Source organism: Furipterus horrens, unplaced genomic scaffold (assembly GCF_987537825.1).
Source record: "Furipterus horrens unplaced genomic scaffold, mFurHor1.1.pri manual_scaffold_3, whole genome shotgun sequence".
Taxonomy (NCBI): Eukaryota; Metazoa; Chordata; class Mammalia; order Chiroptera; family Furipteridae; genus Furipterus; species Furipterus horrens.
The window spans coordinates 164,984,036-165,272,393 of record NW_028327173.1 but is presented as its reverse complement, the minus strand read 5'-3'; the positions used below and the strand labels follow the sequence as shown (position 1 = coordinate 165,272,393).

The 288,358-nt window shown below is 36.4% G+C and overlaps 3 protein-coding genes across 8 annotated transcripts; 2 read left to right on the top strand and 1 right to left on the bottom strand.

The window, feature by feature from the left end:
- Nucleotides 1–10,709: 10,709 nt before the first annotated feature.
- LOC150016591 (uncharacterized) lies at nucleotides 10,710–41,370 on the top strand. 3 transcript variants are annotated; one of them, XR_016510058.1, is made up of 7 exons: nucleotides 10,710–10,999; nucleotides 23,635–23,732; nucleotides 28,415–28,460; nucleotides 29,294–29,403; nucleotides 36,285–36,370; nucleotides 36,609–36,886; nucleotides 41,303–41,370. XR_016510058.1 is itself a non-coding variant. In XM_090272022.1 (6 exons), exons 1-6 carry the CDS (start codon nucleotides 10,985–10,987, stop codon nucleotides 36,728–36,730), a joined length of 477 nt encoding a protein of 158 aa, XP_090128148.1. In that variant the 5' UTR covers nucleotides 10,710–10,984; the 3' UTR covers nucleotides 36,731–38,315. The 3 variants fall into 3 exon arrangements, 1 of the variants encoding a protein (XP_090128148.1); XM_090272022.1 differs by lacking the exon at nucleotides 41,303–41,370 and having other exon boundaries at nucleotides 36,609–38,315; XR_016510059.1 differs by lacking the exons at nucleotides 10,710–10,999; nucleotides 23,635–23,732; nucleotides 41,303–41,370 and adding an exon at nucleotides 27,183–27,344 and having other exon boundaries at nucleotides 36,609–38,314.
- Nucleotides 41,371–70,098: 28,728 nt separating this feature from the next.
- Nucleotides 70,099–71,991, bottom strand: C2CD4A (C2 calcium dependent domain containing 4A). Its single transcript, XM_090272021.1, has 2 exons — nucleotides 71,883–71,991; nucleotides 70,099–71,395 (listed from the first exon to the last, which is right to left on the bottom strand). Exon 2 carries the CDS (start codon nucleotides 71,341–71,343, stop codon nucleotides 70,201–70,203), a length of 1,143 nt encoding a protein of 380 aa, XP_090128147.1. The 5' UTR covers nucleotides 71,344–71,395; nucleotides 71,883–71,991; the 3' UTR covers nucleotides 70,099–70,200.
- Nucleotides 71,992–79,651: 7,660 nt separating this feature from the next.
- VPS13C (vacuolar protein sorting 13 homolog C) lies at nucleotides 79,652–262,458 on the top strand. Of its 4 annotated transcripts, XM_090270691.1 has the most exons (85): nucleotides 79,652–79,823; nucleotides 90,840–90,883; nucleotides 95,218–95,260; nucleotides 99,173–99,268; nucleotides 100,844–100,945; nucleotides 105,688–105,750; nucleotides 115,555–115,620; nucleotides 115,893–116,002; nucleotides 118,881–118,940; nucleotides 122,977–123,036; nucleotides 124,131–124,211; nucleotides 126,111–126,168; nucleotides 127,842–127,969; nucleotides 128,866–128,972; nucleotides 129,524–129,695; nucleotides 130,816–130,878; nucleotides 137,915–138,044; nucleotides 138,608–138,702; nucleotides 143,401–143,543; nucleotides 144,292–144,484; nucleotides 145,426–145,540; nucleotides 146,136–146,272; nucleotides 147,192–147,315; nucleotides 148,652–148,769; nucleotides 151,636–151,765; nucleotides 152,581–152,659; nucleotides 154,152–154,291; nucleotides 157,463–157,616; nucleotides 159,666–159,745; nucleotides 160,932–160,991; nucleotides 162,409–162,571; nucleotides 163,619–163,735; nucleotides 164,631–164,734; nucleotides 164,934–165,101; nucleotides 165,575–165,879; nucleotides 167,384–167,531; nucleotides 168,944–169,052; nucleotides 171,778–171,914; nucleotides 174,573–174,729; nucleotides 176,139–176,218; nucleotides 176,899–176,958; nucleotides 177,614–177,770; nucleotides 179,267–179,383; nucleotides 180,601–180,704; nucleotides 181,104–181,271; nucleotides 182,683–182,987; nucleotides 183,860–184,007; nucleotides 188,978–189,128; nucleotides 192,477–192,586; nucleotides 195,065–195,234; nucleotides 196,572–196,822; nucleotides 198,089–198,318; nucleotides 199,711–199,803; nucleotides 201,994–202,359; nucleotides 202,740–202,826; nucleotides 204,541–204,696; nucleotides 204,861–205,125; nucleotides 205,765–205,925; nucleotides 206,935–207,056; nucleotides 207,555–207,849; nucleotides 209,433–209,822; nucleotides 211,762–211,866; nucleotides 212,608–212,772; nucleotides 214,740–214,868; nucleotides 215,141–215,274; nucleotides 217,500–217,626; nucleotides 222,928–223,163; nucleotides 232,539–232,680; nucleotides 233,731–233,871; nucleotides 235,571–235,652; nucleotides 235,757–235,826; nucleotides 236,871–236,982; nucleotides 237,103–237,216; nucleotides 239,455–239,594; nucleotides 241,568–241,649; nucleotides 242,585–242,698; nucleotides 243,778–243,853; nucleotides 244,233–244,396; nucleotides 245,603–245,648; nucleotides 248,097–248,220; nucleotides 249,286–249,400; nucleotides 254,363–254,451; nucleotides 260,014–260,137; nucleotides 261,426–261,509; nucleotides 261,812–262,458. In XM_090270691.1, the coding sequence occupies exons 1-85, from the start codon at nucleotides 79,724–79,726 to the stop codon at nucleotides 261,911–261,913; spliced, it is 11,262 nt and encodes a 3,753-aa protein (XP_090126817.1). In that variant the 5' UTR covers nucleotides 79,652–79,723; the 3' UTR covers nucleotides 261,914–262,458. The 4 variants fall into 4 exon arrangements, with proteins under 4 accessions (XP_090126817.1, XP_090126818.1, XP_090126819.1 ...); XM_090270692.1 differs by lacking the exons at nucleotides 105,688–105,750; nucleotides 115,555–115,620; XM_090270693.1 differs by lacking the exons at nucleotides 254,363–254,451; nucleotides 260,014–260,137; nucleotides 261,426–261,509; nucleotides 261,812–262,458 and adding an exon at nucleotides 250,080–250,474.
- Nucleotides 262,459–288,358: the final 25,900 nt, after the last annotated feature.

Below are 288,358 nucleotides of genomic sequence, written 5' to 3'. Positions count from 1 at the left end.
TTTCAAATATAAATTGAGCATCCCCTCTTTAGCTCATGCAGATAAGTATAATTTTGCTGAATAGCTTTTATGTACATCTGTGGTTCTAGTCATAAGTCTGTACAAAGGGCACTCTCCTGGGAACATGTTTGGGTGACTGCGCTAAATGACACAAACACAAGAATTACATCTTTCCATTCCACTGGTTGTACACTTCAGACTCCATCTGCCATGTTCTAGAGAGACAGGAACAACAGCTCAGCTGATCTGTGCTTCTAAAGTCCAACCATTCCCACAAGAAGTTTTTGATCATTTCTGAACATCAAGGCCTTGATAAGATATATATATCCTCATGTGACCAGAACTAATAGCAGCATCTTTTTTTTTTTTTTTAAGTATATTTTATTGATTATATTGTTACAATAGTTCCAATTTTTTTTCCCCTTTGCTCCCCTCCGCCCAGCACCCCCCTTCCCCAACAATCCCCTCTCCAAGTCCATGCCCATGGGTCGTACATACAAGCTCTCCCGCCTCACCCTTTCATATATTCTTCTTCTTCTTTTTTTAAAATTAATTAATTAATTAGTTAAATATTTTAACAATAAAAAATAACAATTCCTCCCTCTCAGACTTAAGACCCTTTACAATCTTATAAAGGACAATGGATGAAGGTCTCGAGCTCCTCTAGCTGCTTCAAGCTGGACATGGTCGTCGTCCTACCTACCCGTGGGTCAAGAAATCCCTAATAAGAGTGGGGATGTGGAGGGGAGGGTGGCCTTCCCACAAGGGGAAGGATCGTGCAGACTCCAGGTTGGTTGGCTGTCTCTGGACAACGGCATGCTTGGTTTGACAGGCTGGCATCCTTGTTGTATTCTGGGGGCAACAGGGTTAAAGGACATCATTTAATCCGTAACCACTAGATGACAAAAGACAGGTATTAATTTTTCAATGTCCCACATTAGGGAAAAGAAGGGCTTCTTTGGAGGAAGGTGTGCCAGGTACATCTCACCTGTCCAAAACCCTTTTGTCCATTATACTTATTTTGGACTGAGGGAAATATTTTAGGTTTCCCCCATCTCAGGCCTCTGGGCTTTTTCTGTCCAAGCCATTAGGATAGAAAAGAGAAACCAGTTTTAAAGTGAAGCCCACAGACCACCCCGTTCTTCACCAACCCAGCCACTTAGTTCAGCCAAACCATTGAGTCTCAGGAGGCAGCAATGCAGACAGGATTAAGTGAGGCCTATGCATACAGATAATCACTCAGGTAATGAGATTGTAGGCTTATGCCCTTTGAAAACAGAAAACACATGTTAATTTATGTAACATAACCCACATACAAGTCTCTAAATCTGTAGGACTGTCTTATCGGAAGGAAAATCCTTGTCCTTCTAATATTCACTGAACTTGCATTTCTATTCTTTATATTTTTATTCCCCCCCCACTAAAAAATTTTCTGTTTGTTTGTTTTTCCACTACAGTTGTCTCACTTTTTTTCCCCCTCTTGCTTCCCTGCACCCTGCCCCCCCCCACAGTCAGTCCCCACCCAGTTGTCCATGTCCATGGGTCATTCATACATGTTCTTTGACTAGACCCTTCCCCTTCTTACCCCTTCTCTCCCTCCCATCTCCCCCTTTGTTACTGTTAGTTTATTCCTTGTTTACATACCTCTGGTTCAATTTTGCTCATTTGTTTGTGTTGTTCATTAGTTTCCTGTAACAGGTGACAGCATAAGGTAATTTTCTTTTGTTGCCTGGCTTATTTCGCTAAGCATAATTCTCTCTAGTTCCAATCATGTTGCAAATGGTAGAAGTTCCTTCTTTCTTTCAGTACTTATTCATTGTCATTTTCCCCCTTTGTACTCGTGTTCCTCTCTGTCTCTCTGTTTCTTCATCTTCTTAAAGCAGACCCTTTAGCATCTCTTGCAATGCTGGTTTGGTGGAGATGTATTCTTTTAGCCTTCTTTTGTCTTGGAAACTCCTTATTTCACCTTCCATTTTGAATGAAAGCCTTGCTGGGTAGAGTATTCTTGGTTGTAGGCCTTTGTTTTTCATTGCTTGGAATATTTTTTGCCATTCCCTTCTGGCTTGTAGTGTTTCTGCTGAGAAATCTGATGATAGCCTTATTGGAGCTCCCTTGTATGTTATTAGTTGTTTCTCTCTTGCTGCTTTTAGGATTCTCTCTTTGTCTTTGAATGTTGGCATTTTAATTATGATGTGTCTTGAAGTGGGCCTGTTGGGGTTCATCTTCATTGGGACCCTCTGTGCTTCCTGGACTTGCGTGACTCTTTCTCTCGTCATGTTAGGAAAGTTTTCTGTCATTAGTTTTTCAAAGAGGTTTTCTATCCCTTGCTCTTCTTCTTCTCCTTCTGGAATTCCTATGATACGGATATTATTACGTTTCATGTTGTCCTGCAGCTGTCTTAGAACCTCTTCAGTCTTGTTCAGTCTTTTTTCATTTTGTTGCATTGTCTGGGAGTTTTTGTGTAGGTTGTCCTCCAGCTCGCTGATCCGATCTTCTGCTTCCTCTAGCCTGCTTTTAATTACTTCTACTGTGTTCTTCAATTCAGAGATCGTATTTTTCATTTCCTCTTGGCTCTTATTGATAGCTTCTATGTCCTTTTTCATGCTCACGTAATTTTCTGTGAGTTCCTTGTAGTTTTTCTGGAGTTCTTTGAAGTTTCCGCTGAGCTCATTCAGCTTCTCCATAATCCATGTTTTGAATTCCATATCTGATAGTTCGCTCCCCTCTATTTCATTTAGCACTCTTTCTGGGGATTCTACCTTTCCTTTTGATGGGAGGTTGTTTCTCTGTCTCCCCATTTTTTGACTCCTATTGTTTGTTGGTGCTTCTTGGAATGATCTGCACTTCCTGGATCTGCCTCTGGTGGCGTCAGATCATGTACCAGTCTGGCCCTAGGCAGCCTGTTGGAGACTTCCAGGGATCTACTGCTGTTGTCTGTCTTCTTTGATTGTTAATCTATTCAATCTGTGATTAGCTGTCAGGCTTAAGGACTGTGGGTGTGGCAGCTTAATTCCTGTAGGCAGGGCTTTTGCTTCCCCTCAGGCTGACGCCACTTGGAGGGGAATGGTCTACCCGCAGTACTGGGGATGAGTCAGCACTGGGACCCAGTCAGCCGCTCCTCCAGTTCTCCCCCCAAAGCCACCGTGCCAAATTCTCCCCAAGTGTCTCCAGTCCTCTCTGCCTTCCCTCTGCTTGAGCCCAGGGTAAGTGGTGGCCAAAATATTTTCGTATGTGATCCACTTAAGAGCTCTTTTTCTCCTGCTGTTTCTCTCCGGCTAGCAAGAAAGCCTGTGGCTTTTCGCTTTTCACAGCTGATACTATTTTACTTTCCACTCTGTCGCTGTAGGCTGGGAAGCCCAGCTGGGGGTTTAGACCCTGCCCTTCTCAGGGGGAATCCCCGGCTGCTGAGCTGTTTCTCAGCCCCTTCAGCTGCCACCCGTGGGAGCCCAGCCAGCCCTTCCACGTCTCCGCACTCCCTACCGGTCACGTTGTGATGTAGCGGCCTTTTCTGTCTCTCCGTGGTTATAAGACTTCTCTCCAGCTGGTGTTCGGTTCGTTATTCCAGATGATTTCTCCAAAATTACATTGTAAATCCAGACTAGTTCTAGGAGGAAGTTAGTGTAGCTTCCACTTACTCCTCCGCCATCTTGTTTCTCCTAATAGCAGCATCTTGATCTTTGTCTCTTCCTCCTCTTAGTCACCTGGGCCAGAGCCACCATATCTTTCTCCTTTATTCAATCTGCTCTGCACTGCCTTCTTCACCATGATCAAGTATTTTACTTCTAAATAATGTAAGGTTTATAGACCAGTTACCGAAACAGTACAAAGAATGCCTGAATACCCTTCACCTAGATTTTATAAATGTTAACATTTTAACATAATTGTTTACATTATTATAAAGTTCCTTTATTTAGAAATAAAAGGGACACTTCAGTGTTTATGTCCTAAAAATAAAGATATTCTCTTCCATAATTCCGTTATAAAAATTGGGAAATTAATATTGATTCAATACTATTAAAAAATCTATAGATTCTATTCAAAAATTTTAATTGGCCAATAATTTGGGTTATTTTTTTAGGGAAAGGAAATCCTGAATCACAAATGGTGTCTCTTTATAGTCTTCTTTAATCTCAGGCTTTTATAATCCTGACTTTTTTATAAGTTCAGATCAGTTTTTTTTTTAATGGTACATTTAGATTTGTCTGATACTCCCTTGTAGTTAGATTCAGGTTGTGCCTTTCTCGCAGAAATACCACAGAAATAATGTGTCTTCTCAATGCATCATATTAAAGGCAGACATATCAATTAGTCTCTTTTCTAGTGATGTTAATTTTGATTGCTTGATTAAAGTAGTAGTATTAATCAGGTTTCGCCACTGTAAACTTAATATTTCCTCTTTTTAATTAATAAATCTCTGATGAGCTTCAGGTAGTTGGAAAGAAGTGGGAAGATATGCAAAGCAAACTAGAGTTTTATCATAACTAACCTTCCTGTCCCCATTCCTCCCCTGATTTTCCATACTATACTTAAGAGGGTGTCTGGGTGTCAGTCTCTAGATTGATAGTGGACAGCCACAAATTTCTACCACTCTATGGAAAGTTTATCATAGGAGGCCCTTGTTTCCTAAACTCAGTTAACTTAAAAATTAAAGTCTGTAAAAGAAAAAAAACAAACGAAGAAAACCAGACTTGATGTGGTGAATGATATGGGAGAAAAAAAGAAACACAGATTAAACTTCACATTTTAACTTTGGTTTTGGTTAACTAAATAAATTAATAAGTATATGTATATGACTGGATTATAGGTCTCCATAATTTTAACAGTTTACAGTAGAGTATTTTCTGTAGTGTAGTTCAGATTAAAAACTAATGGCTCAGAGATATTGATTAAAGGGTATAAAACTTCAGTTATAAAGATGAATAAGTTCTGGAAACCTAATGTGCAGCATGGTGACTGTAGCTAATAATAATATATTATATACTTGAAATTTGCTAAGGGAATAGATCTCAAGTGTTCTCACCACACACAAAAAATAGCAACTATGGGAAGTGATGGATTCATTAATTAGATTGTGGTAATCATTTCACAATGTATACATATTTTAAAACACCACATTGCACACCTTAAATATACACATTTTTTTACTTGTCAAGATAAGTTAAAAAAATATTTAGGTGACCATTCAAAGAGGCTGATTTGTCTCTAATGGGATACCTGCTCAACTCATTATTCTCATTTGATTATGTTTTTCTTTCTCTGGAGTCAAAGTAGAGTCATTCTGGATTTAATACACAGTTGCTCTAGAATCCCTTGGTGGATATTTCAGAGCCAGCCTAGCACTGTGGTGAGCACTGCTATCAGCTGCTCTAAGAAGGCAGTGAGTCAGGAGAAAATCAGTTTCTGCAGAGACGGGCAGAGCCTGGTAATATAATAACATGACATGAGTATCATTGCTGTGTTGGGATGATGGGATTGGGTTATGTGTTTTTTTTTATTCATAATATTTTTCAAAGTTGAGTTTATAGTTTTTAAAAAGAAAATACTGTACTCAATTTTACAGAGATATCCCTTAGAACCTGAAAGAATTATCTTTGAACACAGTACTTAATCTGGATAAACCTCAACTCAACTGACATTACAAGATTATTTTAAAGATCAAAGGAGATGAAGGGCTGTCCATAATCGCCTGGAAACTGAAGTGGAGGCAGCTTGGGAGTGACTGAGCTGCCAGGGGCCTGCCCTAATACAGGAAACAGGCCTATAACCCAGGCTGTTCAAGGTCATGGTTAAGATCATTGATTTTGGAATCTGTCACTCTTCTACTTATGAGCCAGGTGACCCTCAGAGATATACTTTTTTTCTTTATACCTCAGTTTCCTCATTTTGAAATAAGGATGCCATATGTCATATTATCTACTTTGGAGAATAATTAATTCTTTTGGGGATTAAGCCAATTAATGTATAAAGTACTAGCCTATTCCAAGCCTTTTTACAGATATCAAGCACCTGGTCATATTGTTCCCATGACACCAAGACTTAGATGAGAGGACACCTGAGGAACCCAGAACCAGAATGGGACCTCATTCTTAGCTGGAAGTCTATATGCCCAGCTCTTCTGGCGGGCTTGGCCCAAGGTGGACTTCTGTTCTGGTCCCTGTCCCTGTCCCAGTGTTGACCCCCATCCACAGACTCAGGTAACTCTGAACCTGCTCTGCCTGATCCTGCCTGCTTTGGAGATGTTGAGGCTAATTCTGCACACCTGTCAGTACCTGGACCTGGAGTGATCATCTGAGCCAGGGCCTGCAGGTCTCAACAACATGAGTGAGTGTGAGGAAAAATCTCGATGTGCTCCCAAAACCCTTTGCATCAGTTCGTCAGGGGCAGGGGAACAACGCTGGGAGAAGAGAGGCTGTTGCTGGAGAAAACCTCTGAGCTAGGTGAGGGACAGGCTTTCACCTATGGAGGGGTGTGATTTAGAGATAAGAGAACATTTGCTCCTCTTCAAAGCAAGCGGAGAAGAATTAGTGATGGGAGAACTTATGCACTGCCATAAGCTAGTTTCTCCCCAACATCTCAGTAAGGAAGGATTGGACTCTGTCCTATGTGGTAAAAGGACCAAAGCACTTGCTTCTGGAAGTGAGGTCATCTGAGAAAGGGAACAAGAGCAATGTCAGGGTATGTTTCCAACTCCTAGGGCAGAACCAACCCTGGCTTCAGAGGGTCAGGCTTACAGTTCATCTCACTCCCCTGGGCCAAGTAGAAAGCCTGTATGGACATGTTGTGAAATCCCCCTGGGACTGAAGGTCTTAATTGGTAGACACCTTTTGGGATGAGTTATAGACTTCCTGGTGAGCCGGGAAACAAGGCGAAGCTGCAGCTAGTACATGTAGCTCATACCCAGGGCTGCTTGGGAGCAAAGAAAGGCAGAGGGGCAAGGGAACCAAGGGCACTGACAATGGAGTGGTTGGTGCAAGTGGACAGGGAAGCGGAAATGGGAGGGCTGATGAGCAGAATGAAGGAGCCCAGGAGCAGCTATGTCTGGGTACAACTGTCAAATGATGTTATCAGAGTAAGGGATGAGAACAGGAAGGAAAGGAAAGTGTGATCTGGGATAAGATCAGGACTCTGTTGAGATGGACAATATTGGAGATTTGATCTGGGTGGGGTGCTGCAATTTTAAAAAGTATCATTATTTATCAACTCATTCTGAGTACAAGGCATTGTTCTAAATGCTTTAAATGTATTAAGATATTTCTTTCTCATGGCAACCCATACCTACTTTGCAGGTGAGCACATTGAGGGACAGTGAGATCTAGTAACTTGCCCAAGGTCAGATGACTAGGAAGCGACAGAACTCATATTTGAAACCAAGCAGGATGGCTTGAGAGATCAAGCTCTTAACATTAGTTCTTCTCTATAGAAGACCAGATGTGAGGGCTGGGGTCCTGCAGCAGTCCGGGACAGAGGAGTTGAGGGACAGTGAGACGGTAAAAAGAGAGAATTTAAAAACAAAGTTCATCCATCTGACAACATTTTTCCAGGCACCAGCCTGGAAAACTAAATCCTGCACAAATCAAGGCTTAGAGACACTGTCCTAATGCAGTTTACCCTGCACCAGGAATCACACAAAAACTTTTTCTGAAGGTGGCTATCTTAAGGACACTTTAAAATAAAATAAGAAATAGCTACATACTTTGAAAGGGGACAAATAACACATTAGTTAGCAGAAGAAGAGGATAAAAAACATAAAGAGCCATGCATGGAACATCTGATGTGGTTTTGTTTCCATGTAGATCACGTGACAGGAAACTCCAAACAGCATAATCAGCTGTGTTCTTTGTGTTTCCATTCACCATAACGTGGTCAGGGTCACAATGTCATTTTTGTTCCAAGGAATAGAAATACAGAAAGGGAAAGGTGAGAAAAACAGGCGAGGGTGGAGGGTGGAGAGGAAGGGAGGTTTTCTGATACTCTCAGCTTGAAACAATTTGTGTTATAGTCTGTACTGTGTTTTCTTTTTACAACAGACCACTGTTGGGTTCCTCTTTTTCTAGAGAGAAGAAGATAGGGTTCTTCCTCTTTTACAGAGGAGAAAATGTTTATGGAACATTAGAGAAGGTTTATGGAGCACTCCCTCTGTGCTACCTTCAAGGAACTTAGCATCTTATAGGAGAGAAGGCATGTCTACAAGGCAAGACAAAATGGAAGCTGTCAGGCAGAGCCAGATGTGAAGATGAAAGCTGATTAGATCTGACTTTCAAGTGATCCTTCAAGGGCTGGGCTGTTCTGCTTTCTCCCTCTTGGCTCCCCAGGTGGGAACACAGCACCTGGAAATCGCTCTGTTGGGTTTTAACTCAGGTCACAGGCAACATGAGGGAAGGTGAGGAAAGCAGAGAATTGGATTTTCATAGAAGCTACTTAGAGGTCTGGGTTGGCTCAGGGCACGGGGAGGCCTGGACCATCAGAATGGCCTGGCACAACCTATGTGTGCCTGGGAAGCTAGGTCCAGGCCAAGGCTGAGGATGCAAAGAAAGAGGTTGCCATCTTGTCGGAAGGCTGGCTCACTGGGGGCTGGAGAGGGCACGTTCAGTTTAGGGTGTGAGGAGCAAGGGAAGAGAGTCTGGTGAGAAGGGCGTTTAGGGGTAGTGCCTAACGTAGGATCTGTGCCCACAGAACAGCTGCAGCAGGTCTGCTTCCCTATCACCTCCTCCACCTCTGTTCCCAGAAGCTTATATGGGACTGAATATTCGTAAAATAGAGTCTGCTTTTTCACCTTCCTATATTATGCTTCCTGAGAAGTTTTGTTTTATCATTTCTGCTTGTTCCTCAGTTGTGTTTCCACAAACATTAGCTTTAACAAAATTTCTCTATTTCAACCTCTCTACCCAAAGCCAACCTTCTCCCTAATTTCTTCCTCATTACTCTTGAGGGTAAAGGCAAGGTTTTGGTTTAAAGGAACACTCCAATAATCCCTACTTATAATTTAGCTTTTCTTTTTTTATTATTTTTTCAATTTTGCTTTTCTTTTTATAGACTTTTCTACTATTTATTTGTGGGGAGGTAGAACGATGTCAGACCATCTGAGTCTCATTAAGGCTCATCCACTTAAAAACTGTGTGACCTCAGGTAATTTACTCAAATTATATTAACCTTAATTTTCTCACTTGCAAAGTGGAGCTGATAATACTAACAATAATACTTACCCAGTTTAGGATTGCTCTAAGAGTTAGAGTTAATGCATGCAAAAACCCTGGCATAAAGCCTAGCACATATTAAGCACTCAGTAATGGGTAACCATTTATGTTGTCTTAAAAGAGGTCTTTTCTGTACATTTCAACACCCTGGTAAACAAGCCACATCATAGTACTGGGAATTTGTAACTCTTACATCGTGAGAATTGCTCAGAACTTACAGAGCTTTCAAAAATGTCCTGTTTTGCTGGGTGGGAGAGAGGAAGTTTAATATTTCATGTGTTGTTTGGATATAAGAATCAAAATAAGCTCATTTTTCATTGTGAAATGAGATCTTGTTTATTGTCTGTCTTAACACGGTAGAATCAAATTTCCACAAGATCAGGATTCATGCCATGTCTTGCTGATTACTGTATCCCCCACACCTAGAATGGTACTTGGAACATAATTTACACTAACAAATATTTCCTGATTAATAAATGCATAGTCATATTATTTCTAGTGAACTGTTTAAGGAAGCAAGGAAATGTGTCTATATATATGTCCATTCTTTTTAGCTCTCCGACAACATTAATCATCACAGTAAATGTAAATAATGGATGCCTGTTTGTGGAACCCCCATGGGAGGGAAGCAGTGACTGAGGGACGAGTGTCAGGCTGTGGACTAGGGGAAAGTTCATGCCCTGGGAGGCATGAGAAATAGTCATAGAATTCCCATGGCAGCCAAAGAAGGGCTCAGAAGTAGCTGAGAGCCGCCCGTTGGTCACCATGAAAGGCCTACTGTAAGAACCAGGAAGGAGCAGGGTGAGAGGACCTAGTGGCCAGAGGCCACGGTAAGGCATGACCATCCACAGGGAGGCCAGTTCATAGAGACGATGACCAGATGAGGATCAGTGAGTCACTGCTCAGTAGAGCCAGCAGCCCGTGACAGTGGCTCTTGGCACAGACACCTCCCCATTGGAAAGAGAGACAAAAGGTGGAAAGTCTTAAACTGCTGAGTTTAAATCTGAATTCACCATGTTTACATATGGAATTACTGAGTTACCTTAAACCCCACACACATATACACACACTTTATGCAGGAATCCCACCAGACAAAAAGACTTTTACGATATCTAAAGTCAAGTGTTTAAAATCATGTGATTTCAAATGGGTACAAAACAAAATCTTAAAACGTGCACTCTCTAAAAATCCTGTGAATTGTTTTGGCCTGGCAGGTGCTAAGGTCACAGTTAATTTGATAACTAATTATCAGAAGTGCAGCTGCTTGTTGCAGTTATAACCAGATTGAACTTTGGTCTGAGTTGGCAGTTTCTAGAGAAGCAGGTGGCTGAGGAGAAAACCTAGGGTTGGGTTACATAAGCCAGTGTCTGGCTTTGTTTTCATTGGGGTATTATGACATTGAGAGCAATGAGATGCAGCTGCTGCAGGTGTCCCTTAAGCAGGCTTTTGATGCTCACATGGGTAACATGAGACCCTTGGGTCTCAATAGCTGCAACACAAGAGCAACACAAAATGTGTTGTTCAGCGGTAGGCAGAGCATGTTGACGGGGAATCTAGGTTTGGGAACACTCAGGAGCTCAGGAGGACAACTGGGTGCCATGAATAGGAACCTGGGGATGGAGGAAACTTCTTGTTCTCAGAGTTGAATGGGAAATAGACAAAAATTGAGACGTGAGCAAGAATGGGGGTATTCCCTATGAGGACTGCTTAACACCAGCCGCAATTCAGTTATCAGATCAGACCTGGGGCTAAACTAGCTGCTAAGACGACTTGATGCTGAACTCCACAGTATGCGGCTGGTCTGGGTAAGTTTTTTTCACGTTGGGTCAAGATAGGGCCTTGGAGCTGGGGGCAAGAAGGACTCTGCTGGTGCAGATCCTGCAGCTTTGACCAGGAAACAGGCTGCGTCCAAGAGTCTGGACCAGCCTTGATTTCACTGTAACAATGTGATAAAGAGTCCGACAGGCCTGTGTGTCCTATCGCCCAAGATGGTGGTCAGGGACCATGCTGCATACTTCTTTCTACCAAGCATATCCTTTATACATGGTGCGAATTGATGGGTCTTGGTTCCTTCAAGTCACAAAAGAGATTAAAAAATCATCTTCTAGGTAGTTTACTAAAATCACATGATTTTAAACAGTTGACTTTATATAGCCTTCTTTTTTTAAAGGTTTCCTGCATGTAAAACAAGAGAATAATCATGGAGCCGGAAGCTGGGTCTAGGAGTTCTCACTGGGAAAGGAAGTATATGAGACAGGGTTGCTCGTAGTCAAGTCAGGGACCATGAGGGACACTTCGGAGATGCTCTTACTCTTCCTTGCCACAGGCCCCCAAGGACCTGGACTCCTGGGAGATGGCTCTAAAGGCAGTGCTGGACTCCAGGCTCTGCATCACTTCTCAGCTCTTTCACATTTACAGTCATGGCACATGTGCCTGTCATTTTAGGCTTTGCTCACCAAACATTCCATGTCCCCTATCTCCTGGAAATCCCATGCCCAAGGACCTCTCTCTCCAATGGAACTTCTAAATCCCACCACCAGCTTGAGTGCATAGGACAAGGCCCAGGAGTCCTTAATTCTCCATGATTGTCATTGCAAGGGAGGTCTAGGCGTCACCTTGTCATGATTCAGAGACAATGGGAGAGATGTAGAGATTCTCCATTTGGGCCCAGGAAGGCCAAAGTATTTGGTGTGGGCTCCCTTCTGAAGCCCCTGTAGGGACCAGAGCCAGAAATTCCAGATCAGGGTTGGGGAGACCCAGAGGAGCTATGAACACCAACGTGCTGGAGGCTGAGGGAATCAGAGAATGGGTGTGGGTCATAGTGAGAGCCTGAGGTGAGACTAAAATGGGGCAAGGGTGGGGTCCATCAGGTCATTTGGCTCAGTTTAAAGGCAAAATGTTCAGAGAGAAATCAGAGCTCTGTCTGACAAGAACATGGTTCACTTTTGAAACAGTTCTGTCTTTAGAAGGTGTAAAGAACCTATAAGGAAGTCCTAGTGCAGAATCCGAAAAAAGTAGTTTAGATTTACACCTGCATTGATTCTTTTACTGTTTGTAACTTCCATGTTATTGCCATGATAATAGCTCCCTATAGCCAGTGTGCAATGTGGAGAGCCCTAGCCAGCATTCAAGGGGCCTGGTGTCTTCACTGAAGAGCCACTTAATCTCCCCCATTCTCCATCTACATATCTAATATAAAATAGGACAGTAACAATGCTCTCAATGTACTGTGAGAATTGGGTGAACTAAGCCAATATATTTAGGTCCAGGGGACAAAACCATTGTAAAATAGAGTTCTATTTATTTATTTGCCCAGCTATGGAAAGATGTGGATCTGGAGGGGCTGTTATGCGCAGAGATCGTGTACAAAATTATTTCACATGTTATTTATTTTTTCTCTTTTGTGTCAGATAATAGTAGAGCCTCTGAGGTCAAGTTTTAAAAAGGTAAAGAAAGACATCAATGAGATGTCTGAAAGACTATGAGCAGAACCCAGTCTCCTGGTAAGATATTTACATTTCTACTGGATATTAATAGACACATGTTTTAACAGAAAAAAAAATAGGCTTTCAGGTCTTGATAACAAGTTACCTGAACCATGTTTCTTAACCAACTATTGTTCTGCTTGCCCAGAGAAACAAGGACTCTGTTGCTATGGTTGCTATTGATTTTTTTTTTTTGTTTTTTATCCTAATTATATTGATAATCCTATTAAAATTCCACCATATTTAATATTTTGTAAATAAAATCTTTATGGAATATTTTGAACTACAAAGGTTTCAAAGACTTCTGATGCTGTAGCTGCACAGCCAGTGTTACCAGCGTAGACTTGTATCAAAGTGGAGATTTGTGATGGAATAGGGGCTTTAGGGGTTTAAGCACAAATTGTCAAAATGCTAAAGAGAGTGACAGAGGATGTCTACTAGTCAAAATTAAAATAGCTCTTAGAGATATGGCTTAACCTGGATGAGAAAAGTTTTTAAGTGTCACACCAAGGGAAGATCTGATAAAACCACCAGGAATCCTAATAAACTTTTTAAGGGTAAAGATAGTAATAGTACCATAAGTTTGGGGGTCTCCAATTGTAAATAATATGCCTTTATCTATACTGTTTTTATCAAAAATAATTTACCGAAGTTATTTTAATTTGAAGGGTATGATAACATTTCAGAAAGTTTAAAATCAGAGGAGCTACTGCCACATTCCTACCTGCCACTTTACCATGGCAGTTAGAATCCTTTCATATTCCCTTCCATCTTTGTCTATGTGCTTACTTTTCAAAATTACAATTGTATACTTCATACAATGTTATACACTTTCACATTGTTATGGTCTTCATAATTATAGTTTTAAAGGAAGTTTTTTTTCTTCTTTCTTCACTGGTTTCTTTCCCTTGTCCTTCAAACATAATCAGATGTCTTCATTGTAAAAAGTAAGTTTCTCTTAGCTCTTTACTTTAAATAAAAAGATTCTGTATATATTGCCAAGTGGAAAAAAGCAAAGCTCAGAGGGGAAAAAACATGAAAGGCTGCTTGCTCTTAGAAATAAGACATCCTCTTTGGTTGTAGCAAGTATTGATTCTTGAGACTGCGTTACTTAGGAAGGGTTATAATATCAACAGCAAAGCTTTTGTGCTTTTTTTGCAATTTTTTGGCAGCTTTCTTTTCCTCCTTGGAATTCTTGTCTTCCTCAGATTACTTCTTAATCTAATAAAAAATTATTTCCATGTTCTGCCCTGGAAGCCAAATTTATGAAGTCATAGCCTCAACCTTTTAATTCAACATCTACTAGGTACCCATTGTTAGAAGATAAACTGAAGCATATTAAAATTTTTAAGAGTTACAGTGGAGAGAGAAAGACAAAAGACAAGAAGGTTCCTTTTTGATCAGCATTTATCTGAGTTTAGTTTCCTCTGACCTGGCAAGTGTTTGAGGATTCTTGGAGATGCTAAAATCCTTTCCCTGCCATCCCCTTGTTGGGGGTGGGTGTGTGCCTTCTGGCTGGTCATTGGGTGGCTCCTCCCTCTGCTCCTCAGTCCTCATCCTTCCAAGGCTACTTCCTGGGGTGGAACCTCCAGGTCACAGGCAGACCGGGGCCCCCACCTGGACCTGGGCAAACACAGGCTCATCCTTGGACCTCCAGTTCAGCCCACTCTGCTGCCCCAGACTGCCTCTGCCAGTCTCTCCTCTTCAGCTGTCTCTCCCACAAACAAAGTCCTCTGAACAAGCCTTTCATGCCCCTGATGAAGCTGGAGAGGGAAAGAAACCTGCCCCCTCCCACCCTACGCCCCTTCCTCTTTGGAATGAGGGCTGGGACTCAGCACACTGGCAGTTCTTGAAAGAGATGCTCGGGTTTCCAAGTTCCCTCCAGCTCTCTGACTGCAACTCTTAGGTTTGCAAGTGCTACCAGGATTTCAGCCTCCTCCTTTGAATACAAAATTGACACTTTGCTCTGCTTCTGGTTAAGTAACATGGACATATCTTTTTTCTCTGTGGGGGGTTGGAGGTATCAAACCAGGTTGTACTGGGAGATAAGACAAAAATAATAATAAGCTCACTCTATCTGGTTCTAGATCTTTTCCATAAACAAAGCCTTGAACTTCTCCAGTAAAGATAGGTTTCCAGGCTCTGTAATCCCTTCCCCTCCTATCGGGGTGGGGGCTGTCATTTGACTTTTGCCTGACTCTAAAAAGAACTCTACCTTGACTTTTGCGGTACTGACATCTGACCTTTTGTTATGACTTTGAAGATAGCATAATCATGTGAAAAAATCGGTGCTTTCTACCATGACAGGCTAATATAAGCTAGGTAACCTTGTGAAACTGAGAGTTTTCTTTTTTTTTTTTTTTTCCTGTAAATATATACTATGAATTTAGTTTTATTTTTTATTTTTGCCAGCCGGTCCTTCTGAAGTCTCACTCCCTTGAGCACTTTAAAAAGTACACTTCCTTTCATCCCTAAATGCTTTTGTCTCTGAAACTTTTTTCTCAAAACCACAGAGGCTGTCTAGTATTTCACTTCGGAGAGTGGGAGTGGCGGTACCTGATGTCTTGGAGTTTCATCCAAACGGAGACTGACACCCTTCCATTGTTAGTCCCTGCCCACAAGTCAGGTGCAAGGCTGGGACTCAAAAATGGGTCATTTGAGGCCAGTCCACTTTCTACCAAACTTCGGTCTGCTGGCTATCATGGAGTTGAAGCACCGAAGTTTCTCCTCTCAGTCCAATTGTGTTTAGATTTTCATCTCTGCTGGAGCAATGGACGGTGTTGTCATCACTGCCTCCATTTCCCTTAGTGACTTCAGGGAAGGAGGCTATGGGAGGCAGTTGTTCCAGTGTTTCTATAATTCTATCCTGGAAGAACCTTACTTCTGGGAAGAAAAGTAAGTCAACACTAACCTCATTTTACAGATGAGTTTTAGCTCTGTTTGAGGTCATCCTATAGTGTCAGGTCCTCCCTGGGTTCCAGCTTTCATAATTTGTTCTCCTTCCATAGCTGGGGGTCGCTTGTTATTACACACAGGATTCACCTTGCCCCCAATTACCCGGTCCAATCTAAAGGGAGGCAGGTGATGTTCAGCCATCTTCAGTCCTGTGTTCTGGGCATCGAGACCCCCTTGATGAGAAAGTGCACTCTGCCTTCTCATGTACTCTGTTCTTTTCACTGAGCCCTGACCTTGGTCTCTATACCTAGTAAACTGCCCTGAAGCCTGTTCTCTTCAAGGGACTTTGACTCAGAACTCGAGGAGAGACCTACCTCTTCTGCCTGTCTCAAGTTTGTCTCTGGGCTCCACTCACTGGCTGGGATGCCCTGACAGTGTCATGTGAACATCATCACTTCTCCATTGACAACATGGGCCTGGGATGTGCCAGATGAAAAGGATACCTGCTCACTAGGTGGAGCCTGCCTGGATGCTCAGTTCTCATAGGCTATGCTCTGCGGGGCTCTGGGATCTGATACGAAATCTTTGTCTCAAGTACTTATTGCAAGTGCCTCCATGGCATCTCATTATCCAAGCAACTAACAGAGGCATTTTTTTCTTAATATGAAGAAAATATTGTATATTAATGACTTTCCAGTCAAGGTGGGACTGATTTCTTTTCCACTTTGCTTCCAATTGACTGTTTTAAAATGATTTTCGTTTATTTATTTATTTAATTTTAGAGAGAAGGGAAGGGAGGAAGAAAGAGAGGGAGAGAAACATTTCATCGATTGCCTCTTGCACACCCCCAGCCAGGGACCCAGACTGCAACCCAGGCATGTGCCCTGACCATTAATTGAACTGGTGACCTTTCAGTTCATAGGATGGTGCTCAGTCTGCTGATCCCACCGGGTAGGGCCCAACTGGCTATTTTTTAAAAATTGTTTAGTTTCCCACTCACTTATTGCTGCCATAACTTCAAGAAGGAGAGAGGATAGGCCATAGTACAAAGGGCAATTTGAAGGGATTATGAAGGATCAGAGTTCCCTTTCTTTTCATTATAGTCTCTATGCCTACCTAACAGTCTCATTGCACATACATTTTGTTCTTAGAGCTGTGGGCTGGATGGAGCAGAACACCTTCAAGGTGATGTGCAGTAATAGGAGATCAGATATAACCGTCCCCCAGTGGAAGGGCCCCCATTAATCTTAGTGAATTGGGGCAGACCACCCAGCTCTTCCTTTTGTCCATCAGCTCTGCCATTTTTCAGCTTGGGCCTCTCCCCTGCTCACTCCAAGACACATCCTGTCTCAATATTGCCTTCACACGTACCCTTGGTACCGAGTGCCCAGATCTACCTGATGTCTCTGCACACATGCCCTTTGCACCCCATCCTACTGAGACTGACCTGAAGAGTTGTGGGCTTACTATTAGTTGCACAGAATTAATATTAGCACAATACCCCTAGCAAGGTGACTGAAGGGGCAGTTTATCTGTCTTCATGCTCCTCATACTCATTTTTTTTAAAAATGTGCCCTAAGGATCAAAGGTGTGCTGGGCACTATGGAGACTTGAATAACTCACATGCCCCCAACCAGTGAGGGGAGCAGACTTGGGACCAAATAATTGCCTTTCAGTGTGATAAACTTTGGCCAAGTTCATTTATAAAAATTGATGGTTGTCTTGAGGTGGTCTCATTTCCAGGTGTGGCACTGTATGGTGTCAGGCACTGTGCTAAGTGTTTTGGTTCATTCAAAAAATATGAGTCTAAAGTGCAACAGGCCTCATGATAGTAGTGCATGTATGTTATGTGTGTGTGTGCATGCACTCACACATATCTCCTAGGGCCAAATGGTCACAATCATTTTTCCTTTCTGTGATGCCAAATCGCAGGGACAAGAGTACAGGATTTGGTCAGAAGTGGTAAATCCCCTTCCAGACTCTGCTGGGTGATCTTGGAAAAGTCATTTAAATTCTCTGAGTTTTGGTTTCCTCATCTTTGAAACAAAAATGAGATCCTGCTTCATTAGGTTGTTGTGAGGATGAAGAGAGGTCATAGATATAAAAATAATTTTGTAAACCCTGAAGCATGGACCACTTGCCATGACTTCAACTAATGGTCGAAATGCTTATTAGAGCAGGCTCACCCCCAGGCCAGCCTCATAAATGCCTCTGGCTCTTGGAGGACTTGAGGAACCTCCCAGGCTCTGTGTCCTGTACACACGTGGGTAGAACTTGCCTGCCCTGCTGCTCAAGTTGCGGGGGATGTTGGCTGCTGCTGGGAAACCAAGAGGAGGCAGTGAAGAGGAAGGGGCAGCAGGCCAGGAAAAATAGGAAGTTGGTGCATTTGGACAATGATGGAGATTTTTTTTTTTTTTTTTTTTGGCTGGGAGATAAGAGTGTTTTTGTTAGTTTAAGGGGGGCAGAGGACTCACAGTAGTTATTTGAATGGACCTTGTTTGTAGATGGCTCTAGACTTTGAGACCTGGCAAATGCTGGCACTAAGCAAAACTGAAGTGTTTTTGACATGGAGGAAAATCCCCTAAGTCTCCTGATTATCACTATAGTGCCTGAGTCTGCAGAGGGAACAAGCACCCAGTGCAGGGTGTACCCACTTGAGGAAGTCACAGAGGTGCTGCATAGGCCTTGTCACTTCTGTTGGGCTTTTGCTGAGATAAAACTGGAGGGTTGGGGGACCCTGAGAGTGTCAGGGTGGAGGCCTGTTCCTCTCTCTGGTCTGCCGTGAACCACCCCTAACAACTAATCAGGGAACAAGGTAAGAGTCTGCCATGGCCCCAAGGCATCACGAGTGAATTTTTAGACATAGACTCTGCACCCCTCTTGTTGACTAGGTCCTTTGTGAGCAAGCCCAGTCCAACCCCCTCTCAACCTCATGTCTGCCATGTGCCCTTCACTCTCCACCATTCCCCGATTTTGCAGGACCCCTTTTAGGTCTCCATACCCTTCCCTTCTCCTAAACCTGTTGACTTTCTCATTTTTGACCCACATGTGCTATGAGGCCTTCTCCATGCTCCCAGGTAGGATTTATTGGCTTAATACTCATATATTGACTCTCCTTTTAGAGGGTCACCAGAATAAATTAGAAGGGTCTTAGACTTAAAAACATAAACAATTTTATGTTTACCTGTTACAGGAGAATGCAAGAGTGAACTCATGAGTATAACTGATTGAGATAAAGTGGAGAAGGGAGCTTGCTGAGCACTTCTGGTAATAATCACAGCTACACCCAGATAAGCTCTTGACAAAGGAAGTGCTTACCTTAGCAATGATCAGCTCTCCAGCTGTGCTAAATGTTCAGTGGAGTGCTGCCAATGCTGGGAACTCGGGATGCAAATGTTCTATGTCCCTGAGCGGGAGGAAGCTGCTCCTTCCCTTTAGGGGGCCTGCCGTCTGTCTTGCTGAGAACACACTTGGATGAGTATGATTGTGCAGGTGTCTTCTGGCTTCCTTGTCCTACTGCCAGCACTTTGGATCAAAGGTGGTGAAAGGCAGTGATAAAGTATGTTTGGTTTTTAATTGAAACTCTGGGCATAAGTACGAGGTCTTTGTCACTAGTTCTAATCCAATGTAAATGAAGTCAAAATACATCGTAGTCAAACAGCAGAAGTGGGAAGATACAGAGAAAACCTTCAAAGGGGTGACTGGGAAGAGTGGAGAGAAAGAGACAGGTGTTAACTAGATGAGGATTAGGAAAAAGGGAGTTGTTTTAGTTTTGTTTGTTGGTTTTGTTTCTAAAAGTGAGAGCGATTTGAGGCTATTTATGTGAAAGGTTTAAAAGGTTTCTAAATTTTTAAAAAGATAAGAGAAAACATTTTCCAAAATGTCATCAATGACCACAAGTTCAATAATCATTGAAGTTACTATTTCCAGTCCTCTCCTTCAAGATCCGTATTTTCAGCTCCATACCTGACTTTAGCCTAATCTCTACTATCTTAATTTCTTAAACAGAGAATTCGTTAGTGTAGTGAATGAGTATTTGGAACTGAATTTAAAACCATGATCCCCAGTATAGGAGGGAAGCAAGGTCTTTTAAAGAAAGAAGTCCAGAGTGTAGAATCTTGTGTACACAAAAGTGGGGTAATTGTGAGTAAGAACAGAAGAAAATTAAGATACAAAAGATAGCATCTTCCTCTGTGAAGTAGCTTGCACTTCCTTTCACCTGCTGGGCATCCGTGGGAGGGGGGAGTACATCTCTCAGGCTTCATTGAGAGGAAGTGTGACCAGGTGCTGTGCTCCACCTATTGGTCAGTTGAATCGGAAGAACTGGCCTGATGTAGCCATCTCTGCTAATTCCTCATGCTGAATTCTGAGAAAGCAAGCCTCTTCTGATCTGAGCCTAGAGAAGTTGCTAGCAGTGAGCTTGCCTCTGCGGCTGGCAGGATGAAATGCCCAAGTGAGTCTCCTTGGTTTAAAGGACTAGGAACAGAGTGGACACATGAGAGAGATCATCTGCTGAGTGTCAGGGCGTGTGGAACAGAAAGCGGCTAAGGATGGTGAGTCACAGGAGAAGTTGCTGACCAACTATCTAAAATAATTGCCTGTTTCATCGAGGCCCCAACTGAAGTTCTTAACCATTCTCTCCATGAGTGGTTAAGAAACAGTTTTGTTTCATTTCACCTAAAATATCACAACTTCTTTAATTCATAACACTACTGAAAAATGACTATATATACCTGCATTTTCCCAGGGATGCATGCATTTCAAACAGCTTACCTATAATATTAGTGACTCAGGAACAGTCAATACTTGTGCCGTGGTACTTAAAATTGCAAACCATTGTTAGTAAAATAGTGAAAAAACAAAGCAGTTTTCTAACCTCTGAATATGCTTTATTTTCTTCTATTCTTACTTTTCTTTATCTTAATCTTTTTGTTGAGAAAGAAGCCAAAGTGTAGTAGCTACTTCATCATAATAATTAAGAACACAGTTTCTGGAGAAAACTCTCAGGGTGAATCCTGATTCCACTATTACAGCCACATGACCTTGCAAGCCATTCAAATTCTTTGAGTCTCAGTTCCCTCATCCTGTATAATATGAATAATAGTAGCATAGGTCCTAGAGCAACGTTGTGAGGGTAAAATGAGACAATTTTGACAAAAAATTTTGCAAGGTGCCAAGATCTAGTAAATACTAAATGCATCTTGGCCATATATAACATGCATATATATTATAAATGTTAAAAGATACTGGGTAGCCTGTGAACTACTAAAAAATAAATCAGCTTAGAACTTAAAAAGGATGCTTGAAATTTATACCAGGAGGTCAAACACCTGGCTTATTTTCCATCATTCTTTTTCACCAGCACCCGTGACCGATATCACTAATCAATTCCAGAATTCTCTCCTAATGCAACACTGTTGATCAGTGTCAGGGCCTGAACAAAAATAATCTCTTGTTGCATTGTTGACTATACCCATTGCTGTATAATTTATAGCTTTATATAACATAAATTCTTAAAAGGAGCTTAAAAAATAAATGCTCTTTGAAAGAAAAGGTTATTTGGAAGAAAAATTTGTGGACTGAAGAAAATGGGAAGTTGTTGTTGTCTATATTTTAACTCTTTTCAATCTTGATTTTTGGTCATGGTTTGGCTAATGGAAGAAATTAAAATGATTGCAGAAACTAAACACTCAGCACCTTTCCAAGAGACTTTGTTTGCTTACTTATTCAACAACATATTTTATGCCAACTTTGTAACAGGATTTATATTAAGCACTAAGAAGATGATCAAAATATGACCTTCACCTTCAATAAGCTCAAAACCAGTAGGGGAGACAGACATGAACAAAACTGGATGCACTGGGGCATACACTTCAATAAAGGCATTACAGGTACTGGAGGAAACGTAATGGTCAATTCTACCCAGGGGCGTGGGAATCAGGGATGCTGCTTGACCTGAATCTTCAGGGAAGAAGTGACTTCAACACCAAGAGACTTTGGAAAATGTTAGGAACTATTACTGGTAAACCAGAAGTTGCATTTTTGGATGATGACATATTTGTGGACTTGAGTTTACTTTGTTAAAAATTGCTCTTAACAGCCCATATGTTAGTTTTGTTAAGAAAAGATCATAGTAAATGTTTTTCCCTGCTATAAGACTAATGGCACAAAACAATGTTTGCCACAATCACATTTCAGGAGAAGATTATTTTATATATTTACCTGAGGGGCAAAAACACTTCCTAGTCTAATAGACTCTCTCCTTGTGCATATGTAGGATGGATGTCAGGGAGTTCATAGTCTGACACTAGGTGAACCAGTATGGCTCAAACCTGCATGAAGCCACACACAAGACAAAACTTATGGTTTATCCTGTTTGATGTCATGGCCTTAAAATCAAAATTTTTTACTCTCACTCTTTTGTTGTTAAACACACTCTGGTTATTGTTCTGCTGTTTAGGCAAGGGGGGAAGATAAAGAGCCTTTATCCCCAAAACTCTGGGTTATAAACTAACTCATGTTAGCTGCAGACCAACCACCTAAATGCCCTTTGTTAACTGGTGACCAGTAAAATCTAGTGCCAAGCAGGTTGCCCAGCTTGTTAAGGCTAATGTTGGCAGACTGACTTCTAAACATGTTTTTCCACTCTCTGGCCGGAACGAAGGAAAATGTGTTTACTTTAAAAGGTCAAGAAGATCAAGCTTGACTGGATCTATCCCAATATGCACCTCGGCAAAATGTCATTGACCTAGATTCTGTGCTGAATCAAGATCATTAAGAGATGCTGACCCAGTTTTCACGTTGCCTTTACTTTCTCTTTTTACATTTGGATTGCCTGGGTTACCGCAGATACTGAGAAACAGAGGTCCCATTGGGTAAAAGGCTTGGTGTGAATTGCCCAATGGCTCCACAAAGAACCCATGAAAGGAAATTTGAGGCTGAGCCTTGGATATTCTTGGATAGTATCAGATGTCGAGTGGACTTTTTTTTTCTATTTTGAGGAAATTTGGCTAAAACAAATGTCAGTGTACCCAGTGCTAGTTCTGAGTGTCTGAAACAATTGTGGGCTTGGGGGAAAGACTGGAAGTTATCAAGGATTAGAAGGAATGGCCTCATTGTGAGCTATAGTATGAAGGAGGGGGCAGGAGTGGAGTGAGGTGCAGGGGCACCCTGGGCAGGACAACAGTTTAGGCTCCTTTAAAGAGTTGTTAAACATTCATTTAAAGAAGTGGGCTGTATAAATATATTTATATTATTTTGTATTATAAATATAAATGTAAACTGTAATTTAAAAAAATTAAATTAAACCCAAAACCAAAGAGAACAGCCTGCCTGGGAGAAGAAAATGAAGTAGGCCTGGCCTGGGCAAGTCAGCTCTGGATTGAAACTTGTAGACCTCACTAGCAAGCAAAAACCCAAAGGCAGCCAAGGTACTTATTACCTGTTGTTACCAGAGCACATACCTTGGGGTTTTATACCTGACATCAAGCATCTTATTACTACATATGGTACTGAGAGGAGTTGCAGTAACTATGATGTTCTCCATATCTTTGCATTTCTAATGGGACTTCAGTGCCCTTTACAGAAGCTGCCCTGGGGTAACAACTGGCTGGCCCCTCCCTGCTGTGCTGGTGAGGAGAGCCAATAACGCCAGGGAAGAAAAGCCTGGGTGCCTGCTCTGAGTCTGCATGCGGACTCAGCCGCCAGAGAGGAGGGGTCTTGGAGGGTGCATAGGGCCAGCTGAGTGTGGGTGGACGGGCTGAAGTCCTGAGAACAGAAGAGAGGTTAGAAGGTTGAAGCAGCCAACTCTAGCTGTGAGGCTGGGCTCACCAAACATTGGTCTCATTTTGCTAAGTGTTTGTAAAGTACAAAATCTTAAAACATTATACAAATATAAATTTTAAAGAAATGTAAGCCTTGACATTCAGAACTTCCCACATTAGTGACAAATTCTTCTGTGTTAAATTTTTGCCACGGATTTCATGCCACTTTCCTACTTTCCTGAACCTCTCTCCTTCACTTATTCAACACCTGTTTATAGAGCATCCACTCTGTTTCAGCACAATTCTAGGCCCTTGAGGTGGGACATTGAGGAGAAGCCCACTCTCTGCTTTCTTGGACACTATATTCTACTGAAGGGACAGACAAAAAAAAAGATGTAAGTATACATTATATAGTGCATGTTACAATATAATTACAATATAATGTAAAATACATAATATAATATATTGCATTATATTTACATATTTTAAGGTGGTGCTGAGTCTCTTCCCTGGGAGGAGGGAATGAGGGGCCAGAGAAAGATACCCCTTGCATACTGTGCCTCCTCAGGCTTAGACATGAATTCCTTCCTCTCCATGAATATGTGAGCTAGGGAATAAGTGTTCCCTTCAATAGGAGCAATGCAGGAAGTGTGGGTGAGATCAGAGGGTGACACTTGTGCCCTAGGTGAGGGGTGCTGCAGTGTTGCTAATCCCTGGGGCTGGTCTTATATGTCTTGGAGGCCCATTTCTTGAGCTTGGATGGGCCACAGAGAACCATGCCAGCAGTAAGGGGCAGCTCACTCAGGCCTCCTGTCCCTCTCTGACTGCTTACATACCTCGTAACTCTGGGTATCAGTTGTAGCAACAAGGTGGGGCTTCTCCATCAGAGATGACATTGTACTGGATGGCAGAGTCATCCTTACAGTTAGTGAAATGACTATAACCCTGCTCTTGTGCTCAGCCAGAGGGACTTCATCTCTGGTAACCTGGCTGGTGACAACTGGGGAATTCAGGGTGAGGGGAGATTCAGCAAGGAGGAGCAGACACAGCTCGATGGGGTTGCCACAGTAAAGTGGCATAGGGAAGGACTGCTAATGAGTATGTAGTTACTTTTGGGGGGGTGATAAAAATGTTCTGGAATTAGAAAGTGGTGATGATTGTTCAACTTTGTGAATATACAAAAACCATTGAATTGTACCCTTTTCAAGGGTGACTTTTAGGGCATGTGAATTACACTTGAATGAATGAAAACAACTCCAAATTCAGCAGAAAGTGGTCATCTGACTTCAGCGCTTACACTCTTCCCATCATACTCAGAGACCTCTTAATTATGTTATTATGTCACCTTATCTTAATCAGAGGAGAACACCGTAAATTCAAAACCATTTGACCAATTCTGCCCCAGGGTCTCCAGGGACTTGGGGTTCCACTTTTGCTATAAGCTCAGTCATTTAATCCCAGTTCAGGCAAAAATAAGAGCAGTACATAATAGGAAGTCATGGTCAGCACCTGTACATGGTAGCACACTGTGAATTACCATAAGAACTATGCATTTCTGAATCATTGTTGTGATGAGCAAGTGAAAAGAAGGCAAATTGGGTCTCAGTACTGCTGAAGGTGAGAGCTGAATTATGTTTTACAGACTGCTGAACTCTGGAGTGGCCTGAGATAGGCTGCAATTAAAGTCAGTAACCTCATATTCCAAACACAACATGGCAGAACCAGCTTGATAGGAGAGAGATGGGAAGGCAACACATTGTGCAGAAGGTAAAACTTTATTTGGGAAGATAAGAAGGTCTTCTCACTGCTTCCTACTACCACAGTAATACCTGTAATCCAATGGTGTGTGGAGCCTCACCACCATTACCCCTGGAATTACTGGGAAATTCAGGCAAGGAATCTTCTGGCTAAGCCACTTACACCTACTAGATCTAAAGGAAACCACATCCCCTCCCTGAACCTCAATTCCTTCACCTTTGTAGTGAGGATATTAACAATTCACTCCTGCTAAGATTGTTACGAGGATTAAAGGAGACACCGCATGTACATGCTGCCTGCACACAGTAAGATGTCAAAGCTATTACAGCTTTTCTTGGCTGTGAGGCTGGGGAGGTATTATGGCCTGACTTCACAGATAGAAAAACTATAGCCAGAAGAGTGATTCATTATTTCTTAGAGGCAGAACTGAATAAATTCCCATTTTATGGCCTAGCTTAGTAGGCTGTCAATATTGTCTTACAGATAATATATGAAGGATGAAGGAGGTACACAAAGGCAAAGCAGAGAACAGAGCCTCCAAGAACTGCTTTCCAGAGAGCCCAGGTTACAGACTGTCTTCTTAACTCGAGGATAGTTTTTCACTGATTTTTTTTTTAGAGACAGAAAAAGGGGGGTGAGAAGAGAGAGAGAGAGAGAGAGAGAGAGAGGGAGGGAGGGAGACACCCATGTGAGAAACATTGATCAGTTGCCTCCCGCACATGCCCACACTGGGGATCGAACCCGCAACCTAAGTAAGTGTCCTAATGGAAATAGAGCTCACAACCTTTTGGTGTGCAGGATGATGTTACAACCAACTGAGCAAACTGGCCAGGGCTACTGCCTTATCTTCTGAAATAGCAAGCCAAGCTGGCTCATGACATACTCCTCTGCTCACCAACCCTGCTAGTTCAGGAGAAATTCCAGGTTCCCCGCTGTGGCATTGGAGGCTCTGCAGAGACTGGCCCAGTTCACTGCCAGGCCTCCCTCCTGCAGCTCCTTCCCTTGGTGGGCTCTACACCTTTCCTTTCATGTGTTGTGTGTGTTACCCCATGTGCCTTAGCACAAGCCAGGGCCTCTGCTCAGATTGCCCTTACTCCTAAACCATCATCTCCCACTTATCCTTGAAGGTCTATTTCAAATGCTGCTGTCTGGAGAAGCTTCTTCAATCATCCAGGCCTCATTAGTTCTTCCAACCACCATGCCCACACGGCTCCCAGACACAGACACATCAGCGAGTCCTTAAGCCCACAGACTAGGTGCTTGAAACCCCCATAGGATTGTAGAATTCTGCAGTTAAATAATGTAGGGCCTTGTGAAAAAGAGTTTCAGACACTGAGGTCACATATCAACACAACCACCTTATTTTACTTTTTGCACTGAACTACAACAATAGGAACTGTACCGTTACTAAATCATTTGTAATATTTTTGCACACACTAAGTAATAATTCCTTAAACATGTTTTAGGATCTGCCACCATTGCAATTTCAATGATAGGCTTATGTGTTCATTTACTTTATATGCATAACTAGAGGCATTTTGTTTTCCTTGCCTGATTTTATGACTTGAAGCTGGTGACTCTTGTCATCAGTCCCACCTTATCTCAGAAGCCCACTTAAATGCGCACGTTAACTCTCTTCCTTTTCATGAGTGGGACGATGCAGTTAAATGTCAGGGTTTACTTTTTCTTGTCATTTTTAAGTCTTTCCCCAGGATGCTTTGTAAATACCTTTCCTCCTGCCCTTCCATATGGGCTACCATCCTTTTCTCTCCAGCAACCCTTTTGTTTCCCCTAATTATATCCAAAGAAGTGATATGTGATTCTCTGGTTGCTGAGAAGGTGTATAAAGGAAAATACGCAAATCCCAATATTTGGCAAAAGAAAAATATGTCACTAGGAGGTAATTACCTTAACTATCTTAATTGGGGATGAAATGGAGAAATGCTGATTGAATAATGAGCAAGTTAAATATAAAAATCTATCTCCCTGCTCTTTGAGAATAGGGCTATAATTTATCCAGCTCTGTATTTCCAATGCAGGGCCTGGTTCATATAGATTTTCTAATAAAATTTTGTCTCATAGATGAATGAACAAATAAATTCGTAAAATAGAGCCATGATGACTAAAACACAGGATGAACTTGGGCTTGAAGAACTATAATAACAACTCCTGTTTTTATTTGGTTCAGAGCAGGAAGAACTGCAAAAGCACCAGCCTATTGTTTGGGAAAGATGATGTAATGTTTACAGGTAACAAAGAGAAAACACAACTGTTTGCCAACTTTACCATTCTATCAAGATAATCTTGATAGAATCTACAGACTGAAAAACATGGGGCCAGGAAATGGAAGCCCAAAGTAAAGGAAAGAGCAGCAGAAAAACACCTAATTGTTTTGAATAAGCTCATATCCTGGTTCAGGCAAATTATATGCAAATAGACTAGACTGCCTTTCAGCCATATTTGAGGAATTATGGGAAAGAGTAAAGTCCTAAAAGATTGGAGACAGGAAAACATTGCCCTAGTTGTCATAAAAGAAAAGAAGGTGAAGTCTAGAAACTGCACAACTAATTGTTGAATGAATGCTTTAGGAACTCAGTTCAGTGAGTAGAAATTTACCAAGAGCAAGCAGTGGTTCACTGTAAGTCATGACCAGGGAACTTTATTTCCCTTTTAAATAGGACTATGGGCAGGTCAGATTCATGGTATCTAACAGGCATGGGGTGTCTGGATCATAAGAAGGCATTAAACAGACTCTTTCATAGTAATTTTGGGACAAGATGAAGACATGCTGATTGAATTAGAGAGAGTTAGTTTAATCTGTAACTTTTTGAAAGATGGAAGGATTGATTTAAGAATGGATGACAAACTGAAAGATTTTTTAGATACATTCTAAAAGTTTTCATCTCGAAAAGTAATATTCAATGTTCATATCAATAACTTGGATTCATACTGTATGTCTTATTAAATGTGAGGTGTATATAAAAATGGATGATGTGAGTTTGATGGTAGAATTAAGTCCCAAAATAATTTCAGCAAGCGTAACAGTATCCTGATTTCAACAGGGTTTTAAGTATTAACTGTCCTAGTAGAGGGTAGGAGACATGGGGCCTGAGAGTAGTCCATGGGTAAGTGAGTTAGGGGTTTAATTGATAACTAGCTCTGTGAGAGCCAACAATATGTTCTGGCTACCAGAAAACTGAATTTAAACCTTAGAATCTTATTGGAAGTATTAACATCCAATAACCAGAAAATAATGAATGACATTTAAAAAATAGGAGTATGATGTCTGGATAAAAACATTTCATCCTTTATTTTGCAGGACAGACAACATCTGGAACACTGGGTTCAGTTTTAGGTACTGCAAGGTAAAAGGGACTTTGACACACTGGAAGACATCCTACAGACAACCACTAGGGTGACCTGGGGCCTGAATGCACCCTACGAGGAACTATCGAAAGTTCTGGGAATATTTAGCTTCTAAAGGAGAGGGCCTATTGGAAAATGAGAGACATTTTCATGAATATGATTAAGGAGGCAATGACTAGAGGAGAGTGAGAGTGGGGGTCAGGGCAGGGAGGACTTGCATGGGAAGTCTCATAGGGCAGGAAGATGGCCAGGCAATTGTGGCAGGACCAGGTTCCATGGCAGCAGGTACTGGAGGACCAGAGGCATGGCTCGAACTGAAGTCTGGAGAAGAACTAGGCCTGAACTCAGGGAGGTCCAAGCCTGGGGTGGGGAGGAAGGGGATGGAAACAAGGGGTCATGGTACAGGCCACAGAGCTAAGAGTTTGGAGTCCAGTGGAGATGAGACCAGAGCAAAAGTGAGTGGGAACAGGTGTTGGGTATAGTCTGGGCCACCTTAAGGACTGAATGGGTGGGATGAATGGATGGTGTGTTGGACTAAAGGACCGAGAGTGGAACAGACATCCATAGGGAGAGTAATTGCTGACCGACCAAGAGCTAGCAGTGCCTGCTCTGTGTTCATGTTGGGGGATGATGGTAATTGAAAGGATGAGACACGTGGGAGTTGCAAGTTAATTACCACTTGAGAGTCAGACAAGAGGAGTGAGATCATCCCTGGGAGTGGAGACAGTGACTAGTGTTCCCAAGCTTTGAAGCCAGAGTGATTCAGGTTTATTTATTTATTTTTTATTAATTTCTTTTTCCTTACCCCAGTGCACTTTTTAATTGCTTTTAGAGAGAATGGAAGGGAAAGAGGAAGCAGAGAGAGGAACACTGCTCTGAGAGAGAAACATTGATTGGTTACCTTCTCTACATGCCCCAACCGGGGCAGAACCTGCAACCTAGGTATGTGCCCTGACCAGGAATTGAACCCGCAACCTTTAGTTTATGGGACAATGCACCAACCAACTGAGTCACACCACCAGGGCTGGAGTGACTCAGGTTTAAATCTCAGCCTTACCACTAGTCAACTCTGTGTCCTCAGGCAAGTTCACTTAACTTCCTGAGCCTCCCTTTCCTCTCTCATGTGAGGGGCACAATGACACTGACTCGCATGTTGTCAGGAGGAGTAGTGGATTCTCGTGCTTTGCTTCTATGTTCTCCTTTCTTCTTTTTCATTTCTTTTCTTAACTGTGATAGGCTGGTCGCAGCTGAATGCAGTGCCTCCTTTCTAAGCAGAGTCAGGGGCAAACACTCCTACAGAAAAATCTGACAAAGAGGGTGGCGCCAGGGTTGATAGCTCCTTGTCTCGCAGGTCATGGCCACCAGCTGTCATTATCTCAATAGACTATCCCCTTGTCCATGAAATGGAATAGCCTTTCTAACAACATGGTGATTGTACCTAAGAACCCATTCCCCCTCAAGGAAACTACCTAGAGCTTCAGGGAGTTAGTTTAAATGAGATTTGTCTGTCTTTTCTATTTACAGGGCAAGGTGTCTCTAGACAGTAATCACCTTCTTTTTAGCAACCATGTAGGCCAATTTCTTGCCTTGCTCACATCCCCTTTCTTCTCAGACTGTCCCCACGTCCCACCCATTCAGCCGATAAGGTGACCCAGACTGTACCCAATACCTGCTCCCACCTGCTTTTGCTCTGGTCCCATCGCCACTGGACTCCCAAGTCTTGGCTTTATGGCCTGTACCACAACTCCTTGTCCCCACCGCCCCCAGACTTGGTGTTTATGCAGACCTCCCAAGTTCCGACCTAGTTCTCCAGACCTTGGGCATCTATTCTGTGCTCCTCCATTCATGAATATTTTTGGTTCATATTTTTAGGAATGCCTTGGAAAAATATACACATCTTTTCAAAGTAAATAAGCATACTTTTGAAATGGTGAAGAAACAAAACTTTAAATTCAAACGCATATGTAAAGGCCACACCTCCCAGCAGCACTGGTATGCACCGTATTAATGATGCTAAGCTTTGTTCTCATCCTGTGCAAGCTTTTGCTCTTCTGCTTTGGGGGCACTATAGAGCAAGAGTCGTCGGCGGCGGCGGCAGCCGTCCGTCTCGAGAGACGATGGTGTAGCTTCTTAAGAGTCTATCTGCACCGCCGACAATGGCTGTGCAGTCCGACTCGGGAGTGACACGGTATCTGTCTCCTCCCGTGTTGAATCGACATCTTGCGATGACGCTGGAGTGTCCTCTCCAGTGAAGCTGAAGCTACAGAGCCTGGGCAGGGTGATATGGAGGGTCTGCTGTTGCCCATGCAGCAGACCCCCCCTCTCTTCGCAGCTGAAGGATCCAAGGGAAAGACGGAGTCAATACAGCTTGGCTTCAGGTGCGCCGCAGGAGTTGCCGGTGTTGACTACAACGTCAAACCGCCTTAGGGACTCCGGCTCCGGATTTTCTGTCGGGGTTTACTCCCTTAGCCTTTCCCCTGAAGAGGTATGCCACAAGGCAGCGGAGGTTTTTTGGAGTCAGAGTTTTCCTTCTCTGATGTACCCTGACTGGAAGATTGAACCAGCGACACTTAGCTCGCAGGCTGACGCTCAATCCACTGAGCCAAATCAGCCAGGGGGAGAGCAAGAGTACTTATACATAAAGTCATAAAATCAATTGCAACAATGATTAGGCAAGCTTTTAAGAAATCATTTAGAAAAGCAAAGGGAGAACCTAGTTGGATTCTAGGTAGTTTGGGTATTCCTGGAGCCCAGAGGGTGGCCACAGTCTAACGCTGGGGAGCATCAGCACATCAGTAAGCCTGACCCTGGGTGTCTGATGGTGAGCTTGGGGCCTGGCGGAGGGCAGGACCTGAACTACTGGTGAGTCAGTGTATGTCCCTGTTTGACCCCCTTCTCTATAGTCAAATATCTGACCATTGGCATGTCAGTTATGGGTCATTGCTAGACACAGCGACCCCTAATCTCCCAACAGAAGGTGTGTGGCGTTCCTACTAATGCTTCTCCTTAAATTGTTGAAAATGCACCTTGTTTCCCCAAATATGGGCTGTCTCTTCGTGAGTTCAGCTTCCTAACAGATATCCCAGTTCCCCTCCAATATAGTTCCTGTTTTTATTGTTGAGCAAGTTGGAGAGGGTTTCTGTGCTGTGTTCTCTGGCTAAGACCTCCACATTACACAGGGATAATATGACAGCATTTGCCTGAAGGAAGGGGAGTCTGAGCAGAAAGAAAGGCGCAGAGTTGCTTCCTCCGCCTGGGGCAGTGAGAAGGTGCCTGTGGGAAGAAAGGGAAAATTGGTTTCACTGAGGCAGCACTAGAGAGGCATTTTATTTATTCGTTTATTTACTTATTTAACCATCACTCGAGGATATGTTTAGAGAGAGAGGAAGGGAGAGAGAGAGAAAGAGAGAAACATCAGTCTGTTACCTCCTGTACGCGTCCGAATGGGGGACTGGACCCGCAACCTAGATATGCTCTCAACAGGGGATTGAACCCGCAACCTTTTGGGACGATGCTCCAAGCAACTGAGCCACCTGGCCAAGGCCAGAAAGGCATTTTATTTTACATAGTTGAAGTGAGAACAAAGGTAATTCAAAGTTTGATAACCATTCCTTTGTTCCATGATTAGAAAATGTAGGCCTACTCTTTGAAAACAGGGCTTCACAACCACCAATGGAAACACTTTGTAATTTATTCTCATGTTTACATCTCAGCTCAGCAGAGAGAAAACAGAGATAGCTCATCGGTGACTTTAATATTAACATGTACCAAGGGAAACATGAATAGTATTTGGCTTGAATAGAGAACATAAAATAATGAGAGAAATGTGAGTAAATTATTCTCACAGTGACTCAGTAATTCTGATGCCCCACATGAATCATATGTAGAGGCCAAGCAACTATCAATACAGAGGACACTGTCCCAAACAGAGGGACAGACCTGACATTCTGTAATAGCTCTCTTTGTTATTTATGGTCAAAAACACATGATCTTTGGAACATGTAATTTATTGCTGAAGTCTATAAAAGCTGGCCTTCGGCCAATGCTTAAAATAGCTCTTGCAACTATCTGGCAGATGGAGAGATTATTGCCACAAGCCTCCTGGGCTCACCCTTCTTCTCTTGGCCCAGACTCAAACCTGGCCTCCAACCCACCACCTCACACTGCAGTCCAGAGCAGAGTACCCCTCTCCCCATATTTACTGGGAGGCCTCCCCAGCACAGACCCAGCACCTCCACACCTTGGTGTGATGTATCTTGGCTTCTCTCTTTCTCAAACACCACCAAACCAAAACAAACCAACCAACAAACAAAAACCCATTATTTTTCCATGCTCCACAGCAAAGGCTGAGTCATAAAGACCTCCAGTCATTTCAGGACTTTTTCTTCCACGTGGGAAAGGATTTCATGCTTGACTGCATGCTGATGTCTCCCGCTGCCTCTACGATGGTGTGCAGGGAGCCTCCTGGCACTGGGGGGCAAAGGAGGCTGAAAGTTAAGGTTTCGTTTGTGGTTCTGCCACTAATGGGCTGTGTGAGCTGGGCAAGACCCTGTGCTTCTCTGGGCCTTGTTTCTCCATCTGTATGGGGCTGGGATTGGGTAGGGATCAGAGGCTTTCCAACCATTCTGCAAAGATGCTTCAGGGGTTCCACAACCTCATGGAAATATTCAAACATCTTTAAACAGTAATTAGACAGCAAGAATAATCGACGAGACTGTATTCTAATTTAACCATAGGAGAGATGAGCACATTAATCTGTGGTTCTATGTGAACTTATTCTGCAGCCTTGGAAAAAAAATCTTGTCTGGACACCTCCCATGCACATATTTAAATATGTGCACTGGCCTGGAAGGTTGGCAGGGCTCACCGACCTTGTCTTAAAATCAGGGCTGTGCATGTGATGCGCAGAGCTCCTGTGTGCCATGCTGGATTCAGGTCCTTGCCAAGCACAGGTGCGCCTGCCTGGCACACACTCTCATTACAGTCATTCTCACTTGTGCAATAATCAGTGAGTGCCAAACATGTTGCAATGTGAAAATATTATGTTAATGGGATTTCTGGGTGCTTATTGCCACATATATATAATCTTCAAGCTTTAAGGACAGATTTATCAAAGTGTCTCCTAAGATTGACAGAAGATTGTTAAAACACTGGAACTATTTAACAGTTACCTATGTGGCAGGGCCTTTTGAACTGAGTAACCAAAACAACAAGTTATTGTAGACAGAAAATATCACTTTCTCCTCATGTCCAAATTTCAGAGGAGTCTCCTGTTCATACTTTTTTTCAGGTTATAATGAATACACATTATAAGTTTGAATTAAAATTGATTTATAGTAATAATATATATGTTTATATTTTACAAATATCAGGATCCAAGGTAAGATTTAGTTTGAAAGAAGAGAGATGCTTCTTACTAAAACTGTGTGCAGTCCCCTGGGACAATGGGCCTTTATACTTCTGCTGCTCCAGCTGAGGCCATCCCCGTAAGAGAGACACCTAATTGGTGTGATTAGGGGCCACCAGAAGGGTCCCTGATGTTGATGTGGTTTTCTTTACCAAGAGGCAAAGCCTTTCTTGACTTTGATGAGGCTGAATAGTTATCATGCCATGCTTTGGGGAGAAATGTCCAGAGAAGTAGAAATTCACATGAGGTGGAGAAGATTGACATTAACCCCTCCCAGAGAGTCGGTTTTGGCTGCAAAAATAGAATAGAAAAGATAAGGTTCAAGGACAATGGAAACTGGAATTTTCTGACATGCCTCCAGGGTTTTGACAACAGAATATTTGTTCTAACTCTAGAGAAGATGATTTCCTGGTAATCGGGGTGGCGTGGGAGGCTCAGGATTTATAGAGTGCCTGCTATGAACTCACTGGGCTCAGGGACATTGTCACATTTGTGATCTCTTCATTCTTGTCACAACTTTGCAAGGTAGTTATGATTATGTCCAAATTACAAGTGAGGAAGCTGAAATGCTGAGAAATTAAATAATTGGCTCTAAGTGTTCTGCCTGGTTAATGGCAAATGGGTATTGAAACCTTGGTCTTTGCTTCACATTCCACGGTAGGGCAGAAGAGAAAGCCAATAGCCTCTGTTTCGTTGGCTCTAACTAGAATGAGATGTGCTTGCCATGACCCCAGAGGTTTGTGCTCATAGACGAGATGAAATTGAAGGTAGCAGGGTATGTACCATAGGACTGAACTCATTAGCACTTCGGCTTGGCCTTTGCAGGGCATCGCACTGCACACTGAGCTGAATCACATCTTCTGGTTCTCCTGTGGAGAAATGTAGATGGAACTCCTGGAAGGAAACATTGAGGGAGAAAGCAAGATGTGTCTGATTCCCTGAACCTATTCTTGTGGAACTTTATATTTGTTACTGATTGGTAATAGTCACAACAACTCCAGCTCATTCTAGTTACTGATTTAATTGGGGTCTGCGATAATGTCATGTGGCTGCTATTCCATACACAAGTCTCTGCAGATGTCGCGTCCTGGTGGGCAGAGGCTAGCCATTCAGCAGCTACCCACTCCTAGCACTGGACACACCAGAGCTCAAGCAGTTACCCCTGCAGAGATGGGGCCCAGAAAAACGCACTAAAAACTCCAAAATCTCCACTGGTGATTTTGTTGTAATATAATCAGGGTTGAACCTCATTACCTAGTACCTAATAGGTGATCAATTTCTTTTTCTTGAGCAATTTAGTAAATAAAAATCGAATGTGCAGTGACCACAGAAATGGGCCACTGAGATCTGCTGCAGGAGGATAATTAGCTGGTGGCCCCAGCTGCGGCCTCTTTGGATTCAGAACTGTGTTTGCACAAGACCACGCTTCCTGTGGGCTGCTTCTAGCCCATGACAGAGCGCGGTGGGGATACTCGTGGAGGCCCATTGCTGTGAGATGCAGGACTCCTCTAATGGGCAGCTTTGACTTGAAGATATCCTACCTACCTGTCATAGGCTGATTTGTGTCCCCCAAAGTTCTTATGTTGAACTCCTAACTCCCAGTACCTTAGTATGTGACTATATTCAGAGATAGGGTCTTTAAAGAGCTAATTTAGTTAAAACGAGGTAATTATGGTAGGCCGTCATCCAATATAACTGTGTCCTTATCAGAAGAGGCGATTAGGACTTGGCCCTAACAGAGGGAAAATGGCACGCAGATGCAAGGAGTAGACAAGTGTGTATGTGTAAGAAAGACCTCAGAATAAAACCGATCCTGCCAACATTTTGACATTAGAATTTGAGTCTCTAGAACTGTGAGAAAATGTCTGTTGCTTATGCCATGCAGTCCATGGTCCTTTGTTATGGCAGCTTTAGTAAACTAAATTCAGCAGCTTAACTGAAACGTTCTTAGAACTGTGCTGCAGTCTGAGACTTCCTCCCCAGCCTTCTGGTGCTCCCTCTCTCCTTTCATAGGTGACACACCTGCCCTGGGCCTGAGGACTCTCTCCACTTCCTCCGGCTCCCCTACTTCTTTTCCTCACAGATGTTTCCCTAAATCTATGTCTTGCATGTCAAAGTCCATGTTGACATCTGCTTCTTAGAGAATTCAAACTACCACAAATGGGAAGAAAAAAATTATTTGCAAATGGAACATCTTCCTGAGATTTTTTAAAAATAAATTCTACTACTAGGTGATAGACTTTTTTTTTTTTAAGTAAAAAGCTCAAATTGTTTTTGGACATAAGTCCCACTTGCCAGTATAGATAGGTTTCCTGCCCTTACTGCGTTTCCTGCCCTGATCTCCTGGGTGCCATGGCTGTTCTGGGATGCTTGGGAAGGGAGAAAGTGAAATGACCTCCATCTGGTCGGATTATAGCATGCCAGCCCTGGAAAGGACCTCAGAGATGATCATGCAAGTCCTGCCCCTCACCTCACACCTGGGGAGACTGAGCACCCAACGGGGTAAGTGTCCAATTGATTCATCTAGGGTCACAGAACTGACAAATGATTGTTATTGGTAATTCTAGGGATTCATTTCTTGTCATAAACTAGAGACTGTTATTTAAAATGATGTATTTGGATAACATATGAGTTACTAGTCACTTCTACTGGTTAATGAAATACTGACTTTCTGGTCACACATGTGACCAGAAGGAAAGATGTCTTTCTGCCTTTCACTGACACCTGGGGCTATTTCTAGGTACCCAGCTTCTGAAGCATGAGAATCGGTTGTCTTTTTATGAGCTGTCACAGAGGATAAAGCCTGGCTCAGTGACTGAGGCCACAGTATACCCATACAGAAGAACAAGCCCTGCCTTGTGAGGGCAGCCAACTGAGGAGAGTCTGCCTCTTCATCTACCCGTCTCCAGCACATCTGTGAGCCCTCGCCAGCTTGGGGTGGAGCTAGAAACACAGGCTTAGCTTGAGTCCAAGGCCCCCCACTGTTCCTGTTTCTTCAAAACCATTTGTTAGTGACCGGTATGTGCTGTCAATATGGAAGATGATCTTAACTGTTAGTGAGATGGGGTGCTCTGTTTTCACATACCTCTCTGAAGCAGAAGGCCAATTTAGACCAGAGTCACAGGACAAGAAAATCCACAATTCCTGGGTTAAAAGAGGCTTCAGGGCCCAGATGGTTTCTCCTAAAACATCAACAACTTCGTAGGCAATGATGAAGCAGACTCCATCTGTTAAAGAAGGGAGTCCAGCCACTGTAACAAAAGTTTACTTATAAAAACAGACAGCTCGCCTGCAGCCTATAGTTTGCCAGTTTAATTTTTTTAAATGTTGCATAAAATATTAATTAACTGGTAGTTGAGTTTTTGGTGCACCCTCAAATCTCCCACATGAGATGAGCCCCAGCTCTGGGGTACCTGTTGCTTTCTGTCCAGCATTTATTCCCCTCTTCCCTGGTACCTTATGCCAAGTTTCCTTTGAAAGAAACCCCTCTGTCTCTACTCTTAGCTACATGGTTTGGGTGGGATTTACCCTAGTTTCAGGAATAGGCAGAGATTGGCTTAAATTAGGCAACATATTCCTTCCCCACAGGATGGTTGGTTCAAGGGGTGAGCAATTAAGCTTATCCAAGAAGAGTGAATTTAGAATTTAAGCTGAGAATGCAGAATACAGACACTTTCTCCTCTTGGGTTTATGGTGTGAAATTGTATGACCAGGAACTGCTGGGACTATTAGAAGTGAACCTGAAGCTCCAGGCCACCCTCTGGACCCTGTCATAAAAGGAATGCAGGGTGGGTGCAGGTTCTGTGAGGTCTATGGGTTACACAATTTTGGCACTCTCTTTAAGAAAGTGAACACATAATTTCAAGTACATAAGTAAGTATTAAAGTGAATTAACTTGAATGAGAAAAGAAGTCATAACAAATTGCAAATTGGAAAGACCTGAGAAATGCTATAAACATCACAAAATCCAGGTAAATAGCACACCATTTTATTAATTAATATCTGACACTCCTCTAAAGTACCTTTTCCATGTTTTTAGCTGCATACTATTTGATATATTTATATTACAAGATTTAGTCATATTTTAGAGGACAAAAAGATAGTATTTTCTTTTTTAGATATGTTTAGTGATTTTAGAGAGAGAGGAAGGGGGGGCGGGGAGAGAGAGACAGAGAGAGAGAGAAGGAGACATCAACGTAAGAGAGAAAATCAATTGGTTGCCTCCCATACATGCCCTGACTGGGACTGACCCTGCAACCTAGGTATGTGCCCGGATGAGGGATCAGACCCTCAACCTTTTGGTGTTCAGGACAACACTCCAACCAACTGAGCCACCTGGCCAGGACAATACTCTTTTGTTTAGTATGGATGATTAAAATATTTTATTATCAATAGTGTAGAAAACTTTGTTTCAGTGTCATTACTTATCATTGGTAGGTCATGTAACACTTTTAGGATTACTGTAAAATATGAATAACTTAAGATTCATTTATTTAATGGTAAATTTATCTCTTATTTAATTCCTTTCCCCAACATAAACTACATATTAGATAATATCTCCCTGCCTCTTAAGACCTGTATAAGACTTAGACTCAAATTCCTGTCCCAGACTTTGTAAAACCTAAAATGCCCTCTCCAACATTTCTGGAATACCTAGGTAGGGCCTTATATACTCGTGGTAGGTATTTTGGGGTAGCCAAGCATCTATTCACTCTATTTTTACCGACAGTATTTTTGGTCTTCCCTTCCCTTCCCCACTATGTAGCTGAATGGAAACCAGTTCTGAAATTTCTGATTGGAGCACATATTCCATACTCAAAACCAGTAATACAATGCATTCCTCCTGGCCATTACCTTTGGTTCTGGGATGGGCATGAGATTCAGAGTTCTTCATACTCAATTAGTCTTTTGTTGAAACTTGGGGAAGAGATGCTTTCTCTCTCCTGAGAAGGTGTGAGGTCAGAAAAAGTATTCCAAGTATCCAAAGGATTGCAGGAGAATGTGAACTAGGTTGGAGAGAGGGAGAAACGGGGCTAAATTTAGCCTTCTCTGCTACTTTTGCGATATTTGGGAAAAGGGATTCATATTCTATTGTTAGACTGACAGATGTCAAGCTTCCTGCCAAAGGAAAGAAAACACTAAAAGGGAACTGAGGAGGATGAACTAAAGGCTGAATTTGATTCTCTTAGAAAGGGGAAGACATCCAGCTTCTTGACCTTTTTAAAAAATCCTCACCCGAGGACATTCTTTTTCCACTGGTTTAGAGGAGGAGAGAGAGAGAGAGAGAGACAGAGACAGAGACAGAGAGACAGAGACATCCATGTAGGAGAAACATCAACCGGTTGCTTTGCTGCATATGCCCCAACAGGGGATCAAACCCAAAACCTGGTCAGGTGCCCTGACTGGGAAAGGAACCTGAGACCCTTTGGTATATGGGACAAAATTCCATCAACTGAGCCACACCAGCCAGGGCCAACTTCTTGATCTTTAAAAGTAAATGATGAGCCTAGCCACGGGCTAACAATATGGTGTCTTTATAGCCAAATAGGGTTATAAATATTAGCCAATGGCCCCTCTACTTTAAATCACATAGAATGCTTAAGTTGGAAGGACTGGTCCTTCTTATAAACCAAGGTTTGAAAATGCTCAGATTTTTTTACTAAAAAATACATGTCATATTCAATGGAAGTCTGACTTGTAATTTTTTTTTTAATCCTCACCTGAGGATGTGTTTATTGATTTTAAAGAGAGAGGAAGGGAGAAAGAGAAAGAGAGAGAAAAACATGGGTGTGAGAGAGAAACACCAATCAGTTGACTCCGTAAGCACCCCATCTGGAGCTGGAACCCGCAATCTAGTATGTGCCCTGGCTGGGAATTGAGCCCAAAGTCTTTTTGATGTACAGGACAATGCTCCAACCAACTGAGACATCCAGCCAGGGCCTGGCTTGAAGTTTTTATTAATCTTGTTTATTAAACTTCCCATGTCACGGGGAATCCCCATCTATATATAGAGCTCACGGAAACTCAAAACACAATTAGTCATGTAGCCTCATGATCTCCTAAGGTACTTTCACATTCCAATCATGATAGTCCTTTCCTCAGTCTCTGTTAGTATGTTTATGAATCTATCTTTCCCACTAGACTCCTTCAAAAAATCTTGCTTATATTGTGTTTCCCCAACAATGCCTGGCACATAATGGGCACTCAAAGTAAGCTAGACAGACTTAGGGCTAGAATCATAGTTCTTTCACTGCCTGACTAGATAGCCTTGGACAATTATTTTTTTAAACTTGTTTTGCTGTTATTGTATTTTAGTGAACCATATTAAACTTTTCATTTTGGAAAAACATCTCTGGAAATCTTTAGTCTCTGAATCAGGTCCCCCAGCTGCTAGCCTTCTCTAACAAGGACTCTTCTTATGCTTTTACTAAAGTGGTGGGGGTTATTAGAGAGAGTCTTTCTCACTTTACAATCGTGTCACTTAAAAAAACATTTTTACATACATTCTCTCTTTAGTCTCAGAAATGTATCCCTCCTCCTTTCAAAGATTATCCCTTCTACCAGTGCTCTTAATCTCATTCCCCCGTGGACAAAACTATTTTAACCTTTATGTAAGCTTCCAGCACACACTTGGTGCAGAATATGTGTTCTTCCCTCTGAATGAATGAAACTAAGGGAAAAAACTGATGATTTTCCAACAAATTATTAAGGACGGGTGTGACAAGAATCCATGATTTTTGGACTGTAGGCCCAAGAATCTTATGTGCCCATCCTTCTTCAGTCAAGAGGAAATCATCAGTGGACCCTGTCTCCCAAATCCAGCTTTCTCATATTTGACAGGAGAGCTGTAACCCATAGCAACTCCTAACCACAGTGGATAGAACAGTATACAGAAGGAACCCATACACAGCTGATTAAATATTTGAACAACTCATTTTGTAATGCTACTTCACTAAGTGCTTACCTATTGCACCAAAGCTGTTGGCAATTAGAGGGCCTAAAATTGCCTTAGAATGCAAAGGCACATTCTTCACTGCTTAAAATAGAAAAATCACTAATGCTCTCCTGAAGGACGCAAATAGAGATGTTGGGACATATGCCACTTTTTAATGACTCAGCCAGAGACAAGTTTATGTCAATGGGACTGCTTTGAGGTTGCCCAAATGTTACATGACAAGCACTTGTAAAGCATGATTTAGCACTTGTGTTCTGGTCATAAAACCCAATGAGTGTAGAAGCTAAGGTTGGGGTTTTCATTCATGTTAAGCTCCTAAAGAGCTTTTGGGGTGTCCATAGCTACCTGACTTCCTCTGACGTCAATGAATTAGGCAGACTTCCTCTTAAACACATAAAAAAAAAAAATCTAATGAGTGAGAATTTTCCACTCATGTGGAGCATATTGGGTCATGACCAGAATTTTATTTTATTTTTTAGGAAATGGAATGGAATGGCATAGAATAGAAATATATCAGCATCCATCACATGTAGTAAGACTAAGGGATATTCCATGCAACATTTGTTTTAATTTCATACATGAAATGTATTATGATATAAATGTATTACTTATTGTGGGTCATGATTTAAAAAAAAAAAACCACTGAGTTTGAGAACTCTTTTGTTTTTAAGGTGATTTAACCAAATGTTTGTCTTCATCTACTGTCACAAACATTTCAGTGAGAATTAAATATATCGCAGTTCTTTTTGGTAACAATACCTACTGTTTGTTGGATACGTATTACATCCTGGAAGTGTGGAAGACGCTTGATATCCCTATTTTAGCATTGAGCAATCTAAGGTTTAAAACTGTTAATTGAAAAAAGAAACCTGTTCATTGGTATGTCCAACATCATACCACTAGCAAACGCCTCACTCTAAGCCCCACCTCCCTTTCCTTATGCATAGGATTTTAATGGAAAAAATAATTAAGTACAGCATTTTAATGAAAGAGTAATTAAGGCATTTTCAAAGCCTGTTGATTTGGGTTTGGTAAAGATATGGGCCCTTTGGATTTGATTGTTAGAAATTTGCCCTGCACACACAAAGATCTGGACCTCTTAGGAGAATACTGGGAAACACAGGGGTAAAGGAATAGACATACAAATGCCTAAAGATGGACTCAAATGAGCAAAGGAAGATAAAAATTGAAGACATTCTGCAACAACTCTGAAACCAGAGAAAGGTGCCCTCTACATTGTGTGCTTGGAAGAGTTTCTATCACATAAAATCACCCAGGCCCAACTCATTGCTGCATTTACTGAGAAAATAAGCACTTACATCATGGAAATTCCTAGCCTATCTCCCTTGCTGGGTCCTACATTTCTCAATTTAGAGCAGCATTTTTCAACTGGTGTGTCACAAGAATTTTTAAAACATGCAATACCTACTTATTTAGTCAGGGCCACTGACCATTTTTTCCTTAGTTGTCAAATTAAAAAATGGCAACAGCCAACACAATAGCCATCCAGTGTGAATGAACCAAAATCATACCTATTGTTTGTCAGACAGGCAAAATATATGTATTTTTGGTGTGCTGCAGAATTTTAGTGATTAGTTTATGTGTGACATGAGATGAAAAAGGTTGAAAATCACTGATTTCGAGGGTTGATAAACTACCATCTCTAGCCCTAAATCTCTGTCTCTCTACCTCCGTATCAACATATGCCAAGAGATACCAGTGTGGGTTTCTGTATCCTGGGCTTGCTTGCTCTTAGAATGTTTCCTTTTTCTTTTCCCCTTCTTAGCTCCGTATCCCTGGGGACGAGGGTCGTAGAGAGCAGCGTAGGGGGGTCAGCAAAGGTAGATGATCCCTGCAGACTGTGTTTCTCAAGTTCCCACATCAGCTGGCTGCTACCAATGGGAGGTACTGGTGGAAGAGATTGGCAGGTAGGAGGGGGAAGCTGGAGTATTTCTTTGCTTCCCTGTAACTCAGGGGGCGTCTCCAGCAGCAACTGTTTTTCCTCTGTGTCTCCAGCGCCTATAGGCTAGGCCCACCACAGTCCCAAGTTTCTCCCATTTGTCCTTCATCTAGAGGTCATAATGCTTACCTGCTGTAGCTAATCTCTGAGTTGACATGTCACATTTTATTGGCTCTTTGCTTTTACAACGCCTGTGTAATTTGTTCCCTGCATTAAAGTCCCATGGTTTTAAATACCAAGGGCTATTTCTATTCTTCTGGTTGGTCCCTGACTGATACAGTGGGGTGGGTGGGGCACAGGCTCAGAGCCATCTTCAGAATCCTAATTAGGTTCAGTCAGAACACCTTGTTGCATGTTTACGTGATATAAATAACTACAGCCAAGTGAGTGGGCAATCAAACAATAAAGTGTCTGAGAAACTACTGACATGCAGGCTCTGGATCTTGGATGACCTAATTCTTCAGGCAACGTCATAGCCGCTCTCCAGGCCCAATGCTGTGCCGTGGACTGACATCACTGCCTGGTGCACAGGGCCAGCTGGACTTGCTCCCACAGCGCCAGGAAGCGGGGAAGCACTCCACCGCCGCCGCCACTGTCGAAAATATAATTGCTGTTCAGTGACTGTAGGCCAAAAAAAGATCTGGCCTGGTTGTAAGAAGGTAAGTACCCGGATACCCCTGGGGTTTCCAGGCAAAGTGTATTCTTCACCTGGCCTTGGCAGTTTGTTTCTTTTGATTTTATAACAAACGAATTATGTGTGGAAATAAAATTCATAGGAAGTAAAACCTACCTATACTTATTACTTAAGAAAAAGTAATGTAACACCACAACTATAATACAATGGAGAAATAAAATAAACGCAATAATAATACAATTTATTTTAACATGTAAATGTAAGGTACGATTTCACTAGAAGACAATGAATTTGTCAGATAGTTGCACCTGTGCATAATAACTGAGTCAGCCTTTAAGAGAAGGAACTGGATAAGATACCTCTGGATATTCCAAAGTAAAGGAGAGTAAAAGCAGTAAAAGACACTGAAGTAGGAACTAGTATTAGGATACATAATAAGAGCAGACCAGAATTATTTATCTGTGATAAGAGGAAGTAGGAAATAACCGTAATTAAAGTAGGGATAACAAACATGCCAAGATAAACTACGCTGACACAGTGGAGAAAACGAGGAAGCCTCACTAATGATCCGGGACTATTTATAGGTGTAGCATCAATTATTGCCTTTGGTATGAGATGGACTGAGAAGTGACATGGTTTCATGGAAAACACACTTCCTATCTTGAAATCCTGCCACGTGTGGAGTATATTTTTTCCCCTCTCTAGTACATTATAAAAACTTTGGGGACCATATACTTCAACAAGTGATAAAGATAGACTGGGAAAAAGATCAGTGACTCAGAGAAGACATTGAAGGTCACTACTAGGGTAAGATGGAAAAAAAGCAGGCAACTCTAAAATAAAGGTATAATTTCCATTTGGTACTAGGTATCTTATCATTGTTCTAAATAATTATAAATAATGATGGTAAATTTTAAATAGTAAAAACTTTTATTAATGTCATGAGATTCTTATATTTAATATATAACCATATTTTAATAATAATTGGATCCAAATCAGCTAAAGAACTTGCTAAATCTGCTAAAGGAAGCCTCAGATCCCTTTTGTTACATTTTTACATGGGACAGGTATAAGTGCAGACTAATACAGGTGTGTACAGCACAGCAAGCATGTGGCATGACTCTCCACAGTGATGAGCATTTCTTGGTATATTTCCAAATAAAACAAAATACAAATGTCCTTTGATTTTATTCTTGGGAAAATCAGCGTATATATTAAAACACAGCATAAACAATTTCATGTTATATGTAAAACAGAGCTAGGTTGTTTTTCTACTATGTGAATACCAGATATAACATTAAAGAAATGAAGCCAGACTTGAGAAAATTCTTTGTTGTATGGGACTGCCCTGCTGATTGCAGGTCATTTAGGATCCTCAGTCTACCCACCAATGTGGACAGTGTTTCTCCAATCATTGTGCTGACCAAAATTTCCTCTTCAAATTAAAAAAAAAAAAAAAAAAAATCTCTGAGATATATCATCTCATTGAGAACCACTGCCTTTAACCCATAAAATGATCTAATCAGCCTGTTCCCCTTCCTCTCTCATGCTGCAGGCAATTCCAGGTGCTGGGATGACAGCTGTTCCCAGCGCCTGGTTGATGTGGCTTTCCTGGGATGTGATCCAGCTGCTGTAGTTCTGCACAATATGAAAGGCCCACTCTTTCCCCTACACCTCTGCTTAGGAACAGTGGCCCAATGACTGGGTTGTGAATAGAGAGAGTGAGGAGCAGAGGTTTCCATCATGTGCCACACTGAGATGATGCAATATGAGTATATTGGCTCCTAAACTTTTTACCACAAATGTAATAATTGCTTATTCAGCGGAATTCTTCTTGCTGCCCCTACCCCTTCCAGTGACTTAAGGGACTTTCAGGGAAATTAATAAGCGCCTATTAGTTATCTATTATGTGCAAGGCTCTGTGCTTAGCTCTGAAGGGGAAATATAAAAGAGATGAAAACATGGCCCCTTGAGAAACTCATAATTTAAGTTTGTGAAAAGAAAGTATGCTGTACATTGTCCTGGTTACTGTTTTTGGTCAACAACATGATGTTAGATAATTTACTTAATCTCCCTGCAGATGGTTTTCCAATAGAGACTCAACTGATCTTCTACCAATGTCATAGAAATTGTGTGAGATGCGAGGATTTGGAGAAAGATAAGGCAACGGAGACATTAAAAATAACAGGGGTTTGCAAGATTTCCTTCTACATAAACATAACTTCTTTAGAATTTGAGTCTTGCTGGGAAAGTACAGCCTCTTGCCTTTTAAGAGACTTAATTGTATCTGGGGGCCAGCTGAAAGACATATCACTTTTCAGAGTGTCTACCGAGCATTTTCTTCCAGTAATTTCCTGGTGAGCTGCTTTTATTTTTCAGCTGAGAATGTACACAGGATGTGCCCTTCACAGGGAAAACTACAGGCTATAATAAGGGAAAAGTGGGTGGCTTTAATTACTCCTTTGACATAACTGCAAGAATCTTCACCTCTGCCCTCATGATTCAAGTGAACTACTAAAATTGTCCCATAGTGGGAAGATGAGCAAACCAGGCAAAAGTCCCCAGGAAGGCTAGCATGAGATCCTTCACTGTACTTGTCAAGGTTCTCAGTTGCAAACAATTGAAACAGACTCTAGTCATGTAAGCAGAAAAGGCATTTACTGGCAAAATATTCGTTTCTTATGGGATTTCTAGGGAGACTGGGGGATCAGGCTTGCAACATGAGGGAAACAAAGAGGATCTGTGTAATCAGAACAAGAGTTCAGGGTACATCCACCACTCAGTGAGTCCCAGTCAATGAAGATGCTGACACAGCCACCATAAGCCCTAATCCTGGCACTGCCACCACTGTCCCCACTGCCATGGAGAGCCTGTGCTGCCATCACGTCACCTGGTTTTGCTTCTTTGAGTCCATATCTGGAGACGTCTGATTGGCCATGTCAATCAAGGCTCCTGCTCTAGTTACAAAAAGGACTGGAAAAATGAGTCTGGCCTTTTCAGCTTCTGTGGTGACAGCTAGGCTCTGCATTCTACCACACCTCAAACTCAAGGGAATTCTTCATATGCAAGGTCGTTAATAACATGCAAACATGCATTTCTCTCATGGAATAACTAAGGAGAGTAATTGGATCATGGATGTAGTTTATATTATTTAAATCTTCATCACTTTTTAAATCTTCTTCCCTTTTTTTCTAAAAAAAATTTTTGTAAATCTATGCAGTATTTGGCTGTTTCCTCAAACTCATAGATTTGGAAATATATGCCTTTTTAGCTATTTAATTTTTTAAATTAAAGTTATAAAGATACAATTGGTTAATCATGTTTTATAAATAGTATTCTTGGAAAATCAGAGTATATACTGTATACTCTATTGTGTGCTCACCACCTGAAGTCTAGTCTCCTTCTGTCATCTTGTATTTGCCCCGCTTTACCTCTTTGTTCCCCCTCCACCCCCTTTCCTCTCTGGTAACTACCATTCCGTTGTATGTATCTATGAATTTGTTTTCTCATTAGTTTTATTTATTTGTTTCTTTTGGTTTTATATCTCACATATAAGTGAAATCGTGAAATCCATTGCACTCCTATACTCTAACAACAAGATATAAGAAAGAAAAGTGAAAGAGAAAAAACAACAACCCCATGTGTAATTGCAACAAAAAGAATAAAATACCTAGGAATAAACTTAACATAGTGAAGGACTTGCATACTGAAAATTACAAGACTGTTGAAAGAAATTGAAGAAGGTACAAAGAGATGAAAAGATATTCTGTGTTCACAGATTAGAAGAATTAACGTTGTTAAAATGGCCATATTAACTGAATATAATTTTCCTTGCTTAAGAAGCCAAGACCTGGGAATATAAATTGATTCAGCCACTATGGAAACAGTACAGATGTTTCCCAAAAAATTAAAAATAGAACTACTGTATGATTCAGCAATTCCACACCTGAAGGAAACAAAACACTATGTTGAAGAGATAGCTGTACTCCATGTTCATTGCAGCATTATTTACAATAGCTAAGACATGGAAACAATCTAAGTGTCCATTAATGGCTAAATGATAAGGAAAATATTACACACACACACACACACACACACACAAACACAGAGAGGACTATTATCTGACCATAAAAATAAGGAGATCCTGACATTTGTGAACAACATAACATGAATGGACCGTGAAGGCCTTATGCTAAGTGAAATGAGTCAGGCAGAAAAAGGCAAATAACATGTGATCTCATTTATATGTAAAACCTGAAAAAAAAAATGACCTCATAGAAACAGAGAAAAGATAAGTGGTTGCTATAGGTGAGGGCTTAAGATGGGCAAAAGGTACAAACTTCCAGTTTTAAAATACTTAAGCCCTGGGATCTAATGTACAAGAGCATGGTGACTCTAGTTAACAGTACTGCATTACATATTTGAAAATTGCTAGGAGAGTAGCTCTTAAAAGTTCTCATCTCAAGAAAAAATATAGTCATATCTGTGGTGATGGATGTTAACTAAACTTACCGTGGTGATCATTTAGCAATATATCAAATCATTATATTGTGCACCTAAAACTGACAGAATGTTTTATGTCATTTAGGGGGAAGAGAAGAAGAAGAAGCCAAGATAGTACTGAAGCCCTGGGTGTGTCTTATTGGCATGCTATGTCTTTCATTGCATTATTCTGCTAATCAAAACACTTTTCTACTGCCCACCAACAGTGAGTCCCAGCCCCTTTCATTTCTTTGCAAGGAGCACTCAGTCTTTGTAGGCTACCCTGCCCTCAAATGAATGGACACTTGTCAGTCTATCAGTGACTTTTGCCCCAAGACTCTAGTGTTCAGATGCTGAAGAACTGACTCCTTTCTTTCTTCCTGGTGTGGAACTCTCTGGTAGCTTTCCTCAGCATATCTCTATGGGAAAATCAGCCACAGAAGTGACCCTAAGCTAATGTGGCCAATGTGTGGACCTCAGCCTGTGTGACAAGAAAAATCATTATGATCTGAATGTTTCAATTGTATAAATCGTGGTCCCCAACCTTTTTGGGCACCAGGGACTGGTTTTGTGGAAGACAGTTTTTCCATGGGCCAGGGTGTGTAGGGGATGGTGTTTCAGGATGATTCAAGCACATTATATTTTTATGCACTTTATTTCTATTATTATTACATTGTAATATATTTTTAAAAATAGTCATGCAACTCACCATAATGCAGAATCAGTGGGATCCCTGAGCTTGTTTTCCTGAAACTAGACAGTCCCACCCTGGGTGATGGGAAATAAATAACACCTGAAGTATGTTGCTTATGTCCAGTCTACTCTGTAATCTCATTTGGTTTCTGTCACTGCCGAAAACCCTGCTTCCCGAAGGTAGGATATTGGAAACAGAAGCACGTTTTTCAGTGCTTTTGTGGCAATCTCAGGATATTCTGCCTTGACTTTAATCTAGAACATATGGAGATTTGAAATTGTTTCAAACATACTTTTAAGGCCATTGTCATATGCAGTTGATCCTCTTGTAGCATGGACAAGGTCAATTCACCTGACTTATTCACAAATGGGTCACAGATCCATTCCTTCCAAGTTTGGGAGTCTTTTGTGGTTGGGAAGCTGAGATAGGTGATCACGTACCAGCTCAGAGAAAGAAGGCCCTGGTTCAGTCTCTTTCAAAATCTCTGCTAATGTTTGAAACATGTCAAAAATCCCAGTGTTCACTCATCACCCCCATAATTTCAGTTTGGCCTTGAATGCAGCCACTTTATCTGCTGACTTAAGCACATTGTCCTTCTCCCCTGAAGTGACAGATTGTTTGCATTGAGCAGGCTGAATATGTCACACAAGTAAGCAAGTTTTGCAACCCATTCTGTGTCACTGCAATGTGCTGCCAGTGGAGACTGTTTTTCTAAAAGAGGTCTCTGGAGCAGTTCCCATAACTCAAAAACTCTGTTAAGGGCATGTACTTTAATGCGGTTGATCATTTTAATCACATCCTGCAAAACATTGTTAAATTCAGGTAACATTTTTGACTAGCCAGCATTTCACTATGAATGACACAGTGTATAGACTCACATTCGGAAATGACCTCTTTGACCCTAGTAGTGAAACCAGAAAACCATCCAGTCATGGCAGTTGCTCTGTCCATGCATATACTGACACAGATGACCAATTCAGTTGTCCTGATATGTAATCATTGAAAGACTTGACTATTTCTGCAGCTGTGGTGTTGGTTGGCAACAGAAGTGCACAAAACGTATCCTCATGCGCATCCTCCTCAAAAATATATCGCACAAAAACAAACATCGGTGCCTTGCAGTCAACATCAATAGACCCATCAGCCTGGATTGCATACCACAGTAACTCATTAATCCTCTCTGACAATTGTGCCTCAATATCATCTGCTATTTCAACAATTTGTCTAGTTATGGTGCTAGATGAAAGAGGAGCACGTGACACCTTTTGAACTGCAGCCTCTCCTAAAAGTTCATGACAAATATCCTTAGCAGCAGGCAGGATCAACTCTTCATCAATAGCAAAGGGCTTCTTAGCTTTAGCAATGTGGTTAGACACTAAGAATGGTGCTTTCAGTGCAGACACATTTGATGAAGTGGTGGCCTTCCATAATTGTTTCTGTTTTTCATGTTCACTTTTTTTTTTTAAACTCCAAAAGCTTGTCTTTGAATGCAGGGTCCTTGGTCTCCATGTGGTGAGGCAGTTTTGGAGGCTTCATGGCTTCATTGGATAGCTGGTCACCACATACTATACAAAGCAGGCTTGGAGAATGTGAATCACCTCTTGCAACGGACCCGTATTTTAAGTAGGACTTGGCATTTTCTTTCAAATGCAGCTTGCTTTTGTTTGGCAGACTTAGAATCTTCTGCTGTCTCATCATTGAGTCTTTCCCCCTTTTCAAAGAAACTCTTCAGCAATGTTTGTTTTCTGCTCATTTTGGCTAGGGTTAGCTTGTGGGCTTACCAACACTGTGACTGAGACAAGTGTGGCAAGTGTGCAGTGTGGGAAAGAAGCGCAGATGGAAGCGGTAAATAAACTAATGGGTGGGCCACATGTGGACTAAAATAGGTGTCAGATTCTGACTTGAAGCCTGCCACCAGATGCAGCTGTCCAATTGAAGTACCTCAACTCCCTTGCCACTATAAAGCCTGCCACCAGATGCAGCTTAACTGTCACTTGCCACTTACTGATAGGGTTTTGATATGAGTCTGCAAGTAATTGATTTATTATGGTCTCTGTGCAGTCAAACCCCTCTGCTAATGATAATCTGTATTTGCAGCCACTCCCCAGCACTAGCATCACAGCCTCAGCTTCACCTCAGATCATCAGGCGTTAGGTTCTCATAAGGAGCATGCAACCTAGATCCCTTGCATGCGCAGTTCACAGTAGTGTCCACACTCCTGTGAAACTCTAATGCTGCCACTGATCTGACCAGCGGAGGCAGAGTTCAGGTGATAATGCAAGCAATGGGGAACAACTGTAAATACAGATGAAGCTTTGCTTGCTCACCCGCTGCTCACCTCCTACTGTGCGACCTGGTTCCTAACTGGCCAGGGACCAGTAGTGGTCCATGGCCTGGGGTTGGGGACCCCCAGCAATTGAGTGGGTTATTGTATATTGAAATGAATATGGAATTAATTATATTAGTTCTAAAACAAAATTGTACTTGAATAGATATCAACTTCCGCTACATTTTCTTTCATCTCTGGCCATAGCATTATGGTCCTATTGCAGACATTTTAATTTGGCTTTGCTCTTTCATGATGATGGAAGAGGAACTGTCAAAGGACATCTATGCTCTATTCTAATAACCTGAAGGTAATAAATCATCCAGTCACATGCAGGGGAACTTAAGTCCTCCCTTCCTAATTTCTAAATGGCCAAGCAGTTGTAAGACCAAATTATTTAGTACTAATTAAAAAGTTAATATGGATATCAATCACTGTATTACTCAATATAACTCAGAATTCCCCTACTTCTACCAAAAGCTGCAATTTTTTTATTAGTTACTCCTCAGGATATTATTGGAAGGGAGTATAGCCCAGCTGGGTTACTTATAATAAAGAGATCAAGAACACACATCAGTTTCACCAGCAAATCCAGTGCTTCTCTTAAAGAGCTTTGTTTGATCTTTGTCAGCCTTTTAGACATAGCTTCTGTCACATCAGCAAAGATAAAAAAAGAACTGTCACAATGATGGGTAGTCTTTTGATACTGGGCCTCTTTTTTAGTCAAGACGATATTAGAGGTCTTTATTAGAATCATATAATATAATAAGTGTATGGGCCAATGGAAATTTATTTTTAATGTTCTAAGGCCAAATGAAAATATATTTTTCGGTCACTTCCTTCAACAGAAAGTTTCCCTTCTTTGACACTTACCAGACTCAATAATATTTTAAATTCCCCTTTATTATAGTATATAACATCCTAGAGCAGCAATTTTCAACCAGTGTGCCACAAGAATTTTTAAAACATGCAATACCTCACTATTTAGTCAGGGGCACTGATCTCTTTTTCCCTAGATTGTCAAATAAAAAATGACAACAGCCAACATAACAATAGCCATCCAATGTGAATGAATCAAAATTATATTTATTGTTTTGTCAGATTAGCAAAAATAAATTTTTCATGTGCCACATAACTTTAGTAATTAGTTTATGTGTGCCATGAGATTTAAAAAGTTTGAAAATCACTGTCCTAGAGAAATGAGCACAAGGAGAAAAAAAAGGTACAGATCATGAATTAATCATAAGGCAAATACTTGTGTATCCACCACTCAGGTCAGGAAATGAAACATGTTTACACTAAAACCTGTACACAAGTATTTATAGCAGCTCTTTTCATAATCACCCAAAATTGAAAACAACATAAATGGACATTCATTCATTCAGTGAGTTAGTGAATAAACAAACTGTGGTATGTCCATACAATAAAATACTACTCAGTAATAAAACAGGTCTAACTATTGATACATGCAACAACTTGGATGAATCTCCAAGACATTATGGGAAGTATATAAAAGAGGTGTCAAGAGGCTATATACTGTATGAGTCCATTTATGTGATGTTCTTGAAAAAACAAAGCTATAGTGATGAAGAACAGGGGTACAGGTGTGGGGGAAGATGTGACTTTACAAGGCTAGCACGGAGGAGTTTCTTGGAGTCACAGAACCAAAAATCTTGGTTATGTTACAATCTATACATGTGCTAAAATTCATAAAACAGTACACCAAAAGGAAAAAGTCAATTTTACTGTACAATAACTTTACAAATTAAGTTAAAAGAAAAGAAATAGAACACGGCAAACACCAGAGACCTCCCAATTCCTCCCCACCCCCCGCCCCGCTTCCAGTGACAATCTCACCTTTCCCTGAAGAGATAAGCATTTATTCATTGATACTTTAAATATGTTATATTACCTGCTTTGGCTAATCAATATGCTTAGGTCTAATCTGATTGCTTTTAGGTGCCCAGCAGTATTTTAATTCAAGGGACTACTCAGAAAATCCTAGGAGTTCAAGGGCTGGAAGTGCTAACCTGTTTGCATTTCCTTCTCCAACAGATTTCATTCAAATTGGTAAAATTAACATAGTACAACTTTAAGAAATATATGTATTGAATTAGTAAATTAAAACTTGACAAAAGGTAAAAGAGAGATTTTCAAATCACCTGCAAATCATATTAATCCTGTTACCACCTTATCCAATATCATCAAAAAGAGAAATGAAAATAACCTGTGAATTTGCTATGATAGCATTACATACCATGAAATGAGAGTAAGGGTTTTTTAAAGCATATTCTTTACAAATTTTATTTTTGACAACTTGCATCACTGTATCAACAACAAAATTTTTTCTCTCTTCCCAATATAAAAACTATTTAAGGAACTCTGTAGAACAAAATAATTACCACAACTTAGTATTAAACCTTAGGCAACTGAATAAAGGAAGTTATAAATTTAACAATGATCTGATTAACAGTTTAGAATTTGTTTTATAGTGACAAAATACCTCTTCACTTTTTTGTTGCTTTGGTTTTAAGCTTCCAAATTGATATACATGTAATTTTTCTTGCATCACAAAAAATGTTTTATAGTTGTTAAATCTATGTACCAAGGTGTGGCAAAAAAAGTCAGATGCCAGAGTCTCAGGTTTCTAAGCTTCCAATGAGAGAAAGATGCAAACATAGGAATTAAAGCCTCCTCCTTGAAGCCCTCCAGCATTACACAATTTCTGTGTTGCAGCTTTATTTGTGTTTATGGCCATTTTGCAAAATAATTAACATGAGAAGCAATACAAAGTTGTGGTCAAGGTCTGGTTCAAAGACATCTGCAAAAAGGACATGACACAATGCTCCATCAATCTCAACACATGGGAAGTTCAAGCAGACGACCGCCTAGCCTGGAGGCTCGCGGTCAGGCAAGGTACGTCACGCGCGGAGGCTGCGCGCAACGAGGAGGCGGTCCAGAAAAGATCGAGGCGGAAGCAGCGTCAGCAGCAGCAACAACAGCCATCTGCCTTCACCTGTACCAAGTGCGGCAGGGATTGTCACTCCCGAGTCGGACTGCACAGCCATTCTCGGCGGTGCAGATAGACTCTCAAGAAGCTACGCCATCGTCTCTCGAGACGGACGGCTGCCGACGACGAGTGATTAACTAAGGGTAATCTGATTATCAGAGAAGGAAAACTCTGACTCCAAAAAACCTCCGCTGCCTTGCGGCATACCTCTTCAGGGGAAGGGCTAAGGGAGTAAACCCCGACAGAAAATCCGGAGCCGGAGTCCCTAAGGCGGTTTGACGTTGTAGTCAACACCGGCAACTCCTGCGGCGCACCTGAAGCCAAGCTGTATTGACTCCGTCTTTCCCTTGGACCCTTCAGCTGCGAAGAGAGGGGGGGTCTGTTGCATGGGCAACAGCAGACCCTCCATATCACCCTGCCCAGGCTCTGTAGCTTCAGCTTCACTGGAGAGGACACTCCAGCGTCATCGCAAGATGTCGATTCAACACGGGAGGAGACAGATACCGTGTCACTCCCGAGTCGGACTGCACAACCATTCTCGGCGGTGCAGATAGACTCTTAAGAAGCTACACCATCGTCTCTTGAGACGGACGGCTGCCGACGACGACGACGGGTCAAGGTCTGGGTTCAAATTCTAGCTTGGCCTCCTACTAGCAGTGTGACCTCAGCCTCAGTTTACTCAGTTGTAAAATGGGAATAAATATAGTACCTAATTCCTGATTACACACGTGAATTAAGTAGTAAATATGTCAATATATGTAAGGCATTTAGAGGAGGATCTGTCATATGAAAACTAGCTACATAAATGTAGGCTCTTTTATCCAGATGTTCTCCAAACATATTTTGTGTCCATGTTGCCTCCTCAAGTAGGGTTTCAGTTCTGAGAATCCTGGGTTTCTTGCTCCCCTGGCATCCTCTAAAGATGCCGGTGTCATAGGGATCACACGGCAGGCACTTGTGAGTTAAACGCTTGTGGGTGAAGACTGCCACGTTTTAACTAAGTGTCTCCATTGATAAGCATTATTAAAGATGCATAAGGCAAAAATACCCATTTGGAATTTTGCTTTTATTCCCTAAATTGATATTATCTATGTCAAGGGAAACGTATTATTGTTTCTGTTCTATAAAGATAAAAAATGCAGACCTGAAAATGGGGCATTCTTTCTAGGGAACTTCCCACTCTTGGCTCAGCATTTGGAAATCTGCCCGTCTTCCCAGCAACCACTCCAACAGGAGGTGACCTGGGGAGGAGTGGGAAAGGGAGGGGGCCGGAGAGGAAATGTGACTTCCCAGAAAACAGTACTGTCTTTTAAAACATCAGGGCCGAATGAGGCACGTCACTCCAGCTGACATTTACACTTTATTGAAGAGATGCAAACAAATGATTGGGTACGTGCTTCAGCCTTTATTGGATCAGTGTTAATTACTTTCAGGGCTTGGTGAAATCACAAAGATCACCAGGCTTAAGCTTCTAGAGTAATCTTTGAGATGAACAGCATCATCATCTGTCAGCTGGTGACAACCATTAGTAGCTAATTTCCCTCTGCAAGAGGCTGTGCATGAGCTCATAGAGCCAATTCCAAATGTTTTAAAAAAGGCAAGAGTGAAGAGGTTGGCAGAGCTGGCTTCAGAGCCTTTGTCTGCCTCCCATAGCCATGTGACATTCCAGGGTCTTATATGGAAAATGGACATAAGTCATACCCACTTTTCTGGATTGCCATTAGAATTTGAGATGATATATGGAAAACGCCTAAACTGTGTGCCTTGCAAATACTGAGTGCTAAAAGTAGCTTTCAAAGAAGGTATGTGCCAAAAGGCAATAGATAAAACAGTGGAATTAAATGTTACCAGTTTTGCATTCAACGATTATTTCCTAACTAAGCAGATTTAGGCTAGGTTATAACCAATTTAAGGATTCATATACATATTCAAGTAATGGAGTTTGCTCCTCCAAACATTCATAATATTTAAATGAATGTTCAATTGACTCCACTACCAGTAATGTTTTCTGTTCGTGTTTGTATTTTCACTGGTGCATTCTGAATATAATGTAAAAGGTTTAAAATAGGGATAAAATGTGTAATAATACCTTCTAACCCTGTGCCTATGGTAACCTTAATTAATCAATTACAGTTTGTTTTTTATTATAGTTGTTAAACCTGGATGTGGCTTCTCTATCCTTCTCAATGCATTGCTCCAGGTAGCCTTAGAACTGATCACATTTGATATTTGAAATAAATCCTATTTGACTTCCTGGCTTAAATTTGGAGTATTCCAAAAATAATAGAAGCCTATGGGGTAGATAATTTTAGCACCTGGGCCCTCTCGGCCCCTCAGATCATATCACAAGCAGCTGCCTATAAGGTCTGTCTAAAGGGAACAAAAACAAACATCCGTCTACCTTGAAATTCTTCGCAATTTTGCTGCTTATAATATTGTTTTATTGTAGAACTGTTGGCATAGATTTGAATCACAACAACCTATTTCCTCTGAGAATCCACTACATGTAATAGATGAAGTATCACAAATACGACAGTGCAGAAAGCACAGAGGCAGCCTCCGGAGGGTTCCAGGTTTGAGATGAGAGGTGAATGCTGAACCCTTTATATCGTCCAGAGGAGAAGAAGGGATGGAACATGCGCACCAGAGACCACCTGCCTCAGTGAGGCACAGGAGCCTCCGCTCAAAACCAGAACTGCTGGCGTGGGGATGGGTTTGGGGTAGACTTTGGTGATGACTCATAAGCCAAAATATTTCTCATTATCCAAAATGTAAATGGTTAGGCCGTAAAAAAGTTAAGTGCATCATATCAGAGGCAGCTCCTTGAACATTAGTGTTTGAGCTCCCCTGGAGGTGGGCACCAGAGCCAGCAGGGAGACTTGCAGGTCACATCACCCAAAGATCTGCAAACTGTATTCCTACAAGTCAGGGGCATTCCAGGAGGTATCCGTGGAAGCAGCTGTAGGACTGAGCCTCCGGAGGCTAAGGGGTGAGACCTGGACATATTTCTTACCATTTCCTTTGTTATTGCCCTGGAATGAGTCACGTCGTTTCTGGCCTGAATTAGGCCGTTGCCTCCTAACTGTTCTCTTCGCTTTCATCCCCACTGCCATCTGGCCTGTTCTCAATGCAGCAGCAAGGGCAAATCTGATGAAACAGAAGTCGCGTTAGGCTACCACTTCTTGACTCAAAAGCCTTCAGTGAATCCCCATTTTACTCTGCATAAAAGCCAAATTCCTGGCTAGACTCTTTAAGGCCTTGAACAATCTAGTCCCCCATTACCTCTCCAGCCTCCTCTGCCACTGCCCTCCTCCTTGCTCTCTGCATTCACACCATCCTGGTGTCTTCGCTGTCCCTCCACTGTGCAGGTATGATTCCATGCGGGACCTTTGCTCAGGCGGCTCTCTGCCTGGGATGCTCTTCTCCCAGGCATGTGCTTTGTGGTTTCCTCACTGCCTTTTAAAATCTTTGTTCAAACCTCTTTTTCTCATGAGGACTTTCCTAACTTTCTACTCTGTCCCCCCGGGCCCCGCTGCAACAACTGGGCACTTTGGATTCCCTTTCCTCTGGCTTACTTTTCTTTTTTCTGGTATATGTGTCACCTTCTAACATACCACATAACTTTTTTTTTAACTTTTAAAAAATTATTTATTTATTTGTTTATTTATTTTATTTTTAGAGAGAGGGGAAAGGAGAAAGAGAGGGAAAGAGACATCACTGTGTGGTTGCCTTTCACTCGCGCCCCCACCTGGGGACCTGACGTGCAACCTAGTTATGTGCCCTGACTGGGAATCAAACCAGTGACACCTGGCTCGCAGACTGATGCTCAATCCACTGAGCCACAGCAGCCAGGGCTCCATAACTTGTTGATTTATTAGGTTTCTTGTTTGTCTGCCCCCACCTCCACCCCTTGCTAACAAGTAAGTTCCATAAGGGCAGGAAAATTTGTCCGTTTTTTTCAGTGATGTTTCCCAGGCACTGAAACACTGTCTGGCACATACTAGGATTTCAAAAAATACTTGCTGAATTAGTGTGTGAATGAATGGGTTTCTGGGTCCATCACCTCTTCATCAACCAGAACAACTTCACCTCTAAAATTAGCTTTGATGTTAGGCTTCTGCAAAAAAATTCCATTTGAAGAAACGATTCAGCAGTTGAAGTCCATTCAGAAACGACCTCTGGTCCAATTCTCCCTTTATGTAGACGGGGGAACCTGGGCCCACAGGAGTCACACCCTGTTAGAGCAGGACTGGGAGACAAGTCACATCTCCTGATACACAATCTCAGCCTTCCTCAGTCTGTTCCACACTCATCATCCCCCACCTTCCCCAAAGCCTTCCCTGCTCCTGCCTTAAATTTTGCACCTGTTTCAAGAGAACCGGCATCTCTCAATTAGTCTAACCAAGAGTTTCACTGCTAGGAAACAGTAAAATGAGCTATGATGCCCCCCCGCCCCCCGCCTTTTTTAAATCTCTGATTACGGCAAGTGACAGGTTTATTAAGTAGGTGATAAGCTGGGTTTTCTATTTCCAGCTTAACTACCCCAGGTGTGATTAAGTTTATTGAAGCTGTTATTACTAACAATTAGCCTTTTTTTTTCTTTGTGGCAATGCCGAGTTCCTAGAAATTTTGCAAGCATTGCTCACATATGCAAAGGTGAATTAAGTGGTAAACATCACCATCTGTTCTGTATTATCCCCCCTCTCAAGTTTCCCCCACCCTTCTTTTCTCCTTTATGGCAACTTACGGGGAAGAAGTTGGGCAATCATCCAACTACAAAGTGGGCATTGTCCTGTTTCCAACTTTAAATAAAAAAGAAAAGCAATTCTACAAAGGAATAGTAGTGCTTATTTCAGTGAGATTTTGTTGTTTAGGGAACAGTGTGACAAAAAGGAACTACATTATAATGCTGTGAGCATTATAATAATGATCCTCCTTCTAGGTATCCTTATCTATATATAGGCTGATATCTTATAGAAGAGAGGTCCTTTGATTGTTTTATTTAGAGATCCATAAATGATATTGGTTTCTAGCTTGTTTGCTCAGTAAGGCTACTGGAATGTCTACCTACATATGCAGTATTGTTAAATTGACAAGTTAACTTTCTTTTTTCTCATTAAATCCCTCAGTTCACACTTAAGCCTATTTACAAAAAGAGAGGACAAATTTTCCTTTTATTTCAGTATTAGGTTCATCCAAGAATACTGTTTAAAATGATCTGGACTCTATTTTTCATCTTTAGTTAGTTTACCAATTTAAAAAATATATATATTATTTTTAATTCAGATTATGGACACATAAGATTACATTGTTACTTTACAATTTTGAATCTAATCTAACCTTAAAAAAAAGATTTTTGAAATATCTTATGTAGTGTATTTTCTGTTTACTTAAAATTTTATCTGGCTGGTGTGACTCAGTGGATTTAGTGCAGGCCTGCAAACAAAGGGTCACCAGTCCAATTCCCAGTCGGGGCACATGTCTGGTTTGTAGGCCAGGTCCCTAGTTGGGGGTGTGTGAGAGGCAAGCACACATTCATATTTCTTTCCCTCTCTTTCTCCTGCCCTTCTCCTCTCTCTAAAAGTTAATAAATAAAGTATTTTATATAGTTGTGTTATTTATATCTTTCTTTTTTACCTTGATAATTTTAAATATACTTTTTCACATCAGGGACTTAAGATTAATTGAATTAGTTAGTATAGATCTATAGTCCCAGATAAGTGTTTACCACTGTTTGAATTCTGTAGCAATATTTTGCCTAAGTTTTGAACTTCAGGAAACTTCTTAATTATAGCCTTTGATTTAGCTCTAGACCAGGGTTTTAATTTGCCTTTTATAAATCTGATTCTGGCCTAGTCAGCTTACAATGGGATTGTTTTTTCCTGAGAAAACCTTGAAGAAAGGGTAGCTTATTAAGGAGGTTAGGTAAAGTTGAGTAGAAAGAGATAGTTTCAGAAGGTTACAGAGGCTTTGAAAGAGATTATTTGCATTTATGCTTTTGTTTTGAGGCCTGGGCATACCAATTAAAGAAGGAAATATTGACTATTTGTTTTTTTGTCAAAAGTTTCCCACAACCGTCATTGTTGCTCAAAGTCAAAATGTTTTATATTTATCAAGAAAAATATGAGAATCTTAAGAATATGACTTTATATAGGAAGCAAAAGCTCTTTTAAGAGGAAGGTGAAACCTCAGTACAGAAAAACTCTGAAAAGAGAGAGGCCACTATGATCAAAGCATGCACTGTCAACAGTATCTCTGTACCCCAACCTCGGCAAGGCAAGGAAGGGGTCATATGATCCATAACTTAGCAAGAAGCAAGGACCTCAGATAAGGACCAAGCAAAGTGACATTCTTTCCTAAATTTATAAGACAAGGAATGTCTGCATAGAAGTTTTGCCGGGGGTCTGAAGCAAAGTTGGACCAATAGCTTTTCTCACCCTGGGTGATGACCTAGAAGCCTTGCGATTATTGATCCTCAGAGCTACCTTGGACTGGAGACTTATCAGGCCTCTGCCTGCATCTCTCTTTTATGGACCACGTTCTCATACATTTAATAGAAAAAAGAAAATATAGAACAAAACAAAAACACATGGAGCAAGACTTTGTACATGTAGACAATAACAGCAAAAACAATAAGAATAACATGGTTTATGGTAAAAAATATTTATCAAATGATATACTTTCAAAACAAAAAGGTGCAATGACTTTATACAAAGACCTCAGTCTAAGTATTAACCAGATAGTGCCCCTCCAAACCAAGAGATCTAATTACTTAGTACAAAGACCCAAGCCTCGTGACCTAAGGAAGCAGCCTAAGCAAGTGACAGACCTACTTATAATTAGCAATGACAGCTCAGTGAGAGTAGTTAACATTTAGATTGTTGTTGAGACTGACTCACCTGGCAACAGATTCTGAAAGACAAATGGGGTTTGGACACAGGGGGCCCAGTGAGTGCCCATGTTGGTCTGATGGTTCCCTAGAATACTGCAAAGCCAGTTTTCAAAATGACCTTAGCAAAACCTTCAGAGGCATTAAAAGATCATAAAGGAACCATTCAATATTGAATTTTTTTTTAAAGTTGAATTTGCTGCTAACTATAGTAAGAGAGAGCTATGTGAACAGGGACATTCTCTCTGAGTATGGCCATCTGTTAATTTCGTATAGGAGTTTGAAGAAGCATCGAGTTGAGGGATTGGAGGCCTTTTAGAAGCATAAATGTGTTGAAGTTATTTGCAGAAGTATGGTTACTGATCTGAGAATGTTGTTGCTTGGCTATCACTTGAGGAATGTTTGTTGAAATGAGTTCAGCCCTGGCTGCTGTGGCTCAGTGGATTGAGCGTCGGCCTGCGGACCAAGTGTCTCTGGTTTGATTCCCAGTCAGGGCACATGACTAGGTTGCATGTCAGGTCCCCAGCTGGGTGCGTGAGTGAGAGGAAACCACACAGTGATGTTTCTCTCCCTCTCTTTCTCTTTTCCCCTCTCTCTAAAAACAAACAAACAAACAAATAAATTACTAAAAAAGAAAAAGAAATGAGTTCATCACTGACTGGCCAACTTTCAGACGCGGGGGTTGATTGGATTTGCCTGCAAAAGCATGTCTACCTGGAGCAAGTTAGTTAAACAGGTTAAATACCAGTTTTGGTGCCTTCTCATTACCATGGTTCTATAACAATCAGTCTTTTCCTAAATTAATGGGAAGTCTTTATTTTTTTAATCCTCAATCCTGATACACTTACCTTAGTCTAAATATAGATTATAGGTCTATTTCCCACTGTAAACCTTATTAACTTTGTGACATTTCTTGAAAAAGTCACTTATCATTAGTAAACAGCAGGCTCCTAATTGTATGCTATGGCTGATGATACCTACCTCCAGAATTATTGTGAAGATTAAACGTTATAATGATTATGAAAACTCTATAAATTATAAACATCCTGAATATATAAAACACACTTGCAATGCTCCCAAAATTTGATAATATATGCCAAAATGGTGTATGTCCCGTTCCTCAAGACGCAACTCCAATGTTCTTTCCTCCAAGAAAATATCCTTGATTATCCAAGTCTTCATTGATTTTCCTGTTCTCTGGATTTTGACATTTATCATCTGTACCATTCAAATTAGCGCTTATAGTTATTACATCTTGGTTTACTCACTGTAATTTCTGGTTGTTGATCTTATCTTCCCAAACTAAGTAAAAGTTAATTAGGGCAAGAATCTCATATCTTCCTTAACATCAAGAAATATCAAAGCCACACAGCTCAGGAACCCAGGGTCAATACGTAGCAGCAGCATCCACACTCCAGTTGAACCTATATAGACACAGCTAATCAATCACAGAGCTCTCTCCGCCCCACCCCCACCCTTACCCCCCACACCCTCCCCACAGCCCAGACCTTAGTATTCTTCTCACCATAGCTCTCTGGCAGACACTATACCTCCAGGGTAGCATACACCTCAGATAAAAGCTCCTTGCTATCTATCCTACAACTACTTCACATCAGGAAATTAAGGCCCAAAGAGGGAGTGACTTGCTCATTGAGTGCAGATCTAAAACTAGAACCAGTGTCTTTTACTCCTTCTTCTCATTTTTTCTCCAGTATCACCAAAAACACTGTATTATTAATATACCCAAGGGGTCCTGACACCATTGCTGAGCTCATAGTTGGTGCTCAGCAAACACCTATGACCTCTTTCTTAGGGCTGAGTTTACTCAAGTATTTGGAAAACACAGCATTTCTGCAACACTGTGGACATCGTGATTTAATACTGTTAGGTTGATTATGAATTACCTGACATTTCAGTTCAAATTTGTAGCTTTCAAACTCCTTTCCTTCTATAATGAGGTCCGCAAAGGATATCCCAAATATGTTAAAGTACATATTTCCCTTCACCATTTGCCAAAATCTGCACCATTCATACAAATGAAAAGAGTCAGTAATTGCACAAACCAGCCCCTGGTTAAATAAAGCAATGGAAAAATACATCAGTCACGTTCACAATGAAAATTAGATTTAGAAAGCATAAGTCTAAAATCATATTTGCCGTGGAATTATTCTCCTCAAAGTATTTAAGACTGAGTTTGATGCCTCTGAGCTAATTGTTCTTCCTGGTTCTCTAGGCACGTAAGTAGGCACTTAATAAAACAGTAATTAAAGGAAGTAGATTTTATTTAACCCCAACGGAAATAGCATTTTTGCTCTTTGGAGGCTGTTGTGTAAATCAGAACCTGATGTGAGAGAGAGGGGAGGTCCTTGCTCAGAAGCAACATAAACCAGCAAATCCTTTCAAAAAAAGTCCCTAATATGTAACAATAATAGTTTTACTTACCATAGCAACCAAGCCATTCTCATTCTCTTTCACTTGCTATGTTACCTCTGGGAAAATTGTGCCCTTTATAAACAGGTTCCATCTTTTAATCACAAGCCATTAAATTTAGAAATTTTCTCTCCCTCCCCTCACAGTCCTTCCTTTCCCCATTTCACTTCAAAAAAGAAAAATACAACCAACCCAAAAAGGCAATTTACCAATATGTATTAGGAGCCATCGCAATGTTCAGAGCCTTCGATCCTGTGATCTCATCACTTAGAATTTATTCTGAGGGGAAAAAAGTAAATAAATTGGGAAGAGTGAAAAAGGCTTAAAAATAAGGAAATACACATATTAACTATTATATACATACTTCAAAGGCAATGATACCAAAGACTAGTAGAAACACGAGAAATTTAAATTACAATCATAAATAAAAAGTAGAAAAAATTGGTAGGTATATATTCTATACTTGGAACTATATAAATATAGGTATACTTACAAATAATGACTGGAAAGTAAGTAGTGGACAAAGACAAAAAATAACTTAGATCCAACTGGCAGGGGAATGGTTGTGTTTTGGTGGTGATTATTTTTCAAAATGTTCTTTAATAATACAAAAAATTAATTGTTCACCAGCATTGGTAGTATTATGGCAAATGAAAGCAGAAGGAGCTCTCATTGGGGCATTAGAAAATGCCACTGACTGGCAAAATCATCCTGGAAAACCCTTTCGCTCTCTGATCTTACTTTTTTCGTCTATAAAATGAGGATACTGAGCAACGTTTTTGAAAGTTGACTTGTAGTTTTAAATTCTATTATCCTTCATGGACTTTCTTCTTTATTTAAGTTGATGTTGGAAGGGTTTTAAAATGTTTAAATATTGTAAATATTTGTTAAATTTCAGGGCTAAAGTCCAGTAGAGAAAGTCTCAGGCATAGAGAGATCTGTTACATTAAAAAAAAAAGTAATATATCTGTCCTGGTTTAAAACTAGTCATTAAGCTTTGATATACTCACTTTTCAGAAAAGCTCATACTTCCAACATGCTACTTATTACATAGGTAATCGTGCAGTAAAATATATTTAAAAGATGGGGAAATAGTGTTATTCTAGAGCAATGTGATATTATGAGTGAATAAATCATAACTGTTGACATAGGATGAGCAGCTGTCTTCTGTTTGTTGCAAGGCCCATTATTCAATTCCAGAACTATGTTTGAACTGTGCTAAGAAATCAGCAAGTCAAAATTCTCAGCGGGTGGCAATATGTTCACCGAAGTTACTCCCAAGAGCTATTGGGGACCAAAGAAGCAGTGTCTCCAAAACACATTTTACGTATCTTGGATCCAAAACAGTTCTTTGTCTAAGTCTACCATTCTCTTTTCTCTTTAGAACTAAATTCAGCACCCTCTTGGGGGTACCCAAGATCTAGCAGAGGCTTTGTAGTCATAGGCACATCGTTCCAAATTATCCTCTTCCCCTTTGCCAGCTACGTGACCATGCACCTTCTCTGAGCATCAGAATTTACTTATAAAGTCCTTCCTCAAATAGCTGTGGAACAAAGTTTTAATACTTAATGTGTCTCTAGTATAGTATTGATATTGATGAGTAAGAAGTTAATGTTAGAACCTTTTTCATCTCCCAATTCCAACTTTTTAAGAATCCTTGTCTATAGCACTATTGTTTGTAACACTTACTTTGGTACTTTGTGATGTTTCTCAAATGACTCATAGAAGTATAGCTTATCTACTAAATCTCTGAGATATAGGATTCCAGCTATAGGTTATGCACCTATCAAACATGCCAGAAGCTTAGAGGGGAAGTTTAGTAACAACATCCATTATGAAGAAGCCCAGAACAGAACTAAAATTTATTGAGTGGTTCTACATAACAGGGACTTTGAATACATTATCTACTTTAATCCTTCAAAAAATCTCATACAGTAGGTAATATTACTGCCTCTCTTCTAATGAAGAAACAACATTTAGAAAGGCTATTTAACAAGACCCAGAGACACAGATAGAAATGACAGCTGAGAGCTGGAATGCACATGACTCTAAGTTTGAATACAAACTTAAAAAAAAAGAAAGAATTTACTATTAACAACCAACAGTAGTTAAGAGTTGCTACAGAGTACCCAGGGCTCATTATTCAATACAAGATTTGTAGATGGAGTGGCTTTTTGACTAATGACTGATAGAAACTGACTCTGCAGCAGTTTTCTAGCTCTGATATCTCTAAAGAGGGCATATTACTGCTCAACCAGCTGCAGGGTGACACAGAAAGGAAAGGAGGGATTGGTGACTCCTTGACAAAGGTGATCTTTATTAGCCTACCTAGAGGAAAAGCAAGGGTCTACAAGCCGCAGCTCCATTCAGACCTTTTTCTAATGATCTAATTGTTATTTCCTTTAACTGATTCTCACAAAATAAAATCTTTCTCAAAGATAGATCTCTTTTATCTGTATTGGTTTTATTTATTTTAAATTTTTATTTACTTATTATTTTTACATCATTTTTATTATATTTTTCATCACCATTTATTCCCCCCATACCCTCTTCCACCTCCACCCACTCCCCTTCCACTCACAATCACCACACTGTTGTTCGTGTCCACAAGTTCTTTCTCTTTGTATTGGTGTTAAATGACAAAATTAGTGGCTTTGGGAAAGAAATTCAGTGACTTATTGAACTTTAAAGCTATTTAATAGACATTGGGGTTGTGGATGGGTATGGCCAGCACACGTTTATGGGTTTTATCTCCAGGAACTCCACCAGGTTCTCATGTTACTACTAGCAAAAACCTTAGTAGTAACCATTTTGAAATACTCTCAGTGCATTCTCCTTAAAAACACCTACTTTACAGGGAAAAATATTTTACCAAAACCTTATTGACTTGGGGAGAAGGGCAACCCAACTCTAATCCATCTATTCTTCCCATCTCACCTAAAAAAGGAAAAGTAAAACAAACAAACAACAACAACAAATTGTGAGGGTCACACAGCCCAGGCACAAAAGCCCATGAAAAGACTGGGATTTAAATCATAGGATTATAGACTGCCTCCCCTCCCCAATATTTACCACCATACCAACAGGGCTCCAATATTATATCAGTGGATAAAGGCTAGAGAAGCTGCAAAGCAGAAACTCGATTTAAGAAGGTGTTCTTAGGGAAACGCAAAGACTACAGATAAGACAAAAACAAGGAAATTGAAGCCTCAAACACAGCTATAGCAAACAGTAAACACAGCATAGCTCTGCCAGATAAATCAACACTCTCACACTGAATGCCTATTTACCTCAGTTACTATTGTCCAGTATGTCATGTTTGGCTTTCAGTAAAACACTATAAGACATGCTAAAAGGCAGGAAAAGGTAGCGTGAAGAGACAAAACAAACATTTAGAACCAGACTCAGATATGATACATATTTTGAAATGATAAGACAGGGAATTTATAATAACTATAATTAATACGTTAAAGGGTCCAGTGGAAAAGTAGAAAACATGCAAGAATAAGTGGGTAATGTAAGCAGAGAGATGGGAAAAAAATCAAAAGGAAATGCTAGAACTGAAAATCCTTTAAAAGAACTTAAGGAAGCTTCTGATGGGTTCACCAATAGACTGGATACAGCCAAAGAAAGAATCAATGAGCATTATGATACGTCCATAGAAACTTTGCAAATTGAAATGCAAGGACAAAAAATAATGAAGAACTCCCCCCACTCCCCAGAATAGAATACCCAAGAACTGTGAGATAATTTCAAAAAGTGTAGCTTATGAGTAATTGGAATACCAGGAAGAGAAAAAAGAATGGAATAAATGAAATAGTTGAAGTAAAAATGGATGAGGTTTTCCAAAATGAATGATGGATACCAAAGAACAGATATAAGAAACTAAGAGACCACCAAGTGACATAAATACCAAAAAAATCTCCATGTAGGCATATCTAATGCCAGAACTCAAAGACCTTGAAAGCTGCTAATATCAGATTATATTATACCCACATACCATATATTATCGTTTTAATGTCATAGAGACCACTTGGTACCCACTCTTTGCTCTGTCCTTTAAACATCTTTACCAAAAATAGTATTTTGACCTAAGTCCTGGGGAAAATGTTTATTGCTTATTGAAGTGAGTGTAAAAGAAAATTAAATTCTAAAGAAGGAAACTTCTAGCCATGTTTGAGTCTCATTAAAGTTAGTATTTTAGGTTTAGGATGCTTTATCTTTGGAAAACCAAGTGACAAAGCTGTTGATTTGATTTTTAAATTCATACCTAAGTAATGCTTTTCAAACTGGTACATAGCCAGTCTGTTTCTCTTTGAATATGTTCATAGTCAAGAGGCAAGATTGTGCCATATAATTTGTGGAGAAGATGTGTATACCTAAAACCTGATGAGGAACATGACAACTCTTAAAACAGTTTTCTGCAACCAACATGCCATTGCCACACACTCTGAGTTTCATTATTACTGGGAAAAGTTTTCTCCTATTTTCTTTTTTAGTATAAAAATTTTGGCAGCTTCTACACTCAAGTAGCTGTATTTAGTTATTTTGTGATGTGAACTTTCATTATAATCTGATATTAGCACACATCTTCAAGGTTATTGAGTTCTGGCTCTAGATTGGTCTTAATACTCAATTGAGATGGTCTAATACTAAGGAGACAGACACTTACAAAACACAAGAAGAATCCACTAGAGGGCAGCAAAGCACAAACCAAATTTAATTGTGCCCAACCGCCCCCCCCCCCCCCCCCCCCGTCCAAGGCTCTTAAATGAAAAAAATGCAAATTAGCTCAATGATATGAAATAAGTTATGAACAAATGTTTCTCCTTTTTTTTTTCGAACTAGTGGTCCAAGGTTGAAAGCAAAACGAGAATAGAATTGGTTCTAGTCACAACGCTTACTAATGGTGATTTGGGGCAATCTACGGTTTGCCTCTCTCGTTCCTTTCTATAGTACATGGATTTGCACAAAATGATTCTTACTGTTCTTCCGACTTTAAAATTCCACTGTTTTGTGATTTATGATTCTATTTTAGTCATTTTTAAATTATGTTGATTAGGCTTTTACATTATTTACCCAACCATAACTTGACATTAGTGGAAATCTGTTTGGAAATACTTACCCTCATTTCATGGAAAACTTAGGCCCCTGAAACACATTGATTTACCTTTTTAATAAAAAGATACTTCTGCCCCCAAACTATTACTCGTATATAATCTAGTAACAATAGTGATTGTAGTATTTCCTGGAGTAAGATTTTACTATTTAAGCCATCAAAAATGATGTATTTTTATTTGCAAAAAAAGCAGAAAAATAAAACCCCACAATAATCTTGTATATAGGCAGGTGGTTTTCACTATTTGTTTTCCTTTTAAAGTATTATATGTGTGAAGTCAGGATTAGTTACTCAAAGTTCTAAAATTATGAAGGTTAATCATTAAAAAAAAACATTGTTGCCTTGAAGACCCCGAAAATGCTGACTTAGAGTATAGAGGAGCACATGATAGATCTACCTTCTGCTGTGTCATCATTCATTTCATCAGCCACGTCTAGCTTCTGGATGTGGTTGGTCTTGATATGATTGCCATTGTAAACACCCATCACAATAACGTGTTTTCAGCTTGTACCTGAGTTGTGACTGAAACTGAAACTCTTCTAAATAGCATTTTTCATGAGCACCAATGGATAAAACTGTCAACAGTTTAAAGAAAGCAGAAATCATTTCTGAATCAAGTCTGACAATGCAGTCATATTTAACACCACACCACATATTTAAATATTTTCATTTAGGACACATTTTCTTCCAATGTGCATAAGAAAGGAAGAAATATGCTTGGCTGGCAGTGCATGTGATGAAGGAAAATCATCCTTTAAAACAAACTAAACCTATTATTATTATTATCAAAAGCTAGAGGTAGAACAATGTTGTGGGTACACTCTTGACTCCTCACCCTGGCACATTAGCATACATGATGCCAATATGGCTGGCACCGCTTTGTTTTTGGAGACCAATTAGTTTTCTCAAATCTTAGACTCTAAAGTCATTATAATTAGATAAATTACTCATTTAACTGATTTGCTTTTATGCTAGAGTGAGGAATGGGAGGAGCCCCCAACCTCAGTGTTAACAATTTTAGATACAAACTGTATTCTCACACTAGTGAGGTGAGCCCTTGAGACACTGGTGTTACTTACAGAGAGTAATGAGCACAATACTGACTGAGCAGGTGCGAATTCTGACTCTGCTCTTCAGTCTGGGCCTCAGTATCCTCATCCTAAAATGAGGTTGCAATGCCTACTTCTTAAGAGGGCTTTTAAGAATTACAAGTTAATACTTGTAAATATTATATTATTTAAGCTTAGAATACGAAAATGGTTTTAATTCCTCCAACGTTTTTACAAGACGTTGCCAAGCGTATCAGTTTCAAATTCCTCCTAATCCTCTGTTGACCTTGGACAAGTCACTTCACCTCTCTTGGCCTCATTTTCTTATCCAGAGTCTTAAACGATGCTTCAAAAGCAATAAATCCTCTTGGATGGTTTCATTGGGTGGTTTCAGTGGATGTTGTGGAATGAGCAAACGGTAAAGTGAGGAGATTGGAGCAAATAGATCGCCAAGACATCCTTTGGTTTTAACACTTCATGTTATTTATTATCTCCCAATACAACTGTAGGGAACAAATGAAATGCGATTAATCGGCTATCTGCATTTGGAAACCCTACTGCAGATCACCATACCATTTGCTAAAAGGAATTTTGAATGTATCTACACAATATATCACATCCTTTACTGTGATAATTAATCCAGTATAATCTCGGCCAATATTTGGACTTAAAGGCTTCACTATAAGAATAAATGACATTTATTTTGTACAAAGCGGCTGTCAGTGTCCGAGAGTCCCCAGGGGCAGAAAGCACCCCGCGGGCAGAGCCCGAGGCCTGGACGCCCTCAGGACAGCAGGAGGGAGCCCAATGGCAGCTCGCCCTGGCCCAGCAGGCGGCCCCGCTGCAGGCCGCGGCCCTGGTTCTCAGCCCTGACACGCACGGCCAGGCGGCGCATTTCGTCCTCCGAGAGTCCGTCGAAGCAAATGTCCTGGTCGAAGACGGCCTTGCGGCTCCTGCGTATCATGGTGCTGCGCTGCCGGTGCGTCTTTGTCCGCGGCTGCAGGATCAGGCAGACGCGGCAGCCGATGGCGCGGGGCTCCGCGGCTCCTCCTGCCGGGCCCTCGGGGCGGAGCAACCTGAGACTGAGGCGCCCGCTGGCTGGGCTGCACTCGGTGGCCAGGCGCAGGGCGCCGCCAGCGCAACCCAGAATCACGGTGCCCTCGGCTTCCAATCGCTCAGGCCGTGGACCCCGGGACAACGGGGGGGACTCGGAGAGAGACCGGTTTGGGGACCCCGACCCGGCGCCGCGCTCCTCGTTCTCGCCCTTGTCCCTGCTGGACCCAACGCGGGCGCGAGCTAGGCTGCGACTCCTTGGGGTCCGCAGCGCGCGGTTCAGCAGCCTTTCGGAGGCACGCAGGAGGTGGTGGCCGCGGGGACGCGGAGCCAGCGTGTTCTGGGGCGGGCGAAGGCAGCCGGGAGCCACGGTGTTGGTGGCTGGGGCTCCGTCAGAAGCCTGGAGCGTGGCGTCTCCTCCTCTGTTGCTGCTGTAGGTGTGAGCTCGCGGGCGGTGCACGGGCGAGGCAGCGGGGGGCTGCAGGAGCACGATGGCTCTGGGGTCTTCGAGAAAGAGCGACTCCTTGCGGCGGGTGTGTGGGCTCTCCAACAGCGCGCAGAAGCCGTAGGCGGTGCGCGCGCGCGGAAGGTGAGGCAGCGAGAGCGCGGCCTGCGAGCGCGGGTCCCAGTCCGTGTGCCCCGCGCCGTCGTCACTCCCTGCCTTTTTCGCCCAAGAGTGCCGGAGTGCAGCCACGGCGGGGCAGGGTGTGAGTCGCGGGGGTATGCAGAACTCAGGGATGCGGTCTGGGGTGAGCACGTTTGCGCACAGAACGGGCGTGGAGGCCGTGGTTCCGCAGGTCTGACCTTGGAGACGCCCGTTTCCACCCGGCAGGAGGCGGTGGGGGGCCAAGCGGAGCCGCTCCAGGAAGAACATCAAAGAGGCAGGTTCTGGAACTGGGTGACCCTCTCTGCTGGAGCTGATCTGCCTGCAATGCAGAAACGCACATGGGTTGTCAGAGTGTGCCCCCCAGGGCACAGTAATTCCTATCTCTCTTCTCCTACTTTTGGGGTGCTTTCTCCTGCCTCCCTCGGGACTAGGCAGACTGCCCCTCCCCCCAACCTCGCTGCTACTCCAAACTATGTTTCAGTGACTGAAAACCGATCTCTCTTCCTTTGTTCCGTCTCCATTCTGTAGTAATGTGCACTAACGGGTTTATTGCTTTAATCTTGATCTGCCCTAGCTGGTCTAAGGCGGAGATTCTCGAAATGTTGGCCTCGCGCTGTCCTCGTTGCCAAGAGGTGCTTTGCTAGTGCAGTCGTTTCCTGAATCCTTGGATTATTGCACTAGCCCTCAAGAGAGAATTAAAATAATAACCCCCTCCAGGGCCTTCGGCTTGGTCTCCCTTTTTAGGCGCAAAGAGCCTCAGATGAGTCCCGGGTAAGTTAAGCAAGGTTTTGGATCCCCTAATGTACCTGAAGTTCAGCGTCCGATCGGTCTGCCTGGGGCACTGGCCCGTAGGGGCGCGAAGCCTCTGGGGAATTCAAAGGGCGCGCGGAACGGTTCCGTACTGAAGTCCAAGGACAGACGGCCTGAGCCTTTATACTTGGGGCCTGGAACGCCGGCCAATGAGCGGGCCGGAGTGACACCGCTTGGTAACCTGACTCCTGGCCTCCCCCACCCAAGTTCCCTCTGCCACGTGGCTGGGTCCCTGCGCAAATTCAAGAGATCCACTTCTTTTCCTCTCCTGCTTAAGGTGGGAATGGTATCCGCGGAAACCCTGAACAAGTTTCTATTTCCTCACGTACAAAAGAGTTAAATCTTTACTACATCTCAGAGTCATTGTGAGGATCCAGCGACACAGTGAATGTGACTGCACAGCACTCTACAACCACTACTAATAGAAGATAAAAGTCGGGTTTGTCTCATTCTTATTTAATACTCTCTTCAAATTGCGCCTTTCTGTGCCCAGCTTTCGAAGTTCCTTTACTTGCTTTCTGGTTTTCTGTTCTGATTTCAAGTGATTTATTTTTGTTGATTATAAATCCCTCTGGGTACTGGAACTGGAACTTTATGGGGTGCTGGAAATAGTCCACATCTTGATCTGGGTAGGGTTACAGGGGTGTATCACTATGTAAAAAATCATCTAGCATACATTAATGATTACATATGAATCTTATACCTGCCTCTATTTTCAAAATATCACAACCCCCTTGAGGAATAGGAGCACCCGTACCACACAGTCCGTGTGCCCCCAAGGTCTTCAGTCTCTGCTTTTTTGACCAAGGAGTCTTAGAGTGCAGATTTTTGATTGCGAAAATATATTCCTGAATAAAACTGGGTTGTTGGAACCATACTATGGAGGCACCCCGACCGCATCTGGCTTTCCTAGGCTATGCCCACCTGAGACCCTTTTATTTCCTTTTGAAGCTTACATGTGTTAATTCAGTAAGAGAGCTGCTTCCAGATAGCTCAGGTTAAAAGAGATTCGAAGCATTTTGTTCAGTGTTTAGGTGTATGCTAGTTCTGCCTAAGATCCTGCCTTGCAGATTAATTCCTTCTCCAAATATTTTTTAATAAATCGAATTCATGCAAAGGTGATTTCAGGACGGGACAGTGCATTTTATTTACAGGGTGTACGTACATACACAGGCACAATGTTTGATGATTTACATAAGTATCTAGAATTGCCACATAAACCCTGCAAATTATGATTCTCTTAGTAGCTTATCTGAGTTCACATAGTAATGGGAAATGAAGAAAATAATACGTACTAATGATTATTAATGAGTTATTTTGGAGAGTGAATCTAATAATGTGAAATACTTAGCACTGTGCTTGCTTGGGACATGGTAAGTGCTAAATACATAGAAGCAGTGATCATTACTAATACAAATAGAAGGGAGGCTATAGAATGTAGTGATTAAGAAAACTAGGTCTGAAATCAGATCTGGTTTTGACTCTAGAATGGTCGCTCCCTGTGTGAACTGGAGCAAGTTACTTAACCTTTCTAAGCCACAGTATCAAAGGTGAAATTAGAAGGTGGAGCCTTTGGGAGGTAATGGGATTAGTGACCTTAGAAGAGAGACCCAGCATCATCATAATAATAGTATCTACCTATAGAGTTGTGTGAATATATAATAAGACAATGTATATAGTTTAACGTACACATACACAATGTCAGATATTTGTTATTGTTAATGAGTAGAACAAAAATTTATTAATTCATTTATTCATTCAAAGCAATATTTACTAGATGTTTCATGGCTTCCAGCCACCATACTAGGCAGGTGGATCCAGGCTGTCCAAGATCATATCGGCTATGTACAGCTGTCAGAAAAGGAATGAAATGATGAGGGTGAGATATTTGAGTTCCATATGGCAAAGGCAGGAATGAGAAGAGACTATTGAATATTATATATTTAATGTGGGGGGCAGGGTTGGTGAGTCCCTGGGTTTACCATGGCCTTGATTAGCTGCTTAAGGTCTTTATATCATCTCTACTCCTGGTCAAAATTTTGGAACCAGTGCTAACCTATGGGAGAACAATTACCAAGTTATATACTTGTGAGTCATGTGCATGTGTTTTGACTTAACTTTTCTCAGAAGACAAGATGCTGTCAGCTCTACGTGTGAGAACCCAGAGAACCCTCGGTCAAGATGGTGAGACACGCAATCTGAGGTGGCTGAGAAGTTGTTAAGAAAACCGATGTTGTGGTGGGAGAAAGGAAAAAAGCACCAGGGCATGAGAAATGTTGTAGGGGTGAAGAAATGCATACTTGGGAGTGAACTGTCCTAGGTTCCAAATCTATTATGCAAGTTTTTAGTTATAGGACTGTGGGAAAGTTAATTAACCTCTTTGAGCCCATGTTGTATAATGGAGGTAATAATACTTATCACGTAAGATTGTGTGAGTATCTAAACTGCATGAAATGTCTCTCACACAGTTAGTGCTAGCTAACAGTTACCAGTTATTATTATCATCAGCTGACTCATACATAGATTCCTTTAAAAACAATTTTCTTCTCAGCTAAACAAATCAGACTTGCTTTGTTTGTGTTAACAATTCACCATCTTCAATAACACTTTGGAAGCATTTCCCGTATAAGATTTCTTGAAAACAGCAGAAATGTGCCCTTGCATGGCTGGTCCCTGTGACCACATTAAGCCTCTGTTTAACTTACTTTGGAAGCATGAGCCATGCGGTGCTTGGGAGGATGGTGTAATAGGGTGAGGAGGCTCTGTGCCTGGAACACACAAATCGACTCAGAGGAAGACGGGTCATTCTGAGCTCATAGCTATAGCCACGGGGACATCCAGTAATGGAACTGGCAAACAATTCTGTGAAGTGAGCATAAATAGATCACCAACTATTGAGGCCAGAGGTGCTCTTGGAGTAGAAAGAAATTGAATAATTTAAAGCAGACTTGAAAAATAATATATAGGAGGTTGGATGCCAAGGAAAGCAAAAAGAAGTAAGTTTACAACCCAATAAAATACTGGTATTGTGATTTATCCATCTCATTCAATAGAACTAGAATATAGAATAATGGAAAGAATGCAGACCAGAAGTTAGGACACTTGGGTTTTAGCTCTGACGGTCACTGACTTGTGGGACTGTAGCAAGTCCCTAAATTCGTTCTTGCCAGTCAGTGTCTCCATCTGTCAAATAAGAGGGTTGCGTTAACCAGATGTTCCTTGTTTTCCCCTGGCTCTAACCATTCCCATGCTTTCTCTCACTTAACCTTCCTAAGTTTTCCGACACTACATTGTGTTATGATTAGTCTCTAGCTTTCTTCTCCATTCACCCCATATCCTTTTGCTTTTCTCAACAAACCCCAGGTTTGGGGAAATGAGGGCAGGGGGGATGAGGGGAAGTTAGAATTTCTTATTTTTCTATTTTTCAAAAATTTTAAAATTTAATTTTTAGAGAGAGAGTAAGGGAGGGATAAAGAGAGGGAGGGAAACATCAATCAGTTGACTTTCACATACCCCTATCTGGGGACCTGGCCCACAATCCCAGCATGTGCCCTGACTGGGATTGAACTGGTGACCTTTCAGTTCTCAGGCCAGCACTTGATCCACTGAGCCACAACAGCCAGGGCATTTCTTATTTTTCTATTTTTAAGCGAGAGTTGTGATTTCTTTAAAGTCTCACTAATTTTGAGTTTTGTTTTTAACAGAAAAACTATTTTGCTCATCTGTGTTTATTGCTTAATCTCTCATTGCAGTTTTGCAATTGCCTTTTTGTCCTCATTACTATTTTTTTTTTTTTTTTTAAGAGAGAGGGAGGCAGGAAGAGAGGGAGAAAGAGAGGGAGAGAAACATCTATGTGAAAAAGAAACATCATCAATTGGTTGCCTCTTGTATGTGCCCAGGCCAGGGCCTGAGCCTGCAACCTTAGGCTTGTGCCCTAACTGGGAATTGAACTGGTGACCTTTTGCTTTACCGGATGATGAACAGCCCACTGAGCCACACTGGTCAGGTAGGGCCTTCTCATTATTCTTAACTAGAATTAATTTAAGAACTATAATTACTAGAACATACTTTTTCTTTAGGTAACCTCTGTATCCAAATCCCTTTGGGTATTGTGCTATACATTAGAGTGCTTTGTGGTGTTTCTTGACATTAGTTATAGTTTGTCTTGGATAAGGACTGTAAATTTCTTCTTCAAGAAGTAGGTAAGTATTCCATTGTGTAAATGTCCCATAGTTGTTTTATCCACTCATCTACTGACTGACACTTGGGCTGCTTCCATATCTTGGCGATTGTAAATCATACTTCAATGAACATAGGGGTGCTTATGTTCTTTCGAATTAGTGTTTTGGGTTCCTTTGGATATATTTCCAGAAGTGGGACCGCTGGGTCAAAAGGCAGATCTACTTTTAATTTTTTGAGATATCTCCATACTACATTCCATAATACGTAACTGTAAAAAAAAAAATTTCACCCTTTGTGACAGCATGGATGGACCTTGAGAACATTATGCTAAGTGAAATAAGCCAGTCAGAGAAAGACAAATACCACATGATTTCACTCATATGTGGAATCTAATGAACAAACTGAGCTAACAAGGAAAATAGAGACAGACTAATAGGATGACAGCTAAGGGGGTGGTGGCGTTAGGGGGTGAGGAGATTAAGCCAAAAGGAAAAAGGACTCCTGGACACGGACAACAGTGTGGTGATTGCAGAGGGTAGGAGGGTATAAGGGGACTAAGTGGTAATGGAAAATATCCAATAAATTTTTTAAAAATCTGAGAAAACCAATAATAAATTTTATATGTATATATAATTACACTTAAAAAAAGAAATAGGGAAGATTTGGGGCATTACTGTGTGCACATAATAATCAACCCCTCAAAGCATACTTAAAAAGGAAAATACTAAAATTTAAAAAGCTTTTAATACTATATGGTAACTGCATTATTTGTAGTGACAATTTTGAGCTGAATTTTCCACTGATATTTTCTATTCTGTCATTAATCTTTCAAAGTAAGAACTTGAGAAGTACTACTAGTCTAGTGGTGATTTAACTCTGATTATTGTGAGAGAAAAGGGTAGCAGTGTTCAGGGAGCTGGAGGAGATTATCATAATACCTGCTGTGGAATTTTGGGTAAATCACTTAATATCTATGACCTTAATTTCTTATAAAATGGGAACAATACTGCTACCTGTGTTACTTATCTTACAGATTGTTTGTGATGATTACATTATTATACCTTGGCATAATAATGGCATGATAGCTCATGATGTATAACCAAAGAAGTGTAATAAAATGGAATAATGCATATAAATGTACCCATATGCATTATTCTTTCAAAAGCATAGTGTCATAGAAGTGCAAGGAACTATTATAGAAGGATTAGTATTTTCCACTTCTGCAACCAGATCCCACCTGTTCCCTTTACATGACCTTGTTACTTTGCCTGTGACATCTTTCATATCATCTTTGTTATACATACATTGTTTCTAAACTTTTTTTGATGTAGGAGACTAGCCCAACAAGAGCTTCTGTATTTTTGCATTCCCTTAGTGCATAGTTGGTGGGAGTGTGCAAGGAGAGAGGGATTGTTGGAGGAGGGGTGTGGACTAGGAACAACTTGGGTACAGACTGAGAAGGGCTTTCTGAACACTGTCAAGTGATTGGGTGTTTTTGATCAGGTGACTAACCTGAGCTCACCTGTGCTTTGGGAAAATAGCTCCAGTGGTAGTGTGCAGGTGGATGGAGAAGGGAAAAACTGAAGGCCAGAAAGCCAGTTAGAAGGTGACTGTGGTTCAGGCAAGACAAAAAGAATTTAGGAAATATGGCAAAAGCAAAATGGACAGGTTTAGCTGTTAATTGGTTATGGGTGGTGAAAGAAAGAAGTGCAAAGTGCCTCCTGGGTATTTTGTCAGGGTGATTGAGCTAGGAAAAACAATGGTTGAGCATTCATTTTCTGTGTGCAGGAGTGGAGGGTGAAGGTGGGTATTGATAGTACTGGTTAGTATTGGTTCTTTCTTTTATATCCATTTTACATGTTATCAATTATAGACATTTGACTTTCTTTTTCTTTTCCAGTAGACTTTGAATTTAAGAAATTTTTTTCTTGTTGGTCCTGTCTTAGTCCTTTGAGGCAGCTATAACAAAATATCATAGACTGGGTGGTTTATAAACAATGCAAATTAATCTCTCACAGTTTTGGAGGCTGGGAGGACCAAGATCAAGGTGCCAGCCAATTCAGTCTGGTGAGAGCCCACTCCCTAGTTCTTAATGGTGGTCTTCTTGCTATCTCTTCACATGGCACATGGGAGAAGGTACTCTCTGGGGTCTCTCTTGTTAGGGCACCTTCCAGTCCAGGAAGGCTGTGCCTTATTACCAATTACCTCCCAAAGGTCCCAACTCTTTATTAGAACAGCGGTTCTCAGCCTGTGGGTTGCGACCCCTTTGGCAGTCGAACGACCCTTTCACAGGGGTCGCCTAAGACCATTGGAAAACACATATATAATTACATATTTTTGTGATTAATCACTGCTTTAATTATGTTCAATTTGTAACAATGAAAATACATGCTGCATATCAGATATTTACATTACGATTCATAACAGTAGCAAAATTACAGTTATGAAGTAGCAACGAAAATAATTTTATGGTTGGGGGTCACAACAACATGAGGAACTGTATTAAAGGGTAGCAGCATTAAGAAGGTTGAGAACCACTGTATTAGAAGGTAGGATTTCAGCTTATGAATTTCGGTAGGACACATTCAGCCTACAGCAGTTGTTTGAGAACAAGTCACACACAGTTTCTCAGACGTAATGTGTAGCAAAGCGCGTAATAAATGCTAGGGAGTACAAATAACCTATCATTTCTGAGGTTTATTAGTTTACTGTATCTCCACAGCTTTTTGAAATATATTTCAGAAAAAAAGCCCAGTTCTCTAGATGTGTAATTAAATTTCCGTAACATAAAAAAGTTCTTGAATTATAAAAGCCCTACTCTCAATGTCTTGCTACATCACAGACAATTCAATGATAGCATGGAAGAAAGCGATATATGAATAACCCACATATGTAACCTACACGTAAACTAACAAAAAGGAAGTACAACATTTTGTCCTTTATTTCCTTAATGCGATAGACAACTAAAGAGTGGTTCTGAGTTAATTAAGAGCGAATCAAACACAGAGGGAGTAAAATGATGAGTTAAGAACAAAATGCACATTCAGTTCCATTCTATCTGCGATCTTAGGGTGCGGTTCTGTTCCTACGCCTCCCACTTTTAAATTGTTAGTGTTTTAAGGACGCAAAAGGAAGACCCCTTGCCCCAGGCGGAGTTGCTCTGTAGCAGAACAAGGGTGCAGAGCCTCTCATTCCCCAGCTGAAGAGGGTTTTTTTTTTGCTTATGCGGTCTGGGAAGCGCCGCGCCCCGCACGCGGACCCGAGGTCCATAGAAGGTGAGGGAGAGCAAGCCGAGCGGCCACAGAGGTGTCCCTGTGCTCAGTAATTCCTACCCTCCCTTTCATTAATTAAAATCCTTTTTCTCCGGTACAGGCGCTCGGGTACAGTTGCCAAGGAAGGCCCCAAGCCGGCTTCCCCGCCACTCCTCCGCACACCCGCAACTGGTCCGCGTTGCACGCAGCACGAGCCTGCGAGACTGGCGCCGAGTCCGCGCATCTGAGTTCCCGACGGCGGCGCGCCTGCGCACAGGCCGGGTCACGCGCGCGGCGCGGGGGCGGGCCGCCGCCCGGGGGGCTGTCATTCGCCGCGCGGATCACCGCCCTCCACCGCGCCCGGCTGTTCCGGCTCCTCCCTCTCCCGCCGCCTCAGCCCCACCATGGTGCTGGAGTCGGTGGTCGCGGATCTGCTGAACCGCTTCCTGGGGGACTATGTGGAGAACCTGGACAAGTCCCAGCTGAAGCTGGGGATTTGGGGCGGTAAGCGAGAGGAAGCGCCGGTGGGTTACCGGAGCGGCCTAACCGGCGCGCGCTGGGGGCTCCCCTCCCCGGCTGCAGCCCGGGGCCTGCTCCTCTGGCCGCCTGAGACCCCGCCTCCGAGGAGGGCGCTCGGCAGGGGCCCTCTCCTTGAGCGGCAGGTGCAAGGCGCCGTGAGGCCTGTGCCCGCCTCTGCCTCCCCTAGGTCGCGCATGACCGGGTCGGGGTGGGGCGATGCTGCAGGGTCGCGCTCGCGCTGCCCGGGTTTCTGAGGCCCAAGCCCCTACCCTGTCCCGCCCTGCCAGCCTTGGAGGTGGGGTGGAGAGCGCTTCCCTCGCAGCCCTCAGAGTGAGCCGTTTGGCTCCACAGCATAAAAAACATCTTTTCTGCTCCCGTACCACGTGGAGTGAGGATGGTTGCGTGGTCCCACACGCCTAAATAAAGAAAATTGCGTTTCGCAGTTATCTTCGCTAGCATTTTATAGAGACCTGGGGCCTGGCTTCGTCCTCGAGGATTGCAGGGTTTGGGAAGGGATGGGCAGGGGGACCTCATTGCGAAAGGCGTGTCGGCAGGGCTTCTCACTTTTAATATTGTCATCTTCGGACGAAGTGATTTCTTCTCTTCGTATTTACTTTTCCCTCAATTAGAAGAGGACTTTAAGCTTAGTTTTGGAACGATAGAAAGGAATTCAAGCCACGACCAGAATCCTCGTTAATGAGGTGCTGCTTGCCCAAGAATTGACGCTAGTGTTTTTATCGTTAGGGGTTGAGTGTATAGAACTAGACAGTAAGTAATATGCTTGCACTGTCTTCAAAAAAGCGTAGTTATTTCCACTAATTACGCGTCAAGCTTTGGAGACATAGGAGGTACTTTCTAACTTTACCAAACCCTTGAGAATTTTTATCAGGTTTGGAGGGAAATCAAAGAATTACTCAGAAGGATGGAACTGCTCTTAATTCAGTTGACAAATACTCTGTGGCTGTTGAGCACTTGAAATGTGTGTGGTTAGTGCGAATTGAGATGTGCTCTAAATATAAAATACACACCAAGTTTTGAAAATACCAAGAAGGAAGAATGTAATATATCGAATTTTATGTTGGTTATGTGTTGAAATGATGGTATTGGATTAAATACAGTATACGAGGGGGGACTCAAAAAAACCCCGGAATTATCTTTCGGAAGGCCCTGAATGCTCTAGGAGCCCACCAGCTGGCGTTGTTGTGAGAGGCTGCATTTGGCTTCAGATAATTTTTTTTTTTCTTGAGGATACTTTCAACATGTTTGCCCATTTCATGATGGGTGACTTATGAGCACACCTTCTTATGCCGTGCTGAGTGTTCAGTAGTTTTTGACCAAGAAATGGCATGAGCCCCGAGTTGTGTTCCACCCTCCCTGTTCACCAGATCTCTCCCCCAGCAACCTGTTTTTGTTTCCCTGGATAGAAAAGTCCTAAAAGGGAAACATTTTGCTGATGTGGAAGAGGTGAAACAAAAAACAACAGAAGCACTACAATGCTTCAAAATCTATGAATTCAAAAACTGTTTTGAGCAGTGGGAAAAAGTCTTGATTGGTGTATTATGTCTGTTGGAGAGTGCTTGGAAGGTGACTGTAATTTAACTTGTAAGAATAAATACACAATGTTTAAATAAACAGATTTTATTTTTTGGGTCTCCTCTAGTATTAAAATTTATTCCCTGTGTTTCTTTTTACCTTAAAAAAAACAAACAAAAAACGACCCTTGAACCTGTTTGAACTAAGTGGGTCCACTTATACTCAGTTTTTAAAAACCTGTCTTGTTCAAAGGTCAACTGTAATTAAACATGTGAACAGTATGTATTTATGTTGGGGAATATTAATGAACCATGGAGTGCTACCCCGAAGACTGGAGCAGCTTGCCTTTAATACTGATCATTTGATTGGCTCAGTGTGGTTTGCCCAACAGTACATACTTTGTTCACATGCCATAAGTGAGACATTTAAGGAATTAAATGTCCAGTGCCTTCTGCAGGAACCAGGTCTTTCTTTAGAATGCTGTGAATAATACATATTACTCCTTCCAGTTTGTAAACATTTGAAATCTGAAAAGGCACTGGGCATTTAGAAAACCTGGGTTCTAGGTGGTTGTGTTAGACAAACCATTACCTTATGGGGCTTTAGTTTCTTCATCTTAAACTTTAATAGAAAAGAAAAATCATACCAGATAATATGACATTCATGGATAATCAGTCTTCAGAATCACTTAATTATAACATTGTGTTCTATTTACCTCAGACAATATTTTTTAAAGAAATAAAGTTTGTGGATATTCTAGAATATTCCCTCCGTACCAAATCTTATTTTCCTTTTCTTTTCCTTCAGATTGGGGATTGGAATAGGTAACACCTAAGGGTCCTTCCAGGGTCAATGCTCTGTAATTCTAATGTAAATGATTTTACTCTGAAAGTCTGAAATTCACTGCTTGAGGATTTTCACCTTTTTCACAAGTGAAATTAAACTGCCATAATTTTATTTCATTTACTACTTTTTTTTTTTTTGGCGAAATGTATGAAAACCATTTTTTTCATCCCATCTTTTTCCTTTTAGAATAAGCTATTCTGTCAATGGCCAACATCTACTTCATAATAGTCCTGAGCAAACAAACCTTTTTTTTTTTTTTTTGCAGGCTTTATATTCAGTGGAAGTCCAATTAAGGATTCCCTCAGCTCTATCAGCCCACTTCTGTAACGTTTTGCTGCCTTTTATTTTTGTGGTTGCTATAAAGGAAGCTCAGAGCCATGAACTTTTACAATTATTGCTCAGAATATTTTATTTCTAATACAATTTCCCCATTAAAGTAGAAAGGTAAAATATGTGAGTTGGCTATTTCTAGTCTTTGAAAATATCCTTGAAGGAATTTAAACTTTTTATGGGAAACAAGTGAGAATATTAAATCAACTTAATAAAATAGCTGATCTTTATTTACCCATGGTATAGACATGTTTTATAAAGAATTGGAATTTTTATAGAATCTTTTGAAAACTGTTTGCTTTAGCAAATAAGGTTTATGTCATAAAGGTTGGCTTTTTCAGTTGTTTTCTCATTAAATTTTAACATCTTGAGAAAGGGAAGAATTCAACCTGTAAAATTTCACATAGGTGATCTTACTATTCCAAATGGTAAACTAAGTTGATACTTCTTTACTGGAGTATTTGACTAGGCTAAGGCAGTGATTTTCAACCAGGGATGACTTTGCCGCCACAGGTAAATCAGGCAATGTCTGAGACATTTTTGATGGTCATTATAAGGGGTGGGAGTGTGTTACTGGTATCCAGTGGGTAGACCCCAGGGCAAAGAATTATCCAGCCCAAAATGTTTGTTGAGAAACCCCATTCTTAGGAAAACACTGAGATTGTTTTCTGCATATATAGGAGATCATCAGAATGCTGAGCAAGTTGTAGAAAGAAGTACAAAAGGACTTAGAGGAAGTGTATCTCATGAAATTTATAAAAAACAGAGGTCTTAAGAAGTGACTGAAAGATGTGTTAAAAAGGCATAATCTTTGCTTGGATGAAATCAGGAAGTAGTTTTAAGAATCAAAATGAAAGCTCGTGCTATATATACATTCATATATATAGGCATGTGGATTTCTCAATGTAATCCACAATAAACAAAAAGTTGCATAGTGAGAGGGATGGGGAAATTATCTGAATGTCTAGAAACAGGAAGGATTATGTGGATATTGAATGTAAACTAGAGAAGCATTTTTTAACTTTCAGTTTCCTTATCTGTGAATTGGAGAAATAACACTGTGAGGTAAATAATGGGGAAATCCTTTGTAATTATAATCAAATTGTTAATACTGATAGAAATAGTGATGCTAAACAAACATTAGCTGAGTGATGGAAAATAGCCTACTTTGTTTTATTTTCATGAGTGTGTTTTGTCTAGACTTCAGACTGTAGGACTTTCAAAGTCGATAGTATGATAACTTTGTGTAAAGTCAACACCACATACATAAATATTTCTTAATTTCCAAACAAATTTCTTAAAAGAATCAGAAGCAACCTATTTGCATTCGAATTTATACTTAGAATACTTAACATTACCTGCCAGTTAGTTTGTAAGTCAGGTTTTCAAAGTTTCAGAAAGTGCCTGGTGGGTATGTTGCTGCCTAGGCAGGTAGGAAGGTTTATCTAGATAAATTGCACAGCCCTGGGCTGTTTGAGGTGTGTCCAGGATATAATTATTTTAAGAGTAACAGATATTTGAAAAGGTATGTTGAAACACCAGATCTTTTGCAATTTGGTTTAACTAGTAGTGTTTGTTATGTTAGAACCTTTGTCAAATTTGATTTTTCAAAGTGACTTACTGTGTAAAGTCAGGCAAGTCCTCCATTCAGAATTCTGCTGCTCTTATTTCCATCTGACAAGTAGAATATTACTTACAGGCCTTGAAGTGTTGGATGTGGGGTGTGGCTAAGTGACCAGGAGTAGGTGCCAGGTGGCGTGCCCTCAGTTTGTAGCTTTGCAAACTAGGCTGAGCCTGTGCTGATTGATTACCACACTGTCCTTAACCACACCTGCCAGATATTGCTAGAGCAGAGCAGCATAAGGAAGGAGGAAACCTTCGATCTAATTCCATCTTTGACACTGCCTAGGTGTGTGACTTTTGGCAAGTTACGGCACGGTGATCACTGGCTTCTTATCTATATAAATGAAAGAGTTATTCAGGGTAATCTTTTCTGGCTTTAAACTTTTGCGATTTGAACAAGTTCAGAGCAGCGTGTGCTCCTTTGTTAGATAAGTCACACTGCTACTTGCTCGATCTACCTTTACAGTAAGAAATGGTAGTCAAATATGTATCTTCCTGTTTTGTTCTTCACTTGGTACTGGTCATGAAATGTGACAAGATAAATGAAGATAAATTTCAGTCTTCTGGTGATGTTTGCAAATCCAAATATATTACGTTGTCTTAATAGGTAGCTACAGGGAGCTTGAGAATGCAAGGAAAAGCAGGCCTCTTTGTTTCTTTTCACCTTGACGCATAAAACACAGCATATTTAGGTATTTCTAAACTTGCAGAGCAATTTTTTTAAATCTTTTCTATCAGGCTGCCTTTGATTTGAGAAATCACCAAGAGAACAGTTTAAGATTTTACATCAGGTTTGTTGAAGGGAAGGAGGAAGAGAGGTTAGAGGTAAGAGGGAAACTCTTGGTCCAACTCAAGGACCTATAGGAGCAATAGAAGGGAAAAGGAGAACTCCTCGTCTACTCCAAGGGGCTGTTGGAACAAGGGAAGCGAGGGGGAATGGAGACCCCTGGTCAGCCAGAGTTGCCCATAGGAATTGCCTCCTGCCTATGCATCTTAGGCACCGTTTCCACAGCTTTCTGAACATACATTTCAGTTAGGGTGAGTGTACCCATCAACACATTGAGCAGGTTATTTACATCTCCCTGCTTTTCCCCAATCAGGCCAGTCAATATGTGGTGCTAGGTCCATCAACATTTCTTCTGGGAATGAGCAAAGTCCATTTTTATTTCTTCCGGGAGAAGCTGGGACCAGGTTAATTTGCATATGTCAAAAGTCCAGGTGGGTGGTCCAGCTGCCCCCCTGTTTTGACAGCGAAAGAACGGAAAGTGTTGGCAGCACAGATGCCCGGAAGGAACTGGGCTGGAGGGAGGAGCCTTTGGGACAAGACAAGCCACCATGCCCGAAGCTTGCACAGCCGCAGTAGAAGCCGCACTCCCTCCCGCCACCTGCGCGGACCGAACCCGACATGAAGCCAGCACTTGGTGTAGTGGAGTCCCCATTTCTCATTAGCTTCTCTATAGCATGTAAATTAAACAGCAAAAAATTCAATGTTTTATGTTTTTAGGCTCAGTTATCACCAATTAAAGCAATGCTTAACAATTTAAATTGAAAGTACCTTTCCACGTATCTAAATAGCACCAAAAATTTAAAATTTACCCCTTTTCTAGAGATAAAACTGGAAGTTGGTACTTTGGTAACCATTCTGCTCTACCACCCTATTGTGAGATCCCTGAAGTATACTTGAAAGGGAGAAAGTTCAGTGGCAACGCAGCAGATTTCCAACTTTCTTTGCTCAGACTTCCTGTTTCAGTAGGGAAATGGAAAGAGTAAGAGTTAATTGTTTCCTCCCCCCTCCCACTTTCCCCTCCCAAGACAAAGTCACTCTGAACTATTAAAAGGTGTCTAGATTGGTTAATTTGGGTTGACTAGTTACATTAAATTGAAATGAAGTGCTACAATATTTTCTTAAGTATTTACTAAAAGTTATTAAAGTAATTTGATTTATTCTTTAAAAAACTGAGCAGTCATTTATTTTAGCTTATTTCTTTGGAAAATGAATGTTTAAATATTTTGATACTTTAAAATAAATCAATGTTTATGTTATAGATACCTAAGAGAAATTTAATAAATATAAAGCACTACATATTCTTTTTATTTTACAGTATACAGAGCTTAATATTCTAGGGCATGGTATTTTTGTTGGTTTATTTTTTTGTTTTTAATCACAGTTTTGGATTAATTTCTATGTTTTATTTTAGAAACATTAACCAGGGAGTCAGGAGACATGAGTTCTTAGCACTGCCACAAATTAACTGTATAACTTTAGGCTTTAATTTCTTCTTGTATAAGTGAGAGGAGATTAGGTTTTAAAGATCCGTATGGTCCTAAATGGTTCTAAATCATGACTTCCGAATTTTTGTCTTTTATTTTTAGAAAAGTGTAAGATTTTAAAAAGTGCTAACACTGCCTGCCATTTTGCAGTGTTATCTCCTGCTTGTATGTTTTTCACTGTGGTACTATCCTAAGAGAAACCTTGACTATCCAATTTTCTGGTTATCTTCTTGTTAGTTGCACTGATTTTAGTTACCTTTTTGTTTTTGAATTTCCTCACACTCTTAAAATACAAAGACCAGAAGTGGATCCACCAACTACGCAGGGCTCTTAATGCTGAATCTAATTCTTACATGGCATTTTTTTCTTCCAAGGTAGATATTAAAGCCCTTTACCCTTTCTGCTTTCTCTCTCTCTCTCTTTTTTTTTTTTTTTTGGCGGGGTATGGGGGTGGGATGAGTTAGTGTGATGTTCTGAACACAGCAGTGGTTTCAGATTTGAGACCTGCTCTACCACTAACTAGGTTGACACAATATTCTTAGACCAGCCATTTAACCCCTCTAAACCTCAGTTTCTTTTGCTTAATATACATGTCTTGCCTCCTTCACCTGGAGGCTATGAGGATCAAGTAATGTAATAGATCCGAGAGTGTTTTCTAAAATATAAAGGTTTATAGTCTTATAGTTATTTCTACCCCAGTATAATATACATTCTGAATCAATTAAGTTAGCATTTACTGAGCACCTACTATGAGGAGAATCAGTAAGGAGTTTATAAATCAGGTTGGGGATTTATATAGTTAAGTGTAAAGTGCCATAAGCAAGATATAGCTAAACCTCTGTGAAAGTTCAGATAGATTATTTCTGACTGAAGGTATTGGACATCAGCACTATATTTCTTACATTGACTTTGTAGCCTATTATGTGTTATAAAAGTCATTCTTCAACCTTGGCAGACTTGTTCCATATTATGTTAGGACCATTTGATTTTTATTCATAAATATACTAACTTGGTCATTTACTATAATTTAGCAAACATTTCTTTTTCTATTATATTTTTTGAGATGACTCCAAATCTGCTTACCTTGGTATAATTTGCTAATTTAATGGATTTACGTTTATTTCTATTTTCTGGTTCATTAGTAAAAATTATTAGATGAATTTTGATCTAGTATCTACCCTTTTAAGGTACTTAAAATATCCTTCAAAAGTAGCTTTGAAACTTCATGTTTGACTCCTAGCCGTACATGCTCATTCAAAAATGTTTCTAGTTTATTACCGAGAATCCTATTGGGGGCAAAATCAGAAACCTCTTCTAAAGCACAGACTACATTTACTGCTTACTCTAGGCCTTGTCAGTCCATCATAGGAGGAAATTACTTCATAGAACTTCCTTACTTGTTTGTTACCTTGGTCTCTTCCAAATCCTATGAAATTAGAGACACTTGCCTTTCTTACTGGCAGAGTTAAAAGTTTCTTCATCTCCAGTTATTAGTCATTCTACTCCCCTCTCCCCTTTTTAAGATTAGACACAAATATTTATCCTTCCTTCAGGTTTTCAGGAACTTCCTATGGCCTCTGTGTATTCTTAGCCTAGGTAATCTGGCTATAGCAGTAAAGTGACTTGATGTGTATGAAATTATGGTGTTGTCTTGATGTGGAAATAAAAGCTAAATCCTAACTTTTTCCTCACTATTCAGTTAAATATAAAATGGTATTAGGAAGGGCATTTAATTTTAGGCTTCTAAAATTATTTTAAGAGAATTTTTGACATTCATAGGCTAGACAGTGAAATTCTTACATATGTATCTGCAGAAAAGCATATACTTTAGTGGAAGAATAATTGTTAGCACTGTGCCTTGCCTAGATAAGGCACTCATCTTCTGGTTGAATGAACGAATGCACTTTTACCCTGGTGTTAATCTGAAATATGCTGCTATTCCTCCCCTTTTCTTTGTATTAGGGCTAGTGGCTCCTCCTTCAGTGCAAACAATTTTTTGAATATATCATTCTTATTTCATTGATGTATTTACTGTTAGATAACATTCACATTTTTCAGAGAGGAAGTATACATTTGTTTGCTAGATGCTAAGTAGCAGAAGTATGCATTTTTAATGTGTAGATAAGGTAGCTATCAGACATAGAAGCAATTAATATAAAACATTGAGGTCATATTGACATTAGAATTTACCTTTGTTTGTTTCTCCATTTCTTACTATAATTTGTATAATAATTTTAATATAGAAGTAGTATCCAATTATTATAAAAACTAGAAAGTACTGAAAATATATTAGTAAAAAATCCTTAAATCTTTACCCCCAGTGTTAATATCTTTTTCCCAATATATTTGTTAACTCTGTTAGCCATACTGGTAGTTTTCAGCATTTCACATCTTATATAAATACCATCTATTCATTAAAGAACCAAAGTGCCACAGCAGTACAGACAGCCCACTTTTTATAAGAACATTTATATTTTTATGCAAATTATGTTAGTGCCTTAACAGTTGTTAAAAAAATACTTCAATTGTTAAAAAATAATAATAAAAATAAAAAAATAAACAAAAAAGCAACTTCATATGTAATGCAGATTAATCCAAGCACTTCTGGTGGCACTTGACCCACTAGTTGTATCACTGGATAGAACAGTAAAAATTTATGAGCGAGTTTGCAAGTCTCCATGTGGCCTTACATTTTGTTAAACTAGTTTGGATTGCTTTAAATATGCATAGCATCTGTGCACATCCCTTCTTTTGATTTGAATAGAGTTCCCAATTGTAATTTTTTTGTAATTCATTGTCTGAAAAAATTAAATCCAGGAATATTTTTCTACTTTATGTAGTTTTTGTTCACAAGATACTTAAGGCTTTTTATCCCAATTCTCAAACACGTCAGTTATCCACGACTACTTTATTATCACTACTTTTGGTCAGTCATGACGTCTTAGTCAATTCTACTTCAGAAGAACATTTTACTCTGACTCTGCTTCAACCCTGAAGTTACTGCCTATTTCCAGTTTTAATTTCTCTTCAATGTATTGTAGAAGCTACCTGACTGCAAGTATTCTTTTTATTTTCTCTTATTATAACACTGTAGTATTTTCTTCCCATTTCTTACTTCCTTCTCTCCTTTTATTGTAGTTTTAACAATTTATTTTAGAAAATTTAAATATACATACACATAGAATATGAACTTTATTGTATGGAGAAAACCACTGTGATCATTATGGTGTCTAGTCTTACAGTTGTTTATTTTCTGTTTATGTGTTCATACATAATTTTTAAATTGGATTGATGTGGGCATTTTTTAACCCTTTTAAAAAATTTAATATTTGTGATCATTTTTTCATGTCTATTTTTTTCTCCATTTTATAGATTTATTATAATTAATGCCTGCTTCCTGGACATTTAGTTCTTGAGTCCTCCATTCTTCCTTCCCATCATCCATCCTTCCCATCCACTCTTTCTACTATTATAACCAATATTGCAGTATCCTTGTAGCTAAATTGTTCGGACAGTTTCATGGTTATTTTGAGGATTCTAGAGTAACTGTTCTAAAACATAGCTCTCATTATGTCATCTCTGTCATATATATTTCATCTCTTCATTGTGACCAGTCTGAACTTTACATTCTAAAAACTGTTAGTCTGTCCTCTGCTAGCTTTTCTGACTTAATCTCTTTATTATTTTCTCACATCCTCCAGCTACACCAAACTTCTACTTGTGGTTTCTACAATGTGTCTTACTCATGGATGTGTGCTTGCCCTCTTTTCTTATTCACCTGGTAAATATTTATTCAGCTTTCTAGCCTAAACTTTCTTGTGAAATTCATGATCTCCCTAGCCAGAGTGAGGTGGTTTCTTCTTAGTATTCTGTAAACTCTTCAAGTTGGAAGAGTTTATAGTAGAATAGTTCCAAATTTTAGAAATTTAGTCTCCTTTGCTAGGCTGTGAGCTCCTCAATAGAAGGGATGTTGTACTAGTCATCTCTCTCTGTCCATGACCTAACTCAAAGTAGGTGCTTAATAAGTGTGTGAATAAATCTGAGGACTGGGGAAAAAAAATCTCTAACAATGGCATAATAAAATTAAGTATACTTTTAATTCACTCCAAAATACTATGAGGAAAAAATTACTTCCCTGAAAAATATTTATGGAGAACATAGGAAGCATAGTATTTTTTAAAAAATAAGTGTGGTTGAGTGATTAAGAATATATATAAAACTGAAGAATTTATTATTTTATTTAATGTTGAAACTATAGTTTTATTAACCTTTAGAGATGCAGTTGAAAACTTTTGCTTATATTTTTATATAAGCAAAAATATTTAAGTATTGTGTATTGACAAGTATAGTTATAGTATTACTGGTACATTAACTTTATGTTTTCTTCTTTTTTTTAAGGTAATGTAGCTTTAGATAATCTAAAGATAAAAGAAAATGCTCTGGTAAGTTTTTAAACTATGTTTATTACTCAGTTAATTTGTTAAGCTCTTAGAAACCCTTGGCTATTAAGTGTCTGGTACTAGGTACCAGATACAGTGGTTGAGTCACTCCAAGAAGGATTACTTGTTTAACTATTTGCTGTAGGAAAATGTGAGATTAAAGATTTATAAATTTTTTTCCTGATGATCAAAATAGTATGTCTTGGAAATGGAATGTTTTTCCTTGACCTAAGTTGACTATTTAGTTTTGTAGTAGGCATTTGTCTTACTGAAAACTTTTCTTCAGAATTATCTTTACTTATTTTTCAGGTAAATAAGGGCTTGATTTTAACAGCTTATCTAATGAATAATAAATTGTATTTTGGAAATATACTTAAAGTCCAGCCTTATATTATTATGGTAATATTAAGAGGTTGCATAGATTTTTTTTGGACTTTAGCTTAAGAGAGTAGTTTGTGTTATTTACTATTGAGCCAAAAACAAAAGAACACTCCCCATTCTCCCACCTCTGATCCCTTGTTAAGCTTTAGCCAACAGATTAGGTTTAATTTAAGTTTATGAAATCACTTAAGAATGATTTTATTCTTTAATTAATACGTCATATTTCTAATTAACCTGCAGTATGTTTTAAAATCCTATCTTTGACTTCTGATTGGATTTCTGCATGATGAACTGCATTACACATAAAATGACCCCATGACTCATCTCATGGAAACTGATTTGGGATATTGCTGATTCTAGGAGTAGAACTTTGTCACAAGGAATGATATTTAATTTTGTTAAAAAGTTTGACAGTAGAAAGGACATGGACCTTGTAGTCTAGAAGATCTTGGTTTGAGTACTAGCTCCACCTTCTACCAGCTATGTGTCTTCTGGCAAGTTTCTTAATTTATTTGAACATTAGTTTAATCATCTTTTAAGTGGAGTTAATAATACAAAACAATATAATATGTTGCTACCTTTGTGGCTGAAAAAGTTGAAAAATAGAGTCTAGCAATTATTGAGCATTGAAAATATTTAAACTTTCTTTTCTTCTCTTTATGTAGGGTGCTAAAACTTTTAAAAATTTATCCCAAAATTTAGAACTTAAGATTCTGTTGCTAGGGATTGGAATAAAGCTTATTTTTCTGTTTATTTTATTTTTTTATTTTTTTCTATTTATTTTAGAAGGAAATAAATATAAATAGAGTTGTGGTGACAGGATATATATTTAACATACACAGAATTGTTATGAACTCTGTGTTAATTGTTATCCAAATACTGCATTTCACTCATCAGATTTAGATAGTGCTAGTATATACTAAGGTACACCTGACAGAAGGGCTACCCTGATTGGCTCAATTTTTAATAATTCTAAAGACTCAAGTGATCACAGTAATATTAGTTATTGTTTAGTACTCTAAAAAAGTTACTTCCACTTTCTAGTGATTTGGAATCTAGAAAGTGAAAAGTTGTTATTACAGTGGCACCACAATTTTCGTTGAGTTAGATCTGACACTTGTTTTTGACTAACTTTTGGCATCTGAATCCAAAGATGACCCCAGTTTTTCTCTTATCACGTCAACTTTTTAAGGTACAGGATACTCTCCCTTTGTCCCCAAAATAATACAAAATGTACATACAAAGGAAAATAAAGAAAAAATTATTTGAATATACTGTTTAGAGTTATTTTATTCACATAAAGGCTATATATTGTTACTGTAAATCAAATTGTGTACAAGTAGTAAAGTTCTGCTACCAAACATACATATTAAGGTAAAAATTTACACTTATACTTTTCGTGGAGTGTTCAGTCTGTGGACAGTCTCGCCTGATGCTCCAACAATAGTCAGCCATTATATGTGCATCCCATGTACCCTGATACCGTGCCTCCATGACCTTCAAATCTTGGTGGAATTGTTCTCCTTGCTCATCACTGACTGCACCAAGGTTTTTCAGGAAGTTAGCAAGATGGCATTTTGAAGCTCTTAAGAGTTTCTGGACAGTTTTGGTGTAATTCTATGCTTGTGTATTTCCAAGAAGATTCTTGACGAAGTTTTTGAATGACAGCCAAGCATTCTTTTGGAGTTCTGACATTGTCCCTATCAAATGTTCATCTTTAATGAGCTACCGAATCTGTGAACTGTTAAACACACCGGTCTTTATCTTTTCAAACGACAGGCTTAGGAAATGCCAAAATAAGATACTTAAAACAGTCTCCTTCCATTGACAAAGCTTTAACAAATTGCTTCATGAGACCCAATTTTATGTGCAGAGGTGGGAATATAATGTTCTTTCTGTCAAGAAGTGGCTCATGTGGAATATTTGGATTACCAGGTTTGAGGTCAGATCTTAGAGGACAGTTGGACTCCACCCAGTGCTTTTCATGAGCTCTGCCATCCCACATACACAGAAAACAGGGATACTCGGTGTATCCGCGTTGCTGACCAAGAAGGAAGCAGACCATTTTAAGGTCAACACAGACGATCCAATTGTGCTTGTGATATTGCAACAAATCAACGACTCCCTTTATGTCTTCATATTCTTCACGAAAACAAACTGAATGGCCGATTGGGACTGCACCAAATAAATTGCCATTGTGGAGGAGGACACACTTCAAGCTCCGCTTTGAGCTATTGATGAACAGTCGCCATTCAGTTGCGTTCTAGATTGTAATTCCCAATTCTTCCATTAAACCATGTATGTTATGGCAATACACAAAACCGCCATCACTTCGAAAGTGCTGCAGAAATGCACTTTCTCTTGATCGAAAGTAGGATGCCTTCACTCCTTTTTCAAGCAAGTTTTTCTTGTGCAGTCTGATGCTAGGAGTTCTGAAGCCTTTTTGGATAGTCCCAAATCTCGTGCCAAATCATTCAACTCATGCTGATCAAATCCATTGTGAACTGAGTCATCTTCAAGTTCAAAATCTTCATCATTGCTCTCACTTAGTTCTTCACCATACTCCTGTTTTTTGAAAGAGGGTAGTTCAATGAAAACTGGCATTGGGATTTCAGCCGAATGAGGCACTGGGCGTATAGCTGATGGTAGGCTAGGATACTCTATTTTACATTTATTTTTCTTGTTATATCCTGACGTTTTCACTATACAAAAGTAACAATCACTTGAATGATCTCTGGGCTCTTGCCAAACCATAGGTATACCAAATGGCAATTTATTAGGTGTTCCCTTTGTCTACATCCGTAAGCTCTCAACACACTGCTTGCGCACCTTGTAAGGGACCCAAGACTTATCTTGATCACCAAGTTTTACTTTAAAATATACAAAATAGGCTTGCCTGACAAATGCGCTGTTTGTCCATTGACTGGGAATGGTGAAACTGCCACAGATATAACAAAACACAATGAGAAATAGCAGAGGCAGACATGATCTGAAGGAAAGGAAATACATACATATGTAAATAAAAAAATAAACTCTGATAACACCTTGTATACAGACAAGAACTCAGACTACACTTCAAAATACGATTCACTATATAGAGCAGCACACAACCTCTCACCACAGTGTCTCATGTGTAACCGAATAGCCCAGACAAGTATGAACCCGTAGCTGGTCTCCAAGGTCGTCCTCTACCCCTCCCCACTCGAGGAAGGTTTCTCTCAGCCAATAGGAGAGCACTAGTGCTTCCCTCGATCCAAGCTCAATTCAGCCTAGAGTGGTCGCATTACGATAAACTGTACAGAAAAGAACTTGATATGATAGAAGAAAACTAACTGCAGTTAAACATGCCTGTTTAAGTCTAAAACAGCTGAAAAATCAAACTCAACATGAATTTTGTTAAAAATTGTTCCCCAGTGTTATCGATTGGTAATTGTCACTAATCTACAGTAGATGCTAATTTGGCTAATAATATGTTGGGAATCTGCCTTTTCTTTAAAGATTGTTTTGTTTATTCATTTACTAAATATTTTATTTGAGAGAGAATTGTTTAGTTACTGTTTTCAACTTATTTACTTGAAATAACTCTTCCTATTCTAGTATTTCACATAGATGGTGTTCATCTGTTATTTTAAAAGTTTATGGGATTTCCATCTCGCTGTGTTTGGTTTATTAAAACAATCAGTTCATCTAATTACCTTTTTAAATTATGAACTCTTTTATAGTTCTTATTTATAATTTTGCTTTTCTCGTGAATTCTTTCTTTACAGCCAAAGTGTAAATTAATAAAAACTCTTTGTTTTAGTCATAAAACATTCTTTATGAGTGACTTAAATACAGAAAATTTTTTTCGTGTTTTCCTTAGGCTTGATTTTGTGTTGAAGTGATGATACAGAGGTGATTTTGAGGGAGGGCTAATAATTTAAGATGTCCTTTAAATTTTTTTCTTCCTTCTGCAGAGTGAATTGGATGTTCCTTTTAAGGTCAAGGCTGGACAAATTGGTAAGTACTTCGGTCTTAATTTGAGTTATCTTTAGTCCTTTTAGTTTTTATTTTTCCTGTGTTATTTAATCTAAAATATCTTTTTTTGTCTTGAATAAAATATGTAAGAGTTTTTTGACTTATATTGATTAGAGCTTTTTTAGTTCTGAACCTAATATATGTTATGTATAATACATATAAATTTCAAAGTTTTTGACAATAGGATAGAGAATTACCTCTAAAATGGAAGGGCATTTAAATTGCAATGATACTTTTCAGGCTTTGGTTCCACCACACAAATAATTTTCAAAATTGGTATCCAAATGTTGTGCTTTTTCTTTATATATGGAAGTAGCATATTCTGCTAAGTGTAGCTTATTTCCTTCATGTTTTATTCAACCATTTCACTTGATATATATTATGCAGCATTGTGGTTCAGAGGATATGGTTTGGTAAGTAGAAAGTCTTTCTTTGCAGCTAAACTCTTATACTAAGATCGTCTATAACTGAGCATATGTCTTTATCGAAGGAATTTTAAAATAGCATGTTTAATCTATGAAGTCTACTCAACTTGTCTATAATACCTGATTTTTACTTATTAAAACATGTAAATTTTAACTCTAGGTGGCATACTATTACATTAGAATTTTCACTTATGCCACCATCCTTCTTTCTATCTTGATCACCCTACTACTTCACCATATTACTTTCCTTCTTCGTATGTTATTGTATTTAAGGAAGGCTTGGCTCTCACTATTCTGGTATCTCTTAAGAATTACTTGAATACTTCAGTTCAAGTCCTTTTTGTATCACTTTGTTCATTTTAATATAAAGTAACATTTTCCTGTTTTTGTCTCTCTTTTTTAAAAATTTTTATTGATAAAAGAAAGAGAGGGGAAGGGAGAGAGAGAGAGAAACATCAATTTGTTGTTCCTTTTATTTATGCATTCATTGGTTGATTCCTGTATGTGTCCTGACCAGGGACTGAACCTGCAACCTTGGCATATTGTCGATGATGCTTTAACCAACTGAGCTGCCCAGCCAAGGCATGTTCTTGTCTGTTGAAATAGGTGACACTCCCTTAGATTGAAGGCATGCCTAGGGTAGGCATCATCTTTTATTAAATTTTGTATGCGGAGCCTTGTGCTGTGTGAGGTGGTCGTGTTTAGCAGTGTTCCAGAAGTATTGTGGCTCTACATGCTTAATTGAAATCATAGAGTGAAGTTATAGCCATTCATTCATACTTTTAACCTTGTGAGTTTTTGTGCATACATGCTATGTATGAGACTTATTCACGTAACTGTGGAAAGATAATGATATCTTTGTCCTCAAGGAAGTTATAGAGATCTAAAGTTAGGCCATAGTATTGAAATCACATTTGCAGGGTATTGGATGAGTTATATTTTACTAAAGAGCTTTGACATTATTCTTTGTATTATTACAATGAGATTTATATTTTGGAAGCAGTTTCCTAATGTTTTAAAATTAGTTCTTTTTGGTTTTTAAAGTATTATAAGAACTTAATGACTTCCTTCAGGGTTACTAATTGAATTATGAGAGACCCTTTATATACAAGGATGCAAAACATACATATATATATATTAGTTTATGTAGCATTTATATTCATTACTATGTTTCTGTTAGTTTAAATTACTATACCTAATCTTGTAGAGTCAGTGTGGCTTAATAAGCTCAAGAATGTTTTGATTTTAAGAGGTAGACATATTTGTGGGTGTTCCTAAATTATCCTTTTACTTAAAAATTTGTAAAATTTCCTGATCTATAAAAAGGGAAGCAGTGATATAACTAGGTGAATTCCAGTGGAATTCAGTATGATGAAGGATGGGAGGATAATGGCTTAGGATAAATGGAGAGAAGAATAGAGAACAGACAATTTCCTTTTGGTATGCTAGTTAAAGGGGCATTTTCTACTTTTTCAGTCTCATGCTCACCTAGAAGGTAATCAAATCAGTCTTTTAGTAGTTTATGAGATAATTATAATAGTGTTCATTATAAATATAGCTGGTACTCACTATGAAATCATCAGACTTAGGCCCTGATTGGTGTGGCTCAGTTGGTCCTGCAGAGCTAAAGGACTGATTCAGTTCCCAATCAGGGCACATGCCTGGGTTGTGGGTTTGGTCCCCGACTGGGGCACGTAGAGGAGAGGCAACCAATCGATGTTTCTCACCTTGTTGTTTCTCTCCCTCTCTTTATTCCTCCTTTCTCTCTAAAAATATCTTTTAAAAAATTATCTGACTTAGAAATGATTCATAAATATGGGTCATAGAGGTAATTGGCATTATCTCCAGACTCCCTGACCTGGAAGCCATTCAAGAAAAACAGTAGGTTTACAAGCTGAAGAAAAATAAAAAATGGAGAATAAATTCCCAGGTAAAACTGGCTTGCTTACATAGCCATCCAGGTGAACCAAAATATTCTTACTTACATTGCATTATTTCCCCTTAAGCTTGTTATACTGTTTAACAGTTCTTTGAACTTTGAGCATCTTGATTTAAAACTGCAAGTGATTCTGGTGGTGTAAGTAGCTTACATACTAATCTGATCTGGTTGAATCAGATTTATTTCTCTAAGGAGTCTTGATCAGCAACAAGAGAATTACAGCTTTTTTAGGGTTATTTTTAAAAATGTGATGAGAGAAGGTATTTGTTTCAGAACATGGAAAACTTTGGGTATTAGAAAAGGAAGGTTTCGATAGAATTGCTGTAGTGCTGTTGAGGACAGATTGGGCATTGGCTGCTTGGGGACCTGGAAGGAGGGTATACTAGAGATTGGGAAATGAATAAAGAAGGGGGAGCAGGAGGGTGGACAGGATGAAAGATGGTGAAAGGTTTAGCTGAAGAACATTTATGCACAACCCATGGACATGGACAGAGTCTGGGGATTGACTTGGGGAGGGGAGAAGGTGGGGCTGGGTGGAGGTAGGGAAAAGGAGACAAAGTGGGAACAACTGTAACAGCACAAAAAATAAAAATAAAAGAAAGGAATGTGAAAATATACCAAAGACAGATTTTGCCCATTTCAAAATTTAGCTGAGAGTATGCTATTTTTGTCTTCTCTCTCCTGCGTGTGTGGCCTTTTCCCATAAGACCCCAAACTGGGCTTAGTGACAATTAGAGCCATAGTTCATCTATATTATGTGTAAAAAAAATTTTCCAGGCTAGTCTCTGAAGGACCTGATAATAATACCATTGTTTCTAGGAGAGAAAATGTGTTCTTTCTAGTGATTTATAAGTAGAAATTTGGAATATAATTTGTCTGAACTGTCTGTAACTCATAATACTAATCATAAAACAGCATACCTTGCCTTTAGAGCTGGCCTTTTCCAATTGTAGCAATAGGCATACGTATTGTCAAAGTTATTATTATTATTATTATTTTTTGGATACTCTTCTCTATGTTGCTGCTTAAGTTTCTGGGCTCTTGTACAGGTATTACTTTACAATTGAGCTGTAGAGATGTAGTTGTTGGTATGTACAGATGAGCATGTACAGCATTCAGACCATCAGCTAACTGTTGGACAAGGAAGAGTAGCATTGGTTCCAGCATCCTCACTGATGATGTGGGTGGTCTTAGGCAAGAAATTTAACCTCTCTGGGACGGAGTTTGCTTTTTTTTAACAATTGAAGTAATTGCTGCCTTATTCTTCTTATAATTTGGGAATGTAAATAAAATAATAGTTGCCAAAAGTTTGAAAAGTATAAAGCATAATGTGAATAGTCACTTCTAATAGTAATATAATATGGAAAAAATCTTTGTAAATTTTAGTGTTGAATTTTTTCATTTTTTTCTGAGTGATAAACTATATACATGATCAGTTTTCTGATAGTTCTTCTTTTAATGGAAAGTGAGAAATCTGTATCTTTTTGCACAGCCAAATAAGAATTTAAGGTTGAAATTATGTTTCTTCAGATAAATTAACTTTGAAGATTCCTTGGAAGAACCTTTATGGAGAAGCAGTTGTTGCGACTCTAGAGGGATTATACCTGCTTGTTGTTCCTGGAGCAAGTATGTTTTTTCGGCTGTAACCATTTAATAACATTACGGTGAAATTAAATGTTACATGGGTTAACTATTTAATATGTTTAGCAAACTAGAAGATAATTTCAATAATCATATACCTACGCACACACCTACAATACATATATTTTACATATATACCCACATATATACTATCACATTTGTATATAAAATATTTTTATGTTGTTGGAAAGAATAATTTCAACCATTTGTTAAATTTTTTTGTTTTATATGAATAATTATTTTTTTAGATTTTATTTACTTATTTTTAGAGAGAGGAGGGAGGAGGGAGAGAGGGAGAGAAACATGATGTGTGAAAGAAACAGCAATCTCATGCCCCCAACTGGGGACCTGGCCTGCAACCCAGGCATGTGCTCTGACTGGGAATAGAACCAGCAACCTTTTCAGTCCACAGGCTGTTCAGCTCAATCCACTGAGTCCCTCCGGCCAGGGCATGAATAATTACTTTTTAACTAAGGCCTTCTATTAAGTTAAAATGCATTAGGCAGATTTACAATGGGGGAATGAATGAAGTAATGTTTTAAAAATGTACTGATGTGCTAATCTACAGGTTTCAATACTGAAAAAAATTTTCCCATTATGTTGCTTCTGATTTTGAGTGATATTCTTTCAAAAATGTATGTAAAGTAGGTAATTTTTAATTATAAGTTCTAGTATTTTGATTTTTAATGAATGTCTTAAAGCAGTAATGTTTGTTTAAGTAATACTTTTCATTACTAATATTTTTTCAGTTATAAGAACTATAATGTTAAGGAAAGTTTGGATATTTTAAGGAAAAATTATATTTTCTCAATCATAAAACAAACAATTTTTTTTTTCCTTTTTGCTTTCCAGTCTTTACCATATACATACTTGATTTGATATAGCATTTATCACATTATATATACAACATGGATTTGGCTTTTTTACTTTATGGATTTTGATACATTTCAGCTTTTATGGTGATAGTAACACTTTTGAAAGGCTGTATGATGTTCTATTTTGGGCTGCCTACTGTATTTGCTATTACAGTGAATATTATAACTACCTTCTTTTTATAGATAACTTTTATTCTTTGGAGTTATTTCCTTGGGATACATGATCAGAAATGAGGTTACTAGAAAAAAAGGATGTGTATAGTCATGATTTTTGATACATATGCTTAAATTACTTTCTAAAAGTCTTTATCAATCTGTACTGATACCAGCTGATATTGGATATTTCATGTTTTATATAGTTACTCAAAATTTTACCACTCCTATATAATAACTGGACATTTTCTGATGTATTTTCTGCCCTCACTTCTTTCTCCCTTTTACTTTTTTACTCAGCCTTTTCCCTGTTTATCCTTTTTCAATATTTTTCTCCCTTTTAATTCCTTTCTTCCCTCATTTCCTTTTTGATAGGAGCTTTGTAAATAAATAGAAATCATTTATGTTTAACTTTTTGTAAAACTAAAGGATGCAACTGTCTTTTGACTTACAAAAATTACACACACAGTTATGAGGCTGAACTTTTTCTATTTATTAATTGCATTTCTTTGTGAATTAACTATATTTTTAGGTATTAAATATGATGCTGAAAAAGAAGAAAAATCTTTACAAGATATTAAACAGAAAGAGCTATCCCGAATTGAAGAAGCCCTTCAAAAAGCAGCAGAGAAAGGTACAGTAAGTTTATGTTTTAGATAAATTTACATATACCTATATTTTAGATATATTCAGTGCATTGTAAATCTGTAAGTAGGAAGCTTTCATAAACCTACATAAACTGTAGTTTCAAAGAAAGAATTTTAAAATTATACCTCAAAATATTGATAATAAATAATGACTCACATTGAGGAATTATTGCCTTTCTCTGTGATTGTTTATCTCACTGCTAAGGCATTTCTCTTCGATCTCTCAAAATGTATGACAAATCTTGAGGTAGAAATGACAGAAATATTTAGGTATAGTGAGATTTCTTTTCCTAGCTTAAGCTATTGACATCTAATTGAATCAATAAGAAATCTGTCTTTAAAATAGCTTGCTCATTAAAATTCTTCATCAGTGGTTCTAATCCCCTTTGCCTCAAGGGTTTTCTCTTATATAGAATTATTTATTTTTTTACACAAAATTACTAAAATACTTAAAATATAGAGGTGATCTTCTTGAAAGAAAAAAAAAAAGCCTAAAATTTTTTCTGTTTTCATATGCAAGCATATTTTATGTATATATAAATATTTTAAAGATTTTACTATTTATTTCTAGGGGGTAGGGGGAGGGAAGGAGAAAGGGAGGGAGAGAAACAACAGTTGGTTGCCTCTTGCATGTCCCTAACAGGGGACCTGGCCTGCAACGGAGTCATGTGCCCTGACTGGGAATTGAATTGGCAGCCCTTTCATTTGCAAGACAATGCCCACCTCACTGAGCTACACCAGTCAGGGCAGCATATTCTATATTTCTGCTGAGTTCAAGGATCTGTATTTTTATGAAAAGTTTCCTTTCTGTTACTTTTATGTGCCATGTAAAGCAATGTGGGAATGTTTTATATTATGACGATTAAGTGTAATTATTTCTTTATTAACTTTTAGTTAATTAGTATATATGGAAATAGTATTATGAAAATGAGGAGAAAGACTTGAAGAGCATTAGAATTTCATGCTTTTCTTGATACAGTTCAGATTAAATACATTTTCATGACAGACATATATATTCATCAATAGATACTTCATCATATACTTAGATATACTGATATAACATAATTTATAATATATATGTATCATGAAGTTATATTTTCTCCTTTGAGAACCAAACCCCAAAAGTCCTCTTCTTCTGGGGGAGAGGGATGGAAATAAAAGATTGCTTAAAAAATATTTTAGTGTTTCCGGTGACATGTAAGAAAAAGCATGGTATAGTAGTCTCTCTTATTTTAGTATTTGACAGCTTAATTGACAAAATGATACCTGTTACACATTTTGTATTGAGTGTCTATGAGATTTTTATTCCTGGGTCTTCAGTGCTTAGGAAACTTACATGTTTGGGTCTGGTAGAGATGCTACTAAGGATGATTTGATATTACTATAGGAGATGAACATCTGTAGGATTTATGTAAATAGGACTGTGAGGCTTATACAATATATAATAATTACACTGTAGCTTCTTGGATGGTAAAATTTAGGTTTTGTTGGGATAGAACAAAGATTCAGAAAGTGAAACTCAGTTTTAACATTGTATTAGATTTGTCAGAAAAATCTTCTCAGTAGATAAAAGAGATGAATTTAGAATTGGGGCAATACATTGATAGAGATTGTTTTTCCTTCATTGTTAAGAAATACATTAAATTATCTTGACTGCATATAAATATTTTTTCTAGTTTGTATGAATATTGATCATATATTCTTTACATAATATTATTCATGTGAATAATAAAAGACAACCTTGGCCCTTTCCATGTTTTACATTTCACCATTATTAATTGTTATTAATTAATAGTTATTGATTATATTTATTAATTAATCACCATACTTTATTTTTCAGACATTATTTTCCCAATTACTTTTTGATTTTAAAAGCACAGAAGCACCATCACAGATGTATAGAAAGTTAGGTGAGAAGAGGAGGTGATTCAGTTCTAAGCAGCAGATGATAAAATGAAAACAAAGGGCTCATGCTGATCTGCTCTAAAAAAACCTTTTTATTTAATTTGTTTCATTTGGTAAAAGAGAATGCTGCCCACTATCATGTAGGGGAAGAAGAAAATAGAAATATAACTATGAGTTTATTTCTAGAGAATTTGTATAATTGTAAAAATAAACTATTTTTCTCCTATTTCATTGTAGTCAGTTTATTTTTTATGAAAGGCTATTAGTAAGTAAAGAAAAGATTAAATTCCTTGTGAGGCCAAAGGATTCTGAGATACTATAGATTCTTTATTTAAACTGTTAAATTTATCAAAATAACATATATACACGTTTTATAATCAAATAGTTTTGCCAAAAAGACTTCTGATGAAGATGTCAGTCCCTTGTTCCATCCTTCCTATCCTTTAGACACACTCCTTACAGAAGTGGTTCTCAACCTTCCTAATGCCACGACTCTTTAATACTGTTCCTCATGTTGTGGTGACCCCCAACCATAAAATTATTTTCGTTGCTACTTCATAACTGTAATTTTGCTACTGTTATGATTGTAATGTAAATAACTGATACGCAGGATGTATTTTCATTGTTACAAATTGAACATAATTAAAGCATAGTGATTAATCACCAAAACAATATGTAATTATATATGTGTTTTCCGATGGTCTTAGGCGACCCCTGTGAAAGGGTCGTTTGACTCCCAAAGGGGTCGCGACCCACAGGTTGAGAACCGCTGCCTTAGAGGGACTCATCAGTGTAGAAATGTTAACATTCCACTATTATCTAATTTATTACTGTAAGGCATTACCTAGGATTCCCTGTGGTAGTCAAGGACTTTACCTTTCCAACATCTCCTTTCATCATAGATTCCCCTATTTTTTCATTATACAATTATATCATAATTTTTGGCCAATTACTGATAAAAACATATGACTATGACAGTATAATTATTGTTCATTGCATAGGGTCAAATGATGTATTATTTTACTTCCTTTCTTACGCAACCTTTTGATTTTGAGTTTATAAATGCTTCTATTTCTATTTGCTTAGCCTTATGTGTAAATTTTAAGTTTTTTCTTTTCACCTGCTATTTGAAATCCGTTATATGACTATCCTTATTCCCAATTGCCCAGACCCATTTATTGCTTTCCTCTCTTGTTCCCCTTTTTCTCATGGAGATCTTCAGTTGAACTGACTATTTTTTTTAAGTCCTGCTACACATTTGTTATGCTGGGACTGGTCTCCATTTCTCTTCTTTGTTTAATTCGTTATATTCTGGGTCTCTTGCCTTTTGTTCTTTTGTTCCTTTGTTTTTGTGGAAAATATCTAATAGCTTTTAAGAAAGGATGCACTGGATATAATTCTTAAAAATCCTTTCAAAATTTTTATTTTGTATTTGTATTTTACTTCCACACCTGTTTGATTTGGCTGGAGTTAGAATCCTAGTTTTAAAAGTAGAATTTTGAAAGCAATACCTTTTAGCTTAGAGGTACTTTTGAAAGGTCTGATGCAAATTGCTCAACACATTGTTGGAAACATAAAACTTAGAAAATCCCTGGATCCTACTGTCCATGACTTTACATTGTACCTGGGAAAATAAGATGTGCATAATAATAAACAGGAGAAAGTGTTGAGTCCCATCAAAGAAATATAGATAGAATGTTAAGGGAGTTCAGAATGGACATATGTTTAGCCAAAGAGATCAGGACAAACACTGAAGTTATATATTTCAGCTGGGTCTAAAATGAGTGTGCGGAAAGGAGAAGAGAGCATTCTAGGTAGAGGGGACAGTGATAGTGGAAGAGTACAGAGCATGTATGGAAACAGCTAAGAATTTGGGAATTCGATAGAGTGTAGTTAGAGGTAAGTTAGAAAGTTATGCTTAGGTAAATTTTACTATATTTGAATTCCATGATGATGATCATGACAATGATAGCAACTAACATTTATTGAGCATTTACTGTTTGCCAGCTGCTCTTCAAAATGCTTTATAGGAGTTGGTTCTTTTAACAATCATAACTCTATGATATAAAAGCTGGTATTATTCCCATTTAATATTTGAAAAAGCTGAAAGTTAAATAATTTGCCCTGTGTCACAAAACTAGAAAATAATAGGGCTAGAATTAATGGATATTCATCTATCTAGTGGGAGAGTCAGTAATTTTTCTCTTTGCTTTCTTTAAAAATCCAAGGAGTGATATATGTTCAGAGCTGTTTTAGGAAGGTTAAACTTGCTGTGTCTAGCCTGGATTTGGGGAGGTGGGCAATGGAATGGAAGATGGTACTATCTAGTTATCATTAACCAGAGTGGATAGAAAGGATTCAGACAGTATCTCTGAAGGGAACAGATCAGATGAAAGCAAGGTGAATTCATTTCAGCTAACTCCAAAATTAGTACAAGAATGGAAGTTATATTTCATTTTGAAAATGGACAAAATGGTAGTCAAAAAGGGAACCAAAATAGTAGATTTTCTCTGAAAAATTTGTCAAATAATTTTATGAGACATTAGCCATAATTGATATTTGTCTTCCTTGCTTAATTTGAAATTGTAATAATTTTAATTAAGAATTTTTGTTTTAATATTATGAAAATAGCTTTTATATTGAAGTAATAAAAATGGTATCATTGAATGTTACCTTAGAAATAAATGATTTTGGTGTCACTGAATTTTACTTGTTCTGTAACATTTCTATGTCTTTGAATTAAGTTTAGACATATTTTACATGTGAAATTAAAGGTGTCATTTAAATGCTTTGCATTTTGGTTATTGCTGCCATGCGGATGCAGGCGCAAATTCAGGGGAGTTCATATATGGCTTGGAAAACTTTGTTTACAAGGACATCAAGCCTGGTGGGTATGCATGGTTAATTATATTCAGCTATATAAAAATTATATTCTTATCCATGTATGTGCTTTTAATGTAGTCCATTTGATTATGTGCCACCTTTTAGAAAATATGGAAATGTAATTTATGTTTTTCCCCTTTACCGTAATTTCTTTTTCCTGCCTTCTGCAGTCATTTATTCATTCACTATACATTTAGTGCTATATGTTCATTCCATGTTCATGGGGTAAAACAAACACCATTCACTACTCTTGTAAAGCTTACAATTTGATCTATAGATGACTTGCCTTTTAAAAAAATTCTATGACTTTTTTTTATTGAAGTATTGATATAATTGACATACTACATTCTGTAGTAATTTGACATTTGTATATACTGCAAAGTTATCCCCACAGTAAGTCCAGCCACTGTCCATTGCGATATGAAGTTACAAAAATTTTATTTTTCTTGTGAACTTTTAATATTTACTTTGCACCTTTTAAATTTGTTGCATAGCATCATTGATTATAGTCACCATGCTGTACATTATGTCCCCGTGACTTACGTATTTTATATCTGGAAGTTTGTACCTCTTGATTCCCTTCACCCATTTCATCCCCTAGCCTTCCTTCCTGGTGGCAGCCACCACAGTTCTCTGTATCTTTGAGTTTTTTGTTCTTTTATTTTTTTAAGATTTCACATATAAGTGAAAAGCATATTGTATTTTCTTTCTCTGTCTGAATTCTTTCACTTGGCAAAATACCTTCAAGGTCCATCCATGTTGTTGCAAATAGAAGGATTTTGTTCTTTTTTTTTGGCTGAGTAGTATCCCATGTTTATATATACCACATTTTTTCTATCCATTCATCCACTGATGGACATTTAGGTTGTTCCCATACCTTGAGTATTGTGAATAACACTGCAGTGAAACCAGGGTGCACAAATCTCTTCAAATAGTGTTGTTGTTGTTTTTTCCCACTTAAATATCCAGAAGGGGAATTGCTGGGGCTTATGGTAGTTCTAGTTTTACTTTTTCGAGGAACCTTCATACCTTTTCCATAGAGGCTGCACGAGTTTGCATTCCCACCAACTGTGCATGAAGGTTCCCTTTTTCCACACTTCTGCCAACACTTGTTATTTCTTGTTCTTTTGATAATAGTCATTCTGACGTGTGTGAGATGATACCTCATTGTGGTTTGCTTCACATTTTCCTGTTGGTAGGTGATGTTGAACATTTTTGCATATGCGTATTGGCCATCTGTAAGTCTTGTTTGAAAAAGTGTCTCTTCACATCCTCTGCCTGTGTTTTAATTGGATTGTTTATTTTTTGGTTATTGAGCTTCATGATGACTTCTTTCTATATTTTGGATATTAACCCCTTACCAGATATAGGATTTGCAACTACCTTCTCCCATTTAGTAGGCTGCATTTTTATTTTGCTGATGTTTTCCTTTGCTCCGTAGAAGCTTTTACATTTGCTATAGTCCCATTTATTTATTTTTGTTTTTGTTGCCATTGCTTTTGGAGTCAGAATCAAAAAAATTACCGAGAGCAATGCCAAGGAGCTTACCTACCTATATTTTCTTCTAGGAGTTTTATGGATTCTGTCTTACATTTAAGTCATTAATTTTTTTGAGATAATTTTCGTTTATGATGTAAGACAGTAGTCTAGTTTCAGTTTTTCCAGCAATGTTTATTGAAGAGACTATCCTTTTCCCATTGTATATTCTTGCCTTCTTTGTCATAAATTAATTGACAATATATGTATGGGCTTATTTCTGGGCTCTATTCTGTTCCATTGATCTATGTGTCTGTTTTTATGCCAATACCAGTTTTCTTATCATAGCTTTGCAATATAGTTTTAAATCAGGGAGTATGATGCCTTCAGCTTTTTCTTTCTTTCTCAAGATTGCTTTTACTATTTGAGGTCTTTTTTGGTTTCATACAAATTTTAGTATTGTTTATTCTATTTCTGTGAAAATGCCTTTGGAATTTTGATTGGGATTGCATGGAATGTGTAGATTGCTTTGGGTAATATAGACAGTTTTATAATACTAATTTTTCCACTCCATGAGCATGGAATATCTTTCCATTGTTTTTGTCTCCTTCAGTTTCTTCCATCAGTATCTTATAGTTTTCAGTGTACAGGTCTTTCACCTCCTTGGTTAAATTTATTCCTAGGTATTGTATTCTTTTTGATGCAATTGTAAATGATATTTTTTAAAAAAAAATTCTCTTTCTGGTAGTTCATTATTAGTGTATGCAAGCACAAAAGATTTTTGCATATTGATTTTTTTATCTTGCAACTTAACTAAATTTATTCTAACATTTTTTTGGTGGACTCTTTAAAAGTTTGCTTTATATAAAAACATGTCATTGGCAATTAGTGAGTTTGACTTTTTTATTTTCAATGTGGATGCCTTTTCTTTGTCATGCCTGATTGCTCTGGCTAGGACTTCCAATACTATATTGAATAAAAGTGGTGAAAGTGGGTGTCCTTGTCTTGTCCCTGGTCTTAAGGAAAAAGCTTTCAGCTTTTCACCGTTGAGTATGATGTTATCTGTGGGCTTAATGGCCTTTATTATGTTGAGGTATGTTCTGTCTATACCCAGTTTATTGAGAGGTTTTTTGTGAGTCATAAATGGGTGTGGAACTTGTCAAATGCTTTTCTGCATCTATTGAAATGATCATATGATTTTTATCTTTCATTTTGTTAAGACCATTGATTTGCGGATGTTGACCTATACTTGTACGATTATATAATTCCTGCTCAATAATGGTATATTATCCTTTTAATGTTGGATTTGGTTTGTTAATATTTTGTTCAGGATATTTACATATGTTCATCAGGGATATTGGTCTGTAATTTTCTTTTTTAGTGTCTGTCTGGTTTTGTTATCAGGGTAATGTTGGCTTTATAAAATGAGTTTGGGAGCATATTTCCTTTATAATTTTTTTAAAAAAGAGTTTAACAGGATAGGTATTAAATCTGCTTTGAATATTTGATAGAATTCACCATGAACCTATCTGGTCTTGGACTTTAGTTTGTTGGGAGTTTTTTGATTACTGATTCAAGTTTCTTACTAGTAATTTGGTCTATTCAGATTTTCTGTTTCTTTATGATTTAGTTTTGGAAGATGTATGTTTTAGTGTTGGAGGATTGTATATTTTAGCATGGCGATACATACAGCTCATTGTCCAATTTTGTTGGTTATAATTGAACCACCCAGAGAAGGAAAACTCTGACTCCAAAAAACCTCCGCTGCCTTGCGGCATACCTCTTCAGGGGAAAGGCTAAGGGAGTAAACCCCGACAGAAAATCCGGAGCCGGAGTCCCTAAGGCGGTTTGACGTTGTAGTCAACACCGGCAACTCCTGCGGCGCACCTGAAGCCAAGCTGTATTGACTCCGTCTTTCCCTTGGATCCTTCAGCTGCGAAGAGAGGGGGGGTCTGCTGCATGGGCAACAGCAGACCCTCCATATCACCCTGCCCAGGCTCTGTAGCTTCATGCAAGATGTCGATTCAACACGGGAGGAGACAGATACCGTGTCACTCCCGAGTCGGACTGCACAGCCATTCTCGGCGGTGCAGATAGACTCTTAAGAAGCTACACCATCGTCTCTCGAGACAGACGGCTGCCGACGAATTGAACCACCTTTCTGTAGTCTGTCATCTAATCCTACTAGGAGTAACCTGCCTCCAAGATACAAATGAATTTCATCGGTCCATTTAAATATACAACAGAATCATTGGATAGCATTGTTAAAAAAAACAAACATACAAAGGTTGCTATGAAGGAAAACCTAAGTGTTTCACAGTTTCCTGTTTTTTCAAGAAATGTATATTAGCCTGGGTGAAAAACCAGACTTAGAACCAGGTTAGAACTTAATGTGTACTTTATGTTCCTTTCACCTTTTTACTTCCTAAATATATTCCTTCTTTTTTGATGTCATTTTTTTTTTTTTATTCTAGAGCCATGGCTATCAAAAAGTCAAAACTATTTTCATTATAATACTAAGGCATTATTTGATTTTTCACTGTGTTGACTTTGGTGCTGATGGTGCAAAGGGAATATTGAGTAAAATTGCTGGCTGCCTTAGCATGAATCAAGCAAGGCAGAGGCACCAAACAGTACTCGTAGCCATTATATTTCTGACTCCCATGCACTCACAGTAAAAAGAACAAAATAAAACTAAACAATAACAACAAAAATAACCAATTTTACTTACAAATGCCCTTGATGAAGTAGGAAAATTTTAATAAACTTCACCTCTTGGGTCCATGATTCTTTATTTCATGTGACAAAAGAGGAAGTATACATAAAGCACTTATACACACTGAAGTGTACGGTAAGTGTCTCAAGGAAAAACACTTGTATCGTTGTTTGTATTATACCTGAACTAGTTGCTTTTTTCAAGGAAAACCATTTTTAGTTGGAAGAATGACTGACATTGGGTGTTTGGTAAATATAGTACTTCAAAAAAAAAACAAGGAAAACAACTGACAGTGTTTGTTGCCACGATGAGATTTGAGCTTTTGAGCAAAAATTAGAATTATTAGGAAACTCGTACTTGCCACCTTGAGCTTGACAGCTTCCTAGTACTTAAAGATTTTTCTGATGAGATTGTTAGCGATGCTAACATGTGATTTTTTATACTAAATAATGAAATGACTCAACATTTGGATGATCTGCATAGTTAAAGTAATATTTTTATACTACCAATGCATGATAAAAACTTAGGTTGTGTAAAAATCCATTTAAAGTGCAAAGTGATTTTAATTTGGATGAAAATTTATTAATAGACTTTCAGATTCTAAGATGAAACTGACCTTTAAGAAACTACCACTTATTGAGTTTTGAGTTTGGGTGTAATATTTATAATTACATGAAAAGATGTTTCTCCCTTTTACTGTTATATACCTGTGGTTAAATCATATTTTCTTCATATGCTTCAACCTAAACAACATATCTCAACATATCAAAGGCAAAAACATGCAAATCCAGCTGTTTTCTATTAAGCTGGACATTAAAGAGAGTTGTAGGAATCTAAAAGCATGTCATTTTTCTCACTGTAACTTTTTGGAAAATATAGTTATTTTTCATAAATATATTTTACCTATACTATCACATAATTTTTTTTTAAATAAGTTAATAAGTAAACATTTAAAAATTTTCTCAGTTCTAATTTCCAGTATGGAAATAGCAATAGTTGTAATCCACACCAATAAAAAGATGTTTAAGGTTCTCATATTTATGTGTGTTTAAAGGGACCCTGGAAGGACTCATGGACATGGACAGCGGGGAGGGATATGATTGCGGGAGAGGGGGTGGGCTGGGTGGGGGAGAGAAATTGGGGGAAAAGGGGACAACTGTAATTGAAAAACCAAAATAAAAAAAAAAAAAAAAAGAAAAAAAAAAAAAAAAAAAAAAAAAAAAAAAATAAAGGGACCCTGACACCAAAATATTTGAAACCTGCTTTAGAGAGTGATTGAGAATCATAAATTTATTATTCATCAGATTAAATACTCTTTCTCTAAAAAACTATGTAGTACTCAGATTAGATTTTGGAACTATTTGGGGAGGTTTAAACATAGTGAGATCAAAGGCAGAATACAGTGGTAGAACTAATGTGAAATCAGAAGTAGGTCAGGTGAGAAAATGAGTTATGGGGAAAATCTAAACCCAGTCAGCTGAAAGCTGTTCTAGCCAAGTGGCTACTCTGGCTTTCCCTTCTTGTTTCTTTCAAATAGTATTTCTTTGAGAACTCAGTCTTTTTCTGAATGTTTTATGAATGACAAAGATTCAGGGGTCATCACTATAGCAAGAAATACTGGAAATAGCAAAGTCCAGATCCTGTTATATGATATATTTATTAAATATTTTCTTCTTGAATCTCAGGCTTTTAAAAGATGATTTGATACTATCTTCTCAAACTCTTCCAAAAAACTGAAGGAGAGGCAGTACTCACTAACACATTTTATGTGGCTACCATAACCCTGATAACCAAAACCTGGCAAGAATAACACACAGACCAATGTGTCTGCAAAACATAGATGCAGAAATCCTAAACAAAATACTAGCAAATCAAATACAACAGTATGTTAAAAAAATAATACATCACAATCAAATGGGGTTCATTCCTGGGGCACAAGAATGGTTCAACATACACAAATCAATCAATGTAATACACCACATTAACAAAACAAAGGATAAAAATCATGTAATCTTATCAATAGATGTAGAAAAAGCATTTGATAAGATATAATATCCATTTGTGATAAAAACACTCAATAAAATGGGTATGGAAGGAAAGTACTTCAACATAATAAAGGCCATATATGACAAACCATCAGCCAGTATTATACTCAGTGGTGAAAAACTGAAAGCTTTTCCTCTAAAATCAGGAACAAGACAAGGATGCACACTCTCACTGCTCTTATTCAACATAGTCTGGAAGTCCTAGCCAGAGCAAACAGGCAAAAGAAAGAAATAAAAGGCATCTAATTTGGGAAGGAAGGAGTAAAAGTGTCACTTTTTGCAGATAACATGATTCTTTATATAGAAAACCCTAAAGATCCCACCAAAAAACTATGAGAAGCAATAAACAAATACAGTGAAGTTGCAAGATACAAAATCAGTGCACAAAAATTCACTGCTTTTCTTTATACTAACAATGAAACTTCAGAAATAGAAATAAAAAAGAAAAATCCTTTTGCAAAAACAAAATTCTTTTGGTTAAAAGAATAAAATACCTAGGAATAAACAAAGAATGTGAAGAACCTATATACTGAAAACTACAAAGCATTATTAAAAGAGATAGAAAAAGACATGAAATGGAAAGATGTTCCATGTTCATGGATTGGAAGAACTAACATAGTTAAAATGTCCATATTACCAAAAACAATATACAGATTTAATGCTGTACCCATCAAAATCCCAATGTCATTTTTTAAAGAAATAGACCAAAAAAACCCACATCAGATTTGTATGGAACCGTAAAAGATCCTGAAGAGCCAAAGCAACGCTAAGAAAAAGAACAAAGCCAGAGTTATGCTACCTGACTCTAAATTGTACTACAGAGCTATGATAATCAGAATAGCATGGTATTGACAGAAAAACACACAGACCAATGAAACAGAATTGAAAGCCCAGAAATAAAACTGCATGTATATGGGCAAATAATTTTTGACAAAGAAGCCAAAAACACAGTGGAGAAAAGAAAGCCTCTTCAATAAATGGTGCTGGGAAAATTGGAAAGCCACATGCAAAAGAATGATACTAGACTACAGTTTGTCCCCATGTACAAAAATAATTCAAAATGGATCAAAGACCCAAATACAAGATCTAGAACAGTAAATTACACAGAAGAAAACATAGGTACTAAACTTATGAATTTGACCCCAAAGGCAAGGGAAGTAAAGGCAAAAATAAAAGAATTAGACTATATCAAACTAAAAAGCTTCTGCACAGCAAAAGAAACTAACAACAAAACAAAAAGGCAACCAACTGAATGGCGAATGATATTTGCAAACAACTCTGACAAGGGTTAATATCCAAAATATATAAAGAACTCATACTATTCAACATCAAACTATCTAAAAAATAGAAGTTCTGAACAGACAGCTCTTCCAAGAAGATACAGAAACAGTGAGCAATTCTATGAAAACATAGTCAACTTCACTAGCTATTAGGGAAATGCAAATCAAAACTACAATGAGATGCCACCTCACACCTGTTAGAATGACTATTATCAACAAGACAGGTTATGACAAATGTTGGAGCGGTTGTGGAAGAAAAGGAACCATCATTCACTGCTGGTGGGAATGTAAACTGGTACAGCTACTATGGAAAACAGTATGGTCATTCCTCAAAAAATTAACAGTGTTAGCATATGACATAGCAATCCCTCTTCTGAGTATCTACCTGAGAAACTTGAAAACATTTATTTGCAAAGATAGTGCACCCCTATGTTCATTGTAACTTGATTCATGATGGCCAAGACGTGGAGACAACCAAAGTGTCCTTCGATAGAGGACTGGATAAAGATGTTGTGCATATGATACATACTATGGATTATTACTCAGCCATAAGAAAAGATGAAATACTGCCATTTGTGGCTACGTGGATGGACCTTGAGAACATTATGCTAAGTGAAATAAGTCAGTCAGAAAAAGCCAAGAATCATATGATTTCACTCAAGTGGGATGTAAAACTGAAACGCAGACACAGACAACAATATGGTGGTTATCAGAGGGAAGGGGGTGAGGGTAGCAAAGGATATAGGGGGCCAAATATATGATGACAGGAGGCGATTTGACTTTCAGTGGTGGGAACATAATGCAATATACAGATCATGTATCATAGAAATGTACACTTGAAACCTATATGATCCTGTTAACAAATGTCACCCCAATAAATTTACAAAAAGAAACCCTCAGGCTTTTATTCTCGTAATTCAGGATTTGGTTCTTAGTGTTTGTAATGAAAGGACTATTTGCTTTAAAATATTGAAGAAGAACAAATTAAAAATTTCAAGCAAATTTCATGTATATTCTTTTAAATACCTATAACATTAAGTGGGCTTATGTATTTTATTATAATGTTCATATGTACATTTTTTGATTCATTTGAACAGTTATATGCTCTGTGCCCAGATATTAGGATAAATCCTGTCCTCATGAAGCCTGGTGGCAAGACAGTTGTGCAAACATTTAATGAAGTCTGATGCGGGGGTAGCTGGCCTGGAGCTGCTTGGAATAGTGCAAGAGGCTTCACATAGACCTTAGTGCTGGGCCTGGTATTTGGAAGCTTCCTGGGAGTTTGCATAGTGAAGAACTTCAGGGAGGGCAACAGGGAATGAATGACACATGTAGAGGTATTAGGCGTTAGAAAGTTTTATTTTGTCTTGTAAAGTATACATTTTTCTGAATTATCTAGTGCAAGGATGAGTGGCAGGAGATAGAACAGAATAGGGAGATGGAGTCAGGTCATAAAAGGATCTTTTGTCATACAAATACTTTATTTGGAAGGCTGTTTTTGAAAGAATTTTGAACAGCGGATTAGGAAGCTGTTAATAGTGTTTTAGAAGATAACAGTCTTGTAGTAGAATAGAAGGATGTTTAGTGAGGGTAGAGAGGAAACTAGAGGCAGAGGAGACCATACAGAGGCTGCCTCAAAAGTACAGACTAGAGCTGATGTCTTGTTGAATTTGAAGATTTATAATTTGGATAAGATAGGAACTGCCATAAATTGAGGCAGTGCCAAATAAAAGAGGATTATGTTTTAATGAAATTATTAAACCAGTTGCAATGTACTGTTCAATGCACACTTCATGCCCTTTTTGTATTTATATCCTTAAGTTATTCAAGGATTTTTCTTTTGAGGTCTGTCATGCAGAGGAAGTTATCGGCAACCTACTCATTCATCACATTTGTGTTCCTTTGTCCCTACCATATGTTAATTAAAAACTTCATCTGAAAGTTTTATATTCTGTCATTACATTTCCAATATTTTGGTAACATTGAAATTAAAATTAAACTTTGTGTTGTGAAAAGTCATAAATATTATAAAGGGCATTGGGTATGGGTATTTCACCCAATTTTTGTACTTGCCAAGCTCTTTTCTAGATTAAAGAAGGGTGGTTATTCTAGACTAAGGAAGGATTGTGAATTTCTGCTTATACCGAAATAACAGATCTGTTTAGAATAAAATAAGGTAAATTGTACTAGAATTTTATGTCAGGAAGAATTCTCTTGTGTTCTTTTCTGTCCTCTCTAGTCTGCTAACGTGAATTTTATCCTTTTCTCACTAAAATGCTTCCACTGAGAAGGACGTAAGCGTAAAAAGCACAAAAAACATTTTAAGAAACCTTTTAAAGGTCTTGGTCGCTCAAAAGGTAGGTAAAAGTAGTTTTTATGCCATGTGTTACTTATACACATTGCCACTTAATATCTGTCTTCTAAGGTAAAATGAATGTTAGATTACAATGTAACTTCAAAAATAAGTTATAAATTAGAAGTGCACATTCCAATCTAAAATAAAATAAAACAAGGACACTAGAAAAGGCTGTAATTTCCACTGAGTAGTGCCCTTAGCTATCTTTTTGTCATTGATTATGAGGTTGTGATAATTTCAACTCTTATGCTTGTATATTTCTGTTTTTTATAGATAAACCAAAAGAAGCCAGAAAAGATACATTTTTGGAAAAGTTGGCAACTCAAGTAATAAAAAATGTGCAAGTAAAAATCACAGACATTCACATTAAATATGAAGATGATGTAAGTAATTTTAGGTTCCTTAGGTTAGTAACTCGGTTTGTATTTTATATTAATTTTGATATGTCTGCATATGAATTATTTGTGTCCGGTTTTAAATCCAAGATTGATTTTTTTCCTGATGAGTACACTGCCATTTCTCCTTTCCTGTGTTGGGCTTTTATCATGGGACACTTAGGTGTGTAAATATGTAATAAAAAACCACAAAAACTCTCCTTTCTAAAGCTAATATAAGAGATTTCATTTTGTCTGAAGTACTTATTTTGAATTTTGTTTGTCTTGAGACTTATACTACTATAACTTTAAGAACTAATTTTCTTTGTATACTGACAAAAAATTATTCCAAGAGGTGATAAAATATCAGCTATAATGGTAGTTGGTAAAGAGGGAACTAAAACTCAGGTCACTTGCCTTCTAGGCGCATTCTCTTTCTGTTTCATCAAGTTGGATTGAACACCCACATCTGCTCATGTACATGTGCAACAATATATTTAAAGATCTAACTTTACTTATAACCCAAAGTTTAATATTAGTTGATTAAGAAGTGTATTACTGATTTTATTAATTGATTTATTGATTTTTGTTAATTTTAGTTAAAATGTAACAAATATTGCTTTGTTTTAAAGTTTGAAACATATGTAAGAAACTTGAATTTTTTCATTTACCTAAGAAATCAGAAATATGCTATTTTAAAGCTGAGTTTGCATTCTTTTTTGTTTTTAATTTGCTTTAAGTTTGCTTTGGATTAAAATAGTACTGATATATATATAGATTTTATTTCCCTTTTCTGGTAAATTTCTTATGTAACTTAATGTTCAGCAAGACATAGTTGCAGATTTTCTGTAAAAAAAAATTTTCTTTAGTTTTTAAATATATATCATCTCTTAAATTATACTGCCTTTATCTTTCGGTCTTATGTAGTAATTAAACCGAGTTTTGTTAACAAATAAATGTTTAAAAAACCTAACTACTCATTAGTGCTCTTATGTAAAACAAACTTAGGAAAATAAAATCTAGTCAACACATATATGGAAGTGAGAGAATTATTCTTAAAACGAATAGCATATTGATGAATGAGAACCTCAGTTTGAACAAACTAAACATTTGTTACTGAGCAAGTACAATTAGAGAAGTATGTTGTTTCTGTTTCTTTAATGAAAAGACTACAGAGATGCACAGGAGTGGGATAAATAACGTTTATGTTTAAATTAATGCCAGTGACAAAATATATTAAAATATTCTAAAAGGAAAAGAATTTAAAAATGCAAAGGAATTGTTATTGAAGATTTGTCTTTCAATGTGATTACCTTAATTATTGTACCTAAAGGGATAATGAAAAATCTAGTGTAGGAAGTGGGGTTAGGGAAAGTACTGGGTTGGCCAAAAAGTCAGTTTAGTTTTTTTCCATTAAAAGAAAGATACATATTTCATTTTCAGCAATGACTCTTGATTTGGTTATTTTGAGAATGTTGACTATCTCCAGCTATTGGTTTCCAGTGGGTAGAGGCCAGGGGCCTGCTAACCATCTCCTAATGCATATGACAGCCCCACAGCAAAGAATTATCTGGCCAAAATGCCAATAGTACCAAGAAACTTTGCAAACCACTTTTGACACATTTGATCAGTCACAGCACCTTCTCCGTATACTGCACAAATCTTGTTGCACTTCAGTTGTGTTTTTACTGTTCTTGAAATAATAAAGCATGCTGAAAATGTTGCATATTTTCTTCAGTATAAAAATGGCTGCACAGAAAATCACCAATTGTGATGTTATTTTTAAATGCATGCTGCTATGACAGCTGTCACAATAAATTCTAACAAAATTGTTTCAAATGAGGTTAAATACAACTAAGCACTACTAGATCCATCATACGGAAAAAAAACTAAAAGCACTTTTTGGCAAAACCAGTATAATAATTTATCACAAATATGCTCATTGGATGATAGTAGTTTGTGGGTAGTACATTGGCAGCTAAAGAGTTGTGTTTTATTAAAGTTACTTCTAGTTAGCTACATGTTATTTTGAGTTAGTTATCTGTAGGTGTAAAAAGATGAGTGTGGGAATAAGGGAAAATATGTTGCCACAATCATAATGTATCTGATATTAAAAACAAAGCTCAAAAAGCTATTTGTACTTTTTAGCTATATCAGATCATGCATCTTTACTATTTAAAAAGGAAACAGTCTTTCCTGTTGTTTTCCCTCCTCTTTCTAGTTGCCCTAGATTCTGTCACAACGAAAAAACTATGACTTTTGGACATCTTTTAGACGTCTAGAACAGTGACATTGTATATATTCTGTTACAGTTTAAGCACTGTGGGTAGATTTAACTTACGCATTAAAGATGAGAAATAGAACAAAAGTTTAATATTGGCAGATTTGGGATTAAGAAACTAGGGAAATGAAATATTAAGAATCTCAGGCATTTCCTATCAAAAGAAATTTTTGAAGTGTCAAGGAAATTAAAGCTTAAAGAGACAGTTCACATTTCTAAGTGCGAAAATCTTAATTATTTCAAAAATAATTTAGTGGCAGTGTTATTATCTATGATGTTTTGTTTCATTTATTTATGAAAAACATCTTTAATGTTATACATAAAGAGACTTTTTAACTATCTTAATAAGAACCAGTTAAGTTGTAAGTCTTCTCACTTCTAGTAAGAAAATAGTTTCTTCACTGGGAAAGTATATGAGTGTCATGCCTACAAAATATGGATAATTTCAGCCATGCTATCGCCTTCCTCCTCTTTCTTTGTCACAAATCCATTTGGTTTGTGTGACTCATTTGTAACCTGATTTCCTTATGTTGCCTAATGTAGAGTGGAGCATGGGTTCACCTTCACTGTCAGTGTATTTTAATGTCACCTTTTCTTCTTCAATAGGTTACTGACCCAAAGCGGCCTCTTTCATTTGGTGTCACACTGGGAGAACTTAGTCTGTTGGTAATGTTGGACTTATTTTATATATTTGTAGAACCTGTAAAATATTCCTAAGTCATGGGATCAATTGCCTGAAATCAACTCTTGCTACAAATAGCTATTTTATTTTACGTATAATATTTCTAATGCTTTTCTAGAAGTTCAAAATTTTTAGTGATGCTGTTACATTCTCTTAATTATTTTGATTTGTCTTTGAATTTAACAAAATCCAAATATCAATATCAAACATTCTGAAATAATTAAAAGCTGTCTTTTAAACATGTGAGAAAGTGGGGGAAGATACATTCCCATAGAATCATGTTCTTATTCTTGTTTAGGTAAAATGGAATTTCCAAATAACCTGTATGTGTGTATGTGTTTATATGTACATGTGTGTGTATCATCTGAGATGTATATAAGTAATTTATTTTGATTAAATATTTTATTTTTTCCTTTTTTTCCCCCAGCTTTTCTTTATTGATTATATTGTTACAATAGTTCCAATTTTTCCCCTTTACTCCCCTCCACCCAGCATCTCCCTCCCCCAGCAACCCCCCCCCAAGTCCATACCCATGGTTCATAAAAAATAACTCTCCCTCCCTCTCAGATATTAAGACCCTTTGTAATCTTGTAAAGGACAATGGGCGAAGGTCTCAAGCTCCTCTAGCTGCTTCAAGCTGGACATGGTCGTCGTCCTACCTACCCTTGGGTCCAGAAATCCCTAATAATAGTGGGGGTGTGGAAGGGAGGGTGGCCTTCCCACATGGGGAAGGATTGTGCAGACTCCAGGTCAGTTGGCTGTCTCCGGACAACGGCGTGCTTGGTTTAACAGGCTGGCTTCCTTGTTGTGTTCTGGGGGCAACAGATTTGGCAAAAAGGGTTAAAAGAAATCATTCAATCCATAATCACTAGATGACAAAAGGCAGGGATTAATTTTTCAATGTTCTACATTAGGGAAAAAAAAAAAAAAGGGCTTCTTTGGAGGAAGGTGTGCTAGGCACATCTCGTCTGTCCAAAACCCTTTTGCCCATTATATTTAGTTTGGGCTGAGGGAAATAGTTTATGTTTCCCCCATCTCAGACCTCTAGGCCCTTTCTGTCCAAGCCATTAGGATAGAAAAGAGATACCAGTTTTAAAGTGAAGCCCACAAACCACCCCGTTCTTCACCAACCCAGCCATTTAGTTCAGCCAAACCATTGAGTCTCAGGAGGCAGCACTGCAGAGAGGATTAAGTCAGGTTTATGCATACAGACAATCACTCAGGTAATGCAGTCATAGGCTTATGCCCTTTGAAAACAGAAAACACATGTTAATTTATGTAACATAACCAACAAACAAGTCTCTAAATCTGTAAGACTGTCTTATTGGGAAGACATCCAGTTGCAAGGCACTTGACATTCTACTTGCCTGCAACTGGAATCTCTTTGGTGATATCTCAGACATGGTTTAATTTTCAGGTGAAACCATATTTTAAATGAGAAGAAACTTTTAAGACAGTTAGCTGCCCTACTTTACAGTCTACTACTGATCATTGTGATTTTCCTTGAATAGTGATTTTTCTCCCTAAGATTACCCTCCTTGTCTTTAAAGGGACTACATTAAGTCCATTTTTAATTTATCCGTTCATTTGCATAAACATAACAAGAGCAGTAAATGATCACTTATGATCTTTAGTTCTGCTTTGCTGGAACTTACCCAAGGAACATTTAGGGTGACCCTCAGTCTGCTCTTCAGGGCACAGAAGCTGGGCCACATACCTGGCATTCATCCTTGCCTGTACACACCTGTCCTTTCCAAGTCTTTCTGGTTTTCCATTGTGCCTTAAGGTCCCTTCTAGCCATCTTTCAGGAAAACAACCTTCGTTCCTTCCCTGGGGAGATTGCTGTGGACCGCACAACCAACCATGGTAGCAGGCCTTTTATCTCGCGGGCTTTTATTACCTTTGAAAGTCATTCCCAGTTCCTCAGGGCTTTTTGGTAACAACGTGAGCCCAAGTATGTCTCCTTTAGGCTTGACATTCCAGTCAAAGACTTGGTAAAAAAAAAGGAACCTCTATTAACAACTGGTCTTATTAGGTCTATGCAAAGAAACTTAAGTCATTACTTACTTGTTTAGAATGCCAAACTCTGGAGAGATCAAATAGGGAGAAAAATATACAACGTGAAGAAAAATCTTTGACCTAATTGGATTAAATATTTTATATTGCAGTTTGGTTTTTCTCTTAAAGGTCTTTAAGGATAGTGAGTGTATATATCCAGGTTAGCCATTTTTTTCTATTATGGACAACTAAGTGGTAGAAAACATGTTTTAAAGGACAATAAACAGTAAATCATACTGAGTACATGTTTGCCTTATGATTAGTTATGTGGATAGCGCCTTAGTAGAGAAGAAAGAGGAAAAATGAAAAAGAAGTGGACTGCCAGAGAAAGAGAAAAAAGGACGCGTTTACATGGACGCCTTGAGAAGGAAACATGTGCACAGAAAGTAGAGATATACATTGAGTGGAAGACCAAAACAGAAACATTAAAGAGAAAGAACTACAGAAACAGAAAAGGAAGTCAGGAAGCTAATATTTAATATACTGTTTGTCCTCTGCATGTTTCCAAAAGAAGTAATTTTTGATAAAGAATGCCTTTAAAGAGACCAGTGTCTGTGTTCTGAAAGACAGAGACATACTTGTCCCAGAAATTTTAGACTAACAGTAAGCTTCTAGCAGATAAAACAAAAAATATGAAATAGTCAAGTACTTGCTATTGACTAATAATGGACAGGCATACTAGTGTGTAGGAATGGTGCCCAGCTCTTAGTGTGTGCTGTTATTTGATTCTCTGTATTTTTGCTCAGACCCTACACTGTTTTCTTTGTATATATTACACTCTTCCCTTTGTATGCCTGGCAGTTCTATTCAGGTTTTAATACGTGTGTGATAATTAGCTTGTCTTCTCCCTCATGCCTTTATTATTTCCCTCTTAGAATTTATCATTCCTTCTTTTATGCTTCTCATTATATTTTATCAAAGAACCTGTAACATATTGTACTGGTTACCATGTTGAGCTCCTGCTATCTAGCATTTATTCATTCACTGATGCGATATAAAATAAAATACAGTACTGATAAAGCATTTGGCACATTGGCTCAATTGTTTCTTGCTTCAACTACTACATTGACTATTATAATAACAGTAAATTTACCTCTGTTTATAACCATACTGTTTCTTTCTTCTGTCTTTCCATTTATAATTGAACTCTGTGAGGTAATCTCCCCACCTTTGATCTGGATCCTCTCCTTCCGCAGTCCTCAGGAGCCCTCCCCTCTTCCTCCCTTCTTTTTTTCTTTCCATCAGTTTCCTTCAACTCCCTTCCCTCCATCCTCCCTTCCGCTGTCCACCATTCCTTTTTGTGAGTATTTAAATGTATTCAGGTGTCTCCTTTACAACAAAAATTTAAAAGCCTGTTCTAAACCTTCTCCTGCCTTTTCTATCTTTCTCTCTCCGCCTCCTTCTGACTCCTTATCCTTTTGCACTCTGACTCTAATATGCCACTCAAACTGTTCTTAACAAGTTCATCAGCAAAGCCCTGGCTGTTAAATAAGTTTAATTTAGTTTATTTCATGACAGCATTTGGCATTGCTGACCATGCTGATTTCCTGGAAAAATGGTCATGCTATGACTTCTATATTCTCCTGATTTTCTTCCTACTTTGCAATAATTATTTATATTAAAAAAAAAAAGAATGCAGACCTTTTTAAATAGCTTATAGGCAAGCTCTTTTATTATTCATACCGAATTCCTTCCATACTTCAGACACATAGGAGCTCAAAAATAATTTTCTGGGTGAATTAACTCATTTGAATTAGAACCTCCTCAATTCTATTTTCACTGTTGTTCCTTTGATTTTTGTCATAAAGATATGTAAAGAAACAGATTGTTAATAGTAGCCAATTTGAGCTCTTTGTGTTTTCTTCCTAAGTTATTTTGTTATAGGTTACAAATATTAGAGTACTGTTTTGAGATATATATATATATACTTCATTTCACAATTAATTCTTTTTTTTCTTTTAGACTGCAAATGAGCACTGGACTCCATGTGTATTAAATGAAGCAGAAAAAATTATATACAAGGTATTGGACTAGATTAAAAATTTCTTGATTTTCCTAGGTATAAACACAATGTATTTTCTTGAGAAAACTTGATGGAGCAGAATGTGCCATTGGAGTGTGAGTTAAATATCTAGGGCAGTGGCTCTCAACCTTCCTAATGCCATGACCCTTTAGTACAGTTCCTCATGTTGTGGTGACCCTCAACCATAACTAAAGCATAGTGATTGATTAATCACAAAAACAATATGTAATTATATATGTGTTTTCTGATGGTCAGGCGACCCCTGTGAAAGGATCGTTCGACCCCCAAAGGGGTCACAACCCACAGGTTGAGAACCGCCGATCTAGGGTCTAGTTTTGGCAATACTACTTACTATGTGACTTTCTAAAACCGCTTAACAATTTTGAGGTTTAGGTTCTTCACCTACCAAATAAAGAAACTGGACAAAATTAACATATCCCAGGTTGTATTTTATGGAGCATTAGGTAACTGAAGTATTACATTTGTAGAAAAATATTCTCTTGTCAAGTAAGACTATTGACTAAAGTATTAAGCCGTACATAGTTAAACAGGTATATTTCACTTTGTTTTAAACTGCAGAACTCCACAGTACTTTACATATGCTAATGAACATTGTGACTTTTCAAGAGAGGTATTTAGTATGTAGCTTTCCTCACCTCCTTGATTATAGAATCCTCTCCCATCACTCCTCCCTTCGAACAGCCATTCATAGCCAGTGGAGGAATTATATCTTTTTTATTCAGCAAAACATGTACAGGGTGTGTTAAATACTGAATTCTCAGTAAATATTTGATAATTGAATGAATGGATTCCCTTGGAAATAGTGTTTCTGGAAGCACAGTTTAGCAAATATTAGATTAATAATTAAGTCTGTGAATAACATGCATATATTTTTCCTCATTTTTACATTTGATCTTAGCCAAAAGGCTGAGAAGTGATTATTTTCCCCATTTTTGCATTATTTTCTTTCCTTTATAAGTTCAAAATGGCAACTTGATAATTTTGGGATACTGAACATAAGAAAAATCTTTTAATATTGAATCATAATTTCAATGTCTTAGTTGCTTGACCTCTTTCAATTTTTCTTTTATAGCTCATTCGACTTGATAGCCTTAGTGCCTACTGGAATGTAAACTGCAGCATGTCTTACCGGGGATCAAGGGAACAGATCTTGGTAATTTCTGTTTTTACCTGGAGGAATTAACTACACTTACTAAATATATTTAATGTAAGAGACTTGTAAAGAGGACAGGATATCAGTCTTTTGTTGAAGTTATATGTAATTAAATCAGAAGTGTGAAACACAGTATTGATATCTCTTCTGTCTTTTAAAAAAGCACTTTTGTTTTTGAAGACCTTTGTGAACTCATTCACTAGAGAGTAAGATGAGACCTGTACTATTAAATCAAAACTGCATTTATGGTGTTTATTGGGATGGCCAAAAAGTTCATTCGTTCTTTTTCCATAAGATGGCTCAGCTCTAATAGCACTTAGTTGTCTTTTACTTCATTCGAAATAGTTTTGTTAGATTGTATTGTGACAGCTGTCTCATCAGAGTGCATTAATTTATTTATTTTAAATGTTAACATGATTTTTATCTGTTTAAATTTTACCAGTAAATTTTAAGGGAAAAGAGTTTATAAAAACATATGACAGTTTTTTTATTGTATTTTTTTCCATTATCATTTAGTTCCCTTATCAAAATTGGTGAATTTTTGTGTAGCCATTTTAATATCGAAGGTGGAAGAAAATGCAGTTGGTTATGGTAATCACTTTGATGTTTGGGTTCCACATAAGTTCAATGAAAAAAATCCTTGACTGTATTTCCCCATGCGATTCTTTACTTAAACGTAATGAAAACATTCTGTTTTTAAAACAAATTGTGATGGGTGATGAAAAGTGGATACTTACAATAATGTGGAACAAAAGAGATGGTGGGGCAAGTGAAATGAACCAACATCAAGCACGCCAAAGGCCCGTCTTCATCCAAAGAAGGTGACCTGTATATGATAGGATTGGAAGGGAGTCCTGTATTATGGGCTCCTTCCAGAGAGCCAAATGAATAATTCCAGCAACTACTGTGCCCAGTTAGAACAACTGAAAGTAGCGCTTGACAAAAAGCATCCGGAATTAGTCAATAGAAAATGCATAATCTTCCATCAGGATAATGCAAGACTGCATGCATGTTTCTTTGATGACTGGACAAAACCGTTACAGCTTGGCTGGGGAGTTCTGATCCATCCACCGTATTCACCAGACGTTGCACCTTCGGTTTCCATTTATTTAGGTCTTTAACAAAATTCTCATAATGGAAAAAATTTCAATTTCCTGGAAGACTGCAAAGGGCACCTGGAATAGTTCTTTGCTCAAAAAGATAAAAAGTTTTGGGAAGATGGAATTTTGAAGTTGTCTGAAAGATGGCAGAAGGTAGTGGAGCAAAACGGTGAACATGCTGTTCAATAAAGTTATTGGTGAAAATGTAAAATGTGTCTTTTACTTGAAAACTGAACTAACTTTTCGGCCAACCCAATATACTCTCATTTTGATAGCATCTGATTGCATTGTGGTGTTTCATATGAGAATAATTACTTGAAGAGTATTGTAAAGATGATACCTTCCAGATCTAAAGACTATATTCTTAGCAAATGTTTTAAGCATTTGTGATAATAATTCCCTGAACAGTGAAAGATTAATTTTAAACTTCTTGTGCTGAGCCATGTTTATTTACTTAGAGGAGAAAAGAACAGTTGAATTTTGGAACTGAATTATTTCTAAGATTCTATCTTTTGTTTCTCAGATTCTGTAATGCAAATAATTTGCCTTTGTCTAGAAATTGTTTGAGATCCAATTTTATGGACATTTACATAGATATATATATTTTAAAAATTCTCTTCTGTGTTTTATTCTAAGGAAATATATCTGTAAATAGTGTTTAGTGTTTTTTAATGAATTGCTAATTACAAAGAGGGAAATAAGGGTACTGGTTTAAGACTAAGTATTTGTTTTTATATATGTGGCTGAGTATGTGTGTATTTTATTTTTAATTTTTATGTAATTAAAATTTTTTGTTTAGGGTAAACTGAAAAGTGAAATTCTTACAAATAACGATATACCCCCAAACCATCAATATAGTAAGTAATGGTAAAAGTTTATTTCATGTTATAGGAAGCTTGGAATTAAATGCTTTATTTTTACTTTGACAAAGAGAAAGTATTAATTTTATACCTTAATTTTATCATATAGCATGTTTGGATTATAACTAATTACTTAGGAATAGATCGTAACACATACACTGCCTGATAGGACAATGTGGATGTAGTTCACTACAAACAGCTAACTCCCTCCCCCCTTGAACTCCATGTTTCCTTCTTACCTAGTTATCGTCTTTGTTTTAGAAATTAGGCTTTGTTTGCTTTGCTTTGCTTAATAACTAATTCTTTGAGATCTTGGTATTCATGTTGCCCCTAGCATGTCACTACTGCAGTGTTAAGACAAATCAACCACGTTAGAGATTTTTTAAGTAAGTTTTTCTTGGCAGCCTCACTTTTATTTAATTTTAAATAGATCTAATAAATCTGTCTACTTATTTATCTCATCTGTTTTCTCCATTTCTGTTTCATTCTGAAGAAGCTATTTGTTTGTATTTAGTATGCCCCTTTATGTTCATTCTCAAAATTTATTCCCACATTCTTTTGTATTCCATATTGTTTTGGTTCACTTTTGTTTTCTTCATATTTTTTTACAGCTGATTGGCATTATATGAGAGTTGGCACTTTCTCTTTATGTTCATTGGCCTCTGTATTTAGTGATGACAGAGTTTTCACATGCTGCTGGTTTGTGGAAACATTTTTACTCGTGAAAGACCTAGTTCAGAAAAACCTACAACTTCATTCTTAGGCATCTTTCACTTATAAATAACTTTAAATTAGTTAAAGTTTTATACTATCATGCTATATATTATATAAGATATTGTAATTTATGTAATTTTAATACTATACATGGTTAATATTTATCACTTTACTTTGCTCTTTTATCTTCCCTAGCACAACTTTTCATACTACTTCTCAACTTCAAGAATATATATATTTTTAATTATTTATTTGTTTGTTTGTTTGTTTGTTTTTTAGAGAGAGGGGAAAGGAGAAAGAGAGGGAGAGAAACATCACTGTGTGGTTGCCTCTCACGTGCCCCCAACTGGGGACCTGACGTGCAACCAAGTCATGTGCCCTGACTGGGAATCGAACCAGTGACACTTGGCTCACAGGCCGACGCTCAATCCACTGAGCCACAGCAGTCAGGGCTAAGAATATTTTCTTTAGTTATTCTAAGAATTTTGTGGAGTGATCGTTTTGAAAATTATAAAGTAATAAGCAATTTTTTTTCTGGGTACTGTGAATTTTATTCTTGGTTCTGGTCCTGAATTCTGCAAGTGATTAAATAAGAAATTAATCAGGTTTTGTTTTCTACCTTGTATTAATATTTTATATCAGTAATAAAACCAATAAATGGAAGGAAGAGGAACCTAATTTTACAGAGTTTGAATTACCAAGAGTAGAGTGTATTTTGTACATTTCTTATTTAGAAGCATAGGACCATAAGTTCTTTGGGATTCCACTTTAACCATTGAGCTTGACAGTTGGTATAATGTAGTTAAATAGATGCTTAAATACTTCCTTGGTAGTTATTTTTTAACATACTTTTGATCATTTTTCTTTACTTTCAAGGTAACAGTGTTCTTATAATTATTTACAGTTGTTCATATGTAAGAGCATATAAGGGTATCTTACTTCTCATGTGGTATCAGTTTTCCAGCCAATATCAGCCTCTGCAAAACTCTACATGAATCCTTATGCAGAAACAGAGCTTAAAACACCCAAACTTGATTGGAACATAGAAGTACAAAATATTGCTATTGAGCTAACCAAACCTCAGGTAAGATTTCGTTGGACATTTCTAACTTTGATTAGCCTTGAATCTTGACTGCTTTTGTCATTTGTGATTATTCCTTCTCCATTGTTCTGATGGTTCTTTTGGTTTGTTACATTGAGATTTGACTCCTAAAAATAGATGTACTATATACATATTTTTTAAAAAGAAAGTATATATCAAATTTAAGAAATAGTTTTATCTGATATTTTTCTCATTGATTGAGAATCTTACCAAATTATAGTTAATGACATTATTTCCATTTAATTCCAAATTGCTGATGGAGATTTTTATGTGTTTTTTTTTCTTCTCATTTTAATAACAGGCACTCTTATATTAAATATCGCTTATTTACTCTTTAGAACAGTTTTGTTGGCAGCTTTTATTTTTTCCCACTTGTTTCTCAAGTTTGATTACATGCCCAGGCAGTGTGGATAACAGACCTGGAAAAGTGAAAGAATAACAAGGATTTAACTAATTGAGCTCTTGGCCCTGTGCAGTCTAATAAAAATACAATGCAAGTTATATATGTTTACATCCTTTTTTTTCCATAAGTCTTTGAAATCTGAGGCATATTTTATATTTAAAATTCATTTAAGTTCAAACTATCCACATTTTAAGTGTTGAATAGCCATATGGTAACCTTTAGGTAGAAATGCATTATGAAAAATAGAGAGGAGGAAGCTAGACTTGCCCCCCCTTTTTTTAATCTTACTTACAGTCATGTCCCGTGTATGTGTTTTCTTGTGGTGTGTGTTTTCCTCTACTTGACCAATTGTATTTACTGGATATACAGACTTGTTGTATTGATGAGCAGAAGGACAATTAAGTAACTTTATCTTGTTTAAGTGTTTATTCATGTGTGCAATCTAATCAGTGTGACTTTGTTTTTGTTTTAATAGTACTTAAGTATGATTGACCTTTTGGAGTCAGTGGATTACATGGTTAGAAATGCCCCTTACCGGAAATATAAACCGTATTTACCACTTCATACCAATGGTCGACAATGGTAAGTTAGAATTTTTTCTTTTTTAATAAGAAACATATAATCATACAGTTAGGGAATCTCAGAGTTAAGACATCTTTAAAGCCATGTAATAAAGCCACTTCTTTCTTTTATGTAGACATGAGAGGGGTATCTTTTATATTATGTCCTTGTTACTTTGTTTAATAAACACATTTTTTTAATATTTCTGCTCCCAGATTATTTCCAGATTTTTTACTTAGGGTTCAAGACTTTCAGTATTTTTTGGTCTTATTGCCCTTCAGTCATCCACATGGATTCAATGTTAAACCATGTTGGATACTATTAATTTTGCACAACATGTCATTTGTGATTTTGCTTTGATAAACCCTATTCCTGGAGTAGTTTGTTCATTTCATAATCTGTTTAAGTAAGAGGATTGAACTGGGGAATTGAAATCTTACTGCTGAGCTCTTACAAGAAAACAGTTAATAACAAAAAGTATAAACAGGGTAGGTCTAAAAAGTCAAAGCTATATTCCTACTTTTTCTTAAAACTTTATATTCAGAGATGCATTAAAATTTTTTGATGTGCAGGTGGAAATATGCAATTGATTCTGTTCTGGAAGTTCATATAAGAAGGTATACACAAATGTGGTCATGGAATAACATAAAAAAGCACAGGCAGTTGCTGAAGAGTTATAAAAATACCTACAAAAACAAGCTTACCCAGACTAAGGTGTCAGAAGAAATACAGAAACAAATTCAGGTATATCTTGCATATATTGGTGAAAGGTATTATTTGTTAAAGCATTACTTAATGTAAATTCTTTTAAATTTAATTTGAATTAAAATTAATTTTATTCAATAGAATAGAGCTGAACTCTTTTTCAGAGAATTTTATGGGAAAATGAATAATATTGTTTCCCATATTTTTCTTTTTGAAAAACTTTTCCCATTCATCCTAATATCAGATAAAATGAGGTTACTGTAAACTATTTGGAGAAATATGTTTGGTATTGGTAATGTTTAGAAAATCAACATCGGAGCTGTTTATTACTAGCTAGTGTACATATATTGTTAGGTTTGTTAGTACCTTTTTAAAAAGCAAAGTATTATAAAAAATAGCTTTATTCTTAAGGTAAAGAAATCTTAGTTAACCCTTTTGAAATATAGAAAAATACCACATTTAATATATAATTTGCTTAATATCATGTGATCTGCCACAAATTCATAATTAGATTCCTATTGTGAAGTATATGACAATTACTAGTATTATAATGTTAGAAAAGCATCAATTTTTTTTAACATCTCAGGTCTCATATTTTCATGTATAAAGTGGAAGCTGTCTGTTTTGCAGAATTGTGAGATGTGCATGAGACAAGAGCACCTGACACACTGGTCACTAGTTATATGTTGGATTCCTCTTATGTACACTTACGTCAGCTCCCCAAATCAGTTTCTACTTTAGATTTCTTGTGATTTGCAGAACTTTACATTTAAAATTTTGTGTTTTATAATGGCGTCTGCAGTACAATGGTTGTAAAATACTATAGAATAGAGGGAGTCAGAAGAACCATAGTATAATATCTGAAACAAGTCCCCCTTCTAAATATTCTTGTTTCCATTTGCATATTTGCTTATCTGTGTATTGTAATGATCTTATTAAAATTGTTATTTCCCTTTTCAATGAAGGTTTACTTTTTTGGAAAGCTTGTATCTTATACTACAAAAGTAAATGTAAAAGCCAAGTGCATGTTCAAATTTATACTTAAACTTTCATTAGATCACAAATACTGTTTGTTCATAGATCAATAAGCCTAGATATCATAGAAGAAAAAAATTCTTTCTAATGATCATTTTTCTTGTTTACACATATCTCTTTATAGGATTTGGAGAAGACTCTAGATGTTTTTAACATAATTTTAGCAAGGCAACAAGCACAAGTTGAGGTAATTATTTTTGTTAGTTGATTTTATGTTTTAAACATGTTAACTACTGCTTTAAACCTAGGATCAGGAAATCTAAGCTTCATGGAAAGTTGTTGAGATTTACTCAAATGAGAGTAAAACTTGAGTTTTCACAGCCTAATTTTGTTTCAGGGTAAAAAATGGAAATCCTGAGGAAAAAAGGGTGATGTTAGGGCAAATTAAAATTAAATTTTTTGTAACAAAAAGTTTAACCCCCCCTCCAAAAATAAAAGAAAGTAAATGAAAGTCATCCATAATCCTAGCAATATACAGTGCTAACTTAACGTTTTGGTGTACAGACTCTTTGTTTTTCTTTCACGCATGTATACCTACCTATTTATGCTTCTTATAGCCTATTTTTAAAACTTTATCTTTGGTTTGTTTTCTCTTCACACCATTCTTTCCTCCTTCCCTTCACTGATCTTTTTTCTTCCCTCTCCTTCTTCTCTTAACCTCTTGCTTTCTATTCTTTTTTTCCAAAATTGGAATCAATCTGTTTATAATATTTAATAATGTATTCATGATTTATCTACATTGACATTGTTCTGTGTTATTTGTTATTCTGTAACATGACTTTTTTTGTATTTAAAGAATAAATTACAAGTATAGTACAACTCATTATAGAAAATATGGCTCCACAAAAATAAGATATTCTAGAATCACCCTTTATGTTACATACCAAAGATAACTATTGTTAATACATTTCTGTGTATTCCTTTAGTTTTTATTACTTTGATAGATCTCCATGAACATGCTTATGTTTTTAAATGGATTTAAAGCATATTGAGTGCCTATTGTACTAGCATTATGGTTAAGAGTGTGGACTTGGGAGTCAGATGGTCTGGGTTCTAATTCCACTTTGCCAACTAATACTTGTGTAACCTTGGGCTATTTAGCCTCTTTGTACCTCAGTTTACTCATTTGTAAAATAGGATTAATTTTGTAGTACCTACATCATAGAGTTATTACGAGGAGTGCATGATAATGGATGTGAACCACGTATACTATTATATGCCTGGCATACAGTAATTACTAAAGAAGTGACTTTTTTCTTTATTTTCATTATTATCATTTACATTAGCATCCAGAAGTGAACAAAATAGACAAAAATCCCTTACATTCATAATAGGAAGAATGATAATAAACATAAAAACAAAGGAGCAAGTGATATAGAGAGTGCTGAGGCTAGGTAGTGATGACAATGGGGCTGTAGTTTGGAACACAATGGTCAGGGAAACCCTCACTAAGAAGGATTCATTTGAGCAAAGAAGGTGAAGGAGCCAGCCTGAAAGACACCAGAGGGAAAGTGTATGGATCAGAAAGAATATGGCAAGTTGAAAGGTTTGGGTGGGAGCATATCTGGCTCATTGAGGGAACTAATGAAACAGAGTGGTGAGAAAGAGAAGAGAGTGGTGGTTAAGGGGGTCAGGAAGTAAGGTAGTGGAGCAGTGGAAGGGGTGATTGTTGAAGTTGGGGAGGACGGTAGGTTGTATAGGGTCTTAAAAGCAATTGTTTGGGTTTTGGCTTTTCTGAATTAGGGAGCCATTTGTTAAACATATAATATAATCCAATTTAGGTTTTAAAACTTTCTCTGGCTGCTATTTTGAAAACAGACTGTAAGTGGAAGGGCAAGACTGAAAACAGAGATTAATTAGGATGCTATGCAAATATTTGAAAGATAATGATAGTGTGACTGAGAATGTTTGCAATGGAGTGATGCCACAGAGTCAAATTCTAAATATGCTTTGAAGGTAGCGCCAACATTTTCCAACTGATTAGCTATGGATCATGAGAGAGAGAAATCAGAGATGACTAAGGATTTTGTCCTGGAGCAGTTAGGAAGATGGAGTTGCCATGAAATAAGATGGGGAAGACTGGATAGAACAAGGTTGGGTGAGGTAGGAGAAGATGAGGAGATCAGTTTGGGACCTATTAAGTTTTAGATATCTTATAGACATTAAGGTGGAAATATGGAATAGGCGATTGGGTACTTGAATGTGGAGTTTAGAAGAGAAGTCTGTGTTGGAGATATAAATTTAGGAGGTGTCAGCATGTAGATGGCATTTAAATCTGTGACATTGGATGAAATCACTTAAGAAGTTAGAAAGCTAGAGAAAAGGCAGGTTCTAAAGACCCACAGCATTTTCTTGTTATACGTCAGAGAGATGGGAACCAGCAAAGGTGACCATGAAGGAGTTGCCAGAGATGTAGGTGGGAAGTTCTATGAATGTAATGTTCTCAAAGCCAGGGGAAGAAAGAATTTCAAGGAAGAGGGAGATGCATCTGGTCAACTGAGCTGAGGACTGAGAATTGCCCATATATAAATTATATGACCTTTTGATATTATACCACAAGTGCCTGAGGCTTTGTTCATTTTTTTCATTAAAGTTTTTTTCTCTCTGCTCTTCAGATTGGAAAATTGCTATTGCTCTGTCTTCAAGTTTATTCTTTACGCTATCATTTCCATTTTACTCTTGAGCTCATAATAGGATTTTTAAATTTTGGATATTGTGTGTTTCAGGTCTAAAATTCCTATTGAGTTCCTGTAAAGTTTCCACTTCTTTGCTGAAAATTCTTCATTTAGTAACTTTTGTTTATTTCCCTTTGTCTCATGTAACATAGGTTACAGTGTCTCTGATAATTTCAGCATCTAGGTTATCTGATCATTGGCATCTGTTGATTATCTTTTCCCTTGAGAATTGATCATATTTTCCTGGTTTTTTTGTTTGTTTTGTTTTGTTTTCATACATCAAATTGTGTAGCCTCTGGAAACTTGAAATTTTTGTCTTAGCACACGACATGGTTAGATTCTCATTTTAAGTTGTATTTTACCTTCTGTGGATAATGGTTCAAATATCAGTTTTGGCCAGTAGCCACATGTGTATTGGACCACATAGCTTTCAGAGGGTAGGGGCTGGTTAAAACACACATTGTTCAAGCAAAGATCATGATGCCTCCTGGCTCTTGTTAACATTCAATGTACATTTTGGTTAAAGTCCCTTAGACTGATGAAATTGGATGAAATTTGCTTTTAATAAGTGCCACAGTAAAAGTATATATAATCATAAATTTTTATAGGCGATAAAAAAGATGGTAAGAATTTTTTTTTTAATTTAGAGCCCCCCCCCCTTTTTTTTTAATTTTTGGTTTTTCAATTACAGTTGTCCCCTTTTCTCCCAAGCCTGCCCCTTTTACACTACTAGTTTAGTTAAAAAGATTTTAATAAAATATTCAAATACTATGCAACTGTTCTGTATTTAGATGTATAAAGTACTGTTCATAGATCTGTCTATATATTTAAAGTCCAATGTCTAAGAGAGGTTTAGCTTTTGGGCTCTGGTTGTATTTTGTCTCAGATAATTGTTAGCAGTCTCTTTAAAGCTTACAAGCCCAGAATATATACCTTTAATTGGATGTGTTTTTCAAAACATCTCAGTTCCACCTACTGGTGAAATTGTTGTGGCTGTTCAGCTCCCTGCCTAATGACCTCTGCTGTGTGGAGGAAACTCCTGTGTAGTAATCGCAGTGATTCTGAGTCCTGGCTGCACAACAGAATCACTACGGAATTTGAAAAAAATACTGATACTGTGAGTTTACTCCTTCAAGATTTGATTTAATTGGTGTGTGGTGGGACTCAGGCATTGGTATTAATTTATATTTTAATTTGCTGACAATTCTTTAGTGCAGCCAGGATTGAATACCAATGAGCTATGTTATCCACAATAGTTGACTGTGTCATTCACTTGTAGTTTGCAAATTCAAACAGGGCTTGAATGTATTCACTCATCTGTGGCTTCTGATAAAATTTTTACATTTTCCGCATACTTAGTCTTTACATTCTCAAGCACTATCCTAGTCTGCTCCCGAATAAACCAGTAATGTAATAGTGCTCTTTTATCACTACTATTTTTAAAAGGTAGAGTCCTTTTCACAGGTTGTATGTATGATTTCTTTGTCTTAAAGATTCATATCTACTGTTTAACTATGTATTCTATATCTAAATGCTACCTTGACATTTTTTGAAACCACTTTCAAATTTTAATTATTTTTTTTACTTTGTTGCTTATCTCCAGTGTCTCTTCTCATTAACATTTCAACCCTTAAAATTTCTATGATTATGGGACACTGATGAGGTTAGTTTCATTTCATCAACACTTGGATTAACAATATTGTACCTTACGTCTGCAATAAACTCAAAATATCGATGGCTAAGAATTGATTTGTTTTTGCTGAAGCATTGTATGCATAAAATTTTTAAGTAAAAAGTTTAGTGACAAGAAAGAAAATAGTAGCTAACATTTTCTTGGTGTAATTTGCTGGTACTGTCAATTCTGAGGAATATACAATTATCACCCTAAGTTTATATCAGGAAATGTAGTCATAGAGATTAAATAAATCATCTAAGTTTTACTTAACATCAAAAATAAGAAAGGAATGTACTCTGTGTTGAGAGAATAAAGAAGTTTAATGTTATTTGTATAGAATATAAACTCATCAGCTATATATATTTTCTCCATTTTGACTTCTGAAAATGGATTGGTAAGCTTGACAAAAGATAGTTATAGCTGAGATACAACTGGAACCTTTAATAGTTTTGTGGATAGATGTAGACCTGTTCTCTTATTTTTTATTTAATGTCTATTTGATACAGAGAATTTAAACTGAACTATTGTTACTCAAACCTATTCTTTTTACTATAGAATTCAACTCTTTTCTTTTAATTTCTTTTTTGCATGATCTCACTTTTTGGTACACACAGAGAGGCTTGTAATGTGCTACTAATTCACTACCAATTTAAAATATTTTAAATTATCTCCCGGAAGAAAACATGGGTGGTAAACTCCTGGACATTGCTGTTAGTGTATATTTTTTTGGATTTGTCTCCTTGAGCAAGGGAAGCAGAAGAAAAAATAAATAGAATATCAAACTAAAAAGTTTTTGCACAGCAAAGGAAATCATCAACAAAATGAAAATAGAACCTAATGGGAGAGGATATTTGCTAATGACGCATTCAATAAGTGGTTAATATAAAATATATAAAGAACTCATACAACTTAACATACACACAAAACCAACAATTCAGTTAAAAAATGGGTAGAAGTCCTGAATAGACATTGCTCCAAGGAGATATATAGATAGCCAATAGACATTTGAAAGATGCTCAATGTCACTTACCATCAGAGAAATGCAAATTAAAATCACAATGACATATCACCCTCACACCTGTCAAAAAGGCTATCATGAATAGTGAAAAAACAAGTACTGGCAAGGATGTGGAGAAAAGGAAACTCGTGCACTGTTGGTGGGATTGCAAATTGCTGTCCCCACTATGGAAAAAGAGTATGGCAGTTTCTCAAGAAATTAAAAATAGTACTACCATGTGACCTGGCAATTCCACTTCTGGGTATTTAACTATAGAAATACAAAACACTGATTCAAAAAGATATGTGCACTCTTAATTTACAATAGCCAAGATATGGAAGCAACTTAAGTGCCCATCAATAGATGATTGTATAAAGAAGAAGTAGTACATATATATATAATGGAATATTCTTCAGTCATAAGAAGTGAACTCGTCACCATTTGCAACATTGATGGACCTAGAGGGTTTTATGCTAAGTGAAATAAGTCATACAGAGAAAGCCCAAACCATGTTATTTGACTTAATATGTGGAATCTAAAATACAAAATAAATGAACAAACAAAACAGAAACAAATTCAAAGATGTCAGGGAACAAACTAATGGTTGCCAGATGGGAGGGTGTTTGTAAACTGGGTGAAAAGGTAAAGGGATTAAGAAGTTCACATTGGCAGTTACACAGTAGTCACAGGGATGTAAAGTACTTTATAGGGAATATAATCAATAATACTGTAATAACTATGGTGTCAGGTGGGTACTAGATTTATGGGGGATCAGTTTATACATTATATAAATGTCCAACCACTATGCTTTATACCCGAAACTAGTATAATATTACATGAGAATATTTATTGAAAACAAACAAACAAAGAGCACTAGTAGCTTTTGGGGGCACTGAAGAGGTGGGCCAAAGTAACATCCCAAATGAAGGATATTTTGTATTCAATATCCATAGAGGCACATGAGGCACTGTGCCTCCTAAAAAAAAATTCGAGTTGGGAAGTTATTTAAGTTTATTTATTCAGGGAATAAGATAGAGTCTGAAAGACATACCCCTTTCATTCCCTTTATTCTTCTACTTTTGACTTTTTGATTCTTCATCTGTATTTCACTGAGAAGTAGGCAAAGACAAGAAGCAGTAGAAAATCAAGCCAGTATTTGTTGAGGAAACAGGATGAAATAAAATTTGAGAACTATCTATTTTTATTTATAATCTACCCCTACCATATTTATACTTAGAAAGCCAGCAATGTAAATGAATTTTGAAATAGGATTGTTTTAAACCAATACTTTTGAAGGTGGAGGCATTATCCTTTCAGCCCCTTACCTTAAAAATTTGGAAGATGTATTGCTCAGAAATATGCTATCCTAGTGACTCCTTAACTTAAAAATTTGGAAGAGCACTTGCCGATGTGGCTCAGTTGGTTGGGAGTTATTCCACAAAGCAAAAGATTGCTGGTTTGGTTCCTGGTCAGGGCACATGCATTGGTTGCAGGTTCAGTCCCAGTCAGGGTGCCTCCCAGAGCCAACCTGTTGACATGTTTCTCTGTCATTGATGTTTCTTTCTCCCTGCCTTCCCCTCTCTCTAAAAAACAAATAAATATTTTTAAAAATTTTGGAGGACATACTGCTGAGAAAAATTTCATGTTTTGAACCTTTGACTAAATTCCTAACAAAATGTAACAAAACGCTGTAAGTATGGAAAGTAAATTAAGTTAATAGATTACATTAATCACATGTTGAACATCATTTCAGAAAGAACTGTCTTTCTTGACTATTTTTAACCTAATGTAGTGTTTAAAGAAATTAACCATTGTTTTTACCTTGCTACACTTGAAAATGAAGAGGACATTTAAATTTAAATTTTTTATTTTTTAGGTGATTCGGTCTGGGCAAAAATTAAGGAAAAAGTCTACTGACACAGGCGAGAAACGTGGAGGCTGGTTTAGTGGGTTTTGGGGGAAGAAGGAATCTAAGAAAAAAGATGAAGAATCTTTCATTCCTGAAAGTAAGTTTCCAAGTCAAGTCACTTATTGTACACTGATGAGACTATATGCATTATATTTTAGCTATTTAGTTGAATTTTATTTCATAATACTTCTGAAATAAAAGTAGTTCAATGTAGTAAACGTATAGGCAAATACATCAGGCTGGTACATTTCTATGTTTATCAAATTAAAACAAAACTTTTGTTTGTTTTTGAGAAAAGTTATTTCTGTGAAATTTATAAAGTTGAAATTCAGAAATCACCACATTTAGCATTCTTAATTGTTACTTTTTACATGGATAATTAATCAGAAATTTCACTTAATTTTAAAAATACTTAGGGAATTCTAAAATTCTTATAGGAGATCTGAATTCCCTTAATGATCTCTCTGCTTTTCCTTGGTCTAAAAAAGCAAAGACATGATGTTTGTTTTAACTAGTCAAAGTAGTATATGAAAAGAAATTCTCTGGCTGCTTTTGCTTTAGTGTTTGTTTCTATTGATTTTAGGGTACTTGTTAGGTTCTTTTTTTGTATCTGTAAAACTGAAGCAACTGATTTCTTCAAATATTATCTTTTCTTTGTAGCTATTGATGACCTTATGACTCCAGATGAAAAAGATAAGCTCTTCACTGCTATTGGTTATAGTGAGAGCACCCACAACCTAACTTTACCCAAGAAGGTAATTATTTAGGTTGTCAAAGAGGTATTTTGTTTTATTTTATTGTACTATCTTGTATTAACTTGTACTATCAAATTAATTTTTGTGAGTGGTGTAAAATAGGGTTCCAGTTTAATAATTAGTTATTTTAGAACTATTTATTGAAGATACTGTCTTTTCTTCTTGAGTATTCTTAGCTCCCTTGTCAAGTATTAGTTGACTGTATATGTATGTGTTTATTTCTGGGTTCTTGATTGTTTCATTGGTTTATGTGTCTGTTTTTATCCCAGAACTATACTGTTCAAATTATTATAGCTTTGTAATATAGTTAGAAATTAGGAAGTATGATGTTCATAGCTTTGTTTTTCTTTCTCAAGATTGCTTTGGCTATTCGGGGTCTTTTGTGGTTCCATACAAATTTTAGGATTGTTTCTTCTATCTTTGTAAAAACTCCCATTGGAATATTGATAGGGATTGAGTAGAATTTATAGGTTACTTTGGGTAGAATTGACGTTTAATAATATTAATTCTTTTACTGCATAGCTTCCCATTTACATGTCTTTCTCAATTTTTTTTCATGATTTGTAATTTTCAGTGTACAGATTTTTCACCTAGGTTAAATTTATTCCTAAATATTTTATTATTTTTGATGTTATTGTAAATGGATTGTCTTCTTCATTTTTTAGATAATTTATTTTTAGTGTACAGAAACACACCTGATTTTTGTATTTTGATTTTGTATTTTGTAATTTTCTTGAATTTATTCATTAGCTCTAACATTTTTTTTTTTTGGTGGAGTTTAGTATTTTCTTTATATATAATATCATATCATCTATAAGCAGAGGCATTTTTAATTTTTTTTCCTCCTGTTTTTTTGCCAAATGTCAGGATGACAGTACTTTGATCTTCAACAGTATTTTATTTTCTTTTTCTATTTTTTCTTTTTTTTAAATCCTCACCTGAGGATGTATATTGATTGGGGTGGGGAGTGAAACCTCAATCGATTGCCTCCTGTATGTGCCTCAACTGGTGCTCTAATCGCAGCCTAGGTATGTGCCCTTACTAGAAATCAAACCTGCAAACTTCTGGTGTAAAGGAAGATGCTCCAAACAACTGAGCCACGTGGCGTGGGCTTTTTATTGAATTTATTTGGATGCCTATTGTTCTGGTTAGAACTTCCAATACTATATTGAATAGAAGTGGTAAGAGTGTGTGCCCTTGTCTTGTTCCTGATCTTAGAGGCAAAGCTTTCACCCTTTCACCACTGAGTATGATGTTAGCTGTGGGCTTGTCTGATACGGCAATTACTATGTTGAGGTACATTTCTTCTATACTCAAGTTATTGAGAGAATTTTTATTAAGAATGAATGTTGTATTTTGTTAAATGCTTTTTCTGTATCTATGGAGATGATGATGTGCTTTTTAATCTTTCATTCTATTTATGTGATGTGTCACATTTACTGATTTGCATACTGAACCATCCTTGCATCCCGAAGGTGAATCCCACTTGATTATGGTGTGTGACCCTTTTAATGAACTGCTGACTTCAGCTTGCTAGTATTTTGCTGAGAATTTTTGCATATATTTATCAGTGGTATTGGCCTGTGGTTTTTGTTGGTGCTAGTGTTCTTTTCTGGCTTTGGTATTAGGGTGATGCTGGCCTTGTGAAATGAGTTTGGGAGTGTTCCCTCCAATACAATTTTTTGGAAGAGTGTGAGAAGGATTAGAATAAATTCTTCTTTAAATATATGGTAGAATTTACCAGTGAATGCATCTCTTTGAAGGCTTTCCTTTGTTTGGAGGTTTTTGATTACTCATTGAATCTCCTTACTCATTATTAGTCTGTTCAGATTTTCTATTTCTTTCATGACTCAATCCAGTTTGTTCATGGATAGTTTTTCATAGAAATCTCTTGTAGTTTCAGTTGTAATGTCTCCTCTTTCATTTAAAAATTTTACTTATGTGTGTTTTCTCTCGTTTTTTTCTTGTTTACCTAAAGGTTTGTCGATTTTGTTTGTCTTCTCAAAGAACCAACTCTTGGTTTCATAATTTTCAATTTATTTCTGTTCTAATCTGTATTGTTTCCTTTTCTTTTCTAACTTTAGACTAAGTTTGTTCTTTTCTAGTTTCTTTAGGCATAAAAGTAGATTGTTTGGAATTTTTTTTTTTTTTTCTTGATGTAGGTGTTTATTCCTATAAACTTCTCTGTTAGAACTTCTTTTGCTGCATCCTGGAAGTTTTTGGTATGTTGCGTTTTTATTTTTATTGGTTTTGTGATTTTTTTTTTCCTTTAGGTTACTTCTTTGATCCATTGGTTGTTTGGGAGTGTGTTGTTTAATTTCCATGTACTTGTGAATTTTGTAGCTTTCCTCCTATTAATTGATTTCTATTTCATTCGATTGTGGTTGGAAAAGATACTCTATATAAATTGTATCTTCTTGAAATTTTTGAGACTTGTTTCTTGCCTAATATATGGTATATTCTAGGAAATGTTCTGTGTGAACTTGAGAACAGTGTTTATTCTGCTGCTGTTGGATGGAATGTTGTGTGTATGTTTCTTAGTTTCCTTTGGCCTATAGCACTGTTCAAATCCACTGTTCACTTATTGCTTCTCTGTCTGGATGATCTATCTGTTGTTGAGTGTCAACTATTGAAGTTCCCAACTAATACTGAAGGCTGTTTATTGCTCCTTTAATTTTTTTATTTAAAAAAAATTTTATTGACTTTATTGGGGTGACATTGGTTAATAAAATTATATAGGTTTCAGGAGTACAATTCTAGAATACATCATCTGTAAATTGTATTGTGTGTTCATACCCAAAGTCAGGTCTCCTTCTGTCACCATTTATCTCCCCTTTATCCTCTTCTGCATCACCACCCACTGTTGTCTGTGTCAGTCTGTTCTCTGTATTTATGAATCTATTTCTATTTTGTTTGTTAGCTTAGTTTGTTCATTAGATTTCACATATAAGTAAGATTTCCCTCCCCTTTTTTCTTCTTTTTTTTAAAACAGCTGAGTAGTATTTCATTGTGTAAATGTACCATGGCTTTTTTTTATCCTCTCGTCTGCTGACGGGCACTTGGGCTTCTTCCAAACTTGGCTATTGTAAATAATGCTGCAATGAACATAGGGGTGTATATATTCTTTTGAGTGTTTTGGGTTTCTTTGGATATGTTCCTGGAAGTGGATCGCTGGGTCATAGGCAGTTCCATTTTTTATTTTTTTGAGAAAATTCCATACTGTTTTCCACAGTGAACTGAGTCAATCTGTATTCCCACCAGCAGTGCATGAGAGTTCCCTTTTCTCCACAGCCTCACCAACACTTGTTGTTTGTTGATTTATTGATGACAGACATTCTGACAAGTGTGATTTATCTCATTGTGGTTTTAATTTGCATTTCTCTGATGATTAGTGATTTGAGCATCTTTTCATATGTCTTCCTTCATTAGGTCCTCTACCCATTTTTTAAATTCTGTTGTTTTTTTTTTTTTTTTGGTGTTGAGTTTCGTAAATGCTTTATAAATTTTGTATATTAACTCTTTGTCAGATATATGTTTGACGAATATGTTCTCCCATTCAGTGGGTTGTGTTTTCATTTTGTTGATGATTTCCTTTATTGTGCAAAACATTTTTAGTTTGAGGTAGTCCCAATTGTGAATTTTTTTTCTCTTGTTTACCTTGCCTGAGGAGATAGAAAAAATATTGCTATGAAAAATGTCCAAGATTTTACTAGGTATGTTTTCTTCTAGGATTTTTATGGTTTTGAGTCTTATATTTAAGTCTTTAATCCATTTTGAGTTTATTCTTGTGTGTGTTTTAGTTCTGTTAGTCTACGTTTAGGTGCTCCAATGGGTGCAGAAGTATTTACAATTGTTTCTATATCTACTAGATGGCTAGACCCCTCTGTCATTATATAATGGCTTTCTTTATCTCTTTGAACTATTTTTAAGTCTATTTTTTCTGACATGGCTGTAGTTAACGTCTGTTTTGTTTTTTTGATCACTGTTTGTTTGTAATAGATTTTCCATCCCTTCACTCTCAGCCTATGTTTGACCTTTAAGCTAAATGGAGTCTCTTATAGGCAGCATAATGTTGGATCTTATTTTTTTTTAATCCATTCTCCATTCTCTGTGTTTTGATTGGAGAATTGAATTTATTTACATTTAAAGTAATTATTGATAACTAAGGACTTACTATTGCCATTTTGTTAATTGTTTTCTATTTTGTAGATACTTTAATCTTACTTCTTCTCTTTCTATCCTCCTGTGTGGTTTGATGAGAATCATCTCCCTGGTTCTCTGCCCTACCTCAAGTCTTGACTTAACAATTTTTGGGTCAGGATTTTTTTAATGTCTTATTAACTTTCCAAAGCCATCAAGCAAATGTTAGTTATATATTGTCCAGTTTTTGAGCCCAAGGATTGATCTGAATTAGTTTGCTTTAGTGAAAGCTGGCATAAATCTTTATGCCACAAACTATTTTATCAAGTTGCATTTTTATTTAAGAGAAATTAATTTTGGATTTTGTATATGTCCTATTTGAGCAAGCAATTTGTATTGAATTTTCCAATGTTATTTTTTTACAGTGAGCACACTGATACAGAAACTTACCATACTGTTTTATAGATCACTATATTTCAACAACTAAAAATAAGTAAATTACTAAGTAAGGGAATAATTACTTAAACTTTAACAATTTTCATTAATTCTTTTGTTTAGTATGTTGCTCATATAATGACACTGAAATTAGTAAGCACCTCTGTTACAATAAGAGAAAATAAAAATATCCCAGAAATACTAAAAATTCAGATAATTGGCCTTGGCACCGAAGTATCTCAGCGACCAGGAGCACAAGCACTTAAGTAAGTTTTTAAAAAGTTATTACAATTTTTATTTTTTGTATAACTTTAGGTCCCCCAAATGTAGTGTTATTTAGTATTAAAGACTGATTAATAGTAGTCTTTCTCTAATTTTTGTGTGTGTGTGTGTTTGTCAAGATAGCCATTTTATATTTGAGTTTGTTTTGTTATGGAATTACATGATGAGCTCATAATTTGTTCTACACTGTTTTCAAAAAGTTTATGCTTAGTTGACAAGAGAGGTTATTTAAAAAGTTAATAATTTAATATCTGTATAGCATATCAGAGAGCTCCTAAGTGAGAAGGTACTGTAAAATTAAGTACCTTATTGTTAATGCTACACAGGTTCAGTTGTGGAAGAGAAAAACTTGACCTGTGAGAACTGGGGCTTAAGCTAGCTGAATGGGAAGTACTAGGAGAAGCAGGGAAGAGGTAGGAGAGCGTTCAGGGTTGCTTGAAATGGGGATATGAGTCCCATGAGTTAAGGATAGTTTATATTCATGCCACAGTGATTGAAACTTCTACAGTGTTCTAGAATTGGCTAGATTGGTTTTTTATGTGGATGACAAAGACAAAAACCCACCTCAGATTGTGGGGGTTATTGAATGCTAGTCTAAGAAGTTTGGACTTCAACTCTGAGTAACGGGCATGGTCGAGGCTCTCAGTGGAGTATTTTTAAAGGAAAAATTATGTTTTAAACCATCATTACAAAGGGTTTTGTTTATATTCTTTTTTCCTTTTTGGATTGTAGGGTGGAAGCAAAATTAGAACACTGGTACATAACAGGTCTGAGACAGCAGGATACTATACCATCACTTGTGGCTTCCATTGGTGATACTGCATCATCCTTGCTTAAAATTGAATTTGAAACCAATCCAGAGAATAGTACTGCTGACCAAACTCTGGTTGTTCAGTCTCAGCCTGTGGAGGTCATCTATGATGCTGTAAGTGCAAAGAGAAAGTGAATCTTTATTAAACCCATCTTATATGTGTGAATAGTTTTCTTTTTCTCTTTCATATTTATTTACTTAGCAGCCAAGTTTACTAACACTTTTTTTCCTCTTTTAAAAGCAGTACATATTTATCAGTTAATTTTGATTTTTTTATATGCTACAGATTTTTTTCTGCTGTAAGATGTATTTATTTATGCTTATGTCAAATTTTTAAAAACTCGAATCTCTATTTAAAAAGTCTGTGTTTATTGTACCAACTACTCCCAATCATTAACATACTGGCTTCCTACTCGTTTATTTTTGCTTATTCTCCTTTTCCCCACAATGTTTGGAACCAACTCAAAGAGCCTTAGAAGTGATTGAAAGAATTTTATATATTGTTTACATTGGAAGAAAACATTGACATTTAGATTTTGTTGAAAGTGCTGGCTCAAGTCTGTAATAATAGCTTCATCTTTTACACAGACTCTCTTAACTCCTCTCAAGCTAGCCACAGAATGGGCATGGTCCACTACTCATTGCATCACTTGCAAGTTGGCCCGCCTTTTGATACCCCCGACTTATTTTTACTTTGTAGTTTAGAAGTAGATTCACATTTTGGGTACATTCACATTGTTGTACATCCAGTCACCAGTACTGATTCCATCTTGCAAAATGTCTGATGTTTTACACTCAAGTTTTGGATGTAAGGGCTCAATAGCTTTCTTATTACTTTCTAAACTTCAAAGTGTAGCTAATTGGAGGCTAAAACTAGAGACACCACAGAACATATTTAAGTACTTTCACTCTAGAGGCAGATACAGTAAGGCAGAATATCTTTGGAGGTACCTCCTCAGTTCAAGCCCTGTTGTTTAGAATTAAGTAGAAATTTTAAAGTGTATGATGTAGAAAGTACTGTGTAAAATATCCTTGTATTTTCAATTGCTTTACAGAAAACCATTAATGCAGTGGTTGAATTCTTTCAATCAAATAGGGGATTAGATCTTGAGCAAATAACATCTGCTACATTGATGAAGCTAGAAGAAATTAAAGAGAGAACAGCTACAGGTAAAGAATTTGCATCAACTAAATGCTCAAAATTTTGTGTATTCTAAGGTAAATATTGTATTGAAACAGTATAGGCTGCTTTTTTTCTTTGTTTTAAATTCAGGCTATATTATACAGTGGAATTGCCTTGTGTGTACATGGCTTACCCAAAGTCAAATATACCAGCAGCTCGACTGGCTGAGAAAGAATAATATGGGGCAGAGATGATTCTCTCTGCCATCACCTTTAAGAACCTGCACCTAAGAATGAGCTTGAGGTGGAAGACAGCCCTCTCAGTTTTTGAGAAACTATGATACATAAGATACATACTTTTGTACAACGTTGCCTCTGAACTGAAGCTAACTATATCTGCTTGCTTAACTAAAGAAATAATGCATTATTCTACCTCTAGTTAAAGAACTAGCTATGTTGGGTTTACTGGACTGTGCTAAGATATGATTGATTGTTTCCCATTGGCCATACACAATTTCACTTTTCATGCTGAATTGAAAATGTAATCTGTGAGAAGTATCCTTCATAATATTTTCAGTTGATATTGTTAATAATACAATTACATATGTCAATTGACCATCTGATCTTTCTTTTTTTTTTTTAGGACTTACGCATATTATTGAGACTCGAAAAGTCCTCGATTTAAAGATCAGTCTGAAGCCTTCTTATCTGATAGTTCCACAGACAGGCTTCTACCATAAAAAGTCAGATCTTCTCATTTTGGATTTTGGTACATTTCAGGTAGGTATATATACATTTCTATCTGTCCATTTTTGGTCAGCTTGATACCTAGCTGTGTGATTGTTTGCTTTTTCCCCCTCAAACTTACTTAAATCTAGACTTATTTCTTCTTTGTATTTTATCAAGCCTAGCCTAGATTATTTTATTTACATTGTATGGCTATTAGAAAACAAAAGAAAACCCTAAAAGTTTTTTGACCTTGAGGTGTGGATTACTATTATCTTTTTGTAAAGGGAGAGAAGCACTCATAGTTTTCAGGCACTCCTAGGTTTCCAGAATTTAGTTTCAGAGTATTATTTGTTAATATTTATATTTTGACAATATGAAATGATACACATATGAATATATGTTTGTTAAACCACTGTCAGCAGCTAGATAGAGTAAGAGGCTATTGAGCCTCATAGAAATCCAAGCCTCTGCAAAAAAGTTAAGGTTTCAAAATACTTAGTCCTGAATTAATCCTTGCTTCTATGGAAGATGGAAAAGGAAGTAGAGATTGGAGCTGAATTCTAATGGACTGGTTGTTCTAGGTATGTACTGGGGAGAAGGAGTAATAAAATATGCTATTTTCATTGTGAAGAATTTAAGATAGGTAGTAGGGGAGGTGAGCCATAAGTGGCAATAACTCCTAAAGCCAAGAAGAGTTGCGTATGTAGACAGGTTAATTTGAGATAGACAGCTGTGTAACTATTAGTTAGTACAGATGTGCTGAGTAATGTATTAAACATAAGAGAGATGTGTGCTGAAATTTTACATTTCTAATAAAATATTGGCAAATTATCAAAACTAAGCAAGATATGAATTTATTATGGATACTGTTTTCATTTTAGTTAGCTTTTAAGAAAACACAACTGAAGTATGTTGTTGATTTGTGTACTTTTCTGTTAAAAATATTGAGATTTTTTTCCCTCCATTTTAGCTTAATAGTAAAGATCAAGGTTTGCAAAAGACTGCTAATTCATCTCTGGAGGAACTAATGGATAAGGCATATGACAAGTTTGATGTTGAAATTAAAAGTGTGCAACTACTCTTTGCAAGAGCAGGTAATATGTAGCTCAGTTTTTAGGATCTTGAAATTATGTTGAGTAGCTTTGGTAAATATATGTGTATGTGCATGTGTATCAGCTCTGGTGACATTTGAACACATATCCTGTTGGTTTATTAAGAAAATCAAACAGGAGCCTATCAGTGCAAAACCTTGTCACAGTTACAAATAGAGATTAAAAATTTGACTGTTCTTCTTAGAGTATAGTACTTAGAACTCTTTTTTAATGTAAGTATAGTCATTGCCATTTTTTTTCTTTTCTTTTGTAATGTGACTCTGAAACTACCCAGAGCATAAAAAAGAAATTGCAGTTGGCTCAATTCCTCTGTCCCAGTGTTTTGGGGATGTCTCAATGTTGTTTTCCCTTGCTGTCTTTATTTTTAAATATTTTACTATATTAGTCTAGTGTTTATTTCTGAGAAGTATGGAGATAGTCTTAAAACCTAAGTGTAATTAATTTATTTTCCAAAAGCTTTGGTGTTTTCTGCTGCTTAATATTGCTGGTTCTCTATACTTCTTTAGTTTCTAGAAGCAATAAATATTCACTAAATATACTCGAGTTTATCACTTTGTAGTAGGGCATTAAGGGAAAGAAAAATGTTTGTAGAATGTACACTTCTAGTGTGAGTAATGAGATTTAATAAAATGTAATATATAATGCTCTTCCTAGTTTTTGTATAATAGCATATTAATTCCTTAAAGGGAAGAACCTACACAGACCATTAAAATTGCCTTTTTTGTTATTTGTACTTAATAAAGATTGCTTGAATTATAAGTGGTAAAAGGTGTTCAGTCATTGCCATCAGTTAAAATTATGTGTTGGATCCTGTTAGTCATTGGAAAGTCTGTTTTGTGGACCTTCCTATTTTAAGAAAAGTAATCATTATACTTTTTTGTTCTGAAAACTTTCATGGTAAAACTTAGTTTTTCTTCAGAATTGTGTGCTAAACTAGTGTAATTGTACTTAGGGATTGCAGAAACCTCTTTTTCTGTCATTTTTCCCCCCATTTTTTCCCTCTTTTTCACTTCAACAACCACACTGATCTCTAATTTTGTAATCAAGGCAGTGAATTTCTAAGCTTTTCCTGTTAGTTATATAAACATCCTTCAAACAAATACTTGGAATTATTTTTATATCACAGTCTTTAACTCCTGTCAATCTGTGTTTAAAAAAATATAGGTTATTTAACATATGCTAAAAGAAGTAAAAGTTGACATTCATTGAATATGTTTATTAACTTTTTTAATAAGAGTATTTTTCCACAGAATATTTGGTGATCTAAAAAATAATTAATAAATAAAAAGTAGTCATTATTATTTTTTTTTTTTTAAAGAGGAAAACTGGAAAAGGTGTCGATTTCAGCATCCATCAACTATGCATATTTTGCAACCTATGGACATTCATGTTGAGATGGCCAAGGCAATGGTAGAAAAAGACACTAGAATGGCCAGGTAATGGATACATGTCCTTTATATTATAAAATCAGCAAGATGGAATATGTCTATATCAGTGTCTGGATTTTAAGAAAGAAAAGCTGCATTTCTGAAGAACAGAAAGATGCAATTATTTTACAGCAGAAGTACAGTAGTTCCTCTCTATATCGTGGTTCACTTATCGCAGCCTCATGGTATCGTGGTATTTTTTAAAATATTATATTTAATTATTTATTGCTGATTTTTTCGCTACATCGCAGGATTTTGTGGTACTGTATATGTATGTTGTTAAAGTTACGTAGGTTTAAGAGTGAATATGTTTAAGAACATAGTGTTTATAAAAGTGTGGAAAACGTTAATAAGGGAGTGGCAAAGGTTAATAAGGGACTAGGAACGGTTTATAAGTGTGTGGGAAGGGTTTATAAAGCCTTGAAATATATATAAATACTAAAATAAATGTAAGGTTCTTTGCGGATTTTCACCTATCGCAGGGGGGTCTAGAATGTAATACCTGCGATAAGTGAGGGAATACTGTACATTTAAAAAAAATGTTTATTTGATTTATATGTCACCTCTCTTTACATTCTGTAAAAGTTGGTTTTCCTTGCATTTGAATGGATCAAATCCAAGGTCCAATATCAATGAAATAAAATCTTCAAAAATTAGAGGTTTTTTAAATTATGAAACCATATAAAATCTTGACAATAAGGGAATGAAAAGTAGATAATCGTGAAGTAGTGTGCTGCCTTCTTAAAAACAGCTTTATTGAAGTATTATATTCAGTAAGCTGCATCTATTTAAAGTGTACAATTTAGTAGATTTTGACCTATTTATATATATTTATATATCTATGAAACAATCACTGCAATCAATATAGTGAGCATATTCATAATCCCCCAAAGTCCTTGTGCCCCTTTGTATTTCCTCCTTCCTATCCCTACCTGCCCACTTTTCTCTCCTCAGTTAATGGACAACATTGATCTGCTTTCTGACACTATGAATTTGTTAAAATTGTCTAGAATTTTGTATAAATAGAATCATCACAGTTTGGTTTCTTTCATTTTGCATAACTAATTTGAGATCCATTCATGTTGTTTGTATCAATAGTTCATTATCACATGGCTGTTAAACCAGCCTTGCATTACTGGATATTGTTGAGTTTGGTTTGCTAAATTTTGTTATGATGGTTTATGTCTTATTAGGGATATTGTTCTGGGATTTTATTTACTTTTTTTGGCATCCAAGTATCAGGGTATGCTGGCCCCACAGAATGAGTTTTCTGGCAGAATTGGTATTATTTCTTCCAGTGAAGCCATCTGGGCCTGGACCTGGAATATTCTTTTTTGGGGGGATGGTTTTAACTACAAATTCAGTTTCTTTAATAGATATAGATTTAATCAGATTATCTTTTTTTGACTGATCTTTGATAGTTTGTTGTAAAAATGTTTATATTTCTGTATTATTGTATTAATGCATGTAGCCTGTTTAGTGATACTCTCTCTCACTCCTGATGTTAGTAATTTATACCTTTTCTTTTTTTTTCCTAATTAGTCTAGCTAGAGGTTTATCAATTTTATTGATCATCTTCTGAAGGATTCATCTTTTGGTTTTAGTTATCTTCCCTATTGTGTTTGTTTCTTATTTCATTGATTTCTACTCTCACATTTCTTATTTTTTTCCTGCTTCTTTTGATTTCATTTGCTTTACTTTCTTAGTTTCTTAAGACAGAAGCTGAGGCCGTTGATTTGAGACCTTCTTTTCTAATACAGTATAAGCATTTAGTACGGTAAACTTTCTTTCATTATTGCTTTACTGTGCTCTGTACATTTTGAATCTCTTCAGTCAGTAAGCTGGGGTATTTGTAGGACTTTCCTCATTTGTCTCCCATCTTTCAACTGTCCTCTGTTGACTGATGTTCAATCTCTTTGAAATCATTGCTTGATATATTTTGTTCAGTTTTCTAGCTGTTTTAGATCGGAGGGTTAGTCCAGTCCTTCTATTTTTGATACTTTTAGTTTTATGTAATACTTCAGAAATAATAAGGAAGCATTTTATGTTTTTGTAGTGCTTTTCAATTTACAGAGTACTTTTGCAGAAAGGTCAATCTCTTCAGGTAAGAACAGCCAATTCAACCCTGTGAACATTAGTGATTTGTGCATTGTAAAGAAAAATCATTCTTTAGTTAGTGTTTGGGCATCCGTCAACTCAGGGTGTTTGCAGCTTGATTAGGAAGTCAAAGATAAACAACATCCTGGTAGAGCTTTATTAGCAGTGAGCAGCTGCCACAAAGCTGTTGAGACACACAAACCTAGGCAATTAGGTTGAATAGGGAAGCAGAATAGAAGTAGTTGCTGAAAAGTAAGCAGTAGATGAAAGCACAATAGTGATTTAGCTGTGAGCAAAACAGATGTCCTCAATGAGTTTAAATTTTAATCAGACTAGACATAAACAAATATACACATTATATGTCAGATGCTAATAAGTACTATAACAGGAAATAAAACAAGGGGATATCAAGAGTGATGAGGCAGATACTCTTTGATGTTTATAATGAGAAATCTCTGATACCAGAAATGTTGAAGTAGATAGTATTTTAGGTTTTAAAAAGTAGACAATTGTGTTTGAAAATATTTTCATAAAAATTACTTAAAAAGAGTTGACTTCTTAAGAAGGATGCATTTAAATTATCTGGAAACTTGGTTTACATAGAACTTTCTATTCCCTCAGTATTGACAAAATGAGGCATTAATGTCATTAGATTAAAACATGTCCAAAGTAACTTTGATTCCACAATGTAGTCTCTTCTCTAATCTACAATCTACCCCCCACCCCAAATGTAGAGAAACTAGACCTTATAAACCTTATCACTGAATTGTATTTTTAGATTTAAAGTATCAGGAGGGCTTCCTTTGATGCACGTGAGAATTTCTGACCAGAAGATGAAAGATGTACTATGTTTAATTAACAGTATACCCTTGCCACAGAAATCATCTGTCCAGTCTCCTGAGAGACAGGTAAATGGCTGTAATAAAAGTGCTAAATCTCTTTACATTTGTATTTATGATGAGTTCTTTTTAAGCATTCTGTGAACTGTTCTATTTTTCCATATTTTTAGAGTCTGTTTTATTTGGCATACTTTTGAGGTTTAATTTTTTTTATTCTATCTGTATACAACTGCATATGACATTGTAAATAACGATTGTAGCCTATTTTCACTATTGTTTTAGAGTGGTAGTAGAAAGTCAGTTTTAGGGAAAAAAGGAAACAAAAATAAACAAATGAAAGGAAAAATTCTTTCAGATTTATGAAATGTATTTTAAGTAAAACTGGATGTAGGTATCTTTATAATGTGGCAAAATGCAGTGTGATTCGTGTAAAATTTACTTATATGTTAGACTTAAAATTTCGAGATCACTAACTGTAATTGAGCTTTACAACCTAAAATAAATGTTGGATTTTCACACTTTGAAATGAAGTTTGAGAGAGCCAACTAATGCTTATACCATTTTCCAGGAACCTGTAATAAAGATGCAGTCTATATTGTGATAGATAGCAACTAAATGAAAGAGAATGATAAATAGACTCATCTACTAGAGTTGTACATTGTTTTGCCCTTAAAACTTTAGGTAGTAGTCTTAATAATTATTAAATTCCTGTCAACCACTATTTAGATGATTGCATAGTGTACTTTGATGGAAGAGTTGTATATTGTATGTATATGTGTCTTTCCATCTCTCTCTGTCCTCTATTACTTTTTCAGTATTTGTGTTAAGTATAATTAATCCTGTTAAATTAGTATGTTAAGAAAACTTTTTGTATTATTTGTTAGGTATCCTCAATTCCTATTATTTCAGATAGGACAAAAGGTCTGCTTGGTACATCACTGTTGCTAGATGGAGTGGAATCAGGTAAGGAAAGTAATATGTTCTTATTAAGTCAGGCCTATATATTAGTATGTAGAGCCCCGACTGGGTGGCTCAGCTGGTTGGACCATCGTCCCATGTACCAAAAGGTTATAAGTCAGTCCCCGGTCAGGACACATACCTAGGTTGCGGGTTCAATCCCCCGTCATCAGGGTGCATATGGGAGGCAACCAGTTGATGTTTCTCTCTCACATGGATGCTTCTCTCTCTCTCTCTTTCAAACTTATGAAATGTATTTTAAATAAAACTAGATATATAAATCTTTATAATGTTGCAAAATCAATGAAAGCATGTCTTTAGGTGAGGATTAAAAATAAAATTAGTAGGTAGAGATACAATTTCCAGAAAATAAAGGAATTTTGAAAGTTATAGTAATTTACTGGTTTTAGTTTTAGTTGCACTACTAATCAACAGCGTGACTTTGAGTCACTTTTTCCTTTAAGCCCAAGATTAAAAGGATTTTTGTGAATGACAATGCTTAAGATTTTAAATAAGCTGCTTTTTTTCCCCCTCCAATCACTACCTGATTCTTTTCTCTAGCTCTGGCCTAACTGATCTCTTTTAATTTTGAACTGGAATATAAGCTTTAAGAGGATAAGGACCATGTCTCTCCTTGTCACTATGGTGTCCTTAGTGGCTGGTAGGGATTGCTACATTATTGGTGATAACCCAGTAAATAGTTTATTGAATATTGAATGAATGAACTAAAGTGAAAAACATAGGGAAGTTTGGTTTTATTTATGCTTATCACTTGCCAGGTTGACTTACTTTGTGAGACTTAGAAAAACATTGAAACTATTGGGTTGGCCAGAAAGTTATTTTTGTTTTTTCTGTAGGGTAGCTCTAGTAGTGCTTCCTTGTCTTTAACCTCATTTGAAACAATTTTGTTAGATTGTATTGTGACAGCTGTCATATCAGCATGCATTTAAAAATAACTTACCACAATGGTGAATTTTTTGTGCAGCCGTTTTAGTATTGAACATGGAAGAAAACATGCAACATTTTTGACATATTATGCTTTATTATTACAAGAAAGGTAAAAACACAACCAAGACACACAAAAAAAATTTGTGCAGTGTATGGAGAAGGTGTTGTGACCAACTGAAGATGTCAAAAGTGGTTTGCGAAGTTTCTTGGTACTATTGGCATTTTGGCCAAATAATTCTTTGCTATGCGGCTGTCTTATGCATTCATTGGGAGGAGTTTAGCAGCGCCCCTGGCCTCTACCCACTAGAAGCCAATAGCAGGAGATAGCTGACATACTCAGAATATCTAGATCAGTAAAGTTATTGGTGAAAATGAAAAGTGTGTCTTTCTGTTTTATGGAGAAAACTAAATGGGCTTTTGGCCAACCCAATATATTCTGATTCTGAATATTATATCTAATAAGTGAATTTTATTTTTGAGAGATTTGAATGTTTTTATGCAACTTTCAGTGGACATTCTCTCAAGTCAAATGATTGTCTTCTTGCTTTAGAGTCTGATGATGAGTATTTTGATGCTGAAGATGGAGACACACAGACTGGTAAAAGTATGAAAGGATTAGAACGAAAAAAAATTGCAGAGGTTCCAAATGAGGAGCTCATTAATCTTCTACTTAAGTTTGAAATTAAAGAGGTATGCATATTTATTTGTCTATAAACAAATATGTTCTTATAACTGTCCTTATAAACTATCTCAAACATTAAATATATATATATAGTGGTATATTCTATCTCCCTCGTGTTTCTTATTGCTGCCTTATATTCTAATGTGCATCATGTCCTAAAATATGCCAGAAATACCTGATTTTAGTTGTATATACAAATCTAAGTGTTATTGGTATTTGTTTAAAGAATTGTTCTCTACCATTAGCGTTTTTGACTTCTCTTTTTCTCTTGTACTCCTATCCAAATTACCCCTTTGACTCTTAACTTCACAGACAGCCACGTGATTGCTCTTCTCTTCCACTGCTGCTGCACTGTCCAAGTCACCATCGTCTCTTGCTTGAACTATTCAGTAACCTCTTTATCTGTTCTCTACAGCAGCCAGAGTAATCCTTTCAAAGTGAAATTCAGATGATGTCATTGCTCTGTGGCTTCCCATCTCACTAAGAACAAGGGCTAAGTCCTTCCTATGGCCTACAAGGCCTTTTCTGTGGCTTCTTTGATTTCATCTTCAATTCTTTTCTGCCAAGCTCACTACTCCAGCTGTATTTCATTCATTCCTTCAGTAAATATTTATCAAGTGCCATCATATACCAGGCATTGTTTTAGATACTGGAGCAATAGCAGTGAGCAAAGTTCTTGCCTCATATTCTTACACTTGCTTTGATTCTCCCTTAAATATACCAAAGCATATTCTTTGTGCTTGCTGTTTCCTTTGCCTGGAATACTCTTTTTTCTGTGTGACTATTCTTTACTTCCTTTAGACATTTACTCAAATGCCATCATATTGGAAAGGCCTGATGACCCAACACAAGATAGCAACTTTCATTTTCTCCACTCTCCCTAGACAAGGACCTTGTCTGTCCTGGTCACCTCAGTGTCTTTAGTGGTTGGCCAGTCTCATACATGGTAGATAATGCCTAATTAATATTATACTGAGTATTGAATGAATGAACTAAAGTGATAAGTAGTCAGAATCCTTTAAGAAAAAAATAGTAGTACTGTTTGAAATATTTTTCCCAATTTGACTTTTTTTTGCCATTTTGAAGTTTTAAATGTTTCTGTAGTGAAATTTATCAAACCTTGTCTTTATGTCCTGGTTTTAATGTATGTTTAGAAAATTATTCTCCATTGCAAAAATATTTACTCATGATTTTATATTTATGATTTCAATGCTTTCATTTAAATCATCGGTATATCTCAAATTTATTTTTGCATGTCAGTTCTGTATTGAATATCTTACTGTGCTGTAGTTTCTGTTTTTCAGTTGTTATTTATGGTGGAGGTGCCGCACACACCCTAGGCTCGGTTGGAAGTTGCTCTGGCCAGCAGAGGCTTCGTGACCATGGCGGAACAAACTTTTATGCAGGACACTTTGTTATGTCTGGGGGAAGGAAGGTGACTGCCTCTCTAGTGGAGACCAGCAGCCCAAACCTTCATCCCTTATGCCTTTTATTGAGGAGGACACATACGAGAGATACAAGGCTAAAATTCATAAATCGTCAGTAGCCATTAGGCGTTTGACAGTAACAGATTACATATACCAATTCAGGGGTCACAGTGAGCGGTCAGTGTCAGGGTCTATAAAACATCTTGACCAGGTGCAAGGTTTCATATACTCCTGGCTAGAGACTGTTTATGTTACATTACTGATAAGGAAAGCAGAGCAAGTTCTAAAATATAATGAGCATAATGAGCATCCTTTGATCCTATTCCCATGGCAACCCTCTGAGTGGTTGTCAGTCATGTTCCACACACAGCCCTATACTGAGACTTAGAGACAAGCACGGCCGGGACACTGGCAGCTCGTCATGCTCAGGCCAGGGCTACAATTCCTTAAACCACAAGGAGTGGTTGCCCACAGTTATTCCTCCTGGTTTTTCTTAAGTATATAATTTTATCATTGCTAATATTAATTTTTGCTTTCTTTCAGCATTTATATTGTTCTGGTTACTATTTTTATTATACAGATTACCCTAAAATGTAGTAGCTCAAAACAGCTATCTTATTTTGCTAACAGTTTTGTGGCTTAGGAATTCTGGAAGGGTGCAGCTTAGTAATTTTTACATATATTATTTCACATGCTTATAGTAGATTTGAGTGACTGCTATAATGATCTGAAGTATCAGAGAGGCTCAGAGGTGGCACACTCATGAGACTAGCAGTCGATACTGACTATTGGCTAGGAGCTCAGCTAGGACTGCTGACTGAAATACCTACTCATTGCATCCTGAGCATAGTATTCTCAGGGTAACTGAACTTTTTGTGTGGCAGCTAGCTGCCCTCAGAGTGAACATTCCCAGGTGGAAGTTTCCTGGCCTTTTTTGACATTGGAAATCATTACAGTATTACTTCCTCTGTACTCTTGATTAAGAGAAATAACAAACCTGCCCATCTAATCCTCACCCAAGGATATGTTTTTATTTATTTGAGAGAGAGAGAGAGAAAGAGAGAGAGGGAGAGGGAGGAACATTGATGTGAGAGAGAAACATCAATCGGTTGCTTCCCATTCATGTCCTAACTGGGGCTCGAACCCACAACCTAGGTATGTACATTGACTGAGAGCCAAACCTGCAACCTTTTGGTGTACAGGACAACACTCCAACCAACTGAACCACCTGGCCAGACTGAGCCTGCCCAGATTTAATGGGACAGAGACCTCCATCAAAGTATCAAAGAACTTGCATATTTTAAAAATTGCCACATATATGTTTTATTTTTCGCGTGCTAAATAAACTGGCTATCATTTACAGAATAAATTTGAATAGTAGTATAATAGTGAACATCGTTATGTTGCTTTTTACTTTAATGGAAATGTTTCTTATATCACTGAACGTGATTTCTTTTTTGAGATACAGGTTTAAGAAAATAATATTAAGGAAGAATCCATACATTCTGTTTTTACTAAATTTTAAAATATAAATCAATAATGGGTGTAAAATTTCATCATGATGTTTACAAAGTTATATTCTCAATAGTAGAATTTAATATAGTAATTTTCAGTCATAGTAAATAAGAATCGCAGTAGATAAGTGTAAGCAAAATTCTTTTCTCATGATATGTATGAAGAAGGATTTTGTTTTATATTTTTCAGTATGAGTCAAACTACTTAACCTTTCATTGACTGTCTTGGTTCTTTTAGGTGATTTTGGAATTTAGCAAACAACAGAAAGAAGAAGATACAATTCTAGTATTTAATGTGACTCAATTAGGAACAGAAGCTACAGTGAGAACATTTGATTTAACTGCTGTATCTTACCTAAAGAAAATCAGCTTGGATTACCATGAAATTCAAGGTAGTAGCCATAAAAATGGAAATGATAGCTAATAATAAATATAAAACCACTTTTGAGTTTCTGAATACTTTCATTCATATAATAATGTTTATAATAAATAATATCACCATTCTAAGCATTTTTCAAATAATAACCCATTTAATCCTTTTAACAATGCTATGAGAAAGGCAATGTTATTGTCTCCAGATTCCATATGTGGAGAGGAAGGCAAAAATTCTTTCTATAATTCATCTAAGGTCATTCATCCTAGCCAATGGCTGAGCCCTTGAAACCTGGTCCTAGGGTCTATATTCTTAACTACTATGGTCAGCTTCCTCAGAGAGTCCATATAAATCTCCTTTTTATGGGGAGTATTTTTCCCGTTTTACAAAGAATGGTTAAATAAAGAGATTAAGTGAGTTACTCAAGATCATGCAACTTTTGAATGGCAAAACCTGTAAGTCATTTCTAGGTTAATATTATTGAAGTCCTCATTTCTTTTTAGTGGGGTTCATATATAAGAAGCAGCACAAGGTTATAAAAATAAAAATCGTGGAATGTAAAATTCATTCTTTTAGAAGTGCTTATAGTTTATTGTAGTATACGCGTACATCTTATGTCCTCATGAGATATATAAGGAATGAAAGAATGGGTGAATCCACAGTAATTAAAATTACCTAATATTCACCTAATATTTTAGTCAAATAAAAGACCTGTTTTAAATTCTTTCAAAAATAATTGAAACTAAAATATATCTCAGTTTAGTAGAAAAATGTGTTAGTAAGTTTCTGTATGCACTGTGTTAAGATGGAGTTTTTATATTATTTTAAGGGAAACAAATACAAATTTTGAATGAATTTGATAGGCTACTTTTTTCCTTTAGGGAAATTTACTTTAAGGGAAATGAGATGTCTCAGAAACAGGGATTATAGGGCTACAAATAATAAATGATGGCTTAAATGGTGGATAAATCACTTCTCTCTCACAGCTTCTCAAGGCAGAACCTTGGTACATCTGTATACAGATGTAGAAGACTTTTGCTAGTACTTGTTTTTAAATTCAAAGAAATCTAACAATTCCATTTCCCTAAAAAATTTTTTTTCTGTGTAAGCCTTCTCTTAGTCTAAATAAAGAAAAATTATTTACATTATTAATATGAAAAAAAATTTGTTCAAAGAATTTTAGAGTTCAACAGATATTACATATATTCTAGTCCAACCTCCTTGTTATATAGTTGAGAAAACTGCAGTTAAATAGTTTTTGATAAAGGAGATGAACTGGTATCCACATTTCCTGGTTCTTACACCTTTAGACTTTTCTACTGCCTTACAAATGCATATATGACCTTAAAGTGTCTAGAGAAGTTTTTATTTTTAACACAGGTGTAAAATAAATATGCATATTTTTAAGTTAATTGGATGACAGAGGTAGGGTAAAATAAATATGCATATTTTTAAGTTAATTGGGTGACAGAGGTAGGGTAAGGATTTGGATTGGTTAGTTCTTCACCAGTGATGACGCTAGCATTTAATAATCATGAAAGTAAGTGCAGGTGGTGTCCTAAAGTCCAGCTCAGTGCTTCATCCTCTGTCTAGTTGGAAGAGTGCAGAGTAGATTCTTTTGGGAAGTCCTGCTCTGGATGGACTGTATATGTGGACTGGGCCAGCAGCGGTGGGAGGAAACCCATGAAAGGACCTCTTGGTCTTATATTTCCAGTATTCTGCAGCTATTTCCCATTAATTATATGGGTTAGGCAGCTGATAATTCACCTGTCTTTCTAATATGAGTCGTCCTAAAGTAGGACATGGAATAAATTAATTAAGAAGTTGTATTGGAAAAATTTATGCTTTAATATTTTTATTATTTTAGTTTTTAATTTTTTCTTTTTATTGACTTTGTTGAGCTCTCATTGGCTAACAAAATTATATAGGTCCCACGTGCTCAATTCCACAAGACATCATCTGAACATTGTATTGTGTGCTCACCACCCCAAGTCATAAGACATCTAGAAAATTTAAAACCTGTAAAGAACAATTTATTTGAAATACTTTTTCTTTTTCTTTGATGTAGGATCCAAAAAAAAGCCCCTTCACTTGATTAGCTCTTCTGACAAACCTGGATTAGATCTTTTAAAAGTGGAGTATATTAAGGTACGGTCCATAGAATGTTTATATATTTATAATATATGTCAAGCTATCCTCTGAAAGGAAAAAGATGACAATAGATTACTAAAGGCTCTGGGTGTGTATCACAGGTTTTACTTATAGGGATATCTACTGTTTCTCCTTCATTCCTCCTTCATTCTTTTTCACTTAAGTACAAAAGTAGACTAGGAGTTTTACAAAGCCATGGAACGTCTTGTCCCCAAAGATGGAAGCCTGGGTTTTAATAATCCTACTCCTAAGTTCTAGAGCATATTCACCTACTTACATTCATTGTAAATATAAATTATATTTGGCTGAGTATCCTATATTAAAAGGGATAAAGTCAAACTGGATTAGGTTCAGTGGAGAACTGTCAGAATTGGGAAAGGACTCAAACATTTATCATATGAGAAATGCTGAACAGTGATGGTATTTAGCTTTATTAAATATTGATTTGTTTAATCATTGAACAGTCTTTATTGAAATGTCTTTATGTGTCAGGTTCTGTTTGGTATTAGGGATACCGAGATGAAGACTAATAGGGAAATAGGTAAACGATGATTAAAATATAATGTGATGATTCTTTAATAAAGAAGAGCACAAAACATTATCGGAGCAGGGAGGCAGGGAAACTGGCCTAGCCAGTGACTTCTCACATAAGGTGAAACTTTGAATTTACTATGTATACTACCAAGACTAGAACTTGAACCAGTGAGTCATTTTGATGGAAGATAGATTTTTTTTTTTTTTTTTTTTTTTGGAAGATAGATTTTTGATTCAGTATGACGACCTCACTAAATCAAAGTTTTCTAAATATTGAGTTTGTAAGAAAATGAAGTTTTCTCTCACTGAAGATATAGTAAAATAGACTTGCCAAGGGCTTCATAAAGGGATTCAAGAATTAGGTGATAGAAGGGCTAAATGAATTTTAAACCTTCCAACCTTCAGAGTTTATAATTGTGATCCCTAGCTACATTTTCCAGAAGTGAATGTTGTCATGCTCTCGTATGTTTGAAGGGGACAGGTTTGCACTATTATAATAATTATTTGGATCTAAGTAAAATGACAATAACATTAAATATATGATGTATATAAAATACAGTAGTAAAAAATATAAATAAACTAGAGGTCATAAATGATTTATTTGATATTAATTTCTTCAGAACTTTTGTTTTTTTGTTTGTTGTTTTAGGCTGATAAGAACGGACCTAGCTTTCACACTACTTTTGAAAAAACGGAACAAACAGTTAAGGTAAGAATTCTATTAAAATAATATATCCTGTTTGAAAATAACCTACTCCTGAAGTCTCCAGTATCCTTGAAGGAATATTGACTGGGTAATTTGATGAAGTAATTAAGAACTGATAAAAGTTGTAAATTAGCCCTGGCTGGTGTGGCTCAGTGGACTGAGCATCAGCCTGCAAACCAAAGGATTGCCAGTTTGATTCCCAGTCAGGGCACGTGCCTGGGTTGCAGGCGAGTTCCCCAGTTGGGGGCGTGCGAGAGGCAACCGAATGATGTATCTCTCACACATCAGTGTTTCTTTGCCTCCCTTCCCCTCTCTAAAAATAAATAAATAAAATCTTTAGGAAAAAAAAAGGGTTGTAAATGAAACTCATAGATAGATACCTACCATGCTCTGTTCATGATTCAATGTAGTAAAGCCTTTGTTTTGACTTACTGTATCACATCCTAATTATTTCTAAAACAGGAAGTGTTATAGATGAGGGAACTTTGATTTACGAAGAACAGTTTTAAGTATAGCAAACTAGATAACTGTCGTTCATTGCAGGGCTGAGGAAGTACGTGAAATACAGCAAGAGATGTTGAATACTCCTGGGGCCATACCACAGTAGTTGTGCAGAAGAAGAAGAGGAAAAAGGGGTTGTGGGTTACATTATAAAGAAAATGAAAGATGAGTTTAGATGACACTTTTGAGAGATATGAGAATCTGTTATTGTTAAACTTCCTTTTTATAATTTTTATATCCACTTAAGTGCCTTGATGCAATGAAAAGAAATTCTTTTGTATAAACAAATATTTTTTAAAAATTTAAATTTGCTATTAGAAAACCACATTCTTGAAAGCAGTTTGTGTTGCTGTCTTAGCTTTCTGGAGTCATTGTTTAAAAAAACTGATATATTTTTTTCTGTTGTATATTCTTTGTTTTTTTGTTTTTAATGATAGGTCCATTATTGTGGTTTTAGAAGATCATTTAGTGTGACTGAGAACTGACTGATATATTTTTTATATTTAAATCTTATAATATCACCTTTGAAATTATTTCTTGGCTTCTGGAATTTCACATTCTAAATTATATGTTTTATGTAATCATAATAAATAGTCAGTTGCACATCCAAAAACTCATATATATGTTGAATATTGGGTTGACCATGACAAGCACATTATAGGCTCCATGATAATTATGCTAGGGAAATGGAGTAGTTAGGTTAGTTTGATACTTAAATGAACTCCCAGACTATGTAAGTGTAATTTAGTTGCCATATATCCCTATTTAAGGAGTGTGTTATGAATCTCCCTGTTCTATCTCTTCCTTCCAAGTTGTGGAAGGCAGTGATGCAAACCTAGCTAGGGGCCTTTTGGGTCAGGCTTGAAGACTTCTGGAATAATTGGCCGGAAAACTGATTTTCTCTTTTTAACCTTTCTAGGTGGCTTTTTCATCTTTAAATCTGTTGCTGCAAACACAAGCTCTTCTCTCTTCTCTTAATTACCTGACAACCATTATTCCATCAGATGGCCAAAAGATGGGTGATACCAAGGAAGTACAAATTTCAACTGAAAAGCAGCAAAAAAATTCAGCTCTGCAGAAAGGTATGAAAAACAGGCGTTTTATTTTTTTTTCTTGTTAGAGCTTTCGAATTCTCAAACTAAATGAGTAATCTTAAAGAGACCATCTAGTTTCAGTCACAGACTATTTTACTCACTTTTGTTATTTTCCTCAAACTAAATCATTCAGGGGTGCCTGATATGTAAACCACATATAATCAACACTTTTGTTTTTAAAATGTCTGTTTTTGTTCTTATATTGATAGTGGTGGAAGATGACTTTAGGAGGGAAAAGACCTGTATTTACACTGAGCTTTACATACCTTCTTAGTAGCTCCTGAAAGCGCTCCATAGAGCGTTAGCCTTCTCTACCATACACAAAGAGGGAAGTCAAGATCCAGAAACATGAGGGCAGGGGTGTAGGGTTAGCATATAATTGATCAAGAGCCTAAATTTTGGATCAGAGAGAACTTAGTTCAGATCCTGACTGCTACTTAAACTATGTGATAATAGGCACATTTTTGAACTCTGAGTTTCAATGTCCTTATTTAAAATTTTCCCTTGTTTTAAATTACAAAAGTAATACATCTCACTATTAAAAATGAAAACTCTACAAAATATATATAGCAAAAAAGTATTTGAAATCTTTAAGAACTTAAGAATTTTATAATTTTATTTTTGTTAAATTTATGGGGATGACGTTGGTTAATAAGATTATATAGGTTTCAAGTGTATAGTTCCATGATACACCATCTGTCTATTGCATTGTTTGCCCAACACCCAAAGTCAGATCTTCATCACCGTATATTTGATCCCCTTTACCCTTTACGCTTTATTACCCCTCACCCCATTTCCCTCTGGTAACCACCATACTGATGTATCTTTGAGTTTTTGTTTGTTTTTCTTAATGTTCATTTGTTGCTTTGAGCTTTACATCCCACATATGAGTAAAATAATATGGTTCTTAAGTCTTCCGGTCATATTTTGCTATTTTAAAACAGAATTGTGGTTCACTTAATATAGGGAAGAAACCTTAATAGAGTTTAGATCACTAGGAATTCACTGTGATAGAATGCTTTGTTTTATTCGTAGTAATTGTGTCCTCTAAAGATAGTGACATTATTGACTTCAGACTGTTTGCCAAGTTGAACGCTTTCTGTGTAAATGTTTGTGAAGAGAAGAACAACATTGCTGAAATCAAGATTCAAGGTAAAGTTCTCACAGTATTAAATTTCTTCAAAGATAAGGTTTTTTTTGGTTTTGGTTTTGTTTTTAATGCTAGAGAATGTACAAATGGAGGGCTCTGCACTATGAAAACTGATAAGTTTATTTTAGAACATAATTGGCCTCCTTAACTCTTTGGGACATAGCTATGGATCAAACTCTGATCATCAAATTGAACCACATATATTGGTGTTTTGCACCTTTCTAAGGGTTGTCCCAGAGGATAAAATATTACTAATGTCAGTGTAGAGATGTACTGATGATCTAAGTGTCAATCAGAATTCTGGTAATGGTCTATGAATATGCTTTATCTTGGTACAAATGTAAAGCAGCCTTATAATGAATAAAACTTGTAAGTCCATTATGTTCTTTTAGGCAATAGCTACTAAAAGTAATTTAGCTTTTCCTCTGACTGTGTTTACCAGCTCAATGTGATCTGCTAAAGGTAAAGAATATGTTTAATGAAAATCTGGAAGAACTTAAAAACTGGAAAAGTAGGGTTTTTGTCTTTATTCTTTCCAAACTGGAAGTGCATCTACTTGTCGGAATTTAATTCATGAAACTTTTATAGCTTCCATGTAAATGATTAGATACAAGGTGTAAAGGATTTACTAAAATCCCAAAATAATCTACTAGCACTAGATTTAGTTTTTATAGAAGGTTGAAAATCCAGTAATTATTTTAAAATAAATTTATAGGTTCCATTGTTTATAAAACTAAAAATATTTAATATCACCACTTATTTATCAGTTGGGAGTTCAGATGTTGCTGAATTTATAAATGTATCAGCCCTAAAATAAAATTATGCAATGGAAAGAAACACATTAAGATCTTACTTTGTTAGATCTACAGAAATTATAGTAATAAATTTTTTTTTCAGGACTTGATGCCTCTCTTTTTCTTCAGTCAAGAAAACAGTCTCTATTTGCCAGACTGGAAAATATTATTGTCACAGATGTTGATCCTAAGACAGTTCATAAAAAAGTAGGTGATAATATATAATTAACATTTTTTATGATAATATGAGATGTTGTTTTAAAATGTTTTATTTTTAAAAAGAACAATGAAATTATTTTGATAGAAAAATGTTACTATAATGATTATAAATATAAATCCTCTTTAAATGAAATTTTATTTTGTTGTTATCCTCTTGGATGATTACATTTCAATCTCTGCTTTTCAGACAGTGTCGATAATGGGAAACGAAGTATTTCGTTTTAATTTGGATTTGTATCCAGATGCTACTGAGGGAGATTTCTATACTGACATGTCCAAAGTAGATGGTGTGGTATCACTCAATGTTGGCTGCATTCAGATTGTCTATCTTCATAAATTCCTCATGTCACTCCTGGTAAAATCACTTATTTATATATTGACTATTAAACTTAGAAATAATTAAGTCTGATAGTTGTGATTGCACAGCTTACAAACTGGATTTTAGGGTATGAATAGTTTGGATTGTGGATGTTATTAATGTGGAGGTAGAAACCTCTCTCTTAATAGTTAAATTCTGAATCATTTAATGATTTTTATCTAGAAGTGGCATTATTTTTGCTACAATATAATGAAACCAAATTCTCAAGTACAAAAGCTATTGAAAATTTTTTTTATCTCTTCCTCAGTTATATAACTACAGTTATAATTAGTCCTTCTCAAGTAGCTCTTAAATATAGGTAATTAGTAATTCCTTTTTAACTCTAGAAAAATAGCACTCAAAGTTATCTATTGGAAAAATATTGGCACATAAATAAGATGAAGATGGTGTTCATTGATGAAGTACTTGTCCTCTGTTTGAATTTCTCCTTTTATACTTTGTGTCCACAGAACTTCCTAAACAATTTCCAGACAGCCAAAGAGGCTCTGAGTGCTGCCACTGCCCAGGCTGCAGAAAAAGCTGCCACAAGTGTGAAAGACCTTGCCCAGAGGAGTTTTCGTATTTCTGTCAATATTGATTTGAAAGCACCAGTTATTATCATCCCACAGTCTTCCATTTCCAGCAATGCAGTGGTGATAGATCTTGGGTTAATCAGAGTTCAAAATCAGTTCAGTCTGGTGTCTGGTGAAGACTACTTAAACCCGCCAGTAATTGATAGAATGGATGTACAGCTAACAAAGCTTAAGCTTTCTAGGTATACTCTTTTAATGATTATGGATTTAAGTATTATTTAATGCTTTCCATGAAATCCTATGACCATTGAAATCCATACCCAACATATTTCTATCACACAGAACAGTTTTTTAAAAATCAATTTTTATTTTGAAAAACCTCAAACCTATAGAAATTACAAAAATAACCCATTATCTTCCACCTAGATTCACCATTCATCATTCACTATTGTTTTAACTGTATATACATATTATCATTTATAACATTTAAAATTTATTTTATTTTATTTTATTTTTTTATTGAGTATAATACACATATGAGTTTCAGGTGTACAACTTATATATATAACAAAGTGATCACCATAGTTAAGTCTAGTTAACATCCATCATCACATGTAGTTACAAAATTTTTTTCCTTGTGATGAGAACTTTATAAAGATCTACTCTCTTAGAAACTTTCAAATATATAATACAGTGTTATTAATTATAGTCACCATGCTGTATATTATGTCCCCAAGACTTAGTTATTTAATAATTGGAAGTTGAAACACTTTTTGCTAAACCACTTGAGAAGAGACATCTTAAACACTTTAGCATGTGTTTCCTAAGAACAAGGATATTTATCCTCATACATAATCATAATGCAAATACCACATAAATTCTGGAAATTTAACATTGATATAATACTGTCCTTTAATATACAGTCAGTATTCAATTTTTATTAGTTGTTCCAAGAATGTTCATTATAATAATTTTTCCCTTGATCCAGGATTACATATGGCATTTAATTTTATCCTATACTACTAAGGGGGATTGTGTACTGATAAGACACTTATTTTGGAATAGCTCTTTAGCTTTGTTTTTCATGATGATGACAGTTATGAAGATTACAGTCTAGTTATTTCATGGAACAACTGTCAACTTTTTTTTTGTCTGGTGATTTTTCAGGATTTAATTGACCTTATACATTTTGGGGAGGAATACTGTGTAAGTAATGATGTATTAGTAGGGCTTATGCCAGAGGACACTTGGAAGTCTGTACATAATTCATTTAAAATAATTTTATATCCCATCCAAAGAGATTTAATTATCCTGAATAAAAAAGGAATGATTGCACAGAAAGTCCAGAAAATAATCCTGGTAAAGAGCTTTACGAAACTCCTTAGGAAATGCTAACTGTTAATCTTGCCATTTTTTTCTTTATTCTGTCCCAATGCGCGTCACTTTTGGAATAGTTGTATTTGATGATTCCCCCCATATCTTCAACAAAAAAATTTCTTTTTAAAATTTACTGTCACCTATCTTGAAGAAAAGGTTTTCTTAATGGCTGATTATATAACATATATTTTAATCTGTCATTCCCAATGTATGATAGATTAAGTTAGTGATAGATTGAGTTTAGAAAGCACTAAAACAGCACTGTTTCAAATCAGTGTTAGAGTAGCAACTTTTGACTTTGTGATTTTTAATGATAGTTGCATTTCCTCCCTTTGTTTATGCATATATATCAATTATATTTTTCATTAGGACAGTGATCCAGCCTGGCATTTCCCATCCTGATATTCAGCTGTTACACCCAATTAACTTGGAGTTTTCTGTAAATCGGAATCTAGCTGCATCTTGGTACAACAAGGTACCTGTTGTAGAAGTTAAAGGACATCTTGAGACAATGAATGTAAGTATGAGACTTAAAAAAAAAAACTTTTTTTTTATTTCACTCTTTTTTTTTTTTTTAATTTTTTTATTTTGGTTTTTCAATTACAGTTGTCCCCTTTTCCCCCAATTTCTCTCCCCCACCCAGCCCACCCCCTCTCCCGCAATCATATCCCTCCCCGTTGTCCATGTCCATGAGTCTTTCATACAGGCTCTTTAATTAATCCCTTCCCTTACTTATCCCCCTTCTCTCCCTCTCCCCTCCCCCCTATTGACTGCTATTCTGCTCTTTGTTCTATTTAGTTCCTTTGTTTGTGTTGTTCTTTAGTTTCCTGTATTAGGTGATATCATATGGTATTTTTCTTTCTTTGCCTGGCTTATTTCACTAAGCATAATTCTCTCTAGTTCCATCCATGTTGTTGCAAATGGCAGGAGTTCCTTCTTTCTTTCTGCTACATAGTATTCCATTGTGTAAATGTACCACAGTTTTTTGATCCACTCATCTACAGATGGGCACTTAGGTTGTTTCCAGCACTTAGCTATTGTAAACAGTGCTGCAATGAACATAGGGGTGCATAAGTTCTTTTGAATTGGGGTTTCAAGATTCTTCGGGTATAATCCTAGTAGTGGAGTCATTGGTTCAAAAGGCAGTTCCATTTTTAATCTTTTGAGGTAATTCCATACTGTTCTCCATAGTGGCTGCACCAGTCTGCATTCCCACCAACAGTGCAGTAGGGTTCCCGTTTCTCCACATCCTCGCCAGCACTTGTTGTTTGTTGATTTGTTGATGATGGCCATTCTGACTGGTGTAAAATGGTATCTCATTGTGGTTTTTATTTGCATCTCCCTGATGGCTAATGATGTTGAGCATTTTTTCATGTGTCTATGGACCTTCTGTATGTCCTCTTCGGAGAAGTGTTTGTTCAGGTCCAAAAAAAAAACTTTGTTACTGAAATTTTAGACTCTGAAGACTTTCTCAGTATAAATCCAAATGAAATGTGGAATTTTTTACTGATTGATATCTAAATACCACTAATGTAATTATATAGCATTGAGGAAAATGCCTATTTTTATATTTTAGATGGCCGGTTTATTTCATTCAGGTTTTTATTTTTAAAAGGAGTTTGTATCTTTTAATTTGTCACTGAAAAAAAAGTGATCAGATTACTTTAATCATCAACTTTCACTAAGAATCATGTAAGTAGATGGAATTGATATTGACTCATAAATCTCATTGTTTTTCTCCATATACTTTCATATCTTTCAAAATAAAAATTTTAACATGAACCAAGTACTGAAATACTTAAGTGGATAATGAATGTATAATTTTTCAGTCATTGTTAAGATTATTTTATCTGTAATGTTTTGTTTTCTGTATTAAAACTGTTGCATTTAAAAATGAAGTATCTTTATCTTTAACTTAATATTTTACAGGTTAATCTAAATCAAGAAGATCTTAATCTTTTATTTAGAATACTAGCAGAAAATCTTGGTGAGCCTACTGAAGACTTGAATAAAGTGAAACCAAGAATACAAGAGATAGGTAAGAGGCTGACAGTAGGTGGCATAATACCTGTGTCTATTTATTTTACAATTTAGTGGGGGAGACAGACAACAAAAATGAAGTAAACAAATATATATTTACATACTGCAATTTGTAGTAACATGAAACAAATAAGATGGTTTTGAATACAACCATAGTTTGCTTTTTAGTTAAGCAAATAATGAGTTATATTTTCAGACTTCTGAGTTGCATAACGTAGGAGGAGGCATAAAGAAGGGTTTCAAATTGATGGTTGATTCTTGGAATAATTATTAAATTTACATTTGTTGAAAAGAATTATTTTATGTTGTCACTGGGCTATGGTAGCATACTTGTTCTGATTTTTAAACAAGGGTTAGTAGTAAAATATTATGTGAGAATTGAAATGGTTGATAAATTTCCATTCAACAAAGATGCGAAGAGTTCAAATTATTAGTTACAATGGCCCTTCTGACTTAAAGGCAAAGTAATTACCAGACTTACTAAGCTGTTTTATATATATATATATATGCGCATATACACATACATGTATGCAATTTTTATTTTTTCAAACAAATGGTACCGTCCTGTGTGTGTGTATGTTTGTGCATTTCTGCATTCTTTTTTTTCTTATTCTCACCAAAGGACCTGCTTATTGATCTTAAAGAGAGGGGACGAGAGTGAGGGAGGGAGAAAGGTGAGAGAGAAACATTGATTGGGTTCCTCTCGTATGCACCCTTTCAGGGGACTGAACCTGTGACTTAGGCATGTGTACCTTGATAAGGAATAGAATCCGTGATCTATTAGTTTACAGGATGACGCTCCAGCCACCTGAGCCACACTAGCCCAGGCTGCACTTGGCTTTTTAAAAATTTCATAGTGTATTTTAGTGTTTATTCTATATATCTGTCTATATCTATACATTCTATATCTATATACTATATATAGAAGAACTGCCTCATTGTTTTTAATGGCTGCCGGGTATTAATTCTGTTGAAGTGTTATAATTAATTTAGGAAGTTTCTATTGATGGATGTTTTAGTTTGTTTTCAGTCTTTCACTCTACACCTTTATACATGCATGTGTGTGTGTAGGAGAAATACCAGGACTACTGGATTAAATATATTTTAATTTTAATTTTAATTTTAAATTAATAATTTAAGTTATACATTTAATAAAATTAAATTTTGACAGATCTTGCCAGTTACCCACATGAACTTGTACTAATTTTGCATTTCCACCAAACCTTTTTTTTGGGTGTATACCTTTTCTAACACAGTGCATTATCAGATTTTGAAATTTTGCCTGTTGGCTAAGTGAAAAATGGTATCTCATGTTACTTATTCATTTTTAAAAACTTTTTAATGTGGACCTAATATGTCATATGTAAATTTCATTTTACTTAAAAGAAAAAGCCCAAAGGTGGGTAAAAATGTTTTTTTACTCTATGTATGTTAATACCTGTAATAAAGTACACAAATCTGAAGTGTACAAGTCATTGAATTTTTACACATGGCTTCACCAGTATAATCACCATGATTAAGATACAAAATATTTTTAGTGTAGCACCCCAGAAGGCCTTCCTGTGCCCCTTCCCAGTCAGAACTAAATGCCCATCCTGCCTCCAAATCCACCCAGAATTAATTATCATTCTAATTTATAATGCTATATATAGGTTAGTTTTACCTCTTCTTGAATTTCATATAAATGGAGTCATACAAAATTTGCTCTGAATTTTTACTTCCTTCATTCAAAATGTTTGTGAGATGGAACCATGTTGTTATAGCAGCAGTTGCTTATTACAAGAATTATTTTATAAAAGCAAAATAGTTGCTGGAATTATTTTCCCTGTACCATATTATGTTTAGAACAGTGGTTGACCTAAAGCAATAAAGAAGAAACCTTCTCCTATGCATTGCTTTCTCAAATGTAAAAACAGCAGTTGTTTTTCACCCGGGTTTCTGGTATAATTTACACTGGGCAAGGTACTGAATCTATAAGAAGTTCAATTTGGTCATTGTGAAATGAGGGCAATAAAGTTTTTATCTCAAAAGGTTGTTATAAGAATTAAAGGTGATAATCCATATATAGTCCTTACTACAGTGTCTAGCACAGAAATAAGCGCTTAGCAAGTAATAACTATTATGAGTATTGTGTATTACAATTTTATTGCATTTTAAAGTGTATAAACTTGACATTATATTTGTATAGCTTTACTTTTGCTTCTTGGTATGGCTAAGAGGCTGTAATTCCTATCCCCCCCACCTTTTTTCCCCGCAGCCTTAACTCTTGTTATGCTTCTCATTATTTAACCATATAAAACTCCATTCTGTTTGTAAAACCTATAAGGATGTTATCTCTGGTTTTCTACCACCTCTTTGCTTATTCCTGGAATGCCGCCTCTGCATGAGGAATCCCACATGAATGATACTCCCCTACTAAACTTTTCATGACCTCCCATAACAATGTCTTGCCTAGTTCTTTGCTTTCTGTGCATTTTTATATTAACATTTGTCGACTTAATGTGACTAGGTGTAGCCTGCTTATTTTTTTTGTTTGTATGTTAAAGTATATGTTTCTTCTACTAAGGCATGAACTTTCTAAGGGTCAGAGCTGTGTATTACTAAATAATTTGTGGATTTTCAGTGCCTGCACCAGGTCGAGAGTACTTGTATAAGTCCTTAGTGAGTATTTGTGGAAGAAATGTGTGAATAAAAGTGAATTAATTTCTTTTAAATGCCTCCAGGTGAAAATAAAGAGCCACTTGAAATCTCTACATTACAACAAGATGTACGTATTTCACAAGGTACTTTAACACCTGGAGTAGAAGAAATTAGATCTGTAGACATCATTAATATACTGCTGAATTTTGAAATTAAAGAGGTATGTAATTTGCATCTGTTTTTATAAAGGTGAATAAATAATGGATAGTTAGAAGTACCTCTATTAAAATAAACTTGTAGATTATTGATATGAATGAAAAAATCTTATATAGCCTATTTGTAATTTTTATGTAGCAGTAATGTTTTAAAATTTGAGTTTGTTAAAGATGTGCTATATTTGAGGAATATAATATTTCATAGAGAAAACGGTAGACACCCTGTAATATGCTTTTAAAATGACTTTAGGAGAGTTGGAATGTGACTTATTTTGGATTTCATATAGGAAAGGCAGGAAAGGGAAAAGGTGACAGAAAAATCTTAATGCAAATTTTAGAAATCCTTATTAGCATAAAACACCCTATGCCTACATTTTAAAAATGGTTTATTACCACTTCTGCTTTTCATCTGCAGATTTTTTTGTTTTTACTTTTTACCATATTTTTTTTTATTGTATTTTTTCCATTACCATTTAGTCCCTTTATTCCTGCCCCACCCCCGCAACCACCACACTGTGGTCCATGTGCATGATTCCTTTTTCCTTTTTGCTTGGTCTTTTTACTCCCTAGCTTCACCTCTCCAATAGCTGTCATCTTGCTACGAGTCTGTCTATTTTGCTTCTTAGTTCAGTTTGTTCATTAAGATCCACATATAAGTGAAATCATATGGTATTTGTCTGACTTATTTCACTTAGCATAATGTTATCCAGGTCCATTCATACTGTTACAAAGAGTAAAAGTTTCTTCTTTCTTATGGCCAAGTAGTGTTCTGTTGTGTGAATGTCCCATAGTTGTTTTATCCACGCATCTACTGATGGACACTTGGGCTGCTTCCATATCTTAGTGATTATAAATAATGCTGCAATGAACATAGGGATGCTTACATTCTTTTGAATTAGTGTTTGGGGGTTCTTCGGATAAATTCCCAGAAGTGGGATCACTGGGCCAAAAGGCATATCCGTTTTAAATTTTTTGAGGTATCTCCATACTGCTTTCCACAGTGGCTGCACCAGTCTTCATTCCCACCAACAGTGCAAAAAGGTTTCCCCTTTCTCCACATCCTCACCAGCACTTGTTGTTGTTTGTTGACTTGTTAATGATGGCCATTCTGACAGATGTGACGTCATATCTTACTGTGGTCTCATTTTGCATTTCTCTGATGATTAATAATGTTGGGCATCTTTTCATATGTCTGTTGGTTATTTGTATGTCTTCTTTGTAGAAGTGTCTGTTCAGGTCCTTTGCCCATTTTTTAATTGGATTGATTTTAGGTGTTGAGTTTTGTAAGTTCTTAATAAATTTTGGATATTAACTAACCCCTTGTCAGATGTTTTGGCAAATGTGTTCTCCCATTCTGTGGGTTGTCTTTTATTTTGCAGATTCTTGAGGGAAAATGAAATATATTTTTCTCTTCTGTATTCACACATTTAAGAAATATTCATTTCATGTCCTTAGTGCTAAGGATATAGAGATAAAAGGCACAGATTCTGAATATAAACAAGAAAACAACATTTAAAAGTTTTGTTAGTTCTCCCATTAAAGATGTGCCTAGTTGAGCTTTGTCAATGATGGTGGGGAGAGGGTGTCTCAGCAATCTGGGAGCGTGAGGGAATGTTACCTAGAGGGAGTGCCACTTGAGCTGAATTTTTAAATAAGAGTAGGTTATAATCTGAGAAATGGGGATCAGGAAGGGGTTAAGACAGGGTAGAAAGAAAGAAAAACAGCATAAAGATGTGAATATGTGAGAAAGCATAGTGGATACAGGGACTTGCAAGAACTTCCTCCAAAATCCCTTCATCGTTAATTTAATTGTATAGAGGTTTTGTTCTGCATCTGAGTTCAAAATAATAAACTTTGAAAAAAATGAGTTCTACTTTTTTGATCTGAGATATATGTTTTAAAACTAACTTCATGTTAAACCTTTGCTGTTTTTCTGGTTTATATTTAAAGATTTTTAAGCTTTGATAGTTGAAATATTGATAGATGAATCATTCTATTTCCAAATGGGCTTCATTAACATATATACATAGAAAAATCTGTAAGTTTTAAATATAATCTGTAATACATGTTATTATAATTTCCTTTCTTTAGAACAGTGATTGGGTTAGGGGGAAGCAATTTGCACTCTCTAGCATGCTGAGAGTTGGCATTGTCTGAAGACGTTTCTGGTTGTCACTACCTGGGGAGATGGAGAGCTACTGCAACCAGTGGGTAGTGACCAGCAATGCCACTAAACATTCTACAGCACACAGGACTGCCCCCCACCAAAACAAATTATCCAGCCTAGAATGTCAGTGGTGCCAATTGAAAAACCTTGCCTCATGGGTAGTATAGAAATTGACAGTTTATCTCACACACTTTCAGATGAAAGGCCATCTGTCAGACTAGGACTTCTTCTGGGAATTAGGGAGACATACCTTTTTTTTCTTTTTTCTTTTTTTAAATGTTAACCTTGAAAACCAGTAGAATATAGTGGCAGTGCTTTAAAAGTCTAAACAAGGAAATGTGCCTTCCAAAGTAAATAGCACTAGGCAATTTCTAGGCACAAGTAGAAGTAAATATCTTTACATTATGTGATATTTTGGCTTATATCACTGTGGATGGTTATTAAATTGTTGTATATTAACAAAATAGTTTGTGGTAATATTAATACTTTTTTCTAGGTTGTGATTACTTTGATGAAAAAAGCAGAAAAGAAAGGAAGGCCTTTACATGAACTAAATATCCTCCAGCTTGGAGTGGAAGCTAGAGTTAAAACCTATGACCTAACAGCTAAAGCTTATCTAAAAAAAATTAGTATGCGATGCTTTGAGTTTACCGGTAAGTGTGAAGTACATAGTCTGTGTAAATTATCCATGTGATAGGCAGATGGTCCCAACCTTTTTATCAACATTAGCATATTTATTAGTGTCAACATAAACATTTAGTTTAAATTTATTACATTAATAAAGGTAATTGATACTTAAACATTTATTTTCTATATAGTTATTTATCGTAAGATTATATCTAAGTATATGTCTGAATTTAGCATGAAGTAGAATACTGTGTATCTAAAAGAAAAATGAAACATTTGTCTTCAATGTCTATACGAAACACTTGTAGAAGGCAACATTTCATTATAATTATGCTATGAGAACTGATATATTAGGACATCAGAAACTGAGTACAATACCAGATGTAGAGCCCAGGGTACCTTTATGAAAAGGTGAGTTAATTTCCTAGGAAATAACTTTCTGTTTATTTTTTATTTATTTTTAAATCATATCAGTATTTTAAATTTGTTTTTAATGACATCATACAGGGGTAAGCAAAAGTAGGTGTACCTGTTTTTCATATGGAAAAAGACATGCAAGTTATGATTATTACAATGACTTTATTAAATAACTGTTTTTGAGTACCCACAACTGTAAACCTACTTTTGCCCACCCCTGTATATGTGTAAAAATAGAAGAATACAGAAATATATAGAACTTAATATCACCGTGTAGTCTCACTCCTTACACCAAATTAAGTACTAAATTATTCTTTAGTGCATATCCTCAACCTTTCAAATTCACTTCCTAAATTGGATCAAGACAACTTTTAAAGTTGCTCTGGGTGTTTAAAGTTTATATGAACTATATGGGATAACTTGAAGTAAAGCAAATTTATATTGAGAATAATCCTTCATTTAATATATATTATAGCTTTGTTCTTTAATATATTCTGATTTCTTCAAATATATAATACCAGTAGTACCAAATGTTATGACACTTTAATTGGCTGGTGCTGGTTTTTTGTTTTTATGGAATTTCTTTTTTTTTGAAGCCAGTTTTATTGATGTATGATTTATGTACAGTAAAATTCAGCCTTTTAGTGTACAGCTCTATGAGTTTTGGTTACTGTACATTTCTGTAACTGGCTGGTCTATTTTAACATATGTTTGAAATGTTTAAAAGACTTGATAGGGGGTGCCAGTAGAGGGGTGGAGGGACTGACCAAAAAAGAAAATAAAAGAAAAAACTCACGGACAAGCCAACAGTGTGGTGATTGCTAGGGGGGAGGTAGAGGAGGGTCTGGGGGTGATAAATGATGATGCACAGAGACTTGACTTGGGGTGGTGAACACACAATGTGTTGTGCCATTATGCACCTGAAACCTCTATAAATTTGTTAACCAGTGTCACCTCAATACATTCCATAAAAAGGAAAAAAGGCTTAATGAATTTACCCTCTCTTTTTCTCTTTTAGACTCTAAAGGAGAACCTCTTTACATTATTAACTCTTCTAATATAACTGATGAACCCCTTCTGAAAATGTTATTTACAAAGGTACCTAGTTTCATTTCTAGGATTTTTTAATATATGATGTTAGACAATTCTTCCGTATTTAATATTTCAGTTTCCTCCCTTAAAATTTTTTATTCTGAAACTGGGTTGAAGATAGTGAATTATGTAAGCATTTGACAATCCTGAATAATCTCAATAACCCATCTGAGTTAACCTTTTGTTTTTGAATAAGTGAGGGCATGTAAAGTTTCATTGTCATTCAGAACAAAGTTTCTTTTTTTTTTCTTTTTATAATTTATTTATTTGTTTGTTTATTTATTTTATTTTTAGAGAGAGGAGAAAGGAGAAAGAGAGGGAGAGAAACATCACTGTGTGGTTGCCTCTCACGCGCCCTCAACTGGGGACCTCACGTGCAACCTAGTCATGTGCCCTGACTGGGAATCGAACCAGTGACACTTGGCTCACAGGCCGATGCTCAATCCACTGAGCCACAGCAGCCAGGGCCAGAACAAAGTTTCTTGTAATCTGGATATACTAGCATTTTCCCTTACCTGTAGCATTTGAATTTTTACTTCCGTAGATTGTGGGATATGCTTATGTGTGCAAATTTTTGGCATGTTATTCTTTGCCTTTAAGAAATATGTTTATAATATTGAAAAGTAAAGAATATATATAATTTTTAATGTTTGCAATCCAGCGGTTTAATCCTCCTCTATTTGTAGGCAGACAGTGATGGACCGGAATTTAAAACCATTCATGACAATACCAAACAGAAACTGAAGGTAAATCTTTTCTAATTTACTATATATTAATGAGTAAATCTAGCTTTATAGCTATCTTTAGTTGTGAGATTATAAATTCTAAAAATAAGGGTGGCAATAATAATAGCTCTATAATCTTGTAGATAAGAGAAATGCATATAGCTGAAATAAAATTCCTAAAAGAGTTGATTTGATTTTCTACAAGATTGTTTCCCAGATATGAATTAATGCTTAGTTGTTGAGTACCCAAAGAATACACTTTTTAAGGGAATTTTGTTCACTATGGTTATTTGCCATAGTTTTGATAGAAGTGTGAAACATTTGAATTATATATTGATTTTAGGATTAGAATAAATTTAAGGACAAAGCTTACAGCATGGCTCAGTGTAGACATCCACAGTCCATTTAGTATTGATAGTTTGTCTTGGAAACCATATGTACTGTGACTGACCTAAGGAAGGCCTGATAATATTTCCTGTATCTTTACTTAGAACCCATTAAGTTCTGTTGAGGTTAGAATTAATGGTAAGGTTTGACGTTGTAATAGTGAGTTCTTTTTTTATTTTTTTATTTAAAGGCCCTTAATTGAATAATTCTGTGCTACTTGTGTATGTTGAAGCATAACATAAAAATGTTACCATATCTGAAATTCTTCCTTTCTAACTGTTTATCTTAGGTTTCATTTTCATCCTTAGACTTAGTACTTCATTTGGAAGCTTTATTGTCCCTCATGGGTTTTTTATCATCTGCCATTCCATCCTCTGAACCTTCGGAGAAGGAACCTCAGCTGAAACCACTTGTGGGAGAGTCCAGAAGTATCATTGTCAAAGCTGGTATTAACTTTTGAGTCATGGTCTCATACTTTCTGTCTGAATTTTAATAATCATATAATAACGTGTACCGTCAAGCTAAGGTAAATATTTAGCACCTTAATTTTACAGCAGCTCTGACACAAATTAAGTTAGTTCAAAAGAAGGCAAATTTTATCCCTTTGGTATTATGGGGTAATTTAGGTAGGGATTTAACTTATTTTTTTAAAGATTTTATTTATATATTTTTGGAGAGAGGAGAAGGGAGGGAGAAAGAGAGGGAGAGTAGGGAAACATTGATCATTCGCCTCATGTGCCCCAGCCAAGGACTGGGCCCGCAACCCAGATTTAGGAACAGAACCAACAACCTTTCGCTTAGTGGGGTGATGCGCAACCAGTTGAGCCACACTGCTCAGGGCTAGGGAGGGATTTTAAGTAAATGTTTAATATTAATCATGTATGTATATTTTATTTCACTGTCTTTTACATAAAATATTATAAATTTGTTTATATATTTGCACTGATATCTCTGCAGCCTTCACACCAATGAAAGTGAGAAAGGAAGAAATTAAAATATGAATACAATAATGCATAGTAACAAATGCCCATTTTCGTCAGTCAAGTAAACCTGTCAGGTGCTCAACATTTTTAGGTGCTTTTGCAGGACACACAAAAAATTAATCCAAAGAAATAGTCTTCCATTATGCTGTGTAGTTGATTTTTAAGGTTTGATTATGCTACTTTAACTCTTAAGGGAAAAATGCCATTATCATCCCAGTGGTTAAGGACTGGTGTCCCCATACTTTTCCATTTTTTAGGAAAAGGTCTATTTCCCTCAAGTAAGACAGGGATCTAGGAAAATATATCCTGAATTTATCAGTCAAGACCTGGACTACAGTGGGTTAAGGGAATCCATTTGACTGTGATTCCTATATGCATACAAACACACAAATGTTATAAAATATTTTTTTGTATTTTTTTTAAACTTTAGCCCTTTATGCTCATTTTTTATAGAATTTATTTTAGAATTTTTCATGGGGAAATAGGATACATTCTAGATAAATTGATTCTATAGTTAGTAACATGTATGTGTCATAGTTAATTAAATGTATTTTATTAAGTGTTTACTACTGTTTTTCACGAAATATTCTTCTTTAACATATGATATGAAAAAGAATTCAAAATCAAAATTCAGCTTCAGTAGCATTCTCAAATTTTCACATAGAGGGTTTTCTTCCTAGAAGAAAAATTATACTAAAGTTTTTATCTAGCAAATTGTACCTTTAATGTGCTATTAAAGGCTACCTTTATTCTTAATTTGGAGGGGAACATGCTAGTTTTTGTCTGATGGATATTTGAAAATTGATTCAAAATCCATGTTAATTATATGTAGTCTTAATGGAGGCCTTTTTGGTTCTTCATAGTTCCTGATATACTTTTATTTTAGTGAATTTGAGATTATTTTGCTTCCTATATCATCTTTGTACTTTGCTAATCATAAGGTTTCTGTTACTTTCCAGTGTCCGGCAGTACTTCTCAAGATGACGTGTTTGATTTAAAGGTCATGGCTGAATTAAATTCATTTAATATCTTGGTCTGTGATCAGAGGTGTAACCTTGCAGATATTAGAATACATGGTAAGCAGTAATTTCTTGGTGTATGTATTTCTGTTTCCCTACACAGACCTCCAGGAAGAATGAGCTTGTCCATGGTAGATTTCTCATAAGTCATCTTTTGGTTTATTTATGTTGTAACTCTTGCAAACTTTCCGGAGTTGTACTTTGAAATGTTAGAAGTAAATTTGTTATGATTCATGGCTGATCTGAGACAGTCCTGTGTATTTAAAAATTTTCAGAATAAGTCTAAGGCTTAACCTCTAATGCTTTGTGTGCATTTTCAGAATAAGATAACTTTAAACTATGGAGTATGTATCATGATAATACCTCACTGGGTAAAGAAAGTGTCATTATCCTTATTGTCATATTTTGTGCTTATATAGAATCAAGGAAAGAAGTTTTTTAAAAAAATTTGTAACTTTTACCCACTCTCAGCTTGATATCTTATTTTTTAATGGTTCTGAGCCAGCTTGCCAAGATCCAGTTTTGGCCCTAACACTGGCTGGCCTTGAGCAAATTAATTATTAACTTTCTTATGCCTGAGTTCTCTTTTGTGTAAAATGGAAATAGCTATGATAATTATTTATGGGGTGCTTGTGAGGATTAAGTTTACACATTTACATATATTTAGAAAAGTGTCTGGTACATACTAAGCAGTTAAAAAAAGTTTAAAAATTGGCTTCATTAAACAAATAACTACATTATCTGTTTTATAGTTGGTATGGCAATGGTTTGGGCTTATTACTGGGTCTTGCACTGAGGAGCAAAAAATGACAAAAAATTATTTTTGGAGAGAAATCTTAGAAGATTGCATTTTAGATACAGTTTATTATGGAAAGAATAGGACTTATTCATCAAATTATATGACATTTATTATTAGAGCAATAGTTTTTATAATGTAATGTTTATGAAATGGCCGTTTAATGAACATTACGTTTCTTCCTAAATGACCACTTTCGATCTTGCCAAAGAATAGGATATTTGTGTTTGGTGACCTGTAATTAATTTTCCTTGAAATTAGAAAAAAAATTTTCACAACTTTTATTTATGAGATACCCTAGCACTTAAAGATATTATAATCTTCTTAGGTATCTCATACATAGAAGTTGGTACTTCTAATATGTCTGATAGTGATTAATTTTTATTCATTCTGTATCTTGGTAGTGTATTTTTAAACTTAAATACCATGGAATTGGTTCACTTGGATTGGGTGAAAAGTTTGTAAATGTTTCCCACAGGAATGGATGCCTCTATTTCCATGAAGCCAAAGGAGACCGATGTGTTCGCCAGACTTCAGGATATCGTAGTTACAAATGTTGATTTGCTATCCATTCACAAAAAGGTACTTAGAAACAAGGTTTCTATGTTGAAATTTATGTTTTCCCTTTGGGTTTGAGATGCCTTTATCTATTTGTTCAGTATATACTTATTGTCTGTCATGTGTCAGGTACTTAGTTAGGGATTGGACATGAATACGGTCATCATCTGCTTTCACATTGTATGTAGACTAGGTAATTTGTAAAAGTTATTTTTGACCAATTTAGTGCTTGATCTCTCCATTGATAAAATAATTTTTATAGATATAGGAAAAAGTTGTCAAGTATAATTTTTTAAATAATTAGTTGAAAGTTGATTTTAAATGGTGCTTTTTCATATATCACAGATTGTGTAATAAGGAAACATTTATAATACAGTGATACTTCTATTTTGATGTAATAACCAGTTAATATAATACTTTTAGGCTGTCTCTATTTTGGGAGATGAAGTCTTTAGGTTCCAAATGACTCTTTATCCAGATGCCACAGAAGGAAAATCCTATGCCGATATGTCTAAAGTAGATGGCAAACTTAGTCTCAAAGTGGGTTGTATTCAAATTGTTTATGTTCACAAATTCTTCATGTCTCTTTTGGTAAGTTTATTTTTTAATAATTTATTCCTCATTGAGGCCCCAAATATCTTTACCTATATATCTGAACCTAGATAGTCAAAATTTTTACTAATAGGATTGTGTGTAAACATCCAAATGCTGAACAGAATATTATAGTTGAGGAATTCCTTTACATGATGGATAACCAAATGAATTTTTGTTATCATTGTTTTGAACATGTAAACTATTATGCTTTAATATTTTCATAGTTATATATTTTAAAGTACTTTTTAAAACATTGAGGGCTTTTTAGTGTACTTGTTTTATGAAATACCCTTAAAGATATTGAACTAAAAGAATTTTAAAGAAACTCATCAGGCATTTGAAGCACTAATATTGGAACTTATTGCTTTTGGTTATATTTGTGATCAGTAAAGCCACAATTTTTTTTTTTATTTTAAGTATTTATTTCCATGTTAGTATGCTGGGCTAAATATGCCTATGCCTGTTAGCAGGGCTAAAATAGATTTCTACCTAAACCACCATTAGTTTATTTGTTTTTAATTTTATTTGTTTATTTTTAGAGAGAGGGGAAGGGACGGAGAAAGGAAGAGAGAGAAACATCAATGTGTGGTTGCCTCTTATGCACCCCCAACTGGGGACCTGGCCCACAACCCAGGCATGTGCCCTGACTGGGAATCAAACTGGCAATCGTTTGGTTCACAGGTCAGTGCTCAATCCACTGAGCCACACCAGCCAGGGCAACCATCATGTTTTATTTTTAGGGAAAGTAATTTATTTGGAGTGAGGGGAGTTTACGTTGCTTTGTATTATTAGTGGCTGAGCATCAGGAATGTTACTTCTAAGAATGCTTTTTTTTTTATTGGGAAACATCTTTTGCTTTTATTTGAAATTGAGATGAAATGCATCTTACTCTAAAGTAAAGTTTTGGCTCTTATTAATGATAGCAAGATTGTAGACATTTAAGTATCTTTTGCCTGGTTATATTTTTAAAAATCTTCAGAAATAAGCTGGCAAAACTGTTTCTAAGAATAACTTTATTCCTGTGACTTAGAGGTATATATTTGAACTTAATTTGCGAAAAGTAGAGTGCTCTCTTTCATCTATTTCAATTTGAATTTAAAATGAGCAACATTCATGAGTAAAAAGGGAGACTTTAAAATATTGTTACCAAAATTTGTCATAAGAACTGAATAACTCTGTAATATATAATATGAAAGTTAGAGGACTCTTTTTCTGTAGTAGTAATTATTGTTAATATCTCAGTGTATATTTCTAGATTTTACTCTCTATAAACACAATCATAAATTACATCTCTTTTATATTACTTTTTATTTAATTTTTCTTTTTGAAGTAAATATTTTTTAAAGTTTGTCCTTTTTAAAATAAATCCTTTTTTGGGTGAAATCTAAATGTAAGTCTCTTCCAACAGAACTTCCTCAACAATTTCCAATCTGCCAAAGAAGCTTTGAGCGCAGCCACAGTACAGGCTGCAGAAAGAGCTGCTTCCAGCATGAAAGACTTGGCTCAGAAGAGTTTCCGCCTTTTGATGGATATCAATTTGAAAGCACCAGTTATTATCATTCCTCAGTCTTCAGTATCACCTAATGCTGTTATAGCAGATCTGGGTTTAATCAAAGTTGAAAACAAATTTAGCTTAGTTCCTATGGAACGTTATCCTCTTCCCCCAGTCATTGACAAAATGAGCATCCAACTCACTCAGTTGAAACTCTCCAGGTATAAATATATAATCCAGTTGTGTGTTACTTAGTGTAAATAGGACTTTCGTAGACTTTTTCCAGGGGTAAAATTCTCTGGTGATTTGTGGTTGTCATTCTTTATTTTTTCTAAATATGAAACCTTGACTCCTGGTGTTTTGTCAGTGGTTAGTGGCAGTGTACTTGATAGTAGCTGCATTTTGCCTCGTTCAATTTATAATGTGGTTTTTTCCATTCTATAAAAATTTCCTATTACAAAATAACAGTTTATTCAATAATACTTAATTTAGATTTATTTTTATTTGTATTTTTTCTTTACACATAACTTTTCTGTAGATGGGAGAAAACTTCCTAAGATATAATAAAATTTAAGATTTATTTTCTTACTTCTAAACCTTGTCACATTTGGGAATTCTCAGTGAGGTATATAAAAGATTATTGAGTACAAATGGGGACGTGTTGGCTCTGTTAAATGACAAGAGTTCTTATCTGGGTGCACATGGTTGTGATCAGGCAAGCTAGAAAAGACTGTTACCATACGTTTGCTTAACTTCTGGGTTTGGTGAATTTTTCCCTTTAAGTTTAGAGAAGTACCAATAACATAAAACTAAACACTATAGAGGCTACCACTTTCTTCGTCCTCCATTTTTAGAAAGATGTAACGTTTATTTTTAACATTGCACTATTTGCTATTATTAAATAGTCCTTGTGAAAGATAGTTAATAGTGCAATGATAGGCTCCATTTTAGTTAGCTCTGCATGTAAACCTGATTTATTCTGATAGCTTTTAGTGTTTAGGAAAATTCTATGTAGAAACTTAAATAATATGATATTCTTCATTTTAAAATATAAGTTTCAAAAATATAAAATAAATTCTTGCTTATCTTTCAGAACTATCTTGCAGGCTGGCTTGCCACAATATGACATTGAAATTTTAAAACCCGTCAACATGCTTTTGTCTATACAGCGAAATTTAGCAGCAACATGGTATTTACAAATTCCAGGGATGGAGATAAAAGGAAAGCTAAAACCTATGCAGGTAAGTATATGTATAAGAAGATATGACAATTGCTAGATAGTCTTTTTTATCATTGGTCAGCACAGTTCTAATGTTTATCAGAAGTGATCATAAATTAAAAGGAAATACTTCAACTGCAAACGAAGTCATCCTAATTTCCTACACTTTTCTTTATTTCATTTTTGTCAAATATTTGGTAAAGCCAGCAAGAGGTCTGAGATAAAACGTATTAATATCTACTGAAAATATTATTAGTAATTTTGGAAAATTCTAATAAAGTTTTAAGGCAGTTAAATTATAAGGATAAAGTGAAATTTAAATACTACATTCACAGAACCTTAGTAGTATTTTTAATTTATAAAAGCACTTTTTTAATTAGAAAAGTGGACATTTTAAATAAGTGAATGTGTTTATTGGAAAAGCATGTAAATACAGCAATATTTTTGAAAATGTAGTTAGTAGATTATGTATAGACTCATAGGAAGGGGTGATACTGATTGAAGATGATCGTGGAAGTGTAGGAATCCGGACATTCTTGTGTCCTTGTGTGTGAAATTGTTGAGGCCAAACTGAAGAGAGTGACTAAGCAAACAGAACATGTGAAAAACAAAAATTTAGTGATTTTTGATATCTGTGATTACTTCTAAGATAAAATAGAAAAGGTCAAAGGAGCTGAGTTCTACTAGGGAAGAACTTAAAATTGAAGTTTATTGTAGGAATGTCCCTGTGTGTAGTGTAACTAGATACATTATATGAGGAGCAGTGACTGTTTAGGGTATTCATAGAAAATTCTCTGTTCCAGAGTATGGGACGACTCTTAATTTCTCCCTTACTGTTAAGATATTAGATCTCAGGACTAATATTTGTCCCATTTCCCTTTCTTTCAAAGATTGACAGCAAAAGTAAAACCTAAACGTCTTATCAGGAGAATGTGGATCAAATTATGGTATATTCATACAATGGACATTATAAAGTAGATAAAGTGAAGGAGCTAGAACTGTACAAAGCAAAATGGGTGTATCTTAAACATAATAATCACAAAAATTGAGTTGCAAAATGATAGTGCCTTTCTATAACATTTCAGATTTTACAACAAGCAAGCCAATGGTAGTACTCTATATTGTTTATAGTGGTAAATGTAAGAAAGCATTCATGGGAAGAATAATTCTATAGTTCAGGATAGTGTCTTTATTTGAGGAGGTAAGTCCTAACTTGGGGGACAAAGGGTACTGCGGTGTTCAGAGAAGAAAGTGCTGTGAATGCATGCATGCTTGTGTGAATTTGCATTTAAGCACTTGAAACAGGCCATTTGGATCACTCTGTGTGTGAGGAAAATGTACAAAACCTAGAAGGGTTAAAAGGTTTAATGGATCTTAACAACTAGTGGCTGCTCTGTTTGTTCTGCTTTATGTTCTGCGGCCATCTATGAGGAAGAGGATATCATTGGTATTTTAAACATTAAGAAACTTGAATTAAGGAAGCTAAGGAATTTGGCCATCAACACAGCTTGAAAGTGGTAGAGTTGATAGAGATCTGCCTGTCTCAGAAGCTCTTGCTTTCTTTATTTCCTTTCTGTCACATATCCCTTTTATAAAGTTAGAAGATGAACGAGATACTAATTTCCTGGTTTGTGTTTTGGCTTTTAAAAATACTTTGTAGATGCATTTGTTACTCTTCTGAGAGGCATTGTTCTTGATAAGTTAAACAAATGTTTTATGTATGCCCAGATGCATATGTACTGAGAATAAGAGCTGCACATTATAGAAGAGCATCTTTTTCTTGGTGGAGTCCAAAAACTGAGCAGTACTCTTTCAATATTGAGTTCGGAGGAGAGTAAATAATAATATGCAGGAAGGAGCTGGCACTGGGTGAGAAGAGAGAGAGGCAGAATGGAGATGAGGTGGTAAGGAGAGGGGAGAGAGGCACAAGTCCAGGAACAGGATGAAACAGAGAATAACAGGTAAGGCAAAGGGTGATGGAGTGCGAGTGCCAGAGGCAGTGGCTTGGATATGGGTGGAGACAGAGTGTGTTTATACATGGGAGGCAAGTCTCATAACTATACAAGATGAAATACTTCTCTACTATATTTATGGTCCTAACTCCTTTTTTAAAAGTTAAATTTACTGGGATGACATTGGTTAATAAGATTATATAGGCTTCATGTATACAATTCTGTGATACATCATCTGTATATTGCACTGTGTGCCCATCACCCAAGTCAGATCTTCTGTCAGCATGTATTTGACCCTTTACCCTTGATGAGCTTCTGTGCCCCTTCCCTCGGGTAACCACTGTACTGTTGTCTGTGTATAGGAGTTTTTGTTTGTTGTTTGCTCATTTATTGCTTTCAGTTTTATATCTCACACATGAATGAAAGCATCTGGTTCTTAACCTTTTCTCTCTGACTTTTCATTTAGTATACGGTAATATTCTCAAGATCCATTCCTGTTGTCGCAAATGTCAGTACAGCATTTCATCTTTTCTTATGGCTGAGTGGTATTCCATTGTGTACATGTACCACTTCTTCATCTGGTCAGCTGGCGAAGGGCACTTCCATTGTTTCCGTGTCCTGGCCATCATGCATAATGCTGCAGTAAACATAGGGGTGCATATATCTTTGTGGATAACTGTTTTCAAATTTTCCAAGTAGGTATCCAGAAGAGGGTTTCTGGTTCATATGGTAACTCTATTTTTAGTTTTCGAGGGGCCTCCAGATTGTTTTCCATAGTGGCTGTACCAGTTTACATTCCTACCAGCAGTGAACAAGGATTCTTTTTTCTACACAACCTCTACAACTCTTGCTATTACAATACTTATTTTGTTGATAATAGCATTTTAACAGGTGTGAGGTGGTATCTCATGGTTGTTTCAATTTGCATTTCCCTAATTGCTAGAGAAGTTGAGCATCTTTTCATATATCTGTTGACCTTTTTTATGTCTTCTTGGGAGAAGAGTTTTCTGTTCAGGTCCTCTGCCCATTTTTTAATTGGATTGTTTGTTTGATGTGGCGTTATGAGTTCTTAATATAGTTTGGATTTTAACCCCTGTAAGAGCTGTTGTTTGCAAATATCTTCTCCCACTCCATTGGTTGCTTTTTTGTTTTGTTGTTGGTTTCTTCTGCTATGCAGAAGCTTTTTAGTTTGATATAGTCCTGTTAATTTATTTTTGCCTTTACTTCACTTGTCTTTGGAGTCAGATTCATAAAACCTTCTCTAAGTCCAAGTTCCCTAATTTTAGTACCTGTGTTTTCTTCTATGTAATTCATTGTTTCAGGTCTTATATTTAGGTCTTTGATCTGTTTTGAGTTAATTTTTGCATATGGGAAGACTCAGTAGTCTGGTTTCATTCTTTTGCATGCGACTTGTAAATTGATTGAATTTGCCAATGAAAAGGTACAGAGTAGCAGATTGGATCAAAAACCAAAACCCAGTTATATGCTGTCTTTAGGAGACACATCTAAGCTGCAAAGACAAATATAGACTCAAAGTGAAAGAGTGGAACACGATTCTCGAAGGCAATGGCATTCACAGAAAAGCAGGTGTGGTCGTGGTCGGCAGCCGTCCGTCTCGAGAGACGATGGTGTAGCTTCTTAAGAGTCTATCTGCACCGCCGAGAATGGCTGTGCAGTCCGACTCAGGAGTGACATCGTATCTGTCTCCTCCCGTGTTGAATCGACATCTTGCGATGACGCTGAAGCTACAGAGCCTGGGCAGGGTGATATGGAGGGTCTGCTGTTGCCCATGCAGCAGACCCCCCCTCTCTTCGCAGCTGAAGGGTCCAAGGGAAAGACGGAGTCAATACAGCTTGGCTTCAGGTGCGCCGCAGGAGTTGCCGGTGTTGACTACAACGTCAAACCGCCTTAGGGACTCCGGCTCCGGATTTTCTGTCGGGGTTTACTCCCTTAGCCTTTCCCCTGAAGAGGTATGCCGCAAGGCAGCGGAGGTTTTTTGGAGTCAGAGTTTTCCTTCTCTGATGTACCCTGACTGGAAGATCGAACCAGCGACACTTAGCTCGCAGGCCGACGCTCAATCCACTGAGCTAAACCAGCCAGAAAAGCAGGTGTAGCCATACTTATATTTGACAAAACAGATTTCAAGATAAAAAAGGTAACGAGAGACAAAGATGGACATTTTATAATGATAAAGGGAACACTGCATCTAGAAGACAGAATACTTCTCAATATATATGCACTCAATCAGGGAACACCAAAATAAATAAAGCAACTACTAACAGAACTAAAGGGAGAAACTGACAAAAACAGTCATAGTCGGGGGCCTTAATACCCCATTGACAGCTATAGATAAATCATCCAAAAAGAAAATTAGTAAAGAAATACTGGTCTTAAATGACAAATCAGACCAAATGGACATAATTGACATTTACAGAGCCTTTCATCTCAGAACATCAGATTCTACATTCTTTTTTAGTGCACATGGAACATTCTCAAGGATAGACCATATATTGGGACACAAAACTAGCCTCAATAAATTTAAGAAGATTGAAATTATACCAAGCATATTTTTCAACTACAGTGTTTTGAAAATAGAAATCAATTGCAAAAAGGAAGCGAAAAAACCACAAATATGTGGAGAATAATTCCCCCCTGCCCTTTTTAAGTTTGGTTAGCGATTTCCAACCAGTGTGCTGTGAGACTTCTTAAAACTTGCAATACCTGGCTATTTAATCATGGCACTGACCTCTTTTCCCTTAGGTTGTCAAATAAAAAAATGAAAATAGCCAACACAACAATAGTTGTTCTGTGTGAATGAATAAAAAAATTATACCTATTTTTTTGTCAGCTCAGCGAAAAATATATTTTTGGGTGTACCTCAGAATTTTAGTAATTAGTTTATGTGTTCCATGAGAAGAAAAAGGTTAAAAATTGCTGAGTTAAATGAACAGTTAATTTGAGGAACCTCATAAGTTAAGGCATAGATATGATATTCTGCATTTTTATTACTTTATATTAACACCAACTTCTTGGTTTGTAGGTTGCTCTCAGTGAAGATGATTTAACAGTTTTAATGAAAATTTTGCTGGAAAATCTTGCAGAAGCTTCTTCACAGCCAAGCCCTACACAATCTTCCCAAGAGGCTGTAAGAGTCAAAAAAGATGTTTCAGGTGGACCTGATCACCACAAAGGTATAAATTGGTGAAGGTCTTTGCTTTGATTATGGAGAGAAATCACCATTAATGCCATATTTATATTTAGTTGTTTTTTTTTTTTTTTTATATTTAGTTTTTTTAAGTTGTCCTGCATAATGTAGCATGAACCGACTCAGTATTACATCAATATTATTTATTGTGGAAGAGATCCCAGGGGAAAGAGGCATACTCAGTGTCTGCTCTAAGGGAAGGGGCTCCCTGTTGTTGCTTACTCGATGCATGTTTGCCTTTTACTTGTGAAAGCTGAACTCAAGAGGCAAACTTGAGGCATGCTTAGGTCCCTAATAATTAAGAGAGAAAAGAATCTTGGTATCTTACTCAGATGACCTGCCCATGAGAAAGGAAGGTATTCTTGTATAGTAACAGCTTTACTTACCTGGCTTCATTAGAGAATGATATACAGTGGTACCTCGCTACTTGTCAGCTTCAGAACTAGTTCAATCTGGTACCTGCCACATTTTGACAAGGAAAAAATGTTTCAGTACTTGGCACTTGCTAGAACTTCTAGGAATCACTACGCCATCCCACAAGAGACAATGCTTTATCAATCGTTGCTTGCTCGCCACTTGTCAGAATGAATTAACTAAAGTCCTGAGGTACCACTGTAGGCAGATACATAAAGGAATTTTCCAGGTTATTAAAATTGAATCTTTTAAGAGCACCAAACCTTTTAAAATTCAGCCATTTGTAAAGGATAATTTTTCTAAAATACAAGGTTTCTTTTTGCCATATTAAATGATTATGTAGAATATAATTTCACTCTTTTTCATCATTTTAAGTCATTGATGTGACTGTTATGTTTTATTAGACAGTGAATGGGTTAATATTTCCATGGTGAAAAGGAGATGAAGTGTCCCTTGCTCTTACAATAAATGTTCCTAGACTTGTATTTTTATAATGCTTTGATCATCAACTATTACACCTGTAAAACTACATTTTGGTAATACCATACCAACATTGCTTCTGCTCTAGTAAAGATGAGTGTGTTTTGAGATAGCAAGACAAATTATTAGAGCAGTATGCAAAGTAAGGTTTTTGGTTTCAGGTGGATAGTTATGAGTTCTATATGAGCTTGGTGAAACTAGCATCTTCTCCCAAGGTTGGGTTAATGCCACCGTTTAGACAAATGCTAGATAGCAGGCTCTTGCTTTGGTTAGGCAAGAACTATGTCGTCGGCAGCCGTCCGTTTCGAGAGACGATGGTGTAGCTTCTTAAGTGTCTATCTGCACCGCCGAGAATGGCTGTGCAGTCCAACTCGGGAGTGACACGGTATCTGTCTCCTCCCGTGTTGAATCGACATCTTGTGATGACGCTGGAGTGTCCTCTCCAGTGAAGCTGAAGCTACAGAGCCTGGGCAGGGTGATATGGAGGGTCTGCTGTTGCCCATGCAGCAGGCCCCCCCTCTCTTCGCAGCTGAAGGGTCCAAGGGAAAGACGGAGTCAATACAGCTTGGCTTCAGGTGCGCCGCAGGAGTTGCCGGTGTTGACTACAAAGTCAAACCGCCTTAGGGACTCCGGCTCCGGATTTTCTGTCGGGGTTTACTCCCTTAGCCTTTCCCCTGAAGAGGTATGCCGCAAGGCAGCGGAGGTTTTTTGGAATCAGAGTTTTCCTTCTCTGATGTGCCCTGACTGGAAGATCGAACCAGCGACACTTAGCTTGCAGGCCGACGCTCAATCCACTGAGCCAAACCAGCAAGAACTATGTACAGATGAATAAATTATAGCAGGCAAGCTTTATGTGATTAGTGGTTTATTATGTTCAGATGTGTTCAGTTCATGTATCTGGTTCTGGATATTTGGTTAATGTGATATTTGGGTTGGCCAAAAAGTTCATTTAGTTTTTTCTGTAAATAAAAGACATTTTTCATTTTCACCAATAACTTGAGTTATTTGGATATTTTGACTATGTCGGCTGTCTCCCATGTGATATAATGTTGATTGTTCTCAATGTCTCAATTTGATTTCTGTCAACTTAAACTGGTCTACCCGACCGTGGAGCATCATCCAGCAAGAAATCTCCAGCATGAAACTTTACAAACCACTTTTGACATATTCAGTCAGTCACAGCACCTTCTCCATATGCTGCACAGATCTGTTTTTGTATTTCAGTTGTGTTTTTACCTTTTTAAAGTAGTAAAGCATAATATGCTGATAATTTTGTGTGTTTTATTCAGTATTAAAATGGTTACACAAAAATTCACCAATTTTGATGTGTTTTGTTTTGTTTCTAATTCATAGTGGTATGACAGCTGTCACAATACAATAACAAAATTTTTTTGAATGAAGTTAAAGACAACTAAGTGCTACTAGAGCCATCTTATGGAAAAAGAAAAAAAAAAAAAACTTAATGAACTTTTTGGCCATCCCATATTTTGGGAAACTTGTGAGTCCAGATGAAAGCTGCAAACATAGTGAATATTGGAATGTAAATTTTTTTTCAGAGAAGTAAAGAAAAAATAACCCAGCGTTTTTCAACTTGTAGAAGCCTTTATGGGTTAAAGTTCTGCAGTGTTTGCTGTTTTAGTAACTTTAAGAACAGATTTTCCTATGAATGACCAAAGAATAGAATTAATCCACAAACTATATTATAGAATCACTTTGTAAGAATGATTGAAATATCTTTCAGTGTCTTTGTAAGATATCGAAAGCAATTTCTATTCTTACGTGTCTAAAAAAATTTCTGCCTAAAGATAAGGGAAAAGACTCGATTACCTCTTGAAGTTTCTTTCTTCTCAAAATTCCAAAGGCTGCCTGCCCCAAGTTAGATTTGAGCTCTATTTGACTCTGCTATTGAGTTATGTTATGTTCTTATGAAGGTCGTAGATTGGGTGACACGGTAATTAAAGGTGGTAAGAAGTGCGCTATGCTAGCAGAGGATCTGTTACTGACTGTCTCTCCTAGGGCAAAGTATTTTCTTTTTATATGCCTGTAGTTTCATAATCTGTTGAGAACATCTTGTAACCAGTTACACGAAATGCTTTGATAACTAAATTATCTATAACAAGTAGTCTTTCTCTGGAGAGGCTTTTTAAATATCCAAATCAATAAAATTATTGGTGAAAATGAACAAAAAAAATTTGTCTTGATAGTCTTTGCAAGACCCCCTCTTTTTTTTTTAAATGTGGAAATCTGCCTGTTATTTTGCCGTGTACTAAATATATACAGAAATAAATCATTGACATTTTTATTGTTTTGTAATATTTAAAGAATTCTAGAAATATGATATATATTTAGAATAATAAATTATCCCAGCCATCAAAATATAAATCAAATTATACACCTACATAAAGTTTAAAAATTTTTATATTTATGTTTGAACCATCAGAACAAGATTTAGCAGACTCAGAGCTTTCTATGGACCAGCATGTCACTCTCCAATTTGACTTTCACTTTGAATCTCTTTCCATTGTTCTTTATAACAGTGATATCAACCAGGTATGTACTAAATTTCTGTATTTAGAAATAAGTCCTCAGCTCTTTATGGAATTTTAGAATATTGCATTTTTGATATGTCTATTCATTTAAAAACTTATATGTCTGAAATTCTATTTGGACTACAGAATATATTGTACATTGATCTTGCTCTCTTCCTTCACTTTGTTACTGTTTTTAATATTACTAGGCTAAGGATATTTTCCTAAATAATATTAGCACTAAAACACTTAAATCTATCACTAGTAGAAGAATTTTATATATGAATAAATAATTATATGCACAATTTTACTATATAACTAAATATATATGCATATATAACTACTTAAGAAAAATAATTTAGTAGTAGCTTTGGAACCTTAGAGGATTATTTTTAAATTTGTGATTATCCATGATAGAAAAGCATTAATTATGTTCTTACTGAATAAATTTCATATATAGTAGATAATATATTCAAGGTACTTATTAATAAATTGAAGAACCGAGGTCTTGTACCATAATGATTTGAACTAAATAATGTATCAGTGGTATTTCAGAAAGCTATTTTTTATTCTGTAGATAGTGTCTTTTAATACATATTTTTCATTATATCAATTAATTATGTTGTATAGTACTCAATACCAATTCCATATGCTAATACCCATAATTTACACTGATTCATATTCATATATTTTCTGATTATGGATGTCACATCTGTTGTTAATGTCCATTTATATGTTATCTTACATTTTATATTATTTTCTAAAAATTACATAATTCATACATGGTTACTGTTGAGCCTCGACTAGTACTTGTTCTTTGTACAGTGAACTGCCTTAATTTCTAATCTTTAATATTGATTAAAAGGTGAGAAAATTACCTTTCTGGAAAATGAACAGTTAAATATATTCTTTATTTCACTTAAGTTACCATCATTCCTCTGGTTCCCCAGCTTTAGAATCTCAGTATGTTCTTTTACTTCTTTCTTTGTTGAACATTATTCATTTAGACACTGATTACTATGAGTTTTTTTCTTCAAGTGAACAGTTCTTTTTTTCTGTCAGTTCTCACTGCTGCTTCTAGTCCTGCAATGGCTTCTTTGTTGCTCTTTTTCCTTTCATCCATTGTCCATGTTGGTGCAAGATCAGTTTCCTAAATGATTTGTATGTAGCCATTTACAACTTCCCATTCTACTTAAAAAAATTCAGTGCTTTGTAAATTTTACCTTATTAAAAAAAAAAATTCACTGGCTTCGAATTGTCTCCATCATTATCTGTACCACAAACATTAATACATTGTGATCAGTAGATATGTAACAGGTCATTTCTATTAATAGTTACAAATCAGAAATCTGTGAATTATGTACATTTTTATAAATTAAACTCATTCCAAGTTTGTCAGTAATAATGTCATTTTGACCCATTTGCATGCAGTGTACTCTCTTAAGTGAGAGAAGGTGTGGAGTTATAACGCATGCCAAGGATTAATTGCATATCACCAATACCCTCATATGAATACCATGGTCTATAGTGAGCTATGAGGACTAATGTGTTTTACTTAACTGAAGACTTTTTTTTTTTAGTTAGGTTTTGTTCTTTTAAAGTCTGGCCATACCTACACAATTTTGAGCTATGTTTTGATGACATAAAGATTGAGGTCCTTTTTCCTATAAATAAAATTTTACATCTTTAGTATTTGAGAGCTCAATTAGACCTCCATATATTTCTCTCCAGCCTTTATTCCCTACCATTCTTTATTTGGGCTATTCACGTCTAAGCAGCCTGTACCTTTGTGCCTTCAGAGCATCTTGAATTGTTTGTTGATGTTTTTTACCTATCTAGAGTGTCTTTTATACCCTCTTAGCCTGTGTAATTTCCCTCAGTCTTTGAGGCTCAATTAAGTACTCACTTTCATGATTTTTTCTAGCCCATAATGACCTCTTTGACTTTCTGAGCTTTTGCTATTTATATGCTTTACCTTATCACTTAATATCCTTTGTGGAATATATTGGAGGATATAAATATAAATAATTACTACATGTCATTTTTTGATCATTTACAGCTTATAGCATCTCTTTGTGATGTTCCTTGTAATATATTTCTTTTCTTTTTTTCAATAAGGGTATAGGCTCACTTAACTACCATGCCTTGCCATTCTTGTAAACCTCATAGTTCCTGTCATATTGTTTTTCACAGAAGAGTTCATTAAATACTTATTAGAATGTTTGACTGACAAAAATATTTCCTGATTATTTTTATTGCATTGAACTGATAAACTTTTATATATTAATTATCAGCACACAGATATATGTATTCATTTGTATATATGCATACACTGACAAACACGAATATTATTCTGTTTTGTTTTTTGTGTTTAACACTGATTCTTTTAAAATTTGTGATATTGATTTGCCTTTAATATCTTAATTAAGAAATATGTTTACAAGTAATGATATAATATTTAAAGATAATTTATTCTTTTTTCTTGAAAACTGTAACACAGGAATCCAAACTTTCATTTCATAATGATAGTTTCCGGCTTGGCGAACTCAGACTACATCTTATGGCCTCCTCGGGGAAGATGTTTAAGGATGGCTCAGTGAATGTCGGCATTAAACTTAAGACATGCACCCTCGATGATCTCAGAGAAGGCATTGAGAGAGCAACATCAAGGTTTGTCATCTCTGAATTTGCTATACATTATTTAAGGTTGCCATTACACCTGGCATTGCTACCAGGCATTTGATTGCTAGGCTTGGGATTATCAAAAGAGGTCTTTGGTCATACTGCAGTTTGAAGAGTATCAGGAAGTAGTGCTGATGTCAGATTCAATTGCTTTAAAATTGGAATTAAAGAAAACTTTAATAATAAAATGTAGTACTATCTTAAAAGTAAGAACCAGGAGCTGTAAGAATTTTAATGGTTAAATCCACATGGGGTGGTCCATTGGTAATATATATTTTTCTAAATTGTTTCCAATAGGCAGAATCTTTTTTCAAAAGTCTTGAAACTATGTAAAATTTTATAAATTTATAAATTACATAAAATTATATAAATTTATAAGTTATATATACATTTTTTTGTTATTTATTTTGCCTATAAACAATTCTGTGACATTTCTTTCAAGATTTTAGTAGAAGTGGAGCCTCTAGCATTTATAAATTGGCAAACTGTTTTTGAAAGATTAACTCATAACAGCCTGCTGTAATGTGAGAAATGTTTAATATCCTAATTTATGTTTTTATTTCTTTCCCAAATAATGACAATATTTTTGTCTTCATTTTTGTTTTTTTGGTATAAAAATTAAATTATTCTGCTACCTAACCTTGTACTCTGTTGAATACATCCTGAATACTTCTGAGCCCTTTGTTTTTCTAAGAGGTGAATAATTGAAAAAATAATGCTATCATTCATCCAGCTTTTCTAGTTTTCACATTTATGTTTGAGGTAGCTGTCCACAGCTGTCTAGGCAACAGTGATGAAAAGTCATCATCTTTTTGGTAGTCTGCTCTTTCTAGCACATGTGAAGATGTATGGGAACTATCATTGCAGTCACTTGATCAACACTGGCTGATTTGAATTGTGTTGAATACTTTCAGACTCAAATATATAGGCTGATCCTTGATGGTAAATTCCTTGAAGGAGGTTTTATTTTGAAAAATAATCTAGAGAGTTATCTTTTAAATTTTGTGGGACCCATTAATGAGGTTAGTTAATTGTTGAAATTTCTTTCAGCCATCATTGATTTGTTTTTTTAGTATTGCAATATAATTATAAAATATTTTGTAATTGCTCAATAACCTGATTCTTGCTGTAGAGATTAGGAGACCATGTCTTGAATGCTAATTAGGTAATTAGACTCTAGTTAACAGTGGCCTGTTTTCTGTTCCAATTAGAAGTTGAATTGTGAAAGAAAAATTATTAAGATATAGATATATGTATATATAGATATGAAATTTTTCATTTTAAAATTATTTTAGCAGGAATAAAATAATTTATATATTTTTCAGAATGATTGATAAGAAAAACGACCAAGATAACAACAGTTCTATGATTGATATAAGTTACAAACAAGGCAAAGATGGAAGAAGTCATCTTGATGCTGTTCTTGACAAGCTGTATGTATGTGCCAGTGTGGAATTTCTGATGACTGTGGCAGATTTCTTTATCAAAGCTATGCCTCAAAGTCCAGAAAATATGGCAAAAGAATTACAGATTCAACCACGACAGACTTCTACAGCAAAAATCAAGGTAGAGAAAGGTAAGAAGAGTTTATTTTTCATAGATGACAACTTGTATCTTTTAACAAAAATTACAACTCAGGTTAAAGAGAAATGGAAAATTTAAGAAAGTAAAATTACTCTTTTATATTTAAACATATTTTGTAGAAAAATTTTAGGATTAGGAGCCAGGAAAGCTCTGCTCCCAAGTCTGCATTAACATTTCTTCAGTCATCCAGAAATAGAGAGAGTGTGTTAATCTGTGCCTGTGGTCCCCCTCCTTATAGAGGCCACTCTTATTCAAAGAAAACATTTGGAAGAATTATAGCATATTGAAGAGCAGGTGAATAGACAAAAACAAGATGTGGCGTATTGGAGGTCAGCATGATGCCTGTGGACATCACCTTAGACTCCAACTCAGAGGAGTGTTTGCAAATGTCTGATTTTGGTGTACACTGAAGCTACTTCCTTGCTGTGTTAATTATTTATTCCATCATTACCAAATAGATTACTCATTTTCTATGTTGTTATAATTGTCTAATATATAACTCAGCAAGACTGGAAAACTACCATTTACTGGCAAGGCCAGGATTTTATTTTACCTTTTTAAAACAGTAATCATATCTAATATCTTTGTATTTATATATTCGTCGTCGGCAGCCGTCCGTCTCGAGAGACGATGGTGTAGCTTCTTAAGTGTCTATCTGCACCGCCGAGAATGACTGTGCAGTCCGACTCGGGAGTGACACGGCATCTGTCTCCTCCCGTGTTGAATTGACATCTTGCGATGACGCTGGATTGTCCTCTCCAGTGGAGCTGAAGCTATACGTTTAATGTATTTATGCTATAGATTGTATGACACTGACTAAATACTTTATAGCAAAATCAATGTAAACAAATAATAATGATCTGTCTACTTTGTCATGATCTCTTATCCTCTTCTTCCTGATGTTCTCTCCTATTTTCCCCTCCTTGGCCCTAGGACATGACCTGATAATTCACACTTACATGCACATACATGCACACACCTCAAGTCTCACAAAAAACTTCAAAACAAAATATTCCTGCTAGGTCAAAGAGAGAATGATATTCTGATGACAGGGATCAGCTTCCATTATCCTGCTCAATTAGCATTTGTTAATAATCATTTATTGTTGTATGTATCAGCCAATTATTAGTATTGGTCACTTTACCATATCCATTAAAGCAATATATTAGAAACAATTCAGAGAAAATACATAGCATGTACTCAAGTGACAAGATTTACTTGACTGCAGCTTTCTTGGTTCCTATTTTTGTTGCTTCAGATGATTCTGAAAGACCAAATATGACGTTAAAGGCCAGGATCACAGATCCGGAAGTGGTATTTGTTGCCAACCTGACGAAGGCTGATACTCCTGCTCTGACAGCCTCATTCCAGTGTGACCTCTCTCTGTCAACATCCACGCTGCAACAGATGATGGAGGCTTCTGTGACCAGTCTTAAAGTGCTGGCTTGCCCTTTTCTCAGAGAAAAGAGAGGAAAAAACATTACCACAGTAAGAATTACCTTATATTTTAAGCTTAGATTGAGGAACGGCAGAAATGGTTGATTCATAGAATCCTAGAATGTGAAAACTCTGTAGGACTTCAGAGGTTGTTTACTACAAATGAGGTTTTACAGTCAATGATATTAAATTCTAAAAATGTTAAAGGATTTAGCTACAGTTGCTACTGACAGAACTGGGAATGCTTCCAGTCTCATTTTTGTTTCATATGCCATCTTCTTTTGAACTGTATTAAGTTTTAGTACAAATCAGTGTTCCTTTTCAGCTGTTTTTGTTTATTCCCCAAAGTATATCCAATGAATGAATGAACAAGTATTAAAATCTCAAAGCTTACAATGAAAAATTCAGTTGGAGTTATGTGAAATTATGCTGTATTAAAAGTTATCTTCAATTATATTTTCACATTATTGTTGAAAATATTATTTTAGTTAATTTAATCATCACACTGATTTTTTTTATTAAATTGATAACTTTATATCAAAGAGGATTACTATATTATGGACCCATTTGCAGTGTTGTTTTAAACTAAACTTATCTGTGGGCAGAGTGACTTGCAAAAACAAATGCAGTGCTGGGCTTGGTCTCTACTTTGTCATGAAACATTCTTTAGCACCATCATCTTACATGTCACATAAAACTATTAATTAGTGTATTAAAAGCTCATTATAATGTTTTTTAAATGAAAGTTTATGTAATACTGATTCTCCCATTCAGTTCATGGACAAGATTATTTTATTTATTTTGTTAATGATATATGAGGATATGGGCTTCATAGCTTTAATAAATTGAGCTTGAAAATTTGAAATTTATTCTAATAAGGACCTTATTATATTGAAGACTGACCTTTTATTAAGCAATCTGGAAACTGTTCATTTACTTACCTCACCATACTTTTTTTTTTTTTTTTTTTATGGTTTTAAAATAGCATTTATTGAAAATAACAATTTCAAGTGATGTAATGGTCATAAAAATTATAATGACATAACAATTTCATTTCCTCATGTAGCTCTTTGCAAATGTAAGATCTAACTGTAATTAGCTCATTTTTATAGGCATCTTAAAAGTAGATTTTACAGTGAGCATCATTTAAAAGATATTGTAGCAAAAGGAAACATGTCCATTTCTTATATAGTAAATGTTGCATCATTAGTTAAGAATTTGGCATAAAAGAATTGGTGAGAATTGCTTAAAGTTCTTTAACAATGTTCATAGACTTGCATTAGTTTAGAAGAGCTCTCACAAGAGATTTTCAGCTAATTTGCCATTTTGCTTTTAGTAGTAGGCTGTAGTAAAAATCTCAAGCTAAGTAAGATGTTCTTGTGCGGTTCTATATATAACAATTCTATTACTAAGGAAATGTTAATTTCATTTATTTGTTTCTAGGTCTTACAGCCCTGTTCTTTATTTATGGAAAAATGTACATGGGCTTCGGGAAAACAAAATATAAATGTTGTAGTTGGAGAATTTATAATTAAGGTTAGTGTGTATCATATTATTTGGATCAACATTTATTCTTATTTTTCTAACAATGTCTTGGTGTCTCATTACTAGGCCATTATACTAGTCATATATTCAGTAATCAAATATCTCTGACATTAAAATATGTTTTTCTTTAATGCAAATATTTGTTTTTGTTTTCTTTCAAAGACTACTGTCATATACCTACAAATGTTCAAGATAATTTTTATCAGTTGTATTTCATGTGTATGTTGGGGAGATTAGGTTTGGGGGGAGAGTAGAGATGGGTGGAAAGAGAAGGAAAGGAAGGATGGAAAAATGAGATTTTTATTTTATTCATAGTACATGATTTTTAGGCTTTAATATATAATTTTATCGAATGTAATAATGTGATTAAATGTTTTGTTGGGCTTATAAAATATTTGTAATGACAGATATATGCTAGAAATAACTTATTTGGATTTCCTTTTAAAAAATTTCTTATGTTTAAAGATGGGGAAAACAATATTTTCTCTACTGGCATTTATATTCTTTAAGTATGACTTCGTGACCAGTTATACATGGAATATATAGGATAATTTCCAAAATCTTATTTTCCTCTCTGTCCAGAGGATACAAATTGAGGTGGCTAGTAATTTTATATGTAAATAACCAATAGCAATTAAACCAAGGCTAAAACTAATGTCATTGAATTACCATGTAAATAACAATGCAGTTTTAATATTTTAAAATACTGTGTAGTTTAGATTGTATTTTGTTAATGGTTTTACTTTTTCAAAGACTTAAAGTAGTAAATGGGGGGAAACTCTGAATTTGCATGCACCTTGTCTAAGACACTGGGAGGGTTATCTTTCTATTTCTTTGTACATCACTTTATTTATTTAGTCAACAGACATTTTTTGAACTCTTACTGTGTATGAGAAATCTCCTGTATAAGACATTGGAAATATGTAGTCCCTGCCTTTGGAAAACTTAATGACATATGAGAGAGAAAGAAGTAAGTCAGTGACTCCAGCTTTCAGTGTTAGAGACATGCATGAGGTGCTGTTGGGAGTGCAGACAGGGGTCCTCTCACTCAGACCAGGACATCTGGGAAAGCTGTCTGGAAGTGGGGCTACTTGAACTGAGTTTTGAAAATCTGAGGGAGGTTAGATTGGAGGAGGGCAACTATCCATACAGAACTGACAATACACACAAAGGCAGAGGTATGAAAAATCCTTTAAAGGACTTAGAGAGATGCCCATATGACTAGAGAGGATGGTGTGATGGAATTGTAGGATTGAGAGCAATAATTACAGATGACATTAATAAGGGAATGGGAGAAAAAGAATTCAGTTAACGTAAGTTTGGGAAGCAGAGTATACTAGATTCTTCTTTTGGCAATAATCATATATGTAGAATATTAGATAAGGGTTGTGAGAATGAACAATAAAAGGATCCACTTATTTAACCCAGTATTGCTCAAACACTGGGAAATCCTGGCCAGCTAATTGGTTAGACATCAGTCACAAAGAGCTTTGTGCCATAGCTAAAGAGAGTTTGAATTTCATCCTGAAAGTTATGGGAAGTTGTTGAAGACTTTAAGCATAGAAATAGCATACCCAGATTTGGGTTTTAGAGAAATCATGCCGGTAGAAATGTGGAGGGTGGGCAGAGGGTGATGACTGGATATAGAAGACATTATTCATACAGAACAGAGGCACAATGATAGGAATGCACATGTGAGCAAAGATACTAACCAAAGATAATAAGCAGTAGCATTTGCAGATCTTGGGGTAAGTGAAAGAGGAGCATGGTGATTCTTCCAGTTTCAATAAGACAAATGAAAACTATGTATATAAGTCTTGTTGAGGATCACCCACTTTGGTGTAGTTAATGCAGCTGGTTGAAGATGAAAACTTCAGTGACACTTTTGCATTTTTTTGGTCACATAACACTATTTTACTTTGAAATTGATCATCATAACTTTAGGTTTTGACTATTGACGTGTAACATTAGTTACCTAATTCCAGAGTAACCTGAGCAGAAATCATTGTTATGAGGGTAGTTGACTAGACATATGATTTTCTGTGTTCTCTCTTGTTTTCCTTAGTTAAGAATTTAGTATACTTAAAATTTTAATTATTTTTACCCTTCTGCATTTTGTATTAATTCTTCTAATCTGGGAAGGAGTTCACTAAAAATCTTTCTGCTTTCTTTTTTTTAAAGATTTCTCCCATAATCCTTAATACTGTGATGACAATCATGGCTGCTATGTCTCCAAAGACAGAAGAAGATGAATTCAAAGATACATCTAAGGAAACAGAAAATCTTTGGGATGTCAAGTCTATTAGTGATTATAACTATTGGTTTCTTGGTGTTGACATGGCAACAGAAATAACAGAAAATTTCAAAGACATTGAACATCCATTCACAGAGGAGCACTGTGCTGTTGTTGTAGAGTCAGTTCAAGTTACCTTAGAATGTGGACTTGGGCATCAAACTGTACCTTTATTATTGGCAGAATCAAAATTTTCAGGAAATATTAAAAATTGGACTTCTCTCATGGCTGCTTCTGCTGACATGACACTAGAGGTATGACCACATTTTTTAGTAGCTGCAGAGCCGATTTTTCAAAAGTACAGTCACAGAACTAAGATGTGAACTTTCTCTGTTTGTGCATGGCCACAGCAAATATATATATATGTGAATAGATTCTAACATTTAATCTGTTGATGTGAAGTATTATTTATTTGGTCATTATTTTGTAAAGATTCTTTTGCTAAATAATTTGATTTTGGAAATTAAGAGAATAAAGAAAAATGCACCCTCTTTATATATATTCTTTGTGTCTTTAGGTGTGTTGTTAAAGTGGCTATTGGACATAAAACATTAATTAATATTTTTCCTACTGATTATAGAAATACAAATTTAAAGTTAAAAAAAACTTTTATTATAATTCTGTGCCTTTACAGGTTCACTATTACAATGAAACCCATGCTGTTTGGGAGCCATTGATTGAGAGAGTGGAGGGGAAGAGACAATGGAATTTAAATCTTGATGTAAGGAAAACAAAATATCTTTATGTAGAATGTCACTATGTACATTTCTTTATATTTTTAGTGCAGTGATTCTTAAGATGTTGGTCTAGGATCCTTGAGGCCCTTTTAGGGTGTCCAAGGAGGTAAAAATGCCTTTTACAATAATACTCAGACATTACATGCATTGTCATTCTTAGTCTCTCACGAGCATACAACGAAATTTTCCAGAGACTTAAGTGATATTGCAGCAGAATAAAAGCATAGCAGAAATGAGAATCCATCTGTGGCAGACACTTAAGAGAGCTGTTAGTGTCCCTCTTCTCACCTTGTAGTTTAATAGTTTCTTTCTTTCTTTTTTCTTTTTTTTTTAATTGTTTTTCCATTACAGTTGTCCCGTTTTTTCCCTTATTGCTCCCCTCTACCCCGCTCACCCCCGCACCACATTCAGTCCCCACCCTGTTGTCCATATCCATGGGTCATTCATACTAGTTCCTTGACTAGACCCTTCTTTCCCCCCTTTCCTCTTCCCCCCTCCCACCTGGTCAGTAGAACCAGAGGCACGTAAACAAGGAACAGACTGACAGTTGTTACTTTCTATTAAAATATTTATGTTAACTTGTTATTTTTATTTTTATTTTTTTATTTTTTTATTTTTGGTTTTTCAGTTACAGTTGTCTCATTTTCCCCCATTTCTCTCCCCCACCCAACCCACCCCCTCTCCCACAATCATATCCTTCCCGTTGTCCATGTCCGTGAGTCATTTATATAGGTTTTTTGACTAAACCCTTCCCTTACTTATCCCCCTTCTCTCATAACTTGTTATTTTTAAGTGAATATTTAAAATTTTCTCAGTTTTTTAGTTTCTACACTTGATCTTAGCCCAGAGGCTGAGAGCAATAAACTTTAGTTTCTAATAGAGTACCTATTGATTGATATAAAATTGAAGCTCTTTGGGATCCTCAGTGATTTGAGAACTGTTATTCTAGCTTATAAATTCTTTTGTTATCTCTTTATGGTCCTTGAGAACACTTCAGAAGCCTAGATACCGATGTACATTTTTCTGTATTAACGGGAACATGAATTATATACCCTTAACAACTGTACAGCACACCTCTCTGGCAGCCTGACTGAAGTGGGAGGCACTGAAATGGACTCAACAGATCCTTATTTTAAAGACAAATAGTCACTTAACCTGTGTCCCAATTTCCTCTCAGTAAAGTAGAAGTAATATTTATGACCTACCTCTCTCTGGCATAGGCTAACAAAAAATGTTTTTCACAAGGCTTTTGAAATGCTATTGGAATAAAAACTATGGTGGAGTCTGGTGGCTGGTTGAAAGCTTATCATATTACTTATTTGTGGGTGTAACTGGTAAAAAATAGAAAGAATTCCAGGTATTCACTCCAGTAAGAATCAGTCTTAGACTTCAGGTTCATGTTAGATTGCTCATCAACACATGATGGCCAGTAAATCAGGCAACACTGAGTAATAGCTTGCTCTGACTTTGCATGCATTCATGGCACGGGGCTAAACATTTCTCCACATGCTTACACACTGAAAGAAAGAATGCAGATCTGCGCTAAACCAAAGTGAAGCAGTGAATATTTTTGAAAATGAGACCTGAGAGCCTTAATATAAAGTGACTACTTTAGGAGAATTTAACTGTATTGAGAATATTTTAATTTTATTATTAATTGGCTAATAACTTAATTTGTTATGTTATATATCCTCACAGGTAAAGAAGAATCCAGCCCAGGATAAAAATTTGATGCCAGGAGATGATTTTACTGTTTTCCCTGAGCCACAAACAGCAATTCGTATTTCTTCAGGAGAGACCATGAATATAACAGTATCCAAAAGCTGTCTGAATGTTTTCAATAATTTAGCAAAAGTATGTTTGGTTCTTATTTGAAATATTTCAAGTGGAATTTTAAGTTGAAACATATGGATTATTTTTGTTGGTAATCAAAATTAGTTTCTAAAATGTGTAGTCATAGAGTAATTAAAAATATTTGCATCTTTGAAAAATTTTTGTGATGTTATGTTCCTTTTCAGGGTTTTTCAGAAGGCACTGCTTCTACTTTTGACTACTCTTTAAAAGACAAGGCTCCTTTTACAGTAAAAAATGCTCTGGGTGTTCCCATTAAGGTGCAACCCAATCATAATCTCAGAGTAATGGGCTTCCCTGATAAAAGTGGTATTCAGGATGTTGATGCTGATCAGAATTTGGAATTGGAATATGCCAGCATGGTACCTTCCTGTCAAGGGAAACTATCAATATTGAGCCGTCAAGAAAGCTCCTTCTTTACTCTGACCTTTGGTATGCTATATTTATTTTATATTAAGGGCATCTTTGGAATTGATGGTGTGGGATTATTTTTGACAAAATATGGAAAAGATATTGTTTTGAAGATACCCTGGGAAACAACATTTCTAAAGACTTGAAACTGTTGTCTCTTTGTTTTCTTCCTTTAAACTTGAGAAGATTAACCTTGATTAATTTAAAAGTTATCTTTGAAACTAGATTATTTATAGGTTATTTCGATGTTTTTAAACAATACAGTATGTGCTGTGTTTCAAAAAGGATGGAAGTTCAATGAGGGGAGAAAAGTAATTATATTTAGGAGTCCTAAAATATTGGTAGTAATTACCACCATTACAAAGAAAAGGTGACATAGTTAGTTCCTGTGTAGTGGAGGGGATAAGGAACAAGTTGGATTTTGTTGGTTTGTTTTCATATATTCAGAACCCCAACAGAAATTATTTCAGTTCCAAAATATTTATAATAACTTATTTTCTTTCTTCGTTAGTTCCTGTGTCTTAGACAAACATATTGTGTAGTTATTTCTATGCGTGAGGGAGAATATGCTTGTCATTATTTTGAGTCTCTGATGATTATGCTAAGAGAAATATAGTTAAGTTAATATTTGAAATACTTCTCACTTATTATCTGCCTTAGTACCTCATGGATATACAGAAGTTGCAAAAATCCCTCTTGCCAGACCTGGTCGGCAATTATATAATGTACGGAATCCCAATGCCAGTCATTCTGACTCACTCTTGGTACAAATCGATGCAACTGAAGGGAATAAAGTAATCACCCTTCGCTCTCCTCTTCAGGTAATGCATTAAAGTGAATTATGTCCTTTAAGTATATCAGTTAATATTAAATCATTTAGGTGAGTATAGGAATACAGTAAAACTTCAGTAGGTCAATACCGATTATTCAGAAATAAATAACAGATTGAACTGGCTGCTGTTTCCTAATCTAGCTTGCTTTTGTAATATTCTTTATTTTAAATGTCTGATAAAATAATCTTGTTAATTTAAAGCCCATTTTTCTTATTTACTGGGTTTAAAATTAATGAAGCTTTTTGTTTATTCTTTTAAAGATTCAGAACTAAACAATTTTATATAATTTGGCTGTCAAATAGGATATCATTCCATTTTGTTTGTATATCAATTTGGATTGAATCTTTCAAGTATACATGAAGGCATGTTGGAATGATCTCTCCCTACTGCTTCCAGATTTCACATCTTATTCTGTATAAGTGTTTTATACCTTTAAGGCTTTATCCATTTTTTCCTTTTCTGTGCATTATTACAGATTTCAGTATATGGTCAGCAAAAGAAGTTTCCTTCCTATAACATTAAATAAAAATGGCAGGATTTCAAATTTTGGCCGTCGTTAGCTCTCAGTTTCCTATTAGCTTCAGCCTACCTCACATTGTAGTCAAGAAAAGGGTTGTACTACTTTTACTTATAATTCCTTTGCTATCCTTTTCCATATAGGCACATAATGCATTGATAAAAGGTTGTAATGGAGAAAATGCTATGGCTGAAATTTTTAGATTAATATGCAGTTGAAAGATAACATTACACACTGACAAAAGCATCAGCATGTAATACATAGAACATATGGATAGCTTAATAATTTTCAACTGCCACTTAAACATCAAGTTTCATAATATATAGCACCTAAGTGTTCTAAAATTTTTCCTTTATCAGCAAAAATGTGTTTAAATATTGGGCTGGATACTAATTATATCTAAAAGTAATTGTATACATGTCACATTTTTCTTTTGAACTTCTACATCATTTTAAACAGTGTATGTTTTTTTTCCAACAGATTAAAAACCATTTCTCTATTGCATTCATTGTGTATAAATCTGTTAAGAATGTTAAGCTATTGGAGCGGATTGGAATAGCAAGACCCGAAGAGGAGTTCCATGTTCCTTTAGATTCATATAGGTAGATACTTCTTTGAATATATTAAGGTTTATAATATATATTTTTAATTCTATGTATTGAGGACTTATACTTTAGAAAAGATAACCTTAAATTTTTATTATCTGAAGATCTGTAAAAATCAGCTTTAAGACATGTATGGAGTTGTAGAGAAATACATTTATATTATTATTGAATTTACCAAATGAAAATTTCTTGTTGTATATATGATGTTTTAGACTTTCCTTAGACTTATTTTTATTAGATTGTTTTTTGTATTTGAAATGACTTTTTAAAAAATATTGTCATCGTTTACAGAGTGTTTTTTTTCCAGAAAGTTCTTCCATCTGTTAGCATTGTGAGTTGGCAAGTTCCTTAACCTGTCTTAGCCTTGGCGTTCTCATCTGTAAAAATAGGGATAATAGTGCTTACCTTGTAGAGTTATCAAGAAGATTTAATGAGGTTCTTTTTTTAAGTTCTCAATAAAAATTTTTTTCTCCACCCTGTTTTCTTTTTCTGTAGATGTCAATTATTTATTCAGCCAGCTGGTGTCTTAGAGAATCAGTACAGAGAATCCACCACTTACATTTCCTGGAAGGAAGAACTTCACAGGAGCAGGGAAGTCAGATGCATGCTGCAGTGTCCATCACTAGAAGTCAACTTCTTACCGCTCATAGTCAATACAGTTGCTCTGCCTGATGAATTAAGCTATATATGTACACATGGGGAAGACTGGGATCCAGCTTACATTATTCATCTTTATCCCACCCTCACTTTGCGGAATCTTCTCCCATATTCCCTAAGATATTTACTTGAGGTATGTCTCTTGCATTTTGTTTGGTTTTCATTATTACATGAACTGAATTCTAGTTTTTTAATAGTATTTTTAGTTGAGGTCAGTGTTTTATATACCATACTTATACTGAATTAATAATATTACTAACAGCAAAAATTGGTATAGCATCTCATCTCCATCAGCCACTATATTGGGTATTGTAGATGTATTAACACATTTAATCTTTACAATAACTTCCTGAAATAGGCACTCTTATTAGACCCACTTTCAGGTGAGGAAACTGAGTCACACTGGAGTTAAATGACAGGCTCAAGACCCCACAGCTAATTGTTGATCTGGAATTTGAACATAGGCAATTTGACTTTTTTCCCCCCACCACCTAACTCTGCTGTATCTGCCGTAAATTAAGAACCATAATAATCTATTTTACTTTACTCTTTTATAATCTTTTATTTTTAATTTATAGTTGACGTACAATATTATATTAGCTTCAGGTGTACAACATAGTGATTAGACATTTAATAACCTACAAAGTGATCACCCCAATAAGTCTAATTCCCATCTGACACCATACAGTTATTATAATATTATTGACTATAATTAAATGAAAATCTATTAGCTAAAGGAAAGAAAAAAGCCAGTGAGAAAATATTTCATCTTAATTCTAAAGTTAATTTTATTGATTAATTGATTCATTGGAGAGAGAGAGATTGATTTGTTGTTCCACTCATTTATGCATTCATTGGTTGATTCTTATCTGGGCTCTGACTGGGGATTGAACCTGCAACCTCAGCATATTGGGACAATGCTTGACCAACTGAGCTATCCAGCCAGGGCTCTAAACTTAATTTTAAAGTTAATATGATTATTCGTTCTAAGTTTCTATTCAAGTTAAAAATAATTACTGTCCTTCCTAAGAAATAATAGGGTATATTTTCTAATAGTGGAAAAATATGTGAAATTTACGTCACACATTTTAACATATGAAAGTCTGAAAAGTGTTTGGAACCTAAATTATTTATTTTTGTTATCTGACAATGAGCCAAACCTGATTTGTGGAGACTAAAATTAATTAAATGAAATAGATAGTATTTATACTGAAGCTTTGAGTAAGAAAGCCTAATGTATTATGTTAATATTCATTTAAAAGATAATCCTTTAGGCAGCTTGTCAGAATAGTTTGATATCACTTTTCTTAGTTTATTTATGTGGGAACCATTAGGAATAGTATGTGAATGGAGGATGAAGCTGAAGCCAGGTACTTAAATGGCTTATTTAATGACATAGAAAGCCAGGGTTCTTAAATCCGGCCTTTGATTCTTGGCACAGGTCTGAGTTTTTATCAAAACTTATTGCTGTTGGCCTGCTAATGGTCAAAAGACAATTTCTGCCTTTGGCTAAGATTTAGTGTTTTCTTTTTAGTCCTTAGTGATTATTGAATATTCATAATATGTAAACACATTACTTTATTGAAGATTTGTCAGGTAATCTGAATCTGATAGATTATTTAGCATCTGTATAAAATATGATGTTGCTGTTGCAGAGGTTTTTAAAAAATTACTAAGCAAATTTTGTGTGGTGTTTTTTTGTTTGTTTGTTTTAAGGGAACAGCAGAAGCTCATGAGCTAACTGAAGGCAGTGCTGCTGATGTTCTACATTCAAGAATCAGTGGAGAAATAATGGAATTAGTTCTGGTGAAATATCAGGGCAAAAACTGGAGTGGACATTTCCGTATATGTGATACACTTCCCGAATTCTTTCCTGTGTGTTTTTCTTCTGACTCCACAGAAGTGGCGACAGTTGACCTGTCAATACATGTCAGACGAATTGGCAGTCGGATGGTGCTATCTGTCTTTAGTCCCTACTGGCTAATCAATAAGACTTCTAGAGTTCTCCAGTATCGTTCAGAAGATATTCATGTGAAACATCCAGCTGATTTTAGAGATATTATTTTATTCTCTTTCAAGAAGAAAAACATTTTTAGTAAAAATAAGGTGTGTTTTTGTTGATATAACAGGTTCAAATAAATTCCTAGTTTGGAAACTAGGGAGCCATTAGCTTTCCCTAAAACTATGCTTAACCTGTTTGCTAAGGGCTTTTGGTATGAATTAGGTCCAGGGAGACTTTTAATGAATACATAATCAAGTGAGATGTTAAGAAATGAACAGCAGCAGTCTCCAAGGCAGAGTTATGCTTTTTTCTAGTGCCCCTGGAATTACTTCTGTTCTTAAAGTAGTGTTAAGTAGCATGTTTGATTTAATGTTTAATTTATCAGTGATAAAATAGCATTTCAAAAGACCAACAGTCGAATTTGGTGGATATTACCTGAGCCCTTCTATGTGTGAAGGACTAAACGAGGCCTTTGAGAGAGAAACTAACACCTAAGCCTGTTCCTTTCTTTCTTTTTCAGACTCAGAACTTGGTATTGTTTGCCATACACTTCACAAATAATTACTGCTAGGCCTTTGTATATGCACCCTCTGCCTAGAATGTCTCTTCTCTATGCTTTCTTACCTGCCTCATTTTTTCTGGTTATCTGCTCTTTGTCCTATAGCATTCTGCTCAGGTCCAACATATGTGAAGGATTTTCTGACTGTCTAAAGTGGTGCTAGATGTCCCATTGATGTTCTTTTAGATTAGTGGTTCTCAAATTTCATTATGCATTAGAATCACTCCTAGGAAGCCATTAAAATAGATTGCTGGGTCTTGCTCTCATAGTTTGATTCAGTAAATCTGGGTAGGGTCTCATAATTGCATTGCTAATAGATTTCCAGGTGATGTTCATGTTGCTGGTGTAGACACCACACTTTTGAGAACCACTGTCTTAGAGTGTTGATTAATCTAATTCTAATCAACACTCTATGTGTCTGACTTGGTTGTTCTCAGGTTTTTTATAATATTATTGGGTGAATGGAGCTTAATACAGGAATACAGTTAGGTCTCTTCTATAAAACTTTATATAAATCCCATAGCCAAGAGTAAACTTTTTACCCTTTCACCTTGATAGCATTTTGTCCCTTTTGTATGGCTCTTATCACACTGAGTCTTTTATTTTGCTTATTTCAGTGCCTTAAAAAATTTTTTTTCTATTTATTCATTTGAGAGAGAGAGAAAGAAACATCGATGTGCTGGTCCACTTATTTATGCATTCATTAGTTGCTTCTTGTATGTGCCCTTGTGGGGGATTGGCCAATACTCTTAACTAACTGAGCTGCCTGACCAGGGCTCACAATTCCTTTTATTTAGCATTTCCTGAATAATGTTAAAGGCATAAGCTCTGTGCTAAAACTTTTATTTCTTAGCTGTATATCATAAATCTGACACTGGGAAATATTTCGCATTATAGTTCTTTTTTAAAACAACAGAAGCTCTCATGGGTATAAATTTTTTTTTTTTAGATGTTATTTTTTTTATTTTGGTTTTTCAATTACAGTTGTCCCCTTTTCCCCTAATTTCTCTCCCCCACCCAACCCACCCCCTTTTCCCCTAATTTCTCTCCCCCACCCAACCCACCCCCTCTCCCGCAATCATATCCCTCCCCATTGTCCATGTCCATGAGTCTTTTATACACGTTCTTTGACTAAACCCTTCCCTTACTTATCCCCCTTCTCTCCCTCTCCCCTCCCCCCTATTGACTGCTATTCTGCTCTTTGTTCTATTTAGTTCCTTTGTTTGTGTTGTTCATGGGTATAAATTTTGAAATTCACTATACTCATTGCATGGGTGAATGAGAAGGTCACAATATTGGTTTTATTGTATGGACCCCATAGAGTTTCTGTGGTTCTGTTACCCATTTGCAATATGGCTTTGATTATATTTTTCTGTGTCCCAAGGTGCTAAATAAATTTCTACTGGTCTAGCAACTTTGCATCAAGTAAAATTAACATAGTCTTTCAGGTTTCTTAATGTGATGGTATGTGTTCTTTATTGTAGGTACAGTTAAAAATTTCAACTAGTGCCTGGTCCAGTGGTTTTTCATTGGATACAGTGGGAAGTTACGGATGTGTGAAATGCCCTGCCAACAATATGGAATATCTGGTAAGATTCTGTTTACTTATTTACCTTTGACTTTATTCATATTTTCATTAGTAAACCAGCTGGGTCTGAAGGGGTACAGAAAATTGAATTCACAGTATTATGTGAAGGACTGTTATCTCTACAAATTTCTATGGCCACTAGTAGCACAGCAAAAACAAAATTTGTCAAAGACACTGAGATGAATCTGTCCAAGGAAGCAACTTGAATGGTGACCATATGCTAGAATCCTTCTTTTGTTCCACTCTCTGCCAAACATTTCTTAAATCTTAAAATTTGACTGAAAATTTGAACAGTCTGATGCCAGTTGACCTGTTTTAGTTCCACTTTGAAATTTTTATCTTGTTTTTATTTATTTATTTTTGAAATTTTTATATTGTTTTATTAATAACAACGACAATAAATGCAGCAAAACTGGAGCCTCTCCACAAATAAAACAACTTGTATTTGGAATGTTAAGAAGTATAGAATACATATAAATTAAATCTGTTATTACAAGTCATTACTAGTTAAACTGCCAGCTGATATTTCTTGAGTTGATTTTTGATGGAGCCAAACTAAGAAACCAGAATTTTTCTTATTAGTGAGAAGGTAATGCAATATGCCTAGTAGTAGTTAATTTATGGTAGTTACTTTAAAGAATCATATTTAATGTATTTTAAGAAGTCCTTGTGTGACTGGTGTATTTCAAAGATGCTGTATAAAGTATTGGGAAATGATGAGCTTGTTTGTTTTTTCTCACAGGTTGGTGTTAGCATCAAAATGAGCAGTTTTAATCTTACACGAATAGTTACTTTGATTCCCTTTTGTACCATTGCAAATAAGTCATCATTAGAACTAGAAGTTGGTGAAATTGCATCTGATGGGTCAATGCCAACTAATAAGTGGAACTATATTGCTTCTTCAGAGGTAAAATTTTTCTTTAATATAACTGGCTCCTAAAATATACAAATACATGTAGACATACAAATAAGAATTGTATTTACCTCTTTGTCATACTCGCTTTGCTGTCATGTTTATGTTTAAGTTTATTAACTAACTTTGACTTTTCTGACACATTATAAGCATATATTAAAAAAAGAAAATTGTTGATATTTACCACTAGCCAAGTCTGTATGGTAACACTAATTCTCTAGTTCTTCCTGTATGTACCGAAAGTGGTTATAAACATAATGTACATGTATTGTCTCAATAGTCAAGATAATGTATTCTGTATTCAAGAAGGTTATAGTCTTGTTCAGAGAAGGAAAACTCTGACTCCAAAAAACCTCCGCTGCCTTGCGGCATACCTCTTCAGGGGAAAGGCTAGGGGAGTAAACCCCGACAGAAAATCCGGAGCCGGAGTCCCTAAGGCGGTTTGACGTTGTAGTCAACACCGGCAACTCCTGCGGCGCACCTGAAGCCAAGCTGTATTGACTCCGTCTTTCCCTTGGACCCTTCAGCTGCAAAGAGAGGGGGGGTCTGCTGCATGGGCAACAGCAGACCCTCCATATCACCCTGCCCAGGCTCTGTAGCTTCAGCTTCACTGGAGAGGACACTCCAGCGTCATCGCAAGATGTCGATTCAACATGGGAGGAGACAGATACCGTGTCACTCCCGAGTCGGACTGCACAGCCATTCTCGGCGGTGCAGATAGACTCTTAAGAAGCTACACCATCGTCTCTCGAGACGGACGGCTGCCAACAACAACTTTATAGTCTTGTTGGAGGGCTTAAGACTCATAAGTTAACAAAAGGGGGAAAAAAAGTAATATATGCCAAGTTATAGGTGATTGTAAATTTCTGAGTAGATTAACTGAAATTCTCCCTGAAAAGTTCCTAAAATTCAACCCCTTACTTTACAGAGAAGGAAATTTAATCACATTGTTTTGTAAGGTTAAAAAGGTCATTGGATATTGAGATCATTGTGGTCTATGTCAAAGGGGACAGTTTCATAGATGAGATGGGATTTGAGCTAAACTTTGCAGGCTGAGTAAGATATGAGGTGGTGAAGAGAAAGAGGGAAGGAGTGGGGAAGAGAACATATTCAAAGACAAGCATTAGTGCTTCAATTTGTTTGTTTTTAACCAAACCAGCTGACCTTAAGGATAGAGCCATTCTTCTATTCATCTCAAAAAAACTTGTTTTAAATCATTTAGCAAAAAGCTTAAGAGGAAAGATTCCAATCATAATATAAACAAATTTAGAGTTCTAAGAGGCATACACTTGCCAAGGCACTTAGAATGATCTCCACAGGCATGGCAACAGATAAATGCTCCTTTTCTTTTTATCTTTGCTGTGGGTTTGATAACAGTAGTACTTTTATTTAGAAACAATTTACCCAATATTCTATAACAGAGAGGCATTTTGTATTAGCTAAAATACCAGTTTTACTAATAAGAAAACTAATTCTTAAAAAGATATGTGATTTGATTTGGATCAAACAGCTGGGAAGATAGTGTTTAGTATTCCAGCAAGGTCTATGGTGTTTGCTCCTCTGTCTTTATTTATCGTTCTGGTTTATTTTATATGAGATACTCTGAAAGAATTTATAGTTCATTAAGGAATTAAAGTAAGATATACAAAATGAGTGTTATTAAAATTATAGTTTTTAAGTATTTGAGATATTTGAGGCATTATTAATCAGTAAGCTCTTCAATTTCTCATTGTAATAATTTCATAATGACATATAGACTAATATATCTATTGTTCTGATGGAGGGACTGTGATCATAAATAGTCATATTATCAATCATTTAATATGAGATGTGGAGGGAATATTTTAAGAAACTTACTAATAATTGAAACTGGATCATATTTAGAAGTGAAAACTTAATTAGCCACTGTCTTATTTATACCACAGAATTGTTTTAAGACTGATATTCTTTTATATTTTCAGTGTCTTCCATTTTGGCCTGAAAATTTGTCAGGTAAACTGTGTGTGAGAGTAGTGGGCTGTGAAGGATCCTCCAAACCATTCTTTTATAACAGACAGGATAATGGCACTTTATTGAGCTTAGAAGATCTGGTAAGTTTTCATGTTTTAAAATATTTTGGGTGTCTAAAATTTACATTAAAATATTTTATTAAAACATGCCAAAAAATCTACTTGTAATTATTTGAAGGTACTATTGTATCAATATATAATGCCATACATATATTTGTAAGAGATCAGAGCCAGTGTGCTTTCCAGTAAGAATTTAAGAAAACAACCTTTTGGTGTATACATAGCTGATTGAAATTCCAAATGTAAGTACAGGTTAAAACAATATCTCAAATGTACTTTTTTTCCTATAATAGAATGGGGCTATCTTGGTGGATGTAAACATTGCTGAACATTCAACTGTCATAACCTTCTCTGATTATCATGAGGGATCTGCACCTGCCCTAATAATAAACCACACACCATGGAACACCCTCATATATAAACAGAGGTATGGTAAAAAGAGTTCATGGAAAATCTGATTTGCTTTTACTGGTCCAAAATGTGTTTCATATTCCATATGTTTTCAGAGTTTAGAAAGGTAATAGGAACACATGCCATTTATTACTCGTACCCTAAGCAGGTTTTGTGACAGGACAGGTCTCTATAATCAAACACATTAATATTTCTGCAGGAAAACTTAAATATTTATACCAGTTGGGATGCAGGAAAACAATTTATAGTCTCATATCATTTCAGATCAGATTTTACTGCCAAATGATTGTTGACACCAAACTTAGAGAAAAATTTTTGAATTTTTGGAGTTTTTTCAATTTTAGAATTACATATAAGGAATTGTGAACCTGTTTAAACATTATTATTCTTTTGTAATCTGATAATGCTTAGTGAACCTCTTCCTATAAATTTATATCTAAGTGGGTTACTTTTTTTTTTTTTTTTTTACTCTGTGGTTGCCTCTCACTCACGCCCCCAACTGGGGACCTGTCGTGCAACCTAGTCATGTGCCCTGACTGGGAATCGAACCAGCGACACTTGGCTCGCAGGCCGATGCTCAATCCACTGAGCCACAGCAGCCAGGGCCCTAAGTGGGTTACTTTTATTTCTGTTTTGTTTTGTTTTGTTTTTGGTAGGGATAGTAGAAGATTAAGTGGGACGACATTGAGTAGATAGTACAGACTGATAGGAATTCTCTTGGTCCTGCGTATGCTGTCACTTGGTCTGGCTGATATCATTATATAATGATAGTTTTAAACCCTTATAATATATAATATTTTATATTTGCAAAGAATTATTATAAATCTGCATTATTTTATTATAAAACAAGTATACATATATAATTATATATAAATGTAAAATAATGCCTTTAAGATTTGTCTTTTTGTTTTAATTCTCACCCAAGAATATATATATTGATTTTAGAGAGAGAGAAATGGGGAGAGAAAGAGAGAGAGAGCTAGAGAGAGAGAAAGAGAGAAACATTGATTGGTAGCTTCCTGTGCACACCCAGACCAGGGATCGAACCTACCACCGAGGTATGTGCCCTGACTAGGAATGGGACCCGCAGCCTTTTGTGGTAGGGGATGGTGCTCCAACCAACTGAGCCACCAGCCAGGACCAGATTTGTGTATTCTTAACTCTCATGGCTTGATTTGAATCCACTGAGAGATTTAAAAGTGCAAATGGAGATTGTAACCTAAGTAGTTTACTTTTTTTTTTTTTTTTAGTTCTCTGGAAAGTTTTTTATTTTATATGGACCAATACTTCTTAAACTTTAATGATCAATTTCAAAATTTCCTGAAATCTTGTTAAAATGCAGACTTTTATTTAGTAGGTTTTAGATAGGGCTCAGGATTCTGCATTTCTAGCAAGCCCCCAGATAATGCTAATGTTGCTGGTCCACAGACCACACTTAGAGGGGCAGCAGTGTGGGCCCAGTTTTTTTTTTCTGCAACTCATTTTTCTTATGAATTACATTTGATTAAAAAGCTTAAATTTAAGCACTGCTTCTATTCACAGCTTTTTCTACAGGTGCGCTCTGTCATACCAATCTGTTTACCTTAGTGAATTCCATTGGTGTGATTTTACCAATGTCGATATAGAGCATACTGCAGCCTCAGAAAGGGCAACATTCTGTTGCCTCAGACTTCAAAGCCATTAGTTTACTGGGCACTTTAGGGTACTTATTATTATTTTTTAAAAGATTTTATTTAATTATTTTTAGAGAGAGGGGAAAGGAGAAAGAGAGGGAAAGAGACATCACTGTGTGGTTGCTTCTCGTGCACCCCCAACTGGAGACCTGACCCGCAACCCAGTATGTGCCCTGACTGGGAATCAAACCAGCAACCCTTTGGACCCTCAATCCCCTGAGCCACACCACCCAGGGCAGGGTACTTATTTTTAAGCAGAGTTGTGCTTTATTTATTGACTTATTTTTATTTTACATTATTTTTATTGTATTTTTTTCCTTATTTATTTATTTATTTATTTATTTATTTATTTATTTGGGTTTTTCAATTACAGTTGTCCCATTTTTTTTCCCTTTGCTCCCCCCAACCTGTCCCACCCCTTGTCCCACAATCATATCCCTCCCCGTTGTCCATGTCCATTAATAAAGACAATTTTATAAGATTTCTGTATAAATTCCTACCTCAATAAAACACAGGTCTGGATTTCTCAAGGCCAAGGTACTTTAATCTTCCATTGGTTGTGTTTTAGTGGGACAAAGGAAGAAGTGAAATTGCTGCCAAGACAAGCTCGACTTTTTGCCTGGGCGGACCCTACTGGTACCAGAAAACTTACATGGAGATATGAAGCAAATGTTGGGCAACAGGATCTCTTAAAGGTATTATATGATGTGAATGATGGCAAAGAATGTAAACAAGCTAGCTTCACACAGTTGTTTTTAGTTTTTGAACTACAAATGAATTGGAAATACTTCAGAATAAGTTACTTTTGGACTTTAGATTGCAAATAGTTCACAGCAATATTTTATCTTAGATACATCAAAATAATTCATTTACAACTTAAAAAAATAGGTCTGCTTCATCTTGCCCAAGTGAAGATCAACAAAGTAATTTTTTTTTACTTGTTTTTAAAAGGACAGAATTTTAAGGCTAAATGAAAAACAGTTTTATTCAAAACATGTGTATACCACTGTTGTCTGTGAGGTTTTAGGCATGCTTTCCCAGTCAAGGCCATCATTTGTTAATGAAAGGAATCTTAAGAATATGCAAGTTCTCTCATATAAATTTAATGACATATTTATTGAAACAATATTTCGGTAGCTAAGTTAATCTTAGACTTTGAGAAGGACTTAAGAATTTCTCTACCTACCTTTCTCTAATATAGAAATTGCTCTTGCATAATGAAAAATCACTTAGTTTCTATAGGAATATATTCTACCATGGAAAGATCATACAATGTCATATTCTATCATCTGATACCACCAGTTGTTAAAAAAGCTTCCTTGACTTTTGCTTTAAAATGGTAATTGGCCAATAGTGACTGAATTATCCTCTCCTATATTCCCTCTGAAATATCCATAAAAATCAGACTGAGAGTTCCTCTGTTACAAGATTCTTGAAGAGATTTTCACCATGACAATTTGATGACAACCTGTTGGCTTGCTTGTGGTTTACTTTTTACAACAGAGAAACTCTCAAGGTTTCCAAGTGGTAGAGAGAGGCTTAAATTCTCTGCTGCTCTTAGCTACATGGCTCAGAGACACAGGACCTCTGTGCAGTATTATTTCCCCTCTCCTCACATTTAATGCTACTCAGCAACCACAAATCCAACAAAACTATACAGACACTGGGGAGACTGGGACTAATATCCTTGGGAAGGATTTCAAAGTCTGTATATTGAGTCAGATTTATAAAGAATACTTGGTATAGTGTATGGAGGGGGTTGCAGTTTTTACTGTTTTCTCATCTATCCTAGAACCAAGCAATATTAATAGTATCTAATTGCACCTGCATCAGGAGATAATCTGCCTAATTATGAAAATAGAGCTATAAACAAGGCAGTTACCCATTTTTTTGTCCATTTAATTGATCTGAAAAGGAAGTTGTGCTCAGGTCCTGGTGAACAAACGAATTCAAAGAAGACCATATATTATTAGCAAATACTAACTAGGTCTGAACATGTCTTTTCTCCTTAAGTATGAACAAACAGAAAAAATTAACATGGGGTTTATGACAAAAATACTTCAAGAGAGACATGTAACATTAGTATGTAGATTCAGAGGGTGATTATTGATTATACCTCTGGAAAATTTTTTACTACATGAGGACCAAAAGAAAATTTTCAAAATGTATGCCTGACATCTTTATATGAATTATAAAGAAAAGACCACTATGAAGTAGGGGAAAGCATAGTGAAATAAAAGACAAAGACAAGAAAGTAAAGTGAAATACCGGTGGAGAAACAATATATTCTGTGCATTTTATTTATCATATATATATCATTTAATCCTAAATTTTAATTTGAGAAATATAGATAAAAGATAATTTTGTAAAAAATAACAAACAAAAATCAACTATCAATTAATAGAATTAAAATCAGTAATAAGTGAATTTTAAAACAGTTAAGAAAATGAAAATAAAAAAGAAAATTTTGCCTTAAAAGTAAAAGAAGGAAGCCTAAGTGAAGTATATAAGTAGCAAATATCTTTTTTTTTAACATTTTTTTAAGTGTATTTTATTGAGTATGTTGTTACAGTAGTTCCAATTTTTTTCCTCCTTTGCTCCCCTCTGCCAAGTATCCCCCTTCCCTCCAGCAATCCCACCCCCCTTAGTTCATGTCCATGGGTCGTGCATATAAGTTCTTTGGCTTCACCCTTTCCTATATTATTAACTTCCCCCTGTCTATTTTGTACCTACCAATTATGCTTCTTAGTCCCTGTACCATTTCCCTATTTCTTCCCCTTCCCCCTCCCAGCTGTTAACCCTCCGGATGATCCCCATACCTATGATTCTGTTCCTATTCTGGTTTGCTTAGTTGGATTTTGTTTTTATTTTTTAGATTCAGTTGTTGATAATTGTGAGTTTGTTGTAATTTTAGTGTTCATAGTTTTGATCTTCTTTTTCTTAAGTAAGTCCCTTTGACATTTCATATAATAATGGCTTGGTGATAATGAACTCCTTTAGCTTCACCTTGTCTGGGATGCACTTCATCTGCCATTCCATTCCAAATGATAGCTTTGCTGGATAGAGTAATCTTGGTTGTAGGTCCTTGCTTTTCATCACAGTGAATACTGCTTGCTAGTCCCTTCCTGCCTGCAAAGTGTCCTCTTGAGAAGTTAGCTGATAGTCCTATAGGGGCCCCACTCTAGGCAACTCTCCGCCCCTCTCTTGCTGCCTCCAGGACTCTGTCTTTATCTCTCACCTTTGGCATCTCAGTCATGATGCATCCTGGTGTGGTCCCCTCTGGGTCCATCTGGCCCGGGAGCCTCTGTGCTTTCCGGACCTGTATGTCCATCTCCTTTGCAAAATTTGGGAAGTTTTCCTCATTTTTTTCAATTCTTGCTTCCTCATTCTGCTCTGGTTGACTTTTTTTTTTTTTTCTTATTTCCAAATCATTGATTTGAACACCGGTTTCCTTCCCTTCACCATTGGTTTTGTGTGGATTTTCCTTTGTTTCACTTAGCATAGCCTTCACTTCTCTTATGATTTTGCCGTACTCAAGCATATCTGTCAAGTCTGCGAGCATCTTTTATCACCGTTGTTTTGAATTCTGCATCTGTTAGGTTGTCAGTCTCCTCATCTGTTAGGTTGGCTATCTCCTCGTCACTTAGTTCTCCCATGGGAACCTTGATCCGTTTCCCCTTTTGAGCCGTACTTCTCTGTCTCCTCATTCTGACAGGCTCCTGTGTTTGTTTGCCTCCACGTCCCAGGTAGAGCTGTCACTCCTGTTATGTTGTAAGGGGCGGAGCCTTAGGGATTTGTTAGTACAGGGCGACCTGTTTCACCATGTTGTGGCACTGTGCATGGGGGTGGGGTTCCAGAGGAAACAATGCCACCTGCCCAGCACTCACCCCTTTTCCAGGCACTTCTCCCACTTCCGCATCGGACTGGTGCCCCTCTAGCTGCTGCCCTGGCCATCATTTCCAGAGTGGGTGGGTCTGTGGACGTTCTAGGACCTTGGGGGCCCTTTAAACAAGTGGACTCTGCTGAGAGACCGGCGGTTTCTGCCTCTGCCCCAACCCCCACTGGTCTGCACAGTCAAAAGCAATGAGGCTTTATGTTCCCCGGTGCTGGGACCGTGAGCTGCAAGGTCTGATGAGGAGCTGGGAAAGTTCCCCAGGTGTCCCTCCTGACTTTTTAAAACATGTGACTGCGCTTTCTGACAGCCTGCCGCTGCCGCCACTGCTGCCACCATCACACCACATCCTCTCTGCCCTGGCTCTGCCCTTCCCGCCTGTCTTGATAAGTATTTCTTCTTTATATCTTTGTTTGCTGGACTTCCATGCAGTTTGATTTTCTAGAACTTGTTGTTGTCTCTAGTTTTGAGGTAGTTGTATTCCTTCTTAGCTGTGGAGGGAGATGCAGTGTGTCTGTCTATGCCTCCATCTTGGCCGGCGCAGATACCTCTTTTTAGTTGTATATCATGCATTAATGTGTTTCATATGTTCTAATTCTTTTTTTAATTGAATTTATAGGGATGACAGTGCTTAATAAAATTACACAGGTTTCAGGTGCACAATTCTACAGCACATCTTCTGTACACTGTATTGTGTGTTCTCCATCCCAGGTCAAGTCTCCCAGATTGGAATTTAGGACTGCTGTTTAGAACTCAAAACCATATCTCTCTAACTTCATAGTCATGAACTTCTCGCACTAACTTGTGCTTCCATTAGTTATATCAGTAAATGAAAGTGGTTTAAATTCTTTTATTAAATGGCAAAAAAAAAAAAAAAATACCCACTCTATTAAATTAAAGAATAGTATCTAACTATAAGCTACTTATAAGAGATTTAGCTTAACTAAATTAACACAGAAAATTATAAGCATAAAGATATATTGAAGTAACAGGCAAACAGATGTAAAAAGAAAGCAAAGTTGTTGGTTTTAATTTCTGAACAACTCTAATTGAAAGCAAATACCATTAAATAGAATATCATAATATTACAAAGGAGGCATGATCGCTCTAAATCTTCATGCAATGAATAACATTGCTTCAAAATACAAAGCTTAAAATGCTGGAAGTCAACACAAACACAGTTACCTGAGGATATTTTAACAACTTTCATTCAATTTTTAACATCAAATAGATGCAAAAGAAATAGAATTAGAGAACATTTAATAAGTAAGATTGAACCAACATACATATCAAGTTTTGTAGTTTACAAAAAGAGAATTCCCGTTCTTAATAGTTATTTCTGAAACACTTCACGATTTGATTGCGTATTAGAGTTAAAAAATTTGGCAGGCTACTTTGAATACGTTAAAAGCAATAGATAAATTTTAATGATAACAAAACTCACCTATTTCTATACTCTTGATAAACTTCCTTTATTTGTATTTTTGGGGTTTTTTTCCAAGAATGCATGAGACGAAAAACACATAGTACTGCCTGTTGAAATGAATTATGGTTATATTTATGTTATGCCCAGAATGAAGAGGAATCATTTTTTTTAATCTCTGAAAACACTAAATAAATCAAGGCTCATATTTTTCAGAGCTATATGAGACCTTCAGCCAAAACGGCTGTTTAATAATGGGATTTGTATAAATGTTTGCAGTATTATAAAATATTAAAACAAAAGTAAACTAAGTTAGTTTTACCTGAGATCTAATAAAGTTCTGAACTGGTCTGTTGTCCATCTTGGAGACAAGGGAGCATCTTATGGCACTGATGCCACTGAAGGCTGTTCATGTTCCTGCCAAGTGCCTTTTGAGCACCAACTAGGTAACTCAAATTAAGGTATAAAAAATTAAGCACTACCCATCTTTATTATTGTTTGAAAAAATTGGTGAGATTTTTTGAAATAGATTATAACTTTAATTTGTCATGTTGATGGTTAGAGTTTTCTAGTTTATAGTCCTGCGTTTTAAACATTTCTAAACTTTCTCAGTTACTACAGTTCATCTTGATGTAACAAAAAACTGTTTGTGAGTTTAATATCAAGTCTCTTTTCCCCCAGGATGAATGTGGACAGTTTCCATATGATGCAAACAGCCAGATACACTGGGTGTCATTCCTCGATGGGCGCCAGAGAGTTTTGCTTTTCACTGATGATGTTGCCTTGGTTTCTAAAGCACTGCAGGCAGAAGAAATGGAGCAGGCTGATCATGAAATAACCTTTTCTCTTCATAGTCTTGGGCTTTCACTGGTGAACAATGAAAAGAAGCAAGAAGTGTCATATATTGGGATAACCAGGTAAGGAAGAAGAAAGATAAGGCATCAGAAATCTTTAGAAGACACTGAGTTCATAATATCAAATTTGATGAGAGTAAACATTTACCTGTTCTAGATTTGATGTAGTGTGTATTCTTTTGGGAGAACTTTACTGAACAGTTGTTTTCACTGCTAGTTGATTGAAAAACACATAAGATAGAAAAATGACTAAGATAACGTCTTTGCCCTTACAATACTCATCCTCACGTGGAAAGAAAAAGATTTGCTTCTTTCTTTGTTGTTTGTATGTATTTTTCTAAATGAATTATAAAAACACAGAGAAATGCTACAAAGAAGTATGCACACATACAATGGAAATACAGAGATAAAAGCAACTAATTTGTGCAGTAGAGGTTGGAGAAACTGGCATGGGTCTGGGGAGGCCAATTACAGTGGGCCAGGTAAATTGGAAAAAAGTTTCATAGAGTAGGCAGTATTTGACGTGAGTACATAATTGTTAGTGGGTCCTTAATTAGAACTTTTTTTTTAAAGATTTTATTTATTTTTTAGAGAGAGGGAAAGGGAAGGAGAAAGAGAGGGAGAAACATCAATATGTGAGAGAAACAATTGGTTGCCTCTCACATGCCCCAACTGGAGGCCCAGCCCTCAACCCAGGCATGTGTCCTGACCAGGAATCGAACCAACAACCTTTTGGCTCACAGGCCAGCACTCAGTCAGCTGAACCACACCAGCCAGGGCAGAACTTTTTAATAATGATGGAACCAGTTATTTTCTCTGGTTCTGCTTATACATATATAAGAAAAATATTTGAATTTATTTAATTTGGTTTTTCTAATCACGCTAACCTTGGTAGAAGACAGGGTTTTGGGAGGCTGATAGGTGGAATGTTAACATGACCGTGTATAACTAGCATAGAACCTATTGATATTTATGTGTTTAGTGAAGTAAAAAATTGAGTAAGTAAAGAGATCCTATATATAATGCACTTGGTACAACACATGACAGATTAAGCTTTCTATAAATGCTATTATAATGCCATTAATATAATATTAATACATTTATATATGAATAATGTATTCTCTTGGTTATACATTTTAGTATTACATAGTATTTTTGAACTAAATATGAATATCATTTTTTAGTTGTATAAACCCAATTTTCCCTCTTGTTCTTTGACATAACTTCCTTTTACTTTAACATTATATATGCTATTACAGTTGTCAGATTGGCCTTTATGTATAAGGACATTTTAAAATATCATCTAGAAGGACTTGACTACCTTTTCTTTGACACTATGCATTCAGTACACATTCAGGAAGGATGTATACTGATGAAAAGTCAGTCAGTGACATAGTATTTTAAAATACACTTAGTTTTTTGAGCAGTTTTAGGTATACAGAAAAACTGAGCCTAGAATTCCCATATAACCCCCAATTTTTCCCTATTATTAATATCTTGAAATAGTGAGTACATTTGTTACTATTGATGAACTAATAATGATACGTTATTATTTGAAGTCTCTTGTTTATGTTGTTTATGTTAGAGATGCACTTTGTATTGTAAATTGTATGGGTTTTGACAAATGTATGACATGTATCCAACATTATAGTATAATATAGAATAGTTTACCCTAAAAATCATCTGTGCTTCATCTGTCTGGTCATCCCTCCCTCTCTTCCCCTGAACCACTCATTCTTTTTACTGTCTCTGAAGTTTTGCCTTTTCCAGAATATCATATTATTATATTCATAGTTTGTAGCTTTTACAAATAGGTTTCTTTCACCTGAAAGTGTCCTTTTTATGTTCCTCATTATTTTTAAAACTGCAAGATTATTTTATTTTTGTATTTTTTCCATTACTATTTATTCCCCTTATATCCCCCTACCCCCTCAGTCCCCACAATCACCACACTGTTGTCCATGTCCATGAATCCTTTTTCCTTTTTGCTCGATCCCTCCACCTCTAACTGCCGCCCCCCCAACCCCCAGCGCTGTCTGTCCACTCTGTATCTATGAGTTTGTCTCTGTTTTGCTTGTTAGTTCAGTTTGTTCATTAGATTCCACAAATGAGTGAAATTACATGGTATTTGTCTTTTTCTGACTGGCTTATTTCATTTAGCATAATGTTCTCCAGGTCCATCCATGCTGTTGCAAAGGGTAAAATTTTCTTTACTATTTATGGGAAATAGTATTTCATTGTGTAAGTGCCCCATAGTTGTTGTATCCACTCATCTACTGATGGACACTTGGGCTGCTTCCATATCTTGGTGATGGTAAATAATACTGCAGTGAACATAGGGAAGCTTATGTTCTTTTCAGTTGGTGTTTTGGGTTTCTTTGGATAAATTCCCATAAGTGGAATTGCTGGGTCAAAAGACAGTTCCATTTTTAATTTTTTTGAAGTATCTCCATACTGCTTTCCATGGTGGCTGCACCAGTCTGCGCTCCTACCAACAGTGCAAAAGGGTTCCTTGCCCTTTCTCCACATCCTCCCCAGCTCTTGTTTGTTGATTTATTGATGATAGCCATTCTGACAGGTGTGAGGTGTTATCTCATTATGGTTTTAATTTGCATTTCTCTGATGATTAGTGTTGTTGAGCATCTTTTTGTATGTCTGTTGGCCATCTGTATGTCCTCTTTGGAGAAGTGTCTATTCAGGTCCTTTGCCCATTTTTTAATTGGATTGTTTTTTGTTTTGTTTTTGGTGTTGAGTCTTATAAATTATTTATAAATTTTAGATATTAACCACTTATCAGATGTATCATTGATGAATTTGTTCTCCCATTTATTGATGGTTTTTAAAATTTTGTTGATGTTTTCCTTTGCTATGCGAAATCTTTTTAGTTTGATGTAGTCCCATTTATTTATTTTTTCTTTTGTTTTCCTTGCCTGAGGAGATACATCAGAAAAAATATTGCTATGAGCAATGTCCAAGATTTTACTGTCTATGTTTTCTTCTAGGAATTTTATGGTTTCAGGTCTAACATTTCAGTCTTTAATCCACTTTAAATTTATTCTTATATGTCATGTAAGCATTTTTTAATGGATTGATAAATTTTAGTTTTATCTCTGAATAATATTCTATGTGTGGATATACTATAGTTTATTCATGCACTAACTGAAAGACAGTCTTGGTTGCTCCCAAGTTTTGGCAATTTATGAATTGTTACTATAAATATTCACATGCAGTTTTTGTGCAGACGTAAGTTCTCAACTCATTGGGTAGATGTCAACAAGCATGCTTGATGGATCATATAGTAAAAGTGTATTCAGTTTTATAAGAAACTGCCAAATTGTCTTCTAAAGTGACTGTGCTTATTTTGCATTCCCGTGAGGAATGAATTTGGTGTTGTCAGCGTTCCAAATTTTGTCTATTCTAAAGGTGTGTAGTGGTATCTCATTGTTGTTTTGATTTGCAGCTTCTTAATTACCTGTGATGTTGAGCATCTTTTCATACATTGAATTCCCATCTGATTATTTTCTTTGGTGAAGTTTAAACCTTTTGTCCATTTTTTAATTTTACTTTTTTTTCTTTTATTGTTGACACGATTTCAGATGTCCCCAACCCACCCCCAACATGTTTTAAGAATTCTTTTTATATTTTGTGTACCAGACTTTTTACAGATTTTTTTTTTCTTTTTGCTAATATTTTCTTCCAGTCTGTGGTTTGTTTTTCTATTTTTTTAAGTGTCTTTTTCAGAGAAGTAGTTTTTAATTTTAAAGAAGTTTACTATCAATTTTTTATTTCACAGATTGTGCGTTGGGTGTTATATCTTAAAAGTCATTGCCACCTTGACTGGTGTGACTCACTTGGTTGGGTGTCGTCCAACAAAGCCAAAGGTAGCTGGTCTGAATCCTGGTCAGGGCACTGCCTGGGTTGCCTCAGTCAGAGCATATACAAGAGGGAACTGATTGATATATCTCTCTCACATTGATGTTTCTCTCCCCACCTTCTCCCTCCTTTGCACTCTCTCTAGAAATAGATCTTCTAAAAAAGTCATTGCCATACTCAAAGTCACTTAGATTCTCTTCTATATTATCTTGTAGAAAAATATGGTTTTGTATTTGATCTTCAGATCTATAATTCATTTTTTTGAGTTAACATTTGTTCAGTGTGCAAGCTCTGTCTAGGTTTTATTTTGCATGTGAAGGTCCAGTTGTTCCATCACCATTTATCAGAAAGACTCATTTCTTCATTGAATTGCTTTTGTTCTTTTTCCAAGATCAGTTGATTACATTTTTGGGGGTCTATTTCTGGACTCTATTCTGTTTTCTTGATCTGTGTCTATTCTTTCACCAGTATTACATTATCTTGATTACTGTAGTGTTATAGTGATCTTGAAGTCAGGAAGTGTCAGTCTTCCAGTCCTTTTCTTCTCCCTCAGTATTCTATTGACTATTTTGAGTCTGTTGTTTTCAATATAAATTTTAGAATCAGTTTGTTTATATCCACAAAATAATTAGCTGGGATTTTGATTGGGCTTGTCTTATATCTATAGATCAACTTGGGATGAACTGATATCTTGACAATAGTAAGTCTTCATATTCATGTGCATGAACATTTCTATTTATTTAGATCTTTGATTTCTTTCAAAAGAGTGTTATAAGCTTTCTTATATAGATCATGTACATATTTGTTAAATTTTGTTTATACCAAAGTATTTCATTTGTTTGGTGCTAATATAAATGTTACTGTGTTTTTAATTTAAATTCCAGTTGGTCATTGCTGGTATAGAAGAAAGCAGTTGACTTTTGTATATAACCTTGTATCTTGAAACTTACTAGTTGCAGGAGTTTGGGGGTTTTTCTTTGGGATTTTCTGCATAGACCTTCATGCTATCTGAGAACACAGACAGTTTTATTTTTTCTTCCCAATCTGTGTATTTTTTACTTTATTTTCTTATCTTATTGCATTATCTAAGATTTCCTGCCCAATGCTGAATAGGAGTGGTGAGAGTAGATATCTTTCCTTTTTTCTTAGCAAGGAAGCATGTAGTTTCTCACCGTTGAGTATAATGTTAACTACAGGTTTTTTGTAGATCTTCTTTATGAACTTGAAAAAGTTCTCCTTTCTTCCTAATTTACTGCAGAGTTTTTATCATAAATTTGTATTAGATTTATATAATTTGTAATAAATATTTTATTCATTATCTTCATTGACTCTTGTTCCCTAAACACTTATGTAGTGAGGACTTTGTAAACACTATCAATACTGATAAGCTACATAGATTAAAATATGATTGGGTTATATTTTATCATTATGCAAACAGTATAAGCAAAGGATGGCCCATGAGCCAGTCTAACCTGCTACATGTTTTTTGGTGCAACCCTTGATCTAAGAATGATTTTTTAAAATATTTTTAAGTGGTTGATTAAAATCAAAAGAAAAATAATATTTGTAACGTGTGAAAATTATGTGAAATTCAAAGTTTGTTGCCCCTAAGTAAAGCTTGTTTAGGACACAGCCTTGCTAGTTTTTTTATATGTCTATGTCTGTTTTTGCACAGCTGCTCAGTTTACATGTCAGTGATGTAGTTATATTTGAGTGTTTGAGTGGCACACATAAAGTTACACAGTAGTGAACCCTATATCTGTAGTTTATATTTTCATGGTTTCAGTTACCAGTGGTTAACTGCAGTTTGAAAATATTAAATGGAAAATTCTAGAAATAAACAGTTCATAAGTTTCAAATTTCCATGCCATTCTGAGTAGCTTGTTGAAATCTCTCACTGCCCTGCTTCATCTTACTTGGACATGAATCATCCCTTCGTCCAAAGTGTGCACATTGTAAATGCTCCTCAGCTGCTAATCTCTTAGCCATCCTGGTACCAGATCAGCTGTCACGGTGTTGCAGTGCTTGTGTTCCAGTAACCCTTCTTTTACTTCATAATGGCTCCAAAGCGCAGGAGTAGCGATGCTGGCAATTTGGGTATGCCAAAGAGAAGCCTTAACGTGCTTCTTTTAATTGAAAAGTGCAAGTTCTTGACTTAATAAGAATAATGCTGTATGCTGAAGCTGTTGAGCTCTACAGTAAAAACAAATCTATTCATGAAATTCTGAGGAAGGAAAGAAAACATGCTGGTTTTTGATGTTGCACCTCAAACTGCAAAAATTACAGCCACAGTGCGTGATAGGTGTTTAGGTAAGATGGAAAAGGCATTAAATTTGTGGGTGGAAGACAAGAACAGAAAATGTGTTCTGTTGACATTTTTGTTCCGGAGAGGCATTGAGCCTATATGGAGACTTCAGCAAGGGATCCCTGAAACGAGTGACATCAAGCCATTGACTGCAAGTAAGGGATGGTTACACAGCTTTAGGAGTAGGTTTGGACTGAAAAGGATAAATTACTGGAGAGGCAGCATCTGCCAATGAAGAAGATGCTGCCATGTTTCCAGCAGAGTTTAAGTTGATTGGGGTTCAGTGCTATCAGTAGTTTTAGGTATCCACTGGGGGCTGTTAGAAAATTTTTTCCCTTAGATAAGGGGGACTACTGTACTGAAACTTTCATTTATTTTTTATTACTAAAGCAATAGTCATCATCTAAAAACAAAAAGAGAAAAATGAACTTTGTCTCTGTTTTAAGACATAGTTATCAAGTGAAATGGCAGAGCATTAGTTTATATAATGACGCTATACCTGTCCTAAAAGTACACAATATAGACATTTCCAAACTAAGCATATATCACACTATACCCAACTCCCAGGAAAGCAGTGGCCAGAAAAATTAGAAAATTTTAGACAAAATATCTAATCACAGCAGATTTTCTTTAGGAAAAAAATTAGGCTGCAACCAAAGTTAGTTTCTGAATGATTCATTTATTAATCAAGCAAGGAAAGCCTTTTACTAGGGTGAGTTAATTGAAAAATGCAAGATTGTAACAGCTGAAGAAATGTTTCCAGAGAAAATAAACTTAGAAAAATTAGCCTTTTGGTGAGAACAGTTGTTTGAAGAATTGAGGGCATTCAGAGCAATATCCATAGTCAATTAAAAAACAAGTGCAGTGATTTTGAGTGGTTTTACTTTTCTCTTGATGAGTCTGCAGATGTTACCAATATACTCAGTTGTATATGTATTTGAGAATGCAGTCCTGAGTTTGAAGTGACTGAAGAATTAGCCTCTATGAATAGTTGGCATAGGACAAGCAGTGATATTTTCAAACAGTTGAAGAAATACAGTATTCCCTCACTTATCACGGGTATTACATTCTAGACACACACACCCCTGGCGAAAGGTGAAAATCCGCGAAGTAGGAACCTTACATTTATTTTAGTATTTATATATATTTTAAGGCTTTATAAACCCTTCCCACACACTTATAAACTGTTCTCAGTCCCTTATTAACCTTTCCCACACTTTCATAAACACTACTCATGTTCTTAAACATATTCTACACCCTTAAACTTATGTAACTTTAACAACATACATATTCAGTACCACAAAATCCCACAATATAACAAAAAATCTGCAATAAATAATTAAATACAATATTTTTTAAAATCCTGAGGTACAGTGAGGCCCCGATAAGTGAACTGTGATGTAGTGAGGGACTACTGTACTAATTCATTACAAATTGAAGTAGAATTTTCTGAGATATACTACAAGTGATGATACAAAATGTATGTGTAGAACAGAAAGAGAGTTGAACAAATTCACAAATCTTGTGAAAATGTAGTGAGTGTTTAAAGCCTATAGTTATTCGTTTTATTGTTCATTAGTAGGTACTTTGTGGAAAATATTTGAATCCACCATGTGTTATCAAACCAGTGGTGTCCAATAGTGAGTTTTGTTCATTCTTCTGGACTTAACCATCATTTACAAGCTGTATGTCCTGGTGTCAGCAGTTTGATGGCTTAACAGTGATGCTTTTGATTGAATTCATTTTGATTTCAGGGACAAGATTAAAAATTTCTGAATGAAACGAATGACCCTCAGCCACTGTTATTGAAGACTAAATGACTTCGGAAATTAGCTTTCGCTGCAAAATTGATAGTGAATTCAGCCTAAAAGTAGAAGACAAATCATTGTTTATATACAAAATTTACATTTCAGTAGTCATTTCAATGACAACTAACATTATTTGAATCACAGGTAATGTCAGGAAGTGAGATCTCCATCGCCACACAAATTTTGAGCAGATATATTTTATGACCTACAGTTACACTACAGCAACTTTTTTTTCTGACTTCAATGCAAGTGCAAAGGAAGTTTCCTCATTTCATAATCACACTTTGCTGTGTGATAGAAGAGCTTTTGCCTAACTTACAATTGGAAGTGATTGATCTGTAGTGTACTGACATGCTTAAAGGCAACTATCAAGAGAAGAATGTAATGGAGTAGGAAATACAATTTTAGATTTAAAATTTTCCAATAGAAAGCAGAATTTTAAAAATGCATTTCAAGCAGTACATACACTTAGTTAAAATAATATTCTCATAGATTGATAGCAATATTTTGGCAGTGGCAGTCTGTGTGAAAGGACAGTTTAAAAGATGCTCATCAGCACCAACAGGTGAACAGTTGCAATAGATTTAGATGACAGGGAACACGAACTTGGAGCCCTAATTAAGAGAACTGTCACACCAATAAAGAAGTGCAAAAACAATTTTTTGAACTATGTTAACTAGACTTACTGTAATCATTTCACAGTACTGTATATACAGATATTGAATCATTAGGTTGTATACCTGAAACTAATATGTTTTATGTCAATTATGCATCAATACAAAATTAAAAAATAAAACATGTATTTTTCTTATTATTAATAGACTTGTATTTTTAAAAATTGTACTGTTACATTTTATATTTCATTTATTTAACAAGTTTATGGAAGATATTTTTTCCTCTTTTTATGTACGTTACCTTCATAATAACTTTAATTTTGTCTTGAGCCAACAGAGCCTAAAATATTTACTATATGATCCTTATAGAAAAAGTTAACCAGAGCCCTAGCTGATGTGGCTCAATGGATTGAGTGCTGGCCTGCGAACCAAAGTGAGGCAGGTTGGATTCCCAGTCAGGGCACATGCCTGGATTGCTGGTCAGGTCCCCAGTTGGGGGCACACGAGAAGCAACCACACATTGATGTTTCTCTCCCTCTTCCTTCCTTCCCCCCTCTGTAAAAATAAATAAATAAAATCTTTAAAAAAAAAGGCATCATTACTGTGTAAAAAAAAATTAGCCAGTTCTTTAATTGATTGATATCTGCTTGTGATAGAAAAAATTTCCCCCTATTCTTTTATGTTCTTTTATACCACATGTATATTTTGGTGTTTAAAAAGTCTCATATAAATGCAATTTTTATAGAAGATTGATAGTTGCAATAATTTTGAGTTGAATAACAGTTCCACAAACTAAAATATGTATTCCTAATTTAATTTTCTTTATGAATTATTTTAGTTCTGGTGTTGTTTGGGAGATGAAACCAAAACAGAAATGGAAGCCTTTTAGTCAAAAGCAGATAATGTTACTGGAACAATCCTATAAGACATATCAAGTAGCAAGAGAACATGGCTGGATTAAACTAGACAATAATTTTGAGGTATATCACATTTTTTGCTTTGTTTTTCATAATATATATTTTGTTGTTGGTTGTGGGAAGTAAAATCTCATCGTCCAAGTAAAAATGAGTGTAGAAGCTAATTTACTAGTAAATAAACTCTTATTTATTAAGAGGGTTGGTGTGACTAATATTTATTAGAACTTTTTTAATTAGTACATTTTAAATTAAAATATATTGTTATTAAATTATATTGTATGATTCATTTTTATAATTTACAAGGCAAATAGTTTCATGGAATTTGTTTTGTTTTTAAATAAGATTATGGAGAAATTAAGATTGCTTGAAATTTTAAAAAATATTTTGAATAATACCAATATGTATTGCCTAATAAAGACTGCACAAAATTTATATTTTAATGATGGAAAAGCTATAGAAAACTTGCTCAATTAAATTTATTAAGTGTGAATGATAGTTGGACATGGGTAGATGTCCACAGATAAACACAGGCCCGTACAGTATTGACTCTGAAAGTTACTTCTGCTCCAGGAAGACTCCAGAATCTTGACTGCAAGCTTGTTGTGATTCAATCATACAATTTTGGTTACTCTTTGTCTTTGATATCTTATGGTTGAGTTTGCATTGGTCACCAGATATGCCCCCCACCCCCACTCCTTCCCAATAAATGTCAACCACGCTCAAATGAAAATTTAAAAAACAACTGAACAATTAGTGTCAGACATAAATAAGCTATCAACTATTCATTGTTTGTTAAAACAAAGTTTAAAAATTATCTATGATTATCCATTACTATTGAGGGTTTTCAAAATATATAAAGCATGGCTTATTTTAAGTACAGTTTATGTAATTGAAAAGTTTCCCAATTGTTTTCTTGTTTTCATCATGACTTTGGTAGAAAAGTGATGATTCTTCTTCAAACATTTCAACTATAGATTACCTGAAGGTAGATATTTTGGTGAGACAGAGATTAAGATATTTTTCCTTTTCAGTTTGTGACAATGAATATTTAAAATAACTACAGTGCTAATTCCCACTCACCACAAACACATGTTTTTTTTTTTTTTTCCCCAGGTCAATTTTGCTAAAGCTCCAATGGAAATGCGCCTTCCTATTCGCTGCCCTATAAAGAGGGATTTTTTATCAGGAATTCAGATTGAATTTAAGCAGTCTCCTCACCAGAGAAGTTTGAGGGCCAGGTTGTATTGGCTTCAGGTAACATTGTCATCCTCAATTCAGCACATATAAAAACAGTTCCTGACTTATGATGGTTGGAATTACAGTTTCTCAACTTTACAATGGTGTGAAAGCGATAAGCATTCAGTGGAAACTGTACTTTGAATTTTGAATTCTGGTATTTTCCCACATTAGCTATATGCAGTACAATACTTGTGATACTGGGCAGAAGCAGCAAGCCACAGCTCCCAGTTAGGCACAGGATCATGAGGGCAACAACTGATACTCTACAGTACAGTATAAATGCACTTTCAAGTTAGGATATTTATCAGGGTGTAACCCTGTAACCCCATCATACATGAAGGAGCATCTGTTATCTAATGACTTTGGGGATCTTGGGGATGAAATTTTTTACAAAGTTCAAGCATGCATTGTAATTGATCTTTTTGTTTGTATGTTTATTCCCCTGTTTTGTATCCTGTGGGTTCAACAGATTTACCATTCAAGTCCAAAGACGTTGTCACTATTGAGATTATTTAACTTGACAAGTTAGCCTGCAGAAGTATTGCCTTGCACTACAGTTGTTATGTTTACTCCTTTGAATTTGTCATGGGATCCCCCAAATAAGATTTTCTTTTGTCATTCTACATGGGAATGAGCAGGGCTTTATTCTACGTTGTTTTGGCTGCTCGTTTGCTTGTTCCCTTCTTTCTTCCTTCACTCTCTTCCTTTTAACTACTAAATATTATTTAGGACATTTTTTTTCTTCTTTCTACCTAACCTTTGATTTCACATCCAATCTCCATTTACATTTTATTTAAATTATAGATGGTTAAAATCTCATATGTTGCCTTGGCCAGGTAGCTCAGGTGGTTAGAGCATCGTCCCAATACACCAAGGTTTCAGGTTCAATCTCTGGTCAGGGCACATGCAAGAAGCAACCAGTGAATGCATAAGTGAGCAAAGCAAGTCAATGTCTCTCTCTCCCTCTCTCTTTCTCTTTCTCTATCTCCTACTCCCCTATTCCCCCTTTCTCTCGCTCTCTAAAAATCAATAAATAATAAAAAAATTTTAAATAAAATCTCACATGATTCACAGGTACAACTATTTCAATTAATGATGTACATGCTGTGCAGTGTTAATGCAATGATGAGAATATTTATATGCTCCTTTATATATAAAAAAGCTTGCCCTTGCTGAGATATATAAGATTTTTGTTTATTTGTTTGTTTATATTGAATTTTTGGGGGTGACATTGGCTAATAAAATTATACAGGTTTCTGGTGTATAATTCTATAATCACCATCTGTATATTATATGGTGTGTTCATCACCCCAAGTCAAGGTTCCTTCCATCACAATTTATCTACCCTTTACACTTTCCTGCCTCCCCCAACTCTGCTTTTCCTCTGGTAATCACCATGCTGTTTTCTGTCTGTGAAGTTTGTTTTTCTTAATTCCTTCACCTTATCACCCAGTCCTCCTCCCCTCAACCCCCTGACAACTCTCTCTGTTCTCTGTATCTATGAGTCTACATATAAGTGAAATCATATGGTATTTGTCTTTTTCTTACTTGCTTATTTCACATAGCATAAAACTCTAAAGTGAAACTTATAATAGTACCACATACACATACAGATACTTAATTATGATGAAATTAATGGCACCTGTAATATTGTCTCTGAAACTAAAAGTTTAAATTATTTTAAATCCTGCTGAGTTAGTTCTTTTTTTTTCAGGTTGATAATCAGTTACCAGGTACAATGTTCCCTGTTGTCTTTCATCCCGTGGCCCCTCCAAAATCTATTGCTTTGGATTCAGGTAAAAAACAAAAAATAAGTTTGAGACATACTGTATAAAAGTTAAGTAAATATTATTTGTATCTAGTGTAAGACCTGATTGTCTTGTTTTTTGTCATCCCTTAGAACCTAAGCCTTTCATTGATGTGAGTATCATCACCAGGTTTAATGAGTACAGCAAAGTCTTACAGTTCAAGTAAGTAAACACGCCCCTGTTCAGCTAAAGGAATTTAAAGTGAGAATCTTCTTTGAAAACCCATTTTACCTTTTTGAAAATAACTTCTATATAGATTTTTTTCCCACATGAACATACCAATCTATTTTGGTCAAGTAAATTTCTGTGTTGAAACTTATTTTAATAATAGCTTCTATATATTTTTAAGTACAAAATTCCTTCAAACATCTCCTTCACTTTGTAACTCCAATTAGTATAAATATAGTAAGTGAAATATAAATGATATATATATATTTGTGATGTGTGTTCTTTAAAGTGATTGCTGTAGACTTTAAAAATTAGATAATACATGCTATATCATCTATTTGTATTTGTCTGCTCTATAACATGATAAATGTGGGATTCAGGATTCAAATGCTAAGTATTACCTTTAGTGAAATCATTTTTGTAAACATTCTATTTATTTATTTATTAAAAAAAATAAGTTATTTGTTTATTTTTAGAGAGAGGGGAAAGGAGAAGGAAGGAGAGGGAGAGAAACATCACTGTGTGGTTGCCTCTCACTCGCGCCCCCAACTGGGGACCTGACGTGCAACCTAGTCATTTACCCTGACTGGGAATCGAACCAGCAACACTTGGCTCGCAGGCTGATGCTCAATCCACTGAGCCACAGCAGCCAGGGCCTTATTTATTTTTAAAGAGTGGGGAAGGGATGGAGAAAGAGAGGGAGAGAAACAACAATGTGTAGTTGCCTCACGTGCGTACCCCTAACTGGGGACCTGGCCAGCAATCCAGTTCTGTGCCTGACTGGGAATTGAACTGGCAGCCCTTTGGTTTGCAGGCTGATGCTCAGTCCACTGAACCACACCAGCCAGGGCTGAAATCTTGAATTCAATGAAAAAAAAAAATCTTAATTTGAGTAGCCTTTGATCTTGTTAACATAACACTTTTTAAAAGATGAAGGAACAAAAACTTACTGTGACTTGTGGCCAAAATCAAAGTTTAAACATTGAAAATTACTAGGTTTTATAGAAACCCCTTTTCATTAAAATTTTTTTCCCTCAGGTATTTTATGGTCCTCATTCAGGAAATGGCTTTAAAAGTTGATCAGGGTTTTCTGGGAGCTATAATTGCACTATTTACCCCAACAACTGACCCTGAAGCTGAAAGAAAACGGGTAACAATTTTTATTTCTTGGGAAAATTATAAAATTTGAAAACTTAAATCAGTCTTTCTTTGAAATAAATGTAGTAGAGAAAAAAATTAAAATAGAAATTCTTGATTTAATTTTTTTCAGACAAAGTTAATCCAGCAAGATATTGATGCTCTAAACACAGAATTAATGGAGACTTCAATGACTGATATGTCAATTCTTAGTTTCTTTGAACATTTCCATATTTCTCCCGTTAAGGTTTGTTCTAGTTATTATTTTGAAAATTTGGCAGAATTGTTGTAGAACTTTTAAAGAATCTGTGTACAATTGTGTGTTTTAATATGTTGCATTAGATATTTGGTGGGAATTTTGTTCGATAAATTGCAATAATTATGACAGTTCTCTGTAACATATGTGCAACCATAATTCTCACAGAGAAGCCACCAGAGCGTGTTCTCTAGTCTTGAATTAATAACCCTTTTATTCAGGGAAGAAGCTGACAAAAGCACTTCTTAATTAAGCAAGGAAGTGCTCAATGACGTTTACTGTTTGGTTGCACTTTGAAACTACTATACTGTCTAAACAGAAAGCTATCATGGGTGCCCTCACCATCGTGTAAAAACGCTGATGTAGGTGTTATACTGTTGATGTGGTGTTTTTCACCCTTCCAACAGTTGATTGTAATTAAGGGAGTAGAAAATTGGATACCTTTCACTTGCCTGATTTTGTATTTTATGAACCCATTTCCTTTTCTTATTTTGTTGTTCTTTTTAGGTTTTATAGGGGATGGTGACTGCTCAAGAAATTCACAAATGCTATCAACCATAATGGTGTAAACTTGCGTAATGGGCCAAATTTACAATTAACTAACTCTTTAAAATATTGATGATCCATTACATTTCTAAAAAATGTTCACAGCACACTATTTCTCAGTTGTATTCACCAATCCATTTACCTAACTGAGGGAGATATAAACTGTAATTATTTTAAATTGGCATATTAGTTGGGTAGTATCAGACATTTACAGTGTTAGGTTTTAAATTGATACTGTTTTATGTGGTAGTTTATACACAATTTTTCTTTAAGTGAAAGTAAGTTATTTATGAGATTGAACAATACCATCAACAAATATTTATTGAATGTCTACTATCAAAATTGCTGTGGGAGGTATAAAATGACTTCATGGAGTTTACAGTTTGGAGGGGGGTATTAAAGATTAATAAGTCATGTTTTTTAAGCACACTGGGAAGTGTGCCATGAAGTTGAATAAATAAGATCATGAACCATAGCTATTTCCTTATTCCATTGTGACTTTGCCCTAGAGAAAGGCTGGATCTCTGTCCACTTAAGCTTACCTTTCCTGAATCCCAACACTCTTCAATCTGCAGGTGGACAGAAGTCTGCATCAAAGAAAAAACCCAACAACCAGGCTTTACTGGCCTTACCCCAAGTTTGCTCTATTGAGTTCTCTGTTAGTTAGGTAAAATACCTAGGGAGCCCTCGCCAAGTGGGCTTGATTCCCTGATAACAACCAATCAACATTTCTCTTTCTCTCTCTCTCTCCCTCCCTCCCTCTACTTCCCTCTCTCTCTAAAATCAATAAACATATCCTCAGGTAAGAATTGTTTTAAAATGCCTAGGGAGTAGCAGAATGAGAAAAGAGAGTCATCTCCTCTATTTACACAGGGAGTAATTTGACCTGTGTTTTCTGGCACTGCTGTGCTAATGATACATCACAAAATAGAATAAGCTGATGGGAATGTGAAAGTCTCATATTCAAGTACTGAATTGGAGGGGGTCTGTGGAAGCTGAAAACATTATTATTACTCTTTTAAAATTGTATTTATTTAGCAACTTGTTAATTGTTGCCATAATTTTCACTTATTGTTACTTGTTGTTTTTACATATAATTATAACTAATTATTGCCATAAGTTATTTACCTTAATTGGGTGAAAATAAATTATTATTCATTGTCTTGACTGGTGGACTACTTGTGTGCCATTTGACATGTTTTCTTAAAATGATTATGCTATCTTTGTTAAGTGTTTTGGGCCCCTCCATATAAACACAATAGTATTTCTATACTTTGAATAAAATTATAGCTCTAAATTGCAACAGACTACTTTGTATTTTATCAAAAACTATGAGCATCAGCTACGAATGAGCTATTCTATGATAATTATGTGCAGAGTAACAAATAATAGCTTTCTTTAGTACTAATGAAAGACGCAACATTTGTATCTAAAAAGATACAAAAGAGAAAGGAAAATTGGGACAACTGTAATAGCATAAATAATAAAATAGAATTAAAAAAAAGATTTCTTGAGTGTTCTAGAATGTACACATGAAACCTATGTAATTTTATTAACCAGTGTCACCCCAAAAATTCAATAAAAATTTTTTTCAGAGGAAAATAAATAAGACTGGTTTCCATATATATAAATGTTTTGGTTTTGTTTTTAGCTTTTATTTATTGAACATTATTTTTCTTTTAGTTGCATTTGAGTCTGTCTTTGGGTTCTGGAGGTGAAGAGTCAGACAAAGAAAAACAGGAAATGATTGCAGTTCATTCCATCAATCTGCTATTGAAAAGCATAGGTGCTACTCTGACTGACGTGGATGATCTTATATTCAAGTAAGGTTTATGTTAAAAGTGCATTGAGGAGCTTTTGTACTGAGGTCATGTTTCTGGATATTAAATTTCCTCATTTGTTCTAGAATGTTAGCTTAGAAAAATGGTAATTCTCACTACTTGAAGAGTATAACTATTCTCTTTTCGTATGCTAATTTTACTCATAAAGATAAAGAATCTTACCTTTCTGTCAGGTATTAATCTTTTGAAAATACATTAATGTAGAAAACAAATTTTTTAAAGATTTAATTTACTTTTTAGAGAGAACAGAAGGGAAGGAAAATGAAAGGGAGAGAAATGTCAATGTATGTGTGTATGGAAAACATTGGTTAGTTGCTCTTCGCATGACCCCAACCAGGGACCCGGCCCACAACCCAGGCATGTGCCCTGACAAGAATTGAACTGGCAACCTTTCAGTTCACAGTCTGGCACTAAACCCACTGTGCCACAGTGGCCAAGGTTGGAGTAAAAATTGAATTATTTTAGTGGTACATTATATATTGACCATGTTTTAAAACAATTATATTTAGAAATATGTAGCTACCAGGTGAAAATTCAGTATCATCATAAGGCAAAGTAGATAATAACTCTTTGTACATCTGATATTATGATATTTAATAAGTGCCAGATATACGTATAGTCAGTGAATGTTTATTGATGATATTGGAACAAGTAGTTACTTGGATAAAAAACATAATTTGTCGTTTCCACCTCACTTGTAAACTATCAGATTTCATAGAACTCAAAGAATTAAATATAAAATTCAAATTGCAAAGAGTAAGAAAAAATAAAAGTTAATTGGTATCAATTCTGTGAATAAAGGAAGTCTAAGTTTAAAAGCAATGGAAACTCTTTATAACAAAGTCAATGAAAACAACTAAAAAAAAAAAAGAATTGGGAAAGAAAAGGATTAAGACTCTTAACATTGATGAGAGAAAGCTAAAATTTCTGTGCCATCTTGCCAGAGGACAATAAGAGATAACTCACAAAAGGGAAGTTACAATGGCTGATAGAGATTTGAAATATTCCATTTTATTGTTTATCAAAGAATATATGAAAATTAAAGCAAATTATCAAAGATTTAAAAGCCCTGACTGGTGTGGCTCGGTGGGTTTAGACATCGACCTGCAAACTGAAAGGTTGCCAGTTTGATACCAGGTCAGGACACATGCCTGGGTTGTGGGCCAGGTCCCTGGTTGAGTGTGTGCGAGAGGTAGCAGATCAATGTTTCTCTCACACGCGGATGTTTCTCTCTCTCCCTTTTGATCTCTATAAAAATACATAAGTAAAATATTTTTTAAATGATTGAAAAGTATGAGCAATCCTAGAACTAGAAGAGGGTAAGTCTGAGAAGCCGGTACTTTTTAAAAAATATTTGTATGAGTTAAAAGTGATATATATCAAGAGTTAAATGTTTTTAGTCTTTCACTCAGTAACTCTTTGGGGGGGAAATTTCATTAAAAAATTCTTTAATATTAACCAAAGTGTTATATTCAGAATACATACTCATGACAACATTACTTATTATGTCAAAATTTGGAAATGTTTGACTGAAAGAATTGTCATGAAACTTTCCACAAAATAGTTATATAGAATTTTGAATAACAAATTTTTATCCACACTGTTACATGTAAAAGTGCATACAAAATTTAAAAAGTTTTAAATTGCATAGAAAAGAAAAGAAAGGATTCAAAGTGATAATCACAAGAAGAAAAAACTTAGAAATCCCTGTGTGGTGGGATTATGGTTGACTTTTTTAAACCTTTTTACTCTATTTATGAAAGAGTTGTATGAGAATGTACTATTTAAATAATTTTGTTACCATAATATTAAGATCTCGAATATAAATTATATGTTGCAGATATACAAATATAATTGTGAAAAGAATCAGCAATGATTTATTTATCATTGAAATTTTAGTTTCCTTTTTTCAGAATGTAATCCTAATACCTTTGAATCTTTCTTTCTTCTCCTAGACTTGCTTATTATGAAATTCAATATCAGTTTTACAAACGAGATCAGCTCATGTGGAGTGTTGTTAGACATTACAGTGAACAGGTAATTTCCCATCATAATAGTTTATAAGGAATATGCTTCATAAAATATTGGAACAAAACATTTGTATGTGATTATACAGTGTGTGATAATGTTTACCTAATTTACCATCTCATTACTTAGGTTTCTTGAATGATTAATTTCTATTTTTTTTAGTTCTTTCCCCTTATATATGACTTTTTAAAATTCTTTTTCCCTTTGCAATTATACAATAAATTTACTCATTTTGGGAAAGAATAGTGATTTAGGAGTCATTACCCTTTATTTTCTTCAATGACTACAGTTTTTAAGCATACTCTAGTCCAATTGTGAGAGAAATTCTAAGCTAGCTTCCTCCTCATGCCTCAGTTTGTATGCACAGAGATACAGAAGTTGTTTCAGGGCATTAGGGCACCGTTGTTACAATGTGGTACTCCAGGGTGACATGCCCTTTCCTTCCCCTGCTGGGAAGGCTTTCTCCTATGGTGTGTATAGATGTGGTTATTAAGTGTTCAAATAAGCACATGTATTTGTTTTGTTTCTGTTATTATTCCCTATGCAGTTGCCTAGTAATAGTGATGATAACAATATTAAAATTAAGTAACAATTACTGAGTTATATATTTATTTAATATGCATAATCAGTTATGCAAAGTCAGTATACTACACCTCTTATTATACAGATGAGAAGAACGGGGCCTCTAGAGAGTCAGTGGCTTGTGCCAAGTCATATAACTGCTAAATGCCTCAAGCCTAGTTCCACCTAATTTGAAAGCCCTATGTAAAGTATTAGCATAATGTCTGGCACATTGTGAAAGGTCAATTAATGGACATAGTGGTGGTTATTCTGCATATCATTCCTTAAACAACCTAATTTAATCAGTACTCCCATTTTTTCTTATTGCATCATAATGTTGTTTCTTCCAACAGTTGTAAAGGACCTAAATTCCTTTTTCTTAGTTCTTGAAACAGATGTATGTTCTCGTATTGGGCTTGGATGTGCTTGGAAACCCATTTGGATTACTTAGAGGTCTGTCTGAAGGAGTTGAAGCTTTGTTCTACGAACCCTTTCAGGTATCAGGGTCTTTTATTTATTTTAAAGGTAGATATAGAAAAATGGATGTTCTCTTCTTTTAATTACAAATAATTTGTATTTTAACTACATCCGAAAACTGAATAATATTCAGATAACACAAATAAAGCAGAAAGCAACAAATGAACAAACTAGACAAACAAAAACTGGTAGATATAGTAAGGTGGTTACCAGAGGGAAAGGAGAGTGTAGTGAAGCTGGGATAGAAGAAGGTAAAAGGAGTCAAATATAGGGTGACAGAAGGAGACTTCACTTTGGGTGGTGAACACACAGTAATGCAATATACAGATGATGCATTCTAGTACTGTACACTTGAAACCTACATAATCTTATTAACCAATGTCACCCCAAACAATTTAATAAAAATTTTAAAAATGTATCAATTATATATTTTTGTTTAAAATTACTTGAGATGACATTAAAAGATTGTTTTAGAATTAATTTAGCACTTCTAGTGTCTGGGCAATAAAAAAAGTCCACATTTTCTAGGATTTAGTTGTACTTGTAAGGAAGAGTGCTACAGAGCTACATAGATTAAAGCCATTTCAGGGTTGTTTCACTCCTATGGAAAGAACTAATGGGGCATGAAAAGCTGACTTGGTTTCATATTCAGACTTTACTGTAACCTGTTCTCCTCCATTTAAAGGATCTGGGAGCTCAAGGTAGTGAGGGTTTTAAAAGGAAAAAGCTGAGAGAATAAGTACAACAAGGGAGCCAGTACTGTGTGGGCTGTTAGTCTTGTAACCAGTGAGTCTTACTTTAGCATTCTGATGGAAACTGGTGCTGAGAGACCAGCTTCAGATTGTGACTGAGGCCAGTGATTTATTCCTATCCAATTTTTGTCATCTTTAAGGGTATGTTGAGATCACGTGGGTTGGAAGTGTCTTAAAAAATAGTAGGTGTTCCATCAGTATTTGGGATTGAGGGCAAAAACTGTGTCATCACAACATTATGGCTCTTAACAGATTCTATATCTTCATGGAAACTGAAATACTAGATTAAAAGTCTTAAAGTTGTTTAGATTTTAAATAGCAATGTTCTATTTTTTATTTTTGGCAAGGGTGCTGTACAAGGCCCTGAAGAATTTGCCGAGGGGCTGGTGATTGGGGTAAGAAGTCTCTTTGGACACACAGTAGGTATGTATCACAAATTTTGTATATATTTTAGTATAATTATTAGAGAATGTATTTTTTATGAACAACTAATTATTATATTTTATAAAAAGACCACTTTACTAATCCTTTTAAGAGATATGTTCTCTTGTTCTTAAATGGAAAATAATTTAGCGCTGACTTGCTGTTTTTTTTATATGTCTTTGTATTGTTCATTCCATGTATTGATACTTTAAAAGAGTTCTGTTTCTCTTCATGGTAAATGGGAAATGAGAAAAATAAATTTTTACATTTTTGCATATGAATTTTAAGCAGCTGTTAGTTTAAAGCAGTCACATGCTATGTACAGTGGTAATGCTCTTGAAAGAAACAATGTGACTGACTTCTCTGGGCCTTTTGATAGGTGGTGCAGCAGGAGTTGTTTCTCGAATCACTGGTTCTGTTGGAAAAGGTTTGGCAGCAATTACGTTGGACAAGGAATATCAGCAAAAAAGAAGAGAAGAAATGGGTCGACAACCTAAAGATTTTGGAGACAGCTTGGCCAGAGGAGGAAAGGGCTTCCTGCGTGTAAGTCTGCCCCTGAATCTTCAAAACTCCCTCAATCTTCATATACTTTAGAATATATACTCTTGCAGTACTGCTTGTGAGTCAAGTTCTGTTAGAACAGCAGTGATATATCATGGACTTGGCTGTTTCCATTTTGCTCTCCTTCCCCATTATCATCATCAGATCTATCCCCTAAATTGCAGACTTAGTTTGACACATGGATTGGAGTGAAAACTTCATAATGATGGCAACTAGTGCGGAAGGGGAAGAAATAAAATAGAGAAATATGGTAAATGTTGATAACTGAGTTCTTCAGGGCATCATCAATGGACCATTCTGTGGAAGGCAGGTGCTGAAGTTGTGTTATAGACCAGGAACTGCCATTTACTACTTTTTAGTACTTTAAAAATTATACATGTAATATATGAATATTCTCCTTATAAGTAATTATAAGAACTGATATCTTGTCTTTTTAGTAAGTAATGAAATCATTAAAGGTAAGGCTATAAGAACTTTGATCACCCCTCACCTCTTTGCAGGGGTATCTAATCTTTTCAATAGGATCTATATCCTTCAGTTCTTTTTCTGTGTATTTATATAATATACAGGTAGTTTTAATTACTACCATTACCTAACAATTACTAAGAATGTATAAAAATATTACTACTTTAATTTTAGAAATTTCAGGAAGCTGTAACTGCTATTTGCACCAGTGATTTGTAATGTTGTGTGTTGCCTCCTCAAAAGTGCTTTATGTCAGATTATTTGTTACCTTTCAGAGGTCCCTTCATTGTCAATTTTCCACATTTTCACTAAGTTATAAAGTGATCTTATTGAAATTTTAAGCTGATATTACGGAATATTTGGCTTAACTCATTGTTTTGACATAGAAACCAAGATTTAACACCTGAAATTAATACAAAATAAATAAGTAAATGAATGTAAATTGTAATTGAAAAATAAAATTAAAAAGTAAAAATAACTGTATGAAATAAACAAAAAGAATCTTCCCATTGTAAAATTTAATTTCTGTAAAGTGTTCTCATTTACCATTTGCTGTGATATATTTTAAAAGTTAACAGTGTTTACCTTTATGTACATATTGTTAAGCACTCTTTTTTTTTTTTTTTTTTTGTCTTTTTAGTATATCTGTAGAGACCTCTAGTGGTTGCTTTAAAATAACCATCTTCCATTCAGGTTTGACTTCATGATTGACTTCTCTTTCAGGGAGTTGTTGGTGGAGTGACTGGAATAATAACAAAACCTGTAGAAGGTAGGTTGAGAATCTTTCTTTGTTGTATAGGATCTGAAGAGTTGATTCATGGTAAGCATTGTGAATTTTATTGCTACTAGGTATTTGACTGGGAGAATTTCTGACTAATTTTGTGTTCATAGTCCTAAATTGTTGTTTAATGAATGTAATATACTCTCCTCAGAAAGTGGAGGGATTAAATAGTAGATTGTAATTCAGACTTTGAATGCTATTTTAAGCAGGTCTATAATCTAGATTCCTTTGGGCTTTCAATAGCTACTGACTTATCATATTTTAAAAAGCACTTTACTTTAGTGCAGTATCTATCAAAATCCCAATTGGCTTCTTTACAGAAATTGACAAGCTGATTCTAAGATTTATATAGGAACTCAAAGGACCCCAAACAGCCAAAACAATCTTGAAAAAAACAAAGTTGAGGACTTGCACTATCCAATTTAAAAACTTACTATAAAGTTACAGTAACTGAGAGTGTGATACTAGCATGTGGGTAGACATATAGATAGGTCAATAGAATAGAACTGAGATTCCATAAAAAAGTCACATTTATGGTTCATTTATCTTTGAGAAGGGTACCAAGATAGTTCCATAAAGAAAGAATAGCCTTTTCAACAAATGATACTGGGACAACTTGGAAATAAATACAGTTTACATATGTGTATATGACCCAGGAATTCCACTCGTAGCTACGTATCCTAGAGAATTAAAAACATATGTTCACTAAAATCTTGTACATAAATATTCATAGAAACATTATTCATAATAGCCTAAATGTTAACAGCAACCCACATGTTCATCAACTAATGCATGGATTAATGCCATGTGGTATATTTATAGGATGAGACATTATCCAGCTATAAAAACAAATCAAGTACAGGTGCTCCTCAACTTATGATGGGGTTATGTCCTGATAAACTCATTTCAGATTTAAAATACCATAAGTCAAAATGCATTTAATAGTACACTGTAAAGTGTTGGTTGTTTACCCACATGGTCACGTGGCGACCTGGGAGCTGTGGCTTACTGGTGCTCTCTCTCCAGCATCATGAAATAGTATCATACTGCACATTGCTATCCCAGGAAAAAATCAAATTTCAAAATTTAAGGTATCGTTTCTACTGAATGGGTACTGCTTTTGTACCATTGTAAAGTCATAAATCATAATTTGAACCATTGTAAGTGGGGACTATCTGTACTGATACAAGTATGAGATGGATGAACCTTGAGAACATGATGCTAAGTGGAAACAGCTAATTAAACCTATCACATATTGCATAATTCCACTTGTAGGAAATATCCACACCAGGCAAATCCATAGAGATGGAAAATAGATTAGTGACTGCCTGTGTCTGGCTGGCAGGAGGAAGGAGGTGAATTGCATAGGATTGGGTGGGAAGTGCTGGGGGTAAATTGGAATGACTGCTAATGAGCACAGAGTTTCTTTTTGAGATGATACGAATTTTCTAAAATTGATTGTGGTGATGGTTATACAACTCTGAATATACTAAAAACCATAATTTGTATACTTTAATGGGTAGATTATATGATATGTGAATTGTACTTCTTCCAGTCAGGGCACATCAGAGAAGGAAAACTCTGACTCCAAAAAACCTCCGCTGCCTTGCGGCATACCTCTTCAGGGGAAAGGCTAAGGGAGTAAACCCCGACAGAAAATCCGGAGCCGGAGTCCCTAAGGCGGTTTGACGTTGTAGTCAACACCGGCAACTCCTGCGGCGCACCTGAAGCCAAGCTGTATTGACTCCGTCTTTCCCTTGGACCCTTCAGCTGCGAAGAGAGGGGGGGTCTGCTGCATGGGCAACAGCAGACCCTCCATATCACCCTGCCCAGGCTCTGTAGCTTCAGCTTCACTGGAGAGGACACCCCAGTGTCATCGCAAGATGTCGATTCAACACGGGAGGAGACAGATACCGTGTCACTCCCGAGTTGGACTGCACAGCCTTTCTCGGCGTTGCAGATAGACTCTTAGGAAGCTACACCATCGTCTCTCGAGACGGACGGCTGCCGACGACGACGACTTCAATAAATATAAGTATCCTGCTTGAAAAATTTCCTGATGGTTGGCATAAAAATAAGGAAGATACTTTCTGATCAGTTCTTAGACCTTCTAGTCACAAGTACTGACTCAGCTCCAGAATCACTACTTGTAAAACTTGAGCGTGCCTCAGAATTACCCGGAGACTATTAGAACCCAGGGTTCCACTCTCAGAGTTTCTCATTCAGTAGGTCTGGGATGCTCCTAACAATTTGCATTTTAAACACACTTTGAGAACCACGTTTATCATATTGTCATTAAACTTACTTTCTTTAGAAAGCCAGAGTTTAGATGCTTCTTGTGTAAAACAGTTTGGCATTTGGCTCAGGCTTCTGTTGTGTTCAAACTTGATAATTTTAAAATAGCTCTATACATTTATTGTCTTTGGTTTTACTAAGGTGCCAAAAAGGAAGGAGCTGCTGGATTCTTCAAAGGAATTGGAAAAGGACTTGTGGGTGCTGTGGCTGGCCCTACTGGAGGAATCATAGATATGGCCAGCAGTACCTTCCAAGGAATTCAGAGGTAATTAAGTGTATTATATGTGCAAGGTATGTGTCTACAAGGGGGTACCCCAAAACACCCAGAATTTATTTATTAAAAAATTGTGTATTTATTCTTACATGTTTAAACTTCAGTCACCTTCAAAGTAGTCTCCATTTGATGAAATACACCTATCGAGATGTTTTTTCCACTGCTCAAAACAGTTTTTGAACTAATTGATTTTGATACCTTTTAGCACTTCTGCCATTTTTTTTGTTTCACCTGTTGGCAGAATGTTTCCCTTAGGGGACTTTTTTCATTTGGGGAAACAAGAGTAGCTCAAGATGAGACCGCTCAGGATGAGAGCAGGTGGATAGGGAATGTGGGGCATGGGGACCATGCCATTTTTGGTCAGAAACTGCTGAACCCTCAGCACAGTGTGGGCAGTGCTCTTGTAAGTCACCCATCATGAAATAGGCAAACACATTGAAAGAGTCTTCAAAAATAATTCACTGAAGCTGAGCAACATTGCCAGCTGGTACACTGATATGGACGGGTTCCTAGAATGCTCGCTAAGCAGAGGAAACCTATACTACAAGGGGCCCACCCTCCAGAAGATAATTCCGTTGTTTTTTTTGGGGGGGGGGTGGTCCCACCTACGTATGTGCTAACTGTTGCTATGAATATATAAATAGGTAAGTATTTTGTCTGCTCTATGACAGGTTCACAAAGTAGAGTGCCCCCAGAAAGGAGTAAGAGGAGACTTTTTTTATGGCTCAGTTTCTCTTTTGTTTGACTGATGTTTACTGATACATATTATACTCTAGGCACTGTGCTAGATACCAAGGACACAAAAAGGGGACACCTTAGTCTCTGCCTTTATTATTTTGATGTTTCTTTTCTTTGAAAGAAGTTGGAGGAGCTTGAAGTCAGACAGACTTGTTTTTCATGCTTTTTGCATTATTTTGGGCAGGCTATTTAAAATTACTCTGTTTTTATCAAATATTGATAAAATATGGAATGTAGTACAGGTTTAATCATGTTTATTTGTTTTATTTTGAAAGATTCTCACATATTTTCTTATACTTATTCTGATGCCTTACACAGGGCAGCAGAGTCAACTGAGGAAGTGTCTAGGCTCCGTCCCCCTCGCCTGATCCGTGAAGATGGCATCATTCGTCCATATGACAGACAGGGATCCGAGGGCCATGATTTATTTGAGGTATAAATTCTGCTCTTCATGGCCATGAATGAAACTTAATTTTAAAGATTTCTAGGATCAGAATTGCATGGGTGTTATTGAAGTTCCTGATTCATGAACTTCTTTAGAGATAATACAGGGAACATGGTTTGTAGAGTAGAATTTGATTATTTGTTTGTTTTATTTTAATGTAATGTGCTGAATAGGAATAACTGGTAATTTTTTTCTGCACAGGAATAAAGCCTTTTTTGTACAGAAAGGATAATGTTACTATTTGTGTAGTAGTTCTTTCAGTTAATATTGTTAACTTTGGTTTCCTGCTTTGTAGCTAATTATTGGAATTTCACTGTTTCCTTTTCTCCCAACTAAATTAATTTATTTGGACTACTCTGTAAATCTAGATTTATTCAGGTTAACAGAAGCTGGAAGAAAGAAAAAGATTATGTACAGTTATAATATTTTCAAACCTTAAAAAGATTTAAATGTTTTTTGGCCTTTATTTTAGTTTTAACTTTATTTAAATAATATATATATATATTCCCATGATGAGCTTAAATAAGTTTATTAATGTTTTCCTACTTTGACTTTAAAATAGAATGACTCTTCATTGTTATTAGCATATGGTTTTTATTGTATGTGATTACATTTTATTTTTCTGCATGCTTCTAACTTTATTTTCTTTCTTTTTCTGCCTACACAGCAAGAACTGGATATACAGGAGTAAATGTCTCCTATACTACTACTTGATTTCATCCTTAAAAATCAAAACAAACTTGTGGTATTAGTTGACTGTCTTTGATTTATTTAGATCGAGGGTCCATTTTAATGAAGTTTTCTTTACGACACTCACCTCAGTCTGAACTTTTTATTGTAGTGGCTTGACTACAAATAAAAATGATGGTATCTGTGGCAATACTTTACAGGAGTAGGAGATCAATACAAAAGATTAAATGATTCAGGAAATCAACTCTTCTCCATTTAGTTGGTGAAAGACTATTGAACTTGGAAGCATACGCTTTAACTGTCATTTTGAAAATTTTGTCTTTCTTATGGTATTCTTGTGTATTTCAGATAAAGTAGGGAAAAAAAGGAAAATTATGTCCAGTCTCTTATGTGTTCTTAATGTTTATGAATCTTGATGATGGAATTACATGACTTTTTTTTACAAGTCACCCTAAATTTACCCAGTTTATAAGAGTATTAACTGGGGCATATGTTTTATTCTTTATATTTTTATTTTTTATTGAATTTATTGGAGTGACATTCATTCATAAAACGATTACATGTTTCAGGTGTACACCTCAGACATCATCTGCACATTGCATTGTGCGCCCATCATGGGCCGTATGCTTTAATAACTGAAGTATCATTTGCTCTGGGTCTGTCCTTAGACCTCAAATGAGAGTTGGCACATGGATTTTGAGAATGTGTTTCCTTAATTTCTTTTTTCAACCTCTGGTGCCCTTACTAGATAAATGGCAATCATTTAATAATTTCATTACATACATTCTCAGCCTTTAGCATTTATACTTTTCAGAACTTGAATCTCCTTGGTGGTTATGCTAATTTCAAAATTATATTAGTTTTAATTGCTGTAAATAAAAGTTAAACATGTACATTAGGTAAATTGCTTATATTGCACTTGAATTTATAGATATCTATTTTAAAAAACCAACCCCTTTTTGCTTTTAAGTCCTTAGAGAAGATTATCTTAATGACAACAAAAATAATGTAAATGATCATTTTGAAACTAATGCCCCTGTAGTCACTTTTCAGAATGTTATGTTTTGATTTCTTTTTTATAAATGATGGAAACTTAATTTGATTTAGCAGCATCTTATCAAGCAACTTTCATTTTTCCCCCAAAACTGAAACCAAGGTATAAACTTGGCTTTAATGGGTGATACATTTGAAGAGAATGGAATTGTTAGCATACAGCTGGTCAGCTGAATTATGTATACGAGTATATTTTAAACCATAATTATCAAAAGAAAAATTAAATGCTTAATTATTAAACAAGCACTTTAAAGAAAAAAGAACGATATCCAAAGACCAGCTTAGAACTGTAGATGACAAACCTTTCTTGTGCCTAGATAATTGAGAATTGGCAAAAATGCCACTGCATGTATAGTTTCTATAAGAATCAGACACAATAACTAATTCAAGGTCCTGTCTTAAATCATCACTAATTGCCCTTCCTTCTTAGGTAGAAGTAACAATTCTTAATTTCCCTGGATATATTGCAATTTTAGTAAGACTTGACTTTTGGGATATTGTATAACTTGTTAATTTGTTTTCTTTACTTATTGTTTCCTTTTTGTTTATTTAGCTCTTTATGTTATTAACCTTTTTCTTGTGATAATCCTACTTGTAAGGGCTTATCAACAAGCACAAAACTTCAAGAAGTTTATTATTTTAAGTCAATAGTTGTCTGACTTACTAGTTTTTTTAAAAGATATCAGACAACCTTTTAAATTTTAATATACTGTTATAGTTACTGGAAGAAATAGAATGATTCTATATTAATGAGAGGACTTAGTAATTTTTCTCAATTGAGTGGAAAGGGTAAGCATGGAGACTTAAAGAGATTCAGGCTGTTTCATCCCTTCCCCATCTAGCTATAATCAGTTATATGTGATACATGTATTGGTTATCTAGACTGTGCTGGATATACAAAAGAAATAAGACCGTCCTTATGAGACCATGCATAACATAATGTGTAAATATTAAAGAGCATTATAGTATAAAATTATTTTCTTTTAGCCCTTATTGTTATATGGGTACCTTCTAAATAATTTATTTGGGAATCTTTCAATTTTATTTGTCTCCTGAATATTGCTCTGTACCCTTTAATGCTCAGCTTTGAAAGTTACTAAATCATATACTGTGTTTTTATAGAATATATTCTTCTGCTTATACTCTATTCTCCTAAAATAACTACTGTTTACATGTGTGGTTTACACACACACACAGACACACACATATATATGTGCATATATGATATGTAGCCAGTTCCTATTTAATATTCATCTTGGTTCGCATACTTACAATGATATAATATTTTAAATGATGTTTTGCTTTTTCATTTTAATTATATATTTCATGTTCATAGAAATGCTTCATTCTTAATTCTTGCATTACCATCTGTTGAGGTAACTGTGTATTGTATGTTTTACCATTCCCAGTTTTTGACATTAAAGTTGTTTCTGTTATTTTAATAACAGTAATAATGCTGTGATAAACATCATTATACACATTGCTTTTTCATATCTTGAATGATTTCCTTAGAATTTACTTTTAAAATTGAATGCTTTTGCTAAATATTGTAAATTCCTCAAGTTACATTTTGGGAAGGGAGAGTGAATATTTTATTAACTAATCTGGTATGCTGCTGCCATCAGTGACTGAATATCTTAATCTGAATCTCAGAGTTTAACTGATTTTAGTAGCACTGAAAACATGTTTTCTGTAGTGTATTATGGTGATAAATTATACTTAAAAGCTTTCAGTAGATTAAAGGTAGCAATAGATTGATATCTAATGAAAATACATAAAAGATGGAAAGTTGGTAGTGTTTTGGTACAATGAAGCTCAAATATAAATATTTTAACATATTTGAATTTCAGTACTGAAAATAAATACTAAATTATATTTATTTTCCATTTTCTCTTTACTAAAGAAATTAAGTTATAAATGTTAAAAGATTTCAGCTAATTCACAGAGGCATGATTTAAAACAACTGTTAAACTCTACTTCTCTGAGACTCATTCTGAAGATGAGACCCCAGTCCCTTGGGGATTCATCTTTGTTCATGGCTTTTCATAATTATTAAAGAATAAATGGGAACCAAAGATTTTTTAAAAAACATGTATTTAAGCATTGAACTAATAGCAAGTCTGCTTTCTCTGCTTGTGATTATTATTGCTTGCATTATCCTTTTAATAATATTGGTGTTGTATTTTTGGTTATAAAATGTTAAGATCTTGGGGGGGGTGTAAAAAATGTTAAGGTCTTATTTATTAGGTATTATTTATGTTTTGTGTTTTCATATATATTATCTATATCATACATTATAGAAAATATCAATAATATTTCATTAGTATTTATTATAACTATTTTGTTATTTCTTTAATGTGTTGACTAGTTCAAGTCACAATAGTTTTGAGTTAGTTGAAAAAGTAAATAAATGTATTTAATGTTCTACTATTTATACTTGAATTATTTTATGCTTGTAATTGTCTTTAACAATAAATTGTAACAGTTATTTGAAATCTTAGAAATTCTTTATGTTTGTATTAATATTAAATGTTTTTATCAGGAACGTAATTTGATACGTACATATACTTTTGCTGCATATTTAATCTATAAGGTTACTCAAAAAACATTAAATATTAGTTATCTTGAAATTCTATTATGTGTATATCTACCTCTATGTAAAATCAGTGATTCTTAACCTTTGAGAAGGATCACAGGCATTTTTTAAAAATCTGATGAAAAATATGAACCATCCTCTGAAAGAAGTTAAAGAACCACATTTTAAAATTTTTACATGCTATTTTAGGTAGTTTATAGCCCTCCAAAAGTGCTCCCAAGGACCCCAGGTTAAGAAACCCTGTAATGTTAATGTCTGTTTTATATAAGCATATGTTCATATTCTCATGAATGAAAATGTGTGATTATTTTTGGTAGATATTCTAAAATTTCTGTTATCAAAATGTTAATTTACCAGAAGATCACTTAGCAAGCATGTAATACATATTTGTTGTTTTTAAGGAACAGTAGAAGTCAGTTTATAAATATTTGATGAATATCTTGCTAACTTCATATGTGAATATATAGAATTGTGCTTTTCTTCCTAATAATATTTTCCTAACTAGTCTTTTTATTCTAATTAGCTAATATGCAGTATTTGAAATACTATTTGGATGCCTCTGTTACCCAAATCTTGAGTCTTGTTTTTCTCTTCACCCCCCATCCCCCCAGAATCGTATCAAAAAGTTAGAAGGAGAGACTTACCGATATCATTGTGCTATTTCTGGAAGCAAGAAGACAATCCTGATGATTACAAATAGGTATTAACTTCAAGTAACATTTTTTCCAATTGCAAATTATATAGATCTTAAGAATGTTGAATACTGAAATGTTATAGGATGTGGAGAACTATGCTGCAACTACAAAATGTTCATTGTCATAGATTCACAAAAACACTAATCTGGATGGCACCTTTGAGATCATCTGTTCTGACCCTCTCATTTTGGAGATGCTGAAACTGCAGCTCAGCATGGTTTAGGGCCATTTCCAAGTTACACAGCTACTGAGAGGTGGGGTCTGGAATAGACTTTGTAAGTGCAGTAGTGGTATGGTTATATGTGAATTACAGATCCAGTTATGGAGGGTGAATTCATGAATTATTTTTTCTTACTAGGTTTTATTTTGGATGATTAGCATACATGTTTTTAAAGGATGACATTATTTCTGTGTGTGTGTTTTTTTTTTCCAGTTTTTTCTAAATATTTTGGGAGTTGTAGGTAATTTTTCCAAATAAAAGAACTTCGACCAAACTACTGTTTATTTTCCTACGATTTTTCCCTACATTACTTATTCCAAAATGATAATTATAGATTAATATTTTTCAAAACTTTCTAAGTTACATATTTTTGTAGGACTAAGGCAAAGTACTTAGGGTAGGCAAAATCTGCCTTAGGTTCCTTACTAATGTATTTAAATATATTTGGTTAGGAAGGAGAGAAAGGAAAACTAAAATAATAGGATTCAGACTTAAACCTACAAGCTATTATATATCTATTAGATTAGACCAGAAACAGTGTTGTTTGTATTGTATATTGTATTTAGCTGCAATAGCAATGTGTTAATTCATTTTGAAATTCTGTATCAACACTGGGCAATGTAAATTAGTTAAATTTTTTTTATTTGGAAATACTTAGTTCTTGTTTGATTAGTCATTTTGTGGGAATATTACTGTATACATTAATACATTGCACATTTATGTTTTTTTCAAGTAAATTGAAAAATCATGGTAATTTTAAATAGTCACTTACAGAGCTTTTCAGGAGGCAATTAGAAAAATAATATTTCTGACCAGTACAATGACTAAGTCTCTTTGTAGCAGACTCTTACTAACAGGAATTTTTTTGATTAAGATAGTTATCATTATGCTGATCTGTTTGATCTTTAATGATTACATAAAAATAGCATTTCTTCCAAAATCAGCATTTAAAAAAAAACTTAATTTTTATTACTAAGGTTATGCTTATTCATTGTAGATAATACAGTTTAGGAGTCAACAAAATTTCTTTAAAAGGCCAGATATTAAAAATTTAGGCTTCAGCCCTGACTGGTGTGGCTCAGTGGGTCAGGTGTCACCCTGAAAAGTGGAAAGGTCACTGGTTCGATTCCTACTCAAGGCACTTTGCTGGGGTTGTGGGCCAGGTCCCCGGTTGACAACTGATTGATGTTCCTCTCACACATTGATTCTCTCCTTGTCTCTCCCTCCCTTACCCTCTTTCTAAAGATAAATAAATAAAATCTTTAAAAACAGTTTAGGCTCTGAGGGCCATCTCATGTTTCCCATCTGTACTCAATTCTGCCCTTGTAGTGGGAAAGCAGCTGTGGGTAGCATGTAAATGAACTGGGTGCCTGTGTTCCAGTATAGTTGTACGTATTTACTAAAATAGGCCACAGCGAGATTTGGCTTTACAGGCGATAGTTTGCTCACTCCTGACACAGATAATAATTAAGAAAGTGAAAATAACTAAAGCTGTGGTTTGCCTTGGACAGAACTGGTTTGTACTTTTTGTCCCAATGTAATTATTAGTGGCTATCCCTTTCATTCTTAAAAATGCTGTGGTTTGAATAATAATTATACATTAACCACTAAAAATAGCCTTTACCAGCAATTCCTTCATCCAGAGATATTAGCTGGTATATTAGACTTTTTGCAGTATATGTAATTTATAAAAACTATGTACAAAAAAATATGCCATGTGTACTTAACTAACCTGGGTTTTTCACCTAATAGTATATATTGTGGTTATCTTCCCAAACAATTAAATATTCTTTGACAACATATTTCATGACTACGTAATATTATATTTATGGATATACTATAACTCTCAAATGCTGCCTAAATATTTGACATTCAGTTTTCTCTTTCCCAATGTTGTATTATTATAAACACATCTTTGCAGCTAAGTATTTTTTCTATAATTAAATTTCCTTCAAGTAAATTCTTATCATTGGGATTGTTGATTTAAAAGTTGTAAAGATTTTTCAGGCCCTTTTTATTTATTGCCAAGTTGTTTTATCAGAAAGACTGTATTACTTTTTACATACAACTAGAAGCATATGTTTTACTAAGACTAGATATTATTTAAACTTTTTTGATTTTGCTAGTTTAATGGGTAGAAAGTAATTTGTTTTAATTAGGATTTATTTGTTTGCTAATGAATATAAACATTTTAATACAGTCATCATCCATTTATATTTTTTATTCCATGAATTGCTTGTTCATATCCATTATTTGTTTTTCATTATGTTAACCTTTTTCTTACTGAGTTTAACAGCACTATATAAATTAAAGATATTAGCCCTTTTTATCCAATGTATTATTGACATTTCAATGATTATTTATTGAATTTTTCAATACATAGGGCTTTTAGTTTTTTCATATTGAAATTTATCCAAAATTTGGTCTCAATATTTTTTTTTATTTATTAGAAACAAAATATGAGTTTTCATGACCTAATTTTATTAGGCTGCAGCTCCACTAGTTGGTCCTAACTCCTGTGTGATATTTTATTTTAGTAATCTTCATTAGGAAATTGTTCTCTGAGCAGACCTTAAAAAAAAAAGAACATCTGTTTTAGTCTCTTTGGGCTGCTATCCCAAAAATACCGTAGTCAAGTGGCTTAAACAACACATCATTCTCTCTCAGAGTTCTGGAGGCTGGGAAGTCCGAGATCCAGGTGCTGCCAGACTGTGTGTCTGGTGAGGGCCCACTTCCTGGTTCATAGATGGTTCTTCGTACTGTGTCCTCCCATGACAGACCGTGCAAGCTGGTTTTCTCAGGCCTCTTTTATAAGGGCATTAATTCTGTTTATGAATTAACCACCTCCCAAAGGTCCCACCTCTGCGTATTGCATTGGGAGTTATGACTCAACATATGAATTGGGAGGGAGAAGAATATAAACATTCAGTCCATTACACCATCAGTGTATAAGAGGCTGGTGCCCTCAATGCCTAGAGCCTGCCTGCATTCCTTGTCATGTGGCTTTCCATTTCCAAACCAGGAGCAGCACTTTGAGCTCTGGTAAACACAGAGAAAGAAAACGAAGGAGATTTAAGGTGGTAGGAAACATATTATTGGTGTGGTCAAGAGAAGAGGGAATTCTGAGACAATTGGAATGGTGAATTGGATTTGACACAGTGGTTTGTAATGGATTTCTTTAACTCATAGCTCTATCTGATTCTCTACTAGGGCCGGAGGTGGAGGGCGTGGAACCCAATTCCTAGAGACCATGTGGAATGTGTAGGGGAATGGAGGTTGTCGCAGTGATTGGAGGGCACTTAGCAGGCTGGGGCTAGGCATGCTGAACTTTTTACAGTGCACAGCACAATCTCAAGCTCAAAATTTTAATATCACATCTTCTGCGAATTATTATGCCACAGGTCTGTTTGGTTCCTATACTCCATTGGTCACCAAATTCATCTACCTCTACCTTATAAACATAGGGAATCTAGCTCTTTTTTCCTTTGCACAGCCACTGCTTTGAGGGTCTCACTATTTCCTGATGGGACTATTAAAATTATTCCCTGCCCTGATTGTCTATCCCACCTCTGCTCCATGACCACTAAAGTCATGACTCTAAAGTTTTATCATGTAATTTTCCATTGGCTATAGGTTAAAGTCAGAATTTCCTAAAATGGCAAAATATATATATATATATCGTCGGCAGCCGTCCGTCTCGAGAGACAATGGTGTAGCTTCTTAAGTGTCTATCTGCACCGCCGAGAATGGTTGTGCAGTCCGACTTGGGAGTGACACGGTATCTGTCTCCTCCCGTGTTGAGTCGACATCTTGCGATGACGCTGGAGTGTCCTCTCCAGTGAAGCTGAAGCTACAGAGCCTGGGCAGGGTGATATGGAGGGTCTGCTGTTGCCCATGCAGCAGACCCCCCCTCTCTTCGCAGCTGAAGGATCCAAGGGAAAGACGGAGTCAATACAGCTTGGCTTCAGGTGCGCCGCAGCAGTTGCCGGTGTTGACTACAACGTCAAACCGCCTTAGGGACTCCGGCTCCGGATTTTCTGTCGGGGTTTACTCCCTTAGCCTTTCCCCTGAAGAGGTATGCCGCAAGGCAGCGGAGGTTTTTGGAATCAGAGTTTTCCTTCTCTGATGTGACCTGACTGGAAGATCGAACCAGCGACACTTAGCTCGCAGGCCGACGCTCAATCCACTGAGCCAAACCAGCCAGGGCTCATATATATATATATATATATATATATATATATATATATATATATATATATATATATATATATATACACACACACACACACATCCTTTAAGATCTGGCACTAAGCTATTTTTCTCATCTCTGTATATATCTGGTACTCCAGCTAGTCCTCCACATTCCTCAAGTAAATCTTCCCCTTTTTATACCCTTATATCTGTCAATGCACAGTTCCCTTTGGACTTTAATTTTCCATTCCCACTTAGAAAACTCCTTCCTTTCAAGAATCAGCTCTTACTGCCGCTGACTTTACCAGCACAATCAGTCCTCTCCTGTGTCCCAAAAAATTGCCTGCACATCTCCTATTGCACTTATCTAACTGTGCTGATTTACATGTTTATTTCCCCTCCTGGCCGCTGAGCACCTCTCAAGCAGAAACCTATCTTCTTTGTTTCTCCAGCTCCCTATATATCTGTAGAATTAACAATTCTTCTACCTTCCTAGTTTTGCTTTGTGTTAGAGAACCTTTTGAGTCAAGTATAGTTATATCAGTAATTAATCTGAATCACTCAATGGGAAATCAGTGTGCATACCATTTAAAGTTTCTGTTATATTTTTTATTGTTATTGAGTAAAACTAATATATAGTACATTAGTGTTAAAATGTTCAAACCTGATGATATTTATTAGTAGGCCTAATGTGAATCTTTGCTGACGTTTGAAGTTTGTGACATTTCCTGCACATTCATTCTTGACTGGAAGGCATAAATGATTGACAGTAAAGAGCAATTAATAATTTTCCAAGTAAGACATTTTTAGGAACTTCTGCCTTTATTGCTTCCCAGATGAGGAGAAAACAGCCTGTTTCTATGTGCTTAAAAGATTATTTCAGTTTTTTGTCAATTTCAAAAAAAAATGGCACTTTTGTAAATTCTGCAAGATTGGCAGAAGAGAATTTTTGTAAGTTGGCTTTGTTAATTGGTAGGTGCCCTATTTGCTCCTTATTTGACAGTTATCTAGACATTTTTATGCAGAGCATACTATTTTTGATGCCAGGTTATATTGTCCACTAAGTACTGCCTGTGCCATCCTACAGAGTGAAATATTAGAACCACGAAGCGTCTTTATGAATACCTGTACATTGTTGTTTTCTTTTGCATAATAGGCGAGTGTTGTGTATAAAGGAAGTTGAAATCCTCGGCCTTATGTCCATAGACTGGCAGCATACATTTGAGGATTTTGTATTTCCTCCTGGTGTCACTGGAAATCTGCTAAACATTTCAGTTAAGGTAAGAAAACTTGAATCACATTTTTACAGCCAAGAATTTGTTAAATGAGTGGAAATTAATGCTTTTTCGCTCTTACAGTTAATTGCACAAAATATTTGAAAGATATTGTTATTATTTGTGTACTGTACTTTATTCTGACAGTCCTTGATTGTATAGAGTGAAATGTCAAGTCTATCTACTGAAAGAATTAGGATGCCGATGCCTCGTTTTTGGGAGACTAAAGCATTAGGAAATAAAAGATCTTATAAATTTCATATGGATACCAGTTTTGCTCTGTCTAATCTTAGATACTTCTGGAAAGAGTCCATTTTTTAGGCTTTTAGGAGATTATTATAAATGTTATGTCAAAAACACTCATGTTTCATAATATTTGGCATTTGTAGAATGCTAATAGAGTTGAAGGATATAAGACTTTCAAGTCTTTCCTCCCCATCATTTTTAAGGAAGAACTTTTCATTGCATAGCAGGCAATTAACAAAAATGATAGCTGATCTTTTGCTTAGTTCTCAAACTCACTTTACTTTGAAATACATAATTTTTTATTATATATAATATAAATTTATTTTCACCTCTTCAAAAGAAACTAAAAATGTCATTCTGAAGATGGTAATTTCTGTAGTATATTTTTTTCTGAACAATAATGATGTTAGTTCTGTTACTGAAACTTTCTGAAAAACAGTTTTAACATTTAATAGAGATACAGATACTATTATTTTTTAATTTATGTTTTCTTTCATAGAAGTTTACAAATGAAAGAAAATATGAAACTACACCGTTTTGTATTTTGGCTTTCTCTCATTGTAGAGTGTCAAAATTTTATTGAAGAGTGCCTTAGTAAATGAAATGTAATTTCCAAGCTAGGAAAGACTGTGTCACTATGCATATATATTACAGTTTCCTCAGTTATCACTTTTTTTTCACATCAGTGGTGAGAATTGACTCAATGCATTTTACATTATATAAGAATTTTATCTATCAGCCAAGGAAATGAAGAAGGGTTTTTTGATTTGTCAGATGTGATGAGTTATCAAGTGGTGTTTCTGTAGGCTATTTATCATAACGTACAAAAAGCCATTATTTTATACAGAAGATGTATACTCATCCAATTTCATAAATTCTAACAACCCACAGTTTTGCCAAAATGATTTATCTTTTATTCTATCTGACTGTGTGTATTTTGTATGGTTATAAAATAGAGTTGACATTTAAGAAGCATCCAATTAAGGTTATGATGTCTTTTTCTTCCCCAGAATAATGTTTTTTTCTGTCATTCTTTCTTTTGAAATAGGATCAGGGTCTGTTCCACAAAAAAGACAGTGCCAATCAAGCCTGCGTCCGGAAAATTTACCTGCGGGATGCTGCCACAGCAGAGGTAAACAATTTCTATCAAAGAACATCTCGATGTTTTAGCTGAAAGCTATTTTTTTAAATCTGCTATAATTAACAATACCCATTATTTCTCCCAAAAGATCTTCCAGTTATATTTGAATAACTATATGACCTTAAAATAATATGCTGTGGACTTAGGAGGTCCAAAGAGTGTTACTTTGCGTTAAGTGTCTGGGCTGTGTATTCTTGTCCATAGCTCTTGGACCTGTGTGGAGAGCACCTTCCTCCTCCATCAAATAGCCTGTCCTTCTATTTACTGTTCATAATAAATATTGTATTTTACAGAGAGCATGTCATGCCATCGAGGATGCACAGTCAATGAGACACCAGCAAAAACTGATGAAGCAGTCGTCACTGAAGCTGCTCAGGCCCCAAACACCATTTTAATCACAGATACCAGGGGACTTCTACAAGGAGACAAACCAACCATCAGTCTTGTTTATAAATCACTATTCTTTACCTTAATGAACAGAATTTTTAAAGCAATCCTTTCATTTTAGAATATTTTTTTTCTAGAATATCTAGGTATTGGGTTTTCCATGTTTTCCCCTTTACTTTTGACTCTACTTTTGTCACCAGGTGTGTGTTAATCCACTCTACATTGCCCCCTAAATGGGTCAGACCTTCGAAGAAATATCACTTCAGACTCTGAGTGAAATTTTCAGTAATGGTAAAATTGTGAAGCAAGGGATAATAGGCTTGTTTTTTAATTAAATAAAGTCCTTACTCAAGAATAAGAAAGGAATTTAGAATGAGTAATGTTCTTTGAGAGGTTTTGGACAAACCTTTGGACAGATATTGGATAGTTTGTTCAATAACTGAACTGAGATAACATTTTTGATAAACTAGGTAATTGACTGAAGGCAGAAACGATGTTTACTATATTCTTTTCATAAAAACGTTGTTCTCCTAATAAAAATGTTTTACTTTGGTGTTTGTTTTTCTTCCTTGAATTATAATATGAAGACGTATGGAAAAAGCAGAACTTCAGATATCAGTACTCTGTTTTCTATAATGTATGTACCATTTATAAAATTTTGGAAATTATTTACATGCTTTTCAAAAATGAATTTATATGGCATAATTATAATTTGCTGATAAGCGAAAATATTGCACTTTATATTTTTAAGACTTAGAAATAAAAAAATTCATATTTTTATATATCCAGAAATTGTTTTTTATAAGTTGAAATATATTTAAGGACATTAGAAATTAATACCCAATTATAATTCATACCTAGAGATATATTTTAAACACATTAGGAAGAATGAAAATTTTCTAGTTGCTTTATATATGTAAAATAAGACATATAACAACACTATGGAAAGTAATTGGTAGATGTGCTTTTTGAGAGAGTATGCCTTTGAGAATCAGTTCAATACAGCATCATTTTTGTCCTTTTCTGCATCTTGTTTATGCTGATCAAAGATACACTGCCTACTAAAGCTTTTATGAAAATGCTCAAAAGTACTTAATTTCCTTGTTTAAGTCTTTAAATTTGCTCATGGTTTTTAACATGGCGATATTTCAAATCACTGAATTAATTATGAAATGAAGATGGAGACACACTTGGTTTGCTTTGTTTTTGTCGACATACATTAATGTTTCTTCTGTCTTTATTCATGTCTCTCAGAGAAGGAAAACTCTGATTCCAAAAAACCTCCGCTGCCTTGCGGCATACCTCTTCAGGGGAAAGGCTAAGGGAGTAAACCCCGACAGAAAATCCGGAGCCGGAGTCCCTAAGGCGGTTTGACGTTGTAGTCAACACCGGCAACTCCTGCGGCGCACCTGAAGCCAAGCTGTATTGACTCCGTCTTTCCCTTGGATCCTTCAGCTGCGAAGAGAGGGGGGGTCTGCTGCATGGGCAACAGCAGACCCTCCATATCACCCTGCCCAGGCTCTGTAGCTTCAGCTTCACTGGAGAGGACACTCCAGCGTCATCGCAAGATGTCGACTCAACACGGGAGGAGACAGATACCGTGTCACTCCCGAGTCGGACTGCACAACCATTCTCGGTGGTGCAGATAGACTCTTAAGAAGCTACACCATCGTCTCTCGAGACGGACGGCTGCCGACGACGATGATTCATGTCTCTTAAGACTGACCTTAAAATGTTAAAAATATGTTCTAGTTATTGTTTACTGCAGATTCCAAAAAAGAGGATATAATAACTAATTCCCTAAATATTTAACCTTTGATACAGGTGGGTGGTCTTTGCCTTTTCAACATCATTTTTTTCTATGAAGAAAAGTATTATATGTAAAATTTCTGGGATTAAACAGAATTTATTAGTGGTTAATTGTTGTTTATTAAAAGGAGCGGTACAAATAGAATTTTATAGCAAGTATGTTAGTATTTTTTATTTTAAAGCTGACTTAATCAGGAATCTCAGATATCTAATTATATTTTTCATATGAATCACAGCTATTGACAATGTCCTAAATACTTAAGGAATGTTATTGTACTGATGGCATGTACAAAACATCAAACTAAGAAAAATTTATAAGAAGCCTCTAAATTCCTCATCTCTAAAAATTGTCAAATATTGGTAACATTTTAATTTGATTTAATCCCCTGGGACATAAATAATTTATTGGTAAAGTGTAATAATGTCTTTTGTGTTTTTAAAATGCTTTCGGAGTCAATTATTTGCGTATGAACTACTGAGAGAAATAAAACATTTGATATATTGTTTATAGGTGTGAAAACTTTGTGGGTTTGTTTAAATATTTACAGGTGTGAAAACTGTAGGTTTGTAAGTAACATTTGTTTTTACATTTTATGTCTTGCCCCTTTCCTCTTCTAATCCTATGATAGTGAGGAGTTAGATTAATAGTTATGGAGGGCTCTGACAGCCGTCAGCCTTTTCTCTGTATCTGTGAGTCTGTTTCTGTTTTGTGTGTTTATTTTATTTATTAGATTCCACATATAAATGAAATCATAATGGCATTTGTCTTTCTCTGACTGAGGAGGAGAGAGTGGTTTGGCAGCTGGGTGAAAAGGTGAAGGGATTAAGCAAACCAAAAAAACAAAAAACAAAAAAACAACTAAACTCATAGACACAGACAACAGTATGGTGATTATGAGGGAAAGAGGGGTGAGGAGGTGGAAGAGGGTAAAGGGGGATAAGCGGGGATGGATAAAGACTTGATTTTGGGTGGTGAACACAATACAATATACAGATGATATATATTACATAATTGTACACCTGAAACCTATGTAATATTATTAACCAATGCCAATAAATTCAATTAAAAAGGGAAAAAGCTTCATAAGATGATGATGAGGGAACAGTTTCCTTGAGAGTACTGAGCCCCTTGACCACTTTGGATATCTGTGGCACAGATCTTCAGTACAGGGAGAATACAGAGAATGGGTTGGGTTGGCCAAATAGTCCGTTAGGTTTTTTTCCATAAAATAAAAGACGTTTTTTATTTTCACCAATAACTTAATTAATTTGGATATTTTGAGTACGTCGGCTATCTCCCGCTATTGGCTTCTAGTGGGTAGAGGCCAAGGGTGCTTCTGAACATCTTGGAATGTGTTAGTCACACAGCAAAGAATTATTTGGCTGAAATGCCAATAGTACCAAGAAACTTCACAAACCACTTTTGACACATTCAATCAGTCACAGCACCTTCTCCACACACTGCACAAATTTTTTTTTTTTTTTTTGCATTTCAGTTGCATTTTTATCTTTCTTAAAGTAATAAAGCATAATACACTGAAAACGTTGGGAATCTTCCATCTTTATTGTAAAAATAACTGCCCCAAAATTCACCAATTTTGATGTTTTTTTTTAAGTGCATGCTGATATGACAGCTATCACAATGCAATCTAACAAAATTGTTTAAATGAAATTAAAGACAACTAAGCACTACTAGAGCCATCATATGGAAAAAACGTTAACGGACTTTTTGGCCAACCCAATACTTGACCAAGGGCCCAGCTGCCACACTTGGAAATCATAGCTGGATTTACACTGAGGCTCTGCCTTCTATGGTTTCTGTCAGACACTGACTCTGAATGACAAGGATACTAGGGCAGGCCCATTCCTGGAATAGGAGTTCCTCTGACAGCTGACTTTGGCTTGAAGACTCAAGTAGCTTTGTGGAACCTCTCTTAGACGGGATGGGAGGCTTCTACTCAATTTGTCTTTCTGTCTTTTTCTGTCTCATCACCCACCTCCTTTCTCCACTGGGGAGATCAGTGGACATATTTCCTTACATGTGTTTCAGGATACAGTATTGTTTTGGTTTTGAATTGTGTATGAGGGAGGACACTATCATCTTCTTAGTGCTTTGGGCCTCTAAGGAAATTCGATCTGGTGCTGCCTGTGCATGTCTTTTTAACAGTGCTCCATATGTGTTTCTAAGGTGCAGCCAGGACTAAATATTAATGTTCTGGACTGAACCTCTTGAAGAGCTACAAACACCAATGCCAGTTAAAATAGAGTTGCAGTCACTGCCAGAGCTAGAAGAACAATCTTTTTATTAGGGAGGAAACCAAAGATTCTTAAAGGACAGGAGATTACTCATACCAGAATCATCTGTCCTCAAGGAAGCAGGGCTTTTGGGTGAGAATCACTACCAGACTGCCCACTAAGACTGATGAAAGCGGGTTGGCTCTGAAAAGAAATTGAAGGTTCCTTAAGCAGAGGAAGCACTTTTCTCATGGTAATTCTGCCAATAATGTTAAGAATTCAGGCTGATTGTTCTTGAATTTATCCTTGAAAGTTTCTTCAGGTAACTCTGTATTATTTGGGTAATCAATATTATGGGACTCTTTGAATTGAAAAAGCCTTCAGAAAGGCCTTTTGATTGTATTGTTTTTACATAGTGCAGACCCGAAGTCCTTTACCAAAATTCAAATAGCTCTGAAAACCAAAAGGTTTTTCATAAGTTTGAAGCAAAAGACATTTGACAGCAAAATTCTGAACTGAACTGACAGGAGGCTAATTATGGTCTTTCTTCTAGTTGGTATAAATGAGTGTAGCTGTAGCGAGACAAATAGATTTGATTATGGGGCACTGCCACAGGCTCACGGGAGGTGCACAGGCAATCGGCATGTGAAGCACAGTGCTCTTCTGAAATTTGAAAGGGTTTGTATTCTGAAACACATATGGTCCTAAGAGTTTCAGGTAAGAGATTGAAGATCTGTATACCTTCAAAACTTTCTATTTAAGTGGCTTCCCAAATTTTAGTAGAATCATAAACTATAGGAGAAACCATGAGCAACAGAATTTTCTTCCCTCTTCATACCATGAGGACGTTCCATTTTACAGATGCTGGCAAGTTATTTTGATAAAGTGTTCAAAGTAATTGATGTTGACATATAGGGGACTGAAATGTTGTCATACGATATAGTACATCATGAAGATTTATGGAAACTGGAGGAAAAGTACAAGTCAGAAGAATATAGTCATGATTTCTGCCCCCCCTTATATATTAAATAAGTATCTGATAGATTAAATGTTTTTAGAATTTACATCTAGTATGAAAGTAATTAGAATAATATTAAAATAAGCCAACATGATTCTCTAGGTTGATAGTATTCACTAAGGTAATAGTGGATACCTTACAAAGAGAATTTAGTTCTGTAGTATTCTGTGTAACCTAAAGAACAACCAGGTGACTTCCCCAGAGATTGACTGTAAAGCTTAATTTTACCAGCTATAGTTTAAATTATGTGATAAATAATTTTCATCAAAAATAGATTTCAGATATTGGTCATTGGGTTTTATTGTTTTTGTAGAAAACTTTGATAACACCAGTCAGTTTTTCTCTGCAACAAGCCCATTTCCTCTTTGTCATCTTCATTTAAGCCTTTCTCCTTTATAGATTATTTTCTCTATCTTTTTATGATACCTCTCTAAATTTACTGAATTCTTTGTATTAAGTAGATATTATGCCAGTGATTGGCAAATTACAGCCTGTGGGCCCAATGATTATTCGTGTAAATAAAGTTTTATTGGAACCTAGCCACACCCATTTATTTGCATCCTTCATGGCTGTTCTGCTACAGTGACAGAGTTGGGTAGTTGTGACAGACTATATGACCAGCAAAACCTAATGTATTTACCATCTGACCCTTTACTGAAAAAGTTTTATCATGTAATTAATCTTATAGATGGGACAGAAACAAGACACTAACTGGTTTACCCAACCAACATCCTATGGTGACGATAGGAGCTGAAAGTATAATCCAGTAACTACCAGCCTCGCGCTGTTAACCTCCACTTTTTCCTCTTCTTTCTTCCTAGAAGCATGGATAATTGTGTCAAATGTCAATGAATGTGGCCAGTGCTGGCTTTGGATTTTTAGAAACTTCCATGCTCTTATCAGAGTTATCTATGTTTTTTTCTCATCTGTTTTAGGCTTTTCCCATAGTAACGCTCGAAATCTAACCTGTCCCTTTGTCTAAATATTTTTTAGAGAATTCTTACCTATGACCTAATATTATTGTGGCAGTTTACTAGGAAACATGGCTTTTGAGGTGTAAAATTAGGAAATAAAAATTTTGGAGATAGAACATGAAACTTGCCTCTATTTCTAATGCACAGCCACAATAGAAGAATCAAGTGCATGGTGTTCTAATCATAATCAAACCATTAGAGAGTTCACAACTAGCTAGGGGGTCACCAGGAGGAATGGTATCTTTAAGCATAGTATACCATATTATGGAGTAATAATGTAACAAATGAGGTGTTCAAAGTTTTCAATTTGAGTGGAAACTATAACCTTAGCTTCACCAGAGGATGCTGCTGCAAATCAGTTCAGCAAGCACTTACTGATGATTTAAATTAAGAAGCCACATTTGAACAGGGCACATTTCTCTTCCCTCTGGAGTGCTGTTAGAGATTCTTAATCTACTTTGACACTTTTGATCAAGTCTCTAATTCATTCAATTCAGGGTGATTCACACTTTCAAAAATAATTTTTTTAAATGTGGGAAGATATGAATTAGAAGATTAACAGTTTTTTTTTTTTTCCAAAAAAGATTTCCCGGACTCTACAATCATTCGAATATCAGTAACTGGGTTACAGAAGTAATAGATTTTTTTTTTTTAAACCAAGATAATGAAGTCATACTACTGAGAATCTGGAACAAGTTGTAAAGTCTGTTACATTTTAATGTATCTGAAATTACTGACTGCAAAACATTGCAGGAAACAATTGTTTGCCCATGTTAAACATGCTGTGGTTAAAGTTTAGAGACCTTGGAAATGCTGCTTTTGAGTTGGTCCCAAATAGAGTAGAAATCTTGCATGACTATCATTGTAATCCAGATGTTGAATGGGTATTATTGAAAACACTTTTATAGGGACCATAAAGATTTATTAACTTACTCAGACTGGTTAATAAGAATATATCGCCCATTCTGCCTCAATCTAATGACTCAATGTTGAATTATAATGCAACTCTTTTAGAAGCGCCAATAATGCTTATTTCTATAAGTGGATTATTTGTCATTCATTTTGGAGGGAAAATAATTCACTTGAGGGCCTTTGTTTTCATTGTATTTAAGTCCATAGAATTATAATAGTCCCTGATTGGAAGGTCCTTATATTCAGTATAATCTGTTTCTGTGGCTTCCATCCGCTGAGCTCAGTCCCAAATCCGTGGGGTCATCAAACTAAAAATGATATTTTCTGTAGGTGGAAGCCTATAAATATGAGTGCTGCATAATTAGAATTGAAGATTGGCCTCATGTCCTACCCTCCATTCGGTAAAGCATGTTAGTACAAGATCCCATCGTTTTCTACCTAAAACATCCCTCTTTAGACAACTTCAAAGCATCCTATAATCTTGATGGCTCTCCCCTAAATACAGCAGTTGAACCATGTCTCTCTCAGTTATGGTACACTGATCTGAACGAGTATTGTGGGAACCAACTAAGGCAGAGTGGTACTTGGGTAATTCCACATTTTCCACCAATTTTCTAAGAGTAGTAAGTATCTCAACCTATTAAAAGTAATTACACAAAACAAATTTTCCCATTTTGTAATATTTTCCCTATTATTGCAATCTGCTCGTCTGGTAACTTATACAAGAATATTGAGTTATCCCTTTAATTTTTTTTTTTAAGTAAAACTAAGTGAATTTGTAGTATTGTAAAGTTAAAAATCAAAAAGACCATGAAAAAGAATTCCTTTACCTCTCAGTTTCTTCATTTGAAAATAAGACCTTTGGACCAGATTTGCCTTCTTGTGATGCCTATGGATTTTACAGATATTGATAAAATGATGAGTTTTACAATTGTTATTTTGAAATGTGAGATGTTACTTAAAATTTTCTCAAAATATCCCCATAGACATTAAATACATATTTTAAATAGTGAGGTGTTTTTCTTGTTTGTTTTTGTTTTTAAACCACAAAGACTGTAACAGGAAAACAAGAGGGAAGGGAGATATTGTTGCTGGCTTTGCACATGAGACCGGTCCACACGTGGAGAGTGCAGGTGACTGAGTGCCAGAAGAGAGCTCTGTGTGACCTGTAAAGAGAAGTGGCCGTGTCTGCAGGCCAGCTCTTGCTGTGAAAATGGAATCCTGCTCCTCTTTCTGAGAGGCACATCCTCAGCAGTGCCTTTCGTTGTCGGGGGATCCATGCTGTATGATGCAGCCATAGCTCATGCCAGGTCAACACAGGCTCTCCAGAAGATACCGCTGCAGTGAACTCAATGCTTCTGTGGCCCTGAATACACATGTTGAAATTGTAAGCCCCAAGTTGATGGTATTAGGAAAGGGCTTTTGGGACATGATTCAGTTATAAGAGGGAGGCCCTCATGAATGAGATTTTAGTGCTCTTATAAGCAGACCTCAAATATATTTTGTATTCCTTTTATGTTAAATATCCCTTTTCCCCTTCCATCATGTGAGGACACAGTGAGAAGGTGCCACCTTGTCTATGAAGAAGTGGGCCCTCAACAGACACAGAAACTGTCAGCACCTTGATCTTGGATTCACCAGACTCCAGGAACTATGAGAAATAAATGTGAGTTGCTTATTGGCTACCCAGTTAATGGTATTTTGGTTATAGCTTTCCAAATGGACTAAGACAATCACCCTTTCTTAGAAAACTCCCCTGCTGGCCAACCATTTCATCTGAAATTGGATAAAGGGTTGCAAATGTTAACCATGTGGACTAATTTGTATGGGTTAATTTACCAAATCAGAAAAATGGTAGGTCACTGCCAGGATTAGATCACTAAAAAATAAGGAAAAGAAATATCCAATAAAAAATATTAAATAGGTACAGTTAAAAATAAGGATTAAAAATGTTAAACATAAAGAGATGAAGCAAAGACAAAGTATCATAAAGAAAAAGGCAAATTTGAATGAGAACTAAATAAATCTTATAGAAGTGAAAAATACGGTTGAAATAAAAAGTCAATGGACAACCACAACAATAAATTAAACATAGCTGAGATAACAATTAGTGAGCTGGAAAATAGAACCTGATTCAATACATTTCCTGGAATACAGGAAAATACAAAAGAGAAGTTAAGCAACGTAGTGAACAGAATGAGAATATCCAGTATATTGGGTTAGCCAAGATGTTTGTATTTTTCTGTGAGATGGCTCAATAGTACTTAGTTGTCTTTACCTTCATTTGAAACAATGTTGTTAGATTGCATTGTGACAGCTGTCATATCAGCATGCATTAAAAAAAATGAAAACAAAATTGGTGAATTTTTGTGTAGCCATTTTAATACTGAAGATGGAAGAAAATAAGCATTTTTGGCATATGCTTTATTTCAAGAAAAGCTGAAATGCAACAGAAATGAAAAAAAAAAAAAAAAAAGATTTGTCCAGTGTATGTGGAAGGTGCTGTGACTGATCGAACGTGTCAAAGGTGGTTTGTGAAGTTTGGTACTGGAGATTTCTTGCTGGATGGTGCTCCACAGTCAAGTAGACAAGTTGATAGTGACCAAATCGAGACATTAATTGAGAACAATTGGCATTCTATTACACGAAAGGTAGCTGACATACTCAAAATATCCAAATCAATGAAGTTATTGATGAAATGAAAAATGCGTCATTTATTTTACAGAAAAAAACTCAATAAACTTTTTTGGTCAACGCAATATTTTTCATACAAGTCCTAGACTGAGAAAATAGAGAAATGGTTGATATGTTCCAGAATTTATGAAAGATATTATTTGATAAATGCTGATAACAGTGAGTACAAAGCAGAATAAATAAAAATAAATCCAAATCTAACATACATTGATTATAACAACGCAAACACAGAAACAATGGAAGAAAAATAAGATTACTGATAATTATTTTCAACAAGAATACTGTGGAGACAATAAGATATCAACAAATTGTTGTGAGAAAATCAACTCTCTGCCTAGTTGTCTTTAATCAGAGCCTTTCTTAAAAAATTACCAAAGGATAACCTTCGGGAAAAAGGAAATAGAAATCAAAGAAGTAATAAAATATAAGAAGCAATAGGAACAAAGAAACTGATAAACTTTAAAATACCACATTAAGTAGCAACAAATGTGCAGAAGAAGTTTATCAAAACTTTGCAAGACATTTATGGAAAAAATTATAAAATCCTATTGAAACAAAGTTTAACTTTTCTTAAATAAAAATTTATACAATGTTCATAAGTGGTAAGACTACTTAAAGAGTAATCACTCAAACTTGTCTATAAATTCAATGCAATTCTAATCAACATTATATAGATATATATGTATATACATATACATATAATTTGAAAGACTGTTCCAAAAATTCACATGAAAGAGAAAGGCCAAGAATTTTTAAATCAGTTTGAACAAGATCAAGTGGAGGGTGTATTTTGTTCTTTCAGGCTGTAAAGCTCACTAAAAAAAACATATTTTCAGAGAAAGAGCTAGCTAAATTAGACTAACAACAAAACCATGTATATAAGGAAATATGTAATAAAATGATAAGAATAATATGTAATAAAATGATAATAATAAGAATAAGAATAGTAAATAAAACATATTCTTACTGTGTAAGTTCCAGGCACGGTTATGACATATATTCTAATTCATTTATTAAATTTTAGTAGCACAGTAGCATTATTTATAATAGCCAAAAGGTGGAAACAACTGAAATGTCTCTCAAGGGATGAATGGATAACCAAATTGTGGTATACACATACTATTATTCAGTCAGGAAAGGAATGAAATATTGCATTACAGTAAAGAAGCCAGACACGAAAAACCACAATTTATATGGCTCATTTTATATTAAATATCCAGAATAGGCAAATCCACAGAAACAGAAGCAGACAAGTGGTTACCAGGGGCTGGGGGTAGGTAGAAATGGCAAAGCAGGCCCTGCCCTGACTCAGGACGAATGTCCCTGCCCACAATGTGACAAAGTCCACCTGGTTCAGGAAGGACAATGTAAGGGAGAAAGGAGACATCCCAAATACATCTTTATTTCATTGAGTAAAATAATCTGGACTTTATAAATTAGCAAGGACAAGAATTTAAACTTGGATAATTATTCAGATTCACATTTTTTCTATTATGTAGTAGTTTGAAAACTAGAAATGATATTTCAAATCTTTTCTTCCTGATGGATTTCTCAGGAGCTAAACTGTTTTGCCCTTTCCATACATAAAAATTGCTTTGCTCTTTCCACACATAAAGACTTTTTTCTTTAAATATTGCTTTGTTCTGTTTCTCCACACTGGCTGATTTTAAATTCTGCAAACATTTTCATGTTCATATGGAGTAAAAGCCATTAGCCATCTTCTCACACTAAAAATGAGCCTTAAAAAGAAAATAAGTTATAGGTGTTACAAGTAAAGAATAAAAATTGCAGCAGACACACACACAGCAATTTCAGCCAGCAAGAATAAACTATTCAATAAATATCACTTGGGAAATTAATTTATTCATATGGCAAAATATAGGATTTTTTTCTGATACCACACACTGCAGTAAATACCAAGAGTCCTAGAGACCTAAATACAAAGCAGCACTTTAAAACTCATGGAAGAAAATACAGGAGAATATCTTTATGGTCTTGGGAAACTAGAATTTTCTGAGAGAAAGGCCATTAAAAAGTTAAATGAAAAGCTGCAAACCAGGAAGAAATATTTACAAACCTATGTATAAATAAAAAGGGTTAATATCAAAAACACAATAAATTTCTTCAACTCAATAAGAAAAAGAAAACACCCTCTTCTGGCCAAGATGGAGGCTTAGACAGACACTCCGCATCTCCCTCCACAACTAAGAAGGAATACAACTACCTCAGAACTAGAGACAACCACAAGTTCCAGAAAACAGAGCTGCATGGAAGTCCAACAAAGATATAGAAAAGAAATACTCATCCAGACAAGTAGAAGGGGCGGAGCCGGGGTGGGGAGTATGCAGTGTGGTGGCAGTGTCAGCAACAGCAGTGGCAGGTTGGCAGAAAGCAGTCACATGTTTTAAAAAATAGGAAGGGACACCTGGGAAGCGCTTCCAGCAAAAGACCAGACCACACAGATCACAGTCCCAGCTCCGGGGAAAACAAAGCCTCATTGCTTCTGACCATGCAAATCAGTGGAGGTTGGGGTGGAGGCAGAAACTGCCAGTCTCTCAGCAGAGTCCGCTTGTTTAAAGGGCCCCCACAGCCCTAGAATGTTCGCAGACCCACCTACCTTGAGAACGACAGCCAGGACAACAGCTAGAGAGACAACAGTCCCATACAGAAGTGGGAGAAGTGCCTGGAAAAGGGGTGAGTGCTGAGCAAATGGCACTGTTTCCTCTCAAACCCACTGCCCCCTACATACAGCACCACAACTTGGTGAAACGGGCCCCTCATACTAATGAATTCCTAAGGCTCTGCCCCTTACAACATAACAGGTGGACAGCTCTACTGAAGACACAGAGGCAAACAAACACAGGAGCCTGTCAAGATGAGACAGAGAAGTATGGCCCAAAAGAGGGAACAGATCAAGGTTCCAGTGGGAGAACTAAGAGACAAGGAGATAGGCAACCTAACAAATGAGGAGATAGCCAACCTAACAGATGTAGAGTTCAAATCACTGGTGATAAAGATGCTCACAGGCTTGACAGATATGCTTAAGTATGGCAAATGCATAAGGGAAGAAGTGAAGGCTATGATAAATGAAATGAAGGAAAATCCATACAAAACCAATGGTGAAGGGAAGGAAACCGGGGTTCAAATCAGTGATTTGGAACATAAGGGGAAAAAAAAAGTCAACCAGTACAGAATGAGGAAGCAAGAATTGAAAAAAATGAGTAGAGGCTTAGGAACCTCTGGAGCAACTTTAAACATACCAACATCCGATCATAGTGATGCCAGAAGGACAAGAGGAAGAACAAGAAGTTGAAAGCTTAAGTGAAAAAATAATGAAGGAAAACTTCCCAAATTCAGTGAAGGAAATAGACATACAAGTCCAGGAAACACAGAGAATCCCAAACAAGCTAGACCCAAAGAAGACCACATCAAGACACATCATAATTAAAATGCTAAAGGTTCAAGATAAAGAGAATCTTAAAAGCAGCAAGAGAAAAAGCAGAGAGTTACCTACAAAAGGGTGCCTATAAGACTCTCAGCTGATTTCTCAAAAGAAATTTTGCAGTCAAGAAGGGACTGGCAAGAAGTATTCAATGTGATAAACAGCAAGATTATTCTATCCAGTAAAGCTATCATTTGAAATGGAAGGGCAGATAAAGTGCTTCCCAGACAAGGTAAAGCTAAAGGAGTTCATCATCATGACACCATATTATATGAAATGTCAAAGGGACTTACTTAAGAAAAAGATTATCAAAATTATGAACATTAAAATGACAAAAACTCAAAACTCAAAACTATCAATTACTGAATCTAAAAAATAAAAACAAAACCCAACTAAGTAAACCAGAATAGGAACAGAATCATAGGTATGGGGATCATTTGGAGGGTTATCAGCTGGGAAGAAGAAGGGGGTGAAAGGGGGAAATGGTTCAGGGAATAAGAGGTATAATTGGTTGGTACAAAATAGACAGGGGGAAGTTAAGAATAATATAGGAAAAGGTGAAGCCAAAGAACTTACATGCACAGCCCATGGACATGAACTAAGGGGAGTGGGATTGCTGGAGGGAAGAGGGGTACTGGGCAGAGGTGAGCAGAGGGAAAAATATTGGGACTACTGTAACAACATAATAAATCTACTTAAAAAAATAGAAAAATGGACAGCTGTCACATGCAGATTGAGGGATAGGCAGGCATGGCTTGCCTCTTCACACAACCACATCAAAATTACAACTAACATATAGAACAACCATTACTCAGAACCATCAAAAATCAAGTTAAATGGAAGCCTGACAACTATGAAATTAAAGAAACAACATCCATCCAGACTGGCAGAAGGGATGCAGATGAAGAATGGGCTGGTTCCTCACCCACATGTGGCAGATACAAACTTGAGAGGGATATGTCAGGAGTGAGAAGGCCCAGGCCCCCAGCCCAGGGTTCCAGTGCCAGAAAGATAAGGCTCCAGCATTGGGGTAGCAGTTTGAAGGGCACCAGTGGTACACAGGGAGAAACTGAAGTGTCTGGCATCAAGGCCAGCAAAGGCCATTGTTCCTTTTCTGAGTCTTCTTCAACAGAGCCAATGAACCAGTAAGCTGGTGCCATATCTGAGACTCCATCAACCTGGCTAACACTGTTTGATCCACCTTGGAAATCCCTAGAGACTCTGCCCCTCCCAAATTATGGGCCCACCCAAGCTTCTTTTCCATATGAATGGCTGGTCTTGGCTCATGCTACAGAACTTCCTAAATCCTATCAAACAAGCAACAGCTGGCTTCAATGAGCACCAGGCCCAGTACTAGCAGCTGCCAGCCTAGATCCACAACTTGGCTTCACCTGGGAATCTCTAAGCCCAGCACAGGTAGCAGCCATCTCAGGCTGCTTTATAGCTCAGGCAGGGTGGCCCCTGGCAAAACACAGGTGGGGACTGACCTTGGCCCGCACCACCTGGGAAACCCCAGAGCTTGTGTACCCAGTGGACAGCTACAGACCAGGTCAGAGCACCACCACCCTGCCCCTGCATGGCTGATCCTTCACAGAGGGCAGAGGTTGGTGGTCAGAGATCACAGCCAGATCTTGCATCTGACTGGCCTGGGTAAATCCCTCCCATTGATCTGTCAATAGCAACAAAGGCTCAACTACAAGAGGAGGATGTACTCAGCCCACACAAAGGGTGAACCTCAAGTACCTAACTTGGGTGATAGGGGAGGCTGTGCCACTGAACCCTACAGGACACCTGCTACATTAGGCCACACTACCAAGACATGGTGTCAAAGCAGCTCCACCTAATACATAGAAATGAACACAGGGAGGCTGCCAAAACAGACAAACATGGCCCAAAAGAAAGAACAAATCAAAACTCCAGAAAAAGAGCTAAACTAAATGAAGATAAGCAATCTATCAGATGCTGAGTTCAAAACACAAGTTATGACGATGCTCAAGGAACTTAGAGAGGACCTCAACAGCATTAAAGAGATCCAGTCAGAAATGAAGGATACACTCATTGAAATATAGAAGAATTTATAGGGAAACAACAGCAGAGTAGATGAAGCTGAGAATCAAAGCAATGATTTAGAACATAAGGAAACAAAAAACCAACCAATCAGAACAACTAGAAGAAAAAAGAATCAATAAAATAATGAGGATAGTGTAAGTAGCCTGTGGGACAACTTCAGGTACTCCAACATTCTCATCATAGGGGTGCCATAAGAAGAAGAGAAAGAGCAATAAATGGGAAATCTATTTGAAAAAATAATGAAAGGAAACTTCCCTAATTTGGTGAAGAAAATAGACATGCAAGTCCAGGAAGCACAGAGAGTCTCAAACAAGATGGATACAAAGAGTCCCATTCCAAGACTCCAAGACACATAATTAAAATGCCAAAGGTAAAAGAGAGAGAATCTTAAAAGTGGCAAGAGAAAAGCAGTTAGTTACCTACAGGGTTGTTCCCATAAGAGTGTCAGCTGATTTCTCAAAAGAAACTTTGCAGGCTAGAAGGGATTGGCAAGAAACATTCAAAGTCATGAAATGCAGGGACCTACCGCCAAGATTGCTCTACCCAGCAAAGCTATCATTTAGAATCAAAGGGCAGGTAAAGAGCTTCCCAGATAAGAAAAAATTAAAAAACTTCATCATCCCCAAACCATTATTATATGAAATGTTAAAGGGACTTATTTAGGAAGATCAACACTATGAACAATAAAGTGGCAAAAAATACAAATCTATCACAATTGAATGTATAAAACAAACTAAGCAAGCAAAAAAAAAAACAAACAAACAAACAAACAAAAACACAGAATCATGGATACAGAGAGCATTTTGATGGTTGCCAGATGGAGGGGGGTATGGGGGAATGGGTGAAGACATGAGGGGATTAGGAAGTACAAATGGGTAGTTATAGAATAGCCATGGGCATGCAATAAAGTATAGTACAGAAAATAGAGTAGCCAAAGAACTTATACACATGACTCATGGACATAAACAATGGTGTAAATGATTGTCTGAGGGTGTGAGGGGTGCTGGGTGGAGGGGGGCAAAGAGGGAAAAATTGGGACAATGTAATAGCATGATCAATAAAATATAATAAATTTTTTAAAAATTAAAAAAAATGGGCAGAGGCTGTGAACAGACAATTCACAGAAAAGAAAATCTGAAAAGCAGTCAACAATGTGCAAATTGAAGCAATGAGACATTTTTCCACATCTGTCAGATTGGCAAAAATGGATGTTTGACAGCAGCAATGTTCCACAGGATGTTGTAATGTGCGTGCACTGAAAATGTGCTTGTGGGATGTGAAATCATGGGAGAGGGCAATTTGGCAATTCCACCACTGCTGAACGTGTACAAATAGCAATTCCACTCTAGGTGTTCGATCTAGAGAGACTCTCAAATAAGCAAAGACAAAATAACTAAATGTGCAAGGATGTTCACTGCAACACTTTAAATTAAAAAATGGGAACAACTGTATCAGTAGTATGTAAAAAACATGCAAAAGAATACTAAACTAGCAGCTATGAAAAATGAACTCTTTCCCTCTTTCTTAGCACACACACAATCTAAAAAACAAAATGTTGAGTGAAAATAAGTTGCGAGAAATTTAAGGCTTATGAAAATGACACATGCCACCTCTAGGACAATGGTTATTTCTGGGAAGGGCAAGTGAGAGGAGACATGGGACGGGGGAAGGGTGGGCTTTAGGTATGTCTGCAATGACTTGTTCATTCAAAATAAAAGAGTGAATGCTAGCAAAAATGCAAAATGTGGACATCTGTCAAATATAGGTGGTGAGTATATGTATACTTGTGAGATTATTTTTCACACTTTACTGAAAATATTTCATATTTGAAAGGAAGGAAGAGAGAGGGAGGAAGAAGAACGAAAGAACAAAAGAGAAATGAAGGAAAGGAAGGAAAGAAGGAAGGAAGGAAGGAAAAAGAAAGAAAAAGAAAGAAAGAAAGAAAAAGAAAAAGAAAGAAAGAAAGAAAGAAAAAGAGAAAGAAAGAAAAAGAGAAAGAAAGAAAAGAAAGAAAGAAAGCAAAGAAGGGAGGCAGGGAGGAAGGGAGGAAGGAAGGAAGGAAGGAAGAGGAAGGAAGGAAGGAAGGAAGGAAGGAAGGAAAGACCAAGAAGTATGGCCTTGTGGACATGATAATATTTCAACTGTAGCTCTGTGTTCACACAGCTGGTAGAATTGGACACCTCACCCCTCCTTGAACTGAGCCCAGAACGGGCCAATGACTGTCTCCCACCAGGGCCCCCGGCACTCTGTAAGGAAAGGAATGACCTGGTGAGAGCAGAGGCCGTGGCAGGAAGAGAGCAAACCTTGAGGCTGCTCTGGGTCTTGGCTGCATCTAGCCAGATGGCGTTCTGTGCCTATCTGCTGGCTCCCCACCACCCACCCCACCCAGGCGACCGCAAAGGGATTGAAAGGGTATGGCTGTACACGGGGAGGACAGCAGATGGGCAGTCTAGGACTTTGTAATCAGCTTAAACAAACTGGGTAGAGCAGACCCTTACAGGATTTGAGGAGGGGCTGCCAAAAAGCAGAGAGAAGCTGACCACACTGAGGAACACTGGGAAGCCTGATAGAGTAAAGAAGGCCGTGTTTGGGGTGAACCTGTTAGGTAGCAGCGAGGAATGGGCGGTCAGAAGGGAATAAAGGCAGGGCCCTTGCCATTTCAATCTAACAAAGAACTGAGTACAGGAGGCTGGAAGCAAAAGGAAGACATCTCACTGATGAACTCAGCAGTCCTGAGCTCGGTTTGATAAGATTGCTGGGTGTCCCAAGCATCACAAACAAAAACAGCACAGGAGAAGGGGAGAGACCTTGAGACTGTGCTGAGAAACGGGGCTTCTGAAACAATCCTACTAAGGTTGCGGGGTGTTCTGAACATCACAAGCAGAAATTGCACGGGAAGAAGAGGGAGGCCTATGCTGGGAAAGTGGGCCTCTGTAACAATTTCACTAAGACAGAAAGCCTTTACTGACTGAGAAGGAAAGCCTGTGTACCTGTACATTATTCTCAAAATTTAAAAGGAGGAGAAGGAGGGGTACCTGGAAGATAGCTAAGGTATATAACCCCTGAACCCCAATAGTCGGCGTACTTAGATTAGCTAAGTACCTACTCATAGCCTTGGCTCAGGTGTATAGAATAAACTTACTAACAACTTTCTTTCTTCTATATCTAGGGCATTTAGACTAGCTGGGTGCCTGCTTGCAGCTTTGTGCTCATATATATTTCATAAGTAAACTTATTATCTCATTTCCACTATACACATTTGTCTCTTGCTTGAATTCATGTCTTGTGGGCAAGACAAGAACTGAACAAGGGGAGGGGGCCTCTTGACTTGAGTCTCTCTGCCCAGCCGTAACACATTGATAATAGGAAGTTTCTTTAAAAGTCTTAAAATGAGTACTGTAATTAGATCCCCACTTCTCCCCCATCTCTCGAGCTGGCTAATGTCCCTTCTCTGGACTTTGAAGGGTGTGCAGGGGTGTGGTGGTGGGGGACAGTTGTACCCTCGAGAGATTGATCCTGGAGGTCCTGGCTCTGGGATCAGGCCCAGGGGTGGGCAGCATGGGGTGCAACACTGAAAATGGGGAGCAGTTAAGAAAAAAATTACCGTTTTGATTAAGCAGACCCCCAGCCTCTGCTTCCTTCCCCCACGCGCCCCAAACTGGCAAGTCAGGCTCAGAATCCCAGAGATGAAAAAGGGTATTTTTTCCCCACTGAAGAAACTGATTCGCCTGAGACTTTTGACATTTTGCTATTTTGACATTAGAAATTTTTGACATTTGAGGTCTCCCAGCAAAGAGGCTGGGTTCAATTCTGACGTGGGATCAATGGGGAGCTGTGGACTTAGGAGATGAGGCCCTCATTTTACATAGCGGTGAACTCTGTCCCAGGAAGGAAGGGGTCTGCCCGGGGGAGCACTGAAGAGAAGTCAAACTTCACACTCCTGCATGTCATGCAGGCATTGGATTTGCTTTTTTCCTTGAAGATGGAAATACTATGAAGTATATAGTAAAAATATACAAAGTCAGACTATGTGGAAGGGAATGCCTAAGGAGACTCAATTCTATTCCTTTCTGGTACAAATGGTTCAGTAACTTAAACTAGGCTATCAAAGTATGGTCTGGCCAGGGCTCTGGGGGACCCACTTTAATGAATTAAAGTTGATTCATATCTCATATACCAAATGATTGTCAATTGCTGCTTCTAAGGTAATTGAGAATGCTTGAAAGGTAATTTAAGTGGTACTTAACACTATTAATTAGCTCTACCTAACTTTTTAATTTCATTGATAGAACTACTTTGGCAATCAGAGGTAATGAGGTTTCCTGGGTAAGAAAGCATTGCTGGATCTAGTATGGCTTGTCTGGAATCTGGTTTGGATTCAGGAAGCTTTGACCTCATAGAGTATTTACATATGGCAGCCCTGCCAGGTGCCATAGCTTGTTTAGCCACAAATTAAACATTTCAATTGGAAATTTCCCTCTTCTAGAGCAGAATCCCCCCACCCCCACCCCCATTGGAAACAAACATGCCGCAGGGCTGATTCAATGAATTTAGAAACCGGGGCTTTGGGGCAGTTAGCTTGTTGCTTCTAGAAATGCTTGCTTTTGATTCAACATCTTTGTCAAAACAAAGATAAATAGGGTTATTGTGGCCTCCTAGAGAAGGACGATCTCCTACTCATTTGCTCTCAGAGGAAGCTTGCTGTGGTTTTGATCCTTCTTGTGACAGAAAGATAGGCAATGGCTTTGCATGAAGAAAAAGTGTCCCCGTACCTCCAGAACAGCTCATGGCTTCACAGGGCTGGTCATCTCAGTGGGAGAGCCAGGACAGCGTTAGGCCGCGTTGGAGGGGCTCTGGTGAATCTCTCACCACATCTGATTTTCCCTTCTGTTCTACCCACCCCCTCCGCCCCAGTGCCCTCTTGTCTCTGCCCACTTTCCTAGTTCCCACCTGTGGAGGGGTAGAGACCCTGAGCTCGCCCACTTTGGCATCCAGCAAGGCCCACCCTGCTGGAGAATGTGACAGCTGGTGTGCTGCTGTGGACAGAGAAGACTGACTGTCATGTGTCTTGACAATGCTGCTCTTCTGTGATGTGGGCACCCCCTGAGTGCCTCGCGCACAGCACAAGAGAGGGGCACCAGTTTGCAGTGGGAAGGCCGAGAGAGGGGTCTGGGGCTGTCCCTGCCTCTCTGAGCCTGTTCCTTGAAGGGAACTGAGCAGGTTGGTTCTGAAAGCCCTTCTGGCCCTTGAGTGGGTTGAGCAGTTTGAACTTGGAGCACAAAGCCCCTGTGGTAATGAGCTTGGAGTTCTTTTAAAGAATGGCAGTCGCATTTGTCCTTGGTGAAATTTAGAAACTTTTCTAGGCATCAAAACTGCAATCCAGAAGTTGTTAGCACAGGTTAATTAAAGAAACATTTAGGGAGCACCTGCCAGGTGCCAACCCCTTGCCAGCTGGAGACACAGAAGTAACCAGTCTCCGCTTCCTGGGTCATTGGGCCTGGGGAGGCACCGAGGCGAACAAGAGACCATCAGGTCTAATGAAATTTAGTAATTTTCATTGCTCTCAAAATTTTGAGAACAAAGTTTTCTCATTTTAATTTTCTTGCAATAAACTATAAACTTACATATTAATATGTGCATAATTACGAATCTAACCACACTTGTATATACTTCAGAATCAAATTATGAAGCACAGTCTTATTAATGCAAAAGTAATATGGATGGGCATGCTGACGGATTTAGTTACCTTTTATAAATGCTGAATTGGCTTCTTGAATTAAAATAATCATATATGTCTCTTGAAAAGATATTTACACTGACAGTTTATAAATGCTAACTAAATTCCTTCCAGACCAAGCAGCCAGGCCCTTAGACTGGAGGCATTTAATTTTAGGAAAAGTGAAGTTTAAGATTAATTAATCATAGTAAGTTATTTTTTACATTATTTATGATGTTTTAGTAAGTGCTCCAAAGAAAAGCCAAAGTCTTTTCGCAAGGAGCATCTGTATGTGTTTTGAAACCTGTTATCCAAAAGCTGTGCTTTTTGGTAAGTTTGGGTTTTGTGTCTTCTTGGGAATGCTTACCATTATTATGTGCACAGTTTGATTTTGGTCTTCAAGATTCAAAGAGTATTTGTATACTTTGAATTGGACCACATTTCTTTTATAAAGGCATCATTGTATGAAAACCTTCTGCTGAATGTCTACACTACATAATTTTCCTTTTAAAAGTTAAACTATAGTTAACATACAATATTATATTAGTAACATCTGACATTATACAAGGCTATTATGATATTGACTAAATTCCCTGTGCTGTACATCACATCCCCTTGACCTATTTATTTTATAACTAGAAATTTGCACTCTTATTCCCCTTCATCTTTTTCACCCTTCCCTTCACCCCCTCCAGTTGTGCTCCGTAAGTCTGTTTCTGTTCTGTTTTATTTGTTCTGTTTTTTAGATTCTACATAAGTGAAACATATGGTATTTGTCTTTCTTTGTCTGACTTATTTCACTCAGCACAATACCCCCTAGATCTATCCATGTTGTCACAAATGACAAGATTTCATTTTTTAAAAAAGATTTTATTTATTTTCAGAGCGAGGGGGTGGGAGGGAGAAAGAGAGGAAGACAAACATCAATGTGTGAGAGAAACATCAGTTGGTTGCCTCTTGCATGCCCCCAACTGGGGATCTGGCCCACGACCCAGGCACGTGCCCTGACTGGGTGTTGAACTGGTGACCCTTTGGCTCACAGGCTGGTGCTCCATCCACTGAGCCGTAGCAGCTAGGGCTCTTCTTTTTTTAATGGCCAAGTAGTATTCCATTGCATATATGTACCACATCTTCTTTATCTAATCATCTTTCGATGTATACCCAGGTTGCTTCCATATCTTGGCCATTGTAAATAATGCTGCAGTGAACATACATCCTTTTGCTTTTAAGCATTTACATTAATTTGACCTTGCTGATTTGAAATTCTATTTGTCTTATTATTATTTTTTTCATTCAGTCAGCATCTTCTGGTTTAGGGTACTTTAGAAGTGGGTTATCCTTGTCAGCATTTATTAACATTTATACAGGAGGCAGTAAAGCAGAGTGAAGAGGTCCTGGGCTTTTGCAGCAGACAGGCATGAATCCCTGCACAGTCACTTAGTGGCTCTGTGTAGTTTCCTCAACAATACAATGGAGATAATACCTGCTCCATAGAGGTGTTGAGAAGATTAAACAAGATTATGTGTGTGAACTGTCTGGCATTGTGCTCAATGCTCAGAGGAACCAAGTAAAAAGATAGCTAATAGTTATATCGAAGAGGTCTTTGATTTTATAATTTTTACTCAATATTTCTGTTCAATATCCATATTCAAATACTGCTATTACATTTAATTGGTTGTATTAGTATCTAAAGCCATGCCAAAATTAGCTGCAAAAGTCTATTATATACAAATTTTAATAACCCTTACGTAGTGCTGAAATAATTCTGTTTTCACGACAATTTTTAACTTACGTGGATCTGTAGGCCCACCTCCGCACATGCCCAGAAACAGAGCAGAGCGCATCTGCTTGGAGCATTACTGAAATCTGGTTCAGAGGAAAGGGTGTGCGTTGCAGGATGCGTTTTATACTTTAAGGGGACTAATAAAACGACCCAACTGCTCTGCAAATGAAGTGATGCATTTAAAAAAGAACAGCCACTCTTTGTCTCGGTTTCCAGACCTCCTATTTGAAGGGGCTTCGCCTGGATCGGATGCCCAGACTTCAAAGTTCCCTGAACCGGGAGAACCATGTGGGAAACACATCAAGGGAGTCAGGCTTCCCAAAAACCCAACTTCATTGTTTTTCTTGGAAGGGTAGAGAGCTGCTGTTCAGAAAAAAACCCAAGGTTTCTGTGATTTGTTATGAATTGAAGGTCGTTCCCTGAATTGGATGGTAGGAGCCACCGCAGCCCGTCTGCCTGTCAACGTGGAAGCAGATGTGTGCGGGCAATTCAGCAGAGCAAAGAGCATCTGGGAGAAAAACCTCGCTTGGCTTGCCTGTTGAGGTTTCATTTTGCATTTCTTCAGACTGTCTTTTTATGATCTTCCACTAGAGGGCACCCAGCTACCAGCTGTGCCGGCGCTCCAAGCAGGGGTCTTTTTCTGATCGTCCTCTCAAGAGACAGTTGGGGCCAGCTACAGACTCCGGAGGATACTGGGTCCATCTTGGGGTTCAGAGCTCCCTCAAGAAGTGACCCCCCGACCCCGAAGAGGTTGGGGACTGTGAAAGCCGTACACTTCAGGGCTGGAATTTCAGAAACCCCAGTGAAGATTTTTCATTTTCCATCTTCTCTTTGTGTAAAGAGTGTGCTGGAGGAATGAATTATGACGGATCCCAGGGCTTTGGGGATTATATCTCCAGAATCCGGATGGTCAGATCCCTCTGAGCACATATGTCCTTATGGGAGCAATGGTCTGGAATATTAGAAACCAGAACTCCAGAAAATCCAGAACAGATGTTTTCCCCGATCCGGGCGGGCTCTGTCGCGGCGCTGCTGCTGGGCCCCTGGCCCCCTGCCAGCGTTGCTCCTGCGCCCGCATTTTACGGGTGAGAGGGATTACGCTTGTCTTAAATTTTAATCAGCGGGTAGTTCAGTGGTTCCTGTACTGTGGGTGGGCTCCTTCTCAGCGTGCTCCCTAAGCAGGGAAGTGATGAATGTCTGCCAATTCTGTCCTGCCTGCCCCGTTCCTTCTTTCTCCTGGCTGTTTGAGGATCTAAGTTTGAGCAACCTGCCCTGGTACGAATTACTCCTGCCACTTTGAAACATTTGATGAGAATAACCAGGATCCACATTGTCACAGTACTTGATGCCTTACAACATACTTTTGCAAACTTGAAACTTAGGCCTCCTACAACCAGCGGCCTGACTCCTATCCTTCCCTCTTCACAGAGGAGACAAACAAGGCTCAGTGCAAGTAAGTGCTGACACTAGGACTTGAACTCACAGATTTGATTCAGAAGGGATTGCTTCTCTTTTTTTCAGGTCTTTGTAGCAGTAGGAATTTGGATTTGACTTCAGAGACAACCTTCTGACTCTCTGGCCTTCACATGGGTGTGTGTTATCAGGAGATCATGACATCCCCTCCAGATACTATTCAGGAAATGGCATTGATGCATTTTTCCTGGGCAAGTTTAAGGACATCCTTTCTTGAGGCAGGAGGATGAGCTGGACAAATCCTGGAGGTGGCTTCTAACAATACTGTTCTGTGGAACAAAGCAACCAGAAATAGACAAACCACTCCTGTTCAGCACATGATCATTTGTGGATAATTGCATGAAAACAGGCAACTTACAGTCCAATTAATAACTACCTTGGAGTTTTTTAGGAAGTGCTCATTTATACTACAGGTTAAAAATTCGATTTGTCTTGAGACATTGTTCCAAAGCACGGCTTCTGCCCCGTGTGAAGAGTGCAGTTCTTCCCCTGGCCACAGGATGGCGGAGTGACTTAAGGTTCTTACTTGCTTTTCAGTTTTAGGACAGAAGCTCTGCTCCAAAGTGAGCAAAATGGAGCAACTGAGAGTTGGTTCAGAGTGATGTGGACTCCACATTTATGAACTTGTTAAAAAGGGAGAAGGAAGAACTCTGTTTCTAGAATACCAGTGTCTGGAGGTAATGAGGAGAGGGGATGCTCAATTCCAAAGTAAAGGGGCTTCTTGGAAAAAGCGCTGAGTGACTAAGTCAAATCCACCCCAGTGGCCCTCTGACCATTTGACTGGCAGATGCTGAGTGAAGTCTGTCTGGAGGAGGCTCATCTTTAGGAATTCCAAAACTATTGCCTTTGCCCCTCTTTCTCTGAAGTTCTTTCCCTGAGCTCCACTTTTACAGATTACATTATTCCCTCACTTATTGTGGGTATTACGTTCTAGACACTCCAGTGATAGGTGAAAATCCGCAAAGTAGGAATCTTACATTTATTTTAGTATTTATATATATTTTAAGGCTTTATAAACCCTTCTCACACACTTATAAACCATTCCCAGTCCCTTATTAACCTTTTCCACACTTTTATAAACACTACTTATGTTCTTAAACATATTCTACACTCTTAAACCTACATAACTTTAACAGCATATGTATACAGTACCGCAAAATCCCACAATATAGCGAAAAATCTGTGATAAGTAATTAAATATAATATTTTTAAAAATCCCACGATACAGTGAGGCCGCGATAAGTGAACCGCGATATAGAGAGGGGCTACTGTATTTGCATCCCCCCTTTGGGGGCTCATCATGTCTTAGGGGAACTGTATAAATTTTGGGGAAAAGAGTGCACAGTGCACTGGTGCAACAGTCCCTTCCTGAACACCAAATTCAGACCCGTGTTTTGGATGTGTGTTTCTGACATGTGCGGCTACATTTAGGGGAATTGTGATGGTGAGAGAATATTTAAGTTTGGAACAAATTTGGACCTCTGGGGTGTGCAGGCACTGCACACACACATACACACATGCACGCGCGCACACACACACACACACACACACACATGAGACCATAGATGTACCTGGGTTTGTGAATGCCTGCTCTGTGGTGCACCACAATGCAGGTGGGAGCCGTGGTCCACACACTGTGGGTCTTCCCAAGTTCCCACAGGTAGGGGGACAGGGCAGGAGCCTGACAGATCTTATTGCTGCCCACCTGGAAGCTCTAGGCTTTCACCTCTTGCAGTTCTGCCAAGCCCTAGGTGTCGTCATATAAAGATAGCAGAGGTTTAGTGCCATTAGCTCTAGTCATTTCAGCAAGATTAGCAGAATCAATGTTGAATTTCAATGTTGGAAGTTTTCAAGCACGTCTTGAAGGGTGGAGGTACCTATAACTTTTTGTAGAAGTGATAAATATTCAGTTTCTCAAAGTTGATATCACAGACATGTATGTGTGTGTGACACACACATGTAACACAGACACCATGAAATGGGCAGGTATTGCTGCTAAAGCTTCAGAACAGAGGCTGTATATGTTCAGTTTTCTTCTTCCTTCAATATTTGTTTTTGTGTCAATGTCGGTGTCATTCATTTATTAACATTTTATAGATATTCATATAACACCTACTATGTGCCAGGAAAATTAACATGAAATTGATCCATGCTTAATTTTAGGAGAGACAGACCCCAGGGAACCCATCCTTTACTTGGTAGAAATCAAGTAGTGCTGTGCAGTGTGGCTGAGACAGTGGGCTTGGGCAAGGCTGCCTGGTGTGCGTCCTGGCCCAGGTCTCCAATCTGTGTATTTGTGGTTCAGTTTCCGCTTCCCAGCACGTGGA

Coding starts and splice junctions, on each gene's coding strand:
- LOC150016591 (XM_090272022.1), top strand. Junction 28,461..29,293: donor TCAGTTTTAGGTACTGCAAG/GTAAAAGGGACT, acceptor AATTGCTTTTAG/AGAGAATGGAAGGGAAAGAG. Junction 29,404..36,284: donor GGGCAGAACCTGCAACCTAG/GTATGTGCCCTG, acceptor GTCGGATTATAG/CATGCCAGCCCTGGAAAGGA.
- C2CD4A (XM_090272021.1), bottom strand. CDS start 71,343: ATGTTCTTCCTGGAGCGGCTCCGCTTGGCCCCCCACCGCCTCCTGCCG.
- VPS13C (XM_090270691.1), top strand. CDS start 79,724: ATGGTGCTGGAGTCGGTGGTCGCGGATCTGCTGAACCGCTTCCTGGGG. Junction 207,850..209,432: donor CCCTAAGATATTTACTTGAG/GTATGTCTCTTG, acceptor GTTTGTTTTAAG/GGAACAGCAGAAGCTCATGA. Junction 244,397..245,602: donor GAGGAAAGGGCTTCCTGCGT/GTAAGTCTGCCC, acceptor CTTCTCTTTCAG/GGAGTTGTTGGTGGAGTGAC.